This window comes from Kogia breviceps, chromosome 3, assembly GCF_026419965.1.
Source record: "Kogia breviceps isolate mKogBre1 chromosome 3, mKogBre1 haplotype 1, whole genome shotgun sequence".
In the NCBI taxonomy this organism is placed as follows: Eukaryota; Metazoa; Chordata; class Mammalia; order Artiodactyla; family Physeteridae; genus Kogia; species Kogia breviceps.
Window position 1 is genome coordinate 12570595 of NC_081312.1, and position 277843 is coordinate 12848437.

General features: G+C 37.9%; 2 protein-coding genes and 2 pseudogenes across 4 annotated transcripts; 3 read left to right on the forward strand and 1 right to left on the reverse strand.

Annotated features, from left to right (window-relative positions):
* The first annotated feature begins 45371 nt into the window (after nt 1-45371).
* Nucleotides 45372-177437, forward strand: CATSPERB (cation channel sperm associated auxiliary subunit beta). Its single transcript, XM_059056492.2, has 26 exons — nt 45372-45450; nt 56472-56560; nt 58726-58866; nt 63041-63101; nt 80920-81015; nt 94343-94492; nt 100657-100752; nt 100892-101010; nt 102353-102385; nt 107396-107462; nt 107760-107806; nt 108214-108366; nt 109984-110136; nt 117927-118071; nt 134815-134969; nt 137144-137298; nt 142922-143112; nt 147415-147747; nt 154328-154467; nt 156628-156825; nt 157560-157670; nt 161222-161332; nt 167948-168083; nt 171202-171302; nt 172004-172078; nt 177249-177437. Exons 1-26 carry the CDS (start codon nt 45372-45374, stop codon nt 177435-177437), a joined length of 3324 nt encoding a protein of 1107 aa, XP_058912475.2.
* On the reverse strand, nt 78963-80344 carry LOC131752043 (pyruvate dehydrogenase (acetyl-transferring) kinase isozyme 3, mitochondrial pseudogene; annotated as a pseudogene).
* A 4228-nt stretch (nt 177438-181665) lies between the features above and the next one.
* Nucleotides 181666-182989, forward strand: LOC131752277 (acetyl-CoA acetyltransferase, mitochondrial pseudogene; annotated as a pseudogene).
* A 41472-nt stretch (nt 182990-224461) lies between these two features.
* On the forward strand, nt 224462-266433 carry PPP4R3A (protein phosphatase 4 regulatory subunit 3A). 3 transcript variants are annotated; one of them, XM_059059319.2, is made up of 15 exons: nt 224462-224895; nt 240801-240856; nt 243903-244001; nt 247977-248594; nt 251761-251838; nt 251921-252037; nt 252806-252961; nt 254830-254961; nt 255063-255165; nt 256467-256625; nt 261740-261909; nt 262784-262926; nt 263806-263996; nt 264430-264656; nt 265710-266433. In XM_059059319.2, exons 1-15 carry the CDS (start codon nt 224754-224756, stop codon nt 265818-265820), a joined length of 2502 nt encoding a protein of 833 aa, XP_058915302.1. In that variant the 5' UTR covers nt 224462-224753; the 3' UTR covers nt 265821-266433. The 3 variants fall into 3 exon arrangements, with proteins under 3 accessions (XP_058915302.1, XP_058915303.1, XP_066883991.1); XM_059059320.2 differs by having other exon boundaries at nt 224569-224895; nt 252806-252922; XM_067027890.1 differs by lacking the exon at nt 247977-248594 and having other exon boundaries at nt 224657-224895.
* The last annotated feature ends 11410 nt before the right edge of the window (nt 266434-277843 follow it).

Genomic DNA, 277843 nt, shown 5'->3' on the forward strand with positions numbered 1-277843 from the left:
AAATACAATCTGCCATGCAATCTGGAGACCCAGGAAAGCCAGTGGTATAATTCAGTCCAAGTCCACAGGCTTGAGAACCAGAGGAACCAATAGCATAAATCCCAGTCTGAGGTCAGAAGAAGATGAGATGAGAAGTCCCAGCTCAAGCAGTGAGGCAGGGAAAAAAAAAAAAGGGCAAATCCTCTTTCCTCTGCCTTTTGTTGTTTTCAGGCCCTCAACAGATTAAAAGATGCCCACTCGCATTGATGCAAGGGCTAATCTCATCCGGAAATACCCTCACAGACACACCCAGAAATAATGTTTAATCTGGGCACCCTGGCCAATCCAGCTGACACATAAAATTAACTGTGGCAGATACCTCCTAGTGTTCTTCTGGTATGTTAGTTGTAATTCTTGTTCAACAATAAATTTCAAATGCTTGAAGTTCTGGCCGAAACACTGAGAAAAGAGTTATGAAAAGTGGATATATATGAAGTACTTGTCCATTTTGGAATACAGATTTAAGACTTAAAAAGGTGTTAAAGAGTGTTGACCTGAAATAGACTGTGTTGACTGAAAAAAAAAATACACAACATAAAAGTTGAGAATTATGTTTTATTCAGCGGTTTTCTGAGGATTTCAAGCCCAGAAGACAGCCTCTCAGATAGTTCTGAGGGACTGCCCCAAAGAGGTAAGGGAGGAGCCAGGGTGTATAGGGGTTGTTGCAGCGAAGACCAGGTAGTCAGGACATCAAAAGTCTACCATTAACCAAAGAAAACCAGGCATCTCAAGGAGTTTAGTACTTTTCTGTGTGTGGGAAGACACAAGAGTCTGGGCTCATTGAATTCATTCCTCTGATGTGCACCTCAGCTCTCTGGGGCCAGTATCCTGTGCTTTCCCATCCTGAGTTGTCTCCGGGTGCACCGTTGTGGGTGCAGCCCGTTTGTCTCTGTCCTGAGTTCCCTCAGGGCTCACTGTCTGGGGCAGCTTGATGGCAGTGTCCTTTGTTTACTGATACGACAAAACAACATTTTTTATTCAAAACTGCCAGATATTTCTCTAGGAAAGATGAATTTATTTGGGATCAGCAGAAGATTGCAACTTGGGGTTGGCTACATGGTGAGCCACGTGCAAGTCCCCGCCGGCCAGCAAAGGAGAACACTTTTACAGAGAGGAAAAGGAAGTTGGGAGGGCTACCATAAACAAAGAGTCCATGGCTTTTCTTTGGCTGAGTCCTTGCCAGGAAAGAAGAGGAGTCTTCCTTCTTCTTCTTGGGCTCTGCTAGCTTTGCAGGGCGTGAGAGCTCCCCCTTCTGGTCTTCCAACTCTATTTTATTGAGGTTTCTGTTTATTTGTTTACAATAATTAATGTAGCTCTGTAAAATTAGATTATATTTTATGATGAATTATTTGAAGATGAATGCTGCCTACATTTTCGGTAATTTCCTCGTGGAAAAAATTTTTTAACTTAGTAGTTACAGATTTTTAAACCTTTTCATGTATAAAAAGTCTGATCTAGGGCTTCCCTTGTGGCGCAGTGGTTGAGAGTCCGCCTGCCGATTCAGGGGACGCGGGTTCGTGCCCCGGTCCGGGAAGATCCCACGTGCTGCGGAGCGGCTAGGCCCGTGAGCCATGGCCGCTGAGCCTGCACATCCGGAGCCTGTGCTCCGCAACGGGAGAGGCCACAACAGTGAGAGGCCTGCGTACCGCAAAAAAAAAAAAAAAGTCTGATCTCTAACAGTATTTTATTAAAATCGATAATTAAATCACATAACTATAGCAACTGTATAACTATATTAAACCATAGGACTCTGATAATAGCAGTAGATGTCTAGAAAAAAGAGGTCTGTGTATATTCTCAAATGGCTAAAAGATACCTGATTCCATGCTGGCATAAATCACTGAATGAGATATGTCTTTTAGAATATGATGGTTTTCATTTTCTCATGTGGAATTTGTTTTCTAGGTCACCATTCTTTAGTTTCTGAGGCAGGAGGATAAAATAGATTTGTCCTTAATCATAGAACTAGATATATTTTAACAGAGAGAAATTTGGTTGACTGTGGCTCTGAGTTGTCTTTTAGTTTAATTCTAGATCATTAATCTTTCTTGATTATACAAGGTATGGACTAAATTAAAAACAAATTTTAAAATGAGTCATTTTTACATATTTAATAAATACAAAAATATCTATATAGTACTTCATGCAAAGAACTGTTCTAGGTGCTTTCAGGGACACAAAGATGCTCTTTACTCTGGGGTTTAATTTAGGGAAATAAAACAGTGTAAAGCAGGATTGCAATAAGAAGCAGGATTTGAGGTATGGACAAAATGCCTTAGAGGCTCAACTAAAGAAATAATTAAATACAGCCGAAGGAATTAGGAAAGGTTTAAATCCCTGATCTGAAACACACGAAACCAGGCAGATTGGCAGCACTGTGAATTCGTGATCACTGACTCTGCCAAACTAGCAATCTTAGTTCATTTCTTTTATCAGCTGACTTACTGTGAAAAAGTTTGTACTTCCTTCCACCCTCTTCTAATCTTCAACCCACCTACTCCTGTCTTTACTCTTAGTAATAGAATATATTATTTCATGCTTCACACAAAAAAACAGTGTCAGGCATTCCTTCACCATCCCATTGTCATATCCGCAAACTTATTCTTACTTGTATCCATCCTCTGTTATGTTAGAAAGTCAGTTCTCTCTTGTGAATTCTGAATCCAATACTCTGCTTTTTCAGGAATCTCATTCCTTTTAATATGCCTATTCTCTCATTCCTTGAGACTCTCCTCTACTGGAGTCTTCCTATCATCATTCAAAGCTCCTTGGTGCATGCATGACTATCTCAAAATAGGTTGGTGGTAAGTTCAGTGTAAACAACCCAACAGACATCACTGTGGAGGTCAAGTTTCTGTATTAATAAAGAAACCTATGGAAACATTATATAAAGCAAGGACAGGGCTTCCCTGGTGGCGCAGTGGTTGAGAGTCCGCCTGCCGATGCAGGAGACACGGGTTCGTGCCTTGGTCCGGGAGGATCCCACATGCCGCGGAGCGGCTGGGCCCGTGAGCCATGGCCGCTGGGCCTGCGTGTCCGGAGCCTGTGCTCCGCAACGGGAGAGGCCACAACAGTGAGAGGCCCACATACCGCAAAAAAAAAAAAAAAAAAAAAAAAAAAAAGCAAGGACAATGCGGCATGCTCCTGGTGTGGATCTGTCTTCCTAGATCCCCTGGGATCCCCTGGGCCATACTACTATGAATGAGTCTACATGTGGCCTGTGAAGATTCCCAGAAGCTCTGTTTTCATTATCACAGGAAATTTTATTCTTTCTTCACTTTCCTTCTCTCACCAGGCTATTCATTCCCAGCTAAAACCTTCATTTCTGCTTGCTTAACAAGTATTGTAACCGGTAGAAAACAATCCCAACAAATTCCTGAGTAATTATTAAGAACTTAAGTGTAATAATGAGTAGGAGCATTAGTTTCTCAGCATAGTATGTTAGGTCACCTGCACTTCAGGCCTCTCTGTGGCCTACTTCCTTCTTTTAAGAAATTACTAGGGCTTCCCTGTTGGCGCAGTGGTTGGGAGTGCGCCTGCCGAAGCAGGGGACGCGAGTTTGTGCCCCGGTCTGGGAAGATCCCACATGCCGCGGAGCGGCTGGGCCCGTGAGCCATGGCCGCTGAGCCTGCGCGTCCGGACCCTGTGCTCCACAACGGGAGAGGCCGCAACAGTGAGAGGCCCGCATACCGCAAAAAAATAAAAATAAAAAATAAAAAAATTCCTAGACCTCCTACCCTATTCTAGGTTCTGGTGTATTTGGTCTCCTCTTCATAGGTAATTTCTAATTACTCTGTTCTTAGCCTGTTTTCTTCATTCTGCCATCCTTTCCATGCCACTGAACCTCATGCTGAAGCTTTAAGTGCTTTTCAGCTATTTTTTCTTTATTACTGTTTTCTTAACAATAGAGCTCTTCCTCCTTGAAACCATTTCTTCCCTTAGCTTTCAAGCTTTGTGTGTTGTCTTACTACCTTTTTAGACTATCCTTTTCTTTGTTCTCTGTTGGCTCATCTTCATGTAGCTTAAAAATTGGGAACTCTTTAGTACTCAGTCCTAGACCATTCTCTCTTCTTCTTCTACATTATCTCTCAGGGCAATCTTATCTATTCCCATGGCTGCAAATGCTGTCTACTTGCTAAAGGCTGCCAAATTTATGCTTGTATACAAATCTTGCTAACGAGCTTCACTATCATTTGACTAATGTGGACATCTTTTCCTGAACATTATCCCAAACACAGCTTTTGATTTCCCATTCCTACCACAAATCTGGCCTCCATTGCTCCCCATCTAAGTAAAATGAACTATCATCCACCTGGTTGGTCATCCGAGAAACCTAGAAATCAACTTGGAACTCCTCTCATCTTCCATAGTCAATCAATCACCCTATTCAGAAATGTACATCATAAGTAGATCTTGAATGCAGCCATTTCTCCATCTCTACTGTAACTTACCTAGTCATCTTCTACCTGTAGTATTGTACTTTCCCCCATAATCGGCCTCCCTCTTGTTTCCCTCAAATACATTCTTCACCCAGCAGCCAGAGTGGTATTTTTAAAACGCAAATATGATTGTCACTCCTTTGTTCCCATAGCTCTTTGTGTGAAGTCCAAAATCCTTCACATAGTTTATAAGGCCCTGCATAGTCTGAGCTCTGCCTTCCATTCCAGCCTCATCTTGAACTATTCCCACTTATCTTTTACGTTCTTGGAAGACAGTGTTCACCTAGTTTCCTCAGGATCTTTGCACATGTTTTTTCATCCATGTGGCATAGTTTTCTTCTTTGATCTTCCCTTTGCCAGATCCTATTGTTTTTTTTTTAGGTGCTAACTTAAATGTTTGTTCCTCAGAAAAGCCTTTTTTTACATCTTAGGCAATGTTAGGTCCTATTTTCATATATAATTTTCCTTTATAGCTTTTATCATAGTTGTGATTAAATAATTGCATAAATTTTGTTTATTGTCTCTTCTACACTGCAGTTTCCACAAAAGCAGAGTCCTGTTTATTGTTGCATTCTTGAGGCTAGCACAGTTCCTAGCACATAATGTATACATAGTAAATATTTGTTCATTCATTTAACTGATAGGCAGTATTTTGGGTGTTAGGGATATAGCAGTGCATAAACCAAAGAAAATGAACGAGCACCCTGAGTCATGTTACATTGATCAGTGAAGTGATAGCTGAAGGCCAGTATCTTCCTGTGGAGAGAGAGAATGCTGGATTATACACTATTAGTACATTTACTTTTAAAATTCATTGATGTATTTCTTAATTATAGAAATGAGAAATATGGTAGCCTCACACTATGAGTTACAGCCTAGGAAAAATAGGCCTAGAAAGAAAATAATTTCTGAAATTCTGAGCAGTATTTATAACATAATTGATGCTAAATTTCGTGGGTTGCTGAGTATTCATCAGATTTTATGTTATTGTTGCATGTTAACAGCTTACTATGTATCATTACCAAGCACAAAAATTGTGTTAGTTTATTTAAAACTTTTTTTTGCAGGGAACCAGTTAAGTTTGGTTCCTTTATAAAATGGAAGGATACTTAGATTGTATCCAGCTTTGAAATTTTCCTGTGAGATGTAAATAATCTATTTAAGTTATTTACTAGCCTAAAGAGCATTCATAAGTCTTCTGTAGAAAAGAACCTGAGTAAAAGATTGGTTAGGTCACAGTTCTAATCCTCGAAGGACAGAATGAGAATTTTGAAGACCTTTTCTGATAGAACTTAAGAAAGCGATTCAGAGAAGAGGCTGTTCAGAGAAGTAAACCTAACCCTATATACAGCTCAGTATTAAGGACATGTCCTCACAGATAGTAAGTCTGGGGATAAGGAAGGTGGGTAATATTTTCTTACTCATAATGATGTAGTCGTATAGTGATGTCTCAGCAAGGTGCCTAATACTGTACTCTTCCTAATACTATACGCTTTTTCTTTTTACATAAGACACCTTGTCATAATTTAGATTTCCTTCAGAGAAATGTATACAAAATTCGTATACTATCCTTCCCTTTCCTCCTTTCCTCACTCCCCTCCTTCCTCCTTCTCTCCCCCATCTCTGCTGTTTACCAGAACTCATGCTCAATTTTTGCTCTCTTCATAGAAAATCTGAAAACTAATTTGATCAATGATAATAAAATCATTGACTCTTGTGTCTGGACAAGACCTGAAGAGTCCTCTAGTGTAAATTCCCACCTACCTAGAACATAGGGATGTTTATTCAACAAATATTTGTTGGATAACTACCTTGTGCCACTCATTTTTAGATACTGGGAATATACCTAATAAACAAAAACTGCCCTCCTAAAGCTTATATTATAGTGAATATATCAGAACACACATAATATTTCTGAGTAAAATTTGATGGATTTCAGTCAATGAATGAGTAAATACAAGATCAGAAAATCTGTTCCTGGTCTTCCTTCCGTTTGACTCTTTCATATACTAATTGTCATCATTTAATTTCCTTCTGTCTTAGGTTACTTCAAATGCTCACGTTCGTAATATATTGATGAGTTATCTGGGTTTTGTTTTCAAAAGGAGTACATTTGGAGGTATTATTTTCCTTGAGCTACTCTGAGCTAAAACAGGATGTACGAATATGTCAAGTGACCATTTGAAAAGAATTACCTCAAAGTGGGCTATTGTAAGAACAGCCCACTTGCAAATCAATTTTTATCTGGGTTACTTGTATATTTGGGTTTTCCTGGCTTTGAAAGATAGTAGAGATGAGGTTGATTTTCTTCCTTTTTAAAAAAATTTATTTATTTATTTATTTATTTATGGCTGTGTTGGGTCTTTGTTGCTGCACACGGGCTTTCTCTAGTTGCAGCGAGTGGGGGCAACTCTTCATTGTGGCATGTGGGCTTCTCATTGCAGTGGCTTCTCTTGTTGCGGAGCACAGGCTCTAGGAGCGTGGCCTTCAGCATTTGTGGCACACGGGCTCAGCAGTTGTGGCTCACGGGCTCCAAAGCACAGGCTCAGTAGTTGTGGTGCAAAGGCTTAGTTGCTCCGTGGCATGTAGGATCTTCCCAGACGAGGGCTCGAACCCGTGTCCCCTACATTGGCAGGCGAATTCTTAACCACTGCGCCACCAGGGAGGCCTTGAGGTTGATTATTCTAAATGTGATTTTTTTTTTTAATTGACTTTAACCAGAAAAGACAATGGACGTCTTTGTATTGTAAGAGATTATTTTTAGAGCATCTGGGAAAGCCAAAGAGAAAGTATGCTCCGTTTTCTGCATTTACCTTCTCCATGTGTGTGTGTATTCATACTTATACTCCCCAATGTAGTCACATATGTTAATTATTTTCTGTCTATTAAGACTGGAAAACAAAGGAAGGCGAGGCAAAAGGCATCAGAAACATTTTCCTAAAATGTTGAAACTAGATTGTTTATTAACTAAGCACAGTTTCTTCTCTGGGACATTGAAAAAGTCGTCTTTTCTAAAAACATTTTATTTCTTTTTTTTCTTAAAGATATTTTTAATTTTTTGAAACATATGGACAAGGCAAAAGGAAGAGTGGGCTACAGACAGGGGGCTTTTTCAGGAAAATAGTGTTATCAAGAGTCAAGAAAGTAACATTAAGTGGTAGGATTTGCCTTAAAGTGTGTGTGTGTGTCCATGCACGCAACACACATGTCCTTTATCTTGTAGAATTAGAAAAATGACATCTGTTTTCTTGAAAGTGAGGGGAATAAATGATTACACCAGGGCTGGAAGAGTGATGGAAACATTATGACAGATTTGATCACAGTCAAGTTTGTTTCTTTTCCCAGTCCAGAAAACACTAAGCTTGCGAAAAAACAAAGGGGAAAAGTTTTCCTTTTCCTAGTCCAGAAGAAAGCAAGTTGCAGAAACAACAAAACAGGAAAATGTTTGGAATGATGTCATTGTTTTTTGGCTCGGAGTGCACAGTTCTAAGAGACATGAGTTGCTCCCTGTGTCTAGCATTCTCTCTCCGCTGTGGAGATAATAAATGCTCTGGGGGTTCCTATTCCTGAAAGCTGACAGAATTAAAATTTTTTTTTCCTTATGATATTACCTGGGTATATGAAACAAGATAACAGTTTTTCACTTTTTTTCTTCCCCAGCATACCTGAGGGGTTTAACACACTTCATCAGTAACAGTGAGTCACAGTGGCAATAATTTGCATCCAGGTTGTGAATCTTGGCAGGGGAAAAAAAAACCTCTAGGTGAATTTGTTATACCTATTATAGAATTATTGAAGTAGGTGGACCATAGTGAAATTCATACACATACCTAGGCTATGTAGTTTTGTGGGGTTTTTTTTCAGTTTTTATAATTGTGGTAAAATAGATATAAAATTTACCATCTTAACCATTTTTTAAGTGTATAGTTCAGAAGTATATTCATAATATTCTGCATCCATCACCACCATACATCTCCATACCTCCATCTTGCAAAACCTAAACTCTATATCCTTTAAATAATAACTCCCCATTCCTTCCTCCCCCTAGCCCCTGGAAACCACCATTCTTACGTTCCTATGATTTTAACTGCTCTAGGTCTCTCATGTAAGTGGAATCACACAGCGTTTGTCTCTTTGTGACTGACTTATCTCACTTGGTCCTCAAGTTTCATCCATGTGGTAGCATAGGTCAGAATTTCCTTCCTTATTAAGGCTGAATAATAGTGCATTGCATGTATATATGACATTTTGCTTATTCATTCATCCAAAAATGGACACTTGTAGCAACATTATTGTGAATAATGTTGCTACAAACATGGGTGTACAAATATCTCTTCGAGACACTGCTTTCAATTCTTTTGTGTATATACTCAGAAATGGAATTGCTGAATCATGGTAATTCTGTTTTAAATTTTTTGAGGAATCACCATACTGTTTTCCGATAGCTACTGTACCATTTTACATTCCCACCAACAGGATGGGAACAACAAGGGTTCCAATTTGTCCACAAATACTTGCTATTTTCTGTTTTTTTGCATTTTGTGTTTTTGTTTTTTGATGGTAGCCATCCTAAGTGATGTGAGGTGGTATCTCACTGTAGTGTTGGTTTGCATTTCCCTAATGAGTAGTACTGTGGAGGATCTTTTCATGTCCTTATTGGCCATTTGTGTACCTTTGGAGACATGTCTATTCAAGTCCTTTGCCCTTGTTTGAATTGGGGGTTTGTTGTTGTTGCTGTTGAGTTTTAGGAGTTCTTCAAATGTTCTGGATATCAATACCCTATCAGAGGTATGATTTGCAAATGTATCCTCCAACCCTGTGGGCTGCCTTTTTACTCTGTTGATATTGTCTTTTGATGTGCAAAATTAAATAATTTTATGAAGTCCAATTTGCCTATTTTTACTTTTGTTGCCTGTGCCTTTGGTGTCATATCTAAGAAACATTGCCAAATCCTAGGCTATGTAGTTTTATCTTCAGGCAAGTCACACATTAAAACGTAACGTATCTTTTCAAAGTTCTCAATTACTTATTCCTTATTAACATTGTGGTGTAAGTATTTTTCATGACCTAGGAATGAGGAAAATCAACTAGGTACACATATTTTATTTTAAAATATGTTTTAAAAATTTTTTTAAAAGAGTGTTGGAAGGTATTAATGTTTTGATCTTTGGGCCACATTTGGAAAACGTTGATTTAATTCCTCAAATTATTACTTTGAAAAGTAGAAATAACTCTTTTCAGGGCCTGGTGTGATTGCTGTTGCTTTGCCATAAGACAGTAGGTAAACTTGGTTGTTGTTTGAGAAGGGAGGTGGGAATAACTTGGGGAGACCAGGACTGCTCAGGACAGCTTCACCCGATTGAAGTCTCTTGAGTGCAACATCTGGGCCCACAGTTGTGTGAGGCTTGAACTTCCATTCTCTCAGAAGACTAATAAATTAGGGGAATTGGCTTAGCTAACAAAACATTCCAAAGTCTGATGTACAAACTACAATACCAGTTTATTAATTTATTAATGGAGGATAGTCCCTTCCAGTGACAGAAATATTTATGTGTGCTTTCGCAATCCACCTCTGTTTTGTGTCAAGGCACCTACAGAATTGAATTTTAGAAGCCAGATAATTGTTGGGAGAGCATGAAATCAAAGCAAAGGCAAGCAGATTGTAGACAGAGGTATATTCCAGGTTCTGGTGTGGCCGGTTTAACATCCTGCCCTAAACAGGAGCCTGCTGAAGATCTGTACTGTTGGATGCCCATATTTAGTGTCTTTCTCCTGGAGAGTATAGGACTCACACGGTTTATTCTGCCTCTTTGATTTTCCCTTTTTCTGTAATTCATTCTAATCATCCCCACCTATTTACAGTCTTTGGCCGGGCAAGTTATCATTTAATTGATGAGGTTTCAGCTTGCTAAGTTATAATATAATTACATTTTATGATGTCTCCCAGGCTTACCCAGGTCATCCAAAGCGCAGTTTTAGAAACTCCCCCCATGCCTTGATAATATATAAATATATGTTTGGTAATAGATAAATGAAGTCTCTAGGTTTACAGATTTTAGTCTATCAACAGCACTTGAAGCATTTGACACAGTTAATTACCTCCTCTTTTCAAAAACACTTTTCTTCATTTTTGAGAAACTTTTTTTTTGATTCATTTGTTACTGCATTAGCTGGGGTAATTTAAAGCCCTAAATGAAATATGAAGGAAAATACGGCACTGTCATTCAAATGGTAAGGAGACTAGACAGGGTTTATATTTTACTTGGTTGGGAGGCTTCACAGCACAAGGAAGGTAAAAGAAATTTATCAGTGCAGAATTCCTCTCCAGCTAGTCAAAGAACATCTCAGGTTATCAGCATCCTCATATCTGCATCCGAATGATATGTCAGTTTGGGATTTGGATCACAATTGTTTCCAAATAGTGATCTGTTTTCCATAGATATAGGGAAAATGTTGTTATAAAACAGCTGTCTCTGTCTTTGTTTGTGCCTCACACTCACTAGCAAGATTTCTGTTTTTCTTGCAGGGTCATTTGAAAGTGTGAGAAGTGTACTTTTGATACTATCTGGCATCTTAGTTTACTTCTCTGAAAGTGACAATGTTCTATCATTTTTCTGCCTTAGGAAGAAAATGATGAGAAACAGTTTTTTTCATGCCAAGTATGGTGTAGAGCTAAAGAAATGTAGTGTTACATTGGTATTATGTTTTAAAGATTTACTGAGATTCCCTGTACGTCACGCTATTTTCTGCAAGTCTCAGAAGTAGAGTTTCTTGAGAACATTAGTTCATGACATTACCTAAGTTTTAAGGAGAGAGATTCTTTCACTCAGTGCTGTCTTTGCCTGTTTTGTGGGATGAAAGTTACTGGAAAGCAATTTTTCACCCACAGCATTAACCAACATGGCAGGATAGTCATCACCAGTTTAGTATACACAGCATTGTTTGCTAGAGAAGTTACAAGTCCTTAGAGCTAAGCTACTGAGGAATTTACTTAATCTGAGATTAACCTTTCTGCTTACTGTCTCTAGGATATGGTCACAGTTACAGAAACCATCAATAAAATTTTCTGAAGGGAGGAGGGTTACTATAGCATACTTATTAAAAAACATCTGGAAGCTTACATTTATGGAAAAGACAGTATCTGCTAAGATTCCAAATAATTTGTCATAGAGGTGGAGTAATAATGAAGAAACAAATACGTAGAAACAAAGTTCTAGTTTCCAAGCATGGAGGAAAAAACAGGAATAAAACATCACTTTACCATCACCAAGCCAATTGGTCATAAGTGTAATCATGTCCATTTGAAGAAGTTCATATTCATACCCAAAGAAAATTATAAGCACATGAGAAATGCTTTATCTTATGCAGATAAATGACTTAAAACTAAGTAACTGTAGCTTTCAAATCAACTATGTGTACAGGGTATCGATTATATGTGGGTTCCAGAGAAAACTGTATTTCTGTATTTTTTATAATTAAATCTGTGTGCCAGTCATTTAAATTTTTAACTTTTAATTTTTTCAGTGTGTGTTTATATACTGCCTCACATGTATGTCTATGAGAAAGTGGTGGAAAAAGTGCTCAACTGATTTTTGTGTAACTGAATGACCATTAATGGTTGGATGTGTTCCAAATTGAATCTGATTCAAGTTAAATAGCAATAGTTAATATTAACTAACAGATAAATTACATGCTAGAAGTCTCTTTAAATAGTCCTGAGAAAAAGAGAAGTAATTTGATGATATGTAAATCTGTGATCCTTGGGAATACTTATTTCTCCTTTTCTCGCGATACAGAATAAGGGACAGACTCTGATAAAATCTCAATACCTGGTATCGTTAGCTTAGGTCTAGGGCTTTCTATGTGGGTGTCTCATATACATTCTTGCCCTTGGGAGCTATGCTCATGTCGTTTTCCTTTGCCTAAAACACTTTAGTCAGTGACTTCTGCTTTCTTGCCTACTTCACCTACCTAATTTCTACATATTGTGAGTGTCTCAGAATCATTTTCTCAGGAAACCTTCTGCTTTAGGGTTCTCTAGAGAAAAAGAACCAATAGGATATGGAGATATAGAAATATATATTCATAATAATTTATCATAATTAATATAATTTATAATAAAGTATATATTTAATGTAATTAATATATTTAATAATTTTAAAATATGTACACACACATACATATGCACACACATACATAAATTGTAAGGAATTGGCTCACACAATTTTGGAGGCTGAGAAATCCAAAATCTGCAGTGTGGGCAGGCAGGCTCGAGCCCCAGGAGAGCAGATGGTGCAGTTCTAGTCCAAAGGCCGGTAGGCAAGGACCCAGATGAGGTCTGAAAGTCACTCTGCTGGAGAATTCCCTCTTGCTCAGAGAGCTTGGTCTTTTCATTCTATTCAGGCCTTCAACAGATTGGTGAAGCCCACCCACATTAAGGAGGGCAATCTGCTTTACCCAAAGTCCACCAATTTAAATGTTAATCTAATCCACAAACACCTTCCAAGTTGACACATAAAATTCACCATCACACCTTGCCTCTTCTCACCCTAACCCAAGTTTGGGTTTAGGGCCCTGGATGCCTGAATTAATAATTATCAGTGCTATGCAACTTTTGCTTTTGAAGAAACAGAAATAATTTATTTTATAAAATTAAGAAATTGCAACATTTCTGGTTTGTAGTTATACTAAATGTTCTAATATGATCTGACCAGCTCATAGCACTTGCAAAAAGATTATTCCCTTCTGTGGTCTAGCTGCTATACTTCTATTACTGTGACCCAGGATTTCATTCATTTTACCCCATTTTATCACTCTTTGGATTTGCAATAAATCCACTGAGTCTTAGGCCAATTTCCTTCCTCCTCTTCCAGTCCTATTTTATACTAATTGATGACATTTAACATGAGGTATGTATTTTCAAATTATTATTCCTATTTTAATATATTAATAGCTACTTAGCCCATCTGATTGATCTTAGAATCATAGAACCTTAGAGACAAAGTGGACATTTTATTAAAAAAGGCTGGGATCTAAAGTAAATGTTGCATAGATTTATCAGCTAATTTGTGACAGAGCTGAATCAAGTATTCATGTTTCCTGATGTCTAGTGTAGTGATCTTTGACTCAACAAACATCAAGTACTTGTTACATCCCCAGGTAATGTGTTAAATGCCATATTTTGGCTAAAATCATTTTAGAATATATAATTTTATAAGTTAATGCCCATTTTAGTTGTAGAAGAAGAAATATTGAGATATCAAATATTATCCAGGTAATAAGCCTATGTCTTTGTATAATTCAAAATTTAATAATCATTTTGTTATACCTTTGTGCCTTAGTTATTGATAAAGTTTTTAAAGCAGCCAAGGTAGAGATGTTGCTCAAATGTTTGCCACTAGGAGCTGTTCCTCTAATATGCATGTTTTAAATATCATTGATTTAACCATTATTTAACCAATTAGAGATCTACCTAGTTGAATTACATTCATTGCCTTTTTTTTTTTTTTTAATTTATTTTTTGACTGGGTTGGGTCTTCGTTGCTGCGCGCAGGCTTTCTCTAGTTGCAGCAAGCGGGGGCTACTCTTCATTGCAGTGCGTGGGCTTTTCATTGCACTGGCTTCTCTTGTGGAGCACGGGCTCTCACTCCACTCTCTCTCTCTCTCTCACTCCACTCTTGTGGAGTGCGGGCTTCAGTAGTCGTGGCACGGAGGCTCAGTAGATGTTGTGCACGGGCTTAGTTGCTCCGTGGCATGTGGCATCTTCCCGGACCAGGGCTCGAACCCATGTCCCCTGCACTGGCAGGAGGATTCTTAACCACTGCACCACCAGGAAAGCTCTGTCTCTTCTTTTTGAGTAATGAAATGGAATTATTTTGACATGACTGGAAAGGAAACGTAACTTCCTATAAGCTTGTCCTTTGCCTTGACTTCTTGTTGTTTTTACATCAAATATTGACAAGTCAAACTGTGAAGAAATAAAGGAAATCTAGTTTTTACGTTTATTATTATTTCTTAAATACCCCAAGTGGCAGTAAAATAGCCTTCATTTGAATTAGTACCCTCAGTTGCCTCCCTGCCGTTAAGAATAAGTGCATTTTGTAAAACATTGGAAAATTTAGAGTTGAATCTCAAATGTTCATTCCATTCTCTCTGATGATATGTAGTGTCCCCATGAGATGAAAGGTTATGGTAATTTGGGTTAAAAAATCATTGCTTAAAAAGAATCATTGCTATTTCGTTTTTTAAATTTTGCATTTAGTAGCTGTAAGCAGTGTAAATCACAGCTTTAAATGTTTGCTTTGCTGCTGGCTAAAACCTGGGCAGTTGTATTATTTGTTTTGTTTTGTTTGCGGTATGCGGGCCTCTCACTGTTGTGGCCTCTCCCCGTTGCGGAGCACAGGCTCCGGACGCACAGGCTCAGCGGCCGTGGCTCACGGGCCCAGCTGCTCCGCGGCATGTGGGATCTTCCCGGACCGGGGCACGAACCCGTATCCCCTGCATCGGCAGGTGGACTCTCAACCACTGTGCCCCCAGGGAAGCCCGGCAGTTGTATTATTGAGAGTGAAGTCTCAGCTTTGAGACCTTAGATCTGAAAAGTCAAAACTGCCTTTCTGTTAAACATGTATTGGTTCAGCCATTGACAGCAGGTGGTCAAAGTGCCTTGTGGTGTTATTGTGTAGAGGGAATCTAGGCCCTTTTAATGGGATCAGTATGCCTCTCCTTGCCTGACTCCTGATGGGCAAGACTTAGGTGGAGTGCAGGGTGCAGGACATCCACCTTCGGAGCCACGTGAAAACTTTGGGCTCCTTCTCAACTGTCTCCCTACCTTGCAATTGACAGCAGCTAGTCTTTCAAAAATTTAAGCACCTTAGAAGCTTTTCTGATACATATTTCAGTATATTATTTCAAAGATGAGAAATAATTCATTATGTCAGACCTACTTCAAAAATTTTAAGTTTGTTCCTTAAATCACTTTCAAAGAAATAAACAACCCAGGAATGAATGTATTCATTGTAGCCTACCTATTGTGGTGACTGGAATAGGGTACCTAACTAATAATGAAACTGAGAAACCTTTTCATTCCTGGAACTTCCTGTTGGGAGTGTAGAGTTTTCTGAGCAATATGTAACATTGGCTAGTTATACAATATGTTGGATTTTACTGCCAGCTCTTTGTTTAAAAAGGGCGTGAGAGGTTTGGGCCAATAGGAATGTCAAGTCAAAGTTAAGTATGGAGTCATCGTACCACCTGTCACATGAATAGACCCGGATTCGTAAGCAAATATGTTGTACACTTAAATTTTTATCATCTCAGATAAGCCAGCTGTAGAATAATTGGTTTTCTCTAACTCTTACCTATGTACGATTTATGGAAACTTTTTCGCTCTAGGAAAAAGTTTAGACGAGAAAACTCAGCCCCCAAGGTTGTATCCACAGGTTAATGGACACTTGAGGGAGGTTTCTTTGGTGGTTGCAGGGGAGAGGGATGCATAATCACAGAATATTTACATCCCAATATGTGACTGAGAGTTGATTCTTCAGAATAATGTCCAACTTGCTGAGATTCAGGCCCCAGCTCTCCTCTGTCTAGCTTCTTAGATAGGTACTTAGTTCTGCCACATAACATTTCAAGATCTGTTTTCAATAAGCCCATCCAAATCTTAAATAGAAAAGCAGCTATAGTCTATGCTATTTTTAGGGATGTATTTAGAGACTATGCTGTAGTTTCCTTCAATAACATATTGCCTCGTCTAGTAAAGTCTAACAATCAGGAATGCCTTAAGTTTCCTAACTTCTCAGTGTCTTTTCCTACCATACCCCATACCATGCTTTCCTGGTTTGGCTTTAACATACTCTAACTCTCTACTCATGGGCATGTCCAACTACATGGGTTCTGTTAGGGCAGAGCCAGCCATTTAGTAACCTATCCCATAGTGTGTACATAAAATCTGTAGTTATCCTTACAACTTGTACATATTGTTTTGGGTGGTTTTCCCAAAGTAACCCTGAGATGAAGACTTGTGTAAATGGTGTATCAGGAAATATTCTGTGGAAAGGTCGGTAAGGCAGTGGGGAAGTGGACAAGGAAGAGAAGGAAACCAAACAAGGATACAATAGCAGGCAAACTTCCAAGGAGGTAATTTTTAAAATATTTTAAAATTTTATTGGAGTATTGTTGATTTATTGGAGTTTAGTTGATTTTTGTGTTAGTTTCAGGTGTATAGCAAAGTGATTCAGTTATACATATACATATATTCATTCTTTTTTAAGATTCTTTTCTCATACAGGTTATCACAGAATATTGAGTAGAGTTTCCTGTGCTATATGGTAGGTCCTTGTTGGTTATCTCTCTTATATTTAGTAGTGTGCTCCTGATTTATCCGTCCTGTCCACGTTTCCCCTTTGGTAACCATAAGTTTGTTTTTGATATGTATAAGTCCAAGGAGGTAATTCTAGTTCAGTCTCACAGGAGTGCTCTGGAGATAGCATAGGTCATATCTCAGAAGTATCCAAATCAGGTCCTAGAAAACTGGAGTGTTTATACTTCCCTGCCAATCAGTCATTGTTTAAGGTGGAGTTTCTGATAGTTCTTTGTTCTTTGTTGCAAGGGTCTGTCCTATGCAGTGTAGTTGTCCAGCAGCATCCCTGGCTTCTACCTCCTACGCGCCAGTAGGTGATACCCCCTTCCCTACCCAGTAGTGACAACAAAAACTGCCTCTAGACATTTTGACCCCTGGCGGTTAGAATTGCCCCCAGCTGAGGACCACTGGTTTAAGGGTTGCCCCTGAGGTGTGAATTCCCAGCAACCTCAGGCTATCATGCAAAGTGGTCTTTGGCAGCCTGAGAGCATCCCTCAGACAGAGACACAGGTGCTGGCTGTGGAAAGTGAAAGGCCCCCAGGAGCCAGTGTGCAGGAAATGTAAAAGTATCACCACATTTAGATAGGAAAATTCAATATCATCATCATATCGATTCTCCATAAGTTAATCTGACTAACCCCAGGAGGGTGTTTTTGTTGTTGTTTTGTTTGGAACTGGAAAAGCTTATTCTAAAAATCATGTGGAAAAATTAAGAAGTAACAATCACAGTAAGTCCCCTACATACGAACCTTCAAGTTGTGAACATTCAAAGATGGGAATGTGCGTTCGCATGTCCAGTCCCGTAAGTTAGTTCATGTATCTGGCATACATTGTCATGTGTGTGCATCCTCTACAAGTGGTTGTGCTTTTGTGTACTTTACAGTACTGTGTAGAGTACGGTAGTACAGTATTTTTATTTCAAGCCCAGGATGTGAGTGAGTGACATTGAAGCTCGCCCTCCATCTCCTATTGCTGATGATCCTTCAGCTCTACCATCTCCCACCTCCTCTCCCTCCTCCAATCAGTACCTCTTCTTGCCTGTTCACTCGATGCCAGCCCCTGTGTGCCAGCTGTTGTGCTGTACTACTGTCCTTTTCAAGGTACTATACTGTAAGGTTAAAAATGTTTTCTTTATTTTTTGTTTTTTATGTATTATTTGTGTGAAAAGTACTATAAACCTATTACAGTACAGTACTATATAGCCGATTGTGTTAGTTGGGTACCTAGGCTAACTTTGTTGGACTTACGAACAAATTGGACTTACTGATGTGCTATCGGAATGGAACTCGTTCATATGTCGGGGCCTTACTGTACCAGGAAAGTTCTGAAAAGAGAAGATTAATGAAAGGGCACTAACTGTACTAAATATAAAAACTTATTCTGCAATAATAAAACAATGAGATACTGATACATTTGTGAATCAACAATTCAAAAACAGACTAGAAAACCCAGAAACAGACCCAAAATATATACAGCAATTATATGAAGGTTTTATTTCAAAACGGTGGAGGAAAAGAGGATTATTCCGTAAATGGTGTTGGGACATCTGAGTAGCCATCTGAAAAAAAAAGGTTGGATCTCTACTTCACAGATTATACCAAAATGATTTCCAGATGAATCAAAGAAGTCATGTTAAATAATGAAACCATAAATTACCACAAGATAAAAGAGAAAATCCATTTATTTAACTACAATAAAATCATGTCACCATAAAAAAGTCAAAAGACAAAGGACAGATGGAGGAAATTCTTTGTAATTCACCTCATAGACAAAGGGCTAATTTGCTTAACATGTAAGAATGCTTACAAATCAGTAAGAAAGAGATCAACATTCCACATAAATGGGCAAAACCTCAGAAAAAAGAAAGTATATACTATGAGAAATGCAAATACCGTGACAACATGGTATTTTCTGGGACATAATAGCTTGTGGTCAACGAGGGTGTGGAGAACTGGCCTTCACGTGCTGTTAGTAAGAGTGAATATTAATTTCCACATCAGCAGTGATGGACAATTTGATAATAGTATAATTTTAAAAGCACTTTTTCTTTAAGCCAACAATTTCATTCTCAGAAACTTATAGCCGTATTTACACATGTGTGAAATGACATGTGGATGAGAATATTCTTTACAATAGAAAAAGATTGGAAACAACTGCAATGTCTATCATAGGTAGCTGGTTATATAAGTTATGGTACATCCACACAATGAAATAAGAAGCAGCCATTAACAAGGAATGGGGCAGCTATAAGGAAAGAGCTTCAAGATGCATTGTTAGGTTCAAAAGTATAGAACATAACAGGGTGTATAGGAAGCTACTTTACAAGGAAAGGCAAAAGTATATATGAATACACACACTCACATACTATGTGAGATAAGTAGTAGTATTATCCCCGTTTTTCAGAGATGGAACCTGAGGATTAGAGGGGTAAGTAACCTTTTCAAAGTAGCACAGTTAGCAAAGACCATAGGAATGAGTCCAAGAAATCTAACTGCAGAGTCCCTTCTCTTTACTAATCTATATTGTCTCCATTGGGGAGGAAAATTTTATACACATACACACAGATTTTTTTTTTTTTTTTTTGCCATACCGCACAGCATGTGGGATCTTAGTTCCCTGACCAGGGATCAAACCCGTGTCCCTGCAGTGGAAGCACGGAGTCTTAACCACTGGACCACCAGAGAAGTTCTTTTTTCTTTTTTTTTTTTCTAGTTTTTCTTTTTATTCATATATTTTTTAAAAGCTGTCCAAATGTTGCTTTCTTTTATTTAAAGATATACAAATATGTGGTAACAAAGCACCAAAGAAATAATGATGAAAAGCAATACTTTCAGGCTCCAGTCAGTTCTTGTCTTAGTCCCCCTCTCCAGAGACATCTTTTCTTAGTTCCTGTGTTCGTCCAATGATTATCCCCTATAACTTTATAAAATATGATGATTCCTCAATTTTTTGATTTGACAACCTATGCTTTTTCAAAAAGTTCAGTTTAAACGTCAGAAACCAGTCAGTAGCATTTATTATGATTGTATTGGAGTTCAGCCAGAGAAGCAGAACCAGAAGGAGATTACTTCTCTGTCTGTCTATCATCCATCTACCATGTGTCTTTGTATAAATAGAGACATATATGTGAATGTGTGCACGCACGCACATACATTTGTTTATTAAGAGGAAGTGGCTTATGCAAATGTGGGGGGCTGGCCAAACAAGCCTGGCATCTGTAGGGCAGGCGGTCAGAAAAGGAAATTGCAAGCAGCCTGGAGCCCGGGAGCAAGAGCTGAAGCTTGAAGCCTCTGAATTGATTAAATTAGGTCAATCCAGGATAATCTCCCATTTCGGTTAGGGTCTTTGCACCTGCAAAATCCCTTCCCAGCAGCACCTAGATTAGTGGTTGAATAACTGGGAGAAGGTACACGGACTCTACAAAATGGCTGTGGCTTTCTGTTTGTCCTCCAGCTCGTGAGAAAATATCCCTTGTAGCCCAACCTAACTAGAAACGTGGTAGAAAGAGAATTCCAAGGAATGTAGCCAAGCTAACACATCACAAAGCCATCACAGTCTACCCCTTGTCCACTTGGCTCTCATACACATTTGCTTAAATCATACTTAATGTCCAAATAAAGACATAACAGAGTCATATTTCTGCCTCACGTAATGCAGTTCAGCCCAGCACAACTGAAACAGGCTAACCTTTCCCCCAGAAGAGGACAGAGTCCTTCAGTGATTGTACTCTTCTCCAATGCTATCCTGTAACTTAAGTACTGAGATGTAAAATTAACTATGATTAACACATGCTAGGTGATAAGGGGATAAGAGAGGGAAAGCACAAAAATATTTGGATATATATATAATACTTGGATATATATATTTATATGTAAATATATATTTACACATATATACACAAACACATGAACATTAGGAGGAAATACTTATGACTATTATCATCTTTGTTTCTATAACTGGTCATGTGGTCATTGTTGGTATGTATAACTACCTTCTTCACTCATTCCATATCTCCTTTGCCCTCAGCAAGCATCTCAGCTGACTGTACGTTTTTGCCTGGTGGTGTGACCCTACCTTCATTCCTGAAGGGTCTGGCCTATTAGCCATCCTGCCTGAATTGGGTTGTTGTAGTTTTCCACTGACTCTAATCACAGGACATGAAAGTGCTAAAAGATGTTCTGGGGAATTCTCCTGTAAGCCATACATACCCCTGCTTACTCGCCTTTTGTAGGACCAACCTGATTTCTGCTTGGTAGTCAAGATCAATCACCCCAGCCAGTAGACTAACCTTCTTCTTCATCTGTTGTTTCGGTGGCAGAAGAACCTGGAGTGGCTGGGTAGCAGTCTCTACTTGCAGGTCAATGAAATCCTTGTTGTGACCTGTACTAATTCTCCACTGCTGTGTAACAAAGCACCACAAACTTAGTGGCCTAAAACAACACACATTTATTACCTCACAGTTTCCGTGGGTGAGGAGTCCAGACACAAGTTAGCTGGTTCTCTGTTTAGAATACCATAGGGCTGCAATCAAGGTATTGGCTGGGCTGATTTTTCATCTGGAGGCTCAACTGGGGAAGTATTTTCATCTTAGCTCAGATTGTTGGCAGAATGTCTTTCCTTGCGGTTGTATAGTTGAGGGCCCTTGCTTCTCACTATCTGGGGCCACCCTCAGTTCCTAATGGCTGCCTGCAGTTCCCTGCTGCATGGCCCTCTCCATAAGCAACTCCCAACGTGTCTATTCGCTTCTTCAAAGCCAGCAGGAAGATCCCTCCAGCCTGCTCAGTCTTCTTATATAATGAACCATCATCCTAGGAGTGGCATACCGTCACCTTTGTCATATAATGTAACCTAATCAGAGGAGTGACATCTCATCATCTGCCATATCCTATGGGTTAGAAGCAAGTCATGGGTCCTGCCTACCCTCAGGGAGAGGGGATTATACAAAAACATGAAACTTGGTTGGTCACCTTAGGTTATGTCAGCCACAATGATTGTGTAAATACTGTTCATTTCCAGTCCTGAGTCCAGTGGGTCCAATGTCATAACCTCTAGCCCATCAAACAGAATGTTCCTAGATAGATGTTAACTAAACTTATTGTGATCATTTCACAATACAGTGTACACAAATCAAATTATCATGTTGTACACCTGAAACTTTCTAAATTTTAAAAAAGAATGTGCCTGTCATCAAAATCAAGTGGATTTCTTTTTTACTACCCTCCTTCAGTTCTTTAAATTCATGGCACATTTAGGATTGCTGTTTATTGGTTTTGAACACACATATTTACTTTCACTCCTACCAGACTGAACACTAAAGGGATTTCCAAAGTGGCATAAACCCACAGGGACAGAGAGAACTGGAGAAATGACTGTAGGAACAAAATTTAGAAAGCTGCAAAGCAGATAGATAAATGGTAACTGAATTCGCAGACCTAGGAAAGCTAAATCCTAAACTGGCATGGAGGCAAGATTGGAAGCAATGGGGTTTGTACTGAAGAACCCCCAAAGGGCTCAGGACTTGTAGCAACAAGTACCTCTTGTTGGTGAAAATGGGAGATGAAAGTGGGGCTAAAAGTAGGTTTGTTCAAATACCCGTGGAAGGAGTTTTTAGATCCTCAGTATTCTGTACCCTAGCAGCTACCCTTGCCCACCCAGCCAGTGCCTGGAGGTTTATTCTTGGGAAAGGGTAAGGCAGAGGGTTGCTGGACTGATTGAAATCAATTTGAGAAAGGGGGAGATGAATGCTTAAATAATACACCCCAGAGTGCTAGCAGCCAGGCTTGTACTCTTTAGAAAGAAGATGGGAAGACCAGGGGAAATTTGAGAAGCCAAAGAGAAAAGAGCTAAAAACATTGAGATTGTTCCCAAATGAAACAACTTCTCCAGAACATGCTACTCTTTCTTATCTCTTTTCACAGTCAATAGGCCATTCTCTTGGCTCCAGAACTTCAAGTAAACTTAGTACTGGCTTTTAAATCTGAGAAAACAACCAAGGGTTATGAAGAATGCTGGGAAAGTCTCAAAATTGAAAGACTTAGACCAGAAAAAATTAAAAGAAAAAAAAATGACTTGGAGGAATCTAGCTATACAAAGAGATTATACAACAAACAAATAAACACACACACACCCTATCATTAATAGCCTCAGAAAAGAGAGAATGTTACATAAATGAAATAAAAATAGAATCTATGGAAAGGAAAATTCTGAGAGTAAAACAATCATTAGAAAATAAAAGTACTATAGGAATTGTTAATATAAAGGCTTTGGAAGACAAAATTGAGAAAACTCATAAAATTAAACAAAAAGATAGGAGATAGGAGTGGAAAGAAAATTAAATGAACAGATCAAAAGATAGTTGGATAATGGAGGAATGGAAAGGGTTCATATGTGTTGGGAGAGTGGAGGAGAAGAGAGCCAAATCGTCCTCTTGCAGAGTGGAAAGCCAGTAGATAATGCCTAAAATGAACACAAAACAAAGCAAAACAACAAAAGATTGAAAGTGATTCTCTCTGGGTGGAGAAAATGGAGTGGAGGATACAAGGAACTACTGTATTTTTGCAATAAGCCTTGTAGAACTATTTGTGCATATATATATATATATATATATATATATATATATATATATACACATATATAATTGATTTTAAAAAAACAGAAAAGTAAAGCACCCTGGCTTTAAGAAGTGTCATCTTTATTATGATTTGGAACATTGCTTTATTGTAGAGCATTTTGATTTTTCTAGACTTTCTTATTCCCTTTCATTTTGTTGTTATCAACAAGAGAATAATGTGCCTTTAATATCTTCAAGTTTTCTTTCTGAGTCCAGTTGTATCAATTAGATCCTACAGTATAAATAGACTTGTAACTTAATCATAAAGGAATTTATTTGAAGGATAAGAGGGTGCTCAAAGGCTGATGAACCAGGATTAGAAAAGATAAAGATTAGGCAGCTCCAGAGAGGATTATACAAAAAGTGCTTATCAATCTGTTTTGGAACCTGCTTCAAGAATGGACTCCCACCATCACCAGTCTTTTTGTCATTCTGCTCATGATTCCTGGTCCAGGAAAGGGGCACCTGTTTGTCCTGGCTTGAGTCATGTGCTCATGCTTGCTAAGAGGCTAGATCTTAATTATTCCAGTGTGCTATGGAAAGAAGGCAGGGGTTCTATTTTTTTTTTTTAACTTAAAAAAATTAAAGTATAGTTGCTTTACAATGTTGTGTTAGTTTCAGGTGTACAGCAAAGTAATTTGGTTATATATATATATATTTTTTTCTTTTTCAGAATTTTTTCCTTTATAGGTTTTACATAATATTGAGTAAAGTTCCCTGTGCTATACAGTCGGTCCTGTTGGTTGTCTATTTAATATTTAGTAGTGTGTATATGTTAATCCCAAACTAATTTATCCCTCCCCCGACCTTTTCCCTTTGGTAACCGTAAGTTTGTTTTCTATGTCAAGGCAGGGAATCTTGATTAGCAGTCCCACCAGACTATAGAGACAGGGTAAGTTCCCCAAAGTAAAAAAGCTATTTTAGACCCCATATATATGCATTAGCCTATGGTATTTGTTTTTCCCTTTCTGACTTACTTCACTCTGTATGACAGACTCTAGCTCCGTCCACCTCACTACAAGTAACTCAATTTCGTTTCTTTTTATGGCTGAGTAATATTGCATTGTATATATTGCCACATCTTCTACATCCATTCGTCTGACGATGGGAATTTAGGTTGCTTCCATGACCTGGCTATTGTAAAGAGTGCTCCAGTGAACATTGGGGTGCATGTGGCTTTTTGAAGTATGGTTTTCTCTGGATATATGCCCAGTAGTAGGATTGCTGGGTCATATGGTAATTCTATTTTTAGTTTTTTAAGGAATCTCCATACTGTTCTCCATAGTGGCTGTATCAATTTACATTCCCACCAACAGTGCAAGAGGGTTCCCTTTTCTCCACACCCTCTCCAGCATTTGTTGTTTGTAGATTTTCTGATGATGCCCATTCTAACTGGTGTGAGGTGATACCTCATTGTAGTTTTGATTTTCATTTCTCTAATAATTAGTGATGTTGAGCAGCTTTTCATGTGCTTCTTGGCCATCTGTTTGTCCTCTTTGGAGAAATGTCTATTTAGGTCTTCTGCCCATTTTTGGACTGGGTTCTTTGTTTTTTTAATATTGAGCTGCATGAGCTGTTTATATATTTTGGAGATTAATCCTTTGTCCGTTGATTCCTTTGAAAATATTTTCTCCCATTCTGAGTGTTGTCTTTTCTTCTTGTTTGTAGTTTCCTTTGCTGTGCAAAAGCTTTGAAGTTTCATTAGATCCCATTTGTTTATTTTTGTTTTTATTTCCATTATTCTAGGAGGTGGATCAAAAAAGATCTTGCTGTGATTTATGTCAAAGGGTGTTCTTCCTATGTTTTCCTCGAAGAGTTTTATAGTGTCCGGTCTTACATTTAGGTCTCTAATCAATTTTGAGTTTATTTTTGTGTATGGTGTTAGGGAGTGTTTTAATTTCATTCTTTTACATGTAGCTGTCTAGTTTTTCCAGCACCACTTATTGAAGAGACTGTCTTTTCTCCATTGTATATCCTTGCCTCTTTTGTCATAGATTAGTTGACCATAGGTGCGTGGGTTTATCTCTCGGCTTTCTATCCTGTTCCATTGATCTATATTTCTGTGTTTGTGCCAATACCATATTGTCTTAATTACTGTAGCTTTGTAATACAGTCTGAAGTCAGGGACTCTGATTCCTCCAACTCCGTTTTTTTCCCTCAAGACTGCTTTAGCTATTTGGGGTCTTTTGTGTCTCCATACAAATTTTAAGACTTTTTTTCTAGTTCTGTAAAAAATGCGATTGGTAATTTGATAGGGATTGCACTGAATCTGTAGATTGCTTTGGGTAGTATACTCATTTTCACAATACTGATTCTTTCAATCCAAGAACATGGTATATCTCTTCATCTGTTGGTATCATCTTTAACTTCTTTCAACAGTGTCTTATAGTTTTCTGCATACAGGTCTTTTGTCTCCCTAGGTAGGTTTATTCCTAGGTATTTTATTCTTTTTGTTGCAGTGATAAATGGGAGTGTTTCCTTAATTTCTCTTTCAGATTTTTCATCATTAGTGTTTAGGAATGCAAGAGATTTCTGTGCATTAATTTTGTATCCTTCAACTTTACCAAATTCATTGATTAGCTCTCGTAGTTTTCTGGTGGCATCTTTAGGATTCTCTCTGTAGAGTATCATATCATGTGCAAACAGTGACAGTTTTACTTCTTCTTTTCCAATTTGTATTCCTTTCGTTTCTTTTTCTTCTCTGATTGCTGTGGCTAGGACTTCCAAAACTATGTTGAATAATAGTGGTGAGAGTGGACATCCTTGTCTTATTCCTGATCTTAGAGGAAATGCTTTCAGGTTTTCACCATTGAGAATGAGGTTTGCTGTGAGTTTGTCATATATGGACTTTAGTATGTTAAGGTAGGTTCCCTCTGCCCACTTTCTGGAGAGTTTTTATCATAAATGGGTGTTGTATTTTGTCAAAAGCTTTTTCTGCATCTATTGAGAAGATTATATGGTTTTTTATTCTTCAATGTGTTAATATGGTTTATAACATTTATTTATTTGCATATATTGAAGAATCCTTGCATCCCTGGAATAAATCCCACTTGATCATGGTTTATGATCCTTTCAATGTGTTGTTGGATTCTGTTTGCTAGTATTTTGTTGAGGATTTTTGCATCTATATTGATCAGTGATATTGGTCTGTAATTTTCTCTCTTTTTTTGTAGTATCTTTGGTTTTGATATCAGGGTGATGGTGGCCTCATGGAATGAGTTTGGGAGTATTCCTTCCTCTGCTATATTTTGGAAGAGTTTGAGAAGGATGGGTGTTAGCTCTTCTCTAAATGTTTGATAGATTCACCTGTGAAGCCATCTGGTCCTGGACTTTTGTTTGTTGGAAGATTTTTTTTTTTTTTTTTTTTTTTTTTTGTGGTACGCGGGCCTCTCATTGTTGTGGCCTTTCCCGTTGCGGAGCACAGGCTCCGGACGCGCAGGCCCAGCAGCCATGGCTCACGGGCCCAGCCACTCCGTGGCACGCGGGATCCTCCCGGACCGGGGCACGAACCCGTGTCCCCTGCATCGGCAGGCGGACTCCCAACCACTGCGCCACCAGGGAAGCCCTGCTATTGTTTTCTTTGTTTCTATTTCATTTATTTCTGCTCTGGCCTTTATGATTTCTTTCCTTCTGCTAACGATGGGTTTTGTTTGTTCTTCTTTCTCTAGTTCCTTTAGCTGTAAGGTTAGATTGTTTATATGAGATTTTTCTTGTTTCTTGAGGTAGGCTTGTAGAGCTATAAACTTCCCTCTTAGAACTGCTGTTGCCTCATCCCATAGGTTTTGGAATGTCGTGTTTTCATTGTCATTTGTCTCTAGGTATTTTTTGACTTCCTCTTTGATTTCTTCAGTGATCTCTTGGTTGTTTAGTAATGTATTGTTTAGCCTCCATGTGTTGTGTATTTTCCATTTTTTTCCCTGTAATTGATTTCTAATCTCATAGCGTTGTGGTCAGAAAAGATGCTTGATATGACTTCAATTTTCTTAAATTTACTGAGGCTTGATTTGTGTCCCAAGATGTGATCTGTCCTGGAGAATGATCCGTGCGCACTTGAGAAGAAAGTGTAATCTGCTGTTTTGGGGTGGAATGTCCTATAAATATCGATTAAATCTATCTGGCCTATTGTGTCATTTTAAGTTTGTGTTTCCTTAGTAATTTTCTGTTTGGATGATCTGTCCATTGGTGTAAGTGAGGTGTAAAAGTGCCCCACTATTGTGTTATTGTTGATTTCCTCTTTTATAGCTGTTAGTAGTTGCCTTATGTATTGAGGTGCTCCTGTGTTGGGTGTATATATATTTATAATTGTTATGTCTTCTTCTTGGATTGATCCCTTGCTCATTATGTAGTGTCCTTCCTTGTCTCTTGTAACGTTCTTTATTTTAAAGTCTGTTTTATCTGATATGAGTATTGCTACTCCAGCTTTCTTTTGGTCTCCATTTGCATGGAATATCTTTTTCCATCCCCTCACTTTCAGTCTGTATGTGTCCCTAGGTCTGAAGTGGGTCTCTTGTAGACAGCATATATATGGGTTTTGTTTTTCTATCCATTCAGCAAGCCTTTGTCTTTTGGTTGGAGCATTTAATCCATTCACATTTAAGGTAATTATCAATATGTATGTTCCTATGACCATTTTCTTAATTGTTTTGGGTTTGTTTTTGTAGGTCCTTTTCTTCTCTTGTGTTTCCCACTTAGAGAAGTTCCTTTAGCATTTGTTGTAGAGCTGGTTTGGTGGTGCTGAATTCTCTTAGCTTTTGCTTGTCTGTAAAGCTTTTGATTTCTCCATCAAATCTGAATGAGATCCTTGCCGAGTAGAGTAATCTTGGTTTTAAGTTCTTCCCTTCCATCACTTTAAGTATATCATGCCACTCCCTTCTGGCTTGTAGAGTTTCTGCTGAGAAATCAGCTATTAACTTTATGGGAGTTCCCTTGTATATTATTTGTCATTTTCCCTTGCTGCTTTCAATAATTTTTCTGTGTCTTTAATTTTTGCCAGTTTGATTACTATGTGTCTCGGTGTGTTTCTCCTTGAGTCTGTCCTGTATGGGACTCTCTGTGCTTCCTAGACTTGGGTGGCTATTTCCTTTCCCATATTAGAGAAGTTTTCAACTATAATCTCTTCAAATCTTTTCTTGGGTCCTTTCTCTCTCTCTTCTTCTGGGACCCCTATAATGCGAATGTTGTTGTGTTTAATGTCCCAGAAATCTCTTAGGCTGTCTTCATTTCTTTTCATTCTTTTTTCTTTATTCTGTTCATGGCAGTGAATTCCACCATTCTGTCTTCCAAGTCACTTATTTATTCTTCTGCCTCAGTTATTCTGCTATTGATTCCTTCTAGTGTATTTTTCGTTTCAGTTATTGTATTGTTCTTCTCTGTTTTCTTGTTCTTTAATTCTTCTAGGTCTTTGTTACACATTTCTTGCATCTTTTAAATCTTTGTCTCCATTCTTTTTCTGAAGTCCTGGACCATCTTCACTATCATTATTCTGAATTCTTTTTCTAGAAGGTTGCCTATCTCCACTTCATTTAGTTGTTTTTCTGGGGTTTTATCTTGTTCCTTCATCTGGTACATAGCCCTCTGTCTTTTCATCTTGTCTATCTTTCTCTGAATGTGGTTTTTGTTCCACAGGCTGCAGGATTGAGTTCTTCTTGCTTTTGTTCTATCCATTTATTGTTTAATGGGTACTTAGGTTAAAAACTGATTTATTTTTCCTGTAGGACCTTGAAGGCATTGCTCCATTTTCTTCTATTATCCAGTATTGCTGATAGGATTTATGCCAATCTGATTCTTGTCTCTTTAGTGAGAATTTCTCTGTCCTGAAATTTCATGAGGTGTGTTCAGATACGAGCCTGTTTTCATCTTTTATGTTGGCATTCTGTGTCTTCTTTCAGTCTATATACTTGCATCTTTCTTTTGCTCTGAGAAAATGTTAGATTTTCTTTACTTTTTCTCCAATGCTTTTACTATTTTCTTTATTTCGTATTGTGCTCTCAATAGTTTTCATTCTTCTTCTCTATGACCCTTACTATATTTCTGATCAAAACTATTTCCCTTTGGGCCCCTTGAAATTTAATCTTTAATTTCTGAGATTATTTTGTCTTTTTCTTCTATTTCCTGAGTTTGGTCAACTCTCATTTCACATCTTCCTGTATTTTCTGTTTCTAGTCTGATTTATTTAGAACTTATTACTTAAGGTGATTTTTGTTTCAATGTGCAAATCCTTGTTTCAACATTTTAATTCAGTTTAGAGTGTTGTGTTACAGTTTTTTCTGTTTTATAGTTTTTCTGGGTTTTTTTTTGTTTGGGGCAGAGAGTATATTCTTATCTGCTGAAATATTTCAATTAACATTTCTATCTTATAGCTTTCATGGATATTTCCTGCTATTTTGTGTTAATTTTGAAATGTCATATGTTTTTTGTACAAGCCTGTAGGTAGGGGGCAGGGTTTGAGTATCTATGTCCCGTTTTTCCCCATGTAATTCTTTTATTTATTGTTTTTCAAATTTTTAGAAAAAAATTTTTACAGCAGTTTTAAGTTTTACAGCAAAATTGAGAGGAAGGTACAGGAATTTCCTGTATACTTCCTGCCCTGACACATGCATAACCTACCCTATTATCAAAATCCTCCACCAGAGTGGTACATGTGTTATGACTAATGAACCTACATCAATATATCATAATCACTCAAAGTCCATAGTTTACCTAAGGGCTCACTCTTGATGTTGAACACTCTATAGGTTTGGACAAATGTAAAATGTCACGTATCCATGATTATCATATCATACAGAGTATTTTTCACTATCGCCAAAATCCTGTGCTCTGCCTATTGACACCTTCCTCCCCACTGCCAACTCCTGTCAACTACTGATTTTTTTTTTTTTTTGGCTGCATTGGGTCTTTGTTGCTGCACACAGGCTTTCTCTAGTTGCAGCGAGCAGGGGCTACTCCTTGTTGTGGTGCACAGGCTTCTCATTGCAGTGGCTTCTTGTTGCAGAGCACAGGCTCTAGGTGCATGGGCTTCAGTAGTTGTGGCACATGGGCTCAGTAGTTGTGGGTCATAGGCTCTAGAGTGCTGGCTCAGTAGTTGTGGCGCACAAGCTTAGTTGCTCCACGGCATGTGGGATCTTCCTGGACCAGGGCTCAAACCCGTGTCCCCTGCATTAGCCGGTGGAGTCTTTTTTTTTTTTTTTACATCTTTTTTGGAGTATAATTGCTTTACAGTGTTGTGTTTGTTTCTGCTGTGTAACAAAGTGAATCAGCTATAAGCGTACATATATCCCCATATCCCCTCCCTCTTGCATCTCCCTCCCACCCTCCTTACCCCACCCCTTTAGGTGGTCACAAAGCACTGAGCTGATCTCCCTGTGCCATGCAGCTGCTTCCCACTATCTATTTTACATTTGGTAGTGTATATATGTCAGTGCTACTCTCTCACTTTGTCCCAGCTTACCCTTCCTCCTCCCCATGTCCTCAAGTACATTCTCTACGTCTGTATCTTTATTCCTGTCCTGCCCCTAGGTTCATCAAAACTGTGGGTTTTTTTTTTAGATTCCATATATATGTGTTAATGTAAGGTATTTGTTTTTCTCTTTCTGACTTACACTTCACTCTGTATGACAGACTCTAGGTCCAGCCACCTCACTACAAATAACTCAATTTCGTTTCTTTTTATGGCTGAGTAATATTCCATTGTGTATATGTGGGCAGGAAGATTCTTAACCATTGCACCACCAGGGAAGCCCAACTACTGATATTTTTATTGTCTCCATACTTTTGCCTTTTCCAGAATGTCATATAGTTGGAATCATAAAATAAGTATCCTTTTCATATTGACTTTTTTCACTAAGCAATATGCATTTAAGTTTCCTCCATTTAAAAAGCTCATTTCTTTTTAGTGCTGAATAACATTTCACTGTCTGGATGTACCATGGTTTAGTTATTCATTCACCAACTGAACGACATCTTGGTTACTTCCAAGTTTTGGCAATTATGAATAAAGCTGCTATAAACATCAGTGTGCAAGTATTTGTGTGAACTTAAGTTTTCAGTTCCTTAGAGTAAATACCAAGGAGTGCAATTGCTGGATCATATGGTAAGAGTATGTTTAGTTTTGTTAAATCTCACCAGGGACTTACCTCGTGGCACCACTGTCAAGAATCCACCTGCCAGCGCAGGGGACACGGGTTCAAGCCCTGGTCTGGGAAGATCCCACATGCTGCAGAGCAACTAAGTCTGTGCACCACAACTACTGAGCCTGTGCTCTAGGAGCTCTCGAGCCACAACTACTGAAGGCCGTGTGCCTAGAGCCCGTTCTCACAGCAAGAGAGACCACTGCAATGAGAAGCGCATGCACTGCAATGAAGAGTAACCCCCACTCACTGCAACTAGAGAAAGCTCATGTGCAGCAATGAAGACCCAACACAGCCAAAAATAAAAAGATAAATAAATAAAAATTTAAAAACCTCACCAAACTGTCTTCCAAGTGACTGTACCGTTTTGCATACTCGCAGCATTGGTGATGTCAGTGCTCCAAATTTTGGTCATTCTAATAGGTGTGAAATGGTATCTCATTGTTTTGACTTGCATTTCTCTGATGAAATTTGATGTGGAGCATGTTTTCATATACTTATATGCCATCTATATATCTTCTTTCATGACGTGTCTGTTAAGATTTGTGGCCCATTTTTTAATCGGGCTGTTTATTTATTATTGAGTTTTAAGAGTTCTTTGTATGTTTTAGATAACAGTCCTTTATCAGATAGATGTGTCTTTTGCAAATATTGGGTTGGCCAAAAAATTCATTTGGGTTTTTCTGTAAGATGTTATGGAAAACCCCAAATGAACTTTTTGGCCAACCCAGTATTTTTTTTCTCCCACTCCATGTTTTTTTTTCTCTTGACAGTGCCTTTCACATAGCAGAAAACTTTACTTTTAATGAAATTTGGTTTCTCATTTTTTTTTATTTTAAAAACATTTTGTAGTGACATTTATTGATTTTCTTTCTAATTTCACAAGCAGTACACATTCATTGTAGACAACTAGAAATACATAAAAGCATAAAGTAAAAATCAACAATCACCCATAACCCACCCCCCAGAGATAACTATCATTAGCATTTTAATACATTATTTCAGTGTCTACACATTTTTTTAATTGAAGTGTAATTGACTCACAATATTATGTTAGTTCCAGGTACATAACACATTCAGTATTTCTATACATTACAAAATGATCACCATGGTATATCCAGTTACCGTCTGTCACCATACAAAGATATTACAATATAATTGACTATTTCCCTATGCTGTACATTTCATCCCTGTGACTCATTTATTTTGTAACTGGAAGTTTGTACCTCATAATCTCCCTTACCTATTTTATTCATACCACCACTCCCCCTCCCCTCAGGCAACCACCAGTTTGTTCTCTGTGTCTAGGACTCTTTTGTTATGTTTTTTCATTTGTTTTGTGTTTTAGATTCCACATTCCATATACACTGACATATAAGTGAAATCATATGGTACTTGTCTTTCTCTGTCTGACTTACTTCACTTAGCAAAATCCCCTCTAGGTCCATTCATGTTGTCGCACTTGGAAAGATTTCATTCTTTTTATGGCTGAGTAATATTCCATTGTACGTTATTTATATACACACCACATCTCCTTTATTCATTCATCTGTTGATGGACACTTAGGTCGCTTCTGTATCTTAGCTATTGTAAATAGTGCTGCAGTAAACATAGGGGTACAAGTATCTTTTTGAATTAGTTGTTTACATGTTCTTCATATAAATATCCAGAAGTGAAATTGTTTGGTTGTATGATAGTTTTATTTTTAATTTTTTAAGGGACTACCATAGTTTTCCTTAGTGGTTGCACCAGTTTAATACATTCCCACCAACAATGCACGAGGGTCCCCCTTTCTCTATACCCTTGCCAACACTTGTTATTTGTTGTTTTTTTGATAATAGCAATTCTTTCTTTCTTTTTTTTTTTTGGCTGTGCCATGCAGCATGTGAGATCTTAGTTCCCTGACCAGGGATCAAACCCACGCCCCCTGCATTGGAAGTGTGGAGTCTTAACCACTGGAATGCCAGGGAAGTCTCTGATAAAAGTAATTCTGACAGGTGTGAGGTAATATCTCACTGTGGTTTTGATTTTTATTTCCATGATGATTAGGGATGTTGAGCATCTTTTTCTTTTCTTTTTTCTTTTCTTTTTTTTTTTTTTTTTCTCATTGCCTCTGAGGCTTTTTATTTTATTTATCTATTTTTGACTGTGTTGGGTCTTTGTTTCTGTGCGAGGTCTTTCTCTAGTTGTGGCAAGTGGGGGCCACTCTTCATTGCGGTGCACGGGCCTCTCACTGTCGTGGCCTCTCTTGTTGTGGAGCACAGGCTCCAGACGCATAGCCTCAGCAGTTGTGGCTCACGGGCCCAGTTGCTCTGCGGCGTGTGGGATCTTCCCAGACCAGGGGAAGACCTTGTCCCCTGCATTGGCAGGCAGATTCTCAACCACTGCACCACCAGGGAAGCCCCTTGAGCATCTTTTGATACTCCTGTTGGCCATCTGTATGTCTTTTTTGGAAAATGTCTAGTCAGGTCCTCTGCCCATTTTTTAATTGGGTTGTTTGTTTTCTTATGTTGAGTTATGTAAGTTCTTTGTATACTTTGGATATTAACCCCTCATCAGTTATATTGTTTGCAAATATCTTCTCCATTCAGTAGGCAGCCTTTTCCTTTTGTTGATAGTTTACTTGGTTGTGCAAAAACTTTTTAGTTTGATGTAGTCCAATTTGTTTATTTTTGTTTTTGTTTCCCTTGCATAAGGAGACAGATCCAAAAACATTGCTAAGGCCAGTATCAAAGAGTGTACTGCCTATGTTTTCTTCTAGGGGATTAATGGTTTCAGGTCTTACATTTAAGTCTTTAATCCATTTTGAGGTTTTTTTTTTTTTTTTTTTTTTTTTACGATGTGAGACTGTAGTCCAGTTTCATTCTTTTGCATGTAGCTGTCCAGTTTTCCCAATACCAATTATGAAGAAGCTGTCTTTTCCCCATTATGTATTCTTACCTCCTTTGTTGTAGATTAAATTGGCCATATAAGTGTGGGTTTATTTCTGGACTCTCTGTTCTGTTCCATTGATCCATCTGTCTGTTTTTGTGTGAGTACCACACCATTTTGATTACTGTAGCTTTGTAGTGTGGTTTAAAATCAGGGAGCATGATACCTCCAGCTTTGTTCTTCTTTCTCAAGATCGTTTTGACTATTCGAGATCTTTTGTGTTTCTATATAAATTTTATAATTATTTGTTCTAATTCTGTGGAAAATGCCATTGGTTCTATCTAGGTTTCTTAATTCAAAAGCATCCTCTTCTGTTGCTAAAGGGAATTTGAATTTTTAGGTAGATGGAAACTTTTGGGGGTGGGGTCAGTGTTTCCCGATTTTGTGGTTCTCTTTTGTTTCTGTAAGATATTTAATTTCCATTGTTTGCTTTCTTTTTTCTCTTCACCATCAAACATCTGAGAAATTCCTCCCCATTCATGGGCTACCCCTTCTTCTGAATGGTGCCTTCCTAAAACTGCAAGGAGATTTTCAAGTGAGTGTTCTAATCTACCAGTTCTCAAACCTTTTCTCAGTATTTCTTTTCTCAGGTAGAACTGTATTAGAGAGGATTTCACCTGTATCCTACCACTGCTATACTCCTGTGAACCTCTGTTCTTTTCCACACAATCTCTACTCCACTTTGCTCTGGTGTGGACTCTGGATTTGATCCTGCTGGGTTTATATGTTTATTTTTCTACTTTTATGTAAATTGAAATTCTTAGTAATCTCTGTGCAATGGTTGCTCTAGGATTATTTTATTCTCCTCCTTATTTATGTGATTTTTTTTTTTGGTGAATATGTGGAGAAATACAGTTTTGAGTAGCCACAATGTGTCTTCCATAAAGTTTATATATATATATATATATATATATAAAGACTGGCCTAGCTCCCAAATTATGGTTTCTAAATACCATTTTCCAGTAAAAGGAATCAGAATTCCATATAGAAATGACTGATTCCATGTTTGGGACAGAAATGTATAAAGTGAGCCTGGAATATTTTGTCCTAGAAGAAGGGAAGAGAGCAAGCAATCAAAGGCTCAAGTAGAGCCATGTCAAAAGGACTCAGGAGCCAACTTTAAGAAGACCATACCTGCCAAAAATTGGACACTTTGAGCATCAGTAAGGATAGTAACTGTAACGGATAGAAACACTGAAACATATTTAAACAAAAAACTATGAGTTCATAAGGATACTTAAAAACAAATGTTATTGGTTACTTCTATGAGGATGCTAGAAAATCAATTCTAGGGAACTAATGCTAGGGAATCAAAACTGGTAAGTGAAGGAAAAGAATGAAGCATTTATTTTGCCTTTTCTTAGGAAATATACCTCTGGGTAGCCAAATAGTTGGTGAAGGAAATTTTATCTTTTTTTTTTTTTTTTTTAACATCTTTATTTGAGTATAACTGTTTTACAGTAGTGTGTTAGTTTCTCTTTTACAACAAAGTGAATCAGTTATACATATACATATGTTCCCATAACTCTTCCCTCTTTTGTCCCCTCCCTCCCACCCTCCCTATCCCACCCCTCTAGGTGGTCACTAAGTACAGAGGTGAACTCCCTGTGCTATGCTGTAGCTTCCCACTAGCTATCTAATTTACATTTGGTAGTGTGTATATGTCCCTGCCACTCTCTCACATCGTCACAGCTTACCCTTCCCCCTCCCCATATCCTCAAGTCCATGCTCTAGTAGGTCTGTGTTTTATTCCCATCCTACCACTAATCTCTTCATGACATTTTTTTTTTTTTTTTTTTTTAGATTCCATATATATGTGTTAGCATACGGTATTTGTTTTTGTCCTTCTGACTTACTTCACTCTGTATGACAGATTCCAGGTCTATCCACCTCATTACAAATAACTCAGTTTCATTTCTTTTTATGGCTGAGTAATATTCCATTGTATATATGTGCCACATCTTCCTTATCCATTCATCTGTTGATGGACACTTAGGTTGTTTCCATGTCCTGGCTATCGTAAATAGAGCTGCAATAAACATTTTGGTACATGACTCTTTTTGAATTATGGTTTTCTCAGGGTATATGCCCAGTAGTGGGATTGCTGGGTCATATGGTAGTTCTATTTGTAGTTTTTTAAGGAACCTCCATACTGTTCTCCATAGTGGCTGTATCATTTTACATTCCCACCAGCAGTGCAAGAGTGTTCCCTCTTCTCCACACCCTCTCCAGCATTTATTGTTTCTAGAGTTTTTGATGATGGCCAATCTGGCCGGTGTGAGATGATATCTCATTGTAGTTTTGATTTGCATTTCTCTAATGATTAATGATGTTGAGCATTCTTTCATGTGTTTGTTGGCTATCTGTATATCTTCTTTGGAGAAATGTCTATTTAGTTCTTCTGCCCATTTTTGGATTGGGCTGTTTGTTTTTTTTGTTATTGAGCTGCATGAGTTGCTTATAAATTTTGGATATTAATCCTTTGTCAGTTGCTTCATTTGCAAATATTTTCTCCCATTCTGAGGGTTGTCTTTTGGTCTTGTTTATGGTATCCTTTGCTGTGCAAAAGCTTTTAAGTTTCATTAGATCCCATTTGTTTATTTTTGTTTTTATTTCCATTTCTCTAGGAGATGGGTCAAGAAGGATCTTGCTGTGATTGATGTCATAGAGTGTTCTGCCTATGTTTTCCTCTAAGAGTTTGATAGTGTCTGGCCTTACATTTAGGTCTTTAACCCATTTTGAGTTTATTTTTGTGTATGGTGTTAGGGAGTGTTCTAATTTCATACTTCTACAGGTAGCTGTCCAGTTTTCCCAGCACCACTTATTGAAGAGGCTGTCTTTTCTCCAATGGAAATTTTATCTTTATAGAAGTATTCCAGTGAATGAATAAAGAATGAATGATAAAACATCACCATCTTGCAATCTCCAATGAATTTAACAGATCTAGGCAATAGATGATTGCTGGTGTATCATGGAAAGAGAGAACCAGTCATAATGTACCTCCTGTTAGACATACTCAACATCACGTATGAAGTGTCCCTGCCAAAAAAATTAACCTGAATCTGATCAAGCATTTAAATCTACTTAGCAATTTATAGGACAAATGAGATAAACTTACTGTGTAAAAGATACCACAATGATGCAATCAGAAAAATCTAGAGGAAAACATTAAAATGAATACTTCTGGGCTTCCCTGGTGGCACAGTGGTTGAGAGTCCGCCTGCTGATGCAGGGGACGTGGGTTCATGCCCCAGTCCAGGAGGATCCCACATGCTGCGGAGTGGCTGGGCCCGTGAGCCATGGCTACTGAGCCTGCGTGTCCGGAGCCTGTGCTCCGCAACAGGAGAGGCCACAACAGTGAGAGGCCCGCGTACCACCAAAAAAAGAAAAAAGATGAACTACTTCTTCATTTAATAAGTTGCAAGGAAAAAGAGAAAATGGGGGTAGAAAGAGTTATCTGTGGATTTTAAAACTTCAAAAATATATCAACTAATTGCAGAGATGAGCCCTATTGGATCTTGATTCATACAAACTATTAAAAAATTAAAAATGGTATACTGAAGAATTGAAAACAGTCACTGGGTGGATATCCAGAAATCATTTTTTTTTTTTTTTTTTTTTTTTGCGGTATGCGGGCCTCTCACTGCTGTGGCCTCTCCCGTTGCGGAGCACAGGCTCTGGACGCGCAGGCCTAGCAGCCATGGCTCACGGGCTTAGTTGCTCCGCGGCATGTGGGATCTTCCCGGACCAGGGCACGAACCCGTGTCCCCTGCATCGGCAGGCGGATTCTCAACCACTGCGCCACCAGGGAAGCCCCAGAAATCATTATTTTAAGGCATGATATGGTATTGTGATTTTTTTTTGTTTATTATTAATTAATTTATTTTTGGCTGCGTTGGGTCTTCGTTGCTGCACATGGGCTTTCTCTAGTTGCATTGAGTGGGGGCTACTCTTCACCATTGAGTGGGGGCTCCTCCTCAATGCGGTGCGTGGCCTTTTCATTGCGATGGTCTCTCTTGTTGCAGAGCATGGGCTGTAGGCTCACGGGCTTCAGTAGTTGTAGCACAGGGGCTCAGTAGTTATGGTTCACGGGCTCTAGAGCGCAGGCTCAGTAGTTGTGGCACACAGGCTTAGTTGCTCCGCAGCATGTGGGATCTTCCCAGACCAGGGCTCAAACCCATGTCCACTGCACTAGCAGGCAGATTCTTAACGACTGCACCACCAGGGAAGTCCAGTGTTGTGGTTTTGTTTTATTTTAATAATGTCATTTTGGGACTTCCCTGGTGGTCCAGTGGTAAAGTATCCACCTTACAATGCTGGGAACACAGGTTTGATCCCTGGTCAGGGAAGTAAGATCCCACATGCCGTGGGGCAACTAAGTCCGTGTGCCACAACTACTGAGCTTGCGCGCCTCAACTGGAGAGTCTCTGTGCCTCTAACTACAGAGCCCACGCACTCTGGAACCCGTGAGCCACAACTACAGAACCCACATGTCCTGGAGCCCGCGTGCCACAAGTAGAGAAGAGAAAATCAGCACACCACAACTAGAGAGAAGCCTGCACGCTGCAACGAAAGATCCCACACGCGTCAACGAAGATCCCGTGTGCCGCAGCTAAGACCTGACACAGCCATAAATGAATGAATAAATAAATAATTAAAAATGTCATTTTCTCTTAGAAGTATATACTGAAATATGTATAAATATCTAGGATATCTTCAAGATTATCCTGAAGGAGGATGATGAATGGGTGTGTGCATTGATAAAACAAGACTGAAGCTAGATGTTGGATAAAAAGAGACTGATTGTACAGACTTTCTTTTTCTTTTGTTTGGAATCTTTTTCTAATGTTGGAATATCCCATAATATTTTTTTTAAACTGGTAGTAATGTTAATCTGGGGTGATCAAAATGTCCTTGTTATTTTATTCTTTGAACCTTTTGAGTCTTTAAATTTTTTCTTTAACATCTTTATTGGAATATAATTGCTTTACAATGTTGTGTTTCTGCTGTATAACAAAGTGAATCAGCTATATGTATGCATATATCCCCATGTCCCCTCCCTCTTGCATGTCCCTCCCACCCTCCCTATCCCACCCATCTAGGTGGTCACAAAAAGCATAAGAAAAGTATGTCTCTGGATGGGGGTAGACTTTGAAACTATAAGGCAACAGAAACAAAGGAAAATACTGATAAATTTGATTGCATCAGATTTGAATTACTATGCATCAAAACCCATTGTAAACAAAATTAAGTGACTAATTGGGTTTAATATTCATTGTAAATATTGCAAGAAATTCTTTTACCGTTTCACAAGCAAAACACTAAAATTCCAACAGAAAATGGTCAAGAATTTGTCCAGATAATTTATAGAAGACAAAATGGCTAACAGGCATATCTTAAATATTAAATTGCACCAATATTTTAAAAAGTAAAACAATGAGATACTTTTTTGCCTATCAAACTATTACAGATTATATTTAATTCTCAACGCCGCATTTTTTTAAACCATATGTCCCACAGGCATTTCTTTTTTTCTTTCTTTTAATTAATTAATTAATTTATTTTTGGCTGTGTTGGGTCTTCGTTGCTGTGCACAGGCTTTCTGTAGTTGCGGTGAGTGGGGGGCTACTCTTCGGTCGGGTGTGCGGGCTTCTCATTGTGGTGGCTTCTCTTGTTGTGGAGCACAGGCTGTAGGGTGTACGGGCTTCAGTAGTTGTGGCTCACGGGCTCGGTAGTTGTGGCTTGTGGGCTCCAGAGTGCAGGCTCAGTAGTTGTGGCGCATGGGCTTAGTTGCTTTGAGGCATTTGAGATCTTCCCAGACCAGGGCTCGAACCCACGTCCTCTGCATTGGCAGGTGGATTCTTAACTGCTGCTCCACCAGGGAAGCCCCCAATACTGCATTTTCTGGAAAGCAATTTTCCAACATATACTAAGAATCTTAAATATATTTATATCCTAAAGAAATATTTTTAAATGCAGGGAAAGATTTTTGTTCAGGATTATTCAGTTATACTATTCACAACAGGATAACACTGGAAACAACTGAATGACTTATATTTAAACAAATTGTAGTTATTTTATATATGTAATTGTGAAAAAAAATTTTTTTAAGTTGAATTACATGAGAAAATGGTCAGAATAACAATGACTGAAAGCTATGTACTGAAGTTATATACGGAAGGATCATACGTGAAATACATAAATGTGTAGGGAACAGATTGTAGAAATAGGTCAAAGTGTTAATAGTGGTTATATCTGATTGTTGGTTTATGGGTAATTAATTTCTCTATACCTGTTTGTATTTTTCAAGTTTTGCACAATGAGCACTTTTATAGTCAGAGAAAAATTACAGAAAAAGTCAAAGTCATCCTTCCAATAAGCCCCTTTCCTTGTCCCCAAATTTCCTAACTAGATGCCCCGCGCCTGTCTTGTTTTCCAGGGAGAAGAACATTTTCATTCCACTGTTACAGATAAAAGCTCTGCTATGGGAGCTTTCCTTCAAATCAAAGTGTAATTCAACAGTAACTGACTGAAAGCAGATCCTTACCCGTAATAGGGGAGGAACTGGGTCTTTATTGGGATAGATATTTTGTTGAGTTTTGCACATTGTTGCAGGTTGAGGAGTAACTTTTTTCTTTCAGTTAAAGTCACCAGAAAAGGTGAGAGAAAGTTTTTCTTACATGGGCTCTTTAGGAATAGATAACCCAGATACCAGGTATCTTTCATGATATGGCTATAAGCAGATTCTACATGGCCATGTGAAGGGACTTCTGAAGGAAAACATGAATGTAAAGCAGGTTTTATTATCATCATTTAAAAAATTGTTAGCCCATGTGACCTTGATGACTAGTTAGGGTGCTAAGTAAGAAGGGTTCAGTCTCAGCCCACTAGTCAAAGGCAGCCTGAGTGATATAATCAACCCCACCAAGGACATTTACACAGGAATGAACCTGAAGAACAGATTGGCATATCATTTGGTCTTACTGATTCCCATGCACAAGTAGCTCATTCCTATCTTTTTGCTTTGTGTATTTACTTTTCTTGCTTACCCTATCAATAAGGTCTTTATTCTTTTAAGTCCCACTCTTCCTTCAGGACACTGATGTGAACACAGAAAATGATCTTTGGTGCTCTTTGAAGAGGCAGTTAATTGGAAATTCCAACTGCCCGGCCTTTAGATTTTTCTAAGCATGCTTCTGTACTTGGTAACAGCTGATTGGCTGTTACCAAAGTTAAGTGGACTACTAAACCAGTAAACTGTGAAAACTCAGCTCCCAGTTTTGGGTCTTCTTTCTCAGCCTGTATGGAAGAAAGCTTGGGAAAATAGAAAAGTGCAACTGGTTGGGCATCCCACTAAGAGAGAATTACGGTAAGAAATAAGGGCCCTACTATAGTATGAATTTACAGTGTAATCATTCTTCCATGATAATAGAGTAACTACAAATGAACCGGTAGGTTCCTCCTTTGGGACAATTCCCAATATTTATTTGATGCCAGAGAACAGAAAATACCCAGATATATGACCTATATCTGACCGTTACATGAAACTCATAAGCATTAAGTGGGAATAATAAGTGGGGATAATTTGACTGTTAAGGATGCATAGGAGAGTGTGATGAAGGTAAAGAAGTTGCTTCAAGGTACAAAGATATGGATTCAGAGCTAATATTTATCAAGTGCTTAGTTTGTGTAAAGTAGCTAGCTGTTAGGTGTTTTAGTATATTATTCATTTAATTCTCACAACAACCCTGTGAAGTGTTATCCCTATTTTACTGAATAGAAAGTAAACTTGAAGAAGTTAAGTAACTTTCCAAAGATCAAACATCTCAATGGGCAGAGTTGATCTTAGGCCAAAGTCTGTGCCTTTTCTCTAACCATGAGATAATTGTTGAAAGAAGGTAGTACCAAATTGAGAAAGTCATAATATTGAAGAAGGAGAAGAATGAGACTAATGTATGTGTGAAGCAAAATTATGGTGAACAAATTTAGCAGTTTTGGTGAGAGGTCAAATCTACTCAAGTATGTAGTGTGGAATAAGTTTTTAAATTTTCATTTTGTGGCATCTTTGTATGCTGACTAGATCAATTCAATCCGGAGACCTTGGTTCTAAGCCCAACTCTGTAACTAGCTAGTAACAGACTTTGGACATGTTACTTAATGTCTCATATGTCAACTCTAAAGTAAAGTACATTTCATCTCTAAATTTTAAAAAATTATATATATATATAAGTATACATATAGGCTATAAATATGAATTTATATATATGGGCTGAATTATTAGAGTAAGGGAATGTGCAGCTAGCACAAAGCCATGGAGAGTTCAAAGATCACTCCTTGGCTGTCTTGCCCGTAAATATGCTCTCTCAGGTTTCCTTTCCTTAATGAAAGCATTTAAAAGCCTTTCAAAGTAAGTTTTTAGTTCTTGACTCAAAGACAGATACAGTCAAATCCACTTAAATGAAATTAGAGATCTTCTTATATTTACTTGAGAGAACTGAATTGGAACGACTTTGAAGATAACTTATTAAAAGGTCATCCAAACTGGGGTCCTGGAATATAACACATTTCAGACCTTATTTCAGGGATGAGGAAAGCTTATGGGTTTTAATAATGGTGTTATGTCATTTAATTTGAATGTTTAGTGAAATAATACAAGATTTTCCTGGTAAGGGCACTATTTTCGAAGTTTGTCTCTGGTAACTTCTCCATTTAATGTTAAATTCATTCTTACACCAAAAATAATATTGAGCATAGCACCGTGCAGATGTAATTTTGATGGACCATTTATTTCCTCTTACCTTGTGAAAACAAGTTGTTTTCTTAGCTGACTAAAAAATGCAGTTAAAAAACAATTCTCCCCTAACCATGTGATATGGGTGAGGAATTCAAAATCCAACAAATGTTGAGCTTTCTACTGTCAGTTAAATGTATTGAATCAAGCAAATCAATTTTGAGGGAAGAAAAACATCAGTTAAATTTAATTTACTCAGCAGTTGTCAGGAACCCCAAAGGATCTAGATTTTACTCTTCCTATAGCTGGCAAGTCAGTCTGTTACTGTTTCTTGGGTGCTGGCAAAAGATACAGACTCCTGGGTCAGAGATGTAGGACTTTATCACTCACAGCGAAAGCAGTAGTCACTGTCAACATGCTGCTCATTCCAGTTCCCCATGTCCCCTTCCTCCCTTCTTCCTCCCACCCTAGTCCCATGGAGTCTCATGCTATATTAGTTTACTAGGGCTAACAAGGTACCACACACTGAGTGGTTTAAGCAACAGAAATTTATTGTCTCACAGCTCTGGAGTTTAGAAATCTGAGATTATCCCGAACCTGGATTTGGGTCGGTTTCCCTGATGTGCAGCAAAGCCAATCTGACACAGGGTTGTGAAGGAAAGTACGTTTATTGCAGGGTGCCAAGAAAGGAGAATGTGCAGCTAGTACTCAAAAGACCTGGACTCCCTGATGGCTTTCAGGGAAGGGTTTTTAAAGGCACCATTAGGGATGTGGTGCCTGATCAGGGTGCCTGATCAGTTCGTGGACATTCTGATTGATTGGCAGTGAGGTAACAGGGTGATGTTTCCAGAGTCAACATCATCAACTTTCTGATCCCAATTGGTCTGGGGTCTACGCGTTTGTGGTCAGCTGTTTCCATCTGGTGGGAGTCTAGTTTCTGTAAAAAAAACTTAGGAATGTGCTTCAGACATTGTTATCTGTGTCCTTCATGGACGAACTAAAGGTCCTGTGACTCTGCTATATGGCTGATCTTTTGTTTAAATTGTTACCAGTTTACTTTCCTGGCCCAACAGTTATTCTTTATTATTATATGTTCATATTTTCCTAATCATTAACTCTTTAGCCAGCCTTTTGAGACTCGGGAGAAACCTGAAGATGTCAGGAGAAGCCTCTTTTACTTCAAGAGATGCGGGGCACAGAGAGTCCCGAACGAAGTGAGAGGGTACCAAAGGGTCCTGCTCAGTTTCAACATCAAGATGCTAGCAGAGCTAGTTCCCTCTGAGAGCCACGAGGGAAGGATCTGTTCCAGGCCTCTCTCCTTGGCTTGTAAGCAGCTGCCTTCTCCCTGTGTCTTCATATCATCTTCTACCTGTACAAGAGTGTGTCCAAATTTCGCCTTCTTATAAAGACACCAGTTATACTGGATTAGGGCCTACCCTAATGATTTCATTTTAACTTAATTACTTCTGTAAAGACCCTATCTCCAAATATGACCACATTCTGATATACTGGGGGTTAGGACTTCAGCATATTAATTTGAGAGGGGGGGAACAATTCAGCCCATGACATGCTTGCTAACACACATAGTGGTGTGCATTACAGGAGAAGAACATGGAGTTGGGAGATTCACCATGGAAACAAGCCTGTGCTTGTCCAGAGGATGTTACCTCATGCCTCAAGGTTGCTTGCTGCAAACACAACTCTGAGAAAAGGGCCTTGCATTCCTGGCACACAGCAAGGATGTGCAGGGATGCTCAGGACTCACATGGATTGTCTCTCCCAAGACCAATGCTGTCACAGTCTCAGATCAAGGTACAACTGTACCATTCTGAGTCTTTATCAAGTCAGGTTGTGTTTTACACAGATGTAGAATTGATCATGCCTTTGTAACAGTTGCAGAAAACCCTGAGCCACAGTTCTTTAGTGTGCAATAATTATATTTATAAATATATTTAATACCAGTTAAGGAGTAAGTGTAGAGCTTAGTCAATTGTTGTCTGCTTTTCACATAATGAGAAATATTTTTAAATCAAAGAAGAGATGATTTCTTTACTATGCCATTGTTTATAGCAAAAGGAACTAAAAAGTATCTTCAGAGTAATTGAATGGAAATAATTCTTTTTTCTTCCAGCAGATGGAATTGCCACTTTTATATGTTATGATTTTACTTTTGAACATTTTTGATTTTTCATCAGGAATAACATATAATAAAGGTAAGTGTCAGACTCTTTTTACTCTCTAAAATAGAGAATATCTTCTCAAGACTTCCCCTTTATATCCCTTCCTCACTAACAGTTAAAATATTTTTCTTTTAGTACTTCTTCTTTACCTTATCTTCCAGTTTTTCCCAGGTATTATCTATTGTACTCTGGTCCAGAGGTTTCTAATAATATCATTGTGTACATTGGAACTTTTCTTTTGTTATAGTATTTCATTACTTATAAGTCATAGAATATTTAAAATTTAAGGAATATTTTATATTTGCCAAACTTGAATTATTTGGATAGATCTTTTTGATTTTTCCTCCATGAATGGTTGCATGTAGGATGAATTGTAAACTGAATTATAGGCTAATAGACTGAGAATTTTCTGAAATTAATACATGGATTAAATAGGACTTTCATGGTGTAAAACTTTGCAAAAGGAATAAGACAAATCCACCTCCATTTGTGCAGGTTGAATAGATTCTGTAGTATCCTGAACTGGATCTACCAAAACATAGTCGATGGTCAAAAAATTGTTGACTGAGTGGATGGAGAGACTCAGGCTCTCTTCCACACATGGGTGTGTTGCAGAATTGGGTGAGTTCTTGGATGAACCAGTTCTAGTTCCTGTATTCCACTAGAGAATATATTACACAAGTATGGGCATAACCAAAGATTGGATAGTCACTGGCAAACTTATGAGATTTCAGAGAAGGGAGAGTGTACTTCCAACTGGGGCAGGGGATGGAGTGAGTCAGAGAAAACACTGTATGAAAGATATCAATCCATATGTGTCCCCCAAATGTCTGCATGCTTGGGGAAGAGCATCCTACAAAGACAACATCAGGTAAGTGATGAATAAAGTCGTGGAGGTAGGCAACTACAGGACATGACAGGAGCAGTAAACAGTTCATTCTGACTTGAATGAAGGAATAGAAGAAGTAAAATATTTTGGAAAGATAGGAAACTGGCTTATATTATAGAGGTATTTGAAGGCCAAGCTAAGGAATTTGGGCTTTACTCTATATTCACTGGAAAGTCATTTAAGATGACTGGGTAGGGGAGTAACATCTCAAAGCTACAGTTTAGGAAGATTAATATGGCAGCATTATGTAAAGTAGATTGGTGGAGGGAAAGTTGGGAGGCAGAGAGAACAGACAAAAGACGATGACAGTAGTTTACACCAGATCTTCAGTCATGAAGTCAGTTTTTTGGTCATGCATTGCATCAGTTGGGAAAAAAAAAGTGTAAGCTTGGTTCTCCAACATTTTCTATTTATTTTTAAATTATGTACTTGTACTACTCTATTAATATATTGTGTACCTTATAAACCTACACAAAAACCAGAAATTAAAAGGGGATGAAAAAGGATGAAATAATCTTTTAAAATTATTATAGGGCTTCCCTGGTGGCGCAGTGGTTGAGAATCCGCCTGCCGATGCAGGGGACACGGGTTCGTGCCCCGGTCCGGGAAGATCCCGCATGCCGCGGAGCGGCTGGGCCCGTGAGCCATGGCCGCTGAGCCTGCGCGTCCGGAGCCCGTGCTCCGCAATGGGAGAGGCCACAGTAGTGATAGGCCTGCGTACGGCAAAAAAAATAAATAAATAAATAAATAAAATAAAATTATTATAAAGTGTACTGATCAACATCATGAAATTCTTTGAAATTTTAAGATTTTTGATGAGAAAATGTGAGGTAAATATATTTTTAAAAATCTTGGAGTCAAAGTTTATAGAGATTTGAATATCTGGCTTTAATTCAACTAATTTTGGTATTTGACTTTAATTAGCTATTATATTAAAAATATATCTCACAAATGTTTGTATATCTAAATGGGATAAATGCATGTTGGCTTAAAGAATAAATCATGATACTCATTTTTCAATCCCATTTATCAACTTTGTAAAGGTTTTTATTGAAAAAATTTTAGTAAGCTTCCAGCTTTCTGTATGTCAATCAACTTTTTTCCATTTTAAGCAAATAGTTCCAAACTTCATTAAAATTCATTTGAAATATTTAAGTCAAGTAAAAAAATTTCCATTTTCAAGTTTCTAAAGTATTGCAGATATGACAGTTATTATAGATGATATATTTATGAGATTTCCAGTAACAAAACCACATATTAATGTAAACATTTCCAGCTGCCTATATTCAAAATGCTCTCTCCACAGCGTGCATTTTTTAAGGTATTTAATTTAATGTTCATTGTTCAAATGAACCTTCAGTTTGGAAGGACAGACTGAGTCCTGATTTACTTTTTGAAACTGTCAGCATATTCGTGATAGCCATTTGTCATTTCAAAAAGATAAATGGAAATCAAAAAAGCTGGAGTAGAAATTCTCATATCAGAAAAAATAGACTTTAAAATAAAGACCATTACAAGAGACAAAGAAGGCCACTACATAATGATCAAGAGATCAATCCAAGAAGAAGACATAACAATTGTAAACATTTATGCACCCAGCATAGGAGCACCTCAATACATAAGGCAAATGCTAACAGGCATAAAAGGGGAAATCGACAGTAACACAATAATAGTAGGGGACTTAAACACCCCACTTTCACCAATGGACAGATCAACCAAAATGAAAATACATAAGGAAACACAAACTTTAAATATACATTAAACAAGGTGGACTTAATTGATATTTATAGGACAATCCATCCAAAAACAACAGAATACACTTTCTTCTGAAGTGCTCATGGAAAATTCTCCAGGATAGATCATGTCTTGGGTCACAAATCAAGCCTTGGTAAATTTAAGAAAAATGAAATCGTATCAAGTATCTTTCCTGACCACAATGCTATGAAACTAGATATCAATTACAGGCAAACATCTGTAAAAAATACAGACACATGGAGGCTAAACAATACGCTACTAAATAATCAAGAGGTCACTGAAGAAATCAAAGAAGAAATCAAAAGATACCTAGAAACAAATGACAATGAGAACACGACGGCCCGAAACCTATGGGATGCAGCAAAAGCAGTTCTAAGACGGAAGTTTAGAGCAATACAATCCTACCTCAAGAAACAAGAAACATGTAAAATAAACAAACTAACCTTATAACTAAAGCAATTAGAGGAAGAAGAACAAAAAAACCCCAAAGTTAGTAGAAGGAAAGAAGTCATAAAGATCAGATCAGAAATAAATGAAAAAGAAATGAAGGAAACGGTAGCAAAGATCAATAAACTAAAAGCTGGTTCTTTGAGAAGATAAACAAAATTGATAAAGCATTAGCCAGACTCATCAAGAAAAAAAGGGAGAAGACTCAAATCAACAGAATTAGAAATGAAAAAGGAGAACTAACAACTGACACTGCAGAAATAGAGGATCATGAGAGATTTCTACAAGCAACTATTTGCCAGTAAAATGGACAACCTGGAAGAAATGGACAAATTCTCAGAAAAGCACAACCTTCTGAGATTGATCCAGGAAGAAATAGAAAATATGAACAGACCAATCACAAGCACTGAAATTGAAACTGGGATTAAAAATCTTCCAACAAGGCTTCCCTGGTGGTGCAGTGGTTGAGAGTCCGCCTGCCGATGCAGGGGACACAGGTTCGTGCCCCAGTCTGGGAAGATCCCACATGCCATGGAGTGGCTGGGCCCATGAGCCATGGCCGCTGAGCCTGGGTGCCTGGAGCCTGTGCTCCACAACCAGAGAGGCCACAGCAGTGAGAGGCCCATGTACTGCAAAAAAAAAATAAAAATTCTTCCAACAAACAAAAACCCAGGACCAGATGGATTCACAGGTTAATTCTATCAAACATTTAGAGAAGATCTAACACCTATACTTCTCAAACTCTCAAAATATAGCAGAGGGAGGAACACTCCCAAATTCATTCTACAAGACCACCATCACCCTGATACCAAAACCAGACAGAGATGTTACAAAAAAAGAAAACTATAGGCCAATATCATGGATGAACATAGATGCAAAACTCCTCAACAAAATAGTAGCAAACAGCATCCAGCAGCACATTAAAAGAATCATACACCATAATCAAGTGGGGTTTATCCCAGGAATGCAAGGATTCTTTAATATATGCAAATCAATCAATGTGATGCACCATATTAACTAATTGAAGAATCATAACCGTATGATCATCTCAATAGATGCAGAAAAAGCTTTTGACAAAATTCAACACCCATTTATGATAAAAAATCTCCAGAAAGTAGGAATAGAGGGAACTTACTTCAATTTAATAAAGGCCATAAATGACAAACACACAGCCAGCATCGTTCTCAATGGTGAAAAACTGAAACCATTTCCTCTAAGATCAGGCACAAGACAAGGTTGCCTACTCTCACCACTATTATTCAACATAGTTTTGGAAATTTTAGCCACAGCAATGAGAGAAGAAAAAGAAATAGAAGGAATCCAAATCAGACAGAAGTAGTAAAACTGTCACTGTTTGAAGATGACATGATACTATATATAGGGAATCCTAAAGATGCCACCAGAAAACTTCTAGAGCTAATCAATGAATTTGGTAAAGTAGCAGGATACAAAATTAATGCACAGAAATCTCTTGCATTCCTATACACTAATGACGAAAAATCTGAAAGAGAAATTAAGGAAACACTCCCATTTACCACAGCAGCAAAAAGAATAAAATATCTAGGAATAAACCTACCTAAGGAGACAAAAGACCTGTATGCAGAAAACTATAAGACACTGATGAAAGAAATTAAAGATGATATAAACAGATGGAGAGATATACCATGTTCCTGGAAGAATCAACATTGTGGAAGTGACTCTACTACCCAAAGCAATCTACAGATTCAATGCAATCCCTATCAAACTACCACTGGCATTTCTCACAGAACTAGAACAAAAAATTGCACAATTTGTATGGAAACACAAAAGACCCCAAATAACCAAAGCAATCTTGAGAAAGAAAGATGGAGCTGGAGGATTGTGGCTCCCTGACTTCAGACTATACTACAAAGCTACAGTAATCAAGATAGTATGGGTCTGGCACAAAAACAAAAATATAGATCAATGGAACAGGATAGAAAGCCCAGAGATATACCCACACACCTATGGTCACCTTCTTTTTTTTTTTTTTTTTTTTTTTTTTGCAGTACACGGGCCTCTCACTGCTGTGGCCTCTCCCTTGGCGGAGCACAGGCTCCGGACGCGCAGGCTCAGCGGCCATGGCTCACGGGCCCAGCTGCTCCGCAGCATGTGGGATCCTCCCGGACCGGGGCACGAACCCGTGTCCCCTGCATCGGCAGACGAACTCTCAACCACTGCGCCACCAGGGAAGCCCTGGTCACCTTATTTTTGATAAAGGAGGCAAGAATATACAATAGAGAAAAGACAGCCTCTTCAATAAGTGGTGCTGGGAAAACTGGACAGCTACATGTAAAAGAATGAAATTAGAACACTCCCTAATACCATACACAAAAATAAACTAAAAATTGATTAAAGACCTAAATGTAAGGCCAGACACTATAAAACTCTTAGAAGAAAACATAGGCAGAACACTCTATGACATAAATCACAGCAAGATCCTTTTTGACCCACCTCCTAGAGAAATGGAAATCAAAAATAAACAAATGGTACCTAATGAAACTTAAAATCTTTTGCACAGCAAAGGAAACCATAAACAAGACCAAAAGACAGCCCTCAGAATGGGAGAAAATATTTGCAAAGGAATCAATGGACAAAGGATTAATCTCCAAAATATACAAGCTGCTCATGCAGCTCAATATCCAAAAAACAAACAACCCAATCCAAAAATGGGCAGAAGACCTAAATCAACATTTTTCCAAAGAAGATATGCAGATTGCCAACAAACACATGAAAGGATGCTCAATATCACTAATCATTAGAGAAATACAAATCAAAACTACAATGAGGTATCCCCTCACACCAATCAGAATGGCCATCATCAGAAAATCTACAAACAATAAATGCTGGAGAGGGTATGGAGAAAGGGAACCCTCTTGTACTGTTGGTGGGAATGTAAATTGATACAGCCACTATGGAGAACAGTATATTCCTTAAAAAACTAAAAATAGAACTACCACATGACCCAGCAATCCCACTACTGGGCATATACCCTGAGAAAACCTTAATTCAAAAAGAGTCATGTACCACAATGTTCACTGCAGCTCTATTTACAATAGCCAGGACATGGAAGCAACCTAAGTGTCCATCGACAGATGAATGGATAAAGAAGATGTGGCATATATATACAATGGAATATTACTGTCAATGGATTATAGTCTGTCATTCAGAGGAGTGAAGGAAGTCAGAAAGAGAAACAGATACCATATGCTATCACATATATATGGAATCTTAAAAAAAAAGGTTCTGAAGAACCTAGGGGCAGGACAGGAATAAAGATGCAGATGTAGAGAATGGACTTGAGGAAACAGGGAGGGGGAAGGGTAAACTGAGACAGAGAGTAGCACTGACATATATACATTACCAAATGTAAAATAGGTAGCTAGTGGGAAGCAGCTGCATAGCACAGGGAGATCAGCTTGGTGCTTTGTGACCAACTAGAGGGGTGGGATAGGGAGGGTGGGAGGGAGATGCAAGAGCGAGGGGATACAAGGATATATGTATAGGTATAGCTGATTCACTTTGTTGTACAGCAACAACTAACGCAACAATGTAAGGCAATTATACTCCAATAAATATGTTTTTATAAAGGTCAGAAAATTTTAAAAATCTTTTTTTAAAGTAGTATAAAAACATCCCTAACTCATCTTTAGACAGTTTTTTAAAAAGTACTTTGCCATTGTATACCACCAAACCCCATGTTTGTTACAAAAGATGTTTGTAGTCACCCTTCATCTAGCCTTACCTCTGATGTCCTTCAGTACTTTTGCAGCATCTGGCTTCAACTTCACTGTGCCAACGAAAACCAGAGCTGGACAATATTTAAAGCTTTAAAACTACAAGTTTATTCAGGGACTATTGCAATTGAGGAACAAAGATCTCAGTATAGAACTAGTCTCAATTCCAAATACAACATAGGCAAGTGGGAATTTATAGCCAAGGAGCAGGTTCATTGTGGGGGAAATTGTTTCTTTGGATGGAAAATTACTAAGAGGAGACATCAAAAGTAGGGGGGATTCTTGCTCAGCTAACCAAACAGTATTCTTGCTGAGGGCAGGCCAGCATGACCATCTGGGTGGATGGTAGGGGACGAGGAATTTGAGTAGATATTGAGAGTGGTTAGATATCAAGGATGGGGGGCGGGCTTCCCTTGGTGGTGCAGTGGTTAAGAATCTGCCTGCCAATGCAGCGGACACAGGTTTGAGCCCTGGTCTGGGAAGATCCCACATGCTGCAGAACAGCTAAGCCTGTGAGCCACAACTACTGAAGCCTGCAACAAGAGAAGCTACCACAATGAGAAGCTTGCACATGGCAACAAGGAGTAGCCCCTGCTCACCGCAACTAGAGAAAGCCTGTGTGCAGCAACAAAAGACCCAATGCAGCCAATAAATAAATAAATTAATTAATTAATTAATTAAATTTTTAAAAAAGGATGGGGGTGGTTTCTCTCTAAGACGACTTAGCAGGATTCTTGTGAAAATAGCTATGCAGGTCTAGCAAGGGATAGGGCCTATCCTCTTCATCAAATCAAGTCCTGCCTTTTTCCAAGAAGGGGTCTGAATTTATACCCCAGATTAGAGGAATACATATGACATTGATGAGTGGTCCCATCACAGCCTCTTTCCTCAAACTCAAGATAAGGAGAACGGATAGAGGATTCTGGGAAGATGGCAGAGTGAGAAGCACAAGAAATCTGCATCCCCAACTGGACAACTGCACTGGCCAAATCTGTCTGATGTAACTTTTTTGGAACTCTGGAGTCTGCTGAAGGCTTACAACTTCTAGGGGAAGGGTTGGACAGTAAGTTGCAGTTAATTTCAGTCACTGTCAGTAGAAACTACCCATCCCCCACCCTCAGCCTCATGGCATGCAGCTGTGCACGTGTTCCTGGAGCAGTCACACACAGCTTGCAGAAGCTAGGGTGGGCAAAAAGGACCCTGTCTTCCAAATGTTGAGGATCTGTACTCTGATTGCTGCTTCTGATCACAGAGGTACAGACAAAGAGGCAGGCAGCCATTGTTGTTGTACCTCCCCTCATTGTTGCAAGCTCTTCTCCCTCAGCTGAACAGATTTTCAAGGGACTTAAAGGGCCAGTGCCCTTTTACCCCCTTTTTTATTTTTCTTTTTTTTCCTCTTTGGGAGCCAGACATTAAAGACTATCCAAAAAAATAACAAAAAAACCTGCATTTAAGGGGATAAATTACAAAGTGACAACACATGCCCAGGGAAAAATGACACAGTCTCATAAAAGACCTAAGAAGACCTTAACTTTACACCTGAGATTGGTCCTTGCTACAAAGACAGCCTACAACAATTTTTTTAAAATCCAAAAGTGGGCTTCCCTGGTGGCGCAATGGTTGAGAAGTCCGCCTGCTGATGCAGGAGACACAGGTTCATGCCCCAGTCTGGGAAGATCCCACATGCCACGGAGTGGCTAGGCCTGTGGGCCATAGCCACTGAGCCTGCGTGTCTGGAGCCTGTGCTCCACAATGAGAGAGGCCACAACAGTGAGAGGCCCGTGTACTGCAAAAAAAAAAAAAAAAAAAGATAAAAGAAAAAAGAATAAAAACCTGAAAGACAAAAACAGTAACAAAAAAAAGCAAATCCTGGGGAATGAGGAGAATCTAATTTCCAGAGTTACCACACTATTAGATTTAACTGTCCAGTTTTCAACAGAAAATTATAAGACATACAAAGAAACAGGAAAGTATGGCCCATTAAAGGAAAAAAATAAATCACCAGAAATTATCCTGAAAAAAGATTGGATGGCAGATCTACTAGACAAAGACTTTAAAACAACCATGTTAAAGTTGCTCCCAAAACTAAAGATGTGGAGAAGGTCAAGAAAACAATGTATGAGCAAAATGGAAGTATCAATAGAGAAATAGAAAACCTGAAATAAAACCAAGAAGAAATGCAGGGGCTGAAAAGTACAATAACTGAAATGAAAAACTCACTAGAGGGATTCAAAGGCAGATTTAAGCAGGCAGAAGAAAAAAAATCAGCAACTTGAAGATAAGACAATTGTAATTATCAAGTCTCAGGAACAGAAAGAAAAAAGGTTGAAGAAAAGTGTAGAGTGTAAGAGACCTCTGGGAAACCATCAAGTGGACCAACACATACATTGTGGGAATAACAGCAGAAGAGAGAGAGAAAGGAGCAGAGAGACTATTTGAAGAAATAATGGTTAAAAACTTCCTAAATTTGATGAAAGGCATAAATATGTATAATATATATATATAACCAGGAAGCTAAGCAAACTCCAAGTCAGATGAACTGACAGAGACCTACACCAAGATACATTATAATCAAACTTCCAAAAACCAAAGATAAAGAGACTCTTGAAAGCAGCAAGAGAGAAGTGAATAACCACACACAAAGAATCCTCAATTAGTTAATAAGCAGATTTCTTATCAGAAACTTTGGAGTCCAGAAGGCAGTGGACTGATATATTCAAGTTGCTAAAAGAAAAACCAGTCAGCCAAGAATCCTATATCTGGGAAAACTGTCCTCAAGAGTGAGGAAGAAATTAAGGCACTCCCAGATAAACAAAAGCTGAGGGAGTTTGTTACCACTAGATTTGCCATGTAAAAAATGCTCAAGGGAGTCCTGCAAGGGGAAATGAAAGGACACTAGACAGTCACTTGAAGCCATAGGGAGAAATAAAGGTAAATATGTGGGTAATTATATTGTTACAATGGATTGTAACTCCACTTTTTATTTTCTACATGATTTAAGAGACTAATACATCTAAAGAAAAAAATTATTAGTGCAAAAATTACTATCATTGTAATTTTGGTTTGTAACTTCAAATCTTGTTTTCTATATAACTTAAGACACTAATGCATTCAAAAGAATTATTAGTTCATGTTTTGGGGGCACACAATATTTAAAGATATAATTTTATTATATCAACAACTGAAAGGGATGGGGATGGAGCTTTAAAGGAGCAGAGTTTTTCTATGATATTGGAGTTAAGCTGCTATAAATTCAAATTAGTTTAGTATACCATTAGGATGTTAAATGTAATCCCCATGGTAATCACAAAGGAAATAGCTATAAAATATACATGAAAGGAATTTACATGTTTCACTACAAAAAAAACTCAACTAAATACAAAAGAAGGCAGTAATGCAGGAATGAAGGACAAAAAAGTTATAAGGTATATAGAAAACTAATAGCAAAATGATAGAAGTCTCTCCTTATCAGTTATCACTTTAACTACAAATGGATTAAATTTCCCAATCAAAACTGGGAGATTGGCAGAATGGGTAAAAACACATGATCAAAACAAAAACAAAAACAGATAATCACACATGATCCAACTCTATGCTGTCTATGAGTGACTCTGTTTTATTTTATCTTATTTGGCCATGCCACAGCATGCTGGATCTTAGTTCCCTGACCAGGGAGCAAGCAAACCCATGCCCCCTGCAGTGGAAGCGCAGAGTCCTAACCACTGGACTGCCAGGGAATTCCCAGAGAGACTCACTTTAGAACAAGATAAGAAGGAGGGATCTTCCTCCCAACACTCCCATCCTTTGGGCAGAGGAGTCGTGACCTTCATGTCAGTAGCTCTCTATCAAAACATAAATTGACTCTCCAATCTCCAACTTCTGTCCCTTTTATATGTTCACCAAGGTTGAGGAGTTTAAGAGTGAAGAACTGGTTTTTGGCCACCTCTGAAAATGTGTATCATAGCCTAGCACATGTTATATTTTATTTTAGTGCTCAAACCTTTCTTTTTAGTGTCCTGATATTGTATCTTTAAAATGAAAAAATAAAGTGGAAGATTTAAACTTTATCTAAAGTGATGTGAATTTAAAATATACAATTATAATGCTTATTCTTTAAAAATATTTCTGTTTAAAAAATATGGTTCTTTTAATGGAAATTCTTCATTAGTGACCTAAAAAATATATATGTATATGTTTGTATTATTTAGGTGATACAGAGAAACGCTTTGCTTGTGCTAGCGAAGGGTTCCCCCAAAAGAATGAAATAATCAAGTTGTATCTTTCCTCTGATGAGTTGGTAAGGTCCACTAATAGCATGTGCTACAACCCCTCATATTCCTTTTAAGTGCATAGGTGAAACCAGTAACACTGTACTCTTTTCACATACCTTCTACTATTTTCAGACTTGGGGAGGTGAAATTTGATATAAATAATCCTTTCTATCCTTTCTATTTCATTCCACTTGGATCAAGTAAAATATTTCATTTAATCATTGAACACCCTGGGTGGTTTGCTTTTTTTTTTTTTTTTTTTAAGATGCCTCCATCCCTTTTTTAAAAAGATTGGCTGTAATGATCTTCATTTTTTATGGTTCTGATCTGTCCATCTGAAGTTTGACAGATGTAGCCTGTTAGCGAAAGCACGTTACTTCACATGACCTTGGGAAAGAATATTTCCCTTTTATAACAAGTACCACATTGCAGGTGTCATTTTGGGTAGGGGATTATTTGACTCCTTTGATTCAAAGAATGGCAAAATTTTTAAAAACGCAACAAACTAAGATGTACTGTTAAGATAGTCATGCAGCAAATGCTAACAAAAACATAAATTAATAAAAATTGCACAGATGGTCTAAAAATCTATGATAAATGTAATAAAATGAAGAAAAACACCCCATAAGGACAAATACATTTATCCTAAAGTCTGTTTTGACTTAGTTCCTGGTTTCTTCTTAATATGCCAAACGTATATTTAGTTTTTTATTTACAACTATTGTGAAGTGTAAACCCTTTGAGTCACACGTGTCTTTCCTATTTGTGATTAAATATTATGGAAAAGGAATGGGCTCTAGAGGAAGAGAGACCTACAGAGCTGGGGTCAAATTTTGGTTCTGCCATATATGGTATCTATGCCCTAGGGCAGGTTACCTAACCTCTCTGATCCTCAGTTTTGTCCTTTTGAAAGGGAAGTATAATCTACTTTTTGGATAGTTGTGATGTGGTAGTTCTAGAAGAAGTATTAGTAGAAATAATAGCTAGCATTTATAAAGTGTTTGTCAGGCACTTTTCAAAATGTTTTATGCTCATTATGACATTTAATCTTCTGTAAGATAAGTACTATAGGGGAGTACTGAACATCCCCTCTTAGGTTCAGTGGCTGGAGCCTGTAAAACAAACTGACAAAAGACAGATTAAGCAGGAGATAAAAATGAAGTTTGGGAATTCCCTGGCAGTACAGTGGTTAGGACTTGGAGCTTTCACTGCCATGACCCAGGTTGAGTCCCTGGTCTGAGAACTAAGATCCTGCAAGCCTCACGGCACAGCCAAAAAAACCGTAAAAAAACAAACAACAAACAAGCAAAACAAAAAAAAGCAGAGTTTATTTACACATGCAATGCACATACCCATGGGAGAACTCAACGATGAGTAACTCAGAGGGATCCTTAGAATTGGGAGCTTATATAATATCTTAACAAAGTGCAATAAATTGTGGCGAAGTTTAAGACAAAGGAAAAGGGTTTGAGTTTATCTCCCTGCCAAGCCCCATTAGAAAATAAGTTCCATTAGGTCAGGGATTTTTGCCTGTTTTGTTCAATTCTGTTTCACCAGCACCTATAACACTGCCTGATTCATGGTAAGGGGTCAGTAAATATCTTTGGAATGAATATGTTTCCCCATTTTATAGATAGGGAAACTGAAATTCAGATAGGTAATTTGCCCAGAGTGATCTTAACTACTAGGAGAACTAAGTGAGATGAAGCTCTTCTTATCCATATTGGTTTTCAGGGAAATCCACCATTTGTGATTGCTACCTTTTCATATACCTTCTCAAAACTGGGAAATATTCAATAAAAATGCAGTAAAATGAGTTTTGCTTTATACATTTGCTTTTTTATTTAGACACAAAATAATGATTTTAATAAAATAGGAATTTCTACATGTGATAGCATGTGACTTTGAGTCTATGTTTGTTAAACATAATAACTCTATGACCATTTCTATGACAGAAAAGATTATTATAGGATGAATTGAAACCTATGATGACACTAGCATAATAGGCTGATGGGTTCAGAAAGTGTACTTTTAAAAAGATATTTTTTCCAAGTTAAAGACTGGAATTACTAGAGATAGCAATCTTCAGCAGCATTTACTTTTCATAGATTTCTCCTCACTTTCAAATTAATGTAAAATATGCTTCTCTCCATCAAATTGTCACTACTTGTTTTTTTTCTCTTTCCTAAAGAAAATCCAGTGTTTTTTCCAATCTGAAATTGAGCTTACTTCAAAGGAATTTCTAAGCGTGTTCACATCAGGAGGACTTGCTCCAAGCTTGGGAATCATAAATAGTACATATACGGGCATCTTTCACTTTAATTTAACTTTGGTAATTACATTTTATTTTATTCTGTGGTATGTTATTAACAAGAAGAATACTCTTCCTTTTAGCATGTGTTTTTAAAAACAGCTAGTCCAGTAATATTACATCTGTATGTGGTTTAAACCCCAAAATACATTGTTATACTTTTTACTTTAAAGTCATTTTTTTAAAGAAATTAAGAGAAGAAAAGAAAAAGATTCACGTGGGTGTGTTTTTTTTTACTTTTTATTCACATATTTACTATTTCCACTGCTCCTCATTATTTCTGTAGGCAAAAATTGCCATCCAGTGTCATATTTCTTCAGCATAAAGAACTTTTAGCATTTCTTACAGTGCAGGTCTGCTGGCAATTAATTCTCTGGAAGTTTTTTCCTCTTGAAAATGTCTTTATTTCATCTTTTTGTTGGGGGGGGATGGGTAACAACTTCATTAAGATATAATTTACATACCATACAATTTGCCTATTTAAAGTGTACAATTAAATGGTTTTTAGTATATTCATAGAGTGCAACCATCACTACTATCTAATTTTAGAACACTTTCATCACTTCCAAAAGACAGCCAATACCCATTGACAATCACTCTGCATTCTACCTTCTACTCCCCAGTCTTAAGCAACCACTAATCTACTTTCTGTCTCTGTAGATTTGCTTATTCTGAACATTTCATGTAAATAAAGTCATATAATATACAGTCTTTTGTGACTGGCTTCTTTCAGTTAGAATAATGTTTTCAAGGTTCATCCATGTGAAAGCATGTATCAGTACTTCATTTCTTTTTATTGCCAAATAATATCCCACTGTTTTGGTACCACATTTTGTTTATCCATTCATCAGTTGATGAACATTTGGGTTTTTTCCACATTTTGGCTATTATGAATAATGCTGCTATGAACTTTTGTGTACAGTTTTTGTGTGGAAATTTTGGTTTTTTATTTCTCTTCTGTATAAAACTAGAAAATGGAATTGCTAGGTCATAGGGTAACTCTATATTTCACTTTTTGAGGAACTGCCAGACTGTTTTCCACAGTGGTTGGACTCTTTTACATACCCATCATCAGTGTATTTGGGTTCAAATTTCCATATTCTCACCAACACTTGTTATTTTCTGGTTTTTGTTTTGTTTTGTTATAGCCATCCCAGTGGGTGTGAAGTGCTATCTCATTATATTTTGATTTGCATTTCCCTGATGATTAATGATGTTGAGCATCTTTTCATTGCTCAACAGTGTTTATTGGCCATTTGAATATCTTCTTTGTGAAGATACCTATATAGATTATTAATTGGGTTGTCTTTTTATTGTTGAGCTGTAAAAGTTCTTCATACATTCTCAATTCAAGTCCCTTATCAGACAAATGACTTGCAAATATTTTCTTCCATTCTGCGGGTTGATATTTTACTTTCATGATACTGTCTTCTGATGCACAAAAATGTTTTTGATGAAGTCTTAGGTATCTATTTTTTTCTTTTGATGCTTATTCTTTTGGTGTCATAAATAGGAAACCATCGCCTAATCCAGAGTAATGGAGATTTACCCCTATGTTTTCTTCTGAGAGGTTCATAGTTTTACCTTTTACATTTAGGTCTTTGATATATTTTGAGTTGAATTTTTGTGTGTGGTTTGGGGTAGGGCGGTCTACATTCACTATTTTGTATGTGGATATCCAGCTATCCTAGCACCATCTGTTGAAAATACTATTACTGTTTCCCTACTGAATTGTTTTGGCACTTTTGCTGAAAATCAGTCAACTCTAAATGTGAGGGTTTATTTCTGGATTCTCAAATCTATTGCTTTGATCTATACATCTACCCTTATTCCAGTACCATGTTGTTTTGTTACTGCTGCTTTGTAGTAAGTTTTGAAATTGAGAAGGATGAGTCCTCCAACTTTGTTCTTCTTTTTCAAGATTGTTTTTGCTAGTCTCCATATAAATTTCACTAGTTTCCATATGAATTTTAGGATAAACTTGTCAATTTTTACAGAGAAACCAGCTGCAATCCTAATAGGAATTGTGTTGAATCTGTAGATCAGTTTTGGGAGTATCACCATTTTAATAATCTTCCAATCCATGAATATGGGTTGTCTTTCCATTTATTTACATTTTCTTGAATTTCTTTCAACAATTTTTTGTAGTTTTCAGAGTATAAGTTTTGCACTTCTTTTGTTAAATTTATTTCTAATATTTTATTCTTTTTAATGCTGTTGTAAAGAGAATTGCTTTCTTATTCTCATTTCCAGAGTGTTCTTTGCAAGTGTATAAAAATACAATTAATTTTTGTATATTTATCTCATATCCTGAACTTGCTGAACTCATATATAACTTCTAGTAGTTTTTTAGTGGTCACGTTAATTTTTGAATGATTATTTTGTTAGATATAGAATTGTTGGGTGATTTCATTTGCTTTCAGCGTTTTGAATATGTCATTCTGCATTTTGAATATGTCACCTGATACCATTGTTTCTGAATGAGAAGTCAGCTATTAATTTTATTATTGTCCCCTGTATGTAATGTGTTATTTTTCTCTGGGTGCTTTTAAGATGTTCTCTTTGTATTTACCCTGACAGTTTCTCTGGGCTACTTGGATTGAATTTGGAAAGTCTTCAGCCACTATTTCTCCAAAGAAATGTTCTACCCTTTTCTCTGTCTCTTTGCCTGCCTGGGACTCCAATTAGGCACATTTTGGAACATGTTTTATTGACCCACACATCTCTACAGCTCCATTTATTTTTCTTTAATCATTTTCCGCCTTTTTCAAATTGAATAATTTCAATTGTTATATATCTAAGTTCACTTATTCTTTCTTTCTTTTTTTAAAAATAAATTTATTTATTTTATTTATTTATTTTTGGCTGCATTGGGTCTTTGTTGCTGTGTGCGGGCTTTCTCTGGTTGCGGCAAGCAGGGGCTACCCTTCGTTGCAGTGCATGGGCTTCTCACTGTGGTGGCTTCTCTTGTTGCGGAGCATGGGCTCTAAGCATGCAGGCTTCAGTAGTTGTGGCATCCAGGCTCAGTAGCTGTGGCGCACGGGCTCTAAAGCACAGGCTCAGTAGCTGTGGTGCATGGGCTTAGTTGCTCTGCAGCATGTGGGATCTTCTGGACCAGGGCTTGAACCCGTGTCCCCTGCATTGGCAGGCAGATTCTTAACCACTGTGCCACTAGGGAAACCCTAAGTTCACTTATTCTTTCTTTTGCCATCTCCAATCTATTGAACTCATCTAGTAAATATTTTATTTCAGTTATACTTTTCAGCCTCACTATATCCATTTGGTTTTATTGTTGTATTTTTCATTTCGGTGCTGGATTTCCTATCCATTCCCTCATTAACACATTTTCCTTAAATCCGTTTACATATTCGTAATAGCTGCTTTGAAGTCTTCATCTGTATCTGAACTCATTCTGAGTCAGTTTATCTTCTTTTCCCTGAATATCAGTTACATGTTCTTATTTCTTTCCATGTCTTGTCATTTTTGGGAGAAAAGTGGACATTGAAGATAATAAGCTGTAACAACTCTGGGTTCTGCTATTTTCTTACAAGAATTTGCTGATGTTTTTGTTGGTGGTGGTCTAAAAGGCTATTAATTGCCCTGGCACAAATTGCAAAATGTCTTACCTATGGTTTCAGCAGCTGATATCTCTGCTCAGTTCTACTAACTTCCACTGCTGACTTTTTTTTTTTTCACATGGCCTTCTGAGGATCTCCCCTGCACTTGTGTTGCCCAAGGATATGGAAAGAGTTTATATTTAACTCTTAGATCATTATTTTTAAAGTTCCCTGTGCCTGGGATTTTCCTCTTAAATTCCTAAATTTTCTGTCAGCAGCAGGTTCTGTCCTCTGACACATCAAGCCAGTAATGCTTCAGCTTTGTGCTGTCTCAGCTTGGCTGTATGATATTCCATTTCATGGTTATATTCTTACACATAACTAATGAATACTTTAGTTATTTCCAATCTTGTACTATCACAAACAATGATGAAAAATATCCTTGAACACATTTCATTTCACACATATGTCAGTATAATGCAGGATAAATTCCCAAGAGTGAAATTGCTGGGTAAAGGGCATATACATTGGATGTTTTTGTTTAATTTTAGTTTTTAAAATGTAGGGTAGAATATGCCAAAATAAGTGTTGCTATTAACATTGTAAAACACTGTTTTCTGATGTCTTCTTTGTTCAAGTTCAGTGATCGAGTTTATTGGTTGATTGATATTCCCAGAGAAAACATTACAAAAAATACAGGTAAGAATGATCTGAATTCACTATTTTACACATGGGTCTGGATTACCAAATTTATCAAATAAAAACCATTTATTATGTTAAAAAATTATGTTATTTTATGTTAATGTCTCCTGTGGTATTGGGGACATACATACTTACTAAAAACTAGTGATTCATCTGAAATTAAAATTTAACTGGGCTTCCTGTATTTTACCTGGCAGTTATATTATAGATAGATGGTTCTGACATACATAGCATTTATATTATTCTTTAGTTAAAGTAAACTCATTTTCTAGAACGTGAAATTCATAGTATTGAGAAAGTCAGGTACCAATTAATTTCAATGAAATGGAATCATTAATTTTAAAATGTAATATGTAGTATATTAGTTTACCATTGGGTCTACTATTAAGTGCTATGTGGCAGCCTAGTTTATATACTACTGTAAATACCAAGAAGGAAAGAGCAAGAAAGTCAAATTCCAGAACGTGTGAGTATTGAGCTAGTGGACTGAGCTAGTAGATCTTCAGGCATGAGATACAGACCCATAGTTTAAAAATGATAAAGGGTATATTATTCTAATATGGTAGGTGCAAGAAATAGAAACCATCCTGACCTCACTAAAGGAAAAAGACTAAGTTTCTTTTTGTTGTGGAACCGAAAGACAACAATGAAGCCAGATTATAAGAAGGAATTAGAAGTAAGAAATGGAGAACCATCAAGAACCCAGGAAATATTTTCACCCTGTTTCTCTTATCTGTATTTTCTGTACATCTATATTTATTTTTCCTTTTATGCAGACTAGTTTCCTAAAGCTGCCTCACTGCTGTCAAAGTTTTATATATATTTCCTAGGGGCCAGCCCAATTCCAAATCCCCAGGAGAGTATCTTCAATTGGCCTAGAATTGATCCTGCACCTACTTGTGTGCCAAACAAATGTAGCAGGTGATGAGGAATTGGGACAGTGAGATGGAGGGATCATACAGGCAAACCCCTCTAAGTATGGGAAAGTTAAAGGACGAACCAAATCGTGTGTCCTACAGAGTAAACGGCAGGGGGAAAGTGAGAATAAGGCAGAAAGGATAGAGAAGACTATATAAGGAAGCATCAAAGATGAAAACTGCAAAAGAAGCCCCAGTAGTATAACAGCTAACATGGATTAAATCACTATTTTTATCCTTTATTCATCTCAATTTTTTCAAATTAATCTATCGGAACTTTTTGTGATTTTTTTTCAAGGAAGTCATCCTGAAAATTGTACTTGTTTTAAAAAAAGGGGGGGAGTACAGTCTAATGATGGATTGTTCTAGCTGCTTGCCTAATATTGACATTAGTTTGACAATCAAAGAGGTGAAGATCACTTGTTATTTTCCCTTCTTCTATTTATAAAATTTAATTTCAGAAATGCATTGATTCTAAGATCACCCAGGCAAGAACAAAGGTGATCTGAAAACTTAAGCATTTTACAGAAAGAGACCAAATGATCTCTGCCTGTCTTGACACAACTTCTGGATTGAGTAAAAAGAAATATATTGGAGCTTATAATGTAATAGAAGAGAATGGTCTAATGTTAGTAATATGCTAGAAATCATGAAAGAAAATCTTCGGGGGAAGGAGACCATATTTGCTCATTCAGTTTTTACTCCTTAATCATATCTTATTTGCTTCCATGCCATGAATTTGAGTATTATGTATCTGTAAAATCTTGGGAAGGGTAGTTTACGTAACATCAACAGCAAAGGTAGCAAAATAATCATCATAGTAGTAGTAGAACTTGCCGGTAGCATTTACTGAATTCTTATATTTTCAGCACAACTCTAAACACTTCACCTAACTAAATTAATTTATTACTCAATATGTGTTAGTTACTGTTGTTAGCTCCATTTTTGAATGATTTAACTGAGGCCTATGGAGCCATATGGAGATTTGGTGATAATTAGAAAGTGGTGAAGGCAGTTTGAAGTTTGAACTACCTGGAACTGTTGAAGGTAAAAAGAGTCCCTCCTTAATTTATACTTCACAATTTGTTCCTTTTTCATTTTAAAATAAGGTATAATTTACATTCAGTAAAATATACCCTTTTTAGTGCCTAGCTCTATAAGTTTTCACAGATGTATACAATTGCATAATCATCAATCGAGATTTAGAACAATTCCATCATCCAATAAAATTACCCCACCAGTAGTCAACTCTCTGTCTCCTGAGCCCCAGGAACCACGGATCTGTTTTCTGTTCTTATTGTTTTGTTTATTCCAGAGCCATATAAATGGAATCATTAAATATGTAGTCTTTTGAGTCTGGCTACTTTCACTTAGCATAATTCATTTGAGATTCACTATGTTGTAGTTTTTTGTTTTCTTACTGGGTAGTATTCCACTGTATGGATGTACCATAGTTTATTTTGTTGCAGGGCATTTGGATTTTTTCAGTTTTTGGCAATTATGAATAAAGCTGCAATAGGCATTCTCATACAGATTCTTGTGGTGAACACAAATTTTTGTTGCATTTGGCTAATACCAGATAGTAGGATTACTGTGTCATATGGTAAGTGTAAGTTTAACTGTATAAGAAATTATCAAACTATTTTCCAAAGTATCAGTATCATTTTGCATTCTAACCACCAGGTTATCTGGATCCATGCCAGCACTTAGTATAAATAAGTGTGTGTGTATGTTTGTATACATGTATACATATACATTTATACATATAAGTATATTTATACAATATGTATATATGTATACTTATATATAAATATATTTTAATATGTATAAATATGTAGGTATTTAATTTAGCCATTCTAATAGGTGTAGAGTGACATTTAATTATGGTTTCAATTTGCATTTCTCTAATAACTAATGACAACAAACAACCTTTTTTGTGCTTATTTGCCATTTGGTGAATTATCTATTCAAATCTTTTGCAAGTTCATTGTATGTTCTGGATACAACTCCTTTATCAGATATATGATTTATAAATATTTTCTCCCAGTCTATGGCTTGTATTTTTAATCTCTTAAGAATGTCCTTTGTAGATCAGAGTCTTTAATTTTGACAAAGTCTAACTTATCAGTTTTTTATTTTATGGATTGTACTTTTGGCATCATACCTAAGAAATCTTTGCCTAACCAACAAAAAAGTTCTCCTATATTTACTTCTAGAAGTTTATGGTTCTAGGTTTTGTATTTAGGCCTATGACGGAATTTAAGTTAGTTTTTGTACATTATATGGACTGAAGGTAATTTGGGGGAAATATGGATATCCAATTATTCCACCACCTTTGTTGTAAAAGCTATTTTGTGTCTACTGAGTTACTATTTCTGGGCTCTCTATCCTTTACCAATGCTCAGCAACATTTTGTGTCTACTGAGTTACTATTTCTGGGCTCTCTATCCTTTAACAATGCCACACTTGATTACTTTAGCTTTATAAATAATAAGCTTATAATGAGTAATATTAACCCTTCAACTTTGATCTTCTTTTTCTTTTGTTCTTTTAGTTCTTTTGTCTCTCCATGTAAGTTTTACAATCAGTTTGCTTAGTTCTACAAAAAATTCTGCTGTAATTTTTTTTAATCTCAATTAGAATTGCATTGAATCTATAGATTAGTTTAGGGGGAACTGACATCTTAACAATATTGAGTCTTCCAATCCATGGACACAGTATATCTCTCTATTTATTTACATCTCCTCTGATTTATTTCATCAGGGTTTTGTCATTTTCAGCATAGAGATCTTGCATATACTTTAAGAAATTTATATCTAAGTATTTCATGGGTTTGGTGTTACTTTATTTTTTTTTATTTATTTATTTTTTTTTTGGTGGTACGCGGGCCTCTCACTGTTGCGGCCTCTCCCATTGCGGGGCACAGGCTCCGGATGCGCAGGCTCAGCGGCCATGGCTCACGGGCCCAGCCGCTCCGCAGCATGTGGGATTTTCCCGGACCGGGGCACGAACCCGTGTCCCCTGCATCGGCAGGCGGATTCTCAACCACTGCGCCACCAGGGAAGCCCTGGTGTTACTTTAAATGGTTATTTTTAATATTTTAATTTCCAGTTCATTAATAATATGTAAATATGTAATTGATTTTTGTAGATTGACCTTATATGTCATAGCTTTGTTAAATTCACTTATTAGTTCTAGTAGTCTTTTGTATATTCTTTGGGATTTTCTACATGGATAAACATCCATCTAGAAATAGAGATAATTTTATATATTTCTTCCATTCTAATATGATTCATTTAATTTATTTATATATGTATTTACTTACTTGTTTACCTTTTCCTTATTGTGCTGGTGGGATCTCCAGTACAATGTTGAATAGGAATGGTGAGAGAGGACATCTCTGCCTTGTTTCCAACTTTAGGGAGAGAATATTCAGCCTTTCCTCATTAAGTGTGATGTTATCTGTAAGTATTTTGCAGATGCCCTTTATCAGGTTAAGGAAGTTCCCTTCTATTCCTAGTTTGCTGAGTTCAAGAATTGGTGTTGAATTCTGTTAAATGCTCTTTCTGCGTCTATTGAGATGATTATAAGGATTTTCTTCTTTCATCCCATGATATGAAGAATTCCATTGATTCGTTTTTGAATTCTCAACCAGCCTTGCAATCCTAGGATAAACAACTCTTAGTTACAATGCATTATCCTTTTTGTGTATTGCTGGACTCATTTGGCTAGTGGGTTCTTGGGGTTATCAGTCTGGAGTTTTATTTTCTTGTAGTATCTTTATCTCGTTTCGGTATCTGGTAACGCTGTCGTTATCAAATGAGTTGCTCAGCTGTTGCTGATGATGAACGCTGGGGGCGGTGCTCAGCTTTAAGCTGAAAACCAAGGGCGCACAGGGCTTTGGGCAGGAGTTGAGGGAGCCCAGCACAGGTGATAACAGACTTGAGTTCATATTGAGCTTAAGAAACTTTAGAATCTTCATCGCCCTGGGGAACCTTCCATGAGTCCCACAGGATCCTGCTGTTGGCTCTTGAGCCCCAGATATGGAACCCGGAAGACACGCGCTCAGACACCAAGTCTCCATTCCTCTGTTCCCTACGAGTTCAAGAATGTTTTTTTTGTGTGTGTGTGGTATGCAGGCCTCTCACTGCTGTGGCCTCTCCCGCTGCGGAGCACAGGCTCCGGACGCCCAGGCCCAGCGGCCATGGCTCATGGGCCCAGCCGCCCCGCGGCACGTGGGATCTGCCCGGACCGGGGCACGAACCCGCGTCCCCTGCATCGGCAGGCGGACTCCCAACCACTGCGCCACCAAGGAAGCCCTCAAGAATGTTTTGACGGGAAAGCCAAGCCAGTGACCTTATCAGAAAACCCAGGCTCGTGGTGGGTGGGAAAACGTTTGCCAAGATGCACATGGTTTTCCAGCCACATCACTATTTTCCTTTCAAAGGTATTTCCACTTTGATTTCTGAACTGAATTCTGAACTGAAATGCTGTCTATAAGGAGTATCAGGAGGGCTTGTGTAAGGGGCTGATAACACTGCATTCTCCATAGACAAAAGGACTTATCTAGATCTTTTTTATCATATTGGAATCCGTCTTCCAACAAGCTTTTACTAGAAAGTTGTTTCTATTTCTTGATTTTCTTTTAAATAATCATCTTTTGGTCTGGATTACACAGATTTTTAAAAATTGTTTTTATCCAGGAATCTGAGCAGAAAATTTAGCTTCTGAGTTTCATGGTAGCCTCTTTATTGGACAGTGTTTATGAGTAAGAAGCAAGTTCATTGTTTCTGTGTCTGACAGCAGTGCTGGGACCAGCAAGGAGCCCTTTGTCTACATTCCTCCCTGGTGGGATCTGGCTCTGCTTGACAGGTGGGGTCGTCTCCAGGACTTCAAGAGTGACGTATTGCTGATTCCACGGAAAACAGTTGGCAGATGCAGACAGGGGTGTTGTGAGAAATTTTGCCTTGCCTCGAAGCCCTCTGTTAAATAAAGGAAATTTGGGGGCTATTAGCTGTACAGTTGCTAGAAAGAAAGTGACTTATATGGTGATATTGGGACTGAGTTCTAAAAGCTTGGGTTTCTGGGTCTGCTTTTTAAGTGGGTGAATTCAAGGTGAAAAACAATGAGCCTCATTCTAGGAAATACTGCGTTTTGCACAGAAGCTTCTTTCAAAGGGAGTCCTGGTTTAATTGCCAAAATGAAACGAAAGTGGGCGCTGCCCAGAATCTCACAGGTGTTTGATTTGCTTGTGCTTTTTGAAATCCTGACTGGTAGGTAAACCTGGTCAGAGGACAAAGTAAGTATGTAGGCTTTTAGATCTAAATTGCATTGAAATAAAGCTCATTTCTAAAAAAGGGAAACACGTAAATAAATATGAGTTGAAACGAGTTCCCTCCTATATTATGGAAGAATTTTTGTAGAATTGGTATCATTTTTTTCACTAAATATTTGGTGGGATTCACCAGTGGAGTTTTCTGGGCATGGAGTTTTCTTTGTGGGAAGGACTTTAACTACAAATTCAATTTCCTTAATAGATATGGGAATATTCAAGTTTTCTGTTTTTTCTGAAGTGAGTTTCGGCAGTTTGTATCTTTCATGGAACTTGTCCATTTCATCTAAATTGTTGAATTTGTAACTTAGGTGTTTTTGTGATATTCTTTTATTAACCTTAAAGGGTCTATAGTGATGTGCCCTATTTCATCTTATTGATATTTGCATCTTTATTTCCTTCTTGATTCGTCTGGCAGAAGTTCATCAACATTATTGATCCTTTCAAAGAAGCATCTTTAGATTTCATTGATTGTGACAATTGTTTTTCTGTTCTTCATTTCGTTGATTTCACTGTTTCATCCTTCTACTTCCTTTGGGATTCATTTGGTCCTTTTTTTCTAGTTTCTTAAGTTGGGGACCTTTAGATCAGGGGGGTGGCAAACAATAGTTTGCAGACCAAATTTGGTCTGCTGCCTGTTTTTGTAAATAAGTTTTATTGGAATACAGCTGTGCTCATTTATTTATGTTTTCTATAGCTGCTTGTTGGCTACCATGGCAGAGTTGAAGTGTTGAGACAGAGACCATATGGCCCACAAAACCCCAAATATTTACTATTTGACACTTTATAAGGCCAGTACTATCTTTTACTCCCTGCTTCAGATAATTGATTTGAGCTCTTTCTTTTTTAATATAAATATTTTACTACTATATATTTGTCTTTAGCACTGCTTTATCTGCATCTCATAAATTTTTGTTTTCATTTTCTTTCAAAATATTTTCTAATTCCCCATGCCACTTTCTCTTTGACCTGTGGTTATTTAGAAATCTGTTGTAAAATGTCCATATATCTGGGGATTTTCCAGATATCTTTCTGTTACTGATTTTTCTAGATTAATTCTATTATGTTCTGAGAACATATTTTGTATGATCATTTGTTAAGATGATTTTTATGGCCTATTTGGTGAATCTTCCCTGTGCACTTGAAAAAAATACTTACTTTGCTGTTTTTCACTGGAGTGCTCTGTAAGTGTTGATTGGGTCAGTTGGTTGATAGTGTTATTCAGCTTTTCTATGTCCTCACTCATTACTCAATTACTTAGAGAGGAGTGTTGAAATATCCAACTATAATTGTTGATTTGTTTATTACTCCTTTTAGTTTTATTAGGTTTTTGTTTGTTTGGTTGGTTTTTTTTAGCCATGCTGCATGGCTTGTGGGATCTCATTTCCCCGACCAGGTATCGAACCTGGCCCACTGCGGTGAAAGTCCGGAATCCTAACCACTAGACTGCCAGGGAAATCCCCAGTTTTATCAGCTTTTGATTCATTTATTTGGAAGCTCTGTTAGGCATGTGCACATTTAGGGCTGTCATACCTTTTCAGTGAATTGATCCATTTATCATATGTATTTTTCCTCTTTATTCTTTTTTTTTTTTTTTTAACATCTTTATTGGAGTATAATTGTTTTACAATAGTGTGTTAGTTTTCCCTCTACAACAAACTAAATCAGTTATACATACACACATGCTCCCACATCTCCTCCCTCTTGCATCACCCTCTCTCCCACCCTCCCTATCCCACCCCCCCAGGCGGTCACACAGCACAGAGGTGATCTCCCTGTGCTATGCAGCAGCTTCCCACCAGCTATCTAATTTACATTTGATAGTGTATATATGTCCCTGCCACTCCCCCACTTCGTCACAGCCCACCCCTCCCCCTCCCCATATCCTCAAGTCCATGCTCGAGTAAGTCTGTGTTTTATTCCCGTCCTACCACTAACCTCTTCATGACATTTATTTCCCTTAGAGTCCATATATATGTGTTAGCATACGGTATTTGTTTTTCTCCTTCTGACTCACTTCACTCTGTATGACAGACTCCAGGTCCATCCACCTCATTACAAATAACTCAGTTTCATTTCTTTTTATGGCTGAGTAATATTCCATTGTATATATGTGCCACATCTTCTTTATCCATTCATCTGTTGATGGACACTTAGGTTGCTTCCATGTCCTGGCTATTGTAAATAGAGCTGCAATGAACATTTTGGTACATGAGTCTTTCTGAATTATAGTTTTCTCAGGGTATATTCCCAGTAGTGGGATTGCTGGGTCGTATGGTAGTTCTATTTGTAGTTTTTTAAGGAACCTCCATACTGTTCTCCATAGCGGCTGTATCAATTTACATTCCCACCAGCAGTGCAAGAGGGTTCCCTTTTCTCCACACCCTCTCCAGCATTTATTGTTTCTAGAGTTTTTGATGATGGCCAGTCTGACCGGTGTGAGATGATATCTCATTGTAGTTTTGATTTGCATTTCTCTAATGATTAATGAGGTTGAGCATTCTTTCATGTGTTTGTTAGCAATCTGTATATCTTCTTTGGAGAAATGTCTATTTAGTTCTTCTGCCCATTTTTGGATTGGGTTGTTTGTTTTTTTGTTATTGAGCTGCATGAGTTGCTTATAAATTTTGGAAATTAATCCTTTGTCAGTTGCTTCATTTGCAAATATTTTCTCCCATTCTGAGGGTTGTCTTTTGGTCTTGTTTATGGTATCCTTTGCTGTGCAAAAGCTTTTAAGTTTCATTAGGTCCCATTTGTTTATTTGTGTTTTTATTTCCATTTCTCTAGGAGATGGGTCAAAAAGCATCTTGCTGTGATTTATGTCGTATAGTGTTCTGCCTATGTTTTCCTCTAAGAGTTTGATAGTGTCTGGCCTTACATTTAGGTCTTTAACCCATTTTGAGTTTATTTTTGTGTGTGGTGTTAGGGATTGTTCTAATTTCATACTTTTACATGTAGCTGTCCAGTTTTCCCAGCACCACTTATTGAAGAGGCTGTCTTTTCTCCACTGTATATCCTTCCCTCCTTTATCAAAGATAAGGTGACCATATGTGTGTGGGTTTATCTCTGGGCTCTCTATCCTGTTCCATTGATCTATATTTCTGTTTTTGTGCCAGTACCATATTGTCTTGATTACTGTAGCCTTGTAGTAGAGTCTGAAGTCAGGGAGCCTAATTCCTCCAGCTCCATTTCTCGTTCTCAAGATTGCTTTGGCTATTCGGGGTCTTTTGTGTTTCCATACAAATTGTGAAATTTTTTGTTCTAGTTCTGTAAAAAATGCCAGTGGTAATTTGATAGGGATTGCATTGAATCGGTAGATTGCTTTGGGTAGTATAGTCATTTTCACAATGTTGATTCTTCCAATCCAAGAACATGGTATATTTCTCCACCTATTTGTATCATCTTTAATTTCTTTCATCAGTGTCTTATAGTTTTCTGCATACAAGTCTTTTGTCTCCTTAGGTAGGTTTATTCCTAGATATTTTATTCTTTTTGTTGCAATGGTAAATGGGAGCGTTTTCTTAATTTCACTCTCAGATTTTTCATCATTAGTGTATAAGAATGCCAGAGATTTCTGTGCATTAATTTTGTATCCTGCAACTTTACCAAATTCATTGATTAGCTCTAGTAGTTTTCTGGTAGCATCCTTAGGATTCTCTATGTATAATATCATGTCATCTGCAAACAGTGACAGCTTTACTTCTTCTTTTCCTATTTGGATTCCTTTTATTTCTTTTTCTTCTCTGATTGCTGTGGCTAGAACTTCCAAAACTATGTTGAATAAGAGTGGTGAGAGTGGGCAACCTTGTCTTGTTCCTGATCTTAGTGGAAATGGTTTCAGTTTTTCACCATTGAGAACGATGCTAGCTGTGGGTTTGTCATATATGGCCTTTATTATGTTGAGGAAAGTTCCCTCTATGCCCACTTTCTGCAAGGTTTTTATCATAAATGAGTGTTGAATTTTGTCAAAAGCTTTCTCTGCATCTATTGAGATGATCATATGGTTTTTCTCCTTCAGTTTGTTGATATGGTGTATCACATTGATTGATTTGCGTATATTGAAGAATCCTTGCATTCCTGGGATAAACCCCACTTGATCATGGTGTATGATCCTTTTAATGTGCTGTTGGATTCTGTTTGCTAATATTTTGTTGAGGATTTTTGCATCTATGTTCATCAGTGATATTGGCCTGTAGTTTTCTTTCTTTGTGACGTCTTTGTCTGGTTTTGGTATCAGGGTGATGTTGGCCTCATAGAATGAGTTTGGGAGTGTTCCTCCCTCTGCTATCTGTTGGAAGAGTTTGAGAAGGATAGGTGTTAGCTCTTCTCTAAATGTTTGATAGAATTCGCCTGTGAAGCCATCTGGTCCTGGACTTTTGTTTGCTGGAAGATTTTTAATCACAGTTTCAATTTCAGTGCTTGTGATTGGTCTGTTCATATTTTCTATTTCTTCCTGGTTCAGTCTCGGCAGGTTGTGCATTTCTAAGAATTTGTCCATTTCTTCCAGGTTGTCCATTTTATTGGCATACAGTTGCTTGTAGTAATCTCTAATAATCTTTTGTATTTCTGCAGTGTCAGTTGTTATATCTCCTTTTTCATTTCTAATTCTATTGATTTGAGTCTTCTCCCTTTTATTCTTGATGAGTCTGGCTAATGGTTTATCAATTTTATTTATCTTCTCAAAGAACCAGCTTTTAGTTTTATTGATCTTTGCTATTGTTTCCTTCACTTCTTTTTCATTTATTTCTGATCTGATCTTTATGATTTCTTTCCTTCTGCTAAATTTGGGGGTTTTTTGTTCTTCTTTCTCTAATTGCTTTAAGTGCAAAGTTAGGTTGTTTATTCGAGATGTTTCCTGTTTCTTAAGGTATGATTGTATTGCTATAAACTTGCCTCTTAGAACTGCTTTTGCTGTATCCCATAGGTTTTGGGTCGTTGTGTCTCCATTGTCATTTGTTTCTAAGTATTTTTTGATTTCCTCTTTGATTTCTTCAGTGATCACCTCGTTATTAAGTAGTGTATTGTTTAGCCTCCATGTGTTTGTATTTTTTACAGATCTTTTCCTATAATTGATATTTAGTCTCATAGCGTTGTGGTCGGAAAAGATACTTGATACGATTTCAATTTTCTTAAATTTGCCCAGGCTAGATTTGTGACCCAAGATATGATCAATCCTGGAGAATGTTCCATGAGCACTTGAGAAAAATGTGTATTCTGTTGTTTTTGGATGGAATGTCCTATAAATATCAATTAAGTCCATCTTGTGTAATGTATCATTTAAAGCTTGTGTTTCCTTATTTATTTTCATTTTGGATGATCTGTCCATTGGTGAAAGTGGGGTGTTAAAGTCCCCCATTATAATTGTGTTGCTGTCGATTTCCCCTTTTAAGGCTGTTAGTATTTGCCTTATGTATTGAGGTGCTCCTATGTTGGGTGCATAAATATTTACAATTGTTATAATTTCTTCATGGATCGATCCCTTGATCATTATGTAGTGTCCTTCTTTGTCTCTTGTAATAGTCTTTATTTTAAAGTCTATTTTGTCTGATATGAGAATTGCTACTCCAGCTTTCTTCTGATTTCCATTTGCATGGAATATCTTTTTCCATCCCCTTACTTTGAGTCTGTATGTGTCCCTAGGTCTGAAGTGGGTCTCTTGTAGACAGCATATATATGGGTCTTGTTTTTGTATCCATTCAGCCAGTCTGTGTCTTTTGGTGGGAGCATTTAATCCATTTACATTTAAGGTAATTATCGATATGTATGTTCCTATTACCATTTACTTGTTTCGGGTTGTTCTTGTAGGTCTTTTCCTTCTCTTGTGTTTCTTGCCTAGAGAAGTTCCTTTAGGATTTGTTGTAGAGCTGGTTTGGTGGTGCTGAACTCTCTCAGTTTTTGCTTGTCTGTAAAGGTTTTAATTTCTCCATCAAATCTGAATGAGATCCTTGCTGGGTAGAGTAATCTTGGTTGTAGGTTTTTTTCCTTCATCACTTTAAATATGTCCTGCCACTCCCTTCTGGCTTGTAGAGTTTCTGCTGAAAGATCAGATGTTAATCTTATGGGGATTCCCTTGTGTGTTATTTGTTGTTTTTCCCTTGCTGCTTTTAATATGTTTTCTTTGTATTTAATTTTTGACAGTTTGATTATTATGTGTCGTGGCGTGTTTCTCTTTGGGTTTATCCTGTATGGAACTCTCTGTGCTTCCTGGACTTGATTGACTATTTCCTTTCCTATATTAGGGAAGTTTTCAACTATAATCTCTTCAAATATTTTCTCAGTCCCTTTCTTTTTCTCTTCTTCTTCTGGGACCCCTATAATTCGAATGTTGGTGCGTTTAATGTTGTCCCAGAGGTCTCTGAGACTGTCCTCAGTTCTTTTCATTCTTTTTTCTTTCTTCTGCTCTGCAGTAGTTATTTCCACTATTTTATCTTCCAGGTCACTTATCCGTCCTTCTGCCTCAGTTATTCTGCTATTGATCCCATCTAGAGTATTTTTAATTTCATTTATTGTGTTGCTCATCGTTGCTTGCTTCCTCTTTATTTCTTCTAGGTCCCTGTTAACTGTTTCTTGCAAATTGTCTATTCTATTTCCAAGATTTTGCATCATCTTCACCATCATTATTCTAAATTCTCTTTCAGGTAGATTGGCTATTACCTCTTCATCTGTTAGGTCTGGTGTGTTTTTATCTTGCTCCTTCATCTGTTGTGTGTTTTTCTGTCTTCTCATTTCGCTTATCTTACTGTGTTTGATGTCTCCTTTTTGCACGCTGCAGGTTCGTAGTTCCTGTTGTTTTTGGTGGCTGTCCCCAGTGGCTAAGGTTGGTTCAGTGGGTTGAGTAGATTCCCTGGTTGGGGGGACTAGTGCCTCTGTTCTGGTGGATGAGGCTGGATCTTGTCCTTCTGGTGGGCAGGTCCTTGTCTGGTGGTGTGTTTGGGGATGTTGGTAACCTTATTATGATTTTAGGCAGTCTCTCTGCTAATGGATGGGGCTGTAGACCTGTCTTGCTCTTTGTTGGGGATAGGGTGTCCAGCACTGTTCTTTGCTGGTCCTTGAATGAAGCTGGGTCTTGGTGTTGAGATGGAGGTCTCTGGGAGATTTTCGCCGTCTGATATTACGTGGAGCTCGGAGGTCTCTTGTGGACTAGTGTCTTGAGGTTGGTTCTCCCACCTCAGGGACACCGCCCTGGTGCCTGGCTGGGGCGCCAAGAACCTTTAATCCACACGGCTCAAAATAAAAGGTAGAATAAATAGAGAGGAGAGAAAAGGAAGGAAGGAGGGAGGGAGGGAAGGAAGGAAGAAAGGGAGGAAGAAATGAAGGAAGGAAGCAAGAAAGCAAGGACGGAAGGTGCAGAGGAAGAAAGGGAGGAAGGAAGAGAGGAAGGGAGGAAAGAAGGGGGAAGGAAGGAAGAAAGGAGGGAAGGAGGGAAGAAAGGAAGAAAGAAAGGGAGAAGACAGAGTAGTATATAGTTATTAAAATAAAAAATAATTATTAAGAAGAAAAATTTCCTTTTAAAAAACAAAAAAAAACAAAAAAACAAAAAAACAAAAAAACAAACAAACAAACAAAAAACAGAAAAATGGATCGGTCTAACCCTAGGACAAATGGTGCAAGCAAAGCTATACAGACAAAATCTCACACAGCAGCACACACATACACACCCACAAAAAGAAAAAAAAGGGGGAAATAATAGTATATCTTGCTCCCAAAGTCCACCTCCTCAACTTGGGATGATTCGTTGTCTATTCAGGTTTTCAACAGATGCAGGACACTTCAAGTTGATTGTGGAGCTTTAATCCTCCGCTTCTGAGGCTGTTGGGAGAGATCTCCCCCTCTCCTCTCTGTTCGCACAGCTCCTGGGGTTCAGCTTTGGACTTGGTCCCGCCTCTGCGTGTAGGTTGTCCGAGGGCGACTGCCCTTCGCTCAGACAGGACGATGTTAAAGGAGCAGTTGATTCGGGGGCTCCAGCTCACTCAGGCTGGGGGGAGGGAGTGGCACGGGGGCGGGGCGAGTCCGCGACGTCAGAGGCCGACGTGACGCTGCATAGGCCCAAGGCGCGCCGTGCGTTCTCCCGGGGAAGCTGTCCCTGGATCCCGGGACCCCGGCAGTGGCGGACTGCACGGGCTCCCGGGAGGGCCGGTGTGGAGAGTGACCTGTGCTCACACACAGGCCTCTTGGTGGTGGCAGCAGCAACCTTAGCGTCCGACACCCGTCTCTACTGTCCGTGCCGACAGCCGCGGCTCGCGCCCGTTTCTGGAGCTCCTCTACGCGGTGCTCTTAATCCCCTCACCTCACACCCGAGGAAGCAAAGAGGCAAGAAAAAGTCTCTTGTCTCTTCGGCAGCTCCGCGCCCGGTTCTAGGGCTCCTTTAAGCGGCGCACTTAATCCCCTCTCCTCGCGCCCAGGAGGGAGGAAAAGGTCTCTTGCCTCTTCGGCAGCTCCAGACTTCTCCCGAACTCCCTCCCGGCCAGCCGTGGCGCACTAGCCCCCTTCAAGCTGTCTTCACTCTGCCAACTCCAGCCCTTTCCCCGGGATCCGACTGAAGCCCGAGCATCAGCTCCCGGCCCCGCCCGCCCCGGCGGGCGAGCAGACAAGCCTCTCGGGCTGGTGAGCGCCGGTCGGCACCGATCCTCTGCGGGAATCTCTCCGCTTTGCCCTCCGCACCCCTGTGGCTGAGCTGTCCTCCGCGGCTCCGGAGCTTCCCCCTCCGGCGCCCGCAGTCTCCGCCCGCGAAGGGGCCTCTAGTGTGTGGGAGTCTTTCCTCCTTCTCGGCTCCCTCCCACTGGCGTAGGTCCCGTCCCTATTCTTTTGTCCCTGTTTATTCTTTTTTCTTTTGCCCTACCCAGATATGTGGGGAGTTTCTTGCCTTTTTGGAGGTCCGAGGTCCTCTGCCAGCGTTCGGTGGGTGCTCTACAGGAGAAGCTCCACGTGTAGATGTATTTCTGATGTCTCTGTGAGGAGGAAGGAGATCTCCGAGTCTTACTCTTCCGCCATCTTTAAGCCCGTAGTCCCCTCTTTATTCTTGATATTACCTTGATCTGAAGTCTCCTTTGTCAGATACTGATATAGCCATTACACCTTTCTTTTGATTAGTATTTGCATAAGATATATTTTTTCATTCTTTTACCTTTTTTCCCCAAGACAACTTTTAGAACACATTAAGCAACAGAACAGAAGTACACAAGTGAATTTTAAAGTAAAATCAGTGCATCAATGAGTGCAATCTAACACAAAAGTACAGATGCATCACAATGGTGGAGGAAGGCATAAATGTAAACCAGAGATTGGAGGAGAGATGCATATAAGGGAGGAAGGACCTTGGCATACTGACTTATCAAGGTAGATTCAACTGATGTCTTTAACTTCCAGATACCTTGGGCCCTAATTTGTAGTCTGAGATAAGCATGATACTTGGTCACAAAGAGCAACAGTAGGTATCTGCTGTGTCTGGAAAGGGGAAGAAATTCAGAATCCTGAAGAGACTGTGGACATTCAACTCTATAATAATGAGGTGGAGGGTATGAGGCTACAAGAACTATAGGGAGACTGCACTCTCCTATATCAGGCACTAAGCACACTGCAGCAAGGTACAATGAAAAATTACTCAAGTTACTAGTTTAATGGAAGAACAGGAGTAGCTGTAGGAAGGACTCCATGGAAAATGTCCAGCTGATATAGAGAAAATAAACATTTGATCAGTGGAATAACTATGGTGCTATTTTTCAGAATAGGTACCATCGCCTTAGTCACTGATCTAATGGATGTGTCTTCTTAACCCAAAGTAACAAAGGTTTTAACAGCCAGATAGCCCTCTTTAATGTAACTCTTGGTGCAGTTCTATTGTTGTTCTTACTGAGTTGTTAAATAGCATATGAAACAGATATGAGGTCACATAAACTACCTGAATAGGTTTGCCTGGAGCTTTGGCATTGACCTCTTCAATTTCCAGCTCTGGGTCTACCAGTTGACACTGTTCACACAGTCTCTTGGCTGCTTCATATACATCTTTCACTGTATGAGCCACATTACAGGTGGGATTAATATTTCCTGTGTGTTTAGGATGAGCAGGATTAGTATCACCACCAAACAGAAGTGTGTGCTGGTTAATATGCATGTGGAAAGAGATACAGTTGGTATAAAACCAATCCAGAAAATATTGGCTATTACTGCTGATGAAACCCATACTTTCCCATATATTCGATCACTCCATGTACCATTATAGGAACCACATTGTTGTTTCTTTGTGATTTTTATCAAGACTTGTAGAAAGTTATACAAGACCTGTGGATTCTCAGGGCTCTTATTTTCATATTTCAGAAGTTCAAGAAAGCTATGCATATACCAACTTTGAACCAGTCACACTGAAGGCCAGTTGTTACCCATCAGAAGATTGACTTCTCTCATTGTGTTGGCCAGTTGTGCAGGAAGCTCCTTTTGTAGAAACATATAGGATATTTTCTCACACCATTATCTTTCCCCCAATCCAGGAATTGCTTGATAAAGAGCAGTGACAGCAAGAAGCATAAATAGCACTTGATCTACTTGTTTAGCTGTTTAAGCAGCCATTAGAAGAGCCATATCCTCACCAGGGTGGTGCACAGATCCACCTAGAGGCCTGAATGGACACGAGGGCTTGTACAGCTGAGCTGTTCGGGTCAGGCATGTTCTTCGTGAGCGCACCCTGGTTTCAGCCTCGACTTATGAGTACAACTGCTGCAGCACCCAGGCTGAGTTCATCATCTTGGCTTCCCCAGGCCCACCCATTCTTTAACTTTTAACTCAGTTGTGCTTTTGTATTTAAAGTGGGGTTCTTAGAGTTAGCATATCTTTCAGTCTTGATTTTCACATCTAATCTGGAAATCTGTCTTTTAGTTAGTATTTTTAGGCCATTTACATTTAATGCAATTTTTAGTATGGTTGTACTGAAATCTACCATTAGGGTTTATTCTATTCTATCTCTTCTGTTTTACTTTTCTTTTTCTTTCTTCATCCATATCAGTTCTTTTTTATGATTCTGTTTTGTCTCAACTATTGGTTTATTATTCTTAAAAAAATTTTTTTGGTGTTGGCCCTGGCGTTTATACTATTTATTTTATTTTATTTTATTTATATTTGGCCATGCCATGCAGTTTGTGGGATCTTAGTTCCCTGACCAGGGATTGAACCTGTGCCCTGGGCAGTGAAAACGCAGAGTCCTAACAACTGGACCACCAGGGAATTCCTGATATATTAAATATTTTAATTAATCATGGTCTACTTTCAAAAAATATTATACCACTTCACCTGAAGTGTCACAATTTGCTTCTTACCAAGCTACAGGAGCTCTCAGAGAAAAATTATAATCTAAAATATTATTGTCTGGGTTCATCACTGTGTTGGTAAGATCACTTAATAATTCTTTTTTCCTTATTTTATCATCAAAATGTTTGCTGGGAAAACATATATAAATGCAATCAAAATGATTGGGAAATAAAAGGTAATTGTGGTTGGTAATGTTCATATAGTCTTAAATTTCACCAACATGACATACAAAAAAATAGCTGATTGTTTGCCTTTTGTTTTCAAACAGATATTGCAGCTGTAGAAGAATGGTTAGTAAGGATCACTTTGCAACATGGATTAAATATTTATACTACTGAAGGAACACTACTGGATAGTGTTCGAGGTAAATGCCAGTAGATAAAAGTGAAGTGAAAATTTGTAATATTCTTTCAACAAACCTTGTAAGCTATGAAATACCAGACTCTGTGCTAAGTGCTAGAGATAGATAAATAAGAGATGATCGTGACTCTTGAAGGGCTTACAGTCTGATGAGGCAATAGAGTTCTGTAAAGAGTGCTATAGAAATTTGGAAATATATGTTTTCTATAGCCATATGGAGGGTCATCATAAACAATGGCTTTATAGAGTTAGTTTTTACATCTTTTATAAAGATGTTATAGAAGATATTGTTTATTGCATCACAATCTACTTTATGAGGACCATCAAGCAAAAAGTTTTGCTCAGTCTTAGTAAGAACATTTGTATTTCTTCATAAAAAAAATTGGTTCTTTTAAGGTTATGAACACTGAGGAATATAACTGACTAGGCTTTTCTTTTTCAATTGTCTGATCTATAGCCCAATTTTTGGGTCAGCCATAGTATATAGAAAAAACCCTCCATCCTGGAGTTTGTATTTATTCTCATTTTTCTCACCTTCGCTTTTTAATTTTATTCTTTTGCACCCACTTTGGTATGGTGCTATGTAGAAGCCAGAGTAAAACTAAATATTTCATCTTATGGAAAGAAACACCTGGGTAGCTTTAAGAAAATAATGATGATTCAGGGCCAAGATGGTGAAGTAGGAAGACCCTGAGCTCACCTCCTTCCATAGGCACACCAAAATTACAACTATTTACAGAGCAACTATCTATGAGAATGACCAGAAGACTAGAGAAGAAGATTTCCCACAACTAAGCAAATAAACAAGGAACCAAAATATGATGAGTGGGAGGGGTAGAGACACTGTATAGCCAAGACCAACATCCCCAGGTAGGCAACCCACAAATGAGGACCCCTTGCTCCTCCCTAAGGAGCAAGGGGTCCAAACCTCACATTAGGCACCCTAGACCAGGGGTCCTGCACTGGGAAGACAAGCCCCCAGAACATCTGGCTCTGACAGCTACTGGGGCTTGTGTGTGGGAGAGCCAGAGAGCTGTGAGAAACAGCACCCTAGACCAGGAGTCCTGCACTAGGAAGACAAGCCCACAGAACATCTGGCTTTGACAGCTAGTGGGGCTTGTGTGTGGGAGAGACAGAGACTCTGCTCTGAAAGGGCATACCCCAAATCTCACATGCTCTGAGTCTCAGTGCAGAGGCAGTAATTTGAAAAGATTCTGGGTCAGACTCACTTAAGAGATCATCAACTTAAAATAATCATGTGTATTATCATGTAAATAATCATGTATGTAGGTTGTTATATGAACCTCATGGTACCCACAAACCAAAAACCTATGATAGATAAAAAAGAGAAATGAATCCAAACATAATACTAAAGATAGTCATCAGGCACAAGGGAATAGAGCAAAAGAAGAAGAGAGGAACAGAGAAAAGAAAAAAAACAAAACCAGAAAACAATGAACAAAATGATAAGTATATATGTATCAATAATTTTGCTTTAAATGCAAATGGACTAAATGCTCCAATAAAAACATAGTGGCTGAATGGATTTTAAAAAAAAACAAAAACACAAGAATTAACGTTGTTAAAATGACCATACTGCCCAAAGCAATCTACAGATTCAATGCAATCACTGTCAAAATACTAATGGTGTGGAAGAACTTCAAGACAGAGGAGGAGTAAGATATGGAGATAACCTTCCTCCCCACAAATACATCAAAAATACATCTACATGTGGACCAACTCCTACAGAACACCTACTGAACGCTGGCAGAAGACCTCAGACTTCCCAAAAGGCAATAAACTCCCCACAAACCTGAGTAGGGCAAAAGAAAAAAGGAAAAACAGAGACAAAAGAATAAGAATGAGACTTGCACCTCTGGGAGGGAGCTGTGAAGGAGGAAAAGTTTCCACACACTAGGAAGCCCCTTCACTGGTGGAGACGGGGGACAGGCAGTGGGGAAGCTTCGGAGCCATGGAGGAGAGCACAACAACAGGGGTGAAGAGGGCAAAGCAGAGAGATTCCCGCACAGAGGCTTGGTGCCGACCAGCACTCACCAGCCTGAGAGGCTTGTCTGCTCACCCACTGGGGCAGGTGGGGGCTGAGAGCTGAGGCTCGGGCTTTGGAGGTCAGATCCCAGGGAGAGGACTGGGGTTGGCTGAGTGAACACAGCCTGAAGGGGGCTAGTGTGCCACAGCTAGCCAGGAGGGAGTCCAGGAAAAACTGGACCTGCCCAAGAGGTGAGAGACCATTGTTTCAGAGTGCATGAGGAGAGGGGTTTCAGAGCACCACCTAAACGAGCTCCAGAGACAGGCATGAGCTGTGGCTATCGGTGCAGACACCAGAGACGGACATGAGACTCTAAAGCTGCTGCTGCAGCCACCAAGAAGCCTGTGTACAAGCACAGGTCACTATCCACACCTCCCCTCCCAGGAGCCTGTGCAGCCTGCCACTGACAGGGTCCCGTGATCCAGGGACAACTTCCCCGGGAGAATGCATGGCATGCCTCAGGCTGTTACAATGTCATGCCAGCCTCTCCTGCCACAGGCTCGCCCCATGTTCCATACCTCTCCCTCTCCCAAGCCTGAGTGAGCCAAGCCCCCTAATCAGCTGCTATTTTAACCCTGTCCTGTCTGGGTGGGGAACAGATGCCCTCAGACAACCTGCATGCAGAGACGGGGCCAAATCCAAAGCTGAACCCCAGGAGCTGTGTGAACAAAGAAGACAAAGGGAAATTTCTCCCAGCAGCCTCAGGAGCAGTGGATTAAATCTCCACAATAAACTTGAAGTGCCCTGCATCTGTGGAATACCTGAATAGACAATGAATCATCCCAAAACTGAGGCAGTGTACTTTGGGAGAAACTGTAGACTTGGGGTTTGCTTTCTTCCTCTAATTTGTTTCTGGTTTTATGTTTATCTTAGTTTAGTATTTAGAGCTTATTATCATTGGTAGATTTGTGCATTGATTTGGTTGCTCACTTCCTTTTATATATTTTTTTTTCCCTTTTTTTCTGAGTGTGTATGTGTGTGCTTCTTTGTGTGATTTTTGTCTGTATAGCTTTGCTTTTACCATTTGTCCTAGGGTTTTCTCTGTTTTTTGTTTGTTTGCTTGTTTTTGTATAGTTTTTAGCACTTGTTATCACTGGTGGATCAGTTTTTTTGGTTTGGTTGCTCTCCTTTCTTTTTTTTATTTTTAATTTTTTTATTTTTAACAGTATTTTAAAAATTTTTTATCTTAATAACTTCATTTTATTTTTCTTTCTTTCTGTCTGTCTCTTTTTTTTCTCCCTTTTCTTCTGAGCCATGTGGCTGACAGGGTCTTGGTCCTCTGGCTGGGTGTCAGGCCTGAGCCTCTGAGATGGGAGAGCCGAGTTCAGGACATTGGTACACCAGAGACCTCACAGTCCCATGTAATATCAAAGGGTGTAAGCTCTCTCAGAGAGTTCCATCTCAATGCTAAGACCCAGCTCTACTCAATAACTAGCAAGCTACAGTTCTGGACACCCTATGCCAAACAACTAGCAACACAGGAACACTACCTCATCCATTAGCATAGAGGCTGCCTAAAATCATAAGTTCAAAGACACCCCAAAACACATCACTGGACTTGGTCCTGCCCGCCAGAAAGACAAGATCCAACCTCATCCACCAGAACACAGGCACCAGTCCCCTCCATGAGAAAGCCTACACAACCCACTGAACAAACCTTACCCACTGGGGGCAGACACCAAAAACAACAGGAACTACAAACCTGCAGCCTGTGAAAAGGATACCCCCAACACAGTAAGTTAAGCAAAATGAGAAGACAGAGAAATACACAGCAGATGAAGGAGCAAGGTAAAAACCCCCCAGACCAAAGAAATGAAGAGGAAATAGGCAGTCTGCCTGAAAAAGAATTCAGAGTAATGATAGTAAAGGTGATCCAAAATCTTGGAAATAGAATGGAGAAAATACAAGAAACGTTTAACAAGGCCCTAGAAGAACTAAAGAGCAAACAACAACGATGAACAATAGAATAAATGAAATTTAAAATTCTCTAGAAGGAATCAATAGCAGAATAACTGAGACAGAAGAATGGATAAGTGACCTGGAAGATAAAATAGTGGAAATAACTACCACAGAGTACTACAGAGAAAAGAATGAAACGAATTGAGGACAGTCTCAGAGACCTCTGGGACATTAAACACACCAACATTTGAATTATAGGGGTCCCAGAAGAAGAGAAAAAAAAGGGACTGAGAAAATATATGAAGAGATTATAGTTGAAAACTTCCCTAATACGGGAAAGGAAATGGCTAATCAAGTCCAGGAAGCACAGAGTTCCATACAGGATAAATCCAAGGAGAAACACACCAAGACACGTATTAATCAAACTATCGAAAATTAAATACAAAGAAAACATGTTAAAAGCAGCAAGGGAAAACCAACAAATAACATACAAGGGAATCCCCATAACGTTAACAGCTGATCTTTCAGCAGAAATGCTGCAAGCCAAAAGGGAGTGGCAGGACATATTTAAAGTGATGAAAGAGAAAAACCTACAACCAAGATTACTCAACCCAGCAAGGATCTCATTCAGATTTGATGGAGAAATTAAAACCTTTACAGACAAGCAAAAGCTGAGAGCGTTCAGCACCACCAAACCAGCTTTACAACAAATGCTAAAGGAACTTCTCTAGGTAGGAAACACAAGAGAAGGAAAAGACCTACAATAACAAACCCCAAACGGTTAAGAAAATGGTAATAAGAACATACATATTGATAACTACCTTAAATGTAAATGGATTAAATGCTCCAACCAAAAGACATAGACTGGCTGAATGCATACAAAAAGACCCATATATATGCTGTCTACAAGAGACCCACTTCAGACCTAGGGACACACACAGACCTAAAGTGAGGGGATGGAAAAAGATATTCCATACAAATGGAAATCAGAAGAAAACTGGAGTAGCAATTCTCATATCAGACAAAATAGACTTTAAAACAAAGACTATTACAAGAGACAAAGTAGGACACTACATAATGATCAAGAAATCAATCCAAGAAGAAGATATAACAATTGTAAATATTTATGCACCCAACATAGGAGCACCTCAATAAATAAGGCAAATGCTAACAGCCATAAAAGGGGAAATTGACAGGAACACAATCATAGTAGGGGACTTTTAACACCCCACTTTCACCATTGGACAGATCATCCAAAATGGAAATTAATAAGGAAACACATGCTTTAAATGATACATTAAACAAGATGGACTTAATTGATATTTGTAGGACATTCTATCCAAAAACAATAGAATGCACGTCTTCTCAAATGCTCATGGAACATTCTCCAGGATAGATCATATCTTGGGTCACAAGTCAAGCCTTGGTAAATTTAAGAAAATTGAAATCGTATCAAGTATCTTTTCTGACCACAACACTATGGGAATAGGTATCAATTACAGGAAAAAAAAATCTGTAAAAAATACAAAAACGTGTAGGCTAAACAATACACTACTAAATAACCAAGAGATCACTAAAGAAATTGAAGAGGAAATTAAAAAATACCTAGAAACAAATGACAATGAAAACACAACAACAGAAAACCTATGGGAGGCAGCAAAAACAGTTCTAAGAGGGAAGTTTAGAGCAATACAGTGCTACCTCAAGAAACAGGGAAAATCTTAAATAAGCAAGCTAACCTTAATCTAAAGCAATTAGAGAAAGAAGAAAAAAAAATCCCAAAGTCAGCAAGAGGAAAGAAATCATAAAGATCAGGTCAGAAATAAATGAAAAAGAAATGAAGGAAATGATAGCAAAGATCAATAAAACTAAAATCTGGTTCTTTGAGAAGTTAAACAAAATTCATAAACCATTAGCCAAACATCTAGAAAAAACGGAAGACTGAAGTCAACAGAATTAGAAATGCAAAAGGAGAAGAAACAACTGACACTGCAGAAATACAAAGGATCATGAGAGATTACTACAAGCGACTATTTGCTAATAAAATGGACAACCTGGAAGAAATGGACAAATTCTCAGAAAAGCACAACCTTCCGAGACTGAACCAGGAAGAAATAGAAAATATGAACAGACCAATCACAAGCACTGAAATTGAAACTGTGATTACAAATCTTCCAACAAACAAAAACCAAGGACCAGATGGGTTCACAGTCAAATTCTATCAAACATTTACAGAAGAGTTAACACCTATCCTTCTCAAACTCTTCCAAAATATAGCAGAGGAAGGAACACTCCCAAACTCATTCTATGAGGCCACAATCACCCTGATACCAAAACCAGACAAAGATGTCACAAAAACAGAAAACTATAGGCCAATATCACTGATGAACATAAATGCAAAAATTCTCAACAAAATACTAGCAAACAGAATCCAACAACACATTAAAAGGATCATACACCATGATCACGTGGGGTTTATCCCAGGAATGCAAGGATTCTTCAATATATGCAAACCAATCAATGTGATAAACCATATTAACAAGTTGAAGGATAAAAACCATATGACCATCTCAATAGGTGCAGAAAAAGCCTTTGACAAACTTCAACACCCATTTATGAAAAAAGCCATCCAGAAAGTAGACATAGAGGGATCTTATCTCAACATACTAAAGGCCATATATGACAAACCTACAGCCAACATTGTTCTCAGTGGTGAAAAACTGAAACCATTTCCACTAAGATCAGGAACAAGACAAGGTTGCCCACTCTCACCACTATTATTCTATTCTATTCTATTTATTTATTTATTTTTTGTGCTGTACGTGGGCCTCTCCCTGTTGTGGCCTCTCCTGTTGCGGAGCACAGGCTCCAGATGTGCCAGCTCAGTGGCCATGGCTCACGGGCCCAGCTGCTCCGCAGCATGTGAGATCCTCCTGGACTGGGGCATGAACCTGCATCCCCTGCATTGGCAGGCAGACTCTCAACCAGTGCGCCACGAGGGAAGCCCCTCACCACTATTATTCAACATAGTTTTGGAAATTTTAGCCACAGTAATCAGAGAAGAAAAAGAAATAAACGGAATCCAAATCAGAAAAGAAGAAGTAAAACTGTCACTGTTTGAAGATGACATGATACTATACATAGAGAATCGTAAAGATGTTACCAGAAAACTACTAGAGCTAATCAGTGATTTTCGTAGAGTAGCAGGATACAAAATTAATGCACAGAAATCTCTTGCATTCCTATACACTAATGATGAAAAATCTGTAAGAAAAATTAAGGAAACACTCCCATTTACCACAGCAACAAAAAGAATAAATATCTAGGAATAAACCTACCTAAGGAGACAAAAGACCTGTATGCAGAAAACTATAAGACACTGATGAAAGAAATTAAAGATGATACAAACAGATGGAGAGGTATACCATGTTCTTGGATTGGAAGAATCAACATTGTGAAAATGACTCTACTACCCAAAGTAATCTACAGATTCAATGCAATCCCTATCAAACTACCAATGGCATTTTTCACAGAACTAGAACAAAAAATTGCACAATTTGTATGGAAACACAAAAGACCCCGAATAGCCAAAGCAACCTTGAGAAAGAAAGATGGAGCTGGAGGATTGTGGCTCCCTGACTTCAGACTATACTACAAAGCTACAGTAATCAAGACAGTATGGTACTGGCACAAAACAGAAATACAGATCAATGGAACAGGATAGAAAGCCCAGAGATAAACCCACGCACCTAAGGTCACCTTATTTTTGATAAAGGAGGCAGGAATATACAATAAATAAAGGAGGCAGGAATATACAATAGAGAAAAGACAGCCTCTTTAGTAAGTGGTGCTGGGAAAATTGTACAGCTACGTGTAAAAGAATGAAATTAGAACACTCCCTAACACCATACACAAAAATAAACTCAAAATGGATTAAAGACCTAAATATAAGGCCAGACACTGTAAAACTCTTCGAGGAAAACATAGACAGAAACACACGGGGAAAATCTTAAATAAGCAAGCTAACCTTAATCTAAAGCAATTAGAGAAAGAAGAAAAAAAATCCCAAAGTTAGCAAGAGGAAAGAAAGAAGAACTAAGAGGATTAAAATCTTTTGCACAGCAGAGGAAACCATAAACAAGATGAAAAGACAACCCTCAGAACGGGGGGAAATATTTGCAAACAAAGCAACGACCAAAGGATTAAACTCCAAAATATACAAGCAGCTCATACAGCTCAATATGAATAAAAAAAACACCACACAACCCAATCCAAAAATGGGCAGAAGACCTAAGTCGACATTTCTCCAAAGAAGATATACAGATTGCCAACAAACACATGAAAGTATGCTCAATATCACTAATCATTAGAGAAATGCAAATGAAAACTACAGTGAGGTATCACCTCACACTGGTCAGAATGGCCAATCATCAAAAATTCTACAAGCAGGGACTTCTCTGGTGGCGCAGTGGTTGAGAGTCCGCCTGCCAATGCAGAGGACATGGGTTCATTCCCCAGTCCAGGAAGATCCCACATGCCATGGAGCAGCTAGGCCCATGAGCCATGGCTGCTGAGCCTGTGCGTATGGAGCCTGTGCTCCGCAATGGGAGAGGACACAACAGTGAGAGGCCCGCGTACCGCAAAAAAAAAAAAAAAAAATCTACAAGCAATAAATGCTGGAGAGGGTGTGGAGAAAAGGGAACCCTCTTGCACTGTTGGTAGGAATGTAAATTGATACTTTAAAAAAGTATGGCGGTTCATTAAAAAACTAAAAATAGAACTACCATATTACCCAGCAATCCCACTACTGGGTATATACCCTGAGAAAACCATAATTCAAAAAGAGTCATGTCCCACAATGTTCATTGCAGCCCTATTTACAATAGCCAGGACATGGAAGCAACTTAAGTGTCCATCAACAGATTAATGGATAAAGAAGATGTGGCACATATATACAATGGAATATTACTCAGCCATAAAAAGAAATGAAATTGACTTATTTATAGTGAGGTGGTTGACCTAGAGTCTGTCATACAGAGTTAAGTAAGTCAGAAAGAGAAAATCAAATATTGTATGCTAACACATATATATGGAATCTAAACAGACAAAAAAAAAATGATTCTGAAGAACCTAGGGGCAGGACAAGAATAAAGACGCCAATGTAGAGAATGGACTTGAGGACACAGGGTGGGGGAAGGGTAACCTGGGATAAAGTGAGAAGAGTGGCATGGACATATATACACTATCAAATGTAAAATAGATAGCTAGTGGGAAGCAGCTGCATTCACGGGGAGAACAGCTCGGTGTTTTGTGACCACCTAGAGAGGTGGGATGGGGAGTGTGGGAGGGAGATGCAAGAGGGAGGAGATATGGGGATGTATGTTTATGTATAGCTGATTCACTTTATTATACAGCAGAAACTAACACACCATTGTAAAGGAAATATACTCCAATAAAGATGTTTAAAAAAATACTAATGGCATTTTTCACAGAAGTAGAACAAGTAATTTTAAAATATATATGGAAACACAGAAGACCCTGAATAGCCCAAACAATCTTTTTTTTTAAACATCTTTATTGGAGTATAATTGCTTTACAATGTTATATTAGTTTCTGCTGTATCACAAAGTGAATCAGCTACATGTTTACATATTTCCCCATTAAAACAATCTTGAGAAGAACAATGCTAGAGGTATCATGCTCCTTGATTTTAAATTGTTGTACTGTAAAGTTATAGTAACTAAAACTGTGGTATTGGCTCAAAAATCAGACACATAGATCAATGGAACAGAATCAAGAGTCCAGAAATGAATCCACACTTATGCGTTCAATACATCTACCACACAAAAAAGGAGGCAAGAATGTACAGTGGGGGAGAAGACAGCTTCTTTAATAATTAGTTTTGGGAAAATTGGAAAGCTACAGGCAAAAGAGTCATATTGGACTAATTTCTCACACCTTATACAAAAATAACTGAAAATGGATTAAAGACTTAAATGTAAGATCTGAAACCATAAAACTTCGAGAGGAAAACGTAGGCAGTACAGTCTTTGACATCAGTTGTAGCAGTTTTTTTTTTTTTTTGGATCTTTCTCCTCACACAAGGGAAACCAAAGCCAAAAACAAATAGGACCACATCGCATCAGCTATTGTAAAAGGCTTTTGCACAGCGAAGGAACTTATCAACAAAACCAAAAGCCTACTGAATGGGAGAAGATATTTGCAAATGATATATCTGATAAGGCGTTAACATCCAAAATATACAAAGAACTCATACAGCTCAACATAAAAAAAAAATGAAAAACCTGATTTTAGAAATGGGCAGAAGAACTGAATAGACATTTTTCCAAAGAAGACATGCAGATGGCCAACAGGCACATGAAAAGATGCTCAACCTCACTGATCATCAGGGAAGTGCAACTCAGAACTACAGTGAGCTATCACCTCACACCTGTCAGGATGACTATTATTGTAGAGTCAAGACGTAACAAGTGTTGGCAAGGCTGTGGAGAAAAGGGACCCTTGTGCACTGTTGATGGGAATGTAAATCGGTGCAGCCACCGTGAAGAATGAATAATTCTTAAAGGTTGCAGCTGCAGAGAGGAGGCCAGTGTTGTCGGGGCACAGTAAATGACAGAGTGGTGTGGGGTGAGTGTAGAGAGACTGGCAGAGACCACGGTAAAGTGTGTGGATTTTATTCTAATTGTAATGAAAAGCCACTGGAGTATTTAAAGCAGGACAGTGATAAATTCCAACTTCTGCTCTGTGAAAAAGATCACTTTGGCTGCTGTGTAGAGAACTGACTGTCGAGGAAGGAGGACAAGAATGGAATAAGGGAAATTGGTTGGCTGCTGTCACCACAGTCCACGCAGGAGATGGTCTGGGGTATTTGGGCTGTGGGACGAGCAGTGGAGATGGTGAGAAGTCAGAGTCTTCAGGATACAGTTGGGAAGTAGAGCTGATATGACCTCTGGGTGGACTGGGAATGAAGGACACAGATATTAAGGATGAATCCTAGATTTCTTACTTGAGCAATCAAGTGGATGGTGGTATCATTTTCTGAGATGCTGAAGTCGTGAGGAGTACACATTGGGAAGTAGCAATCAAACATTAGGGTTAGAGTTACAGTTACTTTCTTCATTACCTATCTCAAATGAGATGTTGAAAAATATTGTTCCTAATTCCTCATCTCTGATCCGGAGTCCAGACTACTCCACTAAAATTGCTCTTAATACAATCACCAGTCACTTTCACATTGGTCACTTTTTCATCTCCTTTCTAGCTTCTCAGCAGTCAAGACTTTTGATCACTCCCTCATTCTTAAAATGTTTAAAATAGATCACATGGGTAAAGAGGCATTTTCGATTCAGTGCAATCATATCCCAGATACAAGCTCAAATCTCCCTGTCCTCTAAGATCTGGTCATTAATTGTACACATATGCTATACCCTGAAAAGTCAACTGCCTTACCCCAGATTTCTTTGAATTTCAGAGTGAATTAGTTTGGTTATAAATTGTGTCTCTTCTTCTTCTTGGCTGTCGCCGTGCTACACTATGTCAACCCAGATGGAAACTTAGCTCCTTTTCTTGCTTTGCACAAAGTGAAGCATATATCACCTAAAGTCTTTGGTTTTGTAGCAGATTTTATTGAAAGTTTGAGGAGGAGATGGAGATTCATGATGCAGAAATGTAAACAGCTACAGAGTGATTGTGTCTTTATTCTTAAAAGTCCTTTGACTGTTTTTGAAATTCGGACAGCAGTACTCTGTCAAATTGTCCTTGCTTACTTTTTGTATTCTCCTTTCTCATTTTGTCAGTAAAGAAAATCCTCTCATTTCTCATGCTTTAAAAATTGACTTTATCCAGCTCCAACCCTTTGTATATCTAAGAGTAGATTGCTGCGTTGAAGGGTTGGAGATGTCCTACCTCTGATTGGTTTTTCCTGTTTGACCCTCCCTAACTCCTTTGTATCTTCCAGAAATCCTTCTAAGTGTCTTGGCCACTGATGACAACTTTTCCTGTTCCCTATTGCTTTTCTAGATTTATTCTTATTTATATATATCTATATCTATATATCTCCTGCTCTTTGTGGGATTGAGAAAGTGAACAGAAAGTAAATGTGTGGCCTCTCAAAGCAGAAGTTATTTTCTATGCTATAAATGTGCAAACCCTGTGATCCAGCAACTCCATTTCTAGGGATAGATCCTGTGGCCAATTGTATTTTCCAAAGATGTTCAAAGCAGCTTCTCCCACCTCACCTGCTCTTCTGCAGTATGACCTTGCCAGGCCCCCTTCAGGGAAATTAGACTTCATTCCTCCTACTCTGGAAAATAAGAATTGACAACCTATTTTTAACTGATGAAAAGTGAGGTAATACACCCATTTTTTAAAACAATGGAACAGTTCCTTTACATAGTGCCTTTAAAACCCATAAAAGAAAGCAGTTATGAATTATCAGAGAAATGCAAATCAAAACTATGAGGTACCACCTCACGTGGGTCAGAATGGCCATCATTAGAAAGTCTATGAATAACAAATGCTGGTGAGGGTGTGGAGAAAAGGGAAACCTCCTACACTGTTGGTGGGAATGTAAGTTGGTGCAGCCACTGTGGAAAACAGTATGGGAGTTCCTCAGAAAACTAAAAATAGAATTACCATATGATTCAGCAATCCCACTCCTGGTCATATATCCAGACAAAACCATAATTCAAAAAGGTACACACAACCCCTGTGTTCATAGCAGCACTATTCACAATAGCCAAGACATGGAAACAACCTAAACGTCTGTTGACAGATGTTCAGATAAAGAAGATGTGGTACATATATACAATGGAATATCACTCAGCCATAAAAAAGAAGGAAATAATGCCATTTACAGCAACATGGATGCAACTAGAGATTATCGTACAAAGTGAAGTAAGTCCGACAGAGAAAGACAAATATCATATGATATCACTTGTATGTGGAACCTAAAGTATGACACAAATGAACCTATCTAAGAAACAGAATCACAGACATAGAGAATAGACTGCTGGTTGCCAAGGGGGAGGGGGCTGGGAGAGGGACAGATTGGGAGTTTGGGATTAGCAGATACAAACTGATATATCTAGAATGGATAAACAACAAGGTCCTACTGTATAGCACAGAGAACTATATTCAATAGCCTGTGATAAACCATAATGGAAAAGAATATGAAAAATAATGTATGTATATGTATAACTTAGTCACTTTGCTGTACAGCAGTAATTAACACAACATTGTAAATCAACGATTTCAATTTATAAAAATTAAAAACTTTTTAAAGACAAAAACAAAAAAGAAAACAGTAATGTTCTATTTTCAAGAGTGCTGCCACAACTTGAACACCAAAACTTGATTTCCACAGAACCTATTCTTCAGTGGAAACTTGGGACTATAATGACAAAAAACGACATCAGTAAATTATATCCACATGTGGTAGATCTCAGAACGACAAAGTGCCCATGTGCCAATGATGTAGTGTTACTTGGCTTCATTATGAACACAACACTTGATGGTAAGTTTGTGGCTTTATTCAAATTTGGAGGTGGTGTTTTGTATTTTATTACAGTGATGTTTAACTGGCAGTACAAGTTGAACACATAGGCATAATGGAGTGAAAATGTCTCCTAAAAACACCTAAGAACTTACTCTTCATCACTTTCCCTTGTCTACCTGCTAGTGTGATAAACTTTTTTCTCTGTGACTTTTGCCATGTTACTAGTGACTTTAGTGTCTCTCCAAATTTCCTTGAACCTCTGCCCTCTGTTAATATGTTCCTCTCTCCCAGAGATTATTCATTGCATTTCTAATCCATCTTCTATACTTGCCATATGTGAATAGGTAAAATTGTTCTAAGCTATCACATTATTTTATTTGTTACATATGTGTTTTTCAGTTACTGTTGTAATATTTAATAGCATCCTTATACATTTCAATTACTAATCATCTTGTTCTAGTTTGTTTTTCTTAGGTCATTGATGACCTCCTAGTCCCCAAATCTAATAAATATGAGGGGAAAAAAAGAATTAAAAGATAAGAAACAAAATTTTATTACTCATAGATTATATGTGTATCTATATAAAAATCCAAAAGAATCAACAATCTATCAGAACAAATATGGGAGTGCTATGGAATTGAGGAACATATTAACAATATATAAAAACCACTCCACCAAAGACTAATTAAAGATTATAATTTAAAAAATCCTATTCAGAAAGTAATAAACCCCAGTAGAGACCTAGAAATAAACAAAAAATAACTTGCAAGGCCTGTTGTATGGAAATTATAAAACTTTAATGAAGGCTGTAAAAAAAGACTAAAAAATATATTTTATGTTCATGAACAGGAACTTCTGGTATTGTAAAGATGTTAATTCTCTCCAAGTTTATCAATCAGTTTGATGCAAGTCCAAGAAAAATTACAGCAGTATTTTGTGTGTGTGGAAATTGATAAGCCAATCCCAAAATTCAGGTGGGAGAATAAAGCAACATGAATAACAAACATAATTTTAAAGAAGAATAAAAAGCACAATAGGTTGCCTACCATGACTTATTATAAAGTAATAGATTCAAGCAGTATGCACTGGTATAGGAATAGATAGATAGCCTTGCCCCAGATTTCTTTGAATTCCTAATGTCTTGCAGTCTTTTAGATACCTCTAGCTTGGAGTGCCTGCTTGTGCTGAATTAGCTTAGAGAGCCTGTGTCTCTTTTTCCTCTCTCTCAACCAGATGGAAACTCCTTTTCTACCTTTGTTCCACAGATGCCAGGCTAGGGCCCCCTCCTCCTCTCTGTCCAAACCTGCCTTACTTTTGTGAGTCACAGGAAAAGAGCCAGTCTCTGCATCCTGCCACACCCCTGAGAGTCATAGGAGAGAAGGGGCAGTCTCGATTCCTTGGGGTCTCACTCACCCGATCACTTCAACATCTCAAGAAAAGAAACAGTTTGGAAACCTGTTTTTAGATGAAACCACCTTTTCCCTCAGCTGTCCCCCACTGTGCTGAAGCAGAGAATAAGTTCCCACAGTATCAAGCCTAACTAGCAGTTTCTTTGTGAGGCCCTGGTTTGTCCACCCACCAGGTTTCATCCCACATGGAGTTAATGGTGGGAACAGGTATCCAGGAGCCCCATGTGTTCCAGTTTCAACTTATTACCCACCTTTCTCGAGAACTCTATGACACTCCTAACACCATCATGCCTCTCACCCCAGTTCTATGTCACCACCAGAAACCTAAGCCTCCAGGTCACTTATGGTTACTCTATCCCACATACTGTTCTTTAAATTCTTTAAATTCTTTAATTCTTTAAATTCACCCAAACTTCTGTCCCTCTCCATCTACCCAAATCCATTCATTGGAATTTGTGGTCTGTCATCAGCAAATTCCCCTGTATTACTAATCTTTTCTCAGAATGGTCCCTTAACTTTCTTGCCGTAAAGAGTAATCTGGCCACTCCCAGTTAACATTCTTTCCCCTGCGGCCCTCTCACATGTCACATGCCTGAGTCTCAAGGGTCATTGTCCTTGTTCCTTAAGGGCTACTTATTAATAATTACTCCTGTTTTCTCATTCAGAATGCCCAGTTCCTTTGAACTCAGACTTTACTCCCTCTAACTCTTCTTGGTTGGCAGCCTATGATGACCTTTCCATCACTCACACACATGGATGAGTTTAGCGTCTGGACCCCTGCCTTCCTCTCCACCTTATTTTTGTCACTATGTTTGGTGATTTCACCACCCATATGGACCCATGCTTTCAAGGCCTCCTCTCCTCCAATGATCTTTCCCCCATCTTACTTCCGTGGTCATTTCCTTGACCTTGTTGTCTCTGATGTTGTTACTGTCTCCAAAATCTTCACTACAACCATCTCACGCTCTGCCCACTACCTTCTATTCTTTCAGTCTACCCTAGTACTCACACTCTGACATTTCTTTGATTTCATGGAGACTTCAATATGTTGTTTCTACCACTTTTTTCACTCCTCAACATCCTTAATTTTTTCACCATAATTTTCATAGTCTCTCAAATACTTCTGTAACTTCTTTGCCCTTCTCTTTCTTCCTTGCCTGCACAATCCCAACTCTCCTTAAAACCACCTCTATGCCACTGGAATAGCAGAATATTACTAGAAAAAAGTTGCACACCAGTCTCACTTTAAAATTCCACGAAGTGGTCTCACTATAAATTCATGATCACAAGTCCCAAGTGGGTACTCAGCACTGCCCAGAAATCTTATCTCTCTTCCCTGGTTTGTTTATTTTCCCACTCTGCAAAATGACCTTGTCACACCTCTTCCCACTCCTCAAACACTCTGCCTCACCTCCTTTCCTTCTCCAGCCTCAGCTGTGCCTTTAATACTTGATGTAGAAGACTAAGACTACGCAAGGCACTCCATCATTGCTCCTGTGTGCGTCTGCCACCCTACTTGCCTTTGCACTTGCGTGCTTTGCCTTCTTGCCTGTTGCATCGTGAGAAGTGTCTCTGTTGCTACCAAAGGCCACTCCTCACCCCTCGTGTCCTGCATCCCATTCTCCCCAGTCATCTGGAGAACCTTGCTCCTGCATCTGTCCCGCAGTTCTCACCTTTCTCTCCCGTATCACCATGCTTTCCCTCTTTACTGGATTAGAGGCATTAGCATATAAACATACCCTAAAATCCCCCATCTTAGCCAAAATCTTCATTTATCTCACCTTACCACTATCCCTCATTCCTCTGTTCTCTTTCAGACAAAATGTATGGGAAGAGTTTATTGTAGGTGGTGCTACATTTTCCACTTCCCATTTTATCTTCATTTCACTGCATATCGGATTGTTGCCATCACTGTTCTGAAACAATTCTTCCCAAGATCACCTGTGATCTCCATGTTGCTGATTCCAACAGCCAATTCTTTATCCTCATTCTACTTTCCCTCCCAGCAGAATTTGACACAGTTAACCACTTTATTTCTCCTCAAAACACTTTATTCTCTTGGGTTCTTGATACCACCTTCAGTTACATTTATCTTACCTCATTGATCACTCCTTAATTTTCTAAGCCTGCTCTTTTGTTGTGACCCCTAAAGTGTCGATGAAATGGGGCTTTGTCCTCGACTCTCCTTCCTTATGTAACCAGATTCTTTCTGGGAAACTTAATCCAGTCCTCTGGTAATAATGCCACCTTCAGGCTAATGATCCCTGAATTTGTATTTCTGGTGCTGGCCACTTCCTTGAAACTAAATTCCTATATTCAGTTGTCTGTTTTACAATTCCTCTTGATGTCTAATGAGCATCTCAGCTATAACAAGTCTAAGCCAGAACTCTTGATTCATTTCCCTCTAAAATCTGTTCTCCTCCAGTATTCTTCATCCCAATTCATATCCAATTACTCAAAAATAAAATCTAGCGTACACTTTATTTTATTTTATTTTTTTTTTTGCGGTACGCGGGCCTCTCACTGCTGTGGCCTCTCCCGTTGCAGAGCACAGACTCCGGATGCGCAGGCTCAGTGGCCATGGCTCATGGGCCCAGACACTCCGTGGCACGTGGGATCTTCCCGGACCGGGGCACGAACCCGTGTCCCCTACATCAGCAGGTGGATTCTCAACCACTGCGCCACCAGGGAGCCCTAGCGTACACTCTTGACTGTTCTTATTCTGATGGCATTCCAGGACGATGCCACATCCAGTGTCTATCCTCAGTGTGACCACTTCTCTCCTCTGCTAAAATCTTTGTCAAGTCAGCATTGGTTTTCCACGAGACTAATTCACAGCCTCTTAAGTGGTCTCCCTGTTTCTAAACCCGGTACAACTCACCCTCTGTACAGCCACCACAGTGATCTCAAGTGTAAAACAAATCACATCATTTTCCTGCTTCAGACATTCCAGTGGCTTCCCTTTGCCCATTAGAATAAAATCCAAAATCTTTGCAAAATCTACATCAGCTTCTGTAACCCTGGTATGCAATTGTGGCCAGTGTGTCATAGAGAGTGGCCTATAACTTAATTTCAGGCTAAAATATCAACCAGAATAAAGCATTTATTTTACTGCTTACTTCTCCATTAAATATTTTTGGACTTTGCAGGAATCCAGTCATGTGATATGCTGGATACTTATAATCATCCCCACTTAGAATATAGTGTAGTGTTATCTGCAGAACTAGATTTCATGCTTAGAAAAGCACAAGGTTGTCTTTAGCTTTCCTCTTTCTGGAAAAAGTGGATGATGATAACATTTCCTTCTACATCTTTCCCTACACAGAAAAGAGCTGGGAGTTAAAACACACACTTCACAATACGAGTGATCCTATGTTCATCTTTTGGAAACAAAGCACGTGCATTGGATTATCAACTCTCTTCAAGCACCCTCTACCCTCCACCACCCCCATAGTTATGCCTGTTGACTAGACTTCAGGTCAATGTTCTGCATTTAAAACACAAAAGACACTGGACTTCCCTGGCGGTCCAGTGGTTAAGACTCCGCGCTTCCACTGTAGGGAGCGTGGGTTCGATCCCTGGTGGGGGAACTAAGATCCTGCGTGCTGTGTGGGCGGCACAGCCAAATAAATAAATAAATAAAACCAAAGAACAAATATTTTAAAAATAACTAGATAAGAATTTTAAAAATAAATAAAACACAAAAGGTTCTAAGCATTCCTAGCTATGGCCAAGGAAAGGTGAGATCAAGGAGCAAAGTGCTTTCAGTATTTCCAACATGCTCAGTCTCCTTTTAATAAGTTCTCATAAGTTTTAATAGGTTTAATATTCTCATATTAACAGGTTTTTTCTATTTTTAAAATCACAAATATTAAAGTAAATCACTTTATAAGTAAATCAAACATAGTTTCTTCCCTCTTGGGGTTCACATTTTAATTTTCTTCTTTGGAGTTTTTGTACTGTTGACTATAATTATATTTTTGAAATAAGAACATATTTTTGCTTAGAAGGATATTGTCAGGGAGGAAAATCTCTTCCTGTACCCTCTTAGGTTATGACTGGGGGCCTACAAATTAACCAAGACATTGGCAGGAGAAAAGACATGCAATTTTTATTAATATTTATATTCACAAGAGCTCACAGAAAAGAAATTCAAAGAAGTGGTTAAACTTGGGGACTGATGTACCATCTTAACAAAGGAAAGGGGTCTAGGCCTCGAGGGACAAGAAATTATGGAGAAGTGACAAGGAAATATGTGGGTGGACTAATGGGAGATAAGAGTTATTTTAGTAAAGTCTGTTTATGCAAACTCATCTTGGTGTCAACTCCCCGTCTCTGGTGATAAGATTGCTCTCTCTTCTCTTCCTGATACAGAGTGAGGTGGTTAGAAAGTGCCCTGCTTTTAGGCAGGCAAGGGGAGGCACAGAACTCTTCCTGCATCAGTTGATTCTCAGTTGCCTCCAGCTCAAAATAATCCTATGCCAAAGTGCCATATTCTGGGGGTGGCATATTCTGATCTCCTTCAATACAAAACAAAATCCTTAATAATTAGATGGTTGGCTAAACTCCTGTGGTGTAACCCAAGTTACTTTATCTTCCAGTGCTGGGGGAAGTGAGATTCAAACTGAGGGAGGGGAGTTGAGGCAGGGGTGGAGAGTGGGCTGGAAGGTGGGGCAGATGCAGGCTCTGCCCACTAAGGACCTAGCACCTTAGGAGTTGGTGACTCACTTTGCAAAGTTCTGTTGCCTTAATTTCCCTTTTCTCTCATGGTAGGTGTTTACATAGGCCTCAGCTTTTCTGGATTTTGGAATTATGATGATACCACATGGTATAACCTGACAGACATGGTCTATTCCCAAGTTGGAGAAGGTAATTCCTCTAACAGTGCCTTCATCTTCAGCATTTCCTTTACATCAACACTTGATGGATATTTATGAAATGTCTTTGCTTTGCTGAGGACGTCACTTTTTCCTTACTTTTTAACCCATGGTATGATTTCTTCCTTTAGAACACACAGAGCTTTCCATGGTGGATATGGTTTTAACAAATCATTTTTTAGTTATCCTCACTTCTTTGGGTCTTTTTATAAGTGGAGATCTTCGCTATCCATCCTCTTCTGTCTTAATGGTAGGTGAATTGCTCTGTAACTAATAACCTTAAATATCTTCTGTGACATAAAGTAGAAAAGTGGATACTTGAGTTATGTGTGGTGTATCTTAGAACTAAAATGCTTCTTCCTTTTAAAAAATGTAAAAGCGTAATATAGTGACTTTTTACTTTGCCTTATAGTGTTGAATATATCATTTGGAAATAGTGCTAGCTTTATTGCTATACAAATTTATGAGACGTTTCAAATAATTCATGTAGAAAATACCCTATATACTTACAAATAGTCATATATGTTCCCAAAATGCTTTAAGGTACATAAAGCCAGATATAGTATTACAAAATAACGTAAATTAAAATTATGTCCTTCTGATGAGTTTTTTCTTTTTATTCTTAAATGGCTATATCAAAGCTTTGACACCATGGTTTTTTTGTTGTTTTTTTTTTCATGTTTTTTGTTTTAAAGTGCTTCCTCAGCTTCTGCTTTGTCACTCCCATCTGCTCCAAAATAAAGCATTGAAAAGAGACATTAATAAATAAATAAATAAAGTAATTAAGAGTAAGTTTTGGGATTGAGAGAAGGGAAATCAATTCTTAAATATGTTAATAAATACGTCTCAAAATTACCTCAACAGAAATAAGAACAGTAATAAAGACTTAGGAACAGTAGGAGAATAGATTGGGGAAGTGTAGAAGGGGTGATTGTATTTGTTAAGAAGTAGTTATTTCTTATACATGGTAATTATTACCTTTTTTCAGGTTTACGAATATTCACAACCTTCCTTCTTCCTCATTTTCTCTAAGAAAGTATCATTTGTTGCTCAGAAAACTAATAGATCTGGCCTTTTATGTGCTTATCATGTGGTTGCTAAAGAAGAGAGTTGAAACAGCCAGGAGCAGTGACCTGAGGTCAAAGCACAGAGAATTAGGTGTGGGCTGTACATCCTGAGGGCCTGGTCTAGGGGCTGCACTGGGCTGGGCAGAAGACAGAGTGGCCGTGGAGAAAATAGTGGGATAAGGATGTGCCTTCCTAAACCCCAGTCGGTGGCCGACCTAGTTTCTTCCTATACACTTCTTAACTCCTCCATTTAAATCATTAAAAGGTGGGGTTTTGATCTCAAATCCTTTCTGGAATTAAGTTAAAGTATAAATAAATTAATCAAATGGTGAAACAAGACAAAGACTGAGGGGGAAATCTCCAAGATACCATGCAAACTACTTAAGAAGCTGGTTTTAGTGTTTGATACTCCTAACTGCTGGGATGTAAAAAACATCATCTCCTTTAGTATAATTTAAATTGCTGTTTTGTGATGCCTTCTGATTTACAAGCAAAGATTAAAATTCCTTTTTTCCTTTCTTCTAGTTTTCAAGGGCAGACTTTTGTGGTTTCGAAAGGGTAAGAAGCTTTCAATTTCCAAGGGTTGGTTAAAAGATATGTGATTCCTTGGTGACCTAAGAGATGAGATGCAAGACAAGAATTCATAATATAGATTATTATTGCTGATACTATAATATTATTTACAGTTTGAACTAAAAACACGTATTTCCAGTAACCATTAAGCAATGATATCCCCTTCTGTTTCAAAGGAGGAAATGCCCCCTCTTTGTCTCTGAGGTGGTCCCCACCCCATCTTTATATGTTCTGTCTAGGATTGCTGTGGTTGTTCAGTGCGTTCTGCACAAGGACACCCAGTTGAAAAGATAGTGAGAGCTGAAATATAGCTAACACTTGACTCCCCAATCCACTTACCCCCACCCCCATGTGGGTCTGTGCCTACCTGGAGAAAGGGGCCCTCTTTCTTTTTTTTTTTTAAATGAATTTATTTATTTATCTTTGGCTACACTGAGTCCTTGTTGCTGCGTGCGGGCTTCCTCTAGTTGCAGTGAGCGGGGGCTACTCTTTGTAGCGGTGAGTGCGGGCTTCTCATGCAGTGGCTTCTCTTGTTGCGGAGCACAGGCTCTAGGCACGCGGGCTTCATTAGTTGTGGCGCACGGGCTTAGTTGCTCTACAGCAGCATGTGGGATCTTCCTGCACCAGGGCTCGAACCTGTGTCCCCTGCCATGGCAGGCGGTTTCTTAACCACTGCGCCACCAGGGAAGTCCCGGGGCACTCTTTGTAATTTGATACAAGTACCATGTAAACTCTGATTCTACAGCTCTGATTCTGGATTTTGTTCCATCAGTTATCTCCCCTCTCTGTTACAAGGTCAAGTTCTGAGATTCAACTAGGTCATTCCCATCAACATATAAGCATACTTTAGTTTGGAAAGCACAACAAAATTCTGAGCATTTCTAGCCTTTTGCCATGTCTCCTCCCCATTCTGTCCTCATACAGGCCTGTGGGCACACACTCACCTGTGCATACACACGCACACTCACCTGTGCATACACACGCATACTCACTCACACTGTCTAAAGCAAAGGGGCACTTATTTCTCAGGAAAAAAAAGGAACTGACTTCTTGCTGTACTGACTGGAAGAAACTGAAGCTGAGAACTGGGAAGGCCAGGTAGGCAAAAGTTATTTACATCAGAAAGAGCAAAGGGGGAAAACTGTCAAGAGAAAATTCCAAACCTAGCTAAACTATATCATTCAAGAATGAGGGTGAAGAAAAGAAATTGTCACAGATAAGGCATCAGGAGAGCTTACTATCCAGAGACTCCCATGAAGGAGTGGGATGCCAGAAATAAAGACAGACCTAGAAATGTAAGCTGTAAGTGAGACAGGAACCTTGTTTGTGCTTTTTACCAGACCTAAGCCTGCCCTTCTTTTTTTTTAATAGCTGCAAATATTCCATTGTGTGAACTTAGCCAGAGTTTACTTAGCCTGTCTCCTATTGACGGATACTTGGGTAGTTTTCTAATCTTTTGCTTTTGTATTACAAACAATGCTGCCATTAATAATTTGTACAGAGCAAGTTTGTACATGTCTGGGTATATCAGTACAATACATTCCTGGAACTTGGATTCACACATCAAGGAGTAAATGCTTGTGCAATATTAAAAGACAATCACAAATTGCCCTTCATAGAGCTTTTTACCGTTTACAAGGATATTAAAATAAATCCTCTCGAGCTAAAATATTTCAGCAAAACTCAGGGGTTTCTGGTAGTGATGAGGGAGAGGGAAACTACAAGTGTTCCAAAGATAGTGAGGTCGTGTGGCAGGGGAAAGAAAGGGGGAAAGTGAACTTATTCTTAAAAGTATAGGGATTTACCTTTGGAAAAGACCTCTTCTAAAGTGATTGAAGGAAGGACAGTAAGAATGGGGTGTATGTGGCTGTCCAGCCAGGAATTTGAAGGAGTTAATACTGGTGATTTATTCATTCACGTATTCATCTATTCAACAGATGTTTGTTGAGCCAGGCTTATTTAGACAAAGAAGATTCCATAGTGAACAAGACAGATAAAGTCCTGACTCTCCTGTAGCTTCCCATTCTCCTGAGGGAGCTAGACCATGAACAAATACACAAATATATGCAGAATATGATTGTAGAAAGTAACAAGGGTTTATTGAAATTAAAGCAGGAAAGAGAAATAGAGAGTGAAGGGAAGATAATATTGCATTTAAGCATGGTGATTATAGCAGGCCTCTCCAAGGAGGTGAAACTTAAGCAGAAACTCAAATGATTTGAAGAAATGATTTCAACAAAATATGTCCAGACAGAGGTGCAAAGGCCCTAAATTGGGAACTCGGCGTGAGGCAAAATCTGTCATACATCTATACTCAATGTATATTGAGTGCAATATGCAGTCTCAAACCTCTCAGTACCAATTGCTGTCATTTGTCACCTATTTTATCTGTTGAGCCCTCTGACTAACGTCACCAGACTTTAGGTTTCATGTCAAGAACTATCCTATTTACTATCGTATGCTATTATTAGGCTGCCTTGTAGATAGGCTGTCTCAATAAATATTTGCAGAATCCATGAGTGAATAAATGAAGATGGACAGGAGTCCAGTCTTGGACGAGCTTAGTAGTCATGCAGCATGGAACTTTGAGCAGTCATATACCTCTGTGGGCCTCAGTTTCTTCATTTTATAAAGGGCATGACAATATCTACCTCTTAGAGGTGAAGTGATTAAATGACATTGCATAAGAAAAACCTCAGCCCGGTTCACGAATCGAAGTAGCAAATTAAAAAAAAAAAAAAAAAAAAAAGCTGGGTTTTCTCCCCAAACAGATAGTCAGACAGAAACTTCTGAAGGCAAATGACAGAAACCAGACTAAAACCGATTTTAGCAAAGGAGAGGAAGTTGTTGGCTCATGTGAATAGGGAATTCAAGGAGTGAACGAATCCAGCTTCCAGACATGACTGGATTTAGTGCCTAACAGATGTCTGTCCGAACCTGTCTTCTCAGCATTTGAGTCTGATTTCCTCTACATTAGCTTCATTCTCAGTGGGTTTTCTCAATTGTCAGTAAGAATAGCCACCAGGTTTATGTACCATCAGTTTAGCACTCCCCACAGGAATAAAGTATCTCTTCCCCGGTGGTTCCAGCAAGCCTCAGGGCCGACTCATTAACCTGACTTGGATCGTGTGTTCATTCCTGACCCACCTTTGTGACTCTAAATCAGGCCTGGGGTATGAGCTCATCCTTGGAATAAAGTCAGCCTGATCAAATTAAATTCTCCCCAAGGATATTCACTGGACTATTATGAGTTTTATTCCAGGTAGGAAAAAAAAAAAAAAAGAAGGAAGCTAAAGAGTAAAAAAGGAATCAGGGCCCGATAAAGATTCTATACTAATTGCCCAAATATAATCATGATAATTATGGCATCCTGAAAAACTGAAGATTTATATGAGCACTCAAAAGGCTCATTTGATATAAAACCATAGGTTGAAATTCAAATAAATTATTGTCCACTCCATTTTAAAAGGATTTTTTGTTTGTTCAGCAGTTTTATCAGTATATAATTCACATAGCATAAAATTCACCTGCTTAAAGTGTACAATTCAATGGCCTTTAGTATATTCACAGAGTTGTGCAAGCATCACCACAATCTATTCTAGAACATTTTAAAGGCTTTTAATGCACAGATTATGCAGATTTTATTACTGGTCTTTAAAAATGTAAAAAGGTCTTCCTTTTGTCTCAACAATAATATGAGAGTCAGAATCTTCCTATGTTGACTAAAAAAAAAAAAAAAAAAAAAACACAACCTAAAAGTTGAGTTATGTTTTATTCAGTGGACAAAACTGAGGACATAAGCCTGGGACACAGACTCTCAGATAGCTCTGAGAGACTGCTCATAAGAGCGAAGGGAGGAGGAGGATATTTAGGAGTTTTTGCAGCAAAGACCAGGTAGTCGGAACATCAAAAGATTACTGTATATTAAAGAAAACCAGATATCTCAAGTTAAGGAATTTAGTCTTTTTTTTTTTTTTTCTTTGTGGTATGCGGGCCTCTCACTGTTGAGGCCTCTCCCATTGTGGAGCACAGGCTCCGGACGCGCAGGCTCATTGGCCATGGCTCACGGGCCCAGCCGCTCCGCGGCATGTGGGATCTTCCCGGACCGGGGCACGAACCCGTGTCCCCTGCATCGGCAGGCGGATTCTCAACCACTGCGCCACCAGGGAAGCCCGGAATTTAGTCCTTTTTCTATGTACGGGAAGATGCAAGAGTCTGGGCTCCCTGAAATCATTCCTTTGATGTGCACCTCAGCTCTCTGGGGCCAGTATCCTGTGCTTTGTCATCCTGAGTCTCCTCAGGGTACATCCTTGGAGGGTGGCTGCAGTGGCTGAGGGCTTGGCAGTGGGCAGCTCGTTTGTCTCCGTCCTGAGTTCCCTCAGGGTTCACCATCGGAGTGGCTGTAGTGGCTTGATGGCTGCAACATCCTCTGTTTACTGATATGGAAGGCAACATGTTTTCATTGACACCTATAACAAAACTGTCTCAAATTCTTGCATATAATTCATATCCAACATATATAATCTCACCTTCTTGGAAGCTTCTCCCGTATGACCAATTTTTCAAAACCTGTATTTTTGTGATTTTTTTTTCTTATTGCTTCTTGCTGCTGTCAGGCCTCTGGGAAGTCTCCTTAAACCTGGCTGCAGCTGAAGGAGAATAAAAGATAAGCATGTGGCCCATTTTAACTGTAATGAAAGATCAACAGCTCCTGAGAGCCTCGGAAAGACAGCTCATAGGTGGTAGCATCTTCTCTTAACATACGGCAATCATGCGAAATTTCTTTTTATTCCTTTTTTGTATGTTGTTCAAAAAGCATATTCTTGTTTCTTGTCCTCATTCTACGAACTTTTATTTTGCTGGCATACAGTTTTTATTTTTTTATTTGCCTCACATTCCTGAACTATTGAACTTTTAAAATTTCTTATAAGTTTTTCTATTTTTACATCTTAAGGCTACATAGTGCCTAAATGACATTTGTGTTTATTTATGTAGGTTGACTACATCAAAGGAAAACTGTGGTATAATGAAAGATGTTTTGCTAACAGAGAACATTTTGAAGGTAAATTTTAGTTAAAGAACTATTAATAAGCTTTTTTCAACATAGCTAGCATATATAGATTAGATAAAATGAAATAAAATAAAAATAGAATTAAATATAAAGATAGGTTTGTTTTGTATAAGTTAATGGCCTAAAACTGGGGGGAAAATTAGTTTAAATCTGAGACAATAGGCATGCCCTGTTGTAAGTGCAAGAAAATTTTATTGTAAATGATACAATTAAATTGTATCATTTAATTAGTGATATGTTTAAAAATAAAGATGCTACTTATAATATCTGTACCTTTATATTTTATAGTTGATTATGTTACTATCACCTTTGAGAGAAACAGGACCCTAAGTGAGGTATGGTATTAAATATTTTAAAAAGTAAGAAATTTTATTGTGCATGATTTCATAGGTTGTTATTAATCTAAAAAATGGCAATTCTATAGACTCAAAAGCTTAACAATCACTCTTTGCTCCCAGTGGCGCCTGTACTTAGATTTAATGATAATTATATAATTATGTTAAATCTAGACCCACACAGTGGTTCTAGAAAAACAATTCATGACAGAAAGGGATGCTTTGCAGTGTTTTCTGGACTCATATCCCCCAGAAGAGAAGCACAGGCATTAAAGATATATCACTATTATTTGTGGCCAGTCATGACAACACAATTAGTATTGTTCATTAGTTTATTTGCCTATAAGGACTAATTAGGACTTTTATAGTTCAAGAATGGCATTAACATTTCCTTTCTCTTTTTGTAGGCAAGCTCTTGTTTCTATAGTAAAGAACCATTTCTTGAATGGTTACCTTGCTTACCCGCCATTTCAAAAGGAATGAAAACTATTCTTTCAACTGTGGTAACATTTCTTGTTGACCAAGAGCAAAGTTCTGGAGTCTACCTCTTCCATAACCAGGTAGGCCTTATAGCCCAGAGGTGATTGCTCTTGACACCACAATAGTGAAAATTTACCTTTGCAGAACTTTTTTCCAAGTTCTTTTTATCTTTGACAATAGAAGGTGATAAAATTGGCTACAGTGCAGTTATTTATGGTTAACAATATAGTTTGATACTTTATAGATGTCTTGCCTCTTATTGTCATTCAGTTTGATGAAAATGGAAAATACAGAGCTGTTTGTGTAGTAATGGTTCTTTGCTTATTCTTCAGGAGAATGTAAGCTGAGTTTGGTCTATATAAATTTAAGTGTCTGTAAAATGGTTAGTTTAAATGAACAAAAAGTGGAACTAGCCCTACCCTCATGATTTTAGGGGAGAAAAAAAATAATTTTCCTCTACCCTCTTATGTTCAGTTTTTGGGGCCCTGCAAATTAAACTGACAAAAGACAGATTAACAGGAGAAAAGAGAACCATTTATTTATGCATACAGTACACATACATGTGGGTGAAAGTCAGTGATGAATAATTCAAAAGGTAGTTAAAATTTGGAGGTTATATGCCATCTTAATAGTTTAAGGGGTTGAGTGAGAAAGGTACTTAAGGGGAAAAAAAAATGAAAAGATAATGGTTTACAGGAGAACAAACATGAGATAAGGAAGTTTGTGATGTTTGTTTGTACAGGTATGCGTGGTCTTTCTATCTCCTTCAGGGCCATAAAACTCTCCTGGAGAAGGGATTTGGGGTAGGTTGTGTTCCCATTCTGCCTTCTGGGAGTAGATCTGCTCTGAAGAGGAATTAATGGCAGCCTTTTATCCCAGAAGTTGCTGCTTTTAGTCAGATAAGGGAAGGATTTTTTCCGCATCTCTTGAATCTCAAATATCTTCAGCTTAAAATAATCTTTATACCAAAGTGGCATGCCTTGGGGGTGCATATTCTGATCCCCTTCAAAATCATGATCTGACAGAATTGGAGTGTGGCCTAGGCATCCACACTTTTAAAAAGTAGTTTGGGGCTTCCCTGGTGGCGCAGTGGTTGAGAATCCGCCTGCCGATGCAGGAGACACGGGTTCGTGCCCTGGTCCGGGAAGATCCCACATGCCGCGGAGCAGCTAAGCCCGTGAGCCATGGCCGCTGGGCCTGCGCGTCCGGAGCCTGTGCTCCGCAACGGGAGAGGCCACAACAGTGAGAGGCCCGCATACCGAAAAAAAAAAAAAAAAAAAAAAAAAAAAAAAAAAAAAAAAAAAAAAAAAAGTAGTTTGACATTATAGTTATGAGCATGGGCCTTGGAGTCTGTTGAGTTCAGTAATGATTCTATAATAAATCCCCCCATGACATTTATTATTTAATAATAATAAAAAAATTATTATTAATTATATTATTATTAATAAATGGGCAAATTATTTAATCTCCTTTACTTCATGTTCAACATCTATAAAATGGACATATATGGTGGGGGGAGGCAGAGTAAAGAGATACCAATAGTTGCTAATCCTTCCAATTCTATGCTGTGTTAATGGTTTTGTCCCTATCTCAATCCAAATCCAAGTAGCAGGAAACTCTAAAAATTGTAACATAGACTAGTACTATTGGTGGAAAATTTCTTATGATTTGCTCCTGCTTTGTTTATCTATTTCTAGAAAAATACCACTGTCTCTGTGAGGAGCCTGAAAAACAACAAACCAAGATTAATACAAAAATTTCCACTTTTCTTATTTCCTTCATCATTCTCTTCTCCTGTTGGAATGACATTCCACCCACGAAGCCATTTTCTGTATGCTTATGGTAATCAGGTGTGTATGAAACTTCACACTCTAGTATAGATGTAAATCATTCACTTGCTCTAGGCTGAGTGGTTATACATCAAGTAAAGAACAGAGTCACTCTGATGGTCAGGGAGGTGGAAAGCCTGATGAAGAGAGAATGAGAGGAGAGGAATTAGTGACAGTGAATACAAACAAATCTTTTGCAAAGTTTTGCTGAAAAGTGGAGCAGGGAATTGTGGCTGTGTTTGAAGAAAGAAAGGTCAAAAGAAGAGTTTTTTTAAAGATAGGAGGAATTACGTTGTGTGCTTATGGGACTTATTTGGTAAAGAGGAAAAGCTGACGATGCAGGAAAGAGAGAAAAGAAATTGCTGGAGTGACATTTCCAGAGAGGTGAGAGGAGATGAGGTCTATGAACTAGTGGAGAGAATGGCCTTAGGAGCACAGTTGTTCTATAGTAACGGGAGGAAGGAAGAGTTTTCGGGTTCAAAAGCTGGTAGGTAGGTCGGTAGCTATGGTAATGGAAGGTATGGGAATTTATCTTCTATTTTCTCAACAAAAATCAAAGTTATTGTTTACTAGTGAGGATGGAGGAGGAATGTTGAGTGGTTGAGGAAAGAGAGAACAGAGTAAAATAGTTGCCTAGGAAGATGGGAGAATGAATTGACTAAGGTAATCCAGTATGATTGCTTGAGCTTTGTGCTTATGAATTCAATATGTGACCAGTTCAGCATTATCAAATGTTCTTTCCACATTCAACTGTGGAAAAGGCAGGGGGTTGTATTAACCACAATACAACAGTTTCTTGGAGTTCTACCAAGAAACTATTAAGAAGTGAAAATGTATACAGAGGGGAATGCAATAAGACAAAGAAAAAAAATTAAGAAATCAAAGGCATGAATTTTAAAAAGTAGCAAACAAAATCTGTTTACTTGCAGAAGATCTGATTGTCTATATAGAAAATCTAAAAGATACATACAAATTACTAAAACAAGATGGGAATTAAAGTTAAACTAGGCAGGAGGTAAAGTCAATTTCATTTCTGCACATGATCAACAATAAATTTGAAAACATAATTTTTAATACACTATTTACAATAGCAGAAACAAAGCAAAACAAAACAGAAATCCACAAACAAAAACTATAAAGTACCTAAGAATAAATCTAAGAAAAGATTTCTAAGACCTATATGTAGAAAATTATAAACTTCACTGAAGGACATGTAAAACTTTATAAAGAAATGAACATAAACATGCTTGTGGACAAGAAAACTTGACTTATAATACCAATTCTTCCTTAAATTAATCTGTAGATCGAATACAACTCTAATCAAAATCCCAAGATTTGTTGTGGAGTTTAAGTTGACTCTAAAATATATATGGTATATGTCAATTATACCTCAATTAAAATTTTTTTAAGTAAAGCAAAGAAAAAAAATAATTATGCATGGAAAAACAAAAGACCAAGAGTAACCAAGACACTTCTGAAGAAGAATAAGAGGGAGGGACTTGTATTACCAGATATTAACACAATTTAAAAAGTTGTAATAATTTTGATAATGCAGTTTTGGGCCAGGAATAGACAAATTGACCAATGGGATAAAATAGCCCACAAGTAGACCCATGCAAATCTAGAGTATTGATAGAGGCCAAAGTGACATCACAGGGGGAAATAAGAGACTGCTCAAAATGGGATGGGAAGTTTGGTTATACATATGGAAACTGTTGAAATATATCCCCACATGGCAACATACATCAAGCTCAAGTCCTGACAGATTACTAATTTAAATATCAAAACTTTTAGAAGGAAAAAAATGAATATCTTTCTGAACTCAGTGTGGGAAAGCATTTTAAAACAAGACTAAAAGAACAATAACCATAAAAGAAAAAGAGAACTACACCTTCATTAAAAAGAAGAATTCTGGATCAGCAAGATGGCAGACTAAGAAGTTTCAGGCCATTGCTCTTCCACAGAGACACTTAGTTGGCAACAATATACAGATCAGAGTACCTTTACAAGAACTTTAGAGACCAGCTGAGAAGCTACAGCACTCAGACCAACATAAAAGCAGAAAAGGATTCTAACAAAGTGGTGGGAAAATTTGCAGTGTTTGCCCATCTGTCCTGCCCCTGTTCAATCTAGCATGGCACAACCAGGAAGAAACCTCCCACACCAGGGATCCTCCCTTGGAATAGAGACAGAAGAGTGGGCCTTGTGTCCAACATTCTGGCTTGTCTGGGGGCTGCTCAAGGGACTGGTTTCTGTCTTGCCTAACACTGATGCAACATGCAGCATTGTTTGGAAACTGCTGAAAAGGGAGAGTAATATTGACAAGATGGCAGGCTAGGAAGTTTCAGACCCTCACTTTCCCCCAGAACCACAAAGATAGCAATATACAAACCAGCATACCTTTGCAAGAACTCTACAGGCCTGTTGAGAAGCTATAGCACCCAAATCAAGCTAAAACCAAGAAGGGATTCCAGCAAAAGGGATAGAAAAACTTGCAACATTTTGCACATACATCCATGCCTCTCCTCCTATTTGACTTAGTGCAGCACAACTTGAAGGAAACTTCCCCCACCAAGGATCCTCCCTCAGGACAGAAACAAAAGAGCTAACAGTGCATCCAATGTTCTGGCCAGACCAGGGGCTGCCTGACAGACTGGAATCTGTCTCACTTGACTCAAAGCACTGATGGAACTGGCAGCCTTGTTTGGAAACTGCTGAAAACAGATATGATCACTGCAACACATTAGAATTGCAGTTCTGCAGGCAGATGCCAATGGCAGCAAGAGCTTTTGGGCTTCTGAGAAGAAGCAGGGATAAGCAGTTCAGGGAATTTGAGACAACTAAAAGCACAGAACAAGCCAGAGAAGACACAGCCTCAGAAAAGATTTCAGAGGTCCTAGAATCTCTAACTGGGCAGATTGGTAAAGGTCTGCATAAAGCCAGTCCATAAAAACTGGAAATGTGGTTGCTTTATCTGATGCCAAGTCTCAAAACAACAATAGCAACATCAGAAGGCATACAAAGAAACAGGCATACATGATCCAATCAAAGGAACAAAATAAAACTCCAGAAAATGACCCTAAAGAAATGCAGATCTATGAGATGCCTGACAAAGAATTGAAAACCACTGTCATAAAGGTGCTCAGTGAGTCAGACAAGAACACAGATAACTAAGAGAAATCAGGAAAATAATGCATGGACAAAATGAGAATATCAAAAAGAGATAGAAATCATTTTAAAAGGTCAAACAGAAATTCTGGAACTGAAAAATACAATAACTGAACTGAAAAACTCACCAGACAAGTTTAACAGCAGACTAGATCAAGCAGAAGAAAGAATCAGCAAATTGAAGAGAGGTTATTCGAAATCATCAAGTCAGAGGAGCAAAAAGAAAAAAGAATGAAGAAAAGTGAAGAGAACCTCAGGAATTTACAGATACTATCAAATGGGCCTACATATGCAATTATTGGAGTCCCAGAAGGTGAAGAGAGAGAGAGAAAGGGACACAGAGCTTATTTAAAGAAATAATGGTCAAATACTTCTCAAATTTGAGGGGGGAAATAGACATACACATTAAAGAAATTCCAATTAGAATAAGTCCAAAGAGACCAACACTGAGACACATTATAATCAAACTGTCAAAAGTCAAAGACAGAATCTTGTAAGCAGCAAAAGTGACTTTGTCACATACAAGGGAACTTTCATAAAATTATCAGTGGATTTCTCAGCAGAAGCAGTGCAAGCCAGAAGGGAGTGGGATGATATATTCAAAGTGCTGAAATGGAAAAAAAAAAAACAAAAAACTGTCAATCAAGAATACTGTATTTGGTAAACTGTCATTCAAAAATGAAGGGGAAATTAAGATTTTTTCCAGATAAACTAAAGCTGAAGGAGTTCATTACAACTATACCTGCTCTGCAAAAAAAATGCTGAAAAGAGTCCTGCAAGACAAAACTAAAGGATAGCAACTTGAAGTCACATGAAAATAAAAAGTTTTGCAATAATATAAAAACATGGACAAATACAGTAACTTGTATTAATGTTATTTTGGTGCGTAAGTTCACTTTTAATTATTGTATAGGATTTACATGAGAAAAATATTTTAAAAACTATAAATATGTTAAGTATATGATATAAAAGCATGTAGTTTATGACATCAATAACGTAAAGTGTGGGGGTGGAGCTGTATAGGAGGTGATTTTGTATGCAGTTGAAGTTAAGTTGTTATCAGATTAAAAATAGAATGTAGGGCTTCCCTGGTGGCGCAGTGGTTGAGAGTCCGCCTGCCGATGCAGGGGATACGGGTTCGTGCCCCGGTCCAGGAAGATCCCACGTGCCGCGGAGCGGCTGGGCCCGTGAGCCATGGCCGCTGGGCCTGCGCATCCGGAACCTGTGCCCCGCAATGGGAGAGGCCACAGCAGTGAGAGGCCCGCGTACCACCAAAAAAAAATAAATAAATAAAAATAAAAATAAATAAAAATAAAAAAATAAAAATAAAAATAGAATGTAATATTTTATGTAATTGCAGTGGTAACTACAAAGAAAAATACATATGTGGAATATATACACAAGAACACAAGAAGGAAATCAAAGCATGTCACTACAAAAAAACCCAAAAAACACAAAGGAAGACAGTAAGAGAGGAAAGGAGGGACAAAAAGCTACAAGACATACAAAACAAACAAAATGGTAATAGTAAAATCCTTCCCTGTCCCTAATTATTTTACATTTAAATAGACTAAATATCCCAATCAAAAGATATAAATTAGCTGAATGGATTTAAGAAAAAACAGGATGCAATTATATTCTGTCTACAAGAGACTCACTTTAGATCTGAGGACATAGGCTGAAAATGAAAAGATTGAAAAAATATTTCATGCAAATGGTATCCAAAAGAGCAGGGATGGCTATACTATTTTGTAATCATACAAAATAGACATTAAGTCAGAAATCGTTGCAAGAGACAAAGACATTATATAAGAATAAAAGGTCAATTCACCAAGAAGATATAACCATTATAAATATTTATGCATGAAACATCAGAGCAAACTTTGAAATATAAATATGAAGCAAACTTTAAAAGAATGAAGGGAGAAATAGATAGCAACATAATTGTAAGAGACTTCGTACTCCACTTTCAATAATGGATAGAACAACCAGACAGAAGATAAATAAGGAAACAGAAGACTTGAACAACACTGTAGACCAATTGCACCTAACCGATGTAATCAGAATACTGCACCCAGCAACTGCAGAATAAATTCTTCTCAAATACACACAGAACATTCTCTAGGATAGATCATATGTGAGGCCACAAAACAAGTCTCAACACATTTAAAAAGATGGAAATTATACAAAGTATATTTTCCAGTCACAGTGGAATGAAACTAGATGTCAATAGAAGGAAAACTGGAAAATCCACAAGTATGTGGAAATTAACACATTCTTAAACAACCAGTGAGTCAAAGAGGTAGTCATAAGAGAAATCAGAAAATACCTTGAGAAAGTTAAAATGAAAACAAGACATATTGCAGCAGTATTTACAATAGCTAAGATGTGGAAGCAACCTAAATTTCCATCAACAGATAAACGAATGAATAAAGAAGATGTGGTGTATATATACACAATAGAATACTACTCAGCCATAAAAAATAATGAAATAATGCCATTTGCAGTAACATGGATGGACCTAGAGATTATCATACTAGGTGAAGTAAGCCAGACAGAGAAAGATAAATATCATATAATATTGCTTACATGTGGAATCTGAAAAAAAAGGATACAAGTGAACTTATTTCAAAAACAGAAAGAGACTCACAGACATAGAAAACAAACTTATGGTTACCAAAGGGGAAAATGGGGTGGGGAGAGAGATAAATTAAGAGGTTGGGATTAATACATATACACTACTATATATAAAACAGATAAACAAGGACTTACTGTCTAGCACATGGAACTATACCCAGTGTTTTGTAATAACCTATAAGGAAAGAGAATCTGAAGACTATATATATATATATAAAACTGACTCACTGTGCTGTAGACCTGAAACTAACATGATATTGTAAATCAACTATACTTCAATAAAAGATAATCTGTGAAAAAAAACTTATGGGATACAGCAATAGCAGTACTAACAGGGAAGTTTATAGCTATAAACACATATTAAAAAGAAAAATCTCAAATTAACAACCTAATTTTATGACTTAAGGAACTAGAAAAAGAAGACCCACCAAACCAAACCTAGCAGATGGAAAGAGATAATAAAGACTAGAGAAGAGATAAATGTAATCGAGAATAGAAAAACAATAGGAAAAAAAGCAATGAAATTAAGAGCTGCTTTATTGACAAGCCTTAGCTAGATTAACTAAGAAAAAGAAGACAACTAAAATTGAAAGAGGGGACATTACAATTGATGCCACAGAAATAAGGAGGATATGAGAATATTATGAACAGTTGTATGCTAACAAACTGGATAACCTAGAAGAAATGGGTAAATTCCTAGAAACATACAACCTACTAATTCTTAAATTGTGAAGGCATAGGAAATCTGAACAGACCAATAACTAGTTAGGAGATTGAATCAGTAATCAAACCTCCCAACAAAGAAAAGCCCAAGATGAGACGGCTTCATTCGTGAGTTGTTCCAAATATTATATTTAAAGAAGAATTAACACCAATCCTCCTCAAATTCATACCCAAAAAAATGAAGAGAAAGGAACACTTCCAAGGTCATTCTATGATGCCACCATTATCCTGATACCAAAGCCAGACAAGGATACTACAAGAAAGGAAAACTAGAGACCAAATCCCTAGAAAACACTGATGCAAAAATTCTCAACAAAATACTAGGAAACTGAATTCAACAGCACATTAAAAGGATTATACATACCGTGACCATGTGGGATTTGTTCCTAGAACACAGAGATGGTTCAACATATGAAACTGATCAATATAATACACCACATTAACAGAATGAAAGAAAAAAAATCACAACATCATCTCAATCGATACAAAAGAGCATTTGACAAAATTCAACATACTTTCAAGATAAAAACACTTAACAGACTAGAAATAGAAGAAAATTACCTAAACATAATGAAAACCATATATGAGAAACCCACAGTGAGCATTATGCTCAACAGTGAAAGACTTAAATCTTTTCCTCTAAGATCAGGAATAAGGCAAGGAAGCCCACTCTCACCACTTGTAGTCAATATAGTACTGGAAGTTCTAACCAGAGCTATTAGACAAGAAAAAGAAATTTTAAAGTATCTGCATATAAAAGGAAGAAGAAAAATTATCTCTATGCACAGATGATATGATCTTGTATGTAGAAAACTCTGAAGATTCTACAAAACAAATGAAACAAAAAAACCTGATTAGAACTAATAAAGGAATTCAGCACAGAAGTCTCATTTTAATATGGGTAAGCACTCTCCTCCATATCCAAATACATCCAACACTTCATCCTTTTATGAACAAGGAGGACCAGTTGGGAGATGATGGAATAACTTTGTTCTTTGGTACATTCACAATGCACACTGTTTAAAACTGAAGACTGCCGTGTACACTTTTGCACAAACTCTAGGAAGGAAATAGACGGTTGACCAAGTAGGTAAGGAGTCTGTCTGTATGTGTGTTTGTGTGTGTTGTGTGTGTGTGTGTGTGTGTGTGTGTGTGTGTGTGTGTGTGTGATGGATGTGGGAGTATGGTCATGGTGCATGACTTTTCTTATGTAGGAAGATTAGGTAACTGATGACTGTTACATGGCAGCTCTTTAGTGAGGTATTATCTTTTTATTCCCTTAGGTATGGCTTTCAATTGATGGCGGCAACACCTTCGAATTAATAGCTGACTTTCATGATGATATCATAAAGAATACGTATCATAGTTTTTATACTTCAGATATTACTTTTGTTTCCCAAAGTGGAAAAGTTTACTTGACAAAGGCAGGTGAGGAATTCACTTTTGTTGGTATAAGCACTACCTGTGAGCCAGGGATTAGAAGATTTATTTTAAAATCTGCCATATTAATGAACTAATCCTAAGGTCACAGACCTATTAGGGGTGATGGATTTTAAAATTTTTTTTACTGTAATAAAAATAAACATAAAAAAATTTACCATCTTAACCATTTTTAAGTATATAGTTCAGTGGTATTAAATACATGCAAATATTCTGCAAGCATCTCCAACATCCATCTCCATAACTCTTTTCAACTTGAAACTCTATACCCTTTAAAAAATAAATCCCCACTCCCCTCTTCCCCACAGCCTCTCACAGCTACCATTCTACTTTCTGTCTCTATGATTTTGACTACTTTGGTACCTCATAAAAGTGGAATCATACAGTGTTTGTCCTTTTGTGACTAGATTATTTCACTTAGCATAATGTCCTCAAGTGTCATCCATGTAATAACGTATGTCAGAGTTTTCTTCATCATTAAGGCTGAATAATATTCAGTTGTATGGTATATATGACATTTTGCTTGTCCATTCATACATCAGTGGACAATTGGGTTGCTTCCATGTTTTAGCTATCATGAATAGTGTTGCTATGAACATGGCTATACAGATATATCTTTGAGACCTGCTTTTATTTCTTTTGGGTGTATACTCAGAAGTGGGATTGCTGGATCATATGATAATTTTATTTTTAATTTTTTGAGGAACTGCAATACTGTTTTACACAGTACTGTACCATTTTACATTCTGACCCCCAGTGCAAAAGGGTTCCAGTTTCTCCACATCATTGCCAACCCTTGTTATTTTCTGGTCTTTTGATAGTGATCATCCTAATGGATGTGAAGTGGTTTTTCATTATAGTTTTGATCACATTTCCCTAATTATTAGTGATGTTGAGCATCTTTTTATGTCCTTATTGGCCATTTTTATATCTTCCTTGGAGAAATGTCTTTTCAAGTCCTTTACCTGTTTGTTAATCAGATTGATTGTTTTTATTGTTGAGTTTTAGGAGTTTTCTATTTATTCTGCATATTAATCCCCTGTCAGATATATGATTTGCAAATATTTTCCCATTCTGTGGGTTACCCTTAACTAATTTGGTTATTTCTTAAGTAGTTTTTTGATGCTATTGTAAATGGAATTGTTTTCCTAATTTTGTCTTCTAATTATTCATGTTAGTGTATAGAAATGCAACTGATTTTTGAGTGATGATTTTATATCCTGCTACTTTGCTGAATTCCATTATTAGTTCTAATAGTTTTTTTTTTTTTGTAGAAACTTTAGGAATTTCTACATATAAGATCACATCATCTGTGAACAGAGATGATTTTCCTACTTCCTTTTCAATTCTGATGCTTTTAACCTCTTTCTCTTGCCTAATGGCTCTGGCTAGAACTTCCAGTACTATATTGAATACAAGTGGTGAGAGTGGGCTTCCTTGCCTTATTCCTGATCTTAGAGGAAAAGATTTAAGTCTTTCACCCTTGAGTATAATGTTCACTGTGGGTTTCTCATACATGGTTTTCATTATGTTTAGGTAGTTTTCTTCTTTTTTTATAATTTTTATTGGAGTATAGTTGCTTTACAATATTGTATTAGTTTACACTGTACAGCAAAGTGAATCAGCTATACATATACATATATCCCCTCTTTTTTGGATTTCCTTCTCATTTAGGTCACCATAGAGCATTGAGTAGAGTTCCCTGTGCTATACAGTAGGTTCTCATTAGTTATCTATTTTATACATAGTATCAATAGTGTATATATCTCAATCCCAATCTCCCAATTCGTCCCACTCACCACCCCAAAGTTTTTTTCTATTTCTAGTCTGTTAAGTGTTTTATCATGAAAGTATGTTGAATTTTGTCAAATGCTCTTTTGTATAAGTTAAGATGATGTTGTGGGTTTTTTTCTTTCATTCTGTTAATGTGGTATATTACATTGATCAGTTTTCATATGTTTGCATTCAGTGTTCCTTGCATTACAGAAATAAACTCTACTTAGTCATGGTGAATAATACTTTTAATGGGCTGCTTAATTCTGTGTGCTAGTATTTTGTTGAGGATTTTTGCATTATTACTCATCAGGGATATTCGTCCACAGTTTTCTTTTTTCTTTTTTGATAGTGTTTTTGTTTGGCTTTGGTATCAGGATAACACTGGCTTCATGGAATGAGTTGGGAAATGTTCCTTCCTTTTCAATTTTTTGGAAAAGTTTGAAAAGGATCAGTATTAGCTCTTCTTTAAATGTTTTGTTGAATTCACCAGTGAAGCCATCAGGTCCAGGGGTTTTCTTTGTGGAGAGATTTTTTTATTACTAATTCAATCTCCTTACTAGTTTTAGGTCTATTCAGATTTTCTATTTCTTCACGATTTACTTAGTCTTGTAGGGTTTTTTTCTAGGAATTTTTCCATTTTATTTAGCTTATCCAATTTGCTGGTGTACAGTTGTTTATAATACTCTCTCTCTTTTTTTTTTTCCGGTATGCGGGCCTCTCACTGCTGTGGCCTTTTCCGTTGCGGAGTGCAGGCTCCAGACACGCAGGCTCAGTGGCCATGGCTCATGGGCCCAGCCACTCCACGGCATGTGGTATCCTCCCAGACCGGGGCACAAACCCCTGTCCCCTGCATCAGCAGGCCGACCCTCAACCACTGTGCCACCAGGGAAGCCCTATAATACTCTCTTATAATCCTTTCTACTTCTGTAGAAGTAGCAGTAATGTTCTCACTTTCACTTCTGATTTTAGTAATTTGAGTCATCTTTCTTTTTTTCTCAGTTCATCTAGGTAAAGGTTTATTGACCTTTTCAAAGAATCAACTTGATTTTATTGATTTCTTTCTTGTTTTTCGACTCTCTATTCCATTTATCTCTGCTCTAATCTTTATTATTTCCTTTTTCCTTGCTAGCTTTTGGTTTACTTTGTTCTTCTTTTTCTAATTCCTTAAGTTTTAAAGTTAAATTGTTGATTTGAGAAATTTCTTGGTTTTTGTTTTAACAATTTTAATTGAGGTATAATTGACATATAATGTTATATTAGTTTTAGGTATACAACATAATGATTTTATATTTGTAGACATTGCAAAATGATTACCACAATAAGTCTAGTTAACATCCATCACCATATGTAGTTACAGATTTTTTTTTCTTGTCATGAGAACTTTAAGATCTACTCTCTGAGCAACTTTCATATATGTAATACAGTATTATTAACTATAGTAACCATGCTGTACATTACAGGTATATGTAATTTTATTGTGCTTAGCTTTATTGCACTTTGCAGATATTGCTTTTTTTTTTTTTAACAAATTGAAGGTTTGTAGCAACCATCCATTTTCAGATGATGGTTAGCATTTTTCAGTGATAAAATATTTTTAAATTAAGGTATATACATTGTTTTAAAGGCATAATACTATTACACCCTTAATAGACTACAGTCTAGTGTAAACATAACTTTTATATACACTGGGAAACCAAAAAATTCATGTGACTTGCTTTATTGCAATATTTGCTTTATTGTGTTGGCCTAGAAACAAACTTGCAGTATCTCCTAGGTATTCCTGTACATCTCCATGACTTATTTATTTTATAGTTGGAAGTTTGTACTTTTTGGCTCCCTTCACTCATTTCTACCTTATTTTTAATGTAAATATTTAGAGTAATAAATCTTCCCCTTAGCACCACTTTCACTTCATCTCATAAGTTTTGGTATATTGTATTTTCATTTTCATTTGTCTGTAGGTATTTTACAATTTCCCTTGTGATTTCTTCTTTGGTAGATTGCTAGTTTAAATGAGTGTTGTTTAGTTCCCACAATTTTGTGAATTTTCCAGTTTTCTTTGTTATTAATTTTTAACTTCATCTCCTTGTGATCAGAGGAGATACTTTGTGTGATATTTATCTTTTTAAGTCTGTTGAAACTTAATTTGTGGCATAACATATGGTCTGTCCTGGAAATTGTTCCATGTGCCTTTGAGAAGTGTAAGTACTGTTGTTGGGTGGCATGTTCTGTGTATGTCTATTAGATACAGTTGGTTTACTGCACTGTTTAAGTACTTGATGTCCTTACCTATCTTCTGTCCGGTGTTCTGTCCATAATTGTGAGTGGGATATTGAAGTCTCCAGCTCCTGTTGTTTCAGCTGTTGATGTCACAAAATTACATCATTATACATTGTGTGCCTCCAAACATAAATTAGTAATTCTTTTAAATGCATCAGTCTCCTAAATTATGTAGAAAACAAGATTTGGAGTTACAAACCCAAGTTAACAGTAAGTAATACTAGCTTTTACATTAATCATTTTTTTCTTTAACTGTATTAGTCTCTTAAATCATATAGAAAACACAAGTACAGTTACAAATAATTACTCACTTTGCTTCAATGATTTTTCTTTCTGTTCCTCAGACTTGCTAATTTTCATTGTCCTATTTTCAAATTAACTGATTCTTTCTTCTACCTTTGAATCTCTCTAGCAAATTTTTTATTTCGGTTATTGTGCTTTTTCAGCTGTAGAATTTCTTTTTGGTTCTTTTAGTCTTTCTATCTCTTTATTGATTTTCCATTTTGTTCATATATTATTTTCTTGACTTTTTCCACATCTTCCTTTAGTCTTTTGAACATCTTTAAGATGGAACATTTCTGTTGATTTAATTTTTTTCCTTTGAATGGGCTATATTTTCTGTTTCTTTGTATGCCTTGTGATTTTTTTGTTGTTGTTGAATACTGGACATTTGAATCTAATAATATAGTAGATCTGGAAATCAGATTCTCCCCCTTCCCCAGGGTTTGCTTTTTTGTTGTTAATGTTTTTTTGTTTTTTTATTGTGGGCTGTCTCTGTGCCAAGGATTAGCCTGAGATGTAAACTCAAGAGCTTCCTAGGTCTTTCCTGAGCCTGTACCTTTCCCCAAGTATATGTGGTCAGTTTCTAAATTTTCCTTGTGTATGCAGTTGCTTTTGAATGTCCTAGTCTTTCTCCCCAGCTTTATTGAGATACAATTTACATAATATTGTGTAAGTTTAAGATGTACAGTGTAATGATTTGATATATGTATATATTGCAAAACGATTATCACAATAAGGTGAGTTAACACATCAGTCATCTTACATAGTTATAATTTTTTGTGTGTGATGAGAACTTTTTAGACTTACCCTCCTAGTAACTTTCAAATATATGTATAGTATTGTTAACTATGTCACTGTACTGTATGTTGCATCCTCAGAACTTATTCATCTTATAATTGGAAATTTGTCCCCTTCAACCACCTTTACCAATTACCCCCTCCCCATTCCCCTGCCACCACACCCCTGGCAACCAACATTCTGCTCTCAATTTCTATTAGTTTTACTTTTTTATAGATTCTACATATAAGTGAGGTCATACAGTATTTGTCTTTCTCTGACTTATTTCACTTAACATAATGCCCTCTGTTTCATCCATTGTTACAAATGGCAGGGTTGCCTTCTTTTTAATGGCCAAATAATATTCTATTGTGTATATATACCACATTTTCTTTATCCATTCATCTGTTGGTGAACACTTAGGTTGTTTTCCTGTCTTGATTATTCTGAATAATGCTGCAGTGAAAATGGGGATGCAGATATCTCTTTGAGATAGTGATTTCATTTCCTTTGGATATATACCTAAAAGTTGAATCAGTGGATGATATGGTAGTTTTATTTTTAATTTTTGTGGAGTCTTCACACTGTTTTCCACAGTGGCTGCACCAATTTACATTCCCACCAACAGTGTTCTCTTTTCTCGACATCTTCACCCAAACTTGTTACCTCTTGTCTTTTTGATAATACCTCAAATGTCCTAGTCTTTAATGTCTGGTTCCTAAAAGGGAAACCAAATGATGGGGTAGGTAAGGGGGAAGGGCCCAGACCTTTAAATTCCCTGAAAGTCATTTCAGCCAGTGGGGAGTGGACTTGCAACACTGAAAGAGGTGCAACAAGAATGGCCACCCTCCTTTTGGTCTGCACCTCTATGAGAAGAAGCTGCAATCAGCAAACAGAGCACAGATCCCCAATATTTGGAGGACAAGGTCCTTTTTGCCCACACTGGCTCCTGCAAGCTGTGTGCAACTGACCCAGGAACACATGCGTAACTGCCTGCTCTGAGGCTAGAGGTGGAGGATGGGTAGATTCTATTGTGCTAAGGGCTGAAATTAATGGAATTTACTACCCAAGTCTTCCTCCAGAAGTTGCAAGCCTTCCATAGACTCCAGAGTTCCCAAACAATTATATCAGATAGATTCTTCCAGTGCAATTGTTGTCCAAGTGGGGAGAGAGATTCCTAGTGCAACCCACTCTACCATCTTCCCAGAATCCTCTGGCAGGGGGTGGGGTGGTGATGATGGATTTTTAGGATCTACAAAAATAGGATCCTATGAACAACCCTAAAGCAGGGGGACTCTGAAACATCATGCTTTATTCTCATTTACAATTTCAGTGATTTTTTTTTTTTTACTCTCCCCAAAGACAAATAATAATAGCTCCCACTCACTGAGCTACTATAGTTGTACTCAGCATGTTACAAGTATCATTTCATTTAATATTCACAACAACCAAGTTGAAATAGGTAATATTAAATTACTTTTACAGTTTAAATTGATATGATTAAACTCACACAGCTTGGGCTTCCCTGGTGGTGCAGTGGTTAAGAATCTGCTTGCCAATGCAGGGGACACGGGCTCGAGCCCTGGTCCGGGAAGAGCCCACATGCCACTGAACAACTAAGCCACAACTACTGAGCCTGTGCTCTAGAGCCCATGAGCCACAACTACTGAAGCCCATGTGCCTAGAGTGCATGCTCCGCAATGGGAAACCACTGCAGTGAGAAGCCCATGCACTGCAATGAAGAGTAGCCCCCACTCACCACAACTAGAGAAAGCCCAATGCAGCCATAAATAAATAAATAAATAAATTTATAAAAATTTTAAAAAGTAAAGTCACACAGCTTGTAAGAGGTGGAGTTGGGTAAATGATATATGGCTGTCCACTTACTTGGTTTGGTAATTTTGTGATGTCATTGATCAAGCCTACATAGCTCCTCTCAGTTTGCACAGTTGAAAGAAAAAATTCATATTGATTGACCTTATTGACAGATGCCTCCCCACTTACAACACAGTTAAATTTTGTTAACCTGTCTTGGAGCCTAGAATGATAAAGGCACATGGCTCTCAATTTATTTCTCTATGTCTATGATCTGATTTTTCATGTTGTCATTCAGTTATTGAGGCTTTGAGATCTTGTCTTGTTGAATCTATTAATTCATTAAAGTCTTTTGATGCAAAATACAAAGGAAATTTTACCGTATCTTGGGATATGCTTTGTCTGACTGGATTCTTTATATCTCTTATATGCTATCAGTGCCTTCCTATTCTGCCTTTTTCTGTCCCCTTCCCTCCCCTATTCTACCTTCTTCTTTACCCCTTTCCTCCCTCACATCTTCTCCTCCTTCTGTTCTTCCTCCTCCTCTTTTTCTCTGGTTCATCACTAAAGTGTGCAGCACTGGTAGATCTTCACTTTGCTCTGATGCAATGTGGGTAAATTATTCTTGAGACTGTTTGCTTCACCTCATCTTGGTAGCATTTGATTCATTCTCTCAACTCAGTAAAGGACCTTGGAAGGTGGTGAACCTGACTTCACTTAAGAGGGTTGGTTTTCCCCTTTACTTTTCCTTTGGAAACCGTCTCATCCACTGTCAACCTCTGTCTCCTTAGGAGGATATTACTGAGAGTCCTCAGGATTTTGTTGATTTACCTTCCTTCTCTCTATATTGCTTTAAAGGGTTAGACATAGAGTAGTGTGACCTGTTACATCAGAATTTTCTCTTCCTTTCCTTAGCTCATACTTTTCTACCTTTTGGCATAATATGGTTCTTTTTTTTTTTTTCTTGATACCTGCTGGTGGTTTTGTTTACTCCAATTTATTTATTTGTTAAAATATACACAACACAGACTTTAACATTTTAATTTCTTTAAGGGGTATGGCTCAGTAGCATTAGGTATATTCACATTGTTGTGCAACCATCATCACCATCCATCTCCCTCCAGAATGTTTCCATCTTTCTAAACTTAAACTCCATAGCCATTAAACAGTAACTCCCTATTCTCTCTTCCCTCCAGCCCCAGGCAACTACTTTCTGTCTCTCTGAATCTGACCACTCTAGATACCCCATATAAGTAGAGTCATACAGTATTTGTCCTTTTGTGACTGACTTATTGATTTAATATAATGTCTTCAAGTTTCATCCATGTTGTAGCGTATATCAGTACTTCATTCCTTTTTATGGATGAATAATATTTTATTGTAGGATTTGGCACATTTTGTAATACATTCATCAGGGTATTTGGGTTGATGGACATTTGATGTTTTTTACACTTTTTTGGCTATTATGAACAATACTATTATGAACATCTGTGTACAAGTTTTGTGTAGACATATGCTTTCAGTTCTTTTGGGTATATACTTAGGATTCTCATTGCTAGGTCATATGGTAACTCTATGTTTAACATTTTGAAGAACTGTCAAACTATGGCTGTACCATTTTACATTCCCACCAGCAATGTATGAGGATTATTTCTCTACATCCTCACCAACACTTATTATTATCTGTCTTTTTAAAATTTTAATTACTGTAGTGGATGGGAAATTGTATCTCATGGTTTTGATTCGCATTTATCTAATGACTAATGATATTAAGAATCTTTCCATGTGTTTATTGGCCACTACTATATCTTCTTTGGAGAAATAATTATTTAAATCCTTTGTCCATTTAAAATTGAGTTAATTGTTTTTTTAATTGATGAGTTATAAAAGTACTTTATATATTCTGAATGTAAGTCTCTTAAGAGATATATGATTTGCATGTATTTTCTCTCATTCTATGGGTTTTTTACATTCCTGATGGTGTTTTTTGTGGCACAAACGTTTTAAATTTTAATCAAGTCCAATCTCTTTTTCCTTTTGTTGTTTGTGATTTTGCTGTCTTATCTAAGAAACCATTGCCTAATTCATGAACATGAAACTTTACTCTTCATGTTTTCTTCAGAGAGGTTTATATTTTTCATACATTTTAGGGTTCATTTTTTCAGGTGTTCATGAGATAATAAAACTACCAATTGTAAAAAAAATAATGCTGAAATTCAATAACTTAATAGGCAAGGAAGATCTGCCTTCAATACTAGTCTCCTACTAGCCATCCATTTTACATTTGGTAGTGTATATATGTCAGTGCTATTTTCTCACTTCATCCCAGCTTCCCCGTCCCCTAGTAGGAAGCAGCCGCATAGCACAGGGAGATCAGCCCCGTGCTTTGTGACCACCTAGAGGGGTGGGATGGGGAGGGTGGGAGGGAGGCTCACAAGGGAGGGGATATGGGGATGTTTGTATACATGTAGCTGATTCACTTTGTTGTACAGCAGAAACTAACACAACATTGTAAAGCAATTATACTCCAATAAAGGTTTTTTTTAAAAAAGAAATAGTCTCCCTGAAGGTAGATCGCCCAATGTTCAAGTACACTTTTATAGATCATTGGGTAAGTTTGGAGATTGGGGTAAACTTGGAGATACCTGATTACATATAACCAGAGTAGGAAATATACTAATTGTCTCCAAGACAAGAATGAGTCTGGGGGCTTTTGTTTGTTTCTTTGTTTTTAACATTGCCAGCATTCTTGACTGTCCAAGCTTAAAACCAGGTTCTTCTGGTCTTGTAAGTCTATGATATGATTCTAAACAACAGGCTTTCTAAAGGTTTCTGATATGATTTCATAAAGCATGGTTTCTAAGGCCTTGATCCTGTATCCTTGATGCTCGCCAGCAGGAACAGTTTTACCATCAGAAAATCTCCTCAATGGTCCTTCCTTATTCAAGGATAAGGAGAGAGCACAAAATTCTGATTCTAGTGCCTCAGATCTTCCCCACAATGTTTATTTATTCTTGTTTCTGTCAATAAAATTTTGTTCAATTTATATTGGTAACAAGGTTAATCTTGTGGTTAATTTATCTGAATCATTTGTTGAGACAGAAGGTGTGCAGTAGTAGCGTTTAGAACTCTGACGATCAGGCATCCTGTGACTGTGAAATAAACAAAAATAACTATCAGTATCATTGGGAGGGGTTGGAAAGTAGAGCTAGCTATGGAACAGTCCCAGTACTCTGGAAAGGTCCCACATGCCCTTTCTTGTCAGTATACCTCTAAGGGTAGCCATTATCCTGACTTCTAATACCATAGATTAGTTTTGCCTGGTTGTGAACTTCATCAAAATAGAATTATGTGGTATATATTTTACGTCTGACTTTTTCCAGTCAATATTATGACTTTGAGATTCCTCCATATTGTCACAAGTATTAGTAATTTGCTCTTTTCCACTGCTGCGTGGTCCTCCATGGTCTGAATATACAACAACTTATTTATCCATTCCACTGCTGGTAGGTATTTGAGTTGCTTCCATTTGGAGCCTATTATGATAAAGCAGTTATGAACATTCTTGTATAAGTCTTTTGCTAGACAGAGCTTTCATTTCTGTTGTGTATAAATGTCAGAATGGAATTACTACATCATAAAGTATATGTTTGTTTAGCTTTTTGTGAGAAAAAATATTAAATGCTGCCAACATTTTTCCAACGTGATTTTATCAATTTACTGTCTCACCAGCAATATGAAGGAATTCCAGTTGCTCCCTCTTCTGGCCAACACGTAGAATTGTCTTTTAAATAGTAAGCCATTATGGTGATTATGTAATGGTATCTCGTTGAAGATTTAGTTTCCATGAATAATAATGTTGAGCACATTTTCACATGTTCACTGGCCAATCTTTTTTTAAAAATTTTTATTTCTTTTTTGTCTGCGTTGGGTCTTCGTTGCTGCGTGTGGGCTTTCTCTAGTTGCGGCAAGCGGGGGCTACTCCTTGTTGCGGTGCATGGGCTTCTCATTGCAGTGGCTTCTCTTGTTGTGGAGCACGGGCTCTAGGCACGGGAGCTTCAGTAGTTGCAGCACGCAAGCTTCAGTAGTTGCAGTGCTCGGGGTCTAGGGTGTGCAGTCTTCAGTAGTTGTGGCACGTGGGCTCAGTAGTTGTGGCTCGCGGGCTCTAGAGTGCAGGCTCAGTAGTTGTGGTGCACAAGCTTAGTTGCTTCGCGGCATGTGGGATCTTCCCGGACCAGGGATCAAACCCATGTCCCCTGCATTGGCAGGCATATTCTTAGCCACTATGCCACCAGGGAAGTCCCTCACTGGCCAATCTTTTAATCTTTTTTTGTAAATTATCTCTTCAAGTCTTTTTAATCAAGTTTTATTGGATTGCCTTTTTTCTTATTGATTTCTATGAGTTTTTAATGTATTATAGATATGAGTCCTTTTTTAGAAATATAATTTGTAAGCATCTTTTCCCAATTAGTGGCTTGTAATTTTTATTCTTTCCATGGTGTCTTTGGATGAACAAAATTATTAATTAAAAAAAAAATTATTTATTTATTTATTTTTGGCTGCATTGGGTCTCTGTGGCTAAATAGGCTTTTCTCTAGTTGCATCAAGTGGGGGCTACTCTTCGTTGCAGTGCGTGGGCTTCTCATTGAGGTGGCTTCTCTTGTTGCGAAGCATGGGCTCTAGGCGTGCGGGCTTCAGTAGTTGTGTCATATGGACTCAGTAGTTGTGGCTCGTGGGCTCTAGAGCGCAGGCTCAGTAGTTGCAGCACACGGGCCAAGCTGCTCCACAGCACGTGGAATCTTCCCAGACCAGGGCTCAAACCCGCGTCCCCTGCACCAGCAGGCAGACTCCCAACCACCATGCCATCAGGGAAGTCCAAAATTATTAATTTTTAAAAGATCAATTTCTCAGCCTTTTCTTTATAGTTAATGCTTCTTGCTTCTTATATCCTATTTAAGAAATCTTTGTCTATCCCAAACTTATGAAGGTATTCTCCTGTTTTCTTCTAGGAGATTAATTATTTTAGATTGCTTGTATAGGTCTGTTTAAAATTTCTAATTTTGTGTGTGGTGAGGTAAGGTTCCTTTTTCCCCATACAGCTGTCAGGTTCTCTACTCTGGCCTTGAGCTGGATGTTCAAGGTCATAAGTTGGTTGTTTTGTTGTTATTGTTGTTTTTAGTAAGCTTTCTAATACATCCAATAAGTCATACTAAAAACCATGATTGTTATTGTAATCAAGCACAGCGACCCCATTTGATCACCTAAAGTCTTGCCCTCCACAGACCTACTCCATCCAATATAATTTGAGTAATTGTGTTGCCCTTGCTTGGTATGGATTGCCAGTTCACAATATCTGCCAGGCTTAAGAAGTCATCTTTGCATTCCTTAAGTGTATAAGCAACTCAGTCCCAGAATCCCACTTTGATACTGTTTCTAGGGACGTGTCTGGTAAAAAAAAAAAAAAATACTGTATCAGTAATAATCCTGACAAGAACCTAATACCACTCAAGTGTTTCACCTGAAGAGCCTTTATAAGGGAATTATTTGCAGAATGGTGGACAGAGTTAAAGGAACCAATAATAATATTAAAATATCCAGAGACTAGCAATGGAAGAAAGCCATTACAGTCCCTTTAGTTAAAGGGGTAATGCAAATAACTAGATGATATATAGATTGATAGATAGACAGACAGACTTCTCTTTCCTTCCCTTGTTCTTATCTCCTGCTAGTGCCTTTCACTGGCCAAACCCATTCAGAAGCCAGCTGGAAACAGAGTGGAAGTATTGAAATACATAGGGGTGAGCCTTTCAGTGCACCGAATAGGGAAGAGGAAGTCTGAGAATGGATCCAGGGGAATGGGCAAATAGAGAATAAACACATACTATGAAACAGAAGTCAAAATAGACTAAGCAAGATTACTTTGAAAATAGTAAAAATATTTAATACCTCAGAAAACTAAATTGGCAATATAAATATTACAAATTATAGATATAAACTATAGAAACATGTCCACATATAGAATGAATAAATAATTAGAAAGAATCTCAGATGACAAATATAGATGCTAAAGATTGAGAAATTGCAAGTGGTAGGGATTTTCAGTGATGAACAAAGGTGGTGGCTCTGTATTTCTCTTCCTGGCACATTGTAGCCCTCTGATATGAATGAATAGATGAATAAATACTGAAAATAGGAAGAATAAAGGAAACCAAAATTGATAAAACATTAATTTTTTAACTAAAAGCTAAACCAATAATAAAAGCATAAACACTTCTGAATTATTTGAAATAGAAAATGTAAAGCCAGGGACTTCCCTGGTGGCACAGTGGTTAAGAATCTGCCTCCCAATGCAGGGGACATGGGTTTGAGTCCTGGTCTGGGAAGATCCCACATGCCGCTGAGCAACTAAGCCCATGTGCCACAACTACTGAGCCTGTGCTCTAGAGCCCATGTGCCACAACTACTGAAGCCTGCATGCCCTTGAGCCTGCATGCCACAACTACTGAGCCCACGCACCACAACTACTGAAGTCCGCACGCTCTAGGGCCCGTGAGCCACAACTACTGAGCCCATGCTCTGCAACAAGAGAAGCCACCACAATGAGAAGCCCGCACATCACAACAAAGAGTAGCCTCCGCTCGCCATAACTAGAGAAAGCCTGCGCACAGCAGTGAAGATCAAATGCAGCCAAGAAAAAACAAATTTTAAAAGCACACCAAAAAATCAAGCCAGCCTTGGATTTTTCTGCTACAACAATGAATATCACATATTCTTTTAAAGAACTTTCAGAGAAAAATATTACCTAAGAACCACCTCAACTAGTGGTTCATATGCAAAACCAACAGAAGAATGTTGTAAACATATTTCATCAAATGTGAGCTTCATTGAGTGTAAGATAAACTTTGTTCTATTAACACAAAGAAAGGAAAAAGTCTTCCAATTAAACTTTAACACAGTGTTTAAACAGTGATCGTGGATGGTGCATGGATTGTGCTGACATTTCCCCAGTGTTCCGTGTGATAAGGCAATAATTTCATGTGTGTCTCCATAGTAAACATAATGTAATTTCATCTACTTGTAGGTTTCTTTTTTCTTAGGTCTTATAAAATACTTGGTGATTGTTCTACAAGAAAATGTGGCAGTGTGGTAATTCTTTAGCGACTTTTGCTTTATTAATAAATCTATGCCCTGCTTTTTCTCTCCTGCTGAACCCATAATAATTTTGTTTCAATACCAGATTATAATGTAATATTTTAAGGCATTTTAAGCAGCATTAAAACTCAACATGTATTATACCAGTGATTCAGGAAAGTGATGCCAGTATAAAGAGCGGAGACAAAGTATAATACATGTGTAGCCAATTGACCATTATGGCGTGAGTGCCACCTAGTGGACAATGATTATAAGACAGATCAATTATAAAATATCTCCATTTCCAAGATGTTAAAATGTGAAGGAAAAAAAAGTGTATCTTATGTTTATAGATGAAATATGGCATATTGAACCTTAAAAATTGTAATGGTTAATTTTATGTGTCAGCTTGACTGGGCCAAGGGGTGCCCAGATTAAACATTATTTCTGTGTGTGGCTGTGAGGGTGTATCTGGATGAGATTAACATTTGAATCCATAGACTGTCCTCCTCAGTATGGGTGGGCATCATCCAGTCTCTTGAGGGCCTAAGTAGAACAAAAAGGTGGAGGCAAGAGGAATTCACCCCTTTTGCTTCTTGCCCACCAGCTTGAGCTCGGACATCATGGGTCTTCTCCTGCCCTCCCAGCCCACAAACCCAGTTCTCAGGCCTTTGGGCTTCAACTGGGAGTTACACCATCAGCACCCCTGGTGCTTGGGCCTTTGGTTCTCTACCTTACAGAGAGCAGATCATAGAACTTCTCAGGCTCTATAATTGCATGAGCTAATTCCTCGTTATAAATTTCACAATAAATAAATATATATGTTGGCTTGTCCAGGGTGATTGTGGTGAGAAGTGGCTGGGTTCTATATATATTTTGAGGCTAAAGTCAGTAGGATTTGCTGATGGATTAGATACAGGGTGTGAGAGGAAGAGAGGAATTAAGAGTGGCTGTATGGGTTTGGACTGAGCGGCAGGAATAACACAGTTGCCCTCACTGGAAATGAGGAAGGCTGAGGACGGAGGCAGTTATGTGAGGATTGGGAGTTCAGTTTGGGATGAGTTCCATGCGCGATGCTTGGCTGACATGCATATGGAGATGTCATTAGGCAGTTAGATAAGTCTGGAGTTCAGGGAAGGGAATGAGATGGGAGGTTTAAATTGGGGAATCATCCACATAAAAATGGATTTAAAATCCTGAAAGCAGAAATAGAGACACAGACATAGAGAACAAATGTATGGATACCAAGGGGGGAAGGGGAGGTGGGAGGAATTGGGAGATTGGAATTGACATATACACACTACTAGATAACTAATGAGAACCTCCTGTACAGCACAGGGAACTCTACTCAGTGCTCTGTGGAGACCTAAATGGGAAGGAAATCCAGAAAAGAGGGGATATATGTATACGTATAGCTGATTCACTTTGCTGTACAGCAGAAACTAACACAACATTGTAAAGCAACTATACTCCAATAAAAATTAATTTAAAAAAATAAAATAGGGCTTCCCTGGTGGCGCAGTGGTTGAGAATCCGCCTGCCGATGCAGGAGACACGGGTTCGTGCCCTGGTCCGGGAAGATCCCACGTGCCGCGGAGCAACTAAGCCCGTGAGCCATGGCCGCTAGGCCTGCGCGTCCGGAGCCTGTGCTCCGCAACGGGAGAGGCCACAACAGTGAGAGGCCCGCGTACCGCAAAAATAAATAAATAAATAAATAAATAAAATCCTGGAACTGGAAGAGATCTCCAGAGATAATGGTAGAAGACTGAGTCCTGGGGCACTCCAGTGTTTAGGGGTCAGGACAGGAGAAACTAGGGAGGATTAGGGAGCTTGGTGGGGGGAGGGGTGTGGAAATCAACCTTTCTCATCCTGAGACCTCAGCGCTCACTCTGTCTCCATCCTCCACCCGGGAGAGGGGACACTTTCTTTGTCTGGATCAGTGTTTGGTTCAGTGAATGTTGCTGCATCACCAGATGACTGCCAGTTCCTCTCAGCGTGTTGCCCTAAGACACAAGAGAAACGCAAAACGCCAAGTTTGGTTCAACATTTTAATCCTAGTATGGCTAATGACCCAGTGGTCTCTACTGATAATTCCCCCTTGCCTCCCCAAGGGTTATTTTCTCACTGCCTTCTACCTACTCAGGAGTCTGATTTCAGTGCTAGGAAGAGAACCCACTGCCGGAGGAGCTAACCTCTTTTCTTCTATACCTCTAGACACCCCCTCAACTCTGTCCTTCACCGACTTAAGCAAACAGGTTCTGTAATGAAATGGAGCTTGAAAAAGACTTTCCAGGGACTTACCAAAGACTAACATGAATTTTGCTAATTCAGGAGTCTCAGAGCCCTTCTCCCACCTCTTAGTTTAAATAGAGTTTTGTTGGGGTTTTTTTGGTGGTACGCAGGCCTCTCACTGTTGTGGCCTCTCCCGTGGCGGAGCACAGGCTCCGGACGCGCAGGCTCAGCGGCCATGGCTCACGGGCCCAGCCGCTCCGTGGCACGTGGGATCTTCCCGGACCGGGGCACGAACCCGTGTCCCCTGCATCGGCAGGCGGACTCTCAACCACTGCGCCACCAGGGAAGCCCTAAATAGAGTTTTTATAAGGTATAGTTTTTAAAGTTCTCTAGTTGTATCGTATCAATATCAAGAGATGTCTGTTTCTTTCCTAACAGGGTTAGGAAGATATAGTAACATTGGATCTATTTCTGATAAAATTTTCACATTATACTATGACCACATGGGATTCATACATAAACTGACTCCAGATCATTTTGAAGCTGGTGGGTCATTTGATGCCTTTGGAAATTCTAGAGGTATTTTTGGACAGGTCAGTGATATTTCTGTGATATTTCAATGCATTGAAACAGTTTGTCTTGTTTTAAGTGGAAATGGGAAAGTGTTTTCCTTACAAACTCTTATTAATGCTCTTTGCTCTATTTAACTAAAGGAAAACCTCCATATATCAGGGAACATCTCCAAAATCTTTCAAGTCACATACAGGGCTATATAGATTTATATCCAACCAGAATATTTTCATATAAATGTATTCACAGCAAACCACCAGATATTCTAAGCTAGATCCAACCCAGGTCCATGGTGGGTTTGACTCTCTGCCTCTCAAGGTTGACCTTGAAGAAACATGAGTTCTGCTTTTTCCCAGTGTTTGACCTTTCTTCTTTCATATTAACCCTGCCCCCTTGTTTCTTCCTTTTCTAATGCTAACAGAGAAAGGCGTTATGTGTGTCACAGAAGATACTTCATGTAGATTTTTCTAATAATTTTAATGTATAATGTGCCATTTATGAAGGTATATATGCCTAAGAACCGATTACGGGGCACATAATCATGAATTTATAATAATTAATAATGAATTTTCATCAATGTATCAGCAAAGAATCAAACAGATTTTTTGACCGGGACTTAATAAAACCTGCCCTTTGGCTTAAAGGAAACAGAATAAAGGAGGACTCAAGGATGACTCTAGTTTTAACTGCAGTTCAGAACATGGTGTTTTAACTTCCCTGTCTGTCCGAGATATCTGTAGAGAGTAAAGTGGAACTTTCTAGTGACAGTAAGATGCCATCACGTGACTCCTTGTGTATTTATTTGCCCATCTGTTGTGTGGCTCTGCATAGAAATAAATCAAACCACGCCAGCGGGGGGGTAACACTAACCATAAAAGCAATTACCTCAATTTTCACTAACTTCACAATTTGTAGAAAATGTCTTAGTTCTCTTATGTGAAAGTTTAAATTATTAAATCAAAAGCCAGTGGGGGGTTTTATACTCAGGGTGAGTGAGTTCAAGGAACTTACACTCAATATTATGACCTCCCTCTCCCAAAACAAACTATACATGTATTACTGTATTACTTCTGGATACAAATGATCCCTAGACCTTATTTGTCTCCGACTAGGTGCCAGGCACTGTCATGAACACTTAATCTTTATAACAATTATTTACCCTCATTTTACCCATAAGGAAAGTGAAGTGCAGGGAGGCTAAATAATTCACCCCAAATTACACACATCACTGGCTAGTCACTGGAATCAGACATCGAATCAAGCAGCAAGCTTTCAGTCATTCTGCTGCCCTTCCCTGGACTTGGCGCATTCTTTTCATGGGATGTTCCTGTCACTCCCAGGCTAGAATGTCATGCAGAACGCTTAAAGCATTGTCAGTAATTTTCAAGACTCCTTAAGCTATCTGTTCAGTCCCACATGTATTCTCCTGGCATCTGTTTCCCACTCTCTCTTCTCCGTGGGTTCCCAACTTTTAGAGGCCAGAGGAAAAGGCATGACAGAAAATGGGTCTGGAAGGCACTACTTGATGGTGGCGTCCCAACCAGTCTGTACCATTAACCACCCCTCCTCCTGTCACAGCAACAAGGGCGACTCCAGCATCCCCTTGGGGGCTGATCCCTACCTGTCTTCTCACCCCTGCAAGTTCCCAAATCTGGACAAGATCAGGATCAGAGAAGCGTGTGTTGGAAAGAAGACCTATGGGTCAGAAATCTGGTCCAAAGGTGCCCGTGTTGACAGTGAGGGAAAGCTTTGTGAACCACCAGTGTTGGGGACTCAGCGGCAGCTGTGCAGAGTCACCAGCATGAGGTTGGTGGAGGGGGTGCAGCTCTCAAGTGACGAGAGGTTCTTCCCTGCCCCTCGCTTACAGAAAACTCCAAATAGGAACTGAATTCTAGAATCTGCACCCCCAGACTCCTCCCCCCCACACAAGACAAGACATTCACATCTCCCACTGCAACCTGCTACGCAGGAATCTTAAACTGAACTTTACTTCTCAGAATTTCTTCTCCTCAACAGAAAAGTCTGTTTTCCCTTGCACATGCGTGGATATTCAGACAGAATGTGTTGAAATATTCCTCCTATTGATAAGCAAAGCAGTATTGTTTTGATGTGAACTGGAAGCAAATCTTATTTTCATTTCGTCATAATGGAAATATAAACTCGTTTAAATTCAATATTTTCTTTTTTCGTGTTCCAGGCTCCTGACATGGGCTTTGAGACTGTCCTTGCTCCACAGTATATCACCTTAAATGAAATGATCTTTTATGCATATGTGCCCAAGAATGAACCGAAGGAAAGTATATACACCAAGAAATTCAATGACATTCACCTTGGAAAATTGATACACTCCAGGTAGGTACTGATTATCTTCACATTTTACTTAGATTGCACACCAGTATCGATATTCTAAATTTTGAGCCTATCTTTTGGAGTAATTTTCCTAGTCAAGGAGAGTAAGGCTTTTTTGGACGCCTCACAAGGCCAAATACATTTACTTATAGACTCTAAGGTGCCTTGCACAATGCCCCAGTTTGAGAAACACGGGGCCAGTTATAACAGCACCATCTGGCCAAGCTAAAGAAATGTGTGTTTGTCGTCCTGAGTATCAAAACTGTCTGGGCTACACTGGATACTGCTTATCCTCTGAGTTCACTCCCATGGCAGTTGTCATATGTCCTAAAGACAAGCACATCTAACGTAGAGGAGGCCATTCCGCATGAAATACTGCATGGCAAGGTATGCAGAGTTCTGAGGAACACTTACTTCGAAGATGTTGGCAAGAGCTAGGGACCCTGAAAGCTGCCTTTAAGGCCTAAAATCTTTCTTTGAAAAACAATATAAATTCTATAACCCCTCACCCCCACATCTAACAACCAGAAAAGAAACAGTTTCAGATTACCAGAAACTCACCTATCTCCAAAGTGATGAGCCCTGTTCCACCAGGTTGAAATCTATCTATTATACATGCATTGGGCTGTCAGCTAGGATCTTGTCCCATAGCCAACAACTCCAGCTCTACGGGACAGCTCACTCAGAGACAGAGATGGGGACAAGAATCAAACATAATATAGCAAATGCTGGCATTAGGGTTTTCTTCCACAAAGACTGTAGAACCTTCAGCTTCTGAGAAAAGTATCTGTGATCACCTAGAACTATTTGCTTTTGATGGGTTTTGGATGTGTGATATTCCAGATCAGTTAGTGTATGTTTACATAGGTATGTCCTCGTAGAAAACATAGAGAATCACTCTTTAAAATTAACATATGATTAACGTCATCTCAACGTTAATATCAATTTCTTATATCCTAATTTTTTTTTTTTTTTTTTTGCGGTACGCGGGCCCCTCTCACTGTTGTGAGGCTTAATGAGGAGTTTACGTGTTACTCTTGGTGCCAGGGGAAGCCATTGGAGAGTTTTAGATAGGAGAGTGAAATTATTTTTATTTTTGAAAAGATCGCTCTGCTGTGAAAAGTATAGGACAGAATGAGAAGTCAAAGTTTCCAGGCCCCTTGGAAAGCTATTGAGGTAATACAGGTGAGAAATGAAGGTGGTTGAAGCAGGTGCACTTGAGAAAAGACAGGATTTGATGACAGATTGCCTGGTGAGGGTATTAGCAAGAGAGCAATCAAGAACTATCTAGGTTTTTGGTTTGCAGCTAGGTAGATCATGCTGTCATTTTATGAGACGAGGAATGCAGAGTTAGTCAGAGTGAGTGAGAGTTCCATATTAGAAATATTAATTTTGAAATGCCTGTTAGGTACCCAAGTGAAGTTGGCAGTTGCATGGATGTACTAATGCATAGCACACAAAGTCAGAGCAGGAGCTCTTCATTTGGCAGTTGTTCCTGTATAAATGGATGTCTGTAGAGAAGAAAAGGCCTTGGGCCCTCCAGGAAGAGAGGTTAGGCAGAAGAGGAGGCCCCAGCCAAGAAAACGAAGACAGAGCAGCCAGTGAGATAGAAGAAAAACCAGGGAAATGTTGGATCCTATAAGCCAAGGGAGGTGGGTGTTTTGGAAAGTATGTAGTGGACCACTGTGACCCATGCAGCTGAGAGACTGAGTAAAATAAGAACAAAGAAGTGAAGTGACCTTTGGATGTGGCAACATTCCAGGCTGTAGTAACCTTGATTAAAGCAGTTTCATTGGCATGGGGTGAGGGCAGTGGGCTGGGGAAACAGCATGGGTACTGGAATGGGAGCTTAGCATTACAGGCAGTTAAGTTTGATGGTGATTGTCTTTTTGCAGTGTTTTCCCCCCTCAACAGATATTCCTTTCCACCTCAGGAACTCCCTGACTCCTAATTTTAAGCCCATCCTTCATTGCCCAAACCCCATTCCCTCCTTTAAAAGCTGACTTCTTACCTCTCTTGGAAGACTGGAGCTTGATTACCCCCAAGAGCCATCCTAGACACTTGAGTACAAGAGGCTCATTTACCTCGCCAGTGGTGGGAGAAGTGGGAAGACAGGTTCAGTAATAGCCTGGCTATTGGTCAATGACTTCAGATACAAAGAGGTTAATTTTTTTTAATTACGGTAATAAACTTTATTTTTTAAGAGCAGTTTTAGGATCACAGCAAAACTGATCAGAAAGTAGAGTTCCCATATACCCCCTCTCCACACATACCTCCCTCACTATTGATGTCCTACACCATAGTGTAGGACACTATACTATAGTATAATGTAGGTACATTTGTTACAATCCATGAACCTGTATTGGCACATCATCAGTCACCTGAAGCCCATAGTTCACTTTAGGGTTCACTCTTGGTGTTGTACATTCTATGGCTTTTGACAATTATGTAATGACATGTATCCATCCACCTTATACTATTAATATCATACAGAATACTTTCACTGCCCTAAAAGTCCTCTCTGCTCTGCCTATTCATCCATCCATCCCCACTAACCCCTGACATCTATACTGTCTCCATAGTTTTGCCTTTTTCAGAATGTCATATAGTTGGAATCACACAGTGTGTAGCTTTTCAGATTGGCTTCTTTCACTTAGTAATATGCGTTTCAGCTTCCTTCATGTCTTTTCATGACTTGATAACTCATTTCTGTTTACCACTGAATGACATTCCATTGTCTGGATGTACCACATCCATTTTTTTATCCATTCACCTACTGAAGGACATCTTGGTTGCTTCCAAGTTTGGGCAATTTTGAATAATGGTGCCATAAACATCCTTGTTCAGGTTTTGTGTTTAACTTATTTGAATAGATACCAAGGAATTTGATTGCTGGATCATATGGTAAGTGGCTTTCAAAGTGGCTGTACCAGCCACTATGAAGAACATTATGGAGGTTCCTTAAAAAACTACAAATAGAACTACCATACGACCCTGCAATCCCACTACTGGGCATATACCCTGAGAAAACCATAATACCAAAATGTTTATTGCAGCTCTATTTACAATAGCCAGGATGTGGAAGCAACCTAAGTGTCCATCAACAGATGAATGGATAAAGAAGATGTGGCACATATATACAATGGAATATTACTCAGCCATAAAAAGAAATGAAACTGAGTTATTTGTAATGAGGTGGATAGACCTGGAGTCTGTCATACAGAGTGAAGTAAGTCAGAAGGAGAAAAACAAATACCATATGCTAACACATATATATGGAATCTAAGAAAAAAAAATGTCATGAAGAGATTAGTGGTAGGACGGGAATAAAACACAGACCTACTAGAGCATGGACTTGAGGATATGGGGAGGGGGAAGGGTAAGATGTGACGAAGTGAGAGAGTGGCAGGGACATATATACACTACCAAATGTAAATTAGATAGCTAGTGGGAAGCTGCCAAATAGCACAGGGAGATCACCTCTGTGCTTTGTGACCATCTAGAGGGGTGGGATAGGGAGGGTGAGAGGGAGGGTGATGCAAGAAGGAAGAGATATGGGAACATATGTATATGTATAACTGATTCACTTTGTTGTAAAGGAGAAACTAACACACTATTGTAAAACAGTTATACTCCAATAAAGATGTTAAAAAAATAAAATTAAATTAAAAAGAAAAAAAAGTGGCTGTACCATTCTGCATTCCCACCAGCAATAAATGAGAGTTCCTGTTGCTCTACATTGTCACCAATATTTGGTGTTGTCAATATTTTGGACTTTTGCCATTCTAATAAGTGTATAGTGGTATCTCATTGTTGTTTTATTTTGCATTTCCCAATGATATATGATGCATATAAGCATCTTTTCATATGTTTATTTGCCATCTGCATGTTTTCTTCAGTGAGGTGTCTATTTAGACCTTTTGCCCACTTTTTAACTGGGCTGTTTCTTTTCTTACTGTTGAGTTTTAAGAGTTGTTTGTGTTATAGGGGATTGGCATATGGCAATCCAAAATATACCACTTTGGCATAAAGATTATTTTTAGCCTAAGGCAATTAAGAAGAAGTAGACATATGAAAAAATCCCTTGCCTTCCACCTCTCTACCAAGAAAGGCAGGATGATTCCTAATCACCAGAGACAACTGGAGACTCTTACCAGTTCAGAGACACTGAGAGGAATCTGCCTAACAAGTATCACTAAAAACAACCCTTATCTTCCAATAGTTTCTCCCATATATTTACTTTTTCACTGTTTGCCACCCCTAAAAGACTTAGCCCCTTTTGCTTTGTCTTGTCACTTCTCCACAAATGTTTTGTTCTTTATTAAGATGCTAGGCAAGCTCCAGGTTCTAACCACCCCTTTGAGGTACTCATCACTGAGGTGTCTCCCCTGTGTAAGCATGACACACATTAATAAAGTGTTCACTTTTTATTGTTAATCTGGCTTTCATCAGTTTAATTTCTAGGGTCCCAGGCACAGAACCTAGGAGGGTAGAGGAAAAAGAGGTTTTATTCCTCCCCTACAGTTTATTTTGGATAACAGTCCTTTGTCAGATATGTTTTTCACAACTATTTTCTCCCAGTCTATGGCTTGTCTTCTAATTCTCTTGACAGTGTCTTTCACAGAGCAGAAGTTTTTAATTTCATAAAGTATGGCTTGTCAATTTTTTTCTTTCATAGACTGTGTCCTTAGTGTTGTATCTAAAAAGTCATTGCCATACCCAAGTTCATCTAGGTTTTCTCCTATGTTCTCTTCGAGGAGTTTTAGAGTTTGGCATTTTATGTTTAAGTCTGTAATTTATTTTAAGTTAAATTGTGAAGGGTGTAAGGTCTCTGTGTAGATTTATTTTTTGCACATGGATATCTTAGCTTAACATTTTAAAAATAAATGGTTTTTCTTGATTATAAAGCACATGCTCACTGTAGAAATTTCCTAAAAGACAGGCAAATATAAAGAAGACAATTGAAATCATGACTGTTAACACCTTGATGAATTACTGATTAGTCCTTTACAACATGCATTTCAATATTCTTCACTATGCTTCTTTCAGTGACCACTTTCCTTAGGTAATTAAAAACTCTTAGTAAGTAGCATTTTAATACATGTATTTTGCCTAGGTAGATCAGGTATTATCATTTACTTAATTTTCCTATTGTTGGCATTTTTATTTCTAACTTTTATCATAATGCTGTGATGAACATCTTTGTATGGAAAGCTTTTCTCCCCCTCTATGTTTCAAGTTCTTTCCTTAGGATAGAGCCTTATCAGTAGATTTATGGAATCAGAGGGTGAAAAAATAATATTAGAGCTCTTAATGCATAATGTCAAATTGCTTTCTAGGAATCTTGTACCAGTTTACAATCCCATTAGTGCATATCTCCACTAAATTCTTATCACTATTAAACACTGTCTTTTAAAACCTTTCCTAATTTGATAGGTGAAAAATCATATCCCATTGCTGTAACTGACATTTCATTGATTACTAATGAGGTTGAACAAATGTTACTCAAATATTCATTTGATAGCCATTTGTGGTAAATTTTATTTATAAATTATATGGTTATGAACTTGCTAATTTAAGCCACTGTTTTACCCAAGTTGCATGATGTTTGTTGGTTTGTTTTTAGGAAAACTGGAACCGCTTACATAAGAAAGATATTGCAACATAACACTCCTGAAGGATTTTTGTCGTCAGTTATTGCAGAAATTATAGACCCTTTTGGAATAGAGGAAGTGCATGAAAGCTCTTGTTTGTCTAGTTCCCTTTCCATTAATCAAGCTGGAAATTTCTCCTATAAGCTTAGTCTTCAATTACAAAGTAAGTGTAGTAATATATCTCTCTGATGGCTAGGGAAAATGAGAAATTATCTTTTGGGAAAAGTGTTCATGCTCTTTTATAGAACAATAGATTTCAAAATTTAGTCCAATTGGTAATCTACAGAAGTCTACATATACTTAGATTCCTGGAGGAATTCTTTATTTCTAATATAATGAAACCTAGCTATCATTTCATTGATATTTCATCAATAGTAACACCTATCATTTATTTCTATAATATGATTTTTTTTGTCTTAAACGGTGCTCAGAAACAGTGAGAAAAGTCAAGAAGTCAAGACTTTACCCTACATAATGAAATAATTTTGAATCACTGTCATGTAGCATATTTCTATTTCAAAGGATTATATGATAGATACATAGCAAAAGTTAGTATAGTTTATTATAAGGATTTGGGTTTTACTCTGAGTAAATGGCAAGCCTTTGGAGTGTTTTGAGCAGAAAGTGACATGATTGAACTAGCTGCTCTGTTGAGAACAGACTGGGCATGTGACAGAGAGAGGGCAAGAAGGAAAGCAGAGAAATCAGTTAAAAGGCTATTACAATAATCAGGTGAGAGATCATATTAAATGTAAGATGTCTGTTACTCATCCAAGAAATAAGGTAGATATATAGAAAGACAAATCTGGAATTCAGGAAAGACCTCTGGACTGGAGAAATACATTTGAACAGTCAGAAGGAGAAGAGAGAGAGAAAGGAGCAGAAAAATTATTTGAACAAATAATGGCTGAAAACTTCTATAACCTGGGGAAAGAAACAGACATCCAGATCCAGGAAGCCTATAGACTTCCAAATAAGATGAACCTAGAGAGACCCACACCAAGACACATTATAATTAAAGTGTCAAAAGTTAAAGACAAGAAGAGAATCTTAAAAATGACAAGAGAAAAATAACTCATTACATACAGTAGAACCCCCCCATAGGACTATCAGCAGATTTTTCAACTGAAACTTTGCACATCAGAAGAGAATGATATGATATAGTTAAAGTGCTGAAAGAAAAAAATTGCCAACCAAGTATATCTATCTACCAGCAACATTGTCATGGAGAATTGAAGGAGAGATAAAGAGTTTTCCAGACAAGCAAAAACCAAATGAGTTCATCATCCTAGACTGGCTTTACATGAACTGTTACAGGAATTTCTTTAAGGTGAAACACAAGAGAGCTAATCAGTAATAGGAAAATGTGTGAAAGTATAAATTTCACCGGTAAAGGCAAATATATAGTAAAATTTAGAATAATCTTATGTTGTAAATGTGGTAGTTAATCACTTATAAAGCTAGTATGAAAGTTAAAGACAAAGGTAGTAAAAAAACTAACTACAATGATTAGTTAATGGATACACAAGATAAAAATATGTAAATTGTGATATCAAAAACATAAATTGGGGGGGTAGAAATGTAGAGCCCTAGAATGCATTCAAACTTAAGTTGTTATCAATTTAAAATAGACTATTATAAATATAAGTTGTTTTTTGTAAGCCCAGTGATAACCACAAAGCAAAAACCTATAGTAGATACACAAAACAAACAGGAATCTAAGCCACTACAGATAACCACAGAAAATCATCAAATCACAAAGAAAGAGAGCAAAAGAAGAAAGGAACAGAGAAAGTATAAAACACCTAGGAAACAATTAACAAACTGCCAATAAATACATACCTATCCACCTTAATACATAAGGTGGTATGTATTTGGCCTTAACATGTTAACATATACATTCTTTGGTGCAGGTGTGTATTTATCCACCAGTAAATACATACCTTCGCCTTCCCTGGTGGTGCAGTGGTGCAGGGGGCCCAGGTTCGATCCCTGGTCAGGGAACTAGATCCCACATGCATGCTGCAACTATGAGTTCGCATGCCACAAGTAAGGAGCCCCTATGCTGCATCTAAGGAGCTGGTGAGCCACAACTAAGGAACCCTGGAGCTGCAACTAAGACTCAGTGCAACCAAATAAATAAATATTTTTTAAAAAGACAGGCAATAAAAATTGTTGGGGAGGATGTGTAGAAAAGGGAATCCTTGTGCACTGTTGGTGGGAATGTAAATTGGTGCAGTCACTGTGGAAGACAACATAAAAGTTCCTCAAAAAATTAAAAATAGAACTACCATATGATCAAGCAATTTCACATCTGAGTATTTATCCACAGAAAATGAGCACGCTAACTTGAAAAGATATATACTCCCCCTTGTTCATTGCAGCATTATTTACAGCAGCCAAGATATAGAAGCAACCTGTGTCCATTGATAGACGAATGGATAAAGAAAATTTGGTGTGTGTGTGTGTATATATATATATATATATATATATATATATATATATATATATATACAGTAAAATATTATTCAACCATAAAAAAGGAGGAAATCTTGCCATTTGCAACAACATGGATGAATTTTGAGGGCATTATTGTGAGATAAGTCAGACAGAGAAAGACAAATACTGTATGATGTCACTTATATGTGAAATCTAAAAACAAGCAAACAACAAATAAATAAACTCAGGATAGATTGGCAGTTGCCAGAGGTGGGAGTTCGGTGAAGGGATCAAAAGATATAAACTTGTAATTATAAAATAAATAAGTCATAGGAATGTAATGTAAAACATGGTGACTATAGCTAACACTGCATTGTATGTTTAAAAGTTGTTAAGAGAGTAGATGTTAAAAGTTTTCCTCACAAGAAAAAACTTGTAACTATGTGTGGTGATGGATGTTAGCTAGATTTTTGTGGTTATTATTTTGAAATATATACGAATATCAAATTGTGTTGTGCACCTGAAACTAATGTTATATATCAGTTATATCTCAAAAAAGGGGGGGGGGTGAATCAAGTGGTCAGCATATATGATAGTTAATACTATGAGATCAGATGAGATCACTGGGAAAGCTAGTGTAGGTATAGAAACGAAAAAGTCTGAGGTCCAACAGTTAGTGGTCAGAGAACAGGAAGACCAGACGGTCTGCTAGGAGAAGAACTAAGAGAGAGCATGTCTCAGAAAGCAAGTGAAGGGCTTCCCTGGTGGCGCAGTGGTTGAGAGTCCGCCTGCCGATGCAGGGGTCGCAGGTTCGTGCCCCGGTCCGGGAAGATCCCACGTGCCGCGGAGCGGCTGGGCCCGTGAGCCATGGCCGCTGGGCCTGCGCGTCCGGAGCCTGTGCTCCGCAATGGGAGAGGCCACAACAGTGAGAGGCCCGCGTACCGCCAAAAAAAAAAAAAAAAAAGAAAGCAAGCAAGTGAAGAAGGTACTTCAAGAAGAAGGGAATGATGCTGTGCTACATGCTGCCAAGAGATGAGGTAAAATGAGGAGAGAAAACTGCCCAGTGGATCTGTGTCAAGTCATTGGTAACCTTGATAAAAGCTGTTGTTGGGTGGAGTCATGTAGACAAAAGTCTGATTGGGTTAGGTTTAAAAACTTATGAGAAGTGAGGAATTGAAGATAGTGAATAAAGGCAGCCCTTTCAGGGAATTTCACAATGAAGGGGAGGAGAAAAATGATGTGGTAGTTGGAGGGAATGTAGGAAAGGATTTTTGTTGGTTTGTTGAAATGGGAAAAATTAGAGCGTGTGTGCATAATAAAGGGAATTATTCTCTTCTGACTACTACTTATTTTTTCAGAACGAGGTGAGTATCATTGTTGACATGTTTCAAAAACATTTAAAAATGATGACTTCCCTCTCCTTCAAACAACCATCTTTTGGCTTCCCTCATATCCTCTCTGATGGATTTTCTCCAATCATTTCTTCTTTGTCTCCTTTGTGGAGTTTTTTTTCCTTCCCCTTTTTACGTGATGGTGTTCCTTATGGTCCTGCCCTCAAGCCTCTTTTCTTCTAAATCTTCATGCTCTTCTTAAGCAATCAATTATTCATTTATTCAACAAATATTTATTGAGCATCTGCTATGTAATAGGCAGATGGCCCTAGGGAAAACACTAGCTACATTATCCTTCTCTTATAAAATCACAATAAAGACCCTGGATTATTAAGGCTCTTACCAGTTCTATGGTAAAGAAATCAGATTTTTTATAATTACTTAGCCCTGTGTGGTTTTTTTCTGCTGAGAATTTTATAGAACTAGTTTCACAGTAAAAACTGTGCTTGGCATATTTACAATACACTTTCTACAAAATAATTTTAATTATAACCTGAAATCTGGCAAATGTGTCCTCTAGTTAAGACCATAATTTAAAAACTCAACTAGTGTATTCCTCAGTTATGTCCACCAGTATTGCTTGGAGAACATTGGCTGTTTTATTTTATACCAAATCATTCCTGTTTTAGCTTCAGGTGTTACTTCCTCATTTCAAGATTCGGATATAGAAAAGACTGTGGTGATTCCCGGTTACAGCAGCTTCCTGATCACAAGGATTTTAGATAATAAGACTGCTTTAGCTATCGCTACCATGCCTGAAACAGTACCCCACAATATGACCTTTCTAAAAGGCTCCTGGTTCTTATACAACTTTGGACAAAGAGATGGACGAACATGGAAAATACATTCAAAACCATGTAATTACTGGTTTCAACAACATGATGATTCACTATCCCTCAATGTCCTGAAATACATTGATCTGGGGAAATCTCATACTTTAAAAATTAAAGCCATACCTAATACAAAAGGTAAGTTTATTTTTATTGGGAAATATCAAAAGGAGATGTTATTGCTTTTCTTGAATGTAAAATATACTCTGATATTTCATTTATCTTTGGTTTCTGTAGTAGGTGGCATTCTACCAATAACAGTATTAGCTCTAGTTATTGAGCACTTATGCAAAGCTCTGTATTAAATGATTTTTAAATTCATTTAAAAATTTAATGTTTATAACAACCCTAAAAGGCTAGAATATAATCGTTATTTTATAAATGAGCTTAAATTACCAGCCCAAATATACACAGGATTTTAGTTTAGATTTTTGCTGCCCTCTGAAAAGAAAACATTATAATTATCTTTGTGTTGTTATAATTATTTCAAGTATTTATTTTAAGCCCCAAAAAAGACTTTTAAATAGAATTCTATACTTTTCTCCATTTTGCAAGGTATTTATTTATTACAAAACTAATATAAAACTTACTAAAAATGTTGGGGAGATGGCATACTGGAAAGAAATAAAACAAAAAATTTTAGTAAGTTACTGAGCTAGAAATTGAGGGAAAAATATGGAAGGAAGGGAAGGGAAAAAAGAAAATCCTGTTAACAGAAATGAAAAGGGAACTCAAAGTCAAAAAAATTAGCTAATATGTGGCTCCTGGAAGGTTTTGAGGCTCTGACATAGGCCATATAGGCAGTGGGATGAATTTTAATGCCAAAGCATTGGTAGACGATGTAGACCTTTAGACATTTCTACCTTGTGGTAGGAAGTTGGAAATGAGAACATTAAGTAAAGCTGGAACCATCAAATCGTGAAGGGTGAAGAGAGGATAAGGAAAATGCTACTCAACAACTCAAAGAAAGAGGTAGGGAGATTGTCATCTCCATGGAACTCAAAGAATTTCTTGTAAAAAACCCAAAATTCAAGACTGTGTAACACCTAGACACTACCCACCAAATACAAGAATCCCAAACTGAGACATCATTACAATGCCTGGGTCCCAGCATAAGGAAGCACAAAACCCTCTGTAGGAATACTTTCATAAACAAGGTAACATGGAATTCCACAGAAAAATCAATCTTCATGAACATAAATTGAGGAAAAGAATTTTAAAACCATGTAAGGAAATGACCCAACATAAGAGAAACTCAACAAGCATAGGAAACAAAGTTTTAATCTTGAGTTAATGGAAAAATCAGAAAGACACTATAAAAACAATTATAAAGTATAAAATATGTAAAACTCTTAAAGAGATAAAAGAAAGCATATGAACCATAATGAAAACACAAAACACTATTTTAAAAAAACATGCTTATTTGAAAAACATAACCAAGTGCAATTTATAAAAATGAAAATTATAGGCTTTGAAAAAAATTGGAGACATGTATTTCTATTTCTGTCAGTATTGTGGACTAAATATCCTGAAAAAACGTCTTTCTGAAACCCTTAGAGTCCTTTCTCTTTGATTATATGACTAACTGTCCATATTTCCTTCAAATAATTTTAGGGTTTTAAGTTTATGGCTTTAACTTTCCATCTAATTATTTAATTTATCTACACTTTGTTTTGGTGTATTACAGGTGGTTAGGTAGTTGTTCCAACATCACTTATTGAATAATGTATTTTTTCTTCACTGATTTTAAAAAACAATGCAATTTACCTATTATTTTGACCATTTCTGGGTTTTAAAAATTCTGTTCCTTTGTTATTTCTCTGTATTCCAGTACAAATCCCAAATGTTCTAACTATTTTAGCTTTAATTGTATTTAACAACTAATATGTTATATTTTAAACTTGTTCAGTTTGAAGAAACAAATAATAATCAGCAAATCAACTCAGTTGCCTCTTTGAAGAAAAACCTAGTCCATGCTATTCAAGATGTGGTCCCTGGACCAGCTTCATTGGCATCACTTGGGTGCTTGTTAGAAATGCAGTCTTTGGTGGTTGCAAACAAATTTTAGGGTTTTCTTTTGTATTTCTGTGAAAAATGCCAATGGAATTTTTATAGGAATTACAATCAATCTATAGATTGCTTTAGGTGGTATGGTCATTTTAACAATATTAATTCTTCCAATTCATGAACATGAGATGTCTTTCAGCTTATTAGTGTCATCTTCAGTTTCTTTCACTGGTGTCATAGTTTTCAGTGTACATGTCTTCCAACTCCTTGGTTAAATTTATTCCTAATATTTTGCTCTTTTTGATGGTGCTATAAATGGGGTTGTTTTCTTAATTTCTCTTTCAGCTAGTTCATTGCTAGTGTATAGAAACACAACGGATTTTTGTGCATTGATTTTTTTATCCTGCAACTTTGCTGAACCTTTTTATTCTAACAGTGTTTTGGTAGAGCCTTTAGGGTTTTCTAAATATAATATTCTGTCATCTGCAAATAGACACAATTTTACTTCTTCCCTTCTGATTTGGATGCCTTTTTTCTTTCTTAATTGCTCTGGGTAGGTCTTCCAGTACTGCGTTGAATAGAAGTGGTGAGGGGGAACATCCTTGTCTTGTTCTTCATCTTAGAGGAAAAGCTTTAAGCTTGAGTATGATAAGTATGAGTATGATGTTAGCTATGGACTTGTCACATATGGCCTATATTGTGTTGAAGTACATTCCTTCTAAACCTAATTTGTTGAGAGTTTTATTCAGGAATGGATGTTGAATTTTGTCAAATGCTTTTTCTATATCTGTTGAGATAATAATTTTTATCTTTCATTCTGTTAATGTGGTGTATTCACATTAAAGACCCTGAGTAGCCAAAGCAATGTTGAGAAAGAACAAACCTGAAGTAACTACACTTCTTAATTTCAAACTCTATTACAAAGCTATATTAACCAAAACATTACAGTAATGGCATAAAAACAGATACATAAACCAATGGAACAGAATAGAGATCCCAGAAATAAAACCATGCATACACAGTCAACTAAGTTTTGACAAGGGAGCCAATGGCAAAAGAATAGTCTCCTTTATAAATGGTGTTGGGAAACTGGACAGCCATGTGCAAAAGAATAAAACTGGACCCCTATCTTATACCACTCACAAAAATTAATTCAAAATGGATTAAAGACTTAAATGTAAGACTTGAAACCATAAAAATCCTAGAAAAAAAACATAAAGGAAAAGCCCCCTTGACATTGGTCATGGCAATGATTTTTCTGGGGTGTGACACCACAAGCAAAGGAAATAAAAGCAAAACTAAACAAATGGGACTATATCAAACTAAAAAACTTTTGCACAGCAAAGGAAACAAAAAACAAAATGAAAAGTCAATCTTCAATAAGTGGTGCTGGGAAAACTGGACAGCTACATATAAAAGAATGAAATTAGAACACTCCCTAACACCATACACAAAAATAAACTCAAAATGGATTAAAGACCTACATGTAAGGCCAGACACTATAAAACTCTTAGAGGAAAACATAGGCAGAACACTCTATGACATAAATCACAGCAAGATCCTTTTTGACCCACCTCCTAGAGAAATGGAAATAAAAACAAAAATAAACAAATGGGACCTAATGAAACTTAAAAGCTTTTGCACAGCAAAGGATACCATAAACAAGACCAAAAGACAACCCTCAGAATGGGAGAAAATATTTGCAAATGAATCAACGGACAAAGGATTAATCTCCAAAATTTACAAGCAGCTCATGCAGCTCAATATCAAAAAAAAACCCAATCCACAAATGGGCAGAAGACCTAAATAGACATTTCTCCAAAGAAGATATACAGATTGCCAACAAACACATGAAAGAATGCTCAATATCATTAATCATTAGAGAAATGCAAATCAAAACTACAATGAGATATCATCTCATACCAGTCAGAGTGGCCATCATCAAAAAATCTACAAACAATAAATGCTGGAGAGGGTGTGGAGAAAAGGGATCCCTCATACACTGTTGGTGGGAATGTAAATTGATATAGCCACTATGGAGAACAGTATGGAGGTTCCTTAAAAAACTACAAATAGAACTACCATACGACCCAGCAATCCCACTACTGGGCATATACCCTGAGAAAACCATATTCAAAAAGAGTCATGTAGGGCTTCCCTGGTGGCACAGTGGTTGAGAATCCGCCTGCCGATGCAGGGGACACGGGTTCGTGCCCCGGTCTGGGAAGATCCCACATGCCGCGGAGTGGCTGGGCCCGTGAGCCATGGCTGCTGAGCCTGTGCGTCCGGAGCCTGTGCTCCGCAACGGGAGAGGCCACAACAGTGAGAGGCCCACATACCACAAAAAAAAAAAAAAAAAAAAAAAAGTCATGTACCACAATATTCATTGCAGCTCTGTTTACAATAGCCAGGACATGGAAGAAAACTAAGTGCTCATCGACAGATGAATGGATAAAGAAGATGTGGCACATATATACAGTGGAATATTACTCAGCCATAAAGAGAAACGAAATTGAGTTATTTGTAGTGAGGTGGTTGGACCTAGAGTCTGTCATACAGAGTGAAGTAAGTCAGAAAGAGAAAAACAAATACTGTATGCTAGCACATTTATATGGAATCTAAAAAAAAAAAATGGTCATGAAGAACCTAGGGGAAAGATGGGAATAAAGACGCAGACCTACTAGAGAATGGACTTGAGGATATGGGGAGGGGGAAGAGTAAGCTGGGACAAAGTGAGAGAGTGGCATGGACATATACACACTACCAAATGTAAAATAGATAGCTAGTGGGAAGCTGCCGCATAGCACAGGGAGATCAGCTCGGTGCTTTGTGACCAGCTAGAAGGATAGGGAAGGTGGGAGGGAGGGAGACGCAAGAGGGAGGAGATATGGGATATATGTGTATGTATAACTGATTCACTTTGTTATAGAGCAGAAACTAACACACCATTATAAAGCAATTATACTCCAATAAAAACGTTAAAAAAAAAGAAAAGGCAACATATAGAGTGGGAGAAAATATTTGCAAATCATATCTGATAAGGGGTTAGTATCTATAATATAAAAGGAACTCATACAGCTCAATAGCAAACAAACAATCCAATTAAAAATGTGTAAAGGACCTGAATAGACATTTTTCCAAAGATATGCAAATGGCCAACAGGTATATAGAAAGGTGTTCAATATCACTAATCATCAGGGAAATGCAAATCAAAACTATAATGAGATATCACCTCACACCTGTTAGAATAGCTGTTATTAAAAAGATAAGAGACAGTTAAGTGCTGGTGAGGATGTAGAGTAAAGGGAACCCTTGTGCCCTCTTGGTAGGAATATAAATTTTTTCAGTCACTATGAAAAATAGTGTGGAAGTTTCTCAAAAAAGTTAAAAATAGAGCTACCATATGATCTAGCAATCCCACTTCTGGGTATATATCTAAAGCAAACAAAATCAGTATCTTGAAGAGGTATCTGTACTCCCACTTTCATTGCAGCATTACAATAGCCCAGGTATGGAAACAACGTAAGGGTCCATCAACAGATGAATGGATAAAGAAATGTGATATAGATGCACAAAGAAATATTATACAGCCATAAAAAAGAAGGATGAACAACATAGATGAACCTGGAAGTCATTATACTGAGTGAAATAAGCCAGAGAAAGACAAGTAGTGTGTGATCTCACTCATATGTGGAATCTTAAAAAAAAAAAATTGTCTAACTCATAGAAATAGAGTGCTGGTTGCCAGGGGCTGGGGAATGGAGAAAATGGGCAGATGTTGGTCAAAGAGTACAAACTTCCAGTTATAAAATAAATATCTTGGGGATATAATACATAGCACGATAACTATAGTTAATAATACTGTACTGTATAGTTGAAATTTGCTAAGAGAGTAGATCTTAAGTGTTCCCACCACACACACACACACACACACACAATGTGAGGTGGTGGCTGTATTAATTAACTTAATTGTGGTAATCATTTCACAATGTATAAGTACAACAAATCTCCACATTATACACTTTAAAAATATACAATTTTATTTGTCAGTATACCTCAATAAAGGTATGAAGGGGACAGGATGTGGAATCTCAGCCCCCTCTTCAGAACTGTTAAGTCAGAATTGGCATTCTAACAAAATCCCCAGTTATAGTTTAGGAAGCACTGGCCAGATCACTTTGGTTTAAAGGAAACTGCTAGAGCTGAGGCTTGAGGCAACTTATATACTACTCAGCTCTGATTTACTAATTAGTAAAATGGCAATTAGATTACATGGTCTCTCAAATCTCTCTTTCCATTAAATTTCTCAGTATGGAGAGGTTGCAAACAGGGGCCCTGAAGGCAGGAAATGGCCTAATGACATATTGTGTTAACTGCCTAGGGTTTTTCTATTGGCAGCAACTGATTGACAGCCCTTTACATTGAGCATGTATTCTGTTTCTCTACTGAGTTAGTCAACTCAGTATGACCAAGACCATCCAAGTGACTGCCTTCGAGAATCTGACTGAGGAATGAGGGGTGGAGGGGAGCAATATTTCTGTGAAAAAAATTAGGAGAAAGTATTTGCAAAGTTAAATTTTTCTAAGAACTATTAAAGTTAACTCTGTATAAATAGATTCTGTAGATGTTCTAGAATTCTGATCAGCCAGTCATTATGAAATTGCTTAAAATTTTCATGATTTCATGTTCACTTTTGGCTTTGTTTCCCAAGGTGTTCAAACACTTGAAATCCCACTACTGAAAGTAATCGTTGGAAACCCAAATTTGTTGGAAGTTAAAGCTGAAGGCCATTTTGATGATACTGATAGTTATCTAATGGAAATTTCTGCAGCCAGCAAAACTTTACGTCAAGTAAGTTTTTCTTTAATTATTAAAAAATATCTATTGATTATAGAAAATTTAGAATATAAACTAAGAAAAAGAAGGAAAAATTATGCATAATCCTACCTATCAAGGATGACTACACACTTTTAACATTTTGGGAATTACAAAAAGGCTGTATGTGATAAAGATTAAAAAAGTGAGCTCTGGAAAAGACTACCTGAGTTAGTTTTCACTGCTGGTACTGTTTTTGTGAGCTTAGGAAAGTTGCTTTACTCTAAGTTTCCTCATCTATAAAATGGAAGTGATACTAATAATACCTACCTCATAGGATTGTTTTGAGAATTAAATGTGATAATTCAGGTAAGCCATCTAAAACAATGTCTGGCACATAGAAAATGCTCAATCACTATGAATTTATAGTATTTTCCTTTTTTTCCCCCTAAAACTGGGAGAGCATTGTATATACAGTTTTAAAAATTTGCTCCTTCCACTAAATTATATAGTTTAATCCTTTTGTGTCAATAAATATTTTTCTGCAAATTCTACAATCTGTTTATCATGAAAATTTTCAGATATAGACAAAAGAATTTCCATATACCTATTTCTCAAATAATAGTCAGGGTTCTGATACTTCTGTTTTATCATCTCTATTTAATTTTTTTTGGTTTATATTCTGACATACTTTTAAATGAATAGCAGACATCATGTCATTTCACTCCTATATGCTTCCATACATATCTCAAAAAAAATGTGTATTATCTCTCACATAACAAGAATGCCATTATCAACCCTGAAATTTTTTAAATGAATTTTTTTTGGTATCTTATAAAACCCAGTCCATAATCAAATTCCCCCAATTTTCTCAAAAAAAATGTTTAGGGTTGGTTTGTTTGAATTGGGATACAAACAAAAGTCACACAGTATGTGGTTATTTATTAATCTCTTAAGTTTCTTTTAGTTTAAGGTAGGTATGACATCATTTTCTTCCCCTGCCATTGAATTGTAGTAATTGAATCAGTTATGTTGTAGAATCTCCAGTATTCTAGATTTTTCTGTTTACTTCCTTATTTCTTATTGAACTTGTGCCACCCCCCTCCTCCCACCCCAAATTTCCTTTAATAGTAGAACCCTGCTTAGATTCTGATTCAATGTGTTTTAGCAAAAATTCATTAAAAATAGATTATTTTTAATGGCTTACAGAGTACAGAGATGGGAGCAAAACTACTAGAGTCTACTATATCAGTAAAATTATTAGTATTTCTACATTTTTTAATTTCAAGAAGTACTTAAAAATTTCAAACAGAATTTATCAAATTTTGTTGAATGTTTAATATCATGCAAGGTTCAAATATGGTTTTTGTACCTAAATTTCTATTAAAAACATATCTTTGTGCAGTGATTGCTAAGTGAGTATCTTCTTTTCAAAATGTATACCAATGGAAGTTATTTTACTCATATTATCCAGGCAGATGTCAATGCTCATCAGTGAATAAGGGAAGCCTTACCATTCTAAGTTGGATTTACATCCAAATACATCCAATAATAGTGTTTATTTAATAATAAACACTTGATCCTTTCTTATTTCCAAGTGTCACCCACAGGCAATTAGATTGGAATGTATTTCTTCCTGGAAAAGAATATGTCTTCTGTTAAGATTTATCCTCAAACAGATCATTATGATAAAACTTATGATTCTATTTCTGTTTTCTATTATCATTCTTTTTCTATTTCTTTTTATTTTCATTTTCTGTATTCTTTACTTGGGTACTGTGCTAGTTTGCCAGGGCTGCCATAACAAAATACTATGGACTGAGTGGTTTAAACAACAGAAATTTATTTTCTCACAGTTCCAGAGGCTAGAAGCCAAGATCAAGGCATTAGCAGGTTGGTTTCTTCTAAGGCCTCTCTCCTTGGTCAGCCGATGGCTGTCTTCTCCCTGTGTCTTCACATGGTCTTCCCTCTGTGTGTGTCTGTTTTCAAATTTCCTGTTGTTATATGACACTCATCATATTGGATTAGAGCCTACCCTAAAGATCTCATCTTAACTTAATTGCCTCTTTAAAGGCCTTATCTCCAAATACAATCACATTCTGAGATACTGGAGGTTAGGATTCAACATATGGAGTAGACACAGTTCAGCCGATAACAGTTACTTTGAATAATCTTCATTTATTTGGATATTTCCAGGGTTCAACTTCACTGGCGTTTATTGTCTGGGGAGCATCGACTGAGTGTCTTGTTACAACATTCGTGCCAACGTTGAAAAGCAGCTGTAGTTATCTCAAGTCTATGCATCACATTCCTAGTGAAATTATCCCATTGGAAGACTGGATCAGTGGAGTTCACATGGACAGTCAGGGTTTTAATATGATCAAAGTTTTGCCAGTAAGAAACCTAAGCAGATTGTTTGAAGGGTACCAGTGATAGATTACTATTGTATGATCGGCTGGCCATTCGGTCTTAACGTTTCTTTCATGAAATGCTCAAAACACCCCAGTTAGTTTTCAATCCTCATGTCATTTTGAGGATATGATGACTAAAATGTGAAAACTTTCTGAAATAATGATTTTTCTTGGTAACTTAGTCTTATCATTATTAATATCACATTTTATGCTATATTATGGTAGCATAATCTTGGGCTTTCACGATATATACAGTTATTTGTCCTTAAGTTGACTCATTCTCATCCTGAGCTGATATATCTTACAGGTCCCATTTCAATGTAATAACAATTTTAATTTTTGCCTTGTCAGACTCTGTGACTCTTTAAAAAATATCTTTGTTAACTTATTACTTATAATTTTCTTTGTGACAAATAACCAAACTTGAAGAATTCTTTACTAAATATGTCACTAAGCCTCTTTATAAGGTGTTTAAACTTTATTGCATTGACTTTATGATGACTACTTTAGGTTCTAAAATTTTTTCACTTATTTACAAGGTCCAAGTTGTATGACCATGGGTTGAGGGAGTGCTGGGGAAAGAGAAATTTACTTAAATACCAGGAGCTGAAAGTGAAATATTTGTTTTCAATGCTTTTCTGGAAAATCAAGATTTTTAAATGAAAGACTTAGTAAATAATAATGAACTTTACACTAACTTTGTTTAATCATTTTCAGATAAACTACAGGCCTCCCTCTAATATGGGAATAGCTATTCCACTTACAGATAATTTTTATCATGCAGATCCTAGCAAACCCATACCAAGAAATCTATTTCACAAGTCAAAGGTAAATATTTTTTCTGCAGATATACTAGTATTCATTTGAATTCAAGAAATCATTCAGTAAAATTACAGATGGACAGACCTAGCTGTGGAGGTTAAATGAGAAGGTGCATTAAGCATATTTTGCCCTGATAACATCACTACTTCTTCTCCTCCTCCCCCTCCCTTTTCCCTTCCCCCCTCCATCTCCCCCCACTTCCCTCTCCTCCTCCCTCATTACTACTACTACTACTACCGCTACTGCTACTACTACTACTACTACTACTACTACTACTACTACTACTGCTATCCCTGTTCTTCCTCCTACTACTTTAGCCTTTTCTTCTCTTACTGATAGTCCTGGATACAGTTTTGGAACCAAGAAGTCTAAATGGACTCTTTCCCCTTGACCTCTCCCTAGCTCCCATTTGAATTTCAAAGAGCATAGGTAGAGTGAACATTGTTTTTTAAATGAAAGGGGCCTCAGACCCATCTCACAGCTCTGTGAAAGGAATGATGTCCAAAAGGAGAGAAGAGTGTTTGCTCCAACATAGACTCATTTGAACTCCTGCCGAGGATCCACCTAGAAAATAACCAAACCCCAGCAGCATTCTGCCTCTCTGGAGTCAGGGTGAGCGAGGTAGAACAGAGAGAAACCACTAGGCTCAAAAGAAAAATACATCAGGACTTCCCTGGTGGTCCAGTGGGTAAGACTCTGAGCTCCCAATGCAGGGGGCCTGGGTTTGATCCCTGATCAGGGGAACTAGGTCCTGCGTGCATGCCGCAACTAAGAAGCCCGCATGCATATGTAACTAAAGATCCCACGTACCGCAATAAAGACCCGGTGCAGGGATTCCCTGGTGGCCCAGTGGTTGAGAGTCCGCCTGCCAATGCAGGGGACACGGGTTCGTGTCCCGGTCTGGGAAGATCCCACATGCTGTGGAGCAGCTAGGCCTGTGAGCCATGGCCGCTGAACCTGCGCATCCGGAGCCTGTGCTCAGCAACAGGAGAGGCCACAACAGTGAGAGGCCCGTGTACTGAAAAAAAAAAAAAAAAAAAAAAAAAAAAAAGACCCGGTGCAGCCAAAATAAATAAATACTTTTTTTAAAAAAAGAAAAGTACATCATGGGGTGGCTTCCCAAGGAAACCTCACAGATGACTGTAATATCTCTCTTGAGAAAAACGCACCTAACTGCATATACAAATGGACAAGCAGACATTCATATCCATTCATGAACATACACACACACAAAGACAGAAAATGGTTGTTTCTTTTGTTCAAAATTCTTCATCATCTTCCCATCTTATTCAGAGTAAAAGCCAAATTCTTAAAATGGTTTATAAGGTCCTCTGTGGTTCAGCCTTGGCTTCACATATGACCTGATTTCCCGCAGGTCACTCTGTTCTACACACATTGGCCTCCTTGCTGTTCTTCAAGTATACCAGACATATTTCCACCTCAGGGTCTTTTAAGTTTCAAAAATTTCCCCTGTCTGGAATGGACTTCTGCCAGATATCACATAGCGCATTCCATCACCATCTTCAGATTTTTGCTTAAATGTCACCATCATTGTGAGACCTTCCTTGGCCACTCTATTTAGAATTGTAACCTCCACCTCCACTGATGCCCACTCCTGTCCCCCTTCCCTGCCTTATTTTTCTTCACTGCACTTTTACAATTTTACATATTTTACCCATTTATTTATTGTATTTCATCAAAAGGTAAGCTACATAAAGCAGGGTTATTGTTGGGTTTTCTAAAATCTATTTTATTCTCTACAATATCTTTAGTACTCAGAAAAGTGCCCAACATAGGGGGTGCTTAAAAATTGTTCAACAAACGAATAATACACATTTATACACATATGATTACACACACACACACACACACACACACACACACGAGGTTGACTTCTTGTTGAATCTTGGATTTCAGGGTAAGCAGCTCTGCTCCAGGCAATGAGCAACTCAAATTCTGAATTCTTCAATTGCAGTTTCTTCCAAAGATAAATTCTGATATGTCACTAGATGCAAGCCTCATCTATTGAAATATGAGTTTAATATATTTACATGGAAATCCTTCATTTGGCTTTTTTTGTCTTCTGGATTTTCTTGGGAGTTGAATAGGAAATGTATCTAATTTACATATAAGTAAATAACAGGTTTGGGGGGGCACCTTTTATACATTCAACAAATGTTAATTTCAGCATTTCCAGAGTTATCAGACACTGTACAAACAGATATTCTCTGGAGGAGACAACAGTGAACAAGATAAACATGACATCTTCGTGGATCTTTAATGGGGGAGAATAAGCTTTAAAAGTTATACAAATTAAATAGCATCATCTAGTGGAGCAGACTACTCAAAATTTATGTAATTCTGCCTCTGATCACCTCAAAATATAACAGCTGGGAAAAAAGTACATCTGAACCAACACTGTGACTTCTTGTTATGCTGACATCATCCCCTTACTAGACAATCATGTGTGATGTCATTCCAGATACAGAGTTGGCAGTTAGACTCTCCAAGGATAAGCAGACAACTGTAAAACACCAAATATTTGAAGAAAACTTCCACAATAAAAAAGAAGCATAAATCTGAACAACTAAAAAACTCATGCCTTGGAAAACAGTATCATAAATACAAGCAAACTTTAGAATAAGCAAAATAATTATTCAGAACAGCTTAGGTCATATTGCAACCATGAAAAAAAATTGGAGACAGACATCACACACAAAAAAAAGATGTCAGAAATTAAAAATGTAATCGTGAAACAGCTCAAAAGATTGGAAGAGCTGAATGAACCTAACTAAGCAGCAAATTAGTTCTGAAATTAGATAGTGGTGATGACTGAATAACATTGTGAGTATACTAAAACCCACTGCATTGTACACTTGAAAATGGTAAATGTTATCTCATTAAAAAGAAGAAAGAAAGAAGCAATGAGGACGAGAATGGTAATCGTAAAAGAAGTAGAAGGAAGAATAACGTTTTTAGAAATAGAGTTGATTATCAAAATCAAAAGCCATTTCTTTGAAAAAATGAATAAACCAATAAAAATGAATAAAAACTAATAAACCAATAAACCAAGCAAGAGTGATCAAATGAAAAAATGAATGACAAGTGGATGGTTATAGTGGAGATTTTAAACAGCCTTAGTGACTGCTATGAGGAGAGATAAGTACAAAATAGTAGGTTTGGAGAGTATCTAGTCGGCAGCCCATCATATCAAGTCTGTTCTTTTAGGTCTCAGTTTCCATGCCAGTGATGGAGATGGACATCTTAATTACTGCATTCAGAAAGGCACAGGCTTTCTGGGTCCCATCCATGTTGACTATCAACTGCCCTGAGGTAAACTGGCAAGCAGCTGAGTGATACTTGGATTCATTCCAAGCAAGGAGACAAAATTCAGAAATACTGTGCTTTTACCTTATTATTAATGGATTTTTTTCCCTTTTTAACTTCTCGGGGATTTTATTCATTCAGGCAACAAATATTTATTGCACATTTACTCAGTTTGCATAAATCCTGCCACCAAAAAAAAGCACGTCAACCTATTTTAATTCTATTTGCAGAAATCTGGTAAATTCAAACAGTGTGCAAATGTGTCTACTCGGGAGGAATGTAATTGCACAAATGATCAGAAGTTTTCACATGCTGTTGCTTTCTCAGATTGCAGAGAAAAGGTAAGATAATCTTTAATTTCCTGAAGACAGAGTATTTTCATATTAATAAGATTTTGAAATGCACATTTTGGTTAAACATGAAAACTAAGACATAGAAATACAGTTTTATTATGACATAGAATTAAATACGACATAGAGCTAAAAATATTTGAATTTAAATGTCCCCAGAAACGGTAATTAACCTCATCTGTAGAATAGAATATCTGCATTGCCTTGTTCATTTCACAGGTTCTTATAAAGATACACACACACACACACACACACACACACACACACATGCTTCTATCTATGTGAAAACAATGTATAACCTGTCAAACGTTACACTAGATTATGGTGACTATTGATTCATTTTTAAAAGTATTGACTCTCAAGCATGTATCAGGTTCTGAGAATATAGAACTTAAAGCTCAAGGTACTAGTGACAAAATAGAAGACAGTATAATATGTTGGTTAAGAGAATGGGTTCTGTGTCAAATACTTCCCTCTGTTAGGCTCCAAACATTAAGACATGTATCAAGTTGATGTTGGTGTCTACATTAGCTGACTTACCTGTGCACTTGGTATAACTTTCAAGTAGACCTATTTCAAAGGTCTTGTTGGACTGTATATGGCATTATTTTAAATGATTTTATACAAGGATAAAATCGCTTACTATAATATTGGGCATAGAGTTAGCAGTCAATAAACTATGAGGGTTGCTATTGTATACCTCCACAATTCCACCCTTGTTGAATCCAGTATTTCTTGAGAATTTACTGTCTACCATGTACTGCTCTAAGGCATCTCCATAACTTGTCTCATTTCATTTGAGGCACAGAGAAGCCTGGTAATTTGCAAAAGACCACATCATTAATATGTGATGGAGCTAGATCTGAACTCCAGAGCCTGATTTTAATGAGTGTGGTTGAAAGATCATGACTGGGAGGGCAGCCAGCAGAAGCAAGAAGAACTACAATCCTGCAGACTGTGGAACAAAAACCACATTCACAGAAAGATAGACAAGATGAAAAGACAGAGGTCTATGTATCAGATGAAGGAACGAGATAAAACCCCAGAAAAACAACTAAATGAAGTGGAGATAGGCAACCTTCCAGAAAAAGAATTCAGAATGATAGTGAAGATGATCCAGGACCTCGGAAAAAGAATGGAGGCAAAGATCTAGAAGATGCAAGAAATGTTTTAAAAGACCTAGAAGAATTAAAGAACAAACAGAGATGAACAATACAATAACTGAAATGAAAAATACACTAGAAGGAATCAATAGCAGAATAACTGAGGCAGAAGAACGGATAAGTGACCTGGAGGACAGAATGGTAGAATTCACTGCTGTGGAACAGAATAAAGAGAAAAGAATGAAAAGAAATGAAGACAGCCTAAGAGACCTCTGGGACAACATTAAATGCAACAATATTCTCATTATAGGGGTCCAAGAAGGTGAAGAGAGAGAGAAAGGACCCAAGAAAATATTTGAAGAGATTATAGTCAAAAAATTCCCTAACATGGGAAAGGAAATAGCCACCCAAGTCCAGGAAATGCAGTGAGTCCCATATAGGATAAACCCAAGGAGAAACACGCCGAGACACATAGTAATCAAACTGGCAAAAATTAAAGGCAAAGAAAAATTATTGAAAGCAGCAAGGGAAAAACAACAAATAACATACAAGGGAATGCCCATAAGGTTAGCAGCTGATTGCTCAGCTGAAACTCTACAAGCCAGAAGGGAGTAGCATGATATACTTAAAGTGATGAAAGGGAAGAACCTACAACCAAGATTACTCTACTGGCAAGGATCTCATTCAGATTCAATGGAGAAATCAAAAGCTTTACAGACAAGCAAAAGCTAAGAGAATTCAGCACCACCAAACCAGCTCTACAACAAATTCTAAAGGAACTTCCCTAAGTGGGAAACACAAGAGAAGAAAAGGACCTACAAAAACAAACCCAAACAATTAAGAAAATGGACATAGGAACATACATATTGATAATTACCTTAAACGTGAATGGATTAAATGCTCCAACCAAAAGACACAGTCTTGTTGAATGGATACAAAAACAAGACCCATCTATGTGCTGTCTACAAGAGACCCACTTCAGACCTAGGGACACATACAGACTGAAAGTGAGGGAATGGAAAAAGATATTCCATGCAAATGGAAATCAAAAGAAAGCTGGAGTAGCAATTCTCATATCAGGTAAAACAGACTTTAAAATGAAGAATGTTACAAGAGACAAGGAAGGACACTACATAATGATCAAGGGATCAATCCAAGAAGAAGATATAACAATTATAAATATGTATGTACCCAACATAGGAGCACCTCAATACATAAGGCAACTGCTAACAGCTCTAAGAGAGGAAATCAACAATAACACAGTAATAGTGGGGGATTTTAACACCTCACCTACACCAATGGACAGATCATCCAAACAGAAAATTACTAAAGAAACACAAGCTTTAAATGACACAATAGACGAGATAGAGTTAATTGATATTTATAGGACATTCCATCCCCAAACAGCAGGTTACACTTTCTTCTCAAGTGTGCATGGAACATTCTCCAGGATAGATCACATCTTGGGTCACAAATCAAGCCTCAGTAAATTTAAGAAAATTGAAGTCGTATCAAGCATCTTTTCTGACCACAACGCTATGAGATTAGAAATCAATTACAGGGGAAAAAAACAGAAAATACACAAACACATGGAGGCTAAACAATACATTACTAAATAACCAAGAGATCACTGAAGAAATCAAAGAGGAAGTTAAAAAATACCTAGAGACAGGGCTTCCCTGGTGGTGCAGTGGTTGAGGGTCTGCCTGCCAGTGCAGGGGACACGAGTTCATGCCCTGGTCCGGGAGGGTCACGCATTCCATGGAGTGGCTGGGCCTGTGAGCCATGGCCGCTGAGCCTGCACGTCCGGAGCTTGTGCTCCACAACAGGAGAGGCCACAACAGTGAGAGGCCCGTGTACAGCAAAAGAAAAAAAAATACCTAGAGAGAAATGACAATGAAAACACGACATTCCAAAACCTATGGGATGCAGCAAAAGCAGTTCTAAGAGGGAAGTTTATAGCTCTAAAAGCCTACCTCAAGAAACAAGAAAAATCTCAAGTAAGCAATCTAAACTTATATCTAAAGGAACTAGAGAAAGAAGAACAAACAAAACCCAAAGTTACCAGACGGAAAAAAATCATAAAGAACAGAGCAGAAATAAATGAAATAGAAACAAAGAAAACAATAGCAAAGATCAATAAAACTAAAAGCTGGTTCTTTGAGAAGATAAACAAAATTGATAAACTGTTAGTCAGATTCATCAGGAAAAAAGAGGGAGAGGACTCAAATCAATAAAATTAGAAATGAAAAAGGAGAAGTTACATCAGGCACCGCAGAAATACAAAGCACCCTAAGAGACTACTACAAGCAACTCTATGCCAGTAAAATGGACAACCTGGAAGAAATGGACAAATTCTTAGAAAGGTATAACCTTCCAAGACTGAACCAGAAAGAAACAGAAAATATGAACAGACCAATCACAAGTAATGAAATTGAAACTGTGATTAAAATTTTCCAGCAAATAAAAGTCCCAGACCAGATGGCTTCACAGATGAATTCTATCAAACATTTAGAGAAGAGCTAACACCCATCCTTCTCAAACTCTTCCAAAAAATTGCAGAGGAAGGAACACTCCCAAACTCATTCTATGAGGCCACCATCACCCTGATACCAAAACCAGACAAAGATACACAAAAAAAGAAAATTACAGACAAATATCACTGATGAATATAGATGCAAATATCCTCAACAAAATACTAGCAAACAGAATCCAACAACACATTGAAAGGATCATACACCATGATCAAGTGGGATTTATCCCAGGGATGCAAGGATTCTTTAATATATGCAAATCAATCAATGTGATACACCATATTAACATATTGAACAATAAAACCCATATGATCATCTCAAGAGATGCAGAAATAGCTTTTGACAAAATTCAACACCCATTTATAATAAAAAAAAAAATACTCTCCAGAAAGTAGGCATAGAGGGAACCTACCTCAACATACTAAAGGCCATATACAACAAACCCACAGCCAACATCATTCTCAATTGTGAAAAACTGAAAGCATTTCCTCTAAGATCAGGCACAAGACAAGGATGTCCACTCTCACCACTATTATTCAACATAGTTTTAGAAGTCTTAGCCACAGCAATCAGAGAAGAAAAAGAAATAAAAGGAATACAAACTGGAAAAGAAGAAGTAATACTGTCACTGTTTGCAGATGATAAGATACTATACATAGAGAATCCTAAAGATGCCACCAGAAAGCTACCAGTGCTTATCAATGAATTTGGTAAAGTTGCAGGATACAAAATTAATGCACAAAAATCTCTTGCATTCCTATATACTAATGATGAAAAACCTGAAAGAGAAGTTAAGGAAACACTCCCATTTACCATTGCAACAAAAAGAATAAAATACCTAGGGATAAACCTACCTAGGGAGACAAAAGACCTGTATGCAGAAAACTATAAAACACTGATGAAAGAAACTACAGATGATACCAACAGATGGAGAGATATACCATGTTCTTGGATTGAAAGAATTAATATTGTGAAAATGACTGTACTACCCAAAGCAATCTACAGATTCAATGCAATCCCTATCAAATTACCAATGGAACTAGAAAAAAAATCTTAAAATTTGTATTTTTTAACAGAACTAGAACAAAAAAACTTAAAATTTGTATGGAGACACAAAAGACCCCAAATAGCCAAAGCAGTCTTGAGGGAAAAAAGCAGAGCTCGAGGAATCAGACTCCCTGACTTCAGACTATACTACAAAGCTACAGTAATCAAGACAATATGGTACTGGCACAAAAACAGAAATATAGATCAATGGAACAGGATAGAAAGCCCAGAGATAAACCCACGCACCTATGGTCAACTAATCTATGACAAAGTAGGCAAGGATATACAATGGAGAAAAGACAGTCTCTTCAATAAGTGGTGCTGGAAAAACTAGACAGCTACATGTAAAAGAATGAAATTAGAACACTCTCTATCACCATACACAAAAATAAACTCCAAATGGATTAGAGACCTAAATGTAAGACCAGACACTATAAAACTCTTAGAGGAAAACATAGGAAGAACAGTCTTTGACATAAATCACAGCAAGATCTTTTTTGACTCACCTCCTAGAGTAATGGAAGTAAAAACAAAAATAAACAAATGGGATCTAATGAAACTTAAAAGCTTTTGCACAGCAAAGGAAACCATAAACAAGACGAAAAGGCAACCCTCAGAATCCGAGAAAATATTTGCAAATGAATCAACAGACAAAGGATTAATCTCCAAAATATATAAACAGCTCATGCAGCTCAATATTTAAAAAAACAAAGAACCCAGCCCAGAAATGGGCAGAAGACCTAAATAGACATTTCTCCAAAGAAGACATAGAGATGGCCGAAAAGCACATGAAAAGCTGCTCAACTTCACTAATTATTAGAGAAATGCAAATCAAAACTACAATGAGGTATCACCTCACACCAGTTAGAATGGGCATCATCCTAAAATCTACAAACAACAAATGCTGGAGAGGGTGTGGAGTAAAGGGAACCCTCTTGCACTGTTGGTGGGAATGTAAATTGATAGGGCCACTATGGAGAACAGTATGGAGATTCCTTAAGAAACTAAAAATAGAATTACCATATTGACCCAGCAATCCCACTACTGGGCATATACCCAGAGAAAACCATAATTCAGAAAGATACATGCACCCCAATGTTCATTGCAGCACTATTTACAATAGCCAGGACATGGAAACAATGTAAATGCCCGTTGACAGATGAATGGATAAAGAAGGTGTGGTACATATATACAATGGAATATTACTCAGCCATAAGAAGGAACGAAATTGGGTCATTTGTAGAGACATGGATGGATCTAGAGACTGTCATACGGAGTGAAGTAAGTCAGAAAATAAATATCGTATATTAACACAAATATGTGGAACCTAGAAGAATGGTACAGATGAACCGGTTTGCAGGGCAGAAATTGAGACACAGATGTAGAAAACAAACGTATGGACCCCAAGGGGGGAAAGTGGCGAGGGGGGCTGGTGACGGTGGGATGAATTGGGAGATTGGGATTGACATGTATACACTGATGTGTATAAAATGGATGACTAATAAGAACCTGCTGTATAAAAAATAAATAAAATTAAATAAAATTTTTTTTAAAAAAGATGATGACTGGCAGGGAGAGAGCTGTTAAGGGATTTGGGCAAGACCCAATTCATGCAGTATCTTAGGGTATATGGGTTGGCTGAAAATGTGTAGACACCATAATAGCAAATTCCTGTGAAAAAAGGCTGACAGAAAAGCATGAGTTTTGTTACCACAGTCTTTGTGCACAACTTTTAGAGTTCACAGCGATTCTACTATAAGACAGATTTTTTTAATGCTCTGAGAAGGCAGAAACCCTCAGAAGCACATTTCATATAGAATAAACAAATTCTTGGGAATACATCTATTCATTCTTTACCAGGAAATGAAGAGTTAATATTGAATTTTCCAAATTTACATTCATTCTTGGCATTTGCATTTTAGGTTCCTCGTTTTAAGTTTCCGGTTACACAATATCCAATTTCTTTGAAAATTTACAGTGAGGATGGACATATCCCTGTGGAAACTCCATACCTGGTTACTGTGACGGAAGTGAATAACAGGGAAAACTGGAACCTAAGTAAGGTTTGCTTTCTTCTACAATTATTACAGCTATGTGTACTGTTGTTATTATGTAGAGAAGTGGTTTACAAAACTGTTTACACAAAAGACAGCTGAGAGTTCTTTGGAAAAGAAGTGGAATCAGTTGTCATGTTGCTGTTCATGCTGCCCACACTTCTTTTTTTTTTTTTTTTTAAGTATAGGTGATTTACAATAGTGTGTTAGTTTCAGGTGTACAGCACAGTGATTCAAGTATATATATATAAATATATTCATTCTTTTTCAGATTCTTTTCCCTTATAAGTTGTTAAAAAATATTGAGTAGAGTTCCCTGTGCTATACAGTAGGTCCTTGTTGGTTATCTATTTTATATATAGTACTCTGTATATGTTAATCCCCACCTTCTAATTGATCCCCTCACCGCCTGCTTCCCCTTTGGTAACCATAAGTTTGTTTTCTACGTCTGTGTGTCTCACACTTATTTCATCATCACTTTCAGTGACCTGGACTCAGAGCCATTATGTAGATTAGCAGCAAAAATGATTGAATTTGTGCTACACGTTGGTCTGGTGTCTCCTTTCATTGCTTTTGCAATGTTATGGAGGAAGATATAAAATGTGTTGCCAGATTATCTACAGGATCTATCTTCTAACTATATGAGAAAAGTTTCTTAAATATTTTATGGTAAAATAATTGAAAGGATGCAGAAGTATTTCTAAATAAGTAAAATGAAATCTACCACAATTCAATTTTACCTCAAATATATACTTTTTTGTTGCACATTTGTGTTTGTTCACGAATGCACACTTTTAAGGAGATCAATAGGTAGATAGATTGATAGATCAATAGATAAAGTTAAATGAAATTTCCAAATGTTATCAAACATCCAGACATTTGGTATTCAGTGAGAGTCTTACTCTGCCCAACATATGCTTTTTTTCCGTACACAGGCCTCTCACTGTTGTGGCCTCTCCCGTTGTGGAGCACAGGCTCCGGACGCGCAGGCTCAGCGGCCATGGCTCACGGGCCCAGCCGCTCCCGCGGCACGTGGGATCTTCCCGGACCGGGGCACGAACCCGTGTCCCCTGCATCGGCAGGCGGACTCTCAACCACTGTGCCACCAGGGAAGCCCAACATATGCATTTTTGAATTGAAAAGTTGAGCAAAGAGAATTAGTAAATATTTTGCTTTAACTAACTTCCTCATTTTCTGTGGTGTGCTGGAGCCTGTTCTTTTGGAGAACTGATTGTTAAATATTCAAGCATATGGCATACTGATTGTTAAACCATTCGTTGCTTAAAATTAGCCATGATGATATTCACATCCTGTATGGAGAAAAGGGAACCCTCCTACACTGTTGATGGGAATGAAAATTGGTGCAGCCACTATGGAGAACAGTATGGAGGTTCCTTAAAAATCTAAAAATAGAACTACCATATGACCCAGCAATCCCATTCTTGGGCATGTAGCCCAACAAAACTATAATTCAAAAAGATACATGCGGGCTTCCCTGGTGGTGCAGTGGTTGAGAGCCCGCCTGCCAATGCAGGGGACACGGGTTCGTGCCCCGGTCCGGGAAGATCCCACATGCCGTGGAGCGGCTCGGCCCGTGAGCCATGGCCGCTGAGCCTGCGTGTCCGGAGCCTGTGCTCCACAATGGGAGACGCCACAACAGTGAGAGGCCCGCGTACTGCAAAAAAAAAAAGATAAATAAATAAATAATAATAATACATGCACCCCTGTTTTCATAGCAGCACTATTTGCAATAGCCAAGACATGGAAGCAAGCTAAATGTCCACAGACGGATGAATGGTTAAAGAAGATGTGACATACACACACACACGCACATACACACACACACACACACACATATATATATACACACACAATTGACTATTACTCAGCTATAAAAAAGAATGAAATAATGCCATTTGCAGCAATGTGGATGGACCTAGATATTATCATACTAAGCAAAGTAAGAAAAAGACAAATATCATATGATATCACTTATGTGTGGAATCTAGAATATGACACAAATGAACTTATTTACAAAACAGAAACAGACCCACAGACATAGAAAATAAATTTATGGTCACCAAAGGGGAAAGGAGGTGGGAGAGGGATAAATTAGGAGTTTGAGATTAGCAGATACACACTACTGTATACAAAATAAATAAATAAATAACAAGTCCTACTGTATAGCACAGGGAACTATACTCAATATCCTATAATAACTTAGAAAAGAATATGAAAAATAATTTATATATAAAAATATATATATAACTGAATTACTTTGCTATATATCAGAAACTAACATAACATTGTAAATCAACTATACTTCAATTAAAAAAACTTTTTTTATTAAGAAAAAATTCACACCCTGAAAATTGGCAAATGCTACAGTTGGAGCTTTTTTTTACCCCTTTAGATCCCATGTACCTTTACACCACTGCAATTTCTAACCCCCACACTACATGTCTGGTTTTAGAAAGAATTACAAGAAGATAGGAGTAACTGATCACTTCTTTCAGAAAAGATTTAAGTGATCTTATTGTGGAACTTCTCTGCTACCTTACTGGAAATCATTTACCAACTGCTAAGGTAGCCCTGAGCCAAATACCCAAAATATCTGCAGGTCAGGATAGTCATAAGCATAGGGCAGGGGCTTCCCTGGTGGCGCAGTGGTTGAGAGTCCGCCTGCCGATGCAGGAGACACGGGTTCGTGCCCTGGTCCGGGAAGATCCCACGTGCCGCGGAGCGGCTGGTCCCGTGAGCCATGGCCGCTGGGCCTGCGCGTCCGGAGCCTGTGCTCCGCAATGGGAGAGGCCACAACAGTGAGAGGCCCGCATACCGCAAAAAAAAAAAAAAAAGCATAGGGCAGGAAAGAAAGGTCAGCCTGAATTAAGGTGGTAAGAGGTCATCCTTCCTGACGATGCCCTGAGAAGATGCAGTGTCAGATGCTAGGCCTAATTTCCCCTAAATATATTCTCCACAGAGTCAAGCAGAGCTAAAATTCTGTATAATTTAGCCATGTTATAGAGTGGAATCTCTCATTGTACCTTACTGTATGTAAGAAGCTTTACACAGAATGAGAAAATAGCATACATGTGCTTAAAATATACTTTGTGTAATTTTAGAACACACTGTGCCAGAAAATGTAAAAAAAATGAAAGACTACTTAGAATCCATTCTTCATGCTCCAGTGTATAATCCTTTAGGCCTCAACCTAAGTATAAAGGTAAGTTGACAGCATTTTTATTTTTCCTGTTTTGAGTTCAGATAAAACCTGTATGCTTTGGTTTTAGTTTTAAAGGATAGGTATCCATGAATGGTGGAAATAGCATCACTATTTGGAGCTTATTTTTCCTCCATTTCCCTTGATGCTATTATAATATTTCTAAAGATATCTGAATGTTGAATTTAACATTAACTTACCATTTTTTGAGCTAAAATGCAAGACTAATAGATTATCAAGGTGGAGCAGAAAAGGTGTTTCCAAAAGTTAGGGGGAAATGGGCTCAGTATTCTTCACCTGGACATGTACAGACACATGTCTTCTGGGTTCAGCTGCCCCTAAGAACACATCAAGCTGACATAATCTAGGTGATTGTTGTGAAAGCCAATAAAAGTTAGGGAACATCTCAAAACCATGAATATGTGGATTAGCCCAAAGTACTCATCAAGGCCATGTTAGATTTTATGTTTCTGTTTCTTCATTCAAAAAGAAAAAAGTGTCAGCTATCGAATCCCTCTGTTTCTAACTCCTGTCCTTCTCCCTCCATTTTTATTTTGATACATGAAGTATATGCCCAAGAACCTTAGAAAAGAGGTTGGAATTTTTCTATGCAAAATCTGTAGGGAAAGTGGCCCCAGTGTATATTTTTACTTAAAGGAACTTACATGTCAATGTTGCTAATGCCTGGTGTGTTTCTTCCACAGGGCTCTGAGCTCTTTCACTTCAGAGTGTCTGTTGTTCCGGGGGTCTCCTTTTGTAACTTAGGTGAAGAATTTCAGGTATAGTGAAGGCACAGGTATCCAGTGGTATCCAAGGGAGTGATGGCTGGGGACGTAATATGACAGGCATCCGTCCAGGAGACACTTAAGAGAAAAAAATGGCAGAATTTGTATGATAGACAAGGCCTGGAGATGGGGGATCCTGGAGACTGGTGGTGACATTATCAGCAGTGATGAAGTTAGGGCCCTTGATAGGTTGCAGGACCAATTAATGCTGGGAAAATTTTAATAAGTGCCTGTATTTGTTTTTGTTCCCTCTCCATCTTCCATATTTAGCTTGGTTTTCTGACACCACCACCCCAACTCCCCACAGAGACCTATGTCTGTAACACTTTAGTTTCCAGTATTATCCTCCCTTTGGTTATTTGCATTGTAACGGTAGAGTCTTAAATACTCCCAAAGCCGTCAAGATCCAAAAGAATTGGAAACCAAAGTCAGTCTCTCCAAATCACCCTATGCTGTTCAATGACTCATTTTTGTTTATTCATGTAATGATATCTGCTGCCTGTGGTGGGTGGGAAGGAATAAGGATTTGATTAAATTGATTAATGGCTCATTCATTGTCAAATACTGGTACCACATTATCAAAAACAAAATCTCTTACTCTCCCTTTTTTCCTTTTTCTATCCTGGCCCTGCCTCAGTAATGAATCTGCACAACTGTGGTGATGGGTGCCATGGCAGCAGTGCAGACATCTAAGACCCTGAGAGAAAATCCATCCCACTAGATCTAGGAAAAGAAGCATCTGTCATATGAGGAGCATGAGAGAAAACCCCCATTATTTTTCTCTCTTTTTTCTCATCTCTTTGTCCCAAGGTCAGCCCCAGTTTCATGGAACAGCATAGTAGTACAGAAGGCTAAAACTCCAATGAATCCCAGCTTTCTTCCCAGAGGACTAAGACAAAGGCCCTCTAGGAGTAGAGAGTGCAGGGGAAGTCCCTAAGAGAAGAGAGCTGGAGGAGGAGATTCCTAATTGTGTATATGTACTAGCGCAAGTACCAAGCAGCACACGAATAGAACACACTAAAGAAGCTTAGCAAAGGCTTCAAAACAAAACAACAATATAAACACCCACTTAAGTTCCCCTAAGTGGCAAAGGAGACAGGAAGACATGATAGCATAGCTAAGGCTTTTTTTGAAAACTGAGCAGACATTGGAGCCATACCCACAGACAGTAAGGCATTACTTGTGATCTGAATGCAACCAGTGTGATTGACTGCTGAAACAAACAAACAAAAGCTTGAACATTTTCCAGAGAATTTTTAACAGGACCCATTGTGTCTAAACATAATAGCTTAAATATCCAGGATACAATCCAAAGCTACTCAGTATACCAAGAATTAAGAAAATATAAGCAATTCAGGGAAAGAAAAGACAATCAGCAAATGACAGCAAATGGAGTTATCAAGACAGATATTTTAAACCAGCTATTATAACCATGCTCTAGGTAAAGGCAAGCACTTCTGAAATGAATGGAAAGGGAAAGGAAGAAATTCTCAGCAGAGAAATAGAAGCTATTAAAAAAAAAAAAACCCAATGGAAATTTTAGAACTGAAAAGTACAAATATTTAAAATTTTAAAATCACTGGATGGACTCAATAGCAGAATGGGTATTGCAGAGAAAAGAATCAGTGAATTTGAAAATAAATCAGTAAAAATTCAACCTGAAGAAAAAAGATTTTAAAAAGAATAGCCTCAAGGATCTATGCGACAGTATCAAAAGGTCTGACATTTATGTCACCAGAGTCCATGAAGGAGAGGAAAAAAGAGATTAGTACAGGGAAAAAAAGAAAAAAAAGCTGAAGAAATTAAGGCTGAAAATGTCCTAAATTTGGTGAACACAAAATTGACAAATTCAAGAAGCTTAATGAATCCCAAACAAGATGAACTTGAAAAAATCATGCCTAAACACTACACCTGAATGCCTGAATCATAATCAAACTACTAAAACTCAAAGGCAAAGAAAAATCATGAAAGCAGCCAGAGAAAAACACTACATGTAGGTGAACAACAATTTGAATGACTGCTGATCTCTCATCAGAAACCACAGAAGAGGGCTTCCCTGGTGGCGCAGTGGTTGGGAGTCCGCCTGCCGATGCAGGGGACGTGGGTTCGTGCCCCGGTCCGGGAAGATCCCACATGCTGCGGAGCGGCTGGGCCCGTGAGCCATGGCCGCTGAGCCTGCGCGTCTGGAGCCTGTGCTCCGCAACGGGAGAGGCCACAATAGTGAGAGGCCCGCGTACCACAAAAAAAAAAAAAAAAAAAGAAACCACAGAAGAAGAAAGGTGTACAACATCCTTAATGTACTTGGGACAGTTGTAGTGTAGGGAAGAAGGACTGTCAACTCAGAACTCTATAGCTAGTGAAAATATCCTTGAGGAATGAGGGGGAAATAAAGGTCATTTTCAGATGAAGGAAAAATAAGATAATCCACTGTAGGCAGAACTTCTCTGAAAAAATGCCTAAGGAAGTTCTTCAGGCTAAAAAGAAGTGTCAACAGAGAGAAACAAAGCTTCAGGAACGAAGGAAGAACCACAAAAATGAATAAAAGAAAAATTGGAAGTGATTGCATAGTTAATAAAGGAAGAGAATCATTAAGAAACAATAGAAAAAGACAAAGATTCCTGAAATTTACTTTTGCAAGTATCCTGAAATAATGGAATGCAAAGCATGATCTTCGATTTTCTCTCATCCTAAAGGACATTATTGGAATCATTGATAAAATTTGAGTAAAATCTGGAGATTAGATAATAGCATTGTCTCAGAGTTAATATCCTGGTTTTGATAATTGCACTCTGGTTAAATGAATTCTTTGCATTAAAGAAGCACAAATTGAAGTATTTTTATGATAAAAAGACATTGTGTCTAGAACATACTCTTTTATGATTGTGGGGTTCAACTTTTTTTTAGACATGGCATGGAATATTTAGATAATCATAGAAGATTGGGAGGGAAACATTTAAAGAAAAAACTGTTTTCAAGAACTTTAGACATAGCAGTTTAGCTGGAGAATACAGGATTCACAGGTGATAGAGGTTTCTACTCTTAGAAATATAATAGATGACTTAAGCAAGTGAAATTTTTATATTTTCTGATAAGGTGACTGAAATTTTGCTTTAGGCAGAAATGGGTAAGGATGGCATTCTGGGTGGAAAGAATAACAGCAGCAAAGACACAGATATAGGAAGTCAAAAAGCAATCTCTTCAATAGTAGATCCTTTTGGCTGGAATGTAAGGTTATATATAAGAAAGTGGGTAGGTTAGGGTCCCATCGTGGGTGACCTTGAATGTCCGAATGAGAACTTTGGAACATTCCTGTCAACAATGAGAAACTATTAAACATTTTGAAAAGGGGTGTTCAGGGATGAGCACATGATCTACACCTGCCCAGTCAGAGTGAATCACAGGACTTTTGCTCAATGTTCTGGGACATGGACTTGCTCTTTCTTAATGACTTTGAACAAGGAAGTTTGCAGCCCCAGGAGCTACTGTCAGCCATAAGGACTGTTGGGACTATGGAGGGAGTTATCCAACACTGAGGAAGCAGAACAGAGAAAAAGATAGATTATGGTTACAATGGGTGGTTTCCTCTGGGTCTTCCTAACTTTAACATAGAAAAGAAAATTCAGTTTTTAGATTACATGTAGCGCACAATTGTCTCTCTCATTTACCACAAACAGATTAGATCATTCTTACAAAGCTAATTATCCAACCTCCTCTGATGGGCCATCTTTAAAAGAAGGATTTTTGGTATCTTGTAGCACCATATTGAAAAACACAAGTAGCGTATCATATCCAATATGTAATATTTGTCTATCAAATCCCCAATAATTCCAGTAGCATTGGGCACATTGTCTGAGCCTCCAAGTACAATAGGACATGGTTAAACCAGCTGGTCAATTACCATGAAGATAATTATCTTCCCAGATTGGAAAGCACAGTTTCTCACTGCTTTCCACACCACTTGGCCAGATCCACCTTCTAAATTCCGTTGCTTACAATACTCCATTTCTGGTACCAGTTCTATATAGTCAAGATTCTTCTCATCACAAATGAAGCAATCTCTCTGTTTAAAAAATTTTTTATAGACAGACTGATGTTTTACAAAGATTAATCTGGCAATGTTATTATGTCAACATGGATTGACAGCATGGAAAGCTGTTAGGGGAGCTTATTTATACAAAGTGAGGTGTTAAAACTCACAATAGCGGTAACAAAAGTGGAATAGAAAGAATGAATGTCAGAGAAATTATAAAAGAATTCACAGCTTATGGGACTGTTTCTTAAAAACCAGGTACATCCTTAGGTCACTGGGAGGATGGAGATACCTTTAACTTGATCTATACCCTAAAGCAGCTTTTTAATGCTTTATCTTGTCCTGGCATTTTCCCACATTCCTGCCATCCTATTTTCATTCATCTCTACTTTCTTCTACCTCCAAAGATGATCTTCCTTCCTACTTCACTGGGAAAACATAAGCTTGAACCACCTTATTCTCCATATGCCCCCACTTCTACTTGTAATGTCTATGGCACCCATCTTTGCCTCTATTCTCAGAGAAAAAATGACTCTATGCCTCTGTCAACGATCCTGTCTCCCCTCTAGGAACTTGTTTTTATTAATTAGCCATTCAGGCAGAGGAAACATTTTGAATATACAGAAATCTCCCAATGTCAGCACTTGTACAGAGGATTTCTAAAGAGAGGATAGTTTGGAAGAGCCCATGCTTATTCCCTCTACCTTGAATGTACCTTCTCCTTCTCTTATTCTTCAAGATCCAGCTCAGGAAGCACATTACCTGATAACTAAGCAGTTTGGCACTTCTAACCATGTTCCCGCAGCACTCTGCCTGTTCCTCTGTAACTGAACGCAGAATGTTTTCCTGCTGTGTAAGTGTTCTATCTGCCCACCTCTGCCACTAAAGACATAGGATAAAGGAATAGGATACAAATCGAATTCCTATTCCCTATGTATCATGTGGAAATTCACCACCTGTCCAATTGTCAAGAGACTGTTTGTAATCTTTGTGGAAGCTAAATATCTATATCAGTCTGGGCAGAATGTTGCTGAATGAGTAACAATGTCTCCACCACTGTGGGAATCATGTCAAGTTCAGGGTTTTGAATTACTGGGTTCAGAAATCTTAAAGACTTTGCTTTTTCTGTTGCAGATTTATGTTGACGAAGCCCCTCTGCCATTTCCAGGACACACTCTTATTGCCCTCGCAGCAGCTGTACTGCTAGGGGGATTAATTTTTATAGCATTTATGTTCCAAATACGTAACATCCACCCATGGGATACATGCAAAAAGTTGATTAGGACAAACAATGTGAATTCAACAAATATTACTGCTAAGTAGCTGGCTCATCGATTGAAAATCTGAATAGTGAACAAATGGTAATCATAATTTTCTCTTTATTTCCTAGTTTCATTAGACAACTCCTAGAAAAAAATATATTTAAATGTTAATGTAAAAACTAGCTAAAATACTATAGAATTACCATTTTAACTCAAATTGCTATTTGTCAACATGTTTACCATTCCATTCTCTTATTTTGAATACATGGAAAATTTCTTATGTCAACACTTATAATAGAGGATTTTCCTTGAGGTTTTTAGAAAAATACAAAATGATAACCATCTCTGTGTGGAATGGGTTTTCTATATTCTTCAGCTTTTGTTGACTGGATCCCATTCTGGACCTTGCCCTTTTCAGATTGGAATATGAGTAGAATGCAATCCTGCCAGGGAAAGATAGGTGATAAAGGAGGCTCCATGTGTGCTTTCAGAGCCTCATGGAAATTAAAGATGAAACCATTTGGGTTTCTTGAGGCAACTTCAAAACCAGATTGTAACACCTAAAGAGAACGAATTGTGACCCCATCTTGGGGTTGGACGAACACGGGGTCTGGGTGAGGTACTTATTTACAAAACTACATGCAACGTGTAGATTCCAAAAGATTGACCTCTATGTACTCTCAGAGCACCTGTCCCCAGGTAGTCAGAAGATGGCCAATGTATTTGGAGATCAGAGAGTGACACCCTCCTGGAAAAGCTCAGGAGGAGCCTCAGACTTCTGTTGACAACATAAGGAGAGGCTAGGCATCCAGTCTAGGAGAGCCCAGCTCTGAGAACTGTAAACCGTGGCCGTACCTGTGTATCATGAAAGTTCTTTTGAGAGGACAGTGGGCAAGGTAGATCCAACAGTTAGACTCCGGAGCCAGACGTCCCAGGTTTGCCACTTCCTAGATGTGTGACCTGAACAAATTATTTAATTTCTGTGTGCCTAAGTGTTTTCACCTGTAAGATGGGGATAATATTAATATCTACTTAATAGGGCTGTTGTGAGGGTCAAATGAACTAATACATGCAAAGTAATCAGAACAGTGCCTGGCTCTGTGAATACTAAGTGTTAGCTGTTGTTGTTACGTTGTAAGTGATAGAAAGCCATTCTGTTTAATTATAATTAAAAGGGAAATTGGGCTTCCCTGGTGGCTCAGTGGTTGAGAGTCCGCCTGCCGATGCAGGGGACATGGGTTCAGGCCCCAGTCCGGGAGGATCCCACGTGCCGCGGAGCAGCTGGGTCCATGAGCCATGGCCGCTGAGCCTGAGCGTCCGGAGCCTGTGCTCCGCAGCGGGAGAGGCCACAGCAGTGAGAGGCCCGTATACTGAATCAACAAGGTAAAACAGAAGCCCAATCTAAAAGAGGAAAAAAGAAAAAAAAAAAAAAAAAGCCTTGGCTATGGGGGTGGAATTGAGGCAGGTGTGGAACTTAGGCAGGGGCGGGGTTTAGGGGGGGTGGGACCTAGGCAGGTGGGGGATGACGTTAGCGCGTGGGGTGGGGCCTAGGCAGGCTGACATTCAAGCGTGGGGCAGGGCCTCTGCTTAGGCCCTGAGCAGAAGGGGAGAGGCAGCACTTGGAAAGGACGGCCTCTGGAGTGTGGAGTTCAGGAGTTTGGAGGTAAGGCCCTGGGTGAGGCTGTGTGGGTGGGGTTTAGGCCCATTGTGTTGGAGGGGGACTCCGAGTGTAGAGGTGGGGCCCTGGGTGGGGGCGTAGGGGCGGGGCTTGGGCTCTGCATGGCAGGAGGGTGGCTCCGAGGGCACAGGATTAGGCCCGGGAGCCCAACAGGCTCCCCGGTGCCTAAGTGGACAGGGAAGGCACTGGCCCCGTTCCCTTCCGTTCCTTTGCACCCCTCCACCACCACCATCTCCCCCAGGTTCTCCCCCATCGCCACTGGACCCCTAACCATGGGTGGATCCCGCTGGGTGTAGAAACTCCTCCCCTCCCCCGGCCACACCTCGGGGGTGCAGGTCCCGGAGGTCCGGCCTTTACTTTTGTTGCCCCTCCCCTCTCTCCCACTCCCTCAGGACCCACGTGGCTGGAGGGAGCCTAGGTGGGCAGAGGATCAGGCCCAGGATCTCAGCAGGTTCCTGGGGGCCCAAGTGGGCAGCAGAAACCTGGCCATGCTACCTTTTGATCCTCTGCCCTCCCAATGGTTCCCCAAGTTCCGCCTTCAGGAGTGGGATCCCTTCCCCTCCCCCAGCCACCCCTCAGGGCCACCAGACCCATCCTGCCTCCACTTCTCCTCCCCCTTCACTCCCCCTCACACCCCACGTCCTACCCAGTCACTGGGGGCTCCTCCTGCCCCCTTAGGTGTCCGTGGTCCCCCACCGGTGCGTGGTAGGTGCCCTAGTTGTGAGGAGACACGAATCCTGCATCCTCCTAGTACAGCATCTTGACTCCGCCTGCAAAAAGTAATTTCTTATAAGACACTTGTGCTCAGCGTAGTAACAGAGTGAAAAGGAGGTGTTATTGCAACAGAGAGGAAGAAGCAGTTCAGTGATGTTTGAATTGAATCTTGAAGGATGATAAAGGTTTTGAGAGGTCAAAAACAGAGCAGAATGCAGGCAGGAGATACATCAGTAACAAAGGAGTAGAAGAAAGAAATTCAGGGAAATGAACATTGAGCAGCGTTGTGTAGTACAGGAGAGCATGGTAGGATGTGTGCAAAATATTTGAGGCTGTGTATGGATTTGAATCTCTTAAGGCAACGCTTGTGTGCTGTTGGTGGGAATGTAAATTATGCAGCCACTGTGGAAAATAGTATGGAGATTCCTCAAAAAACTAAAAATAGAACTACTGTACAATTCAGCAATTCTATTTCTGCTACTTATTTGAAGAAAATGAAAACACTAATTAGAAAAGATATATGTACCCCTATGTTCATTGCACCATTATTTACAATAGCCAAGATATGGAATCAGCCTAAGCATCCATCAGTAGATGAATGGATGAAGAACATGTGATACACAGAGACACTGAAATACTAGTAAGCCATAAAAAAGAACGAAATCTTGTCATTTGTGTCAACGTGGATGGATCTAGAGGGTATTATGCTAAATGAAATAAGTCAGAGAAAAACAAATACCATATGATTTCACTTACATGTGGAATCTTAAAAAAAAAAATGAACAAAGAAAACAAAACAAGAAACAGACTCATAGTTAACAGAGAACAGACTAGTGGTTGCCACAGAGGAGGGGCTGGAGGGCAGTGAACGAAATAGGTGAAGAGGATTAAGAGGTACAAACTTCCAGCTCTAAAATAAATAAGCCATGGGGATGTAAAGTACAGCACAGGGAATATAGTCAATAGTATTGTAACAACTTTATATGGTGACAGATGGCAACTGGTCTTATTGCACTGATCATTTCATAATGTATAAAAATATAGAATCACTATGTTGTACACCTGAAACTAATTAAATGTGGTAAGTTAATTATAACTCAATAAAATTTTTTGATTAAAAAAGACATTATTTACTTTCAGTTTGCATGTCTGAAAAAAGATGCCAAATGATCTAAGGTTTCCTAACAATGAAAACAGAAATAGGAGCTGTCCCCTGCTCCTATTATAAATGTAAACAACCTTGTGAGGACCCTTCTATGCCTCTTTTTCTGCTTGTGTATAGTCCCACCAGCCCAGCATAACTGAGCTGAATGGCTTTGAAAGGAGTGATTGTGGGAGCAAGGGAATAAATGAATGCAGGCTCTATTCTCAATGATCCTGTACTTTTTCCATGTCAAAAAAAAAAAAAAAATTGTACTCCAGCGTCTGTTAGAATGCCGCTGTATCTTCCAGCTTTCACTTGAGGTGGAAGGCCTTGACTTCAACATTTTTAGTAGGACCCATGCATTTAAACCTCTTAATAAGGTGGCTGCTGTCCTACTCATAGAAAATATTCAAATTTGCCCTCAAACTGAAATCAATTTTAACAAGTACTAATCACTCATTTGTGCATCCAGCACTAGTTTAGTATCTGCAGGGAAAACTGAAGAAGTCAGTCACAGTCATTGCCTTCGAGGAGTTTCTTAGTTCATTTTTATGAATATATTTTAGTTCATTCCATATTCTAAACAGGGCTGTTGTCATGAATAATTTTGGTTTTGGTTACACACGTCATTCCAGGTAAAAGATATAAGCATCACTGGAACACCTTTAAAACCATAGAGGAAGCGGGATCAGGGTCCCGCCGCGTGTGAACACATCTCTCCGCTGGTAACTCTCCGCTCCACCCTCGGTGACCATGGCTGTGCTAGCGGCCCCTCTGCGCGGTGGCGCCCCCGGGCGCAGCCCCCTGCTTCGGAGGCGGATGCAGGAAATAAGATATGTGGAACGAAGTTATGATCAAAACCCATTTTGAATGAAGTGGTCATAGTAAGTGCTACAAAAACACCCATTGGGTCCTTTCTAGGCAGACTTTCTTCTCTGCCAGCCACTGAGCTTGGCTCCATTGCAATTCAGGGAGCCATTGAAAAGGCAGGGTTTCCAAAAGAAGCGGTGAAAGAAGCATACATGGCTAATGTTCTACAAGGAGGTGGAGGACAAGCCCCTAAAAGGCAAGCAGTACTGGGTGCGGGCTTACTTATTTCTACTCCACGTACCACTGTAAACTAAAGTTTGTGCCTCAGGAGTGAAAGCCATCATGATGGCCTCTCAGAATCTCGTGTGTGGACATCAGGATGTGATGGTGGCAGGTGTGATGGAGAACATGTCCAGTGTTCCCAACGTCACGAACAGAGGAGCAACCCCATATAGTGGGGTAAAGCTTGAAGATTTGATTGTAAAAGATGGGCTAACTGATGTCTACAATGAAATTCATATGGGCACCCGTGCTGAAAATACTGCAAAGAAGCTGAATATTGCACGAGATGAACAGGATGCTTATGCTGTTAACTCCTATACCAGAAGTAAAGCAGCATGAGAAGCTGGAAAATGTGGAAGTGAAGTTGTTCCTGTCACAATTACAATAAAAGGTAAACCAGATGTAGTGGTGAAAGATGAAGAAGAAGATGAAGAATATAAACATGAAGAATATAAACATGTTGACTTTAGCAGAGTTCCAAAGCTGAAGACGGTTTCCCCCCCCAAAAAATGGTACAGTAACAGCTCCCAATGCCAGCACAGTGAATGATGGAGCAGCTGCTATGGTTCTGATGACTGCAGATGCAACAAGGGGCTCAATGTTAAACCACTGGCAAGAAGAGCAGCATTGGCTGATGCTGCTGTAGAACCTATTGATTTTCCAGTTGCACCTGCATATGCTGCACCTAAGGTTCTTAAAGATGCAGGATTGAAAAACAGGTATGACAATGTGGGAAATAAATGAAGCCTTTAGTGTAGTCGTACTAGCAAACATTAAAATGCTAGAGATTGACCCCCCCAAAGTGAATATCAATGGAGGAGCTGTTTCTCTTGCACATCCAATTGGGATGTGTGGAGCCAAGATTGTCATCCATTTGGCTCATGCCTTGAAGCAAGGAGAATATGGTCTTGCCAGTATTTGCAGCGGAGGAGGAGGTGCTTCTGCCAACTTCTGTTGTCTAAGGCAACAACCCTATGTAGCCTGAAAGGCCTGCTGTAATCAGGGTGATTACCCTCGGTCAACTTGTGTGAAAATAATCTGTTTCACTTTTTATTGTTTTCAACTCTTTTTAAAAAATAAGATAAAAAGATCAAATCCCAAAACCTGTTGAGGTTACAAAATAATTTTTTCTTCTACTTTAAAGTTTTTATAATCTTGAACACATTTTTGTTATAAAGCTATACTTTTAAAATACCATTGTGCAATATTAGTGACTTATAAGTAACTAGAAGTTTCCATTTTAAAGAATAACTCTTAATTTACATTAAAAACACATAGGGAACATAGATAAGTACTTAGTATTTAGAGACACTTAATTTTTTTGCATAATGGTAAAACTTAAGGGTCATAACAGTAATGACGTTAAGGCCCTTTGTTTTGTTGATAGCTAACCTTATCCAGTTTGTGGCAACCAGCACTCTCCTTTCTAGAGTGGCAAAACATTTTTCCCCCTCTTCAATTCAGGACCTAGTGAATACATTAGTGTATTTAGTTAGAGAGATAGTGATCCTCAGGATCTCAGTATTTATAATGAGGGAAGCCTCCTCTCTGACCTTGGAGAGGTTACTGGTTAATTATGCTGACTGTAGTCTCTTGGGCGTCTTGAAGAAAAGGTTTATTTTTCTAATGGAAAAGTTCTTTTCTGGTAGAGGAAAAATTATGACCAGTCTTTCTGCCTTGTAGACTTGCAAACTGACCTCACTTGAACCATTCTTGTTTTCCTTGATTGCTAACACACTGTTGAGTCTGGCTAGCTAATATTTTATTTAATATTTATTCTGGATTTTCACAACTATAAATGTAAGTGAAATGAACCTACTATTTTCTTTTCTGGTACTATCTGTATGTAGTTTTGGCATAAAAGCAGTTCAGTCATAAAATGAGTTTGGCAGTTTTCCCCCTTTTATGGACGTGTTCATTTAAGGTATGGGTTATCTGTTCCATTAAGATTTCATAAGCTCACCAATAAAATATCGATGGTAGGCCTCACTGGGCTTCACTCTTCTTTCTACTTTACACAACTTCCTGGATTGATTTATTTTTAATTTTACTAAGTACTATTTTTTTAATCCCCATTTTCTACTGCAGTGCCTTCTAGGAACGTTTCTTTTCTTGATCCCCTAGCTTACTGCTTTCTTCTTCAACTATCAGTTTGATCATTTATTCCCATTATATTGACTTTCTTGATTTGATATTATTCACTTATTTGACAAATATTTATTGATTGTCAGGCACTGTTCTGGACACTCACTAATCTGTATAGACTTTTATAAGGACTCCAATAGATCTTTTTCCCTCAGTGACAGTAGTGACATTTTGTCCCTTGGTTGAGCCCCTGTTTTATATTAGAACAGATATGTTTATTTGTAGTACTTCTGTCTTTAATTTTATTTTTATTCCATACTAAAAATACTTTTCTTTTTCCCTGTTACAGTAATATCTATTTCAGGGTTGAAGTGCTCATTTTCTTTCATTTTGGAGTTTAGAAATAGCATATACATCATGAAGCAATGAAACTTTGGCATTCTGATAGTTTTAATTTGTTTTCTTTCTTAACTTGAGTGTGTTGATAACTACTTACTCATACGTATCCATTCATTCATTTAGTGATTCTTAATTTGTTTATTTAGCATGTTCTGTGTACCAGGCCACGTGCTGGCTGTTAGGGCTATAAAGATGCTGGAAGCGTTTTCTCTTCCCTTACAGAACCTGGAATCTACTATGAGGGAAAAACATATAAGTTTAACCAAAATATTCAGATATGATGCCATCATAAGGAAATTGAATAAGTTAAAAGGAAAGGAGGATTTCAAGTCAATAAAATTAGCCAGGAGTTTAGGTAAGGGAAAGGCCTTGCCCTGTCTATACTTACCAGGCATTGGTGTGCATATGAGCTGGGTCTTGAATATGAAGAAGAAAGGGTATTGACACACGGGAAGAGTAAGTTATTGTCATTGTTTTTGCTTTCTCTCTATGGTGTTTTTTTCTAGATTATGGTTAGATTTTGAATAATGTTTGGGCACTGCTAACCTTCCTAGAAATAAAAAGACAAATGGAGTTAGAAGCCCTCCCATCCATAGCAATGCTGACCATCATCATGGCTCTCTAGGTCACTTTTTATCAAAATATGTCCTTTCCCCACCCACTTTATACAGAACAAAAGAGTAATACGTGAACTCTGATTTATTTACTTTTAATATTGTCTATAAACAGGTGCTATTAGGATTATAAACCCTTTTATGATGTGTCCTTTGTTAAAGAAAACCAATAGGAAAAGAAAAAAAGAAACAAAACCAATAGGAACCCTCCTACACTGTTGGTGGGAATGTAAATTGGTGCAGCCACTATGGAGAACAGTATGGAGATTCCTTAAAAAACTAAAAATACAGCTACCATACGATCCTGCAATCCCACTCCTGGGCATATATCTGGAGAAAACCATAATTTGAAAAGGTACACGCAGCCCAGTGTTCATTGCAGAACTATTTACAATAGGCAAGAAGACATGGAAGCAACCTAAATATCCATCAACAGATGAATGGATAAAAAAGTCGTGGTATGTGTATATACCATGGAATATTATTCAGCCATAAAAGTGAATGAAATAATGCCATTTGCAGCAACATGGATGGACCTAGAGATTATCATAGTAAGTGAAGTAAGTGAGACAGAGAGAGACAAATATCATATGATATCACCTGTTTGTGGAATCTAAAAAAAAAATGATGCAAATGCCAATTTGGGATCCACCCAAAAAAAGTTAGTTTCAGAAGGATACTATCTGGTTTCCAAAGATTTTTTAATGTGAGAAAATCAGAAGAAAAGAAAAAATAGAGTAACTCTCTGAATGTATGCTTAATCCAAGGTTAAAATCAGAAGATCTATAACAATGGACGATCATTCAGCCCTTTAGAGAGATGCCTCTTATTTTTATAAGAATTGGGCGGCAGGCTGATGGCACCCTTGCTCAAAGGCCCTGGAATGGAGCTATGTTAGGCCAATGATTACACAGTGAGAGAATCCTCATTGGTCCAACTATCTCTAACGTGTGCCTACATAGAAAGCAATCCCCTGTCCCCCACCAGACCCTGAGAGGTGAGCTAAGCCAGTGCTTGTGCACTGGGCAAGAGTTCCCTCAGAAAATAATATTTAACCTGTGAGAAAATTTTTAAAATTTGTTTTGAGGAGTATAATTAATGTTTCCACAGCATGAGAAATCAACTATACTTCAATAAAATAAATTTTTTAAAAAGTCTCTCAAAGGCCGAAGGAAATGATAATTGTTCTAAAAGTTTATTTAGTTCTAAAGGAGCAACAGGGAACAGAACACTTTGGATATAAGGTGTTTAACTTGTCAGACTTTTTCAGAATGAAAGACAGTGTGGCAAAGGAGAGTGATCTGGACTTTGCCATTTGAGGAAATAATCATTTGGAGTTACTGAAGTGCTGAGATGTACAGGATCTTAACATTAAAATGTAACAAGAAATTGGTAAAGATTGAAAACATAATAATACCTAGTGTTAATGAGAACGGCTCTCTGAGTTTTCTTATACCAATGCCTATAAGCCAAATGTCAGCCTCTATTAGAGGGTGTTCACTGCAGGATTATTTATAATAGTAATCAGTTAGAAACCACTTAAATGTACAGTAGGAAACTGGTTAGATTTGCTTTGATATGTCCATATGGTAGAATGCAATAAAGTCAGGTTTTTAAGGAAAAAAATCACATCATAAACTCATTTAATACAGAGTTAAGGAAATAAAAATATTATAAAAGACTACATACTATAGACTCTAATATGCAATACAATCCAACTTTTATTTAAGACATAAAAATTGAGAATATAGACCACAAAATTAATAGTGGTTATACTCTGGGTAAGAGGATACTAGCTGCTTTTACTTTTTATGTTTTATAAATTTTACAATGAGCTTGTATTAATTTTATAAAAGACAAATATATTTAACCATATTATAAAAAGATATTTTTCATATTTTGTGTTTTCCTCTAAGTAATCAGCCTTTGTTTGGAGACAAGTCTGTTGCTCCCAACTAATGGATAATAATTCATATTATAATTGTGCATTGACCACATTTCAGGTATCCATTTAGCTAATGATAAAACCTAGATTTCCTCCAACTTCCCCAACAATAAACACCACCATAAGAAGCACCCCAGTACGTGCCCCCCTAAGGGCATGAGTGGAGATATCCATCACATATAGCCCTTGAAGTGGATTTGCTGGGTCAAAGAGAATTCACATTCTTAATGTCACTAAGGACCTCCAGATGATTATTTTTAGAATGACCTTACCATTTTATACTTTCGTCAAAACTGCAAGAGTTCCCATATACCCCATCTTCTCCAACATTTAGTAGCAGACATCTTTTTTATTTTTGCCATTCTGATGGGTGTAACATCGTGTCTATAGTTTTAAAATATATCTCCCTGATTACTAGTAAGTTTGAGAACCTCTTCATATACTCATTAGCTGTTCAGGCTTCCCTCTCTATTTATTGCCTGTTCATATACTTTGCCCAATTTTCTGTTGAGTATCATTATGTTTTTCTCAGTGATTTGCTTGAGCCCCTTAAATATTGAGTGTTTCACTGTTTTGATCATAATCAACAGTAAGAAGTATATGTTACATCACAACCAACACACATTATATATAATACATTAATAATTTAATATATAAGATGTATATTTATAATCTTATAAGTATACATATATACTTATGTACATACATACATATATGAGTATACATGTTATATATCAATATATTATTAATTAGAGTATATATTGATTATATCAGTAATATATAATTATATGTCTATTAAGTCTATATAATTAAATATATGATTAATTATTAATATGTATTAATGTACTATATATGTAAATATATATATTCCCAACAAATACACACTATTGTATATATGTGCATTTTTAATTTTACATTTTCATTTACATGATGTAAACAAAGGGCTGATGAGTATTTTCTCCTAATACTTGTTATGCACTCTGATATTTTCTCTTCTTTCCTACTTTATTTTTTTAAATTATGCTTGCAATTCTCTAAGTTGAATTTATCACTCAATAATGGTCTACAAATCATAATCTAAAATCAATTGTCCTTGATATAATCCTTGGTCAGTTATAGATTTGCAAACATCTCCTGGTTTGTCATGTCTCTGTTAATTTTGCCAAATGGGTACGTTGTTTATCATAAATTTTAAATTTTGATGCAGTTAAATTTATTCATTATTTGAGTCTTGGTTAGGAAATTTCCCCGCACTTCTAGTTCACATGGATATTCTCCTACATTTTCTTCAATTAGATTTATAAATTTACCTTTTGAATTTAGGACTTCAGTCTGAGACCCACCCTTTTTATTTAATATAAGTTAAAGATTCAACTTTGTTTTCTTTACTTTTCTCCATGGAATGAGCTAATTTGCCCACTACCATGGAATAAAAAAATTTTTTTGCCATTCCCTGGTGGTACCTTATTTATCATATATCAAATTTACACATAACAGAGATTGATTTCTGTTTCTTGGTCCATTTGATTTTGCCCTACTATATTGTCTGTTCACTTTTAGTGTGATTTATATCAAAGACAGAAGTCAGTCAAGTAAGGAGATACGTTGTTTTCAGGCAATAGGGGGAGCATCGAAGATCCAAAGATCAGAATGTCTCCGCAGGGTGATTCTGCCTTAGACTTTTATGGGGAGGAGTAAACAAGTTGCAGAAAGGGTGATTTATACTTGGGGTTGTTTTTCCAGCAGAAGACTCAGTCAATTATGTGAAGAGGCAATGGTTTTCTCTTTGGTTAGCTAGTTTCAGGGGACAAACAATTTTAATCTTAGCCAGTCAGTCATGAGACAGAGAATGGGAAATTGGAGGGTCAGTATCTGGCCTCATCAGCCGATTCAGGCAAAAGGGGAAAGGTCTGTATTTGGCCTTGTCAGTGCCCCCTCTTGCTCCATACAAACATCGTCTGTCTTAGAACAATCTCAGTAATTTCCATGGGTTTTGGTCAAGGCTAAGTGAAATTGTCCATGGAGTCAGTAGTTTCTTGTTGGCACTCCCCTTGGAGCACTAGCTTAATCATCTATTGAGCTCTGATGGTGGTCTGAAGCTGAGAAAGTGTTCTGGAGAAAAGCACTTAATTAGGATACTTATAAAAGAAAGCAGTAAATCGATCATTAGAGGCTATGATAAGGAGTAAAACCAAGACCCAAGGCCAGCGAGAACCAGTCTAGTGGATCCCAGGAAACTGGTGTGGAGATCCTTCAAGGATGGGGTCAGGATTGTGGAGACAATGCAGTGAATTTTTTGGTTAGCATCTCACATGTTCTTGCTTATGGTATAGAGGTCAGAGAGGTTTGGGGGAGCAAACGTGAAACAATTGGGGACCCTGCATGTCTGTAGATAAGTGAGGAATAGAGAAGGAAAGGGTAAGGAGGCAAGAAATGGAAAGGAATAGGGAAGACATGGCTCAGGAAGTTTTGAAACTAATGGACAATAGAAAAATTAAAGAATGATGAGAAGGATACAAAGGAGGAACATGGAGAGCACTGGATAGGGGAATCCCAGGCAACTGTGTTCCAACATTGTGGGTGGAAGCTGACCCCATTGTGGTGCCATCTGCTTGTTCCAAAATTCCTGAGAAAGCAGTTTGTCTCGTGTCATCATCTGCTTCTGGGAGCTCTCAAGGAGCCTCAGTTTAAGGTCTGCTGCTAGGGTGAATTTTCCTAACTTCAAAATAAGATTTGTATTGTTAAAATATTGAAACACGAAAGGTTGTATTCCTTATAGTTTTGCAGCAGTACAACTGGTTAGGAAGACAGTATCAGGTTCCTTCCATCTGGGTTCGAGATTGGCCTTTTGATGGTATTTTTTTCCAGAAGACCAGGTCTTCAACATGAAGATCATGTAAGGGCTGAGGTGGGAGGTCTGGGGGAAAGGTACACTTGAACTACCAGTAATAAATAGGAGCGTATTGAATGAGACCTTGGTAGTATTTAAGAGTACCAGTCTGGATCATATTTGAACCTCCTATGGTCCAACAAGAGTAAGAAATCTTCATGGGCCTGCCAGTAATTATTTCATAAAGGGATAATCAATGTTGAGAGGAAAGTGAGAAAGTATTATCAGGGTTAATGGCAAGACTTTGGGTCAAGTTAGATTGAGTTCCTCAGCATTTGACTAACTTGAGTGTTCCATTGGCTCATTCTTTTTTCTTTTACGGATTAAGGATGGTAAGGACACTGCCGTTTTTGTGGGAGTGGAAGTACTTAGCAATGTGGTGAGTTCCTCTGTTGCTAGAGAGGAACAGAGGGATTCCACAGGTGGGAAAAATTCTAGCAGCAATTTAGCTCAAGCTGTGGCAGTAGCCTATTTGCAGGGCAAAGCTTCCAAGCATTATTTTTAGAATGCAGACTATGGTTAGAACACATCTGTACCCATGAGATCATGGGAGTTTGACAAAATCCATTTGCCAATGGAGAAAGGGGCCTGAGGGAGCTGGCTTGCATCCTTGCCCCACCTTTACCTTTTTAATAGGATTGTGTTTCTGGCAGATGGGACAAATTGAGATTACCTGTTCAGTATGAGAGCTGAAGCATCCCTGCCAATATTTGCAGAGGAGACTTTTAAGATTTCCTGTATCATGATAGGTAACTTATGGAAGCTCTGGACCAATTTGGTAACACTCACAAATAGAAGGAAAGCGCCTGAGCCACTGGAGCTAGAATGAGGTTAAAGTGTCCAAAAGGCCAATGGCTACCATTGAAATAAGACCAGAATCAGAGGATTAATTAACACCTGAGATTTATTTAACCAATAAGGAATAGATCATGTAATTCCAATGTTATTTGAACATTTACACACTGTAGGAAGAAGGTGGGAAATCTCAGATCTTTTTATAAAGCTTACATAACTTTAGTAACAAAATTGAGCAAATGCACTTTTGAAAGTTGATGCAAAATTTCAAATAAAATATTAGTAAATAGAATCCAGTAGTATAACAAATGAATAATACAACAAGATCAAGTCGTATCTTCCAGGAATGCAGGGATAATTCAGTATCAGGAAGCTAATCAATATATTTCATTACAGATGCATCAACAAGTTAAAAAGAGAAAAATTAAATAATCATATCATTTCATCCTTAAAAAGCATTGGATAAAATTTGGCAGCTCTTCCTTTTAAAAAATAGGAATGAATCATTATGAAAAATCAATAGCAAATAATGTCTTTAAATGGCAAAACACTAAAGCCACAAGATGAAAATCAGAAACATGAACAAACATTTGTGGAACAAAGGTACTCAAAGTCCCTCCATGGACCCTCTTCTAGAATGTAAACACCATGTGTCCAGGGACTTTTGTTTTTTCCCCAGAGTACTCTCAGACCCTAGGACACTGCCTGATTCTCATCAAACATTCACTGGGTGTTCAAAACCATCAGGAACAGAACAGGACTACATGCTACTACCATAATACTCAACATTGTTTTGGAAGTTACAGCAAGAAGAGTAGGGTGAAGAAATGAAGTAACTGGTTTAACACTGGAAAAGCAGAGATAAAAACCATCTATTTGCTGATATTATATTATACCAAGGAAGCCAGAAGATTCTAATAAGAAAATGCATTAGTATTAATAAATTTCATAAGGTGGCCTATAAGTACTAAAGTCAGTAACCTTTCTCTATTTTAATAATAATTTCCTAGGAAAAGAAATGGGGGAATTTTTCCATTCATAATAGCAGCAACATCTGTCAAGTACTTGGAAATAAATTTAACAAGACTGGGATCTACATGAAGGAAATTAAAACCTCTTTGAGAGCCATCAAATAAGGTTTGAACAAATGGAAAGAGGCATCATGTTCTTGACTGGGAAAACGTAATTTTAAAATGTCAAGGACTGGTTCAATATGGCGGAGTAGAAGGACGTGCACTCACTCCCTCTTGCAAGAGCACTGGAATCACAACTAACTGCTGAATAATCATCGAAAGGAAGACACTGGAACTCACCAAAAAAGATACCCTACATCCAAAGACAAAGGAGAAGCCACAATGAGACAGTAGGAGGGGCGCAATCACAATAAAATCAAATCGCATAACTGCTGGATGGGTGACTCACAAGCTGGAGAACAATTATACCACAGACGTCCACCCACTGGAGTGAAGGTTCTGAGCCCCACGTCAGGCTTCCCAACCTGGGGGTCTGACAATAGGAAGAGGAATTCCAAGAGAATCAGACTTTGAAGGCTAGTGGAATTTGATTGCTATTCAACAGGACTGGGAGAAACAGAGATTCCACTCTTAAAGAGCACACACAAAATAGTGTGCGCATCAGGACCCAGGGGGAAGGAGCAGTGACCCTATAGGAGACTGAACCAGACCTACCTGCTAGTGTTAGAGGGTCTCCTGCAGAGTCGTGGGGGTGGAGGGCGGCTGTGGCTCACCATGGGGACAAAGACACTGGCAGCAGAAGTTCTGGGAAGTACTCCTTATCTTGAGCACCCTGGAGTCCACCATTAGCTGCACCAAAGAGCCTGTAGGCTCCAGTGCTGGGTCACCTCAGCCCAAACAACCAATAGAGAGGGAACTCAGCCCCACCCATTGGCAGACAAGCGGATTAAAGTTCTACTGAGCTCTGCCCACCAGAGCAACACCCAGCTCTACCCACCACCAGTCCCTCCCGTCAAGAAGCTTGCACAAGCCTCTTAGATAGCCTCATCCAACAAGGGCAGACAGCAGAAGCAAGAAGAAATACAATCCTGCAGCCTGTGGAATGAAAACCACATTCACAGACAGATAGACAAAATGAAAAGGCAGAGAAATATGTACCACATGAAGGAACAAGATAAAACCCCAGAAAAACAACTGAATGAAGTAGAGATGGCAGCCCTCCAGAAAAAGAATTCAGAATAATGATAGTGAAGATGATTCAGGACCTCAGAAAAAGAATGGAGACAAAGATCAAGAAGATGCAAGAAATGTTTAACAAAGACCTAGAAGAATTAGAGAACAAACAAACAGACATGAGCTATACAATAACTGAAATGGAAAATACACAAGAAGGAATCAATAGCAGAATAACTGAGGCAGAAGAACGAATAAGTGACCTGGAAGACAGAATGGTGGAATTCACTGCCGTGGAACAGAATAAAGAAAAAAGAATGGAAAGAAATGAAGACAGCCTCAGAGACCTCTGGGACAACATTAAACACAACAATGTTCACATTATAGGGGTCCCAGAAGGAGAAGAGAGAGAGAAAGGACCCAAGAAATATTTGAAGAGATTGTAGTCAAAAACTTCCCTAACATGAGAAAGGAAATAGCCACCCAAGTCCAGGAAATGCAGTGAGTCCCATATAGGATAAACCCAAGGAGAAACACGCCGAGACACATAGCAATCAAATTGGCAAAAATTAAAGGCAAAGAAAAATTATTGAAAGCAGCAAGGGAAAAACAACAAATAACATACAAGGGAATGCCCATAAGGTTAGCAGCTGATTGCTTAGCTGAAACTCTACAAGCCAGAAGGGAGTGGCATGATATACTTAAAGTGATGAAAGGGAAGAACCTACAACCAACATTACTCTACTGGCAAGGATCTCATTCAGATTCAATGGAGAAATCAAAAGCTTTACAGACAAGCAAAAGCTAAGAGACTTCAGCACCACCAAACCAGCTCTACAACAAATGCTAAAGGAACTTCTCTAACTGGGAAACACAAGAAAAGAAAAGAACCTACAAAAACAAACCCAAAACAATTAAGAAAGTGATCATAGGAACATACATATCGATAATTACCTTAAACATGAATGGATTAAATGCTTCAATCAAAAGACACAGGCTCACTGAATGGATATAAACACAAGACCTATCTATATGCTCTCTACAAGAGACCTACTTCAGACCTAGGGATACATACAGACTGAAAGTGAGGGGATGGAAAAAGATATTCCATGCAAATGTAAATCAAAAGAAAGCTGGAGTAGCAATTCTCATATCAGACAAAATAGACTTTAAAATAAAGAATGTGGGCTTCCCTGGTGGCACAGTGGTTGAGAGTCCACCTGCCGATGCAGGGGACACAGGTTCGTGCCCCGGTCCAGGAGGATCCCACATGCCGCGGAGGGGCTAGGCCCATGAGCCATGGCCACTGAGCCTGCGCGTCCGGAGCCTGTGCTCTGCAACGGGAGAGGCCACAACAGTGAGAGGCCCACATACTGCAAAAAAATAAAAAATAAAAAAATAAAATAAAAATAAAGAATGTTACAAGAGACAAGGAAGGACACTACATAATGATCAAGGGATCAATCCAGAAGAAGATATAACAATTATAAATATATATGCACCCAACATAGGAGCACCTCAATACATAAGGCAACTGCTAACAGCTCTAAAAGAGGAAATAGACAGTAACACAATAATAGTGGGGGACTTTAACATCTCACTTACACCAAATGGACACATCATCCAGACAGAAAATTAATAAGGAAACACAAGCTTTAAATGACACAATAGACCAGATAGATTTAATTGATATTTATAGAACATTCCATCCAAAAACAGAAGATTACACCTTCTTCTCAAATGCACATGAAACATTCTCCAGGATAGATCACATCTTGGGTCACAAATCAAGCCTCAATAAATTTAAGAAAACTGAAATAATATCAAGCATCTTTTTCGACCACAGCACTATGAGATTAGAAATAAATTACAGGGGAAAAAACGGAAAAAGCAAAAACACATGGAGGCTAAACAATACATTACTAAATAGCCAAGAGATCACTGAAGAAATCAAACAGAAAATCAAAATATACCTCGAGACAAATGACAACGAAAACACAATGATCCAAAACCTATGGGATGCAGCAAAAGAAGTTCTAAGAGGGAAGTGTATAGCAATACAATCCTACCTCAAGAAACAAGAAAAATCTCAAATAAACAATCTAACTTTACACCTAAAGGAACTAGAGAAAGAAGAACAAACAAAACCCAAAGTTAGCAGAAGGACAGAAATCAAAGATCAGAGCAGAAATAAATGAAATAGAAACAAAGAAAACAATAGCAAAGATCAATAAAACTAAAAGATGCTTCTCTGAGAACATAAACTAAATTGATAAACCTTTAGGCAGACTCATCAAGAAAAAGAGGGAGAGGACTCAAATCAATAAAATTAGAAATGATAAAGGAGAAGTTACAATGGACACCAAAGAAATACAAAACATCCTAAGAGACTACTATAAGCAACTCTATGCCAATAAAATGGGCAACCTGGAAGAAATGGACAAATTCTTAGAAAGGTATAACTTTCCAAGACTGAACCAGGAAGAAATAGAAAATATGAACAGACCAATCACAAGTAATGAAGTTGAAACTGTGATTAAAAATCTTCCAACAAAAAAAGTCCAGGACCAGATGGCTTCACAGGTGAATTCTATCAAACATTTAGAGAAGAGCTAACACCCATCCTTCTCAAACTCTTCCAAAAAATTGCAGAGGAAGGAACACTCCTAAACTTATTCTATGAGGCCACCATCACCATATTACCAAAACCAGACAAAGATACTACAAAAAAAGAAAATTACAGACAAATATCACTGATGAATATAGATACAAAAATCCTCAACAAAATACTAGCAAACAGAATCCAGCAACACATTGAAAGGCTCATACACCATGATCAAGTGGGGTTTATCCCAGGGATGCAAGGATTCTTAAATGTATTCAAATCAATCAGTGTGATACACCATATTAACAAATTGAAGAATAAAAACCATATGATAATCTCAATAGATGCCGAAAAAGCTTTTGACAAAAGTCAACACACATTTATGATAAAAACTCTCCAGAAAGTGGGCATAGAGGGAACCTACCTCAAAATAATAAACGCATATATGACACACCCACAGCAAACATCATTCTCAATGGTGAAAAAGTGAAACCATTTCCTCCAACATCAGGAACAAGACAAGGATGTCCACTCTTGCCACTATTATTCAACATAGTTTTGGAAGTCCTATGCACAGTAATCAGAGAAGAAAAAGAAAGGAATACAAACGGGAAAACAAGAAGTAAAACTGTCACTGTTTGCAGATGACATGATATTATACATAGAGAATCCTAAAGATGCCACCAGAAAACTACTAGAGCTAATCAATGAATTTGGTAAAGTTGCAGGATACAAAATTGATGCACAGAAATCTCTTGCACTCTAAACTAACAAAAAAAGGTCAGAAAGACAAATTAAGGAAACAATCCCATTCACCATTGCAACAAAAAGAAAAAACTACCTAGGAATAAACCTACCTATGGAGGTAAAAGACCTGTACTCAGAAAACTATAAGGCACTGATGAAAGAAATCAAAGATGACACAAACAGATGGAGAGATATACCATGTTCTTAGATTGGAAGAATCAATATTGTGAAAATGACTATACTACCCAAAGCAATCTACAGATTCAATGCAATCCCTGTCAAATTACCAATGGCATTTTTTACAGAACTAGAACAAAAAGTCTTAAAATTTGTATGGAGACACAAAAGACTCCTAATAGCCAAAGCAATCTTGAGGGAAAAAAACGGAGCTGAAGGAATCAGACTCCCTGACTTCACACTATACTACAAAACTACAGTAATCAAGACAGTATGGTACTGGCACAAAAACAGAAATATAGATCAATGGAACAGGATAGAAAGCCCAGAGATAAACCCACACACCTATTGTCAACTAATCTATGACAAAGGAGGCAAGGATATACAATGGAGAAAAGACAGTCTCTTCAATAAATGGTGCTGGGAAAACTGTACAGCTACTTGTGAAAGAATGAAATTAGAACACTCCCTAACATCATACACAAAACTAAACTCAAAATGGATTAAAGACCTAAATGTAAGACTGGACACTATAAAACTCTTCGAGGAAAACATAGGAAGAACACTCTTTGACATAAATCACAGCAAGATCTTTTTTGACTCACCTCCTAGAGTAATGGAAGTAAAAACAAAAATAAACAAAGGGGACATAATGAAACTTAAAAGTTTTTGCACAGCAAAGGAAACTATAAACAAGATGAAAAGACAACCCTCAGAATGCGAGCAAATATTTGCAAAAGAATCAACAGACAAAGGATTAATCTCCAAAATCTATAAACAGCTCAATATTAAAAAAACAAACAACCCAATCCAAAAATGGGCAGAAGACCTAGGTAGACATTTCTCCAAAGAAGACATGTGTCTCCAAGAGACACATGAAAGGCTGCTCAACATCACTAATTATTAGAGAAATGCAAATCAAAACTACCATGAGGTATCACCTCACACTGGTCAGAATGGCCATCATCAGAAAATCTACAAACAATAAATGCTGGAGAGGGTGTGGAGAAAAGGGAACCCTCTTGCACTGTTGGTGGGAATGTAAATTGATACAGCCACTATGGAGAACAGTATGGAGGTTCCTTAAAAAACTAAAAATAGAATTACCATATGACCCAGAAAACCCACTACTGGGTTTTCTCTCCCAGAGAAAACCATAATTCAAAAGGAGACATGCACCCCAATGTTCACTGCAGCACTATTTACAATAGCCACGTCATGGAAGCAATGTAAATGCCCGTCAACAGATGAATGGATAAAGAAGGTGTGGTACATATATACAATGGAATATTACTCAGCCATAAAACGGAACGAAATTGGGTCATTTGTAGAGATGTGGATGGACCTAGAGACTGCCATACAGAGTGAAGTAAGTCAGAAAGAGAAAAACAAATATTGCACATTAATGTATATATGTGGAATCTAGAAAAATGGTATGGATGACCCAGCTCGCAAGGCAGAAATAGAGACACAGATGTAGAGAACAAACATATGGACATCTAGGGTGGAAAGCAGGGGGTGGGGATGAACTGGGAGATTGGGATTGACAAATATACATACTAATATGTATAAAATAGATAGCTAATAAGAACCTGCTGTATGAAAATAAAATAAAATAAAATATTTTTTAAAAGAAAAAAAAAGAAGAAATTCTGCCTATGGACAGCAGCTTCAGACTGTGCAGGAGAGCCCCAGCCTGCCCTTCCTGATGGTCTGCCCTATGTATTAGTGCCCTTATAAGAAGACACACCTACCTTATATGAGAGAGAGAGAGAAAGAGTACTTACTTTCTCTTTCTCAGGAAAAGTGCTCTCACCCGAAACTGACCCTGCTGGCACTCTGATCTGGACTTCCCAGCCTCCAGAACTGTGAATAATTAAAGTTTGTTGTTTAAGAAAAGAAAAAGGGAAGTTGAACATTTTGACTATATTAAAGTTAAAATCATGTTTAGGAGAAATACCATAATCAAAGTCTAATAATTTGGAAAAATATTTTAAAATCAGAAAACAAATTTAAGATTTCTGATATATAAGGAACTCATATTTCAACAAGAAGGGATTAGACAGGACAGTGGAAAATTAGGTTGTCCTCAGATAAATCCAAATGAAAACAAACAAAAAACTCAGTGGTAGTCAAGGAAATACAAACTAAAATGATAATGAGATCGATTACTCTCTTACTAGCATCCTGGCAAAAATAAAAAAGACATATAACATCTATTCCTTATAGGGACGTGTGTTAAGAGTACTCTCAAATGCTGCTGATAGAAATGTCAGCTGTTAGAGACCTTTTGGAAAATAATCTGACAACAGCCAGCAGTCCCTTTCCTGATGACCTAGCTGATAGAAATAAAGGAATATATGTCCTATGAACTTTATTGCAGCATTATTTGTTCTAGCAAAGTGAATGTTTATCAAGAAGGAAACAGATACACCCCCGCCAACTATGGAATATGACACAGCTATTGTAAAGATTGAAAGATTGGGTTAGAGACACACTGGTTGACCTGGATGAATTTCCATGAGATATTGTTGAGTAAGAAAAGAAAGATGGAGGTAAGAATGTTTAATATTTTAGTATTGATTTGTTTAAGATTCTAGTTTTGTAAAACAATATATGTTTATGTGCATGTGGGTTTTTTAATATGATTAAATAAGCATAAGGAAAAGATGGAATGATGTCAATTAAGTTATCAACATAAATTACCCTGGGGGAGGGGTGAAAATAGAGGAGTATGTAATAGAGGAGAGGAAGGAGAATGAGAAGGGGAAGGAACGAAAAAGCTAAAGGAAAAACTGCATTAAAAAAAAGGTACATATGTATTTTTGTAAAATTATGTGTGTGCTTGTAAGTTTACATACAGCCAATCCTCATTATTTGCAGATTCTGTATTTTTTAATTTGCCTACTTACTAAAATTTATTTGTAACCACAAACCACTACTTAGAACACTTTCAGGTCATTCAGACACACAAATGCTCAGACTGGGGAAAATGTTTGAGTCACCGAATGTGCACCTTCCCAGCTAGGGCAGAACAAGGTGACTTCTGCCTTTTGTGCCAGCTCTCAAAATGTCAACAAATGTCCTTTCCACAATCTATTTAGTGCCATGGTTTTCACATTTTTGTGCTTTTTGTGGGTGATTTTGCTGTTTAAAATGGCCCTAAGCAGAAGTGCTGTCTACTGTTGCTAAGTGCAAGGCTGTGATTACCTTGCAGAGAAAATATGTGTTAGGTAAGCTTCCTACAGGCATGAGTGACAGCCTTTTTTTTAATTAATTTTTTTTTTTTTTTATTTTGGCTGTGCCAGGTCTTAGTTGCAGCTCACGGGATCTTTGTTGTGGCATGCGGGCTTCTTCGTTGTGATGTGCAGGACCTAGTTCCCTGACCAGGGATTGAAACCGGGCCCACTGCATTGGGAGTGTGGAGTCTTAACCACTGCACCACCAGGGAAGTCCCCTGAGTGACAGTGTTGTTGGCTGTGACATCAGTGTTAGTGGGTCAACACTATATATTAAATAAAGTGTCTTTAAACAGAAACACACAAAAAGCAAGGTCATATATTGATCAGTCGACAAAAATGTTGTGACCAGAAGCTCACAGAAACCCATCCCTGTGTTACCCCTAGAAGCAGTGGTTCAATATTCACTAATTCAGGATTCGTGGCAACCTTATAGAACTTAACTACCACACATAACAAGAACCAACTGTATTTAGCACACATTTTTTAAAAGATGAGGTGAAACTAACACAATGTTGTAAATCAACTATACTGCAATTTTTAAAAAAGGATGAAGTGAAGGAGAAATTATCTTCCTGAAATACTAGAGCATTATTAATAGCTACATTTATCGATTCACAGTCATTTTATTAAATCTCCTGATTAGTTCTGACAGTTTGCTAATTTATTTGGATTTTATACCCTATGATGATGTCACATTTTAGCTTCATCATTTCCAACAGCTGCTTCTTGGTATTTTTTTCATGCCTTCATATATTACCAATACTTTTTTAAAATAGGGGAAAATGGTGAAAATCGGCCTCCTTGTAATATTTCTAAATTGAAAAAGAATACCTGGAGCACAGGTCACAAACTCTAGTGCCCTATAAGGCCAGGCATGTCTTTTTCTTTTCTTTTTTTTTTTTTTTTTTTTTTTGCGGTACGCAGGCCTCTCACTGCTGGGGCCTCTCCCGTTGTGGAGCACAGGCTCCGGACGCGCAGGCCCAGCGGCCATGGCTCTCGGGCCTAGCCGCTCTGTGGCATGTGGGATCTTCCCGGACCGGGGCACGAACCCGTGTCCCCTGCATCGGCAGGCGGACTCTCAACCACTGCGCCACCAGGGAAGCCCCAGGCATGTCATTTAACCCAGTCAAGTGTTCTGGAAGCGCCCCCTCCTTGTGGAGGCTGCACTATATAGTATTGCGATTTTCAGTGCTTGCAACTACGGTAATTCAAAATTTTTGAATACAGTGTGTGGGACAGATATAGTAGTAGCACTACCAGTTTATGGCCTCTGTTCTAGAATTTTGCCACTGCGTATAATGTTGACTTTTTTAAAACATAGTTTTTCATTATCTTGCCAGGGTAACATTAATAGTTGTTCTTTGTCACAGCAGTGGCCGCTGACGTGTTGTATGTACCATTTATTCAAGTGTTAGTTGGAAATTTGAATGTGCTTGAAATAAAAGTTAAAAAATTATTGGGATGATACACACAGCTACACAGTGGAAATAATAGCTTCTAGTAAATACCATCAGGCAACATGCCTGCTTGGTTCATGGTTCAGTATGTTAAAAAAATTTTTTATTAATCACTTTAGAAAGAAAAAATAGCCTTGGTAAAGTTTTTATTAGTTTAGTTTAATTCTTAGTTTTGGTTAAATTTCCAATGTCTTTAGCAAAAGAAAGACAAATTAGAGATATAGATGATAGATAGATAATAGATAAATTAACTAATGAAAGAATTAAGGAACTTCAAAAGTGATATAAATCACATAACCTAGGGAAATTTTTCTCCTTTTTAAGTCTGTTGAATGTCTGGAACTTAATTTTCTTGCAGTTATACTAAACACACACACACACAAACTTTCAAAAACTGTTCTGCTGGCTCATCTATATAAAATGTAGGGCTTCCCTGGTGGTGCAGTGGTTGAGAGTCTACCTGCTGATGCAGGGGACACGGGTTCGTGCCCCTGTGTGGAAAGATCCCACATGCCATGGAGCGGCTGGGCCCGTGAGCCATGGCCGCTGAGCCTGCGCGTCCGGAGCCTGTGCTCCGCAACGGGAGAGGCCGCGGCAGTGAGAGGCCCGTGTACCGCAAAAATAAATAAATAAATAAATAAAATGTAGTTATCTGTCTCCTCGGCAGCAAGGCACTTACTGATCTGCTAAGAACAGTCAGAAACTTAAGGACCTGCAGGAGTCAGGCATCAATAAGGAAGCAGGAAAAGTAAAACCTGATGGGCACGGTACACACAGTAGCTCACCGGAGCTGGGATGTCCTCTCCAAAGCTAGGTTCTACTGTGTATCACCAACCGATTGTTGTGCTGTGGGAATGTAAGGAATGTGGTCAGATTTCCCAGCTCCTCAAGAGAAATCAGAAATCAAGATTTTTATGTAAGTTTTCCCAATTTTTAAACTCTTCAGGCAAACTTAATAGGTCAGTGAACTGGATTTGACCCTCAGATGAGCAGTCTGCAACCTCTAATCAGAGGACAAAAAGTTTCTCCTGGTAAGGGACCTAAGAGGTTAAGCATGCAGAAGTCAGAAGCATGTTGATTACTAGAACGTTAACGGATACTAGTGGTCCAACACTATGAAGTCTCTTTTCCTTTAGAACCATAAAGATAGTCCCAATTTCAAAGGTCTTCTAAAAATGCAGCTCTCTGCCAAGCAGTCTCACGTGTAGTTTATCAAATGAGCCAACATTCATTTAGTGCTTGTTATATTATTTAATGTTTTAAAATTCAAGAAGTGAATGCCATTATGAATTTTCAAAAAGCTGACTCCCTAATTCCAAAAGCGAACGCTGAACTTCCTGGGTCAGGAAGGGGCGGAGGCGTGACTACTCTCATGGGAACCATCTCCACCTTCTGGCTCGGATGGGAAATGCAACAGAAAACACTGCGGAGCCACTTGGGTGCCAAAGCACGCGAGGACTGAAGGCTTTTGGAAACGACTATAAAATTGGAATTTTAGTATGTATACATTTTGACTAACTGCGTACATAAAATGTTCCTAGGTTCATATGTAGGGGACTTACTGTATGTGTATCCTTAGAACTCTATCCCTACTGTGGAAAAGAGGAAACTACAATTCATGTCCCACATGGTTCTAATGTTAGTTTGGTGAACACCCAAAAGAAGCAAGAAGAAAACAGAAAGGATGGATGCTTGCAGTCTGTAATACGGGAGGGTACTCAATGTATTCTGAATGCATATCCAGTTCTCCCTCGAGCAATCACTGCTAACATTTCAGAGTTAATATGCCCAGTTTCCATGCAGCCTTAGATATTTTTGTATGGAAGACAAACACACATGCAACCACTCTCTGTTTAGGTAACTGGATGTGAGAGGAGGATATGACTGTCATGATTTAAGTAAGAGACACTTAAGGGAAGGTGGAAGAATGAAAAAAGTATACAGGATAGCTTGGACACTCCAAATTTGACCTGGAGCAATATTCAAATTTATTTCTTAGCAACTATTATTCATCTTAACAAGATTTTATCACAACAATAGCTATATTTAATTTTGTTTTGCATCATAGCACCTGTAGTGGGCTCAGTGGTGGCCCTTAAAAAGATAATCCATGACCTAATCCCTGGAACATGTGAATGTGACCTTATGTGGGGGGAAAAAAAAAAGCCTTTGCAGATGTAATTAAGTTAAGGATTTAGGGATGGGGAGATTATCCTACATTACGTGAATGAGCCCTAATGCCATCACAATTTTTTTTTTTTTTATTTTGCGGTACGCGGGCCTCTCATTGCTGTGGCCTCTCCCGTTGCGGAGCACAGGCTCCAGACGCGCAGGCTCAGCGGCCATGGCTCACGGGCCCAGCCGCTCCGCGGCATGTGGGATCTTCCCGGACTGGGGCACAAGCCCACGTCCCCTGCATCGGCAGGCGGGCTTTCAACCACTGAGCCACCAGGGAAGGCCCACAAATGTTTTTATAAGAGAAAGCCAGAGGGAGATTTGATAGACACACAGAAGATGAGGAAGAGGAGGAAGCCATGTGACCATGAGGGAGATTGGAGTGAGGCGGCCACAAGCCGGGGACACCTGCAGCCACTAGAAGCTAGAAAAGGCGAGGGACAAATTCTCTCCGGTAGAGCCTCTGGAGGGAGCACCACCCTGCTGACACCTTGATTCCAGACTTCTGGCCTCCAGAACTGTAAGAGATGAGTTTCTGTGGTTCTAAGCCACACAGTTTATGGTAATTTGTTCTTAGCAGCTCTAGGAAACTAATACATTACCTTAGTTACACTACTTTCTGATGTGTTTCTAGAACTTCAACTGCTTTAAAATTTTCTGGTCTTCCATTGTTGCTTATATTTATTTGTTCTACTAATAGAAACTTAAAAGAGCACTCAGTAGAGGACTTATGTTTTGGACTCAAAGATGTTTTCATCTATGATGAGAAATCATAATTCTTCCTGATCTTATCAAATGAAGTTTTAATTGTGGATTTTTTTCCTTCAGATCCCATTCTTTAACTTTAGAACTTTGTAGCTATTAAGAACTTTATATAACTGATAAAAGAAGATACCATATGTCATCCTGTCATTGAAGGCTAATTTATATGGTGAAAACAACAAAAAGTGTGGGTAAAACATTTTTTTAAATCTTAATAGCATGAAAAAAATGATAATACAGTAAGAAATTATGAGGCCAGAAATGAAGAGAAACCATTTATCCAGAATAGAAGGACAGAATCAAGCCCAGAACATTAGCAGGGAGTATAATAAGACAGGATGAACCAGAAGTACAACAGCCCTCACAGAATTATGGCCAGTTTTCAAATCACCTGTCTTGACAAGGCTTAAACTTGCTTTAATGTGATTCTGAATTAGTAGTAACCCAGGAATCTGGCAGAGGCAAATGCAACTCTTCTCTGAAGTAAAGCACCTCAATTCTTGGCCTTAACTTAGTTCTACAAATAATTTTTCAAATACAGTGTCCAAACTGTAGCCAAAGAATAACAAGAACCCCCCCCCAATCAGACTCTATAAGCAAAAGGAAGCAGAAATAACAAACCAAACCAGACCCACAGCATCTTCAGACATTGAATTCAACAGGTACATACTATAAAACAGCTGTGCAAAATAAGTTTAAATAAATGAGAAACAAGTGTGATGATATAGCTAGGAAAAGAAAGGGTTAGTTAACTGGATCATAGGTTGTTATAACTAAATCCAGTTAGAAAGAAAATAATGTCAGACTAGATTAGAAAGACAAAAAGACAGAAAATACAGAAGATATGGTAGACTTAGAAGAAGCAGTATGAAAATCTAAAATACAATCAGATGGAGTCCCCCAAGGGGAGGATAAGAGGGCAGAGGGCAATACTTGAAGAAAGGATGGTTGATGTTGTCAAGCGAATGATGAAAAACAAGAGTTTTGACTCAAGAAGCTCAACACATCCCAAGCAATACAAATAAAAGTGAAATAAATAGCAAAACTAAAGAGAACCAAAAAATAAAGCGTTAAAAAGCAGCCAGAGAAAATGAATATATTATCCTCAAAAAGGCAACCATTAGTAGCAATCAGAAATTATCTGATTTCTTCAGCAGAACAAGAGAAGGCAGAAGACAATGGAAAAATATCTTTAATATATTTAAAAGGAAATAACCATCAACCTAGAATTCTACAGCAACCAAAAATATCTATCAGGGACCAGGAAAAAAAATTTTTTCAGACAAAAACTAAGAGAGTTTGCCAAGAGCACAGTCTCACTATAGGAAATTATAAAAAGGTGCCTTTTAGGCAAAAAGAAAATGAGCCCAGATGGAAAGTCTGAGTTGGGAGAAAAAATAAAGGGTAAAAAAGCTAACACATAGATGGGTAACTCCAAATGTATTAAATAATAAAAAGAATGTCTTGTAGGGTTGTGACTAGATATACTATGCAAACGTTAACAGTCAGAAAGCTGGTATGCTGTATTAATATCAGATGAAATTGACCTTAAGGCAAGAATCAATACTAAATTAATGACAGTCACTTTACAGTAATAAAGGGTCAATTAACCAGGAAGCTATAGCCAGTTAAAATGTGTAAGCCCTTAATAAGATGACCTCAAAAAAAGTGAAAGTTGAGAAATAGAGGAATCTACCCACAAAATGGGAGATATTTTTTTTTTTTTTTTTTTTTTTTTTTTTTTGCGGTATGCGGGCCTCTCACTGCTGTGGCCTCTCCCATTGCGGAGCACAGGCTCCGGATGCGCAGGCTCAGCGGCCATGGCTCACGGGCCTAGCTGCTATACGTCATGTGGGATCTCCCCGGACCAGGGCATGAACCCGTATCCCCTGCATCGGCAGGCAGACTCTCAACCACTGCACCATCAGGGAAGCCCAATGGGAGATTTTTAAGTCTCAGTAATTAAAAGAACAGCAGACAAAAATCTGTAAGAATGTATGATTTGAATGGCAAAATGAGCAAAGTTGACCTAATGGTCATATATAAAATACTGACCATAACTACTACCATATTACAAATACTTCTAAAGCACATACAGATAAGTTATGAAAATTGACCATATACTGGCTATAAAGCATTCTCAGCAAATTTAAAGGATTGTAATTAATCAGACTCTGTTCCCTCACCACACTGCAGTTAAATTAGAAATCAATTACAAAACAACAACATAAAAGTTAATCCCTGTGTGGGAGTCAAAAAAGAAATCATAGTGATCTTATAAGATGTTTTTAACACAGTGATAATGAAAATACTTCACACCAAACCTGGTTGGGGATGCAGCTAAAGCAGTGTTTAGAGGAAAACATTTCATCTTAAAAGTGTATACTGGCCTTTGAAAAGGACAAAGTCTGCAAATAAATGAGATAAGCATTCATCTCTTGAAGTTAGAGAGAGAACAACAATGTAAACTCAAATAAAATAGAAGGAATGAAAAAACTAAAAAATAAACAGAAATAAATAAGCCAGGAAGTAAGCATGCAGTAAACAGAAAAAAAAAAAAACAAAAACCGGAAAAACTCAGCTATCTTGGATGATGCAAACTTAGGTGGTAAAACTATAAACATAAGCCAGAAAGTTAGTACCATAAAATGTCAAAACAGAGGTTACTTTTAGGGGAAGGAGTAATTTTGAATGGGATGAGGCAGGCAGAGGGCTTCTGAGATGCTGGCCAACTATATAGGGTGGTTACACAGTTGTTTGCTTCATAATAATACTATTATTAAAATTTTTATTTTGAGAACACTACAGATTTACATGTAGTTATTATAAATAATACAGAGGGATTCCCAAGTACTTTTTACCCAGTTTCCTCTAAGGAAACGACTTATAAAACTATATATAGTGTAATACCACAGTCGGGATATTGACATGGATACAGTTAAGATACAGAACATTTCCATTGCCACAAGGATGACTCCTGTTGCTCTTTATAACCACACCCACTTCCTTCCAGCTCCACACATGCCCACCTCCTCAACCCCTGGCAACCACTAATCTGTTTTCCATTTCAATCATTTTATCATTTCAAGAATGTTATGTGAATGGAACCATAGGGTATGCATCCTTTCGCTTTTTTCACTCAGCATAATTCTCTGGATATTTATCCAGGTTTTTGTGTGTATCCATAGTTCATTCCTCTTTATTGTTGCATGGTATTCCATGGTATACCATGGAAGTTTCTAATTTTTCTAGGAAGTTTCTAATTTTTCTAGGAAGTTTCTAATTTTGAAGTCCGATTTATCGATTTTTCTCCTATGTCTTTTGCTAGAAGTTTTATAGTTTTACATCTTACATTTAAGTCCCTGATCCATTTTGAGTTAACTTTTTAATAAGGTATGACTTGGTTTTTAGACAGATTTGAGGGGTTTTTTTAAAACTATAGTTTGTTTAACCATTCACCCATAAAAGTTCATCTGGGTTGTTTGAAGTTTTTAACTATGACAAAGAAACTTCTATAAATATTTGTGTACAGGTTTTGTGTGAGCATAGGTTTTCAGTTCTGTGGGATAAATGCCCAGGAGTGCAATTGCTGGGTCATATTTCATTTTAGTTTTTTAAGAAAATGGCAAACTATTTTCACTAGTAATATATGAGTGATCCTATTTCTCTGCATCCTCACTAGCATTTGGGGTTGTCACTATTTTTTAATCTTAGTCATTGTTAGGTGCACATGATATCTCATTGTGGGGTTTAATTTGCATTTCCCTGATGGTTAATGGTGTTGAACATCTTTTCGTGTATTTGCCAGCTGTATATCCTCTTTGGTGAATGTCTGTTCATATCTTTGGTCATTTTCTAAGCGGATTTTGTGTGTGTTGTGCTGTTGAGTTTTGAGCATTCTTTGTATATTCTAGAAAAAAATCTTCTGTCAGATAATGTGGTATGCAAATAAATCCTCCCAGTCTGTTGCTTATCTTTTCATTCTGTTAACAGGATCTGTCACAGAGGAAGTTCTAATTTTGATAAAGTCTGATTTGTCCATTTTTCCTCTTATAAACTGTGATTTTGGAGTTGAGTCCAAGAATTCTTTCCCTTCTCCTAGGTCCCAAATAATTTCTCCTATGTTTTTTTGCTAAAAGCTGCATAGTTTTACATTTTAAAGTACAGGATCCATTTTGAGTTAGTTTTAAATAAGGTGTGAAACTTGGAGAGAGGTTCTTTTCTCCGCTCATGGATGTTCTAAATCTCCAGCGATATTTGTTGAAGTGGCTTTCTTGCTTTTTGTATAACATCAGTTGAGCTTATTTGTGTGCATCTGTTTCTGGGTTTTCTATTCTGTTTCATTGATCTTTATGTTTAATTCTGCATCAATATCACACATCTTGATTACTATGGCTATATGTAGTAGGCTGAATGGTGGCTCCTCTCAAAATATGGCCACATCCTAATCCCCGGAACCCATGAATATCACTTTATATGGCAAAAGGGTGAATATTATCTTATATGCCAAAAGGTGTGATTAAGTTAAGGATCTTGAGAGGAAGTTTCCAGTGAACCCCTAGTTTCTTGGGTTGAAGATTTCTTTTTGAGGAGATTTTAATTACAAGTTCATAGGGCTTAATAATCATAGAGCTATTCCAATGATCTGTTTCATATTGGGTGACTTTCTACTTTTTCACTTGTACAAGTCTGTTTGTAATTGCTAGTTCAGGCATTTTTATGATGGTTACTCTATAATCTTTCTCAGATAATTCTAACATCTCTGTTACCTTGGTGTTAGCATCTGTTGAATGTACTTTTTCATTCAATGTGAGCTCTACCTGGTTCTTGGGATGATAATGACTTTTCAATTTAATTTGGGACTTTTTGGTTAACATGTTATGAGACTCTGGATATTCTTTAGACCTTCCTTTTGGCTGCTTTTTTCTGACTCCACTCAGGGAGAAGGAAGGAGTGGTGCCTTGTTACTACCAAGTGGAGGTAAAAGTCCAGGTTCCCACTTGGCCTCCTCTGACATCCAAGCTGGGGTCCTCCTCATTACTGCTGGGTGGAGATGGGAGTTCCAGCCTCCCTACAGGCCTCCAGTCATACCTTCCTTCCTGGGAGTGATAGGAGTACTTGAAATCTATTCCTTCCCCACTATACTCACCAGAACTGCTTTAATTCTATAATTTGGCATTTCTTGTCTGGTCTGGGACAGTTACTTTATAGGACCCCCCCCTTTGGTATCACCTCTCTCTGATCCTTCCTCCACAATGCTTCCAGAGTGATCTTTAGAAAACACAAATATTCCTCTACTTAGAATTCTTTCATAAATCCCTGTACCCTCCAGAATAAAATCCAAAACAGAGGCCTTCAGGATTTGGGTCCAACTGAGTTTTCCAGCACCATCTCAGTCCACTATACGTCTCTGTACTCCATCTGCAACAAACCATTTTTCCTGGGATGTGGGCCCTGACAGAACTGAGGCCATGAGGCAATAAGAAAGCAAGAGAAAAAAAATAACACATTCACTTTTTCCTCGCATCTCCTCCCCCTCAACAGTCTCTTGCCATTCCTCCTATGGACTAAATCCAACCAGTAGCAAGAAGCCAGAGGGCAAGAGAGCCTGGTAAAAAACTCCATGGAGATCGGTCCCCCAGGCCACAGAGCAGGGAAGGGAAGGGTAAAGAATGGATATGGCTGGGGAGGAGCAGCCAGATGGAGAGTAACCAGCACAGTGAACTTCAAGTCAATCTAAGTTTTAGAGCAGCTATGAACCAAAAGTCTCAAATTGCCAAATGCCATTCTTATCCCTCAAGATCATAAAATTTTCTAACAGAGTTCATCAGTGTGCAAATACCAGCATCCCAGGTCTCAATTCAAATGTAAGGGTGTTATACAAGATTCCCTTTTCATTGTATGGGTAGCATCATTATTTTGCTCTCTATGCTTTCAAGATTCTTCATATGTCAAAAAAGAATTAAATAATTATACCCACAATCATACTCTGGTTAATATAATACAGTTGGTTAAACACATACCCAACTATTCTCACTGACCAAAACATCTTCTCATGCCTCTTACAATAGCCATTTCCTAGGATGTAGAATGTTTTTCATTATTTTCAGGGAAAACATTATTCTTCAGCAGAATCATTTAAATCCACCCAATGGACTTTTAAACAAACAGATAATCTTGTCATTATATGTGGTTAAATGCTACACAATAGCTGCTAGAATCCATAAGTAGAACAACTTGTACTATATACTTTGGATACTAAGTAAATATTAAAAATGAATTTTGTAAATGAACTTTAATATTTTAAGACTGAAGATTAAGCACTTACACCGTCAATAAACTTGAAAACAATATTTCTTAGACTAATCACAATTGGATAACAGGGGATTCCACCTAATAGACATTTAGTAAATAACTTCATGGGTAATTTCCGATGTTAATAGCTTTTAAAAAATCATTTACCAACCTGAGTTAGCTCTAGCCTGCTCTTTTTAAGTTTTTCATTTAGTTAGAATTGTTATTAAATGTGTACCTCCAGATAGTTCAAAAAATTCAAATAATTCCACAAATATTATGATAAGTAACAGTTCCCTATAGACAACATTCTCCCCATTTCTTTTTTAAAGGCAACCACATAAAATTCTTTTAGCTGTTTGAATATTTACCCCCTGTATTTCTAAAAAAACCCTGCTTTTATTGCCACTTTTGTGGGTTTTTTGACTGCACCCGCAGCTTGTGGGATCTTAGTTCCCTGACCAGGGATTGAACCCAGGCCCTCAGTAGGGAAAGCCTCATGTCCTAACCATGGGACCACCAGGGAATTCCCTACTGCCACTTTAAAAAAGTTATAATCTATTAACTTTCCACCATGGAAAAGGGGGTTTAGCTTTCTCATGAGCCCCACCATGACCACCATACATTAACACTCAACTCTTCCCAGCCCCCACTATAGTTTTATCAAAATTTAGTCAGATCATTATTCACTGTTTACATTACTTGAACAATGTAAACCACTTTCACAACTAAGCCATGTTTCTTTTCCTTCTCTGAAAATCTTTTTGTTTTTCTCGCTTTTAGTTTTCTTTTTTTTAAAGATTTTTTTAAAAAATAAATTAATTTTTTAAATTTTTGGCTGCATTGTGTCTTTGTTGCTGCATATGGGCATTCTCTAGCTGTGGTGAGCAGGGGCTGATCTTCATTGTGGTGTGTGGGCTTCTCATTGTGGTGGCTTCTTTTGTTGCGGAGCACGGGCTCTAGGTGTGCAGGCTTCAGTAGTTGTAGCACATGGGCTCAGTAGTTGTGGCTCATGGGCTCTAGAGCTCGGGCTCAGTAGTTGTGGCACATGGGCTTAGTTGCTCCACTGCCTGTGGGATCTTCCTGGACCAGGGCTCAAACCCATGTCCCCTGCATTGACAGGCGGATTCTTAATTACTGCACCCCCAGGGAAGCCCCTGCTTTTAGTTTTCGATGCACTTCTCACTATTTTATCCCCATAACCTGCCTTTGCTGGATCTTGTTTCCTGGCTCCCATATATTCCGCTTTATTAGTTTAATACCTCTTTTTGGTGGGGCACATCTTCCAGTAGCTTCCAGAGAAAAAAAATATGGGTGGCCAATTTTCTGAGATCTTGCATGTCTGCAAGTGTCTTTTTTTACTTTCCACTTGATTGGCTAGGTATAGAATTCTATATTAGAAACCATTTTTCCTCAAAATTTTGAAAGCATTGCTCTATTGTTCCCTGGTTTGCTATATTGCTGTTGAGAAGTCTAATGCCATTATTTTTCCGGATTCTTTTGTGTGAGAAGATTTAAATATCTTTCTGTTGTCCCTAGGGTTCTGATATTTTGTAATGATGTGCTTTGATTTTGCTCTATACGCATGTTATGGGTCAGACACCGTGGTGGGCCTTTCAGTCTGGACACTCATGTCTGTCAATTCTGGGAAATCGTTTTGAATCAATAATCTTAATAATTATTTTCCTTCCATTTTCTCTGTTCTCTCTGTAACTCCTAATGTTCAGGCTTTGTTCTTTCTGGAAGCTCCTCTGATTTTCTTATCATTTCTTCCTATATATGTTTTTTTGATCTACTTTCAGGAGATACTCTTAACTTTACTTTCCCACTCATCTATTGAATTTTTCATTTTTGTTATTATACTTTGTTCTCTGAATGTTCCTTTTTAAAAGCACCCCATTTTTGTTTCATAGGTGCCACATCCTCTATCTCTGAGGATATTAATAGGTTTTTAGAAATTTCCTGTTTTAAGAATAGTTCCTGTTTCCTCCAAGTTGCTTTTCCCTGCTTGCTTGTTGCTTCAGCATCCGTATGCCATGTTATGAGCTTTTCTGTTGTGGGCCTAAGATCTCTACTCACATTTAAGAGTAAGAAACTAAAAAGCTGTTTGGAAATTATGCGAATGGGTTGGGTTTGTCAACTGTGGATGCATTGTGGAATGACCTGGCTAAACCATTTTGTTAAGAAACCCAGTGATTTAGCATCTTTAAAATTTTTCCCTTTATGATCAGATTGTGCAGAGAAGTCTGCCACCTCTTGCCTAGAAATGGGGAAAGTCTTCTCAGGGGTACCATGATTCAATATGAAAACTTCCACTTATTAACTGTGTCTTCAGATTAGCCACCGCCCCCCCATACTCTCAGTCTCATCTCTCTCTTATTCCAGGCACTACTGTGGTGACCAGTGCTGCTTGGGCACTCATCACATTCCCACAGATGCAACTTAACAGCTTCACCATAGCCCTGTGTCATATGCTTCTCACCTCCCTCCCAGGACCTCTCTGATGCTATAATGTGGGGATGCCATGATGACCTGCTCTATGCCCATGCAGGCAAGACCCAGAAATGTAGGGGAATTAACACTCTATGGGGTAACGTTTTGACTGAGGGACACGGGAGCTAATGAATAAATGCTTTCCATCTCTCCCCTCAGACTAATGGCCCTGTAGGATCAAGCAATCATCCACACACAGCAGTGGCCATGTTGGCTAACACCTCCCCATATCGGCTTCTCCTCCTTTTCTGCCTTGTACCCCTCTTCATTGCTTTTCTCTATGAGATAACACTTCCCAACAAAATACTCATTCCCAAGTCTTTGTCTCAGACTCTGCTTTCTGAGATACCATAGCTAAGACACCTCAGCTTCAACTATGCTTCAACTCTCCCCTTTCCCACACTGATATTGCTAGCCCAGGCTCTCAGTTTCAATCAGTCCTGCACAGAGCCTGAGAAAGTAACAGTGACTCTTAACTGCCATTCAGAGAAAACACAGTGTTCTGGTTTAGTCATTGATCAAAGGAAAGTCCTATTCTCATTCTTTATCATATTTACTCCCTTCATTTTTTTCCTTTGATCCAACTTCAAATAGAAATATAATAATAATACCTGTATAAATAAAAGTTAAGTTTAACTAAACAGAAATTTTGAGACCACCTAAGGGGGGAAAAAAGATACCACAGAATTTCAGCATAGTATAAAATATCTATACAGTCCCTATAAGGTTGGTTTAATCAGATCTGACCCATATTTCCCAAATCAAATCTCGGAACCAGAGTCAGACGTTTGAGATATAGACTGTGCTCAAAAATCCATTTCATACAGTCATTGTATCTACTTAAGTAAAGAGTTCTTCCATAAGAGATAAGGAGCATATCAGAAGAAAGTTTTTTAAAAATGCAAAACTATTTCAATCCCATCTATTCTATCCTTGGAAAATATACTACTACCCCCATGTCTTTGAGCTTAGAATCAACTACCCAAGCAAATACATGTCCTAGTTACTATTGCTATGTAGCAAATTACCTCAAAACTTAGTTGTGCTTCTAGAGAGAAAAAAATACAAAGCATTAGGAATCAAAATGGCTCCAGACTTCGCAACAGTTGCACCAGAAACAAGAAGACAATGGTGAAACACTCAAAATTCTGAAAGAAAATTACCTCCAACTTGGAATTTGATACTGAACTAAACCTTCAAGTAATATTGAGTCAGACATGCAAAAGTTTCAAAAAAGATTCCCTTCCCATGAACTTTTTTCAAGAAGCTACCAAAGGATGTGGTCTACTAAAACCAGAGGGTAAAACAACAAAGAGAGGGCATGGATACAGGAGGACTAGGACTAGACCATGGTCTACTTACGAGCAGAAAATGAAATGACTGTGCTCATGTCAGGAATCAGTACCTGGCCCCTGCTCAGCCCCACCAGATGACCCCAAATGGAAATCTTTCATTTCCCGGACTCGTTCACAGCCTTGCTCCCTGAATTCCCCAAAAGGGCCCTTCTGAATTTTCAGGAAACCTGAATCCATTTAATGCCCGCAGACTATGATGATCTTAATCTGCTCGGGCTGCTGTAACAAAATGCTATAGACCAGGTGGCTTCAACAACAAATATTTATTTATTATTTATTATTTATTATTATTATTTATTTATTTATTTATTTATTTATTTATTTATTTATTTATATAGCGGTACGCGGGCCTCTCACTGTTGTGGCCTCTCCCGTTGCGGAGCACAGGCTCCGGACGCGCAGGCTCAGCGGCCATGGCTCACGAGCCCAGCCGCTCCGCGGCACGTGGATCCTCCCGGACCGGGGTCACAAACCCGTGTCCCCCGCATCGGCAGGCGGGCTCTCAACCACTGCGCCACCAGGGAAGCACCCTATTTTAATCATTTTTAAGTGTACAGTTCAGTGGCATTAAGTACATTAATTGTTGTGCAACCATCACCACCATCCATCTCCAGAAATTCTTCATCATCACAAACTGAAACTCTGTCCCCAATAAACAATAACTCCCCATTCCCACCTTCCCCAGCCCCTAGTAACCACTACTCTACTTTCCATCTCTATGAATTTGACTATTCTGGGTACCTCATACAAGTGGAATCATACAATATTTGTCATTTTGTGTTTGGTTTCTTTCACCTAGTATCATGTCCTCAAGGTTCATCTATGTTGTAGCACATGACAAAATTTCTTTCCTTTTTAAGGCTGAATAATAGTCCATTGTATGTGTACACTACATTTTCTTTATCCATTTATCTGTCAATAGACCTTTGGGTTGTTTCTACCTTTCAGCTATTGTGAATAATGCTGCAACCAACAAGGATGTATAAATAGTTGTTCAAGTCTCTGCTTTCAGTTCTCTTGGGTATATACCTAAAGTAGAATTGCTGGATCATATGGTAAATTCTTTAATTTTTTGAAGGACATGCCATTCTGTTTTCCATAGCAGCTGCACCATTTCATAGTTCCACCAGCAATGCACAAAAGTGTTCCAATTTCTTCACATCCTGGCCAACAATAGCCCTCCTAACATGTGTGAAGTGGTATCTGATTGTTGGTTTTGATTTCCAGTTCCCTAATGATTAGTGATGTTAGCATCTTTTCATGTGCTTATTGGCCATTTACATATCTTCCTTGGAGAAATATCTGTTCAAACCCTTGCCCACTTTTTATAATAGCGTGTTTTTTGTTATTGTCGTTGAGTTGTAGGAGTTCTTTACATATTTTGGATATTAATTCCTTATCAGATATGATTTGCAAATACTTTGTTTCATTCTATGGGTTGCCTTTTCACTCTCTTGATAGTATCCTTTGTACAAAAGTTTTAAATTTTTATTAAGTCTGATGTATCTATTTTTCCTTTTGTTGCCAGTGCTTTTGATGTCCAAGAAATCGTTGTCAAATCCAATGTCATGTCCTAAGTTCTTTTCTAGGAGTTTCATAGTTTTAGCTCATATGTTTAGTCTTTGATCTATTTTGAGGTAATTTTTGCATATGGTGTAAGGTAAGGGTCCAACTTCATTCTTTTTACATGTGGATATCTTTTTACATGTCCAACTTCATTCTTCTTCATTTGTTAAAAAAAGACTGTCTCCCACCCTGCCATCCCCCAACCCCCGCATTGGATGGTCTTGGCATCCTTGTTGAAAATCACTTGATCATACGTGCAAGAGCTTATTTCTGGGCTCTCTATTCTATTCCATTGGTCTCTGGATGTCTGTCTTATGCCAGTACTACACTGTTTTGATTACTATAGCTTTGTAGTTAGTTTTGAAATAAGGAAGTGAGAGTCCTCCTATTTTATTCTTTCTTAGACTATTTTGGCTATTCAGGGTCCCTTCAGCTTCCCTATGAATTTTAGGATAGATATTTCAATTTCTGCAACAACAAAAAAGGCATTAGAATTTTGATAGGGATTGCACTGGACCTGTAGATTGCTTTAGGTAGTATTGTCATCTTAATATTAAGTCTTCCAATCAATGAACATGAGATATCTTTCCATTTATTTATGTATTTTAAAATTTCGTTCAGTAATATTTTGTAGTTTTCAGTGTACAAGTCTTTCTCCTCCTTGGCTAAGTTTATTCCGATTTTATTCTTTTCGATGCTACTGTAAATGTAGTTGTTTTTTTCAAAGTGTAGATTTTTATCCTGTCACTTTTCTGCCCCAGAAACTTTCCATGTCTCTCCATTCATCTTCAGAATGACATCCAAACAAATATCCAAATGACATTTCAGGCTTTCACAATCTTGGCCCAAACTCCCTTTTCTGCCTAATTTCCTACTTTCCCTCAGTTTGGGCTCCCCAGCCATGCTGATCTGCTTACAGTTTCCTGAATTTCTATACATGTTCATATCTCCTTGCTGTAAATATTTTTTCTCTTAATCCTGCAGCCTCAGATGCTATTTTTCCCATTCTTTTGACATCAAACTCTTCAAATCTCATCCCAATGCTGCCTCTTCCACAAAACTCTTCTCTGACCCCTGCAATCATCAATTTTACCACAACTTCTGTGTCCATTCAGCATGACCTTTGCCTTAGTTTAACACTTATTTTCTTGTAGCTAATCTGTGCTCAATTACTAGGTGACCTTCTTAATTAGGCAGTTTAGCATTCAGTTCAACAAATATCTACTGAACATTAACCAAATTCCAGGCAATGTACTTGACATTGAGTATACATAAGAATGAGAGAAAGTCCTGCCTTCAAGGAGCTTCACAAGCTAGTAGAAGAATCAGGCATGTTAATAAACCAATAGTGCACAGGTGATAGTTTAAGTATTGAAAAGACACAGTGTTATAAAAGAGAAGATGGCTAAGGCTGTCTGGGATGGGAGCTGTCAGGGGAGGTCTAACAGAGTAGGTGATACCTATACAGGATTTAAAAGGAAACAAGATGGAAAGAACATTCTAGACAGAGGCACAAGGCTTAAGACACGAAACAAAACCTGACATTTAGGGAACTAGAAGCAGTCAACATCCCTGGAGTGGTGTTAAAATTCAAGGGGCAAGTAACAGATCATGAAGGGAGATGCTGGCTGTTTCAGCCTTTGAACTTTTAGGCAAAATAGTAATCTGCTGAAGAGTTTCCAGCATATCCCATATCAGCGCTCCCCAACCTTTTTGGCACCAAGGACCAGTTTTGTGGAAGACAGGTTTTCCACGGGTGGGGGTGGGGGAGGGGGGGATGGTTCAGGCGGTAATGCCAGCGATGGGGAGCGGCAGATGAAGTTTCACTCACTCACCCGCCGCTCACCTCCTGCTGTGCAGCCCGGTTCTATACCAGTCCGCAGCCCAGGGGTTGGGGACTCGTGTTATATATCACTGTATATAGGGATACGTATATCAAACATGTAATTCTGGTAGCAGGGCATTCCCTGGACTGGAATGAAGGGGGAAGCTTTGAAATTTAAAAGTACCCAGGACTTCCCTCGTGGCCCAGTAGTTAAGTATCTGCCTGCCAATGCAGGGGACATGAGTTCGAGCCCTGGTTCAGGAAGATCCCACATGCCGCGGAGCAACTAAGCCCATGCACCATGACTATTGAGCCTGCACTCTAGAGCCCGTGTGCCACAACTACTGAAGCCAGCGCACCTAGAGCTCTTGCTCCACAACAAGAGAAGCCACCGCAATGAGAAGTCTGCGCACCACAATGAAGAGTAGCCCCCATTTGCTGCAACTAGATAAAGCCTGCATACAGCAACGAAGACCCAACACAGCCGATAAATAAATAAATAATATAAAATTAAAAAAATAAAAGTAAAAAGTACCCAAATATTTAAGCTACCCACCTGTTCATTTTAATATACATCATTAGTAAAATAATGACTTCTATTTATCCTGCTTATATTATTATTCACTGGGGCACACACATAAATGACTATTTCTAGGACTAGACTGATACATTTATTGACAATTGAACATGAATAAAGTTCTTGGTTGGTTAATAAAAATTAAGCAACATCACAGATTTTTGCTCCTTTTATTACAGATCTATGTCAATGAAGTACCAATTGGGTTTCCAGCAGGAAAGCTTATCTTGCTACAACAGCTGTACTTCTGGGAGGGCTTGTCTTTATCAAATTTTTGATGGAAAGGAATAATAAACACATATGGAATTCATGTTAAAAGTTTTTCAAGAGAGAGGACAAACTACCTTCCTCTCTCTTTCAAGATTTTTTGGTGAGTGGAGGGGAGATGGATAGAATCCTGAACAATGAAAAGAACAGGGAACAAATCATAGTAATCCCAATTGTGATTTCCATTCCCTAGAAGTATCTTAAATAATTCCCAAGCATGCTAATTGAATGACAGACTTAGGGAATTTTTTTCAATTTTTCTTCTTTGTAAATAAATTTAACACTTGTTTTGCTTGTTGTTAACCCATGAAGAGTTGCTATTCAACATTTTCTAAGGTAGTTTTTATATTTAAAGAAATGAATTGTGGGTGGTAGTGAGTTCTCAGCTGGTCAAAGTCTGTTGTTGCTACAGGGTTTATCTAAAATTACCTTCATTTTCTGATTTGTTCATGATTACATTATGTTGAGGGTAGGATGAGAGAAACTGTAACATTTTTTTCAGAAGTATTATATAGCAAGTTAAATATTTAACTTACGAAAATAGTTTAGAACAAAAATGGGTGACTGATGGAACATTTTTCTGCTGTTTTTTCTGATTATTTTCAGCTGTTTATATTACATGGTCCTATGTAATAAAGTGCTCATGAATGTCATGCAAATGCTTATGTATGCTCATATGAGCATCTGCATTTATGGGGAGAATTTTTTATAAATTTATTGAAGGGCTTCCCTGGTGGCGCAGTGGTTGAGAGTCCGCCTGCCAGTGCAGGGGACATGGGTTTGTGCCCCGGTCCAGGAAGATCCCACATGCCGCGGAGCGCCTAGGCCCGTGAGCCATGGCTGCTGAGCCTGCATGTCCGGAGCCTGTGCTCTGCAACGGGAGAGGCCACAACAGTGAAAGGCCCGCATACCGCAAAAAAAAAAAAAAAAAAATTTATTGAAGTATAGTTGATTTATATATTGTATTAATTTCTACTGTACAGCAAAGTGATTCAGTTATATATTATTTTTTGTATTCCTTTCCATTATGGTTTAGTACAGGATATTGAATATAGTTCCCTTGTGTTATACAGTAGGACCTTGTTCTTTATCCATTCTATACATAATAGTTTGCATCTGCTAATCCCAGACTGCCAGTCCATCCCTCCCCCACCCCCCTTGGCGAACACAAGTCTGTTCTCTATATCTGAGTTGGTTTCTGTTTCATAGGTAAGTTCATTTGTGTCATATTTTAGATTACACATATAAATATCATATGGTATTTGTCTCTCTCACTTCATTTAGTATGATAATCTCTAGGTCCATCCAAGTTGCTGCAAATGACATTATTTCATTCTTTTTTATTGCTGAGTAGTATTCCACTATATACACACACACACACACACACACACACACACACACACACACACACACACACATATATATAAATACCACATCTTATTGCCTTTATGGGGAGAATTTAATAATTTCTATTATTCTTACCATCATTGCTCCACACTTATGGAATTTGAAAGCTAGAAGTATCCTTAAAGATCTTATCGGAATTAGAAAACTGCGGCCCAAGGAGGTTAAGTGTCTTATCCTAGGCCACCAGTTTATTGGCTGAACCACAATTAGGGTTCAACAATTCCAGCATTGGTACTGTGCCTTTCCCCCGATACAGACACCATTATCTTCATGGCCTAACATGGGGGTCGTCTATAGGGATGGAGCATTCTGGAGGTGGGCAGTGCATAATCCAGCATCCTTGTCCCTGTTCTCTCCAGGGTTTTTAGTTTAAATGAGGTAACACTGTAAAACTAATGACTGTGACATGGATAAAGGTAAGTAACATAGAGTAGGTATAAATATTGTACAATGAATAGACTCCACTGCATATTTTATAAGTTTATGTTATGTATGTAGGTGAAGGTACAGGGTTCAGGGGAAAAGCTTTATATTTAGAGCACAGGAGGAGTCAGTATCTTATTTAATCCTTAAAACAACCTTAGAAGTTATTATTATTCCTATTTTACAGGTGAAGAAAAGGAGGTAGAGAGGTTTAGAAACTTGCAAATATCACATTGTTACTAACAGGCAGGACCTGGACTCAAAATCCAACACCCACATCCTTGACCACTATGATAATGTATCTCAACCTTTTGTGATTTGCAACCTCCCATCAGGAATTTTCTTAAATTGTATCACCATTTGTGCATGGCATATGATTAAGTGATTATAAATTAAGGTATTTATTTATTACTGTGATGGTTTTGCATCAATTTGGCTAGACTATGGTACCCAGTTATTCAGTCAAACACTAATCTAGGTGTTGCTGTGAGGGTATTTTGTAGAGTGATTAACATCTACAATTAGTTTTTAAGTAAAAGAGATTATCCTCAGTAACCTGGGTGAGCCTCATTCAAATCAGTGCAAAGGCCTTAACACCAAAACTGAGGTTTCCCTGAGGAAGAAATTCTGTGGATTGCAGTGTCAGCTTCTGCCCAAGAGTTTCCAGCCTGCTGCTGACCTGCCCTACATACCTCCAGACTTGCCTAGCCAGATCCCACTACCGTATAAACAAATTCCTCGAAATCTCTTTCTCTCTGTACATGTATCCTACTGGTTGTTTCTCTGGTAGTACCCTAATACAACTCAACTGTTATTTAAGATTATATTAAAAAGTTCATTTAAACATAATTATTAATATTAGTTGTATATATAATTTAAAATCTTTTTGCCATTTAATAAACCCTGTTTACCTTAAAAAGATACTATAAAGTATGTTTGGTTTTTTTTCCCACAAATTACTTCGTTTGGTTTGGGGATCGAATAAGTAATAACATGTGAATACATTTAAAGATGTCTGTGTCAAAAGCAGACATAATTGCTGTCATGCCCATATGCTTGAAATTATTGCACCTTACTTTATAGAAAAAAACAAAGTGCTCTGTTTTTATAATTTTCCAGGTTTTTTTTGGTAAATGGTGAAACCCTCAGGCTGTTCTTTGCAAGCACTTCTTTGTATTTGACACGGTAGGGAAGGAAGGTTCCAACTTCTGACTTTAAAACTGATACTCCCACATCCTGTGAAACCGCTTTGCCCTGGTCATTCCGTCAAGGCCTCTGTCTGAATAGATGGGTATAACTCAAAATGCTGTACATTGCAGGTTTGGTGAGATTTCTGATAATATTAAGCACGTGAACCTGCCAAAATGGTAGCCAGTAGCCACATGTGGGTAATGATGCCAAAAACTCAGCCTTTGTGCACTGGTGCTGAATCCAATCTCAGAGACAGAGTTTTGGGTGAAGTAGAAAAGGATAGCTTTTTTTTTTTTTTGCCAGGCAAAAGGGGACACAGTAGGCTCCTGCCCTCGAAAACTGTGTGTCCCAACCCGGGAGGATTTGGTGAGGAGTTTTATAGCAATGGTTCAAAGGTGGGGTTGCTGATAAGATTAGGGTGTGTGCAGGAACTGCACTCCTTTCATCTGGTCTCAGGTAATCTCTTGATGAGCTTTTCTGGTTCGTTTAATCTGGCCTCAGGTGGTCTTCTGTGGAATGAAGAATCCTGACATCTTCCATTTGTTAGGGGTTTTAGTTCTATAAAGAGCTGTTATTGTTATGTGCATCCCTTGAAGAACCAGGGTCCTGCCCCAAGGCTGCACTATTGTTTCTTGGCTGTTCTTGTTTCTTTATCCCCTCCCTTCTCTGATTAGCAACTGTTTGAATCTGCCCTTTGGGACTCAGGGAAGATCACAGAAGCTGGGGTCTGTTCCTTACAAACTAGGAACGGGGGACACAGAAAGGCTTCTGTGCCCAGGAGCCCCATAGGGTCCTGCTCGGTTTCAGTACTAAGGCCTGGAAACCTGGAAATGTGGCTAGTGGGACTGAGGAACTGAATTTTAAACCTTACTTAATTTTAATTAAAGTTTAAAAATACTCGATTTATTTTTTGGAAAAAAGGTAAGTATATTTCAAGTAACTTTAGTACGTGAATCTACTTTTTCAACTGTAAATTTAGTGAAACCTAAATACACATCAGGTATTTCCAATGAAAATTCAGCATCCAAACAAATTTACACTAAAGGTAAAATACACATCACATTTTGAACTTAGTATGAAAAAAAGTAATTCAAAATATCTCATTCATTTTATATTGAAGCTATCACATTAAACTGTCGACTGAAGTAAAGAGGCAAAATGTAAAAGCTGTGAGTTAAGTTCTGTTCTGGGACCTTACTGAGGGCTATAGCCTAGGAGACAGCCTCTCGGATAGCTCTGAGGAACTGCTCCATAGAGGTCAGGGAGGAGCCAGGAATATATACGAACTTTTTTGCTGTGAAAAAAACATTTGTAGTCAAACATGAAAAGGTTACTGCTAATCACAAAGAACAGACATCTCAATGATTTTAGTGCTCTTCTACGTTTGGGAAGATGTTAGAATCTCGGGGTCACTGAAATTTTTCCGTAGCTATGTTTATTTTTCCAGGGGCCAGTGTATCCAAAGCACAGAATGCTTCCTGTTTTTCTCCTTCCTGAATTCCCCTCAGGGTGCACTGTCGTGAGCCACTGCAGTGGCTAATGGCCCGAATCTTGTATAAGTGGCACGGCAGGCAACATTTTTTTCTTAACACAACCAAATACATTATAAAAACAAATTTCAGCAGTTTCTTCTAACATTTTAAAGAAGCGGCTATCATAAATGTAAAATTACATACGCAGCTCACATGTTATTTCCAGTGGCCAGCAATGATCTAGCCACCCAAATGGTGGCTATCATTTGTGTGATAGGAATGGGAACGACATTCCTTTGTGAAGATTAACAGTGCTTAACAGTGAACGTTGAGAATTACTCATCCTGATTATACAGTACCCCGTTTGTTTTTGTAAGCCCCTCAAGTTCTTTTTGCAACATGAAGAGCTAGAAAATAACAATTCTGGAGGAACAGAGGTAGCAGCTATTTTAAGGAGAGGTTTTAGACTCGTCACTTCAGGCTTGGTCCCATGCCCAGAAAGAGAAAACTGTGCCGAGTTTCTAGACTCCCATCTCGGTGCGTGCCCTATGGCAGCTCCCAGGACCTGCGGCTGACCTCGCTGCGCAAACCTGCGGTCTTTCCCGAATACTTCTCAATTTCTTCCTAAAGGAGAAAGGCCTGAGTCTGCGAGGCTCCGGCGACACCGACCTCCGCGCTCCGGGTGCCCAGTCCAGCCCCAAAGGCGGCTCGAACAGCACACTCAAGGAGGCGGGCGCGCCGCAGCAAAGCCCCAGGCCGAGGCCGCCAGACGCCTGCAGGGAGCGGCGGCTGGACAGCGAGCTAGGTGGCAGGCGGACCCAGAGGCGGAGACGCCAAACACCCAGCAAGCCGAGAGCAGCTCAGGTATCAGCAGGCGGAAGCGGGCTCCACTCCCCTTCCGAATCCCGAGCGGGGCTGATGACGAACACAGGGAGCGACGGACGTACACACGCCCCGCGCTCGTACGACAGTACGTGCAAGGAGCGCGAGGGAGCCTCGGTCCGTCACCGGTGCGACCAGCGTTCCGCCTCCTCCACTCCCTGCGCTCCCGCCACCTCGGCAACCCGACGCCCGCCTACCGCCTCCGTCCGAGGCCTCCGCCGCTGCGAGGCTCGCGGCTTCCCTCCTGTCTCTTTAAATGGTGGGGCCAACGGGCCGCCCCTGCAGCTGCTGCCGGGGTGGCCCCGCGCGCCGTTATTGAGGGGCGAACCAAGATGGCGGCCGCTTTGGCTCTGTGAGGAAGACGGAAGAGGCGGCGGCAGCGGCGGAGGGAAAGGGACTCCTAGTAGCCAAGAGCGCTCGTGCGCCAGGGGGCTCTCGGAGTCTCCCGCGTAGTGGTGGCAGCTGCAGCAGGACCAGGCGCCGGTCGGCTTGGGACATTTGAAGCAGGGGAACGGAGCGCAGTCCCCGGCTGCGGTGGCAGGGCCAGGTATAAGGAAGGAAAACATGGCGGCGGCGGCCTGAGGAGGCGGCGGCGCGGGAAGCAGCTTCACGGAGATCATGACGGAGGCGGGAGCAGGGCAGTGAACGGCGCCGCGAGTTCCTAGCGCGGCGGGGCGGGAGGCTGCGAAGCGCTGCGCGGCCCCCTCGGGGCGGCCGGGCTTGCCGGGCCTGGACAATAGCGCCGAGGAGCCGGAGGCGAGGAAAGGCGGGGGCCAGAGCTTGGGCCCGGCGGCGGGCCATGCGGGCGGCAGCGCGGCCTCGGGGAGGCCAGCGGCGGCAGTGAGGCCGGGGAGCCCTCCGCTCGTGGGCGTTCTCTTCGCCTCGGCTCCCGCCTTCCTCGGACCCCCTCCCTGGGCGACTCCGGCGGGGCCTTTGCCCCGGCCCCCGAGCGGCACGATGACCGACACCCGGCGGCGGGTGAAGGTTTACACGCTCAACGAGGACCGGCAGTGGGACGACCGGGGCACCGGGCATGTGTCGTCCGGCTACGTGGAGCGGCTGAAGGGCATGTCCCTGCTTGTCAGGGCTGAGAGCGACGGTGAGTGAATCCCTCGCGGCGGGACCCTCGCCTCGCCCGCTCCCCTGGGCCACCTGCCCGGCCCTGTGGGGCTAGCGGTCCTCTACCTGAGGGGACGGAGGCGGCGGCTGGGGCCGCGGCGGCGGCCGCCTTGGGGGAGGACGGGCCCCCGGCCCCCCTGTCCTCCCGGAGCTGCCCGGGGAGCGCTCCAAGTGATTCTTTCTCTGAGTGCCCCGTTGCACTTGTGCGGGCACGGGCGGAGCCAGGCGCGTCTGAGCGGTGCCGCCGGGGCGTGTGCAGAGGTCGGGGGCCTGGGAGCGGGAGCCCGGACCGTGCAGTTCCTGTACACAAGAGTGACCTTGAGAAAGCTACTGATCAAACCGATCTCCTGCCTTAGTTCACGCGTCTCAGGCATGAAACTTTTCTCGGAGCTGAGAAAGTTCTTAGCTGTTTCACTTTTGGGAGCATAAACATTTTGTTGTGCTTTTTTTCTTCTTCTTATTTTTTTTAAACGTATCATTGTTGCATCTTTCCTATCCTGTTGCAGGTTGGCAACCCTGGGTCTGGATCTGGCAACTCTGCCCTCGGCAGAGGAAGTGCTTCTTTGCCGTGGGAAGAGATTTGTGTTCCCGCAGCGTTAGTTGTCTTTTTCATTAGAAATGCAGAACTTTGTGGGTAGTTTCACTGGGTAAACGCCGTGCAAGTTTGGAATCATTTTATCCGATTGCCTAAATGTATATTCATAATTTGGTTCAGCTGACAGGTGGGGAGAAGTTGGCAGGAACCTTTAAAACCTTTCGAATCTGCCCTAGTGATGCATATGTTTCACATATTTTGAAACAGCCCTTCAAGGTTCAAAGACCAAGTTGATTGAAGATAATAAGTGTCACATTTTTAAAGACTTAACTCCGTTTAGGGATTGCCACTTCCTCCGGTGTCATACCATGAATTTCCCTTAAAGAAAATGTTTACATCAGGTAAAACTTTTTTCAAAATAGTTCCTTATGAATTTGAAAATCTGCCTTGTAATGATAGCCTATAATTTTATGGTAGCTAACTGTCAGAGTTTATTACGATTGTAGGTCTGTATCTAAATTATTACAAACTCATTTCAAGGACTTTTAATTAGACTTCCTACCCAGAACTCCAATTCCACGGAAAACAAATAAGACTCACCATTCTGTAATTGAAGACTGTAGGGACATTGCTTTTCAATTTGAATTGAAAGAAAAATGGTAACTTGGAGCATATTGCCCATAGATTACTTTATAAGCCTCCCCAAAATAACTTTAAAACTGGAGAAAAATTATTTTTCCTTGGAGGCATTTAAAGAGTTTTGAACACATTGGGTAAATTTTTCTGAGGCCTGTATTATTTGTCTCTTAAAATACAAGTTTGAATGTGAAGTGTTAGTGTACTTTTCTGTATGACTATCATACAGTAACCAACTATTCGAACTTCTGTGTTTTTGCTTGTTTGGAAAACTTTTTACATAGTGAGTTGGAAAGTATAGGCTTTACAGGTAAAGTTAATCATGTATAGATTTGAGATGAATTCTTTGAAACCTCATAATAATTTGAAATAAGACATACCTTCACATCGTGTGTTTAATTGGACTCATTATACAAAGTCCTTTGTTTAAAGTATTTTTAAGCATTAAGTCTTAATGTCATATTGTCATAGGGAATCATACTCTTCTAACGCAATAATATAGGAATCTGGGTTTTGTCCATTTTTATCTAACAGGGAAAGAGCTGAAATAAACTGACTGTGCCCTTGTTAAATTTATAAGTTGTTAGGAAAACTAAATCCAAAGAGTAGGCTTAGAAAATTCCAGGATACTTGTGACATACTTTGTAAATAATCTTTAATTTGATGATTTATGGGGTTTTTTTTTCCTAACAGGAAAACTCCAAATAAGAATAATAGTCAAAATTTATTGAGTGTCTACTGTGTGCCAGAGATTCTTCACTTGTATCCTCTCGTGACCTCTTGGTGTAGGTACTGTTATTAGCCATATTTATAGATCAGGAAACTGAGGCTCAAAGAAGCTAAATAACTTAAGATCACATAGCTAGGTTAAAAAGCAAGGAAGATCAGTGTTCAAACTGAGGTGGGGGAGAGGTGTCAGGGATTGAATAAGACTTCTAGTCTATGACTTGAAACTAGTATTATCAATTATTTAATTACCATTATTAACTGTTTACAGTGTGTTTTAAACCCCCATATTATTGTCTACTTGCATTTGCTGCTTTATACTTAGATTCAAGGTTCATTTCAAAGAAAATGAAAACAATTTTTAGCCTAAAGATATTTAAAATTATAGTTTATCTCCAAGCCACATGTGGGAGTTTTGTATTGGCTGCTAGCTTGCATTATCCATTATTGTGTGCTTCCGTCATTTTCCATTATAGGATAATTGAGAATTTTCTTTTTATTGTGATGAGCAAAATGGAAAGTTGTTTGTGGTTTTCCATAAAATGAGTCATTTATCTTGTTAGAGGAGTATATACACTTATCTGAAAATTAGGAAGGAAATTTCTGAATGGAAGTACTTGTGTCTTCCATGTTATAGGGCACATTTGTCTGGGTAAGTATGCCCTTCCCCTGTGGAACTGAGTGGTTGGCAAATCTGTACCTCTCCTAGCCTTGGAGGAGAGATGTCCCACTAAGTTACTGAGCCCATTTTCTGGATTGCATCCTTATTCAGTAGGTTCTTACTGGCAGATATGTTGTAAGAACATATCCTTTTTTTTTTTTTTTTTTTTTTTTTTAATAAATGATGATGTTCGGGGTAGGAGTTTATTAATTATTTTTGCTGTGTTGGGTCTTCGTTTCTGTCCGAGGGCTTTCTCTAGCTGTGGCAAGCGGGGACCACTCTTCATTGTGGTGCGCAGGCCTCTCACTGTCGCGGCCTCTCCTGTTGCAGAGCACAGGCTCCAGATGCGCAGGCTCAGTAGTTGTGGCTCAGGGGCTCAGCCGCTCTGCGGCATGTGGGATCCTCCCAGACCAGGGCTCAAACCCGTGTCCCCTGCATTAGCAGGCAGACTCTCAACCACTGCACCACCAGGGAAGCCCTGAACATATCCTATTTTAAAAATGAAGGTAGATTACCTCATTACCTCATAGCCATTTACCTGCCAAGTTCCATCTTCCAATAAAGATTACTTAGTATTGTTTTTTTTCTTCTCCCAGTTTATGCTGTACCTGTTACCTTGCTGAAGTGAGGGTAATGATGTCATCCTTTACTTACTCTCTCACTTTATGTTCAAATCATTCTACTTTTTTTCTCCATTATTATTTTTACCACCTTCACCTGCCAATTTTAGAATTGATAAAGATACTGGAATTTCTCCACACACTGAAGGATGTCTTTGAACATAAAATCATGTCTATACTCTTTATTCTGGATTACTTTGCCAGTCATCAAGAATAGTGTTCTTATATTTGGTTTTCCCCTTAAGTTTTATAAAATATTTTTTACATTTCATAATGGTTTTAATTCTGACTTGTCTAGTCAAAGTTAAAAAGATTTCATTTTCACTTATTTGAGGCATGAAGAAATGAGACATGGGAAAATGTTTTGTTCAAGGTAGTGCTGCTAGCTAATGGTAAAAACTGGAATCCTGTGCTGCTTCCTCTTGATAGAACTTGGTTGTAGGTAGATCTGCCTCTACTCCTACTACAAATAGAAAAGGAGGTCAACAGTTTGGGTAGGAGAGTCTGTTTTGTTTTGTTTTGGCTGTGGTGGTGAGAAATGAACAGAGACAGCATCAGCATTTTTTATGTTAAACTTATAAATCAGTAAATAGTATATAATCTTGCATACAGTAAGCACTCCAAATTTAGCTACCAAAAAGAACCCAGTGTTAGTACTGGGAGAATTATTTCACTTTGAAAAGTTGATTTAAATGTGCTTTTTTTCCCCTCTTGTGTAGACCTACTTCGTGGAAAATTAATAGGCTTAGGATAACCAAACCCTTATTTTTCATCTGTTGCATGTGATAACTTTTGAAAGTTTGAGGACCATTGGCTACATTGGGTATAACTGATGGGGCTGGAGTGTAGTGAAGGCTTGACACAGGGGTGGGACCTTTTAACATAATGCTACCAAGTTTTTTTTTTTTTTCCCAGGCCTTCATTTTAGGTTTTAAATGCCATGTGTAATCTGTGGTCCACAAAATTGGGAGGGAGGGACCTGGAACACAGACCCGCTATAGGTTTGAAACATACACTAGTCTATCTAAATGAGATTTTGGACTTCCATTAATTCATTTTGATGGTGTTTTCTTCCTACTAAGGAAGCATAGTACCTAAGCTCTTGCCCTTAGCTTTGACCATTGATAATGTCAATATACTGGAAAAGCCAGTATATTGCCAGTAAGGTTGAACTGCTTACTTAAGAGCAGCAGACCTGGAAGCTCTTCATTCTGAAATCCTTAAGTATTTATCCAGATCTGAACTAAGGTCAGGATCTAAGTTTCTTAACCCCAAACCAGATACTCCCATATTACCTGAATCTGATTGGTTGGTAGTGAAAATAAAGCCATAAAATTATAGAAACTATAATATATCATTTCTCCAGTGAAGGGAATTGATATCTTCTGAACAAGTGAATTTTCCAGCTAAATTAAACTGTGTAACTAGATTTAAAAATCTCAACAATTTTCATGGAATATTTCCTAAATACTATATATTAGAAGGTTTTTCTTAGGCAGTCTAATGAGCCTTTGTTGGTTAGCCTTTTATTTGTAATGTGTTTCTGGATCATTGTTATCAGTACTAATTTTTCTACCATTCAAGATTATAGTGATGCCAGGGAAATGATATTCTGATCATGCTGTTAAAAAAAAGGTATTGAGTGCTGGTTATGTGTTAGGTTCTGAGGTAGGCACTTTAATTATTTTTATTATTTTTTTCTAACCATAAGTCTTGGTGCATTGATTCTTTGATTGGATAGTTCTGGGGTCTTTTTTTTCCTGTACACAGCTAGAAATCTAGATTTTTTTTTTTTTTCAATGTAAAATCTTTCCATTGTAAAAGATTTGCATGAATTTAGTGTATGAGTATGTGTGTTAGAACTAGGGATCAAACAAGCTGTCTGCTGGCTGGATCTATACTACAGGCAGTAGTTTTAAGTTCTCTGATTTAAACTCTTCAGATGAGACTTCATTCTGCATGTACTAACTACCCTCCCCCTATCCCTGGAGGTGTTTGCTTTGTTTTGATAGGGGTGTATTGGGGGTTTGCAGCAGGATACTAGAAAAGTTCAAGAGGAACCAAGATGTGAAGTAGGGAGGGAACGTTTTTAATGACCTAATTGTTTATACTCATAATTGTAGTGTTTGTTTTATTGTCACTTTTTCTTGCTGTCTATGACAGCTTTACCTGTAGTTGTCTTGGTGGTGTTATGAGTGGCATTTCCCCTTCTTTACCATTGTCCCACCATTTCCTGAGTGTACAGATCTCCTTTTTATCAGTATATTTGGGGCCTCTATTTGTGTCAGTATATACAGACCTATCTCATTTAAAACTAGCATAGTATTCCACTGTATATATTGAATTCACACAGTACAGTGTTGGTGGCATAGAGTAACATTTCTCAAATTTTTTCCCTCAGGATACCTTAATAGTACTAAAATTGAGGATCCCTAATAGCTTTTATTTATGTTTAAATGAAAAATACCTATAGATATTTACCATATTAGAAATTAAAATAAGACTTTAAAAATCTTTTCTAAAGCAAGAATTCAGTGACAAGAATGTCACTGTTTTACATTTTTACAAATCTCTTTATAATGTCTGGTTCAGATTTTTTTTAAGTGTTCTTTTCTGCTTCTGCATTCAATCTGTTGCACTATCAGTGTAGACACTGAGAAAAATAAGAATGAAAATTGCAAATAATCTCAGTAATATTATGAAAATAGTTTTGATTTTTCTAGGCCTCTTGAGATCCCCACACTCTCCACCTGGCTCATATACATTGTTTCTAGATTTTTTTTTTGCCTTTACAAACACTGCTAATGACATCTGTATTCATATACTTGGCACCTGTATGAGGGTGTAGGATAATTTCCTAGGATTGCTGGACCAAAGAGTAGTATGTGTTTAGAAGCTTTGTAGATAAAGGTAAATGACCCTGCAAAATGGTTTTGCTGATGTTCAGTTTTGGTAATAGTAAATGAGAATTAAGGACCCTCTTTATTTTTTGAAGACATATATGTGCAAATATGGCCTTGCACGCCTGTCAGAATCTTTGGGATGGACTCTGACACGCATTTGCTGTGCAGGAGTATTCTTTAGTTCACCTGAGTGTGGCTGATTTTGCTAGTGGTCTGAATGATAGATTCTGCAATGATAAACTGAATTACATGTATTGATGCATTCCCCTTAGCTACATCAATCTCTCGATTTTTGTGTTTCCATATTTCCTTCCCAGTCATTCAGGTGGGAAGTGGGAAGGCCTTTCTCACTTGATGTTGGGGTTTGCTGTGTAGGCTTGTCTTTCTCTTGTATGTGTGAGTGTCTTTCTCAGATGTGTGAGGAGATGGTGTCATGATGGGGGGCGGGGGTGAAATGAATTCCTCTTGGAGGATAAAGGCATCTATTTCATTGGATAGGATGAATGTGTTTCTCAAATAAATTGGTAAATTGGGGTGGGGGGCTGTTTTACGTATGTGTTTCAGTTACTAAGATATGCTGGATCTACCCATTATCAAAAGCATTGTGTTCCCCTTAATGAGAACTTTAACTCCCTTGATGTCATTTAAGATCTCCTATTAAGGAACATTTTCCTCATTTCTCCCCTTGTTATCTCTGCTACCATGATAAATGCCTTACACCTACAGCTGAATTCTACATCCCCTTCCATACCCACTTACTACTGGGATGGAACTACTGTTCCCAGTACTGTAGCTGTAGCAATTGATAACAAATAAACTTGTTGGGGGGAAGGATTGTGTAGATGCATATTAACACTCAGCTGGATCTTTTTCAGTTGATTGGATAAGTAAGTGCTTATAACTTTATTCAGTAGAAACTAGGAGATGGGAGTGGGGAACCTAATAGATGGACTAGGAGTAAAACTAGAAATGTGTCTTTTCATTATTATCTTACTTAGCCCCCCCAGTTAAAAGGCTGTTTCCCATATTCCAGCCTCTATAGCCTAGTGACATCTTAGGGAACATGGTATTTGGGGACCAGAGCTGGACTTCCTAAAGTTATATCTTAGACTAAAACCATTGGATATGGCTGAAATGGTTTCAGGAGAGATGCTTCCCTCTGACATCTTGAATGGCCCAGGAAAAAGAAAAACTTACCAGAAGCTTCTAGTATGTGCTTATTCTTGCTTTAGCCAGCACTTTGGCAGGGAACACTTCATACTTTGAATTTGTGATTGATTTTTCCTTTCTAGTCATCCTAACACTGTAACACTACCGAGAGAGTTTTGAAACAAAGGCAAAAAAAAAAAAAGCAAAAAAACTTGTACTCAAAAAATAATAGTTGGTGTTGGTGTTTTGTTTTAGCAGTTGCCAAGTCAGGTGTGTGTGGTTTTTTGTGTGTTTTTTAAAAATTACTTATTTTTGGCTGTGTTGGGTCTTCGTTGCAGTGTGCGTGCTTCTCATTGCTGTGGCTTCTCTTGTTGCAGAGCACGAGCTCTAGAGCGCAGGCTCAGTAGTTCTGGCGCACGGGCTTAGTTGCTCTGAGGCATGTGGGATCTTTCCGGGCCAGGGATTGAACCTGTGTCACCTGCATTGGCAGGCAGATTCTTAACCACTGCGCCACCAGGGAAGTCCCAGGTGTGTGTTTCATGAAATCACAACTTGAAGTGATAGCTCCTGCCTCTATGCCATGTGTCATTTTACCCCTTCTCTTAAACTTAAAAAAAAAAAAAAGAAAAAAAAAAACTTTTGAAGTATAATACATCAAAAAGGTACACAAATCATATAAGTATTCAGCCTGATGAATTTTTCACAAAATAACCAGCACAAAGACGAAGAAACAACATAACCAGCACTCTGGAAGCCTACTTCATGTCTCCAGTCACTATCTCTCCCTTTCCCCTCAACAACCTAACTTCTAACACCATAGATTAATTTTTGCCACTTTTTGAACTTCATGTAAATGGACTTATGGTATATACTTTTGTCTGAGGCTTCTTTCATTTATGTTTGTAAGATTTATATACATTTTTGCATTTACATATATTTGGTTCATGCATTAACATTGCTGTATGATATTGTATGAATATTTACACTTTAGCTTTTTTTTTTTAACAGAATTCATATGCCATCTCATTCAAAGTGTGTAGTTCAGTATTTTCTAGTATATTCACAGGGTTATGCAACCATCACCACAATGAGAGACCATTCTGTCCTCTAAAAGAAATCGTGTACCCATTAGCAATCACTACCCATTTGTTCCCCCTTCCTCGCAGTCCTAAACAGCCACTAATCTACAAATCCTCTAAATTTGCCAATTCTGGACAATTCATATAAATGCAGTCCTAAAATATTTGGTCCTTTGTAACTGGCTTCTTTAACTTATGTTTTCAAGGTTCATCTGTTATAGCATGGATCAGAACTTCATATCTTTGTATAGCTGAATAGTATTTGATTTTATTTACCCATTCATCAGTTTTTGGACATTTGGATTGTTTCCACTTTTTTGCTGTTATGAATAATGCTGCTATGAATGTATGTGTACACAGATTTGTGTGGGCAGATGTTTTCGTTTCTCTTGTATGTATCTAGGAGTGGAATTGCCCTTAACTCACTCTTTTTGAGGAACTGCCAAATTTTTCCAAAGTGGATGCCTTTTTATATACCTACAAGAAAAATGTATGAGGGTTCCAATTTCTCCACATGGTTGCTAGCTCTTGTCATTGTCTGTCTTTGATTATAGGCTTCCTACCTGGTGTAAAATGGTTATCTTTTTGTGGTTTTGATTCGCATTTCCTTAATGACTAAAGACTTTGAGCTTTTTTTCATGTTTATTGTCCATTTGTATATCTTCTTTAGAGAAATATCTATTCGGATCCATTGCCCCCCTTTTTTTTTAACACGTTTATTGGAGTATAATTGCTTTACAATGGTATGTTAGTTTCTTCTTTACAACAAAGTGAATCAGTTACGCATATACATATGTTCCCTTATCTCTTCCCTGTTGCGTCTGCCTCCCTCCCACCCTCCCTATCCCACCCCTCTAGGTGGTCACAAACCAACTAGCTGATCTCCCTGTGCCATGCGGCTGCTTCCCACTAGCTATCCACCCTACATTTGGTAGTGTATATATGTCCATGCCACTCTTTCACTTTGTCCCAGCTTCCCCCTCCCCATATCCTCAAGTCCATGTTCTAGTAGGTCTGTGTTTGATTCCCATCCTACCCCTAGTCTCTTCATGACATTTTTTTTAGTAGATTCCATATGTATGTGTTAGCGTACAGAATTTGTTTTTCTTCTTCAGACTTACTTCACTCTGTATGACAGACTCCAAGTCCATCCACCTCACTACAAATAACTCAGTTTCATTTCTTTTTATGGCTGAGTGATATTCCCTTGTATATATGTGCCACATCTTCTTTATCCATTCATCTGTTGATGGACAACTAGGTTGCTTCCATGTCCTGGCTGTTGTAAATAGAGCTGCAATGAACATTTTGGTACATGACTCTTTTTGAATTATGGTTTTCTCAGGGTATATGGCCAGTAGTGGGATTGCTGGGTCGTATGGTAGTTCTATTTGTAGTTTATTAAGGAACCTCCATACTGTTCTCCATAGTGGCAGTCCCATTTGTTTATTTTTGTTTTTATTTCCATTTCTCTAGGAGGTGGGTCAAAAAGGATCTTGCTGTGATTCATGTTATAGAGTGTTCTGGCTATGTTTTCCTCTAAGAGTTTGATAGTGTCTGGCCTTACATGTAGGTCTTTAACCCATTTTGAGTTTATTTTTGTGTATGGTGTTAGGGAGTGTTCTAATTTCATACTTTTACATGTACCTGTCCAGTTTTCCCAGCACCACTTATTGAAGAGGATGTCTTTTCTCCACTGTATATCCTTCCTCTTTTATCAAAGATAAGTTGACCATATGTATGTGGGTTTATCTCTGGGCTTTCTATTCTGTTCCATTGATCTATATTTCTGTTTTTGTGCTAGCACCATACTGTCTTGATTACTGTAGCTTTGTAGTATAGTCTGAAGTCAGGGACCCTGACTCCTCCAGCTCCATTTTTTGTTCTCAAGATTGCTTTGGCTATTCGGGGTCTTTTGTGTTTCCATACAAATTGTGAAATTTTTTTGTTCTAGTTCTGTAAAAAATGCCAGTGGTAGTTTGATAGGGATTGCATTGAATCTGTAGATTGCTTTGGGTAGTAGAGTCATTTTCACAATGTTGATTCTTCCAATCCAAGAACATGGTATATCTCTCCATCTATTTATATCATCTTTCATTTCTTTCACTGGTGTCTTATAATTTTCTGCATACAGGTCTTTTGTCTCCTTAGGTAGGTTTATTCCTAGATAGTTTATTCTTTTTGTTGCAGTGGTAAATGGGAGTGTTTTCTTAATTTCACTCTCAGAATTTCATCATTAGTGTATAGGAATGCCAGAGATTTCTGTGCATTAATTTTGTATCCTGCTACTTTACCATATTCATTGATTAGCTCTAGTAGTTTTCTGGTAGCATCTTTAGGATTCTCTATGTATAGTATCATGTCATCTGCAAACAGTGACAGCTTTACTTCTTCTTTTCTGATTTGGATTCCTTTCATTTCTTTTTCTTCTCTGATTGCTGTGGCTAGAACTTCCAAAACTATGTTGAATAAGAGTGGTGAGAGTGGGCAACCTTGCCTTGTTCCTGACCTTAGTGGAAATGGTTTCAGTTTTTCAGCATTGAGGATCATGTTGGCTGTGGATTTGTCATATATGGCCTTTATTATGTTGAGGAAAGTTCCCTCTATGCCTACTTTCTGCAGTGTTTTTATCTTAAATGGGTGTTGAATTTTGTCAAAAGCTTTCTCTGCATCTATTGAGATGATCATAAGGTTTTTCTCCTTCAGTTTGTTGATATGGTGTATTACGTTGATTGATTTGCATATATTGAAGAATCCTTGCATTCCTGGAGTAAACCCCACTTTATCATGGTGTATGATCCTTTTAATGTGCTCTTGGATTCTGTTTGCTAGTATTTTGTTGAGGATTTTTGCATCTGTGTTCATCAGAGATATTGGCTGTACTTTTCTTTCTTTGTGACATCTTTGTCTGGTTTGGGTATCACGGTGATGGTGGCCTCACAGAATGAGTTTGGGAGTGTTCCTCCCTCTGCTGTCTTTTCGAAGAGTTTGGGAAGGACAGGTGTTAGCTCTTCTCTAAATGATTGAGAGAATCCGCCTGTGAAGCCATCTGGTCCTGGGCTTTTGTTTGTTGGAAGATTTTTAATCACACTTTCAATTTCAGTGCTTGTGATTGGTCTGTTCATATTTTCTATTTCTTCCTTGTTCAGTCTCAGCAGGTGTGCATTTCTAAGAATTTGTCCATTTCTTCCAGGTTGTCCATTTTATTGGCATAGAGTTGCTTGTAGTGATCTCTCATAATCTTTTGTATTTCTGTAGTGTCCGTTGTTACTTCTCCTTTTTCATTTCTAATTCTATTAATTTGAGTCTTCTCCCTTTTTTTCTTGATGAGTCTGGCTAATGGTTTATCAATTTAGTTTATCTTCTCAAAGAAACAGCTTTTAGTTTTATTGATCTTTGTTATCGTTTCCTTCATTTCTTTCTCATTTATTTCTAATCTGATCTTTATGATTTCTTTCCTTCTGCTAAATTTGGGGTTTTTTTGTACTTCTTTCTCTAATTAGGTGCAAGGTTAGGTTGTTTATTTGAGATGTTTCCTGTTTCTTTCTTTTTTTTTTTTTTTTTTTTCTTTTTGTGGTACGCGGGCCTCTCACTCCCGTGGCCTCTCCCGTTGCGGAGCACAGGCTCCGGACGCGCAGGCTCAGCGGCCATGGCTCACGAGCCCAGCCGCTCTGCGGCATGTGGGATCCTCCCGGCCCAGGGCACGAACCCGCATCCCCTGCATCAGCAGGCGGATTCTCAACCACTGCGCCACCAAGGAAGCACCTCCTGTTTCTTAAGGTAGGATTGTATTGCTATAAACTTCCCTCTTAGAACTGCTTTTGCTGCATCCCCTAGGTTTTGGGTCATTGTGTCTCCATTGTCATTTGTTTCCAGGTATTTTTTGATTTCCTCTTTGATTTCTTCAGTGATCACTTCGTTATTAAGTAGTGTATTGTTTAGCCTCCATGTGTTTGTATTTTTTTCAGATCTTTTCCTGTAATTGATATCTAGTCTCATAGCGTTGTGGTCGGAAAAGATACTTGATGCGATTTCATTTTTCTTAAATTTACCAAGGCTTGATTTGTAACCCAAGATATGATCTATCCTGGAGGATGTTCCAGGAGCACTTGAGAAAAATGTGTATTCTGTTGTTTTTGGATGGAATATCCTATAATGATCAATTAAGTCCATTTTGTTTAATGTATCATTTAAAACTTGTGTTCCTTATTTATTTTCATTTTGGATGATCTGTCCATTGGTGAAAGTGGCGTGTAAAGTCCCCTACTATGACTGTGTTACTGTCGATTTCCCCTTTTATGGCTGTTAGTAGTTGCCTTATGTATTGAGGTGCTCCTATGCCATTGCCCATTTTTAAATTGGGTTACTTTTATTATTGAGTTGTAAGAGTTCTGGATGCATGTCCCTTATCAGATATATGATTTCCAAATAATTTTGCCCATTCTGTGGGTTCTTTTCACATTCTAAATGGTATTGTTTATAGCACAGAAGTTTATTTTGATTATGTCCAGTTAGCATCATTTATCAATGATGTCTGATATTTTTCCTTTGTGCTTTTGTGCAGTTTGAGTTTTAAGGTGACATTACTTACTCAGTTTGGTTCTATGACATTAGATCTCTTGCATCTTCTGAAATATGTTATAAAGTAATCCATTTGTTTCACTATTATGTAGTCTTCTGCAGATGGATTGTTTTTGAGGACATGATATATTTCAAAGTAGGGTTTTTGGAATGTATTTTCTCATAGAAACCCGTGTTATGAATATGATTATATGCCATGACTCATCTTTTAAAAGTTTGATCCATAAGGTACTTGACATACTTTGTGATTTCGTTGGTAAATGATAGGGTGCAATTTTTGTTCTAGTAATTAAACAACAAACAGTGAAAGAATTTTTACAGAGATAGTTGGAAATTTTAATACTTTTAAGGGACTCTAGACATTGAGTTCGTTTGCTTGCTCCTTTTTCTTGTTATAAATGTATCACTAGATAGCTCTTAGTAATTACCAAAATAAAAATGCGAGGATTGTGCATAAAGAAAATTAAGGGACACTGGAAAGTTTATTTTGATTATTGCGGCAAAAGTTGGAAAAATGGGAAGAAGAGTAATCAGGCTTCCTCCAGAATGTGAGAATATTTGTCTGAACCTCAGTGAGCCAAAAATAGTAAAAAGAGCCTAAAGAAATGGGGTGTTGGGAGTACAGGTGGAGAAAATAGGGAGACTGTTTAGTTACCTTAAGTACAGAAAGGATAAGAGACAGACTTTGTGTTAAGCAGTTCACCTGTGCTATATACACTGGAAAGATTCAAGTAAAGTGGGAAGCTTTCTTGTGCACAAGGTGTTTGCAAATTAAGTCACTGCAACTTGGCAAATACTGGTATTTTACTATATATATTCAGTGTCACTGAGCACCATTACCAGCACATAGTAGTGAATGGTCAGTAAATTACTAACACGGGGCGGTATCATAAAATTAGTAAACAAATTTTAACATAAAGGCAAAACTAGTCAAATTTGGAAATGTTAAAAGAGTGCCCTTTTCTCAGTGTCTAGCCACTATTTGGAATGGATAAAGCAACCCTTTTCTCAGTGTCTAGCCACTATTTGGAATGGATAAAGCAACTGTTAAATGTAATATGAGAAGAGTTGAAAGCTTTGGATGAGAGACAGCTGCAGAGAAAATGCTTTTTCTCAAGTATTTTGGGTCAGAACTTGGCTTTAAATTGGAATTGGTTGAGGAGGGGAGAGGTATATGTTTAGTCTTAAAATTTGCTCTTTGTGGAGACATACAGATGGCCAACAGGCACATGAAAAGATGCTCAACATTGCTAATTATTAGAGAAATGCAAATAAAAACTACAATGAGGTACTACCTCACAGCAGTCAGAATGGCCATGATTAAAAAGTCTACAAATAACAAATGCTGGGCTTCCCTGGTGGGGCAGTGGTTGAGAGTCCGCCTGCCGATGCAGGGGACATGGGTTCATGTCCCGGTCTGGGAAGATCCCACATGCCGTGGAGCGGCTAGGCCTGTGAGCCATGGCCGCTGAGCCTGCACGTCCGGAGCCTGTGCTCCACAACTGGAGAGGCCCCAACAGTGAGAGGCCCGCGTACCACCAAAAAAACCCCCACAAATGCTGGAGAAGGTGTGGAGAAAAGGGAACTGTCCTGCACTGTTGGTAGGAATGTAAATTGGTGCAGGTGCTATGGATGACAGTATGGAGGTTCCTGAAAAAACTAAAAACAGAGTTGCCATATGATCCTGCAATCCCACTCCTGGGCATATAGCTGGAGAAAACTAATTTGAAAGGATACATGCACCCCAGTGTGCATAGCAGCACTGTTTACAATAGCCAAGACATGGAAACAACCTGTCCATCGACAGGTGAATGGATAAAGAAGGTGTGGTACCTGTATACAATGGAATATTACTCAGCTGTTAAAAAAAAAAAGAGTGAAACAATGCCATTTGCAGCAACATGGATTGATCCAGAGATTATCATACTAAGTGAAGTTAGTCTGACAGAGAAAGGCAAATACCATATGATATCACTTATATGTAGAATCTAAAATATGACACAAATGAACTTATCTATGAAACAGACTAACAGATATAGAGAACAGACTTGTGGTTGCCAAGGGGGAGATGGGGTAGGGGAGGGAATGGATTGGAAGTTGGGGGTTAGGAGGAGCAAACTGTTACATACAGAATGGATAAACAAGGTCCTACTGTATAGCACAGGGAACTATATTCAGTATCCTGTGATTAAACCATAATGGAAAAGAATATGAAAAATATGTGTGTATATATATATGTATAACTGAATCACTTGGTTGTACAGTAGAAATTAACACAACATTGTAAGTCAACTATACTTAAATAAAATAATTTTTAAAAAAATTTTGCTCTTTGTCACAAAGCAGTATTTATTTTCTAATACCTTGAGTCTTACAATACTGCTGGGGAAAAACAGAAATGTGCAAATTAGCTTATTCTGAGAAGTAAATTGATAATTTGAAGATGGAGAAGTGTGATTCCTGTATTAAACAGAAAATATAAGACTTGCTGAAGGTGAATCATAATTTGGGGATGTACTTGGGCAATGGATCATATCCTTAATGTTTTCAGACTTTTACCAATGAATTCTTATTTTCAGTCTTGAGAGAGACCAGATTTTATTTATAATGCTTTATTTGCATGTTTTAAGTTATTTCTCTCAATAATACTGTATATATCAGAGATTTAATCTCAGATCATCTGGCTTCACACTGTGCTGTTTCACCACCTTCTGCTGCCCAGGAGTTGTTAGATTTCTGTTACCATCTAGTGCCCACTCTTTAGATGATCATGTCTGTTTTGTTAAAAGTAAACATGTACAAAGCAAGCATTTCTTAGGTTATAGGCTATTATATTTAAATTCGTATTGTTTTAAAATAATATTTCCTCAACTGAAGTTGTATGTGCATCAATCCTTTAAAAAACGAAATGTGTGTGTGTGTGTAAGGGAATATAATTTTGCTGCTTTACAGTTACATAATGGAATGTGTTTGTTTTTTTTTTCCTCTTTCCTAGGTTCTCTACTTTTAGAGTCCAAAATAAATCCTAATACTGCATACCAGAAACAACAGGTAAAATTTTGAAGATGTTCTTTATCTTGCATATTATCCTCTCGATTTGGTGATTAAATGAAAATTTGCCATCTGATTCCTTACAATGAAAATTTTGGAGTAGATTATAAGATGCTTTGCCAGTCTTAATTCTAAAATCCAGTTCTACCAATCTCTATATGTATAAAGCAGTCATTTTAAATAATTAAAAAAAACTTGCTTCAAGTTAAGCTAAGTTCTAGATATTTGACTAACTGAGCCTTATTCTCAAAAGTTAAAACCTAAAACAACACAGTTTTCTTGTTTCTACCTAAAGAGAATTTAAAAAGTGACCACTGATGGAATAAACAGCTACTAACGCAACTAAATGGTAGAAACTCCTTCCTTCACTGTTGTAAATGCTAGTGCAGGAGGAACATTCATATCTCTATACAGCAACTCAGTATAAATACGAATCTGATTTCTTATATAGCCTGACTGGGACTTTATAATGATGTAACAGTTTTTTAAGAACTTTCAGTTTGAGTACACTCTCTTTCTTGTACCCTTCTGATGCAAGAGATATCTGAAAGTAAATCTCTCACTTAATACTTACAAGCACTGTCATCAAAATTGGTATTTATTCAGAATATACCCATGTAGATAATACTGAGTGCTTTACAAACTCAATGAAATCAGTATCAGTTCCCTTATTGCCCTGAAGGTGCATATATAAAATAAAGTAAAATATACTACCAACACATTTATATTTATATTACTTTATAAATATATAACTATAAATAAATTATAAAGTGCTTTGCTTCATCATTGACCATTAAAATACTACTAGAGGGAAGTTAGTTTTATTTTGCACATAAGATGATGCCTGAAGATTGTGGCTTGCTTGAGGTCACACAGATAGTACATAAGAAGTCTGATATTTATTCCTAAATTTATTTAATGGTGATTTATTTGCCCAACAGGTATTGGTACAAAATGAAATATTTTCTTGGTTCAGTGGTCTATTAAATACACTTTGTAGCATTTGGTGTTCTTAAGAAAACTGTCAGGTTAGATTGCAATGGCTGGAGACTATAGTATTATTTGGTTTTGATATTCTATACAGAAACTCACGTTTTGAGTTTTCAGTCAGCTGAAGAGTAAAAGCACATCCTAAGAAAAAGAAAAGATCAAGTCTATTTTGAGGATGAATGAACAAATCTATATGTCTTAACCTATAGGCTGTTGGATGATAAGCAAGCCAGGACGATTTGGTGAAAATAAAGCTCTTCAAGGAAAACAGAAGAGTAATTCCTAAAAATTTTCAAACTTATGAATTTGTCAAATGGATAGTTAAGAGCGTATTTCTAGCTGTGCCCTGATTTAAGCCTCCAAATGATTCTGAATATACATTGTAACAGAGTAGTTGCTTACAATTGTCTTAAACTTATTACTAATGTGATAGTGGTTTTAGACTTCTTCCAATAGATCTTACCTTATTACTGGTTTTCAAAACAGTATGATCCCATTTATTTAAAGACGAAACTGAGGCCAACTGACTAATTTCTGACATGTTGATCTTACAATGTTAATGTAAATTATTTTGAGCTGGAACAGCTATTCAGTCACTGGAACAGATTGCTTGCCTGGGATCTATGATCTTCTGAAGTTCTTGAAGATAATAAAAAGGGGTCTTTGAGCTCTTTTTTAAAATTCTGAGTAAGACTTGTGGATTTATCCTCGTAGTAATGCTGCACAGCCTAATCAGGATTGTTTATTTACTTCTGGCTGGCATCACTTTAGTTCATTAAGAGACATGGTCTCATGATTAACAGTTAAATAACAGAGTAAATATGCAGTTTAGCAGACAAATTTTTAAACATGGGATCCATTTGTGTACAATAAGTGGTGTCCTTACGAGGTACTGAAAAGTATTAGAAATTACATATATCTTTTAAGATACCTTAAAATATAGTCATATTTTCTCCTCAATACAGGAACTTTTATCATTTCAATAGATGCTCAGCCAGCCTTGGCTTGGCTCCTTTCAGTTACTTATTAAATTATTTTTCTTTATATTGTGTTTACATCTAATTTCTACTCCTAATTCGTCTCTTTGGACCACTTTGAAAAAGGCTACATGGTAGCTGTTACATTAGGCTTCTTTTTCAAATGGAACTCTCCCTAGTGCCATTCAAAAGTTCTTAATATGATTCATAGATCCCTCTGGAAGAAGGCTCTTTTTGAAATGGTTAATTGCTGTGAAACAGTGTATGTGTTTATTTATAGTCAGTAATTTCAAAAAGATACCTTAGCCCCTATAAATATTATTATACCATGCATATTGTAGAATACAGACTATTTGTACTACAGGAAATATAAAGTGGTCTCGGTATTATAATTGTAGTGTCTTGCTGAGAATACATCTTAGTAAAAACTGTTAAACTGTTTATTAAACTTACTATCATTAAAAAACCAAAAATTGGTATGAAATGAATAAAAGGGTGGTAGGTGGTAGGAGCATCTTGCTTCTTGAACTTTGGTAAAAGTTCAAAAACCTCTGTCCAGGTAAATGCTCACATATTACAAATTTAGCCAATAATTTCAAGGGCGTCATGGACCTTAAGTGCCCCAGGTAAAGAACACCCGATAATGAAAATTAGAGAGGAGGAGGAGGAGGAGCTATGTTTATTTTATTAATCTCATCCTCCTAACATGCCCTTGTTATTAAATACTCATCAGGACTTCCTCTTTGAGCATTTTGACTAGAGCATAAAATGGAACTTAATGTGCAGGCAAAGGATTGACATAATGTTTAGTTTGTATCTTTTGATATATTTAGATTATGTGCTCAATTTGTAGTGCTTTTCATATATTGGTTCAACTTCTCCTTAAGGAGAACGTTGTTTTCATTTTATAGATTGGATAAAGTGAAGTGCCAAAAGGCATTGGAAATTACTGACATCAATGTTACGAAAAGTAAAAATGAGTACTGTTCTCAATTCCCTATTGCTTTGTTCATTTGCCTTATACTTTGAAGTAGTTTGTGATAATACATGTTAATCATTCAGACTTCTTTTCTCTCAAGGACACTTTGATTGTGTGGTCTGAAGCAGAAAATTATGACTTGGCTCTTAGCTTTCAAGAAAAAGCTGGATGTGATGAAATTTGGGAGAAAATATGTCAGGTAATTTTACAAATCAGAAAATCAACATGCTTAATTTTTAAGCATTTTGTTTTTTGCTGTGCTTTATGCTAATGCCCCAAATTTTAAATAAAGACACATTTCATATAGATCTTCTAAATTCACTGCTGTCTGTGAAAAGCTTGATTTATAGGAAGTAGTTTATTGACATTAATCTACCCAGCCCAGACCTTTTCTGAACTCCAGAGTTTTATATCCAGCTGTCTTTGAGAGCTCCTCCATGAGTGCTGACTAGCATCTCAGATTTAATAGTCTAAAACTGAATGTAATCTCACTGAGATTTGTTCATTCTCCTAGCTATCTCTCTCATCTCAGTAAATGCCACCCAGTTGCTGAAGCCAGAAACGTGTTTATCCTTCCTTCATCCTCTATATTCATTCAGTCCCTCAATTGTAAGTCTTAAATGCATTCACTTATCTTCATTTTCATTGCTATTAGTTTACTAAGCCACCATCATTGGTTGCCTGGTTTATTGCTTTCATCCCAAATCTGTACCACAGCTGGAGTGATCTTTTTAAAAATGCAAGTCTGATCGTGTTATCCCTTGTTCAGTAACTTCTTATGGCTCTTGACTATCTCTTCAACGTCATCATGCATGTTCTCAATTGATTCTGGAATTCCCTAGTGGTTCTAGTACCTGAGTCTAGTGATAAAATCTCCACAGTCTTTTGAGAATGGTCATTTTTTAATGTGCTCTGATGGCTAAATCACTGGTTTTTGTTATGGACTTACTTAGACCATTACATCCTAAGGACACTTTCTCTATCTTCATGTTTATTTTATCTGGAGAATAAATAACTTTCAGGAGATTCTATAATTCATTGGTTCTCAAGGTGTGGTCCTCAGACCAGCAGGATGAGCATGACCTGGGGTCTGACAGAAATGCAAATTCTGAGACCCCCATCCCAGATCTACTGAATCAGAAACTATGAGTAGGTACCAGTAATTCTATTTTAACAAGCCCTCTAGGTCAGATTTTCTCTATAAAGGGCAAGATGGTAAATATTTTAGGGTTTTTGGACCATACAGTTTAACAGCTATTCTGTTCTACTGTTGTACTGCGAAAGTAGCCATAGATAACACATAAATAAATGGACATTGCTCTCTTCCAGTAAAATTTTATTTACAAAAACAAGTGGTGGGCCAGGTTTGGCTCGTTTGTCACCGCCTGCTTCGGGTGATTCTGATGCACCCTGAAGTTTAAGAGCCGCTGCCTTGAGAAGCCTCAGTGCTCTTGAGGCACAGTTTCTCCTTAACTTGCAGAATTCATTTCTGCTATATAATTATACTCAGCTGAGCTTTTCATAAATTAACCTGCCTGTTAAGCTGTTCCTTTCCTTCTCTTAACATGTGAAAAACTAACATTTGTATTTATGCTTTCTTCATGTTTTCTTTGCTTTCTGTCTCATACAGTTGTTTTTACAGCATGTTCCTCGAGATTTTTGTCATGTGGAGTTCTTCCATAGAAAGAGAAGAGATTAATGAGCTCAGGGTGGTGCTGAAAGCACCCTAGCTATTAAGACAAATCTTGTTCTCTTTCACCTTTCTCAGATGAACAGTCCCACCCTGGACAAAATCTTTTATTAGGTCAATATTTAACTCAGACTTGGACTCAATCTTTTACCATCATGCCTGGCTCTCCTTTAAAATTGTCGGAGCTTTATTATACTTCTCCTTAGTCTGTAACACCATAAATTTTTCCGTCGTTTTCTCTTGGGGCACAAGTAGTAGTACTTGAGTACTTTTCTCTACAGTAACTTTCCTGGGAATCACTGCCTACTTTGTTCCTTTCTGATCTTCACCTCCCAACTTTTACATAGTTTATGTTCAAGATGTCATTTCTCAGTGACTCTTATGATCCTGACTGTACTTCTCAGTTAATTTCTGGATCCTGGCTTATTTTAGGGAATTTACTATATTTTGTTCTCTGAGATCTTATATGTTTCTCTGTTTCTTGAACTCATCATTTTTTCATCTAGAAACATCTAAAAAATCTCCACATTTTCTTGTACTCTCCTTGATAGCAGTTATGTCTGGGTGCATCTCTTTTTCCTTTTTATATCTTTATGATCTTCACATTCTCATTTTCTTCATATCTGTCCAGATTGACTTCTGAGATTTATTATTTCTCATAAGGAAAGCTCTCTCTTCTAGCTTAGTCTACTTTCCTTTTTAAATTTTCATTCTTCTATTGCTTCTCTTCTGAAAGTAAGACTGAAACATATTTGTCAGATTATTACAGTTTCACCAGTATTACTCTTTCCCTGAGCAGATCAAATTCCTAAACACAGGTCTTTTTGATTACCTGTTCAGCCTTCGTATTTGCAAGTTAACTCCAGAAGATGGCATTTTTCGTTATAGTAAGGGCTCTCATCCCTTATCATTGGTTTTGTAAACAAACCCCTACCATTTTTCTATAGGTAGAGCCATAGCTTGAATACTAGGAGTCTAAAGCTATGATGAGATCTTATGTAATTTAAAAAAATCCAGGGCCAGCTTGAGACCATGCCAGGTAAAAGCTGTGAATGTGCCTAGCCTCCTTTTAGTGGTGCTGCCCACTGGGTTAAGGTCAAGACGGTATTGCCTTGCAGCATTTTTCTAGATTTAGTCCAGGACTTCTTCCCTTCTAGTATCCATCAACATCTCTTAACCATGCTAAGCAATTTCAGTTTGTTGGTCATTTCACATAAGGCCTAATTTTTCCATCCCTTTGCCATTCAGCTTGGCCTTTTGGGCTGGTTTAGTGGCAGTGTCTCAAATTACAGGGCCAAGATAGCAAAACTCATTTCATTCCAAAATATGTCTTTGACCTTTTGTAAAAATTTTCTTTTACCTTAAAATGTAAAGTGAAGACTTTACAGAAACTGTGAAGACTTACAAGTTATCTTTTTATTATTAGAGCCCCTACACTGACATAAAGTTGGGGTTTATGACAAACTTTAGAGCTTCTAGGGGATCACGAGAGGTATAGGTTTGGGTGTGTAGAAAGGAGAACTTCCATGGTTTGGTTACTTAACTTTAAGCAGGTATTCCTAGGGGATATCTCTACTACACATAGGTTGCAGTTACTTTTTATGTGGTTTTATTTTTGTGTGGGTGCACTTGTTTCCCACTCAGTTTTTCTTAATTATCATTTTGGGCTACCAGCCAGCGTTTTCATACCAAATCAGTGACCTACTTTGGTCCACAGCCAGTTTGTAAATGCTCTTGGCCCTTGGTTTCTAAATTAACTGATACTGAATATTTTTCTTATTGCTTACAATTATATATATTTTCTATGGTCACAGCATTTGTTTGAATTTTACTTAAACTTTGAAGAGTTGGGTGGCTCTACCAGAGCACAGTGCTAGGAGTGTCTCTGAGATTTGCCCTGGTCTGTTGGAAAAGAGGGCCATGGATATAAAATGTGAGTGGATGTTTTACCATCAGGCCTCTATATATTATGCGTCTGCAGGGCACTGTAAGTCACAGTCACAGTCACAGTTAGTTTAGTGGATCTTTAGAATGTTTCCGTTGCTGGTAAACGTTGTACTTATAAGAAAGCTCATTCCATTTCTGAACTTTGAACTTCCTTCCTTAAAATCGAAAGTGTATGTTATTTGTAGAAATGTGTTTAGAAAAGTAGGCATTTGTGTCGAGCTTTGTTTTTTTTAAACATCTTTATTGGAATATAAATTGCTTTACAGTGGTGTGTTAGTTTCTGCTGTATCACAAAGTGAATCAGCTATACATATATCCCTATATCCCCTCCCTCTTGCATCTGGCTCCCACCCTACCTATCCCACCCCTCTAGGTGGTCACAAAGCACCGGTGTCAAGTTTGAAGACTTAAAGTTTGTCTAGTCCTAAACTTGAAAATTATCATTATAGTTTTCTTATAACATCTCTTGTATCTAAGAATATCATTTAGATTTGCTTTGATTATACTTTGTCAGCTATCATAAATCTTGTTTACTAGGTTCAAGGAAAGGACCCGTCAGTGGACATCACTCAGGACCTTGTAGATGAGTCTGAAGAGGAGCGTTTTGATGATATGTCATCGCCAGGTTTAGAATTGCCATCTTGTGAATTAAGTCGCTTTGAGGAAATTGCAGAACTTGTGGCATCATCTTTACCTTCCCCCCTGCGTCGTGAAAAACTTGCACTAGCACTGGAAAATGAGGGTTACATTAAAAAGCTCTTAGAGCTTTTTCATGTGTGTGAGGATTTGGAAAATATTGAAGGACTGCACCACTTGTATGAAATTATCAAAGGCATCTTCCTCTTGAATCGAACTGCTCTTTTTGAAGTTATGTTCTCTGAGGAATGTATAATGGACGTCATTGGATGCTTAGAATATGATCCTGCTTTATCACAACCACGAAAACATAGGGAATTTCTAACAAAAACAGCCAAGTTTAAAGAAGTGATTCCCATATCAGATCCTGAGCTGAAACAAAAAATTCATCAGACATACAGAGTTCAGTATATACAAGACATGGTTCTACCTACCCCTTCAGTCTTTGAAGAAAATATGTTATCAACACTTCACTCTTTTATCTTTTTCAATAAGGTAGAAATTGTTGGTATGTTACAGGTGAGTTAGATCATTCTTTTTTTTCCTACTTAAAAAGATACTGATTGCCTTCAGCAGAAATAATTTTCTGTTCCTTTTAGGCACACAAATTGAATTTTAATTTTTGTCTAAAGGTATGTATTCTGGTGATATTACAAGAGATTATAATATATAATACTGTGGGACCAGAAGGTTATGTTGGATTAGGGATGATAAATGTAATTTTTAAAAAATATATATAGCTTGAAGAAATTATAGGAAAAAGATCTTAATGAAACGCTTGAATGTGGAATTTTAGGGATGTTAATCTATCAGTTATGCATAGAACAGAATAGATTGGAAGAGAAAAGAAAAAGAGAAGCCAAGAAATATGTCATTAAATATAGAATACAAATTCTGTAGCATTTATAGAACTCCCAGGTAATTATTTATTAGAGGTACAGCAGATGTTGGCAAGTTATAGCTGCATGTCTCCTTACCAAAAGGCATGCTTTTGTAATGGATGAGAGTGTGGGGAGCTTAGGCTTGAGTATGAGTTTCAGCTCTGCCTGTCACTTAATAGCTGTGTGGCTTGGGCAACTTTCTTAATCTCTTAAAGCTTCAGCTTCCTGATCGTAAGGTTGGTGATGTTAGTACCTACCGTATAAGGTCATCTGAAGATTAAATCAGATGCATGCCTATAAAGCATTGAACATGATACAAGATTCTTATTATTTTAAAGTGTCTATTAATAATTGCCTATTAAACTCCAAATTTTCTTTTTATAGTATGCCCAGTCTCTCGGGTTTGGTGTGTTAGGGTGCTTGCATCAGAACTGCCTAGGATGCATCCTGGATTCTGCACATAACACACAATCCAAATGTCTGAGCTGGCCGGTAATCTGCATTTGTAACACTCCCAAAGTCAGAGAATCTCTCAGTAAATTATCCCATGATACATGAATTAGTCTAGTCCAGTTGAAATATAAGTTTGCTTAGTGCAAAGATTTGTGAGTTGCACACTTCCTGTGTGTTCTGTTTCTTTATGCCCAAGATGTTGTAACAATAACAGCTATGTGATATGATTTGAAAGCTATTGTAAGACCTTACCTCAGATCTACAAATAAAATAATTATTTGAAACCTGGATTTGAATTTTAAAAAAGGGGGCAAATAAATGTCAGTAAGAGCTTCTTGGAAGCACATGTTATGAGTAAAACAGTAAATTTAATTTTTGTCTATTCCTTTTTAGAAAATTGCTGTATTTTCAGTGACCCTGGTTTTATCACCTATATATATATATGTATATATGTAGAAAAGTCAATTTTACCAAAACTGCTTTCCTGAAGCTAGTGATAAGTCAATTTGATTAATTTGACATGTTTTCCATTCATTTAAGACAGACAAATAACATAGGCAATACAGTCTGGTAAGTACAACAGTATTCCTTGACATAGTGTATTGTGATTGATAATGGAAGAAGAAGGGTGTTCTGGTACCAATTTTCATTTGTTCTTTGCTAAGGAACTAGTTTTTGCTAGCTACCTAATAGATCCTCTGTTCTGGTCTAGTTTTGATTCCTGGTTTCCTTGGATAGTCCTAAGCACTACTGGTCCTTTTCTTTAACTCCACATGGTTCTCATTTTGTTTTATAGGGATTTGTCACTTCTTTGTTTTCTTGGTCTTCAGACCTGTAAAATGCCAGTTTTACTCGTTAAGTATGAAAATAATTTCAAGTTGTTAAGTCTTTGTTTCCCTACAATGTGCTCTGTAAAATGCAGGCTGCCAATGCTGTAGGTCTTTCTGTTTCTCTTGATGCTGAGCATTTATATTCAGAGTGCTGCTATGAAGGAAGGAGAGCTTTACACATTTTTTGACAAGGAGTAATTAAAGCAGGTTCTTACCCACTTTGTACACAGTCATAACCCTTACTGTTGACTGATTCTTTGTAATACTGTTGAACCTTCTTAATTCTCTGTACTTCGCAGCAGTTCAGAGAACCTTTTTTAATCATTTGATTTCCATTTGGTGGGATATATTATGTCTGAGATGGATCTTGATATTGGATGCCATTTGAGGTGTGGCCTATTTGTACACTGCAGTAAAAGTAAAGGTGGGAATAGCCAAACTAGTGTCACAGAAAATGTTTCTTGAGCACCTGCAGCAGTGAATAAGGGGTTTATAAACTAGTGGGAGATACACACATACATATGTACGTACACATACATACATGTATACGTGTATGTGTGTGTATATATATATATATATACACACACATATATACATTTAGACTTAGGCATGTCTGTAGGGCATGTAGTGTTGAATTTATTTCTACTAGCTGAGGTAGTATGGAATTAAAATATAACAAAATCTTAACTAAAAATAGTGACAAAATTGAGCAGGCAGTCAGGAAGGCTCTACCACCTACCTGCTGACTGTGATTGGGCTTTGGGTAAATTTCTTAATCTGTCTCAATTATAAAATAAGGAGCTAAGATAAATAACATATGAGGTTATTTCCAAGTTCTGTACTCTAACTTTTACATGCCCAGATGAGTATCCTATGAGAGATCTTTTGAATCATTTCCAAAATAATTTAATACATTTAAATTTAATATAGAATAATTTAATAATGTATTAAGTTATTTTGTATGTCTGTAGGTGGATAGCTTCAAATAATAGATGTTTCTTTAAAAGTTCTGAATTTAGCTTTTTACATAATTGAATCATTTCTATTTTTAAAACATGAAGGAAGTTTTATCTTTATTTTAGTGGTTGTAGAACCTTAACTTCTAAAGTTAAGATTATGAAACCCTATGAAAATCATGGGTCTACAGACTGTGTTTGTTTTTGTAAATAAAGTTTTATCTGAACAGAGCCATACTTGTTCATTGACATTGCCTATGGCTGCTTCCTACTATTAACAACAGAATTGAGTAGCTGTGGTAGAGTCTGCAAAGCCTAAAATGTTTATAATATGGCCCTTAACTAGACTTAGGAAATAGAGCCTTGCCGAAATATAAAGGATAATCTTTGTATAAATCCCCAATTTATCCTTTAATCGTTTTTTTCCTTCTCTTTTAAAGAACAGCATTGCCAATACCATCTTCCCCTTTTCCAGTTATTGCAATTTATATCTTCTGTATTAGCATCTTGAAAATATATTATACTCTTACTATTAGCATAATTAATTTATCCTTTGATTTCACAGGAAGATGAAAAATTTCTGACAGATTTGTTTGCACAGCTAACAGATGAAGCAACAGATGAGGAAAAAAGACAGGAATTGGTAAGAAATTTGATATTATGGAGGGCATGAAGCTAAAACAACACACCTTTTTATATTCACTTATCCTTTTTCCTAATTTCAGGTTAACTTTTTAAAAGAATTTTGTGCGTTCTCTCAAACGCTACAACCTCAAAACAGAGATGCTTTTTTCAAGACTTTGTCAAACATGGGTATATTACCAGCTTTAGAAGTCATCCTTGTAAGTTTGTTTCTCCTTATACTTAATTACCATCATATTTTTAATCCACAAAATAGTATATTTTTTATGTAGCATGCAACTGATTATAGCTAATATTTAATATCAGTTGTATATTACATAAAGTTAAAAAGCTATAAAATTCTAGTATTAGAGTCCTTACAGAGAGTACAGTACTGAAAGGACACATACAGGAATTTTTCATATTTTTAATATCAATAATTTTTTGTTAACTTTGCAGCCTATTAGTTGAAATGTTAAAGTAGAAAAAGAAAACAGGAATAAAAGAAAGTATAACTTTATCCATAGAACAAGAATTTTACATAAGCAGAGTTTCCTTGACCTCTCTTTTTTTTTGAAGATGATGTTGGGGGTAGGAGTTTATTTTTATTTTTGCTGTGTTGGGTCTTCGTTTCTGTGCGAGGGCTTTCTCTAGTTGTGGCAAGCGGGGACTACTCTTCATCGCGGTGGGCGGGCCTCTCACTGTCGCGGCCTCTCTTGTTGCGGAGCACAGGCTCCAGACGCGCAGGCTCAGTAGTTGTGGCTCACGGGCCTAGTTGCTCCGTGGCATGTGGGATCCTCCCAGACCAGGGCTCGAACCCGTGTCCCCTGCATTAGCAGGCAGATTCTCAACCACTGTGCCACCAGGGAAGCCCGACGTCTCTTTTTTAATTCAAATGTTTTCTTATAATTTGTTAGGTTTTGGATTTATATAGCTGCAAGTTCCATATTTTTATTATTATAGGAGAAATAAGTGCTTTTTATCTGCAGGGCATGGATGATACACAGGTGCGAAGTGCTGCTACTGATATATTCTCATACTTGGTTGAATATAATCCATCCATGGTACGAGAGTTTGTCATGCAGGAGGCACAACAGAATGATGATGTAAGTAAGAAGTTAACAGAGCAAAAAATAACCAACAAGGTAAATATTATTTGCACTAACAGTAAGTATTTATACATGGGAAGCTATAACTGTATTTATTATTCATTTCTTAAAGATTTAAATAGTTGATGTTTGAGAAAAATGTAGCCATAATATCATGGCTTATTCTTCCCCTAACTGGCTCCTCTCAGTTTATAAATTGTCTTACAGCAGTTATTTGTTAATGCTCAACTTAAATTTCTTTAAAAATTTTTGAGATTAAGTTTCTTAATTCAGAAGTTAATGTGCTATGTAGTGGTGTTTAAATCAGTTAATAAATTGTTCTTCTATATGTGGAATTATGAATAACTTCCCTAGGAAAACATTGGTTTTGCTAGGGATAGAGTCTCAAAATCATCAAGAATGATGAAGCATATTGCTTTGGAAAGTGTTTAGGGTGCTTTCTTTACTGCCTAACCATAGGGGACACTCTCTCTCTCTCTCTCTCTCTCTCTCTCTCTCTCTCTCTCTCTCTCTCTCTCTCTCTCTCTCTCTCTCTCTCTCTCACCCACCCACCCACCCACCCACCCATCAATTTCAGCATTGGTGAGAGAATGTATCCTGGTGATGTGAAAGGTTATCCCAGAGTCTGTGGTACATGGCATATGTGGAAGCCATAAATGGGTGTGCTGTTTTCTTTTCAGATAATTAAACCAATCATCCTGATTTTTTATTTTCTCTTTCCCCCTTAAAATCTTGGAAGTAACTTTTTACTTAAGAATAAACTAAGATATTCTGCCCTCAGAGGGGGTACCTCTTAGAAAAAAATATATGTAGAATTCAAGCCTATCATATTTTTACAAAATGAGAAAATAGACTTTTAAAGAGATTGTAATGTGTTGTGATGTCAAATGAAGTGGAATGCCTAGTAACTTCTGCATTTTAACACTTGTTTACAAAACTGTAATGTCAGGGTAGGTGCAGGAAGTGCCAGTTTGAACTGTTGAATATTATGTCACATTTTGCTTTTATAAAATAGTCCTATCTTGAAAACCAAAAAAATATATATATATATATTAAAAATAAAGGCTATTCTTGTTGGCGCTGTAACCCACTAGTTGAACATACATTGATGTACTTCATTCATACGCAGTAGTCTTCTTGGTTCCCAGTCTTGATTGTTATTTCCATGTATGTCTGCATTTTCTCTGTCTATCCTACCATTGCATATATAGGCAAGAGCAGGGATTTTTCTCACTGAATGCCTCTCAATTTTTCCTCTTCAGCCAAGAAAACCAGTCATAGTAGAGCATCAGGAAAACTAAGTCAATTTTGTATGTCATTTGGAATATCTATAATATATTTGTTCTCCTGTGTGCTCTCTAAATAACGTAATCTTGTTTCCCCCAATTTCAGACATTCAGGTACCAACTAATTTTTTCTTAAATTTATTTTAAATGGAAACTTTGTATCATTTCCATAAATGGAGAATAGGTGCAGTTATCATCTGCTATAAGTAGAAGGAATCTATAAAAATGCAGTGAAAGAACAATGTTATAAATTCTAGCTAAACATTCTTACTGTTAAAGCCCATTAGCTTTCTTCTGAAGGGAGATTTTGTTATCCAGATGTGTAAAAGATCTGTTAGCACCAAACTGAAACTTTGTTTTAATTTTAATCGGGATTTAAAGATAAATCCCCTTGATTAAAGATAAATTCTTTTTGGTACTATTTGTGTAATGTGCCTATACCATACTTTTGGAAAACTGCTCTGTGTCCATTAAAGAAGTCAGTCAAGCATTTCATTTTGTTTGCAGTTAACAAGATAGCCATAGCTAGGTATAATGCTGTAGCATGTCTCATAGTATATGCTTTTTCCATTCCCTCCTATAATAAGTGATCCTTACTATGTGTATTTTTCTCACCAGGATATTTTGCTCATCAACCTCATTATAGAACATATGATTTGTGATACAGACCCTGAACTTGGAGGAGCAGTCCAGCTTATGGGCCTCCTTCGAACATTAGTTGACCCAGAAAACATGTTAGCTACTGCCAATGTAAGCCACGGGCATTTTTCTGTTTTTCATACTAGTATAATTTTTATTGCTGGTAGGAACCAATGCAGTTAAAGTTCATGGAAGTGTTTTCGATTCCTTAGAAAACAGAAAAGACTGAATTTCTGGGTTTCTTCTACAAGCACTGTATGCATGTCCTTACTGCTCCCTTACTGGCAAATACAACAGAAGACAGACCTAGCAAAGGTAAGATAATACAGGTTGGTAGTTAAGTTCTTTGTTCTTGAATTCGGGAACTCAAAAAGTTGGTGTTAACCTAGAGGTCTACTAATATATTTTCAAAAGAGGTAATTTCAAGGTAAAATTTCTTTTAAAAGTGCTATAATCAGAGGTACTAGAACTGTGAAAGAAGATAACTAGAGATAATTTTTTGCTTTCAGAATTTTAAAACAATTTTTTTTGTTAAAGCAATATTTGTACTTAGTTTGCATTTACATGTATGAAACAAATAGAAGGAAGAAGCTATTAGAAGATTCATTTCAAGTTATTTGTACTCCAGGTGTGTAGATACAAAGCAGGGCTTGTGCTTAGTATTAAGCAGTTTTTCTTTGCATTGAGAATTATTCCAAGGTAGGATTATTTATTTCTGCATTTTATTCCTTTAGCTTTGTGTGTGTGTGTTTGATTTAGAAAATAGTTTTAGGGTCTTCATTGGGAAATTCCTTATTGAAGCTTTGAGAATAAGTAAGTTATTTTGTCATATGAATTATCAATATAGTATATTTAACTTATGACTTAACTTATGATACCACTTAGAAAAAATGTTAAATTTACCTTTTTTAATGACTCTAGAATCAAGTCTTGGAAATGTGATACTAATTTTTCCTGTCTACTTTATTCATAGTAGGTAAAGCTTGAGGCTTCTGTCCAAACCCACATGTTCAGTTCATCAAACATTTATTGAGAACCCATCGTGTGGAAGGCACTGTGCTATATATATAGTCTTTAGGGTTTAAGTGGGGGAAATAAAAACAGTAAAATAGTTTTGGAGGCTTACTGCCTGGTGAGGAAGATAAGCCAGTAATTATAATTCAGCATGGACTCATTATGTGTAGTAAAAGGAGGCACAAAGCACATGAATCAAAGGAGCAGAGAGAGTAGTTCCATCAAAGCCAGATGCTGTGTGGTAGGAGGACCTCCTGTGATATCTGTATATCCGTTGAGGGACATAAGACATGGTAGAGCATTCTTGCCCTTGGGAATAAAACAGATCTAATAGATTTGTATCCCAGTTTGCCTTACTAATACCATTTCACACCTGGGTCTTGTAACACTAATTCTTCACAGTTATTTAAATTAAATGTGAAAAAATGGAAAGCACAGTTCTTGGCACATGGTAGGCATTCAATAAATGTTAGTTCCCTTTTCCTTAACTTTAACATATTTGGGTTAATAGAAGGGTTTTACTTGATTGGAATTCGGATTCTTACATTTGGGGAGGAAAAGAATATAAGCCATTAAATATAATTGTGTTTTGTTTTGTTTAGATGATTTTCAGACTGCCCAGTTGTTGGCACTTGTATTGGAATTGTTAACATTTTGTGTGGAGCACCATACCTACCACATAAAGAACTACATTATTAATAAGGACATTCTCCGGAGAGTGTTAGTTCTTATGGCCTCGAAGCATGCTTTCTTGGCATTATGTAAGTGTTGCTTCTGGTAGAATTACTTATTGTCTGTATATTATTGTTGTTATCTTTCGGTCTTATTGCCTGAGAAGAAAAGATCACTGATTTCAGGAGACCACGGTTCTAATAATACTAAAACTACACTGATAACGTACTTTTGCCACATTTTGAGCAGGTGATTTTCCTGACTCTTCTTTCTCAATATACATACAGTAAAGGGGTTAGAGTGTACCTACAAAGTGTATTAAAGTATTATTAAAATGGCACCTTAAATCATTTTATTTACTGTATTTATTTTTGACTTTATATATATGGCATGACAATCACAAATGGGACATTCTTGTGAGACCAGAGTCTCACATTGAGTCATGAAGAATCCATTCGTAATTTGGAAAACATAGCTAATAGCACTGAGTTTCCAAAATACATTTTTTCTAAGTTACAGAATGCCTAGCACAAATGCCTGCAGATGGTCCATTCATTAATTCCACAAATATTTTTCCCTCAGCTTTACTGAGACATATTTGACATATTACATTGTGTTACCTCAGGTAGTTTAGAGAAGGGGTGACAAACCACAGCTGTGGCCAAATGCAGTCCATGGTCTGTTTTTGCACAACCTGCAAAGTGAAAAATAGTTTGTGTTTTTAAAGCATTGTTCAAAAAAAAAAAAAAGCTACAGAGACCATATGTGGCCCACAAAGCCTAGAATATGTATTCTGTAGAGCTTTATGGGAAAGGTTTGTCACCTCTCTTAGAGCAACAGATAGTCTGTTCCTAGTTATACATGTTTTTCAAAAGTTGACTTTCACTGTTTTCTTAAGACCCTAGTTTACAGAAGTAGAACATGTTTCTGAATTAGAAATAGATTAACCCAGAATATTCTTGATCATGTAGCAGTCAGCCTTCTTTGGTAAGTTGGCACACCAGTTTTAGAGTACCCTAGAGGCTCAATAAGAGATTTCTGTTGGTAACTAACTCTTTTTGGCCTTTTGGTTTTTATGGGTAGGTTTGGTTTTGTTGTTGTATAAAGGCATCATAATCATCCAGTAATTAGAGGCCTGAACATATACATCCATTTTTGCTGTCTTTTTTTACTTCATTTTAAATCGTTTTGCTTGGGAATTCCCTGGCGGTCCTCAGTCAGCGGTTAGGACTCTGCACTTTCACTGCCGAGGGCCTGGGTTCATTACCTGGTCGGGGAACTGAGATCCCACAAGCTGTGCACCGCAGCCAAAAAAAAGTGTTTTGCTTAATTGACTTTTAAAATATCCTTAAATTATGAAAACATTGTTTATAAGCATATTTCTGACATTTATTCTGTCAACATTTTATCTTTAAAATGGTATTCAAAATAGAAAGTTTAATGAATTTTTCTTAGAAGGAAACCTATTAGGGTGACAGTTGTTATAGTTGAATTAGTTTTTCAGTCTGGTGTACACACTGCAGTATGAACTGAGAATACATGTGGTCAGATGTTTTTCAGCCAAAAGGAATAGTGCATATAAAGGGCTCTTAAACTCATATTCATTTTCCTTATAAACCTATCATAGCAAAAGTGAGAGTCCCAAAGCAAGTTGAGAGGAAGTTAATAATAAACAATTCTTTGATTTGCTCTTTCATGTCAACATAGAAGGTTTTGTTTGTGGGAAAGGGAGTTTGAACAGGTGGGACAGAATGGGAAAACTGAATAAATTAAAAAATTAATCAGTTTTATTTCAATAAATTTAATGCCTACTACCATGTTTTATTGATTCTAAGATATGCATTTATCATCTCTCAAATCAAGGTGAGTCTTAAAATTAATGGCTTGTCATTATGATTGGTAGCTTTTTTTTGTTTTCTTAGTAGAAAGGAAGGTTTTTTGCGATCAGTGGCATCTTACATTTGATGAAGTATGATGCATACCTAGTATTAGGAAAAAGATGATTAAGACCTGAAGTCAGTTGTCAAGTGGCTCAGAGTTCATTAGGAGGAGACGGTCTGTAAATACCAAAACAATATCAAAAGCACTATTTCGAGGTGTATTTGGATGTATAGTGGAAATGATTTATTCTCCCTGAATGAGGCAGATCAGGAAAATCTTGCAAAAAGAAGTATAGCAAGTTGTGTCTTGATCATGGGAGAGTGTGAAATTCTTGGTTGAATACACAATTAAGATGAACAAATGTGAAAGTGTGGTGTGTTGGAGGTTTGGTATAGGTAGAACACATGAGTCTAGTGGGAGAGTGGCAGAAAAGGGAAAGGCCTTTTCTTTAGTCCTTCATCTCATTTTGCTTACAGTATTGCAAAGAAAATTTCTCACAGTTCAATGAGAACTGTGAAGAGAATCATGACAAATTAGTTTATATTGTAGGAAACTGAGCATGCTAGCAAAAATCTTAGTTATGTTTTATTATTTTAATATTTTCCAAACTAAGTTAGGTTATCATTAATTAAACTTTACTCTTTTTCAAATGATTCTCAGTGTGGCTCTCTTCCCAGGATTGAGAATGAGTAGCTTCTGAAAGAAGATGCCAGTCACTAGGAATGCACTCTTCGGGATTGGCTGTACAGTAGGAGGTTTTATCAAGGATTTCTAAAAGAACTAAGCATAAATTTGTGGAGATTTATTATCTATTCAGTCTTAGGAAAGAGTACGTTAAAGTATAGTTTTTTTTTTTAAGGGAGATTTTATAAGTAAATTTAGATGTCCACTTGTAAAGACAAAAGATTGGTTAAATGCACAGTTTGGGGACTTTGAATTTTTTATATCTGCTGGTTCTTAATTATTATACTTGGATCATATTTAAAGACAACATAATCAAGTCTGAGTGAGAACGGCAATCCTATTTATTCTTTATAGGTTAGATATGTATGTATATACACACAGACACACAAACACACACAGTTTTATGTCTTGGCCTTTACCAGATTCTTGGATCTTAAATTGTAGCTTTTTAGTTCATACCTATATGTTATCTGGCTGTTTTTTAAAATATGGAAATCTATAAGAAGAATGAAGTAAAGAAAAATTTTGTGGTAGATGTTTTTATTCAGCTATTGTTAGTTACATATGTGGCAAAAAGTTTCAGACTTACATAAAATGTCATGTTGTGTAAGGTAAAGATTTATTATTTGTTTTAGAGATGACTGAAACTAAGCGTAAGAGATTCCTGGCATGTTAATAAAGGTTAGAGATGTGAGTGGAAGCAGAGTGCACTTTTACATTGAAAGTCCTACATTTGTGCTAACTTGACCTATTGCAAAAGCTTTCTCTAATCTCCTTCAAGCAACTTGACTTCATTAGAACTCACTGGTAAATTTTTGAAAGTAACTTGATTCAACAGCAAGAATAGTGGTTGGATATTTTTCATGCAAGTTTCTTTTTGGGGAGAGGTTTGGGTGGAAATGACACGATTCTTGATATAAATAAATGAGGGCAAATGAGGAGCAAAACCAAAAAAAGCCCATTAGAATTACCTTCTATCTACCTTAGCAGTTTCTGAACAAAACTGCTCTTGAGGAGATGGCATTGGTGCCAGCTGCATACTCTGGTCTTAGTGAGTTCTAGGAAGGGAGTTTTCTTTTCACTTACCCGGGAACTGCATGCAGACCACAGGGTTCAATTAGTGTGTGTTATGGTAGGACACAAGTCTTCACAAAGCCTGCAAAGTTGGAGTACCAATTTTTAAAATAACAGCACTTGCCTTAATTACTAAAAGCTTAAAATTTGGCCTATTAGCATGAGCTCTAAAGTATTGATTTTTATTCTAATAAGTGGAACTGCCTAAGTTCCTTTGTCAAGTAACAACAACAAAAAACCAAGCTCTCAAATCGTTTTTGGAAAATAAACCCTTATTAGGCTTTGACTTATCACAAAGAAAGATGATGCTTATTGTTTAAAATGTCTTATTTCACCGTGCTTATGTATTTGAAAATACTCAGTTTAAAAAATAAAATGCAATTACTCTTCTAGAAACTATTTTGAACTCCCTGCCCAGAGTGTCTCTGTAGTAAGAGACACTGTTAAATAAGTTGGATTGTTAAGGCAGTTTATAATCAACTGTACCTAATTGGGCATTCACTTGTGGACCTCTTTTCTGCCAACTAAAGAAAAATTGAGCTGCTTTACTCCTCTGCCTTCCTACCCAGAAACCGTGTCAGCATGGTTGCCTGGCTACCTGCTCATGAAGGACTTGATTAATAACAAATTGGCAATTTAACGAGCCACTTCCATGATCTCCAAAGAAACCAAAATACAAACACAATATTTAATCTTGCCAACCGAAGACGATGTGACTGCATGAAGTGAGTATGCTTTTTTGAACTGTTTACAATAACTGGGGCATTAACTTACTGATAATTCCATTTAGGTAAAGAGGGCTTTGTTGAAGTCTAGCTGTCTGAGTATATTTGGATCTTGACGAATGGTGACTTAAGTAACTCCCCATACCTCAAGATGTAAATATACCTTTTAATCTGTAAGTTAAAGCCTAATTAATTGTAAAAAGGAAAACTAGGGAAAAAAATAAAAAGCATACTCGCTGCAGTAAGCATAGAGGACCACATTTTAAAAACATCCTCTAAATTGATTCCTAAAATCCGGGAAGGCAAATTTTGGGTCATGCAGATTTCTGTGGGTTTATGGCATTTCTACAAACACATCCAAAAACAAATCAACGTAAACACCAGTAACCCTGAGACAAAATAATAAGAGAGTCCAAAAATAAGGAAGATCAAATTATAGAGTGGATTGCCCTAATAAAACAATGTTTTTTCTATTGTTTTGAAGGTATATACAAAATGATTTATTTGGAATTTTCTCATCTTAAGTAGTATGATAGGTTAATTCATTTATTAGCCCTATCTTAGCTCTAATTTCAGATGTAAAGTACATTTTGGTAATCAGTAACTTATATCCAGAATTCTTCTGGCTCTCTAAGACTTGTGTTCTATGATGACATACACTGCTTTCAGAATACATTTTTCTGATAACCTTTTTGTAATCCTTATCTTCAGGTTCATACTTCTGGAAGCAGTAACTTATCACTGCATGAAGAACTATGTTTTATTTAACAGGTTTTTTTGTAATTCTGAAATATGAAGATATGGTATGTAATTTGAACAACAATGCCTCTGTGTTTCAGGTGCTCTTCGTTTTAAGAGAAAGATTATTGGATTAAAAGATGAGTTTTACAACCGCTACATAATGAAAAGTTTTTTGTTTGAACCAGTAGTCAAAGCATTTCTCCACAATGGATCCCGCTACAATCTGATGAACTCTGCCATAATAGAAATGTTTGAATTTATTAGAGTGGTAGGTTCTATACTTTTTAGTTAGAATTTTGGTTTTGTTTGAGAAAATCAAATATGCATTGTTGGTATTTTGGCTTATTTGAGATTATTATATTTGGAGAGAATTTTTGAAAGAAAACCAGTGTTACCAAAAGCTTATGAGAGATTCAATTTGAACTAACAAAAACCAAAATAATCTCTCTCAGCAGCTAGTTTCAGACTATCTCAGGAAAGTTCGAAAACTGATTTAACACTGTCACGGTAGTCATTTTAAGAAAGTAAAATTATAGTTGACGTAAGTATTAGGATGTGTTTTTTGTTTGTTTTTAACTTTGAGGTTTTTTGAATTTTTCTTGACATTCCTCCATATGTCTCTAAAGAGCAAACTTCATTCTTTAATGATATAGTAGGCTGGTAGTTCTCAAACATTGGTGTGTCTCAGAATTATCTGTGGCATGCTTTTTTAAAATTTCGGTAAAATAAACAACAAAATTTGCCCTTTTAACCATTGTTTAAAGTGTACAGTTCACTGGCGTTAAGTGTATTCACATTGTTGTGCAATCGTCACTGCCATCCATCTCTAGCACTTTTCTGTAGTGTGATTTTAAATATATATGCCTAGGCACCACCCCAGACTTACTGAATGAGAATCATCTAGGGTAGGACCTGAGCGTTTACTTTGGAAAGAGCCATGGATAATTCTGAGGTACACCAAAAGTCGGGGGCTATTGAAGTAGCCAGTATTTGTTATGCCCAGTTGCATTTGTTTGTCCCTAAGATTGGATAATAATTTTATGAAATTAAACCATTTTGGGCAGGTTTATGAGTTCACTACAGTTAAGCCTCATATTTTGCTAATTTTTCCTATCGTTTTTTATTATAATTCTTTTTTATAGGAAGATATAAAATCATTAACTGCTCATGTAATTGAAAATTACTGGAAAGCACTGGAAGATGTAGATTATGTACAAACATTTAAAGGATTGAAACTGAGATTTGAACAACAAAGAGAAAGGCAAGATAATCCCAAACTTGACAGGTAGATTACCACATATTTGAACCTATTCATTCAGTGACGAGTTTATAATGGTAGCTCTTTTTTGCTTGTTTATTATTTAGCTTGGCAGCAGAGGGGGAAATAAGCAGATGGAGGTTGTAGTTTTCTCTAATGCTTAATGTAAATGTTTTCCTGATGGTGTTAGGTGGGTATCAATGTGATTTGTAGACTTTTCTCAGGCATATATTAAGTTAGATAATGCCAAAGAAAAAAAGCAAAACATTGATATGGCAATAAGGCTACTTTTGTGTCCAATGTAAAATCAGAATATTATTGTATTTGCTTTGCTTTAAGGTTACAAATTATTTTAATGCAATCGTGTACATTTTATCTAAATACCTGATTTCACATACTTGTGGTATATTTTAAAATTTGTAAATTAAGACTTGTTAATTCCTAGTGTTAGCAAGTTTAATAACTGATCTGTAACAGTACAATTTTTATTTTTATTTTTTGTGGTTTGCGGGCTTCTCACTGCTGTGGCCCCTCTTGCTGCGGAGCACAGGCTCAGCGGCCATGGCTCACGGGCCCAGCCGCGGACATGGGATCCTCCCGGACTGGGGCACGAACCCATGTCCCCTGCGTCGGCAGGCGGACTCTCAACCACTGTGCCACCAGGGAAGCCCATGTAACAGTACAATTTTGATAATGGGAATTTTGATTCCACTACTTAACACTAGATACGGTGGAGTGTAGTTTTTTGTTATATGCTAGGGGAAATCTGTTTTTTTTTCCCTCACCTCTGTGTGTATAAATCTGTATTATTCCATTTATCTATTAAGACTGTAATTTGGGATAATATTTGAAGATGAAAGTCTTTATATGAGTCTATTAATTCTACTTTCTTCTCTTTACTCATAGTATGCGTTCCATTTTGAGGAATCATAGATATCGAAGAGACGCCAGAACACTAGAAGATGAAGAGGAGATGTGGTTCAACACAGATGAAGATGACATGGAAGATGGAGAAGCTGTCGTGTCTCCATCTGACAAAACTAAGAATGATGATGACATTATGGATCCAATAAGTAAATTCATGGAGAGGAAGAAATGTATGTTGAAAAGATGGGCAAGGAAAAATTGAAGGCTTTCTCACTCTAGGTTTATCCTTTTTTTCTTGACAGAGTGATTAGTATCTACTTTGTGTCACAAGAGATATTAAAAGACTCTTGCTTTATAGAATGTGAATTTAATAGCTCTGTTGTGAAGGTTTAGACTAAATTTTCCTAATTTGTCTTGAGTGAGATATTTCAGGAAGTGTAGGAACACTGACTATAATACTGAAGGTCTCCTTCCTTCTCGATAGTAAAGTCCTGTGGGTAAGGATGCTTAGTATTTTGCTAAGCTTTGTTCATAAACTGGATTTCACTGTCGCTCTCTGGCAAAGGAGTAAGCTAGTTAATTGTGTTTCTAGTGCCACCTCACTTGGAGGTTTTTAAAAAGATGAGTATGGGTGACAATTATTGACAGTATTCTCATTTTTAGTAAAAGAAAGTGAGGAAAAGGAGGTGCTTCTGAAAACGAATCTTTCTGGTCGGCAGAGCCCAAGTTTCAAGCTTTCCCTCTCTAGTGGAACAAAGACTACACTCTCCAGCCAGTCACCTGCAACAAACCTGCCTGGTTCTCCAGGCTCACCTGGATCCCCAGGCTCTCCAGGCTCTCCTGGATCCATCCCGAAAAATACATCTCAGACGGCAGCTATTACTACCAAGGTATGTTTTTGACTCCCAGATCTACCTAATTTAAGCTTTCCCAACAATAAAATTGTTAGTGATAGTAGTCCCTTTGTTTGGTTGCTGTCTTTTGGAACTGATTTTAACATTTGTGAACTAGAGAATAATTCTCCCACCAGCAGTTGAGAAATTTCTGAAAGTTTTTATGACCAATTCAGAAGTTTGAATATATTCTTATTTTGGTTATTTGCATTTTAGAACCTTAAGTTCACATTTGTATGTGTCAAAACATTTATAGAAATTTTAAAGTTAAATTATTATTTACTTGTATCAGCTTTCCCAAGTAATACCCAGATAAAGACTTCGTAGGAAGAAGATAATCTAAATATCTGGACACTCCTAATAATTTTGTCAAGCAAGGTTTATAAAAAAAATTAACTGTCTACTATCACAAACATTTCATTTAGGAAGGATCACAATTTTATTACCAAAAATGTAGGAAAGACATAATCTCAGAAAAATACCAGTTCTTTTGGCTGCCTTAATGTTTCTCTGGACAGCAATTTAACAGACTGGCATTTGGGATTCACTGATCTACATCAAGACTAAAGTGAGCTGCAGTGGTTTCTGGTGAAGGAGCAGGGCTAAAAGGAAGCCTGGATGAAATAATGAGGAAGGGACAGGGCAGAATCACTTTCCTAGCCTGACAGTCTGTCTACCCTCATTTCTAGTGGTCTGTTTATTTTCTGTGGTTTTAATTTTGATGCTGTTTAGACTCTGTTAAAGAAAATTTTTTTAATGCATAAAGTCTTAAAACTTAAGTTTTGAATTTTAAATTCAGTAATTAGTGTTTATCTACTGGGTGTTTCGCAGTGTTTATCTACTGGGTGTTTCGCAAGGATCATAAACTGCTTAAAATTTTATCATGGAAAACTTGGGAAAATATGTAATGAATTTCGGCTGCATACAATCTCACCTCCCAGAAATAACCAGTTAGCATATTGGGGTGGGGGGTATATCCTTTACCCAGACTTAAGACAAACGTATTTGAAAATGTAGTGTTTTCTTAAAACAATCCTTATTTCTGAACAGGGAGGCCTCGTGGGTCTGGTAGATTATCCGGATGATGATGAGGATGATGATGAGGACGAAGACAAGGAAGACACGCTCCCTTTGTCAAAGAAAGCAAAGTTTGAGTCATAATGGCAACTGCCTGTGATCAGTACCTGTTGAGAAAACTGGTTCTCTGCCCCTCCCCACTACAAAATCTATAACAAAGCAGTGGTCTCTTGTGAATGACTGACACAGATCAGCTCGCACACTTGACTTCTGCTCATCAAGTGCCAATTCAGTGGAGCAGGAGGAGGGGATAATTACACATTTAGGGGGAAGACTTACACCTTTGAGGTCTCCAGCTTGGACCACACATTGCCCTTTTCTCAGGGAAGGAAATGGAAACAAAAAGCCAACAGGGCAGGGGTTTTGTAAGTGGAACTCTGGATTGACTGGTCAGTTGCTACAATCAGAATATGCTTTCTCGGACCATGTTTGAGACTCAGAAGAATAGGCTTTTCTGCCCTAATTCTTCACTAGTTAAGAATGCCAGCAGTTTCTTTGTATAAAGAGACCTGCCTTTAAAATCGTACATTCTGAACACATTTTAGTCAAGCTACAGCAGGTTTGGAAAAACCTCTTTGGGGGAGGGGTGAATATGAAGTTTCCTCTTTTTTATCTGTTCCCTTTGCCCTTCAAACTGCAGATTTTTTTTTTAAGTGGGGATTTGTCCCTACTTGATTAAAGATTGAGTGGAATTCTAGATGTGGTCATTTGTGTCATAATTTTTTTTGTTTCATTTTGTTTTTGATTTTTTTTTTCTCCTGAGTGTATGCTTAGTTGTTGAGTATATATATTTGGGACCATTAAAAATTTTTTTGATGTAATATAACCTAACGTTGTGCTGGTACCTGTTTTACCATGTGTAATTTTTGTTTTCCATCACAGTTCTTAATTTGTTTAGAGTTTTATGACAGATGGCATAGTTTTTATTGACAAAAGCAAAGTAATCTTACAACTATGTGCATACAAAAAGCAATACTATTTTGTGACTAAATATTTTATATTAAAATTTACATCAGCAACTGTCTTGAGAATTCAGGGAAATAGAGTGGAATTTAAAATTTCAGCGGTTTTGTTAAACCTAGAAACGTGAAATTAGTATTCCAAAGAGATTCTGAAATTTCATATCTTGGGAAAATGATGGTACATTAAATCAAAATTGAGAATGAGTAATTTAAAAATAACGTATTTGACTTTTGAGTAATAAAAAAAAGTGAAGAGTAAGAGAAACTGTATTAGTTGTATTTTTCTTTTTTCTTTTTTTAAATTACTCCCTTTGGAATACCAGTTGGAGTTGTAAGCGGTGGTTCCTAAATAAATACCTGGCCAGAGGACCATCAGATTCCACTTCATTAAAACAGTATGTTTAAATAGGTTCTTTTTATTGTCTTAGGTGTGCTAAAATTCTTTTAAGGAAACAAAAATAAATATCTCAATTCCACATACCTTCACTTTTTTAAAGTGAAGATTTTAGAACTTACTGAAGAATGTATTTGCAAATGTGAGTAAAAATTCATATCTAGGAAAAGGATACTGTTTTAAGTATCATATACTTTAACTGGATAATCTAGCAAGCACTGTGTGCTTCTACCTTAGCTCCTCTTTTGCTTAGCCCTCAGTACATTGTGATACCAAAAACAAGGTTATATGGAATAGTTGCATAGAAAACCAGAAAGCAACAACTTGCTACAGTCATGAAAAGTCTTATTGTTGGCTAATTTTTTTTTTTAATGAAAATTTGGGTGCATTATTAACTGTAAGTTTAAGTGTATTTCACTACAGTATAGAGCTACTTCTGGGTCACAAGTTCTGGCAATTAATAATTTTAATCAACTTATCTTGCAAATAAAGAGAACAGAAACTTAATAGGATGTAAGTTAATTATATTATGTCTTCCTTTATTACCTAGAAAGTCCCATGTGAAATGTTTGTGCCTTAAACATACAGTTTAAACTGACCTTTCTGATTGACTCGTGGAACATGTATTTGTCTCGGTATTCTGGGGGTTCTTGGGTAGTGGGAAGAACCATCCCTTGTTTTCATGAATTGTGGTCCAGTATATTAAAAAAAAAAAGATACTAACTATTGGCCTTCAACATTTAAGGGATGCTCTTTCATTGATGGACAGATGGGTTACTGAAGCGGAACTTCACACATGCTGCTACAATAGGAGAAAAGTCTAAACAGCTGCTTGTTTCATGGAGGAAGACTTAGCAATAAATTGCTAGAAACACAACACTTGAATTGACACAGTTCCGTCTGACTCAAGTCCACACTTTCAAGTATAAATACTATTTTGATAACTGATGTGAATATAATGATGTAAATACATATTTTAATCACACCTGTTGGTTCTTTTGCTCATTTTAAAATGGAAAATTTCACTTCTCAGTGATTATCTAGCAGTTTCTGAAAAAGAGAGATCTGTAATTGCTACAGAAAACACCCTGACATCCCATCTTGTCTAGAAATACTACCCTGGCTTTTTTTTTGGTAGAATGAAGCCTGATGGGTTTTCTCTGCCTGATTGTACTCAGATCCTGCATGTCATTTTCTCTGGAATACCAATGGGCAAGTCAATTTTGTTAATTTGGAAATGAAGGGGGGAGACATGGAGCAGGGGGGAACAGTCCTCTGTTTTTATTCTTTATTTAAGCAGTGGCCTTTGTAAAGCTTGCAAGATTAGAACAGCAAGGAGTTTACACTGGAAGATTTCTTTAAGTGGATAACTATGTTATCAACCTATTTCTAGTATTCACCATGAATAACTTTGTTTAAACAGCATGGTCAGATTCCCTTTGGGGGCAAATTTAGGACCTTCAGAATCCTATACAAGGAAACTTTTTCTGCCATAACGTCCATTTTGAGCAAGAGAATTATAGAAACATTTTTATGGGATGGATTATTGTCTACCATTAGAGTGGGACATTGACACACGAGGACATGGGGCAATCATCAGTGTTTGTACTCAGTGCTAAATCAGTCTGATTTTTCTCTTTGGCCTTAATGCTTCATCTTGGCTCTTTTGAAAGGAAACTGTAGAGAGGCTCTCTTCAAATAAATAGATAAACGTTCTAACTGTTGGAGTCAGATGTCTTGGTCCTTAAAATAACTCTGGTTGGAGACACAACTTTCCTTGACCTTTCTGCTCTCCTAGGTAAGTTCTTCCATGGACTCAAAGGACATAGTGATTTCTTCAACATGATGCTAAATCGGCTTCATTTCCATATATTCCCACCATGGTGTGAGTCACATCCTACCTGCAAATTCAGTGGACCCTTTCCATCTTTATATTACTTGACACTTAGGCAGCATTTGCTACTATCCATTGTCTTCTTGATAACCTTATTCTCTTGGCTTCTTTAACATCATGTGCTTTAACATTACTGGTCTTTCTACTGTTTTGACAGTTCCCTACTTTCCCTCTTTAATGCTGGGATTCACTAGGGTTCCATCTTGGGTACTCATCTTCCCAAATTCCAGCCAGCCACATTACTTTTATGTCCCTGATCCAATCGTTCTGTGCCCTAAAAGCCTGCCTTAACCTGTCATGTGCCCCTCTGAGTGCTCTTCTTGCCTTGCCTGCTGATGAACTCATATTTATCATTCAGAAGCGTTCCCCCGATACTTCGGACTCCATCCTTGAAGGAAGGGGTTGTATCTTTTTCAACTTTGTCTCCTTAGTATCTAGCATACCTAGCCCACAGGTGGATCTCCACATGTTTACTGGATGAATAAAGGAAAGACGAATGTGCATGCAGTAGAGAGACTGGGAAAGTCTTCTAGCTGATGCCCTTGCACATCATTCTTGACCATGAAATTCCCTCTGTGGATATAAAGGGAGGACTCAAGACCTCTGTCCTGTCCTTCATACCTTTGGGCCTTAGGTTAACAACACAAGGGGGTATTTTTGGTTCATACAATTAGCCTATCTTGAATCATTTCAACAACTACTAAAATTTTACTTAAGCTTTCCTGGTCTGTTCATCTTGGGCTCCAGCACCTCTAACTCTTTAACTCTCTTACTGGTCTGTTGGTCACAGCAGACCCCTGCCTTTTATTGCTAGACTTAGCCATAGCTGTAGATTTCAAAAACCACTTATCTGTTGGTCTGATGTCTATTTTATTAAGTCTCATGCTCTTAAACTTTTATATCTTGGTCTTTTTCCTGGGGTGTGAGTTCCTAGAAGGCAGGCCCAGATTTAGATGATTAGGTATATAGGTAGATTGGTTAGGTAGATAGATTTTCTATGTAGAATCAATGGATACTTCACAAGAATGATAAAAGGGGCGCATTTTCTTCATTTCTGAAAGAACATTTTGGATAAAGAGCGTGAAGAATGTGATCACTCAAAACTGTAGTACTGTGTTCTAGCATTAAATGACCTTGTACAGGAATGTGTTTCTGCTGTTTTGCAGAAAAGAAGAAGATTAGTTTTACTTTAATGCTGGTGTAATTCACAAAGGAATTGCTACTTCAGGTTTTCTTCTAAAGTACTATTCTGGAAGGAGATGAGGAAATAATGACATGTTTTATTAATAACTTCCTAGATGGTTCTCTGGCTCATAGGTGTCCCAACAAAACCAAGAGCCCAGAAAAAATTGTCTTTTAGAATTCTCGGGTAGCTTTCAAAAAGGGTCTGAATGTGATTTGAATTGTTATTAGTGAAAACCTTTTGCCCAAAGCCCTCCCAATTCAAGCGCTTCTTGACCTGCACTGGAAGACTAGAATGGGGATGGCGGTTGGGGATGGAATGAACAAGAGGTTGAGTGAGCACTCAAGAAACTCACAATATGTGCTCCACACACGTTGATTAATCAAGTCGATACCAAGAACAAATTTTCTGGGAGAAAGTGGTGTAAAGCTGCAGAGACAAGGTGTGATTTCAACAGCATAGTCAGAATGGTCTGAGTTTGAATTCTTACTCTGCTACTGAGACCTTAAGTTCCTTAAGCCTTGGTTTCCCCATCTGTAATGGGAGTAACATTACAAGACAAGTGTGAGGACTGTAGAATGAATGTGTGTGTGTGTGTGTGTGTGTGTGTGTGTGTGTGTGTGTGTGTAGATAAAGCAACTATCCCAATGGTATATATTCAATAGATGGCAGCTATTTAATATATTAATGCAGTCCAGATCTGGAGGGAGACGGCTATGATGATTTTGTCTTTAAAACTTAAAACTATCCGTTTTCAGGAGTCAATTCAGTGGGGGATTGATATCCAATATATTGGTCGTACATTCAGGACTGGCAACATGACGAGCTTGGCAAATCTGCCCCATACAAAATAAAAACTGGGTAAAATTGTCGAAACCAACCATTTCAGGACTCTGGACATTAGCCAAAGGCATGTAACAAATTGAGAAGAGTTCATTCAAGAATCTTCTTTTTAAAAAGCGAGAGTCTGGCATTTTGGCCTGGGGTTACTCCTATGCCCATCTTCCACTATTCCCTCAGCTCAACCAGCTAGGGAGTTCTACCAATGCAGGACAGCTGTGAAAACAAGCAGTTAGTTTCATTACTGGAAGTGGCTGACTTGATTGGAGTGGAGGAAAAAAAAATACATGCCCTCCGTTGTTCACAGAAACAGTAGCCTGACCAAGAAAAATAGAAGATTCAAATTACTAAAATCCGAAATACAAGATATTTGGTTGGGACACTGTTCCAGAAATGAAAAGGATTACAAAGGAATACTATGAATAACTATGCCAATAAATTAGATGAAACGGACAAATTCCTAGCAAGACATAAAATAATAAGAAATAGACAAAAATTTGAACAGACCAATTATTAGTAAGGAGGTTGAATCAGTAATCAAAAACTTCCCAACAAACAGAAGTCTAGGACCAGATGGGTTCACTAGTGAATTCTACCAAACATTAAAAAAAAAATTAATACCATTCCTTCTCAAACTTGTCCAGAGTTTAGAAGAGGAGGGAACACTTCTGAATTCATTTTATGAGGCTAGCATTACCCTGATACCAAAACCAGACATGGATGCCACAAAAAAAATTATAGGCCATATCCCTGATAAACATAGATGCAAAAATCCTCAATAATATAATTAGCAAACTAAATCCAACAATACATTATAAAAATTATATCCATGGTCAAATGGGATTTATTCCAGAGGTGCAAGGATGGTTCAACATCTGCAAATCAATGTGATAGGTGCCATTAATAAAATGAAGGATAAAAACCATATGATCATCTCAGTAGATGAAGAAAAAGCATTTGACAAAATTCAACGTCCATTTATGATAACTCTTAACAAAGTGAGTATAGCGGGAACGTACCTCATAATAAAAGCCATATATGACAAGCCCACAGCTAACCTCATATTAATGGTATAATAAAAAGCTGAAAGCTTTTCTTCTAAGATCAGGAACAGGACAAGGATGCTCACGCTAACCATTTTTATTCAACATAGTATTGGAAGTCTTAGCCATAACAATTAGGCAAGAAAAAGAAATAAAAGGCATCCAAATTGGAAAGTAAAGTAAAACTTTCACTATTGGCAGATAATATTATATAGAGAAAACTAAAGAGTCCATCAGAAAATAATTAGAACTGATAAATGAATTGAGTAAAGCTGCAGCAACAAAACCAATACACAGAAATTGGTGGTGTTTCTAAATACAGATACATAATTGGAACGAGAAATTTAAAAAACAATTCCATTTACAATTGCGTCACAAAGAATAAAATATCTAGGAATAAATATAACCAAGGAGGTAAAGGACCTATACATGGGAAACTTTAAGACAATGATGAAAGAAACTGAAGACACAAATGAATGGAAAGATATTCCATGTTCATGGATTGGAATAAATAATATTGTTAAAATGTCCATACTACACAAAGCAATCTACAGATTCATTGTAATCCCTACCAAAATTCCAATGGCATGTCTCACAAATAGAAAAAAAATCCTAAAATTTGTATGGAACTACAAAGACCCTGAATAGCCAAAGCAATCTTGAGAAAGAAGAACAAAACTAAAGGCATCACATGTCCTGATTTCAAACTATATTACAAAGCTTTAGTGATCAAAACAGTATGGTATTGGCATAAAAATAGACACACAGATAAATGACAGTACAGAGAGCCCAGAAGTAAATCCACACACATACAGTCAATTAATTTATGACAAATGAGTCAATATATAATGAATGGGGAAAGAATACTCTCTTCAATAAATGGTGTTGGGAAAACTGGACACCCACCAGCAAAAGAATGAAACTAGACCACTGTCTTACACCATACACAAAAATAGACTCAAAATGGATTAAAGAATTAATATAAGATCTGAAACCATAGAACTCCTAGAAGAAAAAGATATTAAACTCCTTGACATCAGTCTTGGCAAAGATCTTTTTGGACTAAGCAACAAAAGCAAAAATAAACAAGTGGGACTACATCAAACTAAAAAGCTTCTGCACAGCAAAGGAAACCAATAAAATGAAAAGGAAATAAAACCAAATGGGAGAAAATATTTCCAAATCATGTATCTGATAAAAGGTTAATCCAAAATATATTAAGAAGTCATACAACTCAATAGCAAAAACCAAATAATCCAATTAAAAAATGGGCAGAAGACCGAATAGACATCTTTCCAAAGAAGACACACAGATCACAACAGGCAGGTGAAAAGGTGGTCAACATCACTAATCATCAGAGAAATGCAAATCACAACCACGGTGTGATTATCATGTTAGAACGGCTATTACCAAAAGCACAAGAGATAACTAGTGTTGGCGAGGATGTGGAGAAAAGGTAACCTTTGTGCACTGTTGGTGGGAATGTAAACTGGTGCGGCCACTATAGAAAACTGTATGAAGGTTCCTCAAAAAATTAAAAATAGAACTACCATATGATCCAGCAATTCCACTTTTGGGTATTTATCCAAAAAAACCCAAACACTAACTTGAAAAGATATATGCCCCTCCCCTCCATATTCACTGCAACATTATTTACAAATAACCAAGACATGGAAGCAACCTAAGTGTCCTTCAGTGGATGAATGGATAAAGAAAATGTGGCACATATATACAATGGATATTATTATTCATCCATTAAGAAAAGAAGGAAATGTTGCCATTTGCAACAACATGGATGGACCTTGAAGGCATTATGCTAAGTGAAATAAGGCAGACAAAGAAAGCCAAAGTATGATATCACTTATATGTGGAATTTCATAAAAACAAACCAAACCCATAGATACAGAGAACAGATAGGTGATTGTCAAAGGTGGGGGATGGAGGGTGGGCAAATAGTTGAAGGGGGTCAAAAGGTACGAACTTCCAGTTATAAAATAAATATCATGAGAATGTAATGTACAGCAGGATGACTATAATTAATAATACTATATTATATTTTAAGATCTCTCTTAGCAGCTTCCAAAGTTCTTATCACAAGAAAAAAAATTGTAACTGTGGGGTGATGGATGTTCACTAGACTTATTGTGGTGCTCATTTTGCAATATATACAAATATTGAATAATTATGTTTTATACCTGAAACGAATATAATGTCATGTCAATTAGATCAATAATAAAAACTAGACAATTTGAACAGATCTATATAATACATGAAGAGATTGGACTAGTGATCAAAAAGCTACCCATTAAAAAAAGCCATATGGCCCAAATGGTTTCAAAACTGAATTCTCTAATTTTTTACAAATTCTTCCACGAAAGAGAAGAGGACTCATTCTGTGAGGTCATTATTCCCTGATACCAAATCCAGACAAAGACATCACCAGAAAACTACAAAGCAGTATCCTACACATATGGTCATAAAAATTCTCAACAAAATACTAAGAAATGAATCTAGCAACAAATCAAAAGAATTAGACACCATGACTAAATGGGATTTATCCCAGGAATGCGTGGTTGTTTACCATCTGAAAAATCAACGTAATACGCCATATCAAAAGAAAAAAATACAAAACCTACATGATCACCGTCACAGATGCAGAAAAAAGCATTTGACAAAAGTCAACCCTCTTTCATGATAAAACACTCAACACTCTGGGGAGAGGGAACTTCCTCAACCTGATAAAGGACATCTACAGTAAACCTACAGCTAACATTATATTTAATGATGAAAGAATGTTTTCCACCTAAGATCAAAAACAAGGCATGGATATCTGCTTTTGTTACTTCTATTCAACATTGTACTGGAAGTTCTAGCCAGGGCAATTAGGCAAGAAAATAAAAGGTATCCAGATTGGTAAGGAAAAAGTAAACCTATTTGTAGATGACACAATATTACATACAGAAAATACTAAGAAATACATTATAAAACTATTAGAACTAATCAATGGGTTCAGCAGTCTCAGGATACAAAATCAATAAACAAAAATCAATAGTATCTCTATACATTTGCAATGAATACAAAAATGAAACAAAGGAAACAATTCCATTTACAATAGCGTGTGAAATTAGGAACAAATTTAACAAAAGAAAAGCAGAGTTTATAACCTGAAAACTACAAAACACTGTAGAAAGAAAGAAGATCTAAATAAATGGAGAAACCTCCTACACTTGAAGACAATATTGTTACGATAGCAATGCTCTTCAAACGGATCTACAGATTCAATGCAATCCCTATCTGAATCCCCACCTCACTTCTTTGCACAAACTGAAAAACTTGTAAAATATATATGGAATTGCAGGGGACGCAAAATAGCTAAAACAATCTTCAAAAAGAAAAAGTAGGAGGACACACAGTTCCAAATTTCAAAATTTACTAGAAAGCAACAATAATCAAGAGAGTGTGGTACTGGGACTTCCCTGGTGGCGCAGTGGTTAAGAATCCTCCTGCCAATGCAGGGGACACAGGTTCAAGCCCTGCTCCAGGAAGATCCCACGTGCCGTGGAGCAACTAAGCCCGTGTGCCACAATTACTGAGCCTGCACTCTAGAGCCCGCGAGCCACAACTACTGAGCCCCGTGCCACAACCACTGAAGCCCGTGTGCCTAGAGCCCGTGCTCCACAACAAAAGAAGCCACCACAATGAGAAGCCCACGCAGTGCAACAAAGAGGAGTCCCCGCTCGCCACAACTAGAGAAAGCCCGTGCACAGCAACAGACCCAACACGGCCAAAATAAATAAATAAATAAATTTATTTATTTATTTTTTTAAAAAGAGAGTGTGGTACTAATATATAGAAATACAGATCAATGAAATAGAATTGAGAGTTCAGGAATAAAACCACATCTCTATGGTCAACTGACTTTCAACAAGGATACTGTTATTGGCTGAACTATGTTCCCCCAAAACCTATATGTCAGACTCTTAACCCCTAGTATCTCAGGTTGTGTCTGTCTAGGTCTTTCAAAAGGTAACTAAATTAAAATGAGGCTTTAGGGTGAGTCCAAATCCAACATGACTGGTGTCCTCATAAGAAGAAGAAACTAGGACACAGATACAAACAGAAGGAAGATAACAATCTTTAAGCCAAGGAGAGAGGCCTCAGAAGAAACCAAACCTGCTGACACCATGATCTTGGACTTAGCCTCCAGGACTGTGAGAAAATAAATTTCTGGTGTTTAAACCACCTAATTTGTGATACTTCATTACCACAGGCAGACCTAGCTAATAAAGGTTTTGGTACTAAGAGTCATTCGAGAGAACAGAATCTTAAGGATAAATTTTCTAACTTGTTCTGAGGTTTCTGGAATTGGTTCTCTAATCTGATTAGACTTAAAGGCACTAATGACTCTATTTCCAGAAGTAAAGAAAGCACAAATAGTCCATGGTGTGATGTGGCATGGAGATATTCAAAATATCACCAGTGGACCCTACTAATCAAATACTTGTAAGAGGCAAGGTTCTGGGCAATCATGTACATGATACCATGGAACATTTTTGGTCAAACTAACAAGTATAATGAGATTGGCTGGTTGTTCCTAATTTCACTGAACAAAGTAGGGAAAGAGAAGGATGAGCTCAGGGATTCAAATGTCCAGTTCAAACCCCACATAAATGACTCAAATGCTTCTGTGTCTGCCTGAAAGAGATCCTTATCACCTATAGCTGTAAAGCAAGCATTGCAGAAATAAAACCCAGAATTTCATGCTGTGAGTGGCTGAATTACAATGCAGATTGAATTCTGAACCTCACAGGGTATATACTGTTAAAGCTTGAGCAGTGACTGGTGTTGTAGACTAGATTGTATCCCCTCACAATTCACATGTTAAAGCCCTAACCCCCAATGTGACTGTATTTGGAGCTAGGGAGGTAATTAACCTTAAATGAGGTCATAAGGGGAGGTCCTTAATCTGATAGGGCTGGTCTTTATAAGAAGAAACACTGAAGCTCTCTCTGCACTTGTGCAGAGGAAAGGCCATGTGAGGCCACAGCAGAAGGTGGCCACCCGTTAAGCCAGGAAGACAGCCCTCACCAGAAATCAAATTTGCTGGCATCCTGATCTTGGACTTCTAGCCTCCGGAACTGTGAGAAAATACCTTTCTGCTATTTAAGCTACCCAGTCTGCGGTATTTTGTTACTTGGGCCCGAGCAGACTAATACAATTGGGAAGCAATGTGATCCTGAAAGTTGTGATAAAAGATATTTTCACATATTGAGGTATGGGGAAGTCTTTCTGGCTTATACATGAGTTAACTTGAATTTTATGCTAACTGAAACAGCCTGTTTGTGGCCTGTCGAGCATACATTGTACATCTGCTTTAATTATTAAAGAAAAGGGTGCACTGACCAGAAGTAAAGAATGTCCATGTTAAAAATAAAGATGAAATGCCTCCCTTCCTGGGATGCCACTGCTGGTCCCCCATCCACGATAAGACTCCATTCCCAGGTGCCAAGGCCATACTGACTCGCTGTGCACACGCTGATCTTTTTTTTTTTTTTTTTTTTGGAAACCTTGAAGGAATGTATCCCTGACTTGTTTGATATTCTTTGTTCTGACAAGATATAAAACTGTGCTGAAAACCATTCTTCTCCAGAGCAGTTCCTCCGAGTTATCCGAGAGGCTGTTTTCCGGGCTATAGTCCTCAGTTTGGCTCAGGTAAAACTCGTTTCCCTTCCTATTATAGACTGTTTATTGATTATTTTCATCAACAGCTGGAATGGGGATATATGCAGAG

What these genes read in the sequence shown, in the direction of transcription:
- CATSPERB (XM_059056492.2), top strand. Translation starts at nt 45,372, where the DNA reads ATGGAATTGCCACTTTTATATGTTATGATTTTACTTTTGAACATTTTT. An exon ending in TCTACCTCTTCCATAACCAG is followed by an intron (nt 108,367 to 109,983) that starts GTAGGCCTTATA and finishes ATCTATTTCTAG; the next exon opens with AAAAATACCACTGTCTCTGT. An exon ending in GCCTCAACCTAAGTATAAAG is followed by an intron (nt 171,303 to 172,003) that starts GTAAGTTGACAG and finishes TTTCTTCCACAG; the next exon opens with GGCTCTGAGCTCTTTCACTT.
- PPP4R3A (XM_059059319.2), top strand. Translation starts at nt 224,754, where the DNA reads ATGACCGACACCCGGCGGCGGGTGAAGGTTTACACGCTCAACGAGGAC. An exon ending in TTTGGGAGAAAATATGTCAG is followed by an intron (nt 244,002 to 247,976) that starts GTAATTTTACAA and finishes CTTGTTTACTAG; the next exon opens with GTTCAAGGAAAGGACCCGTC. An exon ending in TGTTTGAATTTATTAGAGTG is followed by an intron (nt 261,910 to 262,783) that starts GTAGGTTCTATA and finishes TCTTTTTTATAG; the next exon opens with GAAGATATAAAATCATTAAC.